Source organism: Bufo gargarizans, unplaced genomic scaffold (assembly GCF_014858855.1).
Source record: "Bufo gargarizans isolate SCDJY-AF-19 unplaced genomic scaffold, ASM1485885v1 original_scaffold_842_pilon, whole genome shotgun sequence".
NCBI lineage: Eukaryota > Metazoa > Chordata > Amphibia > Anura > Bufonidae > Bufo > Bufo gargarizans.
In genome coordinates this window covers 8,999-297,356 of record NW_025334723.1, presented here as the reverse complement: position 1 = coordinate 297,356, position 288,358 = coordinate 8,999, and the positions used below count along the sequence as shown (strand labels likewise).

General features: G+C 42.9%; 1 protein-coding gene across 1 annotated transcript; it reads left to right on the top strand.

Moving 5' to 3' along the window:
• Positions 1–135,521: 135,521 nt before the first annotated feature.
• Positions 135,522–272,948, top strand: LOC122924136 (WSC domain-containing protein 1-like; the record flags this gene model as incomplete). Its single annotated transcript, XM_044275068.1, has 5 exons — positions 135,522–135,954; positions 157,230–157,344; positions 162,864–163,048; positions 188,889–189,004; positions 272,771–272,948. Coding segments are annotated over exons 1-5 (1,024 nt in total), but the record flags the coding sequence as incomplete, so codon positions are not given.
• Between the last annotated feature and the right edge of the window lie 15,410 nt (positions 272,949–288,358).

Below are 288,358 nucleotides of genomic sequence, written 5' to 3'. Positions count from 1 at the left end.
TTTGTGGAAATCGGCAATTGAAAAATTTGCAATAAACATTTGCATTACGAAAATTCACAATCAACACTACTCCTAAAGTCAAAGGTGTTGCAGCCTTCTCATTGGCCCACAAGCTAGAAGCAGGGAGGGATCATGTGTACTGATTTAAAAAAATCTCAAATATATTCGAAATTACGAATATATATCACTATATTCAAAAAACTCGCAAATTCTCGAAGTGCCAATATTCGCGATAAAAATTTGCAATTCGAATATTCATAATCAACGCTAATGACCCAGCACATACAATATATGTCATGTAATACAACTGAATGTCAGGGTGTAAAAAGTTTGACATGACTGATGCAATGTTTCAGTTAGGCCATGGATGCATGAAATAGGACTGATACATGGACCATACCATTCTTCTGAATTTAGGGGTCAACCATCTGACATATAAAAAGGTATACACATATGGCAGTATTCCAGCTCACCTGCCGATTAGGATCCAGTGCATGGAAATGTCAGGTCGGACCTGTAAAGCACAAAGATGTAGAAACCCAGCACTTGTTTTAAAAATCCTTGCAGATTGATCCATCGTAGCAATATAAATTATAGGACACGACACTCCACAATAGCATCCGTTGACGCATTTCGAACACAAACTGTGTTCTTAATCGTGACTGACTAAGAAAGGTATGTATGCAGAATTTTTAATATGTGTGCATTCGAAAATTGTATGATTACCTAATATGTAAACAAATACATTTCAAAAATAAAAATCGGAACATCCCTTTAAGTTGGAAAACATATCCTAAAGGAGGATTTGTCACCTCTACTAACATATTATAGTAACTACTTGCATTCCCCATGTAATAACAATTCTGGAGCATCTTTTTGTATGACTCGATGCCATGCCATATATCTATTATTCTTGTTAGAAGTTTACGAATGAATTATCGGCAGTCTGCAATAAAGGTCGAGCTGGAAGTTACCAGTTGGGGGCGTGTCCCTGCAAAGTCTGACACTGGAAGCACTGATTGGATAGTGTCAGGGACACATACCCCAACTGGTAATACCCAGATGGATCTTTATTGCAAACTGCTGGAAGTTCATTTATAAAATTCTAGTAGGTATAGTAAAGGAATGGAACAACATAGAGACTTGATGTTCGATAAATGTTGTTATATGGGACATGCAAGTAGCTACTAAAACAGACATGTCTAGGTGCGAACTGGGAGCTTAAAGTGGCCCTGGTAAATAACATAAAAAAGGCGTCATGTTGCCCAAAAGGCCAATCTGCCCCGGACATTTCAGGAGAGGTTATAGGTCCCCTTCAACATTTTGCTTTATATTTTAGCTCTGCCACTAATCTTTACTATCAGGAATACTAGGAGGATAAAGATCTAGAAGTGATCTAGAAAGCATGTTTATGAAAAAAATACAATACAACCTTCATGGAGAAAGCACATGTTACCGGAAACTTATTTTACAGGGTTTAGGTCCAAATATGACATACTGTATTTTTCAGACTATAACACAGACTCCCCCCCTTAAAGTGAGGAAAAAGAGACAGTGTGTCTTATAGTCCAAATACTTCCATTATGAAAGTGGCATTCAGCATGCGGGAGGCACGGGGAGGTGAGGGTAGTGCTGCACTATCTGTACTAACCCTCCCTCTTGTTCCGGGGCCAATGTCAGGATGTAGCACACGTAGGCCCACATTATGACCTGACGCTGTACGAAGTCAGGTCACAGTGCAGCGTGGGCCAGAAGAAGTGGCGCAGCGAGTGGTGAGTCCTGGATCTGTAGTGCCGCCTGAAGCAAGCAGAGTCAATTTATTTATTTCTTTTTTAACGTCTGATCTGAGGCAGATGGAGGCTTGAGGGGGTCTGTTTTGAGGCTGATGCGGCTGGGGGTCTGATGGGGAGCTGATCTTAGGTTGATGGAGTAGGGAGTCTGAACTGAGGCTGATGGGGTCTGAGCTGAGGCTGATTGGGGGTCTCATCTGAGTCTGATGGGGGCTGGGGTCTCTGATGGAGGGCTGAACTGAGGATAATGGAGGCTGGGGGTCTGATCTGAGGCTGATGGAGGTTGGGGGTCTGATCTGAGGCTGATGGAGGCTGGGGGTCTGATGGGGGGCGGATCTGAGGATTATGGAGGATGGGGAGTCTGATGGGAGGCTGATCTGAGGCTGATGGAGCTTAGGGGTCTGATTTGGGAGTATGATGAGGATTAGGGGTCTGGTGAGGGTCCGTTCTGAGGTCTGATGAAGATAAGTTTTTACATTAGCATGGTGACAGGTTCCTTGTAATGGGCATTAGAATATCATCTGGAGTCAGGTTCTAAAATATACACATGATGCCCTGCCCAGGATAACTGCCAGATGGGATACAAACTAAGTTGTGCTGTCAGATAGAGTTGTCAGGGTTCTTCAATATACTGTCCTTAGTTAAATGTGTTATCTAACCATTAAAAAATATACCCCCATGGTATAAAGTAATAAAATAAGTCAATACTCATGTTACCTCCTGCCACTCCCATACCGATACTTCAGTGTCTCCTGCCCAATGTCTTATTCCTTCTCCCACTCAACATGCAGGAAATACCTGCTCAGTCAATGACTGAGGTGGATCACCTGTGGTCACTGATGGGATGAAAACAGCGAGGCATTGAAACAGAAGCGGCTTGAGACCTGTAAGGTGAGTATTGACGTATTTAATAATTTGACATCACAGGAGCCTTTAAAAACAATATTAAAGGCACTGACAACCTCTGTTGTCTGATTGTGACAATACTTTAATTCTGCCAAGGGGTTTTACAGGATTCATATAGATTTCAGGATAGATCATCCATATCTGATTGGTGGGGTCTAACTCCCGGCACACCAGCCAATAAGCTGTTTGAAGAGGCTGCGTCGCTCCAGTGAGTGGTGTGACCTCTTTCTAGGTCAATGACTTCACATTAATTGGTCACATGGCCTAGTTGCAGCTCAATCTCATCCAAGTCAATAAGCCTCAGCTGCAAGCACATCACTATGTAACGAATGGCACTGTACTTGATTAGCTGTGAGTTGGCCCCAGTGCTAACCGAAGCACCACTCCCTCTTCAAACAGCCTATTAGCTGATAAGCCAGGTCAATATAGGAGTCCTGGAAAATCCCTTTAACCTTTTAAATGTCGATATAAAGCCTGATTGTAGTCCTGTACAAGGGAGTGGGTGGTTGGGCCAGGGCTGTCTCTTGTAAAAGCCTGTCAGAGCTACCTGTGGTGCCTTTCTGTGCGCTGAAATTCAAAAGTATTCCAGTAATTTGCAAATAATACATCAATGTAACATTAAGGTTTATAGATGGGTCCGAAAAAGTTTAAAAAAAATAGTATAAAAAGCACATTTTATTTATAGAAACATTCATGCTGTTTATATTACGGTATTCATATAATACATACATATTCTATACCATTGTACAGACATTACCATCACTTAAATATGTCCCTGTTCTTTTTGGGGCTCACAATCTAAATTAAAACTAACTTATCTGCATGTTTTTGGAACATCCTGCAAAGGAGTTTTAAATTTTATAGTTATCAAGTTTTACAACCAGTTTTCAGTGATATCATCTTAGCAGCCTGAGCGTAAACATGTTTTTGTTACCAGTGTTTGAAAGAGTTGAAATTAAATCTCTTGTTTTACTGTAAGTGGTGTTGGAGCTGTTTTATGCTTTCTGGATATATCTTTTCTTCATCATTATTATTTTTCTAAATATAACAGTACCTGATAGCCTCCCTAAACCTATATCCATGTAAGATTGTGCCCCAAGGGGGATATCCTTTATTTTATGTTCTTCATCTGTGCTGGACAAGACTGTGCTGCACTGTGTACAGTATTTTATTGTTTTGTGAAAGTGTGTTTTACTAGTGGTTCTTGCCTAAAGTAAAGGCACAGCCTGGGTGACTAATTCATGCACCGCCTCCTGATTGTATTAGTTGGAATAATGGCAGGAGTTGCAGATTCAAGAAAATGGCCAGCTGCAGGTTCCAACATGTAGGAATATGTGCACTATTTTGCTTGTTGGGTAGGACTGGAGAATATGAACTGGGTTGGCATCAGAAATGCATCTCCTGCAATTAGGTTGGGCCCCCCAGGGTAATGCTGGACTGAAACAGCCTTACAAAAGAGCATCAGGGAGGAGACGAGTCAGATAAGTGAGATAGCATCAGGGATGTGTAGGGCTGGGAACTATAAAATAAATGGGCAAGTATAGAAGCGATGCCCACCTTATTCTGACCATAGACCTCTGGGACAATCTTCACTACTTGCTCATTCTAACCAAACCGTGGATAATTGTGCCCTATTCTTCCTGAAAAGGCAGTTCTGTTTAAGAAAATGAGTAATGATGAGTGGCCACAATAGACCTGGAAATTATACTCTCCATCTGGAGCAATGGATGCACCAAACAAAAAGATGCTGAGAAGAGAGTCATTGCCAAGGAACCTGTGGCATAGTTTTTATCCTTTGGAGCCTTTACCAACACAATTGGTCACTCCAGAACTGTGCAAAAGAAGTAAATGCCCTGAAACTAAGTTTCCCCATTGTTGCTGTTTTTCAAAGAACTGCCTCATTTGAGAGTAGCTGCCAAGTCCTGTGCCTCTGTTGAGTTATAGCTAGAGATGAGTGAAGTTCTTGAAAATTCGATTCGGCTGCTTCGACAAATTTTACAAGAAAATTTGCTTTGTGACTAATTACTTAATCATCAGTGCATTTCTTGTAAGTAGTGGGTGCAATGACAGGGAACGGCGATTGCGCTGCTCCCCGACATTGTATCTCTCAGATGCCGCGTTCATCAATGATCGTGGCATCTGACATCAATATTAGGTCTATAATAAAAATAAAATCATACTTGCCACATCCATTTGATCGCGAAGATCACGCCACTGCCATTTTGATTAAAGATCCCGCGTGAAAACTTGCACAGCGCTTGATGAAGTCATCACGTCGACCAGAGCGGTGATGTCATACGTCACCGTGCATGAGATTTTGCTAAAGATCTTCAATCAACATGGTGGAGGTGGGCTCTTTGCACTAAAACGCATTTCAGGGAAAATCGATTTGCTACCATGAAGCATGAGAAAATTCGGCTTTACGGCAAACCTAATTTTCCCTGAAATTCAGATCGATCGCTCAACGCTAATTATAACCATCACGATTTGTGCACAGAAAAGGATCCCATCACCATAGTGCCAAAAAGGAGAAAAACTCATTAATGTCCAATAGTCAAGTCAAGGTCATAGGTTTGTTTACACCTTGCTAAGTTACAATATATACAATCAAAAGGAAAAATAATATAACAAAACAAAAAAAATTATGAAACTACTATGATGGATATTATATAAAAGCATCAATTAGATCCCACTAAGACCCAATGGGGGTCCATTGGGGGCCCATTGGGCACTAGTTGATCAGGGGACAGCAAGAAGATGAAATGATGTCCATATAAATAAATATATACAGTTGTCACCACCAGACTTCTGAGAAGCTCTGACAGATGCCTTTCAGAACCTCCTCCTTGACCTTACTTTGTTTTGGTTTTCAGTTCCTCATCTCGTTAGCCTCTCTCAGCTGTCATGTAGTTGGACTGATTGCATCCCTTTAAATTCCTCCCCATAATGCATTAGTGTGCGGTTTATACAACTTCCTAGAGTGTGTGTGCATGCTGATCCTATTTCCCAGTCTTCTACAAGATAAGTGTTGTACATTCATTTGTGTTCAGGTGTTATACAGTCGAGGTACGAGGATATGCGATCATCTACCATTGGGATTTTCGCATAGGCTGAGCAGTCAGGGAGAGTGCCAGGTCTGATGCAGGGGTCTCCCTTTTTGTTCCTTAGTTTTGGATCCAGTGAGTCATATATTCATTTTGTGTTGTCTTGTTTCCTGTACACCTTCCGTGACATTATAAACCGCCAAAACCGTCTCAAGCATGGATCCGGTTTCACTTTTGACTGAACGCTTCCAGGGTCTTTCATTGGAGGTAGCTGATCTCCGTAAGACTCTTTCTCAGTTTCAAGTGACCGGTTCAGCTTGCGTTCATGGAGTTTGTTCTGAGCCTAAGATCTCGCTCCCAGATACGTTCTCCGGGGGTAGTGAGAATTGTGTGCGTTTTAGAGAGGCTTGCAAACTCCATTTTCGCCTTCTTCCCCATTCCTCTGGTGATGAGGAACGGAGGGTGGGGATCATTATATCGCTGCTCAGGGATAACGCTCAGTCGTGGGCCTTTTCGCTGCCGGTGGGGGCATGGCCCCTCCGTTCAGTGGATGAATTCTTTTTAGCCCTGGGTCAGATATATGATGATCCGGACTACGTCTGTTATGCCAGGGTAAACAATCCACAGAGATATATTGCTCAGAATTTCGGAGATGGGCAGCTGATACTGGTTGGAATGATGCTGCACTCTGAAGTCAATTTTGCCATGGTCTTTCAGAGGGATTGAAAGATGCATTTGCCTTTCATGAGAGGCCTATCTCCTTGGACTCTGCTATGTCTCAGGCCGTTCGTATTGACAGGCGACTTAGAGAGAGAGGAGAGATCACTCATTCCTGTCATACTCAATCCCAGGACAGTGCAGCGGTCTCATTCTGTGCGCAGGGGTCTCAGTCGCTGTCAGCCCCTTCTGAGCAGGAGCCCATGCAGCTGGGGTTGATTGCCTCTGACAATAGAAGATTCAGCCCGCATGGGAAGGTTTGTTTTTGTTGTGGAGGTATAAATCATTTGGCAAATGTTTGTCCCTCTAGGAGATTCAGGCAGTTTTTTGGGAGTAATAAAGAAACAAAAAGGAAAAAATCTTTTAAAAATGTTCCATCTGTTACTATTGGCAGGGTTGAGGCGGAAATTGAAGGTTTTCCATTTGCTTGTAGTTCCCGTTTTGTCCTGCCTGCCAGGGTGTCGCTAGAGAGCAAGAACATTTTTTGTGAGATTTTTGTAGATAGTGGAGCAGCTGTCAATCTCATTGATAATCAATTAGCGATAACTCATGGTTTCCAGGTATGCACTTTGGGAAAGGATATTCCTGTTTTTGCTATTGATTCCGCTCCACTTTCTCAGAAATCATTAAAGGGCATAGTTCACAATATCCGTTTAATTGTGAGTGATGCTCATGTTGAGGATGTGTCATGTTTCGTCCTTAGCTGATTGCCTACTCCTCTTGTGTTGGGGCTACCCTGGCTCACTAAACATAACCCCACCATTGATTGGCAAGCGAGGCAAATAAATGGTTGGAGTGACTTTTGCAGAGAGAATTGCCTCACAACATCTGTTTCTGAGGTTTCTACTAAGACTGTACCATCTTTTCTCTCTGAATTTTCGGATGTCTTCTCTGAGAGTGGAGTTCAGGATTTGCCCCCGCACAGGGAGTACGATTGCCCTATTAATCTCATCCCAGGCGCCAAGCTGCCTAAATCTCGTTTATACAATCTTTCCCAACCTGAAAGGGTCGCTATGCGTGCTTATATCTCTGAGAGTCTGAGAAAAGGACACATACGACCCTCAAAGTCACCTGTTGCCGCTGGTTTTTTCTTTGTTAAGAAAAAAGATGGTTCTTTAAGACCTTGTCTGGATTTCAGGGAGCTGAACAGTATCACTATTCGTGACCCTTATCCGCTTCCTCTGATCCCGGACCTATTTAACCAGATTGTTGGGGCTAAAGTCTTTTCCAAATTAGATCTAAGAGGGGCATACAACCTGGTCAGGGTCAGAGAAGGAGACGAATGGAAGACGGCCTTCAATACCCCTGAGGGCCATTTTGAGAATTTGGTTATGCCTTTTGGTTTGATGAATGCCCCAGCCGTTTTTCAGCATTTTGTGAACAGCATTTTTTATCATTTAATGGGAAAATTTGTATTAGTGTATTTGGATGACATTTTGATTTTTTATCCTGATTTCAAAACTCATAAGGAACACTTACGTCAGGTCTTGCTCATCCTGCGGGAGAATAAATTATACGCGAAACTGGAAAAATGTGTGTTAGCGGTTCCAGAAATTCAATTTCTGGGGTTTCTTCTCTCCGCTTTCTGGTTTTCGCATGGACCCCAAGAAGGTCCGCGCTGTGCTTGAGTGGGAGCTTCCTGAGAATCAGAAGGCGCTGATGCGTTTTTTGGGCTTTGCCAATTATTACAGGAAGTTTATTTTGAATTATTTCTCTGTTGTTAAACCACTCACTGATATGACCAGAAAGGGGGTAGATTTTTCTTCCTGGTCGGTAGAGGCGCGTAAGGCCTTTTCTAATATCAAGGAGAGTTTTGCTTCCGCTCCCATCTTGGTACAACCTGATATTTCTCTACCCTTCATAGTTGAGGTTGATGCTTCTGAGGTGGGTGTGGGTGCGGTCTTGTCTCAGGGTTCCTCTCCTGCCAAATGGCGACCGTGTGCCTTTTTCTCGAAGAAACTCTCCTCCGCAGAGAGAAATTACGATGTGGGAGATAGGGAGTTGTTGGCCATCAAGTTGGCTTTTGAGGAATGGCGCCATTGGCTAGAGGGAGCCAGACACCCTATTACCGTGTTTACTGACCATAAAAATCTGGCCTACTTGGAGTCAGCCAAGCGTCTGAACCCGAGACAGGCCAGATGGTCTTTGTTCTTTTCTTGGTTTAATTTTGTTGTCACGTTCCGCCCTGGGGTTAAGAATGTGAAGACAGATGCCCTGTCACGTTGTTTTCCGGGAGGTGGGAATTTTGAAGACCCGGGTCCCATTTTGGCTGAAGGTGTGGTGGTCTCTGCTCTTTATCCTCAATTGGAGGCAGAGGTGCAGGTAGCCCAGTCAGAGGCTCCTGATCTTTGTCCTCCTGGGAGGTTGTTTGTGCCTCTCGCTTTAAGACACAAGATTTTTAAGGAACACCACAATACGGTCCTTGCTGGGCACCCGGGGGCAAGAGCCACAGTGGATCTCATCGCTCAGAGATTCTGGTGGCCTGCGCTTCGTAAGTCGGTTGAGGGTTTTGTGGCAGCCTGCGAGACTTGCGCTCGTGCCAAAGTCCCTCATTCACGGCCTTCAGGTCCTCTCCTTCCCTTACCCATTCCTTCCCGTCCTTGGACACATCTGTCCATGGACTTTATAACGGACCTGCCTCATTCCTCGGGGAAGACTGTGATTCTGGTGGTGGTGGACCGTTTTAGCAAAATGGTGCATTTCATCCCTTTTCCTGGTTTGCCCAATGCTAAGACGCTGGTGCAGGCATTTATTGATCACATTGTCAAATTGCATGGTATTCCTTCAGACATAGTCTCTGATAGGGGCACGCAGTTTGTTTCCAGATTCTGGAAGGCTTTCTGTTCTCGCTTGGGGCTTCGGTTGTCATTCTCTTCTGCTTTCCACCCGCAGTCGAATGGCCAGACAGAGCGCGTCAATCAGAATCTGGAGACATATCTGCGCTGTTTTGTGGCGGAGAATCAGGAGGATTGGTGTTCTTTTTTGTCCCTTGCTGAGTTTGCTTTAAATAACCGTCGTCAGGAGTCCTCTGATAAGTCACCATTTTTTGGTGCATATGGGTTTCATCCGCAGTTTGGGACATTCTCGGGAGAGGAGTCTTCTGGTTTACCTGATGAGGACAGATTCTCCTCGTCTTTGTCATCTATTTGGCAAAAGATTCAGGATAATCTAAAGAGCATGAGTGAGAGATATAAGCGTGTGGCAGATAAGAGACGTGTGCCTGGTCCGGACCTGAATGTTGGTGATCTGGTGTGGTTGTCTACCAAGAATATCAAATTGAAGGTTCCCTCCTGGAAGTTGGGTCCTAAGTTTATTAGGCCTTACAAAGTCCTGTCTGTCATCAATCCTGTTGCCTACCGTCTTGATCTTCCTCAGACTTGGAAGATCCATAATATTTTTCATAAGTCCTTATTAAAACCTTATGTTCAACCCATTGTACCCTCGCCTTTGCCTCCTCCTCCGATTATGGTTGATGGTAATCTTGAATTTCAGGTCTCTAGGATTGTGGATTCTCGTGTTGTCCGCGGTTCTCTCCAGTACCTCGTTCATTGGGAGGGTTATGGTCCTGAGGAGAGGATGTGGGTCCCAGTGATGGACATTAAGGCCACTCGTCTCATCAGGGCTTTCCATAGGTCCCATCCTGAGAAGGTGGGCTCTGAGTGTCCGGAGTCCACTCGTAGAGGGAGGGGTACTGTCACCACCAGACATCTGAGAAGCTCTGACAGATGCCTTTCAGAACCTCCTCCTTGAGCTTCCTTTGTTTTGGTTTTCAGTTCCTCATCTCGTTAGCCTCTCTTAGCTGTCATGTAGTTGGACTGATTGCATTCCTTTAAATTCCTACCCATAATGCATTAGTGTGCAGTTTATACAACTTCCTGGAGTGTGTGTGCATGCTGATCCTATTTCCCAGTCTTCTACAAGATAAATTTTGTACATTCATTTGTGATTTTCTGTTTGCTGGATCCCAGGTGACCCTGACTCCCTCCGTGTCTAGTGTAGGGAGCCGGTGGTCATGTCCCCTCACTATTATAGGGTGTTCAGGTGTTATACAGTCGAGGTACGAGGATATGCGATCATCTACCATTGGGATTTTCGTATAGGCTGAGCAGTCAGGGAGAGTGCCAGGTCTGATGCAGGGGTCTCCCTTTTTGTTCCTTAGCTTTGGATCCAGTGAGTCATATATTCATTTTGTGTTGTCTTGTTTCCTGTACACCTTCCGTGACAACAGTATTAGGAAATGAAAAAAATATATAACAGTAAGGTGTGATAAAACCTCTAATTATTTATCAGGTACATATGATGGCAGCCTGAACTTCCCCGATCTGCCACTCTAAATTTAATTAGAGGTCCCTCCAAAAATATCAGATAGTCAATAAATAGGCCCTAAAAATGCAAATCAATACATCTCTTGCTTGAGCACTAGGGTCCAATACCTGCACCTATGTTGCATGCCCATATAGAAATTCCTATGATATATTTATAGTGCCTATGTATTCCTCCGGGGATTCCAGTGGCATAACAGGGGTTCTTACTCTGTAGGTAATTAATGCGCTGGGCCACTGTATGGAGCGGCGTCTCATAAAATAGCGTGCTTTTTAAAAGAGGACGGAGCACTAGTGTTGAATGAGCAGTTGAGTAGAACACTTTGCGATGCTTGGGTGTTCTACCAAGCGCCCGAGCACAATGTAAATCAATGGGAGAACCCCAGGTACCCCCTGCTCTGAAGAGGGGAGGGTGTCGGGACTCTAGTTCAGCTTAGGAGTCCCTGCTCTGACTCCATATATAGCTATGTCCAAATATGGAGTCAGTATTTAGCCTGTATTTCAGAAATGTTTCTGCCAGGATTCAAACTCACAACCTTCTGTATTAGAGGTAAGGTACTTAACCACTCAGCTATAATAGCTGCATAGCCAATTATTTAAAAAAAATAATAATATTAAAAATAAATGAGACTTCTACTGTACTGTACGTCTACTGAGAGCTATACAGTAGAAGGCTCATATTTTATTTATTTTTTAGCGACTATGCAGCTATATAGTGTAGTGGTTAAAGTTCTGGTCTGTGATGCAGAAGCTGTGAGTTCAAATCCTGTCACAAACTGTGGATTTACACTGAGGTATTCCCTCACTGTACAGTGATCTTCTGCATAGAAGTAGAGGCTAAATTAGATTTAAATACACTGACTCGAGCAGTGTATTTAAATCTAATTTAGCCTCTATTTCTATGCAGAAGATCGCTGTACAGTGAGGGAATCCCTCAGTGTGAGTCCATGGTTTGTGACAGGATTTGAACTCACAGCTCAACACTAGTCAGCAAGCAAAATTGTGCGGCCCAACGTCATGACGCGCATCGAAGAATTCCACCGCTAAGCCATTATTGATATGTTGTATAGGAAATCATTAAAACTTTATTTAAACTGACAATAGTGTTTTTTTTTACTAAACAGTTAGATTCTATTCTTGCACCCCACTTATATAAATACATCCAAATCAAAGTGGGGCATACAATTAGATATATTATAGAACCAGAAAAGGAAAAGTATAATGAGAAAAAGGTAGTATATATATATATATACATATATATATACAGTGTCTTGCAAAAGTATTCACCCCCTTGACTTTTTTCGTATTTTGGTGCCTCACAACCTGGAATAAACATGGATTGTTTGAGGATGTGCATCATTTAATTCACAGAACATGCCCACAACTTTGAAGATGTTTTTTTTTTTAAATGTGAAGTAAGCAACAAATAGGACAAAATAACATAAAAAGTCGATGTGCATAACTATTCACCCCCCTAAAGTCAGTACTTTGTAGAGCCACCTTTTTTGTGCAATCACAGCTCCAAGTCACTTTGGATAAGTCTCTATGAGCTTGCCACATCTTACCACTGGAATTTTTGCCCATTCCTCCTTACAAAACTGCTCCAGCTCCTTCAAGTTGGATGGTTTGTGCTTGTTGGTGTTCTTTGGGTGATGTGATGTGTTGGGTTTGCACCAGACATAGCATTTTCTTTGATGGCCGAAGAGCACCTTCCTCCATACATTTTGGGGGTCTCCCACATTTCTTTTCGCAAACTCACAACGTGCCTTTTTGTTTTTAGCTAAAAGTAATGGCTTTCTTCTGGCCACTCTACCATAAAGCCGAAATCTACGGAGCGTACAGCTTATTGTCGTCCTATGTAAAGATACTCCAGTCTCTGCTGTGGAACTCTGCAGCTCCTCCAGAGTTACCTTAGGTCTCTGTGCTGCCTCTCTGATTAATGCCCTTCTTGCCCGGTTCGTGAGTTTTGGTGGGCGCGCCGTCTCTTGGTGTCACGGCTGGCGGTGGGGGAAACCCCCAGCCGTGCGGTGCCAGGAGATGGTAGGGTTACCCCTTGGCCGGGACCACAGAGTTAGAGAGCAGGTCACCTCCTATTGCGTCCCTAACGCTGACCCTGTCTCCTATCTGTATGAGCCGACCTTGGTGGTAGGAGGACTCATACGCCAGAACCTAAAAGTCCCTACGAGCCCTCAAGTCGGCCCTGTACTAGGGGACAGAGTAAGACGACCTGCTCCCTAACTCTGTGGTCCCGGCCAAGGGGTAACCCTACCATCTCCTGGCACCGCACGGCTGGGGGTTTCCCCCACCGCCAGCCGTGACAGTATGACCAGAAGGATGGTCCCCACCAGGCAGATGGAGGAGACAGGAGGCTGCTCCAGCCAGCATGGCTGAGAGCAACCTACTGAACCCAGCCAGGGACTGAGGCTTTATAGGCCAAGTGGCCACACCCAACGGTCAGACACACCCAATGACTCACAGACACACTGGGAAGGGAGTTAACCCTTCATACACCACAGAAGGGAAAACACACACTTAAAGGGGAAGTGCCCAACACAACAAACACACTGTGGCTGTTGCCGCAGGCAATGACATGAGTGGCAACCGTGTCCTGGGAGTCAGCCCAAAGGCCGAGACACTTCCACCACATGTACCCAAACAACCAAACATAGCCACAGACAGCCACAGTGAAGGAACGGATGTCAGTGCACAACACACAACACAAAGTGCACACAGACATACAAACGTGCATTCACACAAAACACGTTGCCAAGGGCAACCGCACGCATGCTTGTTGTCCGCGGCAACCGCACCTGAGGCAAACCACTAAGTGCCCCCAGCTGCGGTTGACGAAATCCAAAACGCGGGCAACTGCGTGCGGCTCCCAAGGAGTCACGACCAAGACCAAGGGTCGTGACACTTGGCAGGTTTGCTGTTGTGCCATGTTCTTTTCATTTGGTTATGATAGATTTGATGCTGCTCCTGGGGATCATCAAAGATTTGGATATTTTTTTATAACCTAACCCTGACTTGTACTTCTCAAAAACATTGTCTCTTACTTGTTTGGAGAGTTCCTTGGTCTTCATGGCTGTGTTTGGTTAGTGATGCCTCTTGCATCCTCTGGGGATGCAGCCTCTGGGGCCTTTCAAAAAAGGTAAGTATATGTAATGACACATCATGTGACACTTAGATTGCACACAGGTGGACATCAATTATATGACTTCTGAAGGTAATTGGCTGCACCAGAGTTTTTTTTTTATCTCATTTCACTTCACCAACTTAGACTATTGTGTTCTGATCCATCACATGAAATTCAGATTAACAAAACATTGAACTTAAGGCTGTAATGTAATAAAATACTAAAAAAGTCAAGGGGGTGAATACTTTTGCAAGGCACTGTATATGAGGTAGCTCTTTGTGTTTTGGTTATAACCACATATAAATACTCAGGGCAGAATATTATACAATGCCTCATATAAAGGGGAAGGTATTACCACACTATATGTATATAGTTCCTGTAAATAGAGGTGTGGGACTAGGGCCCCATCCCTCATGCACAGATAGGGAATACACTGATATAGAAACTCACTAATCCTCCCCTTCTTTTTATACTATATATGAACCAGTCTTAAATGAAGCAAGTAAAGTCATTATTCTCATTTAATCCTGAGGGTGAAACCGTGTTAAGTTTGTAAATCCACCCTGATTGCTTCTGTTTTAATATCTAATCGATATTCCCTCCCCTGATAGATGTGTGGACCACTTCAATTATAGAGAAGGAAATACCAGCAAAATCACCATTATGTTGTAGTTGAATATGTCTCACAATCAGTTTATCTAATTTATTTATGATATTCCCTAGATGTTCCAAAATTCATGTTTTGAACTTCCTACATGTTTTACCCACATATAGGGACCCACATTGATATTGCATCAGGTAAACGACACCCCTAGTGTTACAATTCACAAAGTTTTGGGCTCAATAGACTTTTGACCCGAACTATCCCTGAAAGCATTACCAATCCTAACAAATGGACATGCCTTACAGTGCCCACATTTGAAATTACAATTTTTACGGTTTTGAAGCCAGGTCTCTTTTCTTGGTGATTTAAAGTGGCTATGTACAAGGGTATTACCAATATTTCATCCCCTGCGAAATGTGATAGAGGGAGTATCAGATAACTAATCCGTAAGGTCAGGATCTGTTTTCAAAAGGGACCAATAGCGATTCAAAATGTCCCTAACTTGATTCTGCCCATAATCAAAAGTCCCAATTATGCGCAATAAGTTATTCTCCTTTCTCACCCATAGTTGGATTACTTTTGCGTGCATATTTCCAAACCTTTTTTAGGCACTGATCCGGATAGCCCTCTGTTTAAATCTGTGAAATAATTGTGATGCTTCATGCTTAAATTCCTCCAAAGTGGAGCAATTTTACCTGATTCTCAAAAACTGACTTTTGGGAATCACCCTCCTCATGGGTTTCGGATGGAAACTTTCCCGTCTCTATAGGCTATTGGTTGCAGTTTGTTTACGGTAAAGCGTAGTCGTCAACTGTTGCTGTTCTCCCTTACTAATTCTTATATCAAGAAATGAGATTGAGGTGCTATTTATTTCAGATGTGAAATGTACGCCAATGTGGTTTGCATTGAGCTTAGCCATAAATTGTTCAAATCCATTGACAGATTCTGTCCAAAACAATAATATATTGTCTATGAAACGGGCCCACAGTGGAATAAACTGGGTCCATGGTGACATCTCCTCAGTAAAAATGACTGTATCCTTCCACCAGCCCAGATCAAGTTTAATATGATCTCTCAACTCATTGCTCCTAAAATCAAGATAATATTTTACCTCAGCCAAGCCTTTTGTGTGGGGTATAGTTGTATACAAAGCTTCAACATCTATTGATGCTAAAAAAGTAAAAGAGGAGAGAATATTTAAAAGAAGAAAAACTACTACAAGAGGACATAGTTTAAATTAGAGGGGCACAGGTTTAAAAGTAATATCAGGAAGTATTACTTTACTGAGAGAGTAGTGGATGCATGGAATAGCCTTCCTGCAGAAGTGGTAGCTGCAAATACAGTGAAGGAGTTTAAGCATGCATGGGATAGGCATAAGGCCATCCTTCATATAAGATAGGGCCAGGGGCTATCCATAGTATTCAGTATATTGGGCAGACTAGATGGGCCAAATGGTCCTTATCTGCCAACACATTCTATGTTTATCGGTCTGTGCGAATATCTTGCTCCACTTTACTTTTTGCACAAACATATGGATATCTTTAATCCACTCAAAACAGTTAAACTGGTCAGTCAGAGAAATTTCTGCAGTAAATTTGCCACATGTGAATATACTCTTACAGATTCTTTATTGATTGCTTTTCAGTCTTACAGTCATGATACAGTAATTCTGAGGTCAGACTGATCAAAATGTCAAAAAGCAATGAAAGCTGTAATGCCGATGTAATGCTGCTCCTGATTTTCCTAAATTTTTCTAACAAGGCTAACTGATAGTTATATCTTGTGTTGATGAATTATGATACTTTTGCTTTGCTTGTTCTTCTCAACAAATACCATACAATCCAACTACTTTTGAGTAATACAAAAAAGGAAGAACCTTTGGGACCAATTAGATTTTTAGTTTTTGATTTCTTTTTTTTTTTTTGCCTCTCAACAAATGTAATGAGAAACTCTAGTAGGGAAATATTTATCAATGACTCTTTTTGGAAACTAGGACAAAGTAGGTACTCTTACATAAGTTCCAGAACAGGCATGTTATTCTAGGTTAGCTTTTAAGATCTCTGAGCACTATATCCAACTGCAGTGGGAATTTGAATATGCGTAGCTATAAACCTAACTTTAGCACTCAGAGAGCTATCTCCCAGAAGGTTGGAAAAAGCCTGGCGCCCTGGCTCCCTATACAGTCATGTCTCATTGCTGATGATTTTCAAACAAATGTAGGTTAAAAAATTGCTATTGCACATTAGTTTGTGTAAAGCCGAAATGTGTCAGCCTCTCACTCCCACTGGAAATGAATTTGCAGGCTAAAGCTTGTATTCTCAGAAACAAGAACATTTTAAAATGCACCTAATAGAAACTGAAAGATACAACAAAACACCTAATGATGTCTGGTTAGATTTTCAGTTCCCTAGAGATTTTCTATTGTCACAAAAAACAGAACTTAAGAGCATAAAAGCCAATAAATATCATATAATGAATCTATCTGATTAACCATTCCATACGGCCTCTGAAGAATACTATGCTTTTGTTCTATGTTTTATTATGTGAATAACGGTACAGCTTTGATAACCTAATATACATTGGATAGATTAGATAGATAGATAGATAGATAAATAATACCTGTATGATGCACTGATGCATAGCTGATGATTCTTTGAAAAGTGGACCTTTTATTGGATGGTCCAGTGAAATAAGAAGCCTTCTGTGTAGGATGAAATATGCAGGATGCAAAGGAGAAGCAATTGAAAGTTGTTACTAAAGACGTATTGGAAAATATTTTTAGCCCAAAATACGTATATGTAAGAATAAAAAAATGTATCAAAATATGTCAATATCGCCTTGAAAGTAACTGTCTAGTCAGAAGCTTAGCTCAGCTCCATCCAGTAGGAAAGAGCTGTGATCTGCGCCTGCAGGTAGTTTCAGGTAGTCTGAGACACACCTCCTGTCTCGTTGGCTCAGGCCTCTGTTCTCAGATTACTCCTGCAGTTTATATTCCAATTACTGTGCAGAAACACAAGCCTATAACAGTCTAACCAGGAAGTCAGTGCATGCAGAAGAGACTTCCATTGCAGCAAGGTTGGAAGGAATGATCATTATTCCTAAACCACTAGTACGAAAAAGAAGATCATCACATAATTGCTACATATAGACTTAGCCTTATATGAGGGAGAGCCTGGGGGTCACTTTAAATTAATCAGATTTGTAACGTTGAGTGAAACTGTCTGTTGATAAAGTATTACTTCCAAAGGTTAAAATATGTTGAAATTTAGCCCTTACAGTGATGCTTGAAAATAAGTTTTCCAGACTGCTTTTGAATGCAGACATACCATGACAGGGCACTGTGGTGGTCTGTGATCTCTTGATTTGCACCAGTGAGTGTACACCCTGTGACATGGCAGCCAGCAGGAAGAATAAGACGAGTTATGTCACCTTGTCCACTGATGCAAGAAATAGAAAAAGATATGGATGTGGTATCTGTCTGTATGCAGCACAGCTCTGTCTTTAGAATCTGAATAAAAAATAAATGAACTGCTTCTAGACAGTGCTTTTCCTGGTAAGCAACTATGATTTAACGTAATATTTGTTACTTAATTCAATCTAAAATATGCATGGATGAGAAAGTAATACTGGACGTAATTAAGAATTTTTATATATGTATTTTCTGGATGACTGGCAAACTTTTCATTAATTATTGTTAAAATTAAAGAAGAAATTATGTAAAACACAAATTAAACATTAAAAGGGTTGTTCTGCTTTGGAGCTAACAACCCATTTGGTGCGGACCTGTGCCTCTGAACCTCCTGAACATAATATAAGGAAGATTCAACAGTCCACCTTTCCGCTGCTGCTCCATTACGAGCCATTTCCAGTCTCCTCAGGGCCAGGAAGTGACTCAACCAATCTCAGGACCTAGTGGTCACAGAAGTTTAAATAGTACATCATTGCTATGACATACATAGCATCCAAGCCTTAGGACCAACTGCTTCTGCTTTCTGGTCCTGCAGGGACCAGAAGTGGCTGGGAATGAGGCAATCGTGAGACTAAAGATGAGCAAATTATTCCAAAGTTCGATTCGCCGGTTCGCCAAATTTTTTGGGGAAAAAAATTGGTTCGATCCAAATATATTCACTGAGAATTTTATTTAAAAAATGGCTATTTCCTGGCTACAGAGAGCCTTTATAGTGGTGTAGAACTCTGTGCCTTGCAGTAACACGCATAGGGAGTCTGCTTTGGTTGTGAAATAATACTGTGAGTCAGTATGACATGCAGATGACAGGCGTCGCTCTAAGAATCACTGCACACTTCACTAACTTGGGCAGTCATGGGGCCAAAACTGACCAAATAACTCACGTATGAACTCAGCCTTACAGGTCGATGTTAGAACCAAGAAGAAGCGCACTCCTTTTACACCATCGTCAGCTGATTACACATACAGGTCCTTCTAAAAAAATTTGCATATTGTGATAAAGTTCATTATTTTCTGTAATGTACTGATAAACATTAGACTTTCATATATTTTAGATTCATTACACACCAACTGAAGTAGTTCAAGCCTTTTATTGTTTTAATATTGATGATTTTGGCATACAGCTCATGAAAACCCAAAATTCCTATCTCAAAAAATTAGCATATCATGAAAAGGTCCTCTAAACGAGCTATTAACCTAATCATCTGAATCAACTAATTAACTCTAAACACCTGCAAAAGATTCCTGAGGCTTTTAAAAACTCCCAGCCTGGTTCATTACTCAAAACCGCAATCATGGGTAAGACTGCCGACCTGACTGCTGTCCAGAAGGCCATCATTGACACCCTCAAGCAAGAGGGTAAGACACAGAAAGAAATTTCTGAACGAATAGGCTGTTCCCAGAGTGCTGTATCAAGGCACCTCAGTGGGAAGTCTGTGGGAAGGAAAAAGTGTGGCAGAAAACGCTGAACAACGAGAAGAGGTGACCGGACCCTGAGGAAGATTGTGGAGAAGGACCGATTCCAGATCTTGGGGGACCTGCGGAAGCAGTGGACTGAGTCTGGAGTAGAAACATCCAGAGCCACCGTGTACAGGCGCGTGCAGGAAATGGGCGCTGTTTCTGGTTCAAAAGTGGCTTGACCTGGGGAATGCGGCACCTGTAGCCCATTTCCTGCACGCGCCTGTACACGGTGGCTCTGGATGTTTCTACTCCAGACTCAGTCCACTGCTTCCGCAGGTCCTATTTGCCGTTCAGTGGTGCAGTTATATGTTCTAAAGCCCTTTTTGTTGTGCATTAATGTCAAAATAAAAAATATTTGCCGTTCAGCGGTGCAGTTATATGTTCTAAAGCCTTTTCTGGAGTGTATAACTGGAAAAAAGAAAAATATATTTGCTGTTCAGCGGTGCAGTTATATATTCTAAAGCCTTTTCTGGAGTGTATAAGTGGAAAATAGAAAAAAATATTTGCCGTTCAGCGGTGCAGTTATATGTTCTAAATCCTTTTGTGTCATGTATAAGTGGAAAAAATATAAGGGTCTATTTGCCGTTCAGCGGTGCAGTTATATGTTCTAAAGCCCTTTTGTGGAGTGTATAAGTGGCAAAATTAAAATATATTTGCCGGTCAGTGGTGCAGTTTTATGTTTTAAAGGCTTTTGTGGTGTGTATTAGTTGCAAAAAATATATATATTTGCAGTTTAGTGGTGCAGTTATATATGTTCTAAAGCCTTTTGTGTCATGTATAAGTGGAAAAAAATAAGGGCCTATTTGCCATTCAGCGGTGCAGTTATATGTTCTAAAACCCTTTTTGTCGTGCATTAAAGGGGTTGTCCGAGTTATGAAAAATAATAATATAGCACTGAAAATCTGATATAAACCTAAGCTAAGCAAGTTTTATGCAAAAAAATATATATATTTCCTAATTTCCCTGGTTCTTTTCTGGCCCTTTGTTTACATGCAATAAAAACAATCTCTGCCCCTCCCCCTGAACTGCTAAGGGAGTGGCTACAAGAGATGCCCTGAGTGACATGTCTGCCTGCTGGGAGACTCTGCAGCATGTTGTATGTGTAGGACTACAAGTCCCAGCTGTATAATGACACTGCTAAGAGAGTGGCTACAAGAGTTGCCCTGAGTGACATGTCTGCCTACTGGGAGACTCTGCAGCATGTTGTATGTGTAGGACTACAAGTCCCACTTGTATAATGACACTGCTAATACACACAGGATCTTCCCCCTACCTTCTTGTTCTCTCTAGTATGTCAGCTCCAGTGCCCAGCATTGTCTCCTCACTGCCTGCAGAGCTGTGCAGCTGAAGGGGTTATGAATCCTAGCAGAGAGTAGACGGCAGTGAAGGGGGGCGTGACCAGCACAGTGAATTCTCGTTTACAGGCTTGTAAACAACCTTTATCAGAGCAGTGAGAGAAGCTGACATCACAGGTCATGTGACCCTCAGTGAAATCTGAGAAACAAGCCACTGGAGATAAAGTGAGTTAATTGGAAAGCCATTACATTTGCCTAGTTAGGAACATAGAAAGAACAAAAAAATAACTCCGATAACCCCTTTAACCCCTTAGGGACACAGCCTTTTTACACCTTAGGACCAGGCCATTTTTTGAAAATCTGACCAGTGTCACTTTAAGTGATGATAACTTTAAAACGCTTTGACTTATCCAGGCCATTCTGAGATTGTTTTTTCGTCACATATTGTACTTCATGACACTGGTGAAATAAAGTTAAAAAAAATATTTTTTTTTGCATAAAAAAATGTCAAATTTACCAAAAATTGGGAAAAATTAGCAAATTTCAAAGTTTCAGTTTCTCTACTTCTGTAATACATAGTAATACCCTTAAAAATTGTGATGACTTTACATTCCCCATATGTCTACTTCATGTTTGCAGCATTTTGGGAATGATATTTTATTTTTTGGGGATGTTACAAGGCTTAGAAGTTTAGAAGCAAATCTTGAAATTTTTCAGAAATTTACAAAAACCCAATTTTTAGGGACCACTACAGCTCTGAAGTCACTTTGCGAGGCTTACATAATAGAAACCACCCAAAAATGACCCCATTCTATAAACTACACCCCTCAAGGTATTCAAAACTGATTTTACATACGTCGTTAACCCTTTAGGTGTTGCACAAGAGTTATTGGCAAATGGGGATGAAATTTGAGAATTTCATTTTATTGCCTAATTTTCCATTTTAACCAATTTTTTCCACTAACAAAGCAAGGGTTAACAGCCAAACAAGACTGTATCTTTATTGCCCTGACTCTGCCGTTTACAGAAACACGCCATATGTGGCCGTAAACTACTGTACGGCCACACAGCGGGGCGTAGAGTGAAAGGTGCGCCGTTTGGTTTTTGGAAGGCAGGTTTTGCTGGACTGGTTTTTTGACACCATGTCCCATTTGAAGCCCCCTGATGCACCCCTAGAGTAGAAACTCCATAAAAGTGACCCCATCTACGAAACCACACCCCTCAAGGTATTCAAAACTGATTTTACAAACTTTGTTAACCCTTTAGGTGTTGCACAAGAGTTATTGGCAAATGTGGATGAAATTTGAGAATTTCATTTTTTTGCCTAGATTTCCATTTTAACCCATTTTTTCCACTAACAAAGCAAGGGTTAACAGCCAAACAAGACTGTATCTTTATTGCCCTGACTCTGCCGTTTACAGAAACACGCCATATGTGGCCGTAAACTACTGTACGGCCACACAGCGGGGCGTAGAGTGAAAGGTGCGCCGTTTGGTTTTTGGAAGGCATGTTTTGCTGGACAGTTTTTTTGACACCATGTCCCATTTGAAGCCCCCCTGATGCACCCCTAGAGTAGAAACTCCAAAAAAGTGACCCCATCTAAGAAACTACACCCCTCAAGGTATACAAAACTGATTTTACAAACTTTGTTAACCCTTTAGGTGTTGCACAAGATTTAATGGAAAATAGAGATACAATTTCAAAATTTCACTTTTTTGGCAGATTTTCCATTTTAATATTTTTTTTTCCAGTTACAAAGCAAGGGTTAACAGCCAAACAAAACTCATTATTCATGGCCCTAATTCTGTAGTTTACAGAAACACCCCATATGTGGTCGTAAACCGCTGTACGGTCACACGGCAGGGCGCAGAAGGAAAGGAATGCCATACGGTTTTTGGAAGGCAGATTTTGCTGGACTGGTTTTTTTGACACCATGTCCCATTTGAAGCCCCCTGATGCACCCCCAGAGTAGAAACTCCAAAAAAGTGACCCCATTTTAGAAACTACGGGATAGGGTGGCAGTTTTGTTGGTACAAGTTTAGGGTACATGTGATTTTTGGTTGCTCTATATTACACTTTTTGTGCGGCAAGGTAACAAGAAATTGCTTTTTTGGCACCGTTTTTTTTTTTGTTATTTACACCATTCATCTGACAGGTTAGATCATGTGGTAATTTTATAGAGCAGGTTGTCACGGACGCGGTGATACCCAATATGTATCCAATTTTTTTTTTTTATGTACGTTTTACACAATTATTTCATTTTTAAAACAAAAAAAATGTTTTAGTGTCTCCATAGTCTAAGAGCCATAGTTTTTTACATTTTTGGGCGATTATCTTATGTAGGGTCTCATTTTTTGTGGGATGAGATGACGGTTTGATTGGCACTATTTTGGGGTGCACATGACTTTTTGATTGCTTGCTATTACACTTTTTGTGACGGAAGATGACAAAAAATTGCTTTTTTTACACCGTTTTAATTTTTATTTTTTTACGGTGGTCATCTGAGGGGTTAGGTCATGTGATATTTTTATAGAGCCGGTCAATACGGACGCGGCGATACCTAATATGTATACTTTTTTTTTATTTATGTAAGTTTTATACAATGATTTCATTTTTGAAACAAAAGAAATCATGTTTTAGTGTTTCCATAGTCTAAGAGCCATAACTTTTTCAGTTTTTGGGCGATTATCATGGGTAGGGTATGATTTTTGCGGGATGAGATAACGGTTTGATTGTTACAATTTTGGCGTAGATGCGACTTTTTTGATCACTTTTATTACCTTTTTTGGGAAGTAAGGTGGGCAAAATTCCAATTTCATCATAGTTTTTAATTTTTTATTTTTATGGCGTTCACCGTTCGGGTAAAGTAACATTACCGTTTTATAGATCAGGTCGTTACGGACTGCGGCGATACCAAACATGTGTAGGGAATTTTATTTTTTTCATTTTTAATCAGTGATAAATGTGTTTTTTGATTTTTACTTTATTTTTCACTTTTTTCACTTTTTTTTTGACCCAGACCCACTTGGTTCTTGAAGATCCAGTGGGTCTGATGTCTGCATAATACAGTACAGTACAATATATATAGTACTGCACTGTATTTTACTTACACTGAACAGATCTATGCTTTCAGCACAGATCTGTTCAGCACCATGGACAGCAGGACGCCTGAGAAGGCGTCCTGTTGCCATGGGAACCTTCCCCGTCTGCTCAGTAGTGGCCAGAACTGCGCAGACGGGGAAGGGTAAGGACGGGGCTTGGGGGGCTGCCTGGAAGCTCTCTCCCTCTCCATTCGGGGGACTGCAAAGGCACAGCAGCCCCCCGATCGGAGAGGGAGGGAGCTCCCTCTTACTGTTAACCTTTTCCATACAGCGGTCCGTACGGACCGCTGTATGGAAAGGGTTAAACGGCTGACATCGCATCACCGATGTCAGCCGTTTATACCAGGGTGCCAGCAATGTGCTGGCACCCTGGTATACCCACTAGACGCCAACGATTACGCAATGGGAGGCGGGCGGGGGATCGCGATCCCGCCTACCGCACCGCCCGCCTCCCGCACCGCCCGCACCGCCCGCAACCCTCCCCCTGCACCTCCCACCGTGCTCGAACAACTCAGGGGTGCAGGGGGGAGGGATACAGGAAACAATTTTTAATCCTAAAGTTTCTGATCCCCGCGGTCAGGGACCGCGGGGATCAGAAACTGCAGAAATCGCAGCAAACCGCAGGTCTGAATTGACCTGCGGTTTGCCGCGATCGCCGACATGGGGGGGTCACGGGACCCCCCCGCGCATTTAGCCTAGGTGCCTGCTCAATGATTTGAGCAGGCGCCGGGTTCCGATCACTGCCAGCCGCACGGCAGTGATTGAAAATGCACAGGGCGTACATGTACGCCCTGTGTCCTTAAGTACCAGGGCACAAGGGCGTACCTGTACGCCCTGTGTCCTTAAGGGGTTAATGTAAAAACAAAAATATATTTGCTATTCAGCGGTCCCTTTAGTGGAGTGTATAAGTGAAAAAAATAAAAATATATTTGCCGTTCAGCGGTGCAGTTATATGTTCTAAAGCCTTTTCTGGAGTATATAACTGGAAAAAATAAAAAAATATTTGCTGTTCAGCAGTGCAGTTATATATTCTAAAGCCTTTTGCGTCGTGTATAAGTGGAAAAAAATAAGGGCCTGTTTGCCATTCAGCGGTGCAGTTATATGTACTAAAGCCCTTTTTGTCGTGTAATAGTGCAAAAGAAAAATATATTTGCCGTCCAGCAGTGCAGTTATATGTTCTAAAGCCTTTTGTGTTGTGTATAAGTGGAAAAGAGAAAAATATATTTGCCGTTCAGCGGTGCAGTTATATGTTCTAAATCCTTTTGTGTCATGTATAAGTGGAAAAAAATAAGGGTCTATTTGTCGTTCAGCGGTGCAGTTATATGTTCTAAAGCCTTTTGTAGAGTGTATAAGAGGAAAAAAGAAAAATATATTTGCCGTTCAGCGGTGCAGTTATATGTTCTAAAGCCTTTTCTGGAGTGTATAAGTGGAAAAGAGAAAAATATATTTGCCGTTCAGCGGTGCAGTTATATGTTCTAAAGCCTTTTCTGGAGTGTATAAGTGGAAAAGAGAAAAATATATTTGCCGTTCAGCGGTGTAGTTATATGTTCTAAATCCTTTTGTGTCATGTATAAGTGGAAAAAAATAAGGGTCTATTTGTCGTTCAGCGGTGCAGTTATATGTTCTAAAGCCATTTTGTGGAGTGTATAAGTGGCAAAATTAAAATATATTTGCCGGTCAGTGGTGCAGTTTTATGTTTTAAAGCCTTTTGTGGTGTGTATTAGTGGCAAAAAAATATATATTTGCAGTTCAGCGGTGCAGTTATATATGTTCTAAAGCCTTTTGTGTCATGTATAGGTGGAAAAAAATAAGGGCCGATTTGCCGTTCAGCAGTGCAGTTATATGTTCTAAAGCCCTTTTTTGGAGTGTATAAGTGGAAAAAAATATATATATTTGCTGTTCAGCGGTGCAGTTATATGTTCTAAAGCCTTTTGTAGAGTGTATAAGAGGAAAAAAGAAATATATATTTGCCGTTCAGCGGTGCAGTTATATGTTCTAAAACCTTTTCTGGAGTGTATAAGTGGAAAAGAGAAAAATATATTTGCCGTTCAGCGGTGCAGTTATATGTTCTAAATCCTTTTGTGTCATGTATAAGTGGAAATATATAAGGGTCTATTTGTCGTTCAGCGGTGCAGTTATATGTTCTAAAGCCATTTTGTGGAGTGTATAAGTGGCAAAATTAAAATATATTTGCCGGTCAGTGGTGCAGTTTTATGTTTTAAAGCCTTTTGTGGTGTGTATTAGTGGCAAAAAAATATATATATTTGCAGTTCAGCGGTGCAGTTATATATGTTCTAAAGCCTTTTGTGTCATGTATAAGTGGAAAAAAATAAGGGCCTATTTGCCGTTCAGCGGTCCAGTTATATTTTCTAAAACCCTTTTGTGGAGTGTATAAGTGGGAAAAATGTATTTGCCGTTCAGCGGTGCAGTTATATGTTCTAAAGCCCTTTTTGTCGCGTAATAGTGCAAAAGAAAAATTTACCGTATTTTTCGCCCCATAAGACGCACTTTTTCCCCCCTGCGTCTTATGGGGCGAATGCTGTCATTTTACATCACAGTCTGTATCAGCTGGAGGGGGGGAGGAGGAGGGGCCGGTGTCATGCAAATGCGGCGGGGCTAGTGCGTTCACTGTACTCCGGCCCCGCCGCTCACTCACTTCCTTAATGCCTAAACCTTTTATAATAATAACTTTAATTGAAGTTCCTATACCCATCCCCATCTGTACTACTTACTTCATTCATAAAGTAGGCGGCGCAGGCACGTGATGCCAGTGAGTTACGGCCGGCCGCCCGCCCTGCTCTGCCTGCTACAGGACATTTAGTAAGTAATACAGATGGGGCTGTGGATTGGAACTTGAATTAAGGGATGGCACTGTTATGGGGGGGAGATCTGTGGATGGCACTGTTATGGGGGGGTGATCTGTGGATGACACTGTTATGGGGGGGTGATCTGTGGATGCCACTATTATGGGGTGGGGGATATGTGGATGGCACTGTTATGGGGTGGGGGATCTGTGGGTGACACATATATAGCAGTGCCATCCACAGATCCACCCCCCATAACAGTGCCATCCACAGATCCCCCTCCATAACAGTGCCATCAACAGATCACCCCCCCATAACAGTGCCATCCACAGATCTCCCCCTCATAACAGTGCCATCCACAGATCACCCCTCCCCATAACAGTGCCATCCACAGATCACCCCCCCATAACAGTTGCCCCCTCAGACCCCCCCATAACAGTGCCATCCACAGATCCCCCCATAACAGTGCCATGCACAGACCACCATTAGTTCAAAACCCACCAAAAGCACACCTTTTGGTTAAAAACATTTTTTTTTCTTATTTTCCTCCTCAAAAACCTAGGTGCGTCTTATGGGGCACCATTCAGCAGTGCACTGATGTGTACTAAATCCTTTTGTGCAGTGTATAAGTGGAAAAAAGAAATATATATTTGCCGTTCAGCAGTGCAGTTATATGTTCTAAAGCCCTTTTGTGGAGTGTATAAGTGGAAAAAAGAAATATATATTTGCCGTTCAGAGGTGCAGTTATATGTTCTAAAAAAATTGGTGGTGTGTAGTAGTGGCAAAATAAAATTATACTTGCCGGTCAGCAGTGCAGTTTTATGTTTTAAAGCCTTATGCGGCATGTATAAGTAGCTAAAGAAAAAAATATATTTGCCGTTCAGCAGTGCAGTTATATGTTCTAAAGCTCTTTTGTGGAGTGTATAAGTGGAAAAAAATAAGGGCCTATTTGCCGTTCAGCGGTGCAATTATATGTTCTAGAGCAGTGGTGCCCAACCATTTTTCGTCTGAGGGCCGCACTAGACTTGGTATAAATTTCGCAGGCCGGAACCAGGTAGCTTTGCCAGAAAGAAATGCAAACGCTGTGAGGGGGCACGTGTGAGCATTACTACTGTGAAGAGGGCACATATCTGGGCATAACTACTGTGAGGAGGGCACATATCAGGGTATAACTACTGTGAGGAGGGCACATATCAGGGTTTAACTACTGTGAGATGTGAGGAGGGCACATATCCGGGCATAACTACTGTGAGGGGGCACGAGTAAGCATAACTACTGTGAAGAGGGCACATATCTGGGCATAACTACTGTGAGGGGGCACATATCTGGGCATAACTACTGTAAGGGGCACATATCAGGGTATAACTACTATGAAGAGGGCACATATCTTGGCATAACTACTGTGAGGGGGCACATATCTGGGCATAACTACTGTGAAGGGGTATGTGTGAGCATTTTGTCTGTGAAGAGGGCACATATCTTGGCATTATTACTGTGAGGGGGCATGTGATGTATACATGTTTGTAATGTATGTAGTGCAGTATGTGATGATCACACACTGCACTACATACATTACACACATGTATACATCACATACTGCACTGTCACCTTCTTCTGCAGGTCTATCTTGATGTCTGGTCTTTAGGCTTTAGTTAGATCCTCCACCGCCATGCTTGCGCCGTGTGCCCGACACCACCAGGAGCTGGCCCCTCCTCCTTTCATCTCCCGCCGGCTTCTCCTACAGCAGGGCACTCTATCTCTCCAGTGCCCGCCCAATCTTAACAATCAGGGGCATAGCTAGAAATGACTGGGCCCCATAGCAAAAAAATGTATGGGCCCCCCCTCCCGGATCTCTCACCCCCACATACCTATCAGACCTCTGACCCCTTCCAGAGCTCCCACCCAAACACCCCTTCAGGACCTCACACCCCAACATTCCCACAGCCCTCCCTAGATCCCCCTTCAGTGTCGTCCACAGATATCCCCCCTTCAGTGCCGTCCACAGATATCCCCCCTTCAGTGCCGTCCACAGATATCCCCCCTTCAGTGCCGTCCACAGATATCCCCCCTTCAGTGCCGTCCACAGATTTCCGCCCTTCAGTGTCGTCCACAGATATCCGCCCCTCAGTGTCGTCCACAGATATCCCCCCTTCAGTGTCGTCCACAGATATCCCCCCTTCAGTGCCGTCCACAGATATCCCCCCTTCAGTGCCATCCACAGATATCCCCCTTCAGTGCCATCCACAGATATCCCCCCCTCAGTGCCGTCCACAGATATCCCCCACGCAGAGCCGCTTCCTAGCTAATTTATTCACTGCACTTGCCTCTGTGAAATTGAAGAGAAGCGCCGTAATCTCGCACAGGCGCACTGGCAGAGGCCCGGAAGATGGTGCATGCGCACTTCGATGCCTCTGCCAGTGCGCTTGTGCGAGATTACGGTGCTTCTCTTCAATTTCACAGAGGCAAGTGCAGTGACTAAATTAGCTAGGAGGCGGCGCTGGGCGGGGAGATTGCAGGCACAGGCAGCATCGCTTTGAGGCCTGTGCCATTCTCAGAGCGCCCTGCGCTTGTGCGCTGATAAAGTCTGGTCACTGCGCGGGCCGCATGACACGGCTTTGCGGCCTGCATTTGGCCCGCGGGCCGTAGATTGGGCATCACCGTTCTAGAGCCCTCTTTGTCTTTTATTAGTGGCAAAAGAAAAATATATTTGCCGTTCAGCGGTACAGTTTTATGTTATAAAGCCCTTTTTAGCGGGTATTAGTGGCACAAAAAAGTATTTGCGTTGTGTGGTGAGGTGAGAAAATTACAGACCTTTTAAGTGTGTATTAGTGGGGAAAAAAGGAGCTTTTTTGGGGTGTTTTAATAAACTTTTTATTTATTTGATCTAACAGTATGTCAGACAGAGAAGTGCCAGGCCCTGCACAGAGGAGTGGCAAAGGCCTAAATGTTTCTGGCGCAGGCACAGGTCGCAGCAGAGTAAGGGGGCGTGGCAGCAGGAGTCACAGAGAGAGGCCTGAGCTCCTGGTGTCATCTAGCGGTCGTGTCTTGACCAGCAACCCAGCGGTTCTTGAATGGTGATCCGTTTTGTCCCAAGTGACTTTAGACATGCCCATTAGGTGGGTTCGTCAGACACAACCCTCAGTTGGCATGGCCCAGGAGCAGGCCCTGTGTCCTCACCTGTCCTCAACCTGCATCTGTGCTTTTCAGTTTCCTCGGCCAGAGAAGTATTATATGTTGTGGGCTCAGCCCCACTTTACATCGAGGACAAGCTACTAGAGGACAATCAGCAGCTACTGACCATCCAAGATGTGGAGGAAACATCCACCGCTTCCTCTGCTAGGCGGCTAAGAAGTGATGAGGAGAGTGGTGTGGGAGCTGGTGTTGCGAGCTGTGAGGCTCCTGATCCAGAGACCATTGAGGAGGACATCAGTGACGTGCAGACAGTACTCGATGATGATAATCGCACTTGGGAGCCGGGTGAATTAGGGGATTCATCTTCATCGGGAGAAGAGGGTGGTAGCTTGCCCGTGAGGCAGCGGTGGAGCCAGGAAGTAGCTAGCAGGAGTCAGCATTGAGGCAGCAGTGGGAGGTTGGTAGCTAAACGTGCCTGGGTTAGACCACCCACTTCGCAGGAGCCTACCTGCCCGGAAAGTAGTGGTGCATGAGTTCACGGAAGCAGCGGCAGTAGCAGTCAGTCAGTGCGTAGTGTTAGGGGTAAAATCATCTACTCAGCAGTGTGGCAGTTTTTTGTTAAGCCGCCGGAGGAGGTGAACATGGCCATATGTAGAATTTGTGGGCACCACGACCCTGCGTCAACATATGCAGCGTGACCTGGGAGAACCGTGGCTCCGATGTGGTGGCCCAGCCTGCCGCAGCAACCTCTGCATCAACCAGTTGCATACACCCGGTTTCAGGCAGACAAGGCTCCACCACCTGAGCCGAAGGAAGCTGTATGTCCTTCCCATCAACTGCTGGTCCTGATGCTCCTGCTCCTCCTACTACTACTCCTTGTCAGTCATTACATCAGAAATTGATCACTGAAGTAATTGCCAAGAGACAACAGTATGCGTGTACTCATCCAACGGCGCAGAAGCTGAATGTGCTCCTATGCAAGTTGCTGGTGCTGCAGTCCCTCCCTTTCCAAGTGGTGGACTCTGCACCTTTCAGACAATTGATGGCTTGGCCAAACCAAGATGGAGTGTCCCAAGCCGTTATTTCTTTGCCAAAAAGGCAGTACCAGCCCTGCACACACATGTAGATCAGAAGGTGGGCAAGTCCTTGAGCCTGCCAAAGTGCTCGGCAGCGCCGACCTGTGGAGCTTTGACTATGGTCAGGGACAATTCATGTTCTTTACGGCCCACTGGGTGAATGTGGTTCCTGCACAGGCACACCTGCAACTTGGCCAGGTCACACTGCTTCCGCCTCCACGTTGTCACACCGTTGGTCCTGAGACAATGTCCGCCTCTGCCTCCTCATCCTCCACCATGTCTTCAGCCTCCACTGCAGGGACAAGTCACAGTGCCCCTCTAGCATACCACATGTGTAGGGCACGGTGGTGTCACGCTGTTCTGCACCTCGTTTGCCTGGGCGAACTGAATCACACAGGAGAGGAACTGCTCCGTGCCCTTCATCAAGAAATCGAATCTTGGCTTTCTCTGCAACAACTCAAAATCTGAACCATGGTGACCGACAACGGGAAGAATATGGTGTCGGTGCTGCGTCAAGGAGAGCTGAGACATGCGCCCTGCAGGGCACATGTGTTCAATCTGGTTGTCAAGCAGTTCCTGAAGTCTTCCACCCATCTGCAAGACATCCTAAAACTCGCCAGGAAACTTTGCATGCACTTCAGCCACTCATACACCAAAAAGCACACCCTCCTTGAGCTGCAGCGGCAGAACAGCATCCCCCAACATAGGCGGATATGCAACATTTCCACCTGTCAGAATTCCACCCTACATATGTTGGACTGACTATAGATAAAGGCCATAAACAATTTCTTGATGATCTAAGCGGACAGGAGTACTCCTCTGTGTAACTTCGATGTCAGCCAGTGGCAGCTAATGCATGACACCTGCTGTTTGCTCAGGCTCTTTGAGGAGGCCACGGGATGAACAACGTTATTGCACTGCTTCATGTTCTGGAACAGATGCTGGTAAATCTGGCTGGTCAGAAAACTGGAGACGTGGCGCCTAGATCTTATGGCCACATTAGCCCTGTGGGGGCTGAACTGGAGAAGGACATTGGAGAACAAGCAATTAGTAGCAAAATGTGTGTTTTTTACACACAGGTGACAGGAGAGGAGGAGCAGGAGCAGCTAGAGGAGCTACAGGGCGATGAGGAAGAGGACCCAGACACACCGTGGAAGTATGCAGTCGAGATAAAGGCAGGGAGTCCCTCCAAGTCACTTGCACAAATGGCCCGATGCATGCTCACTTGCTTGCGTAGTGACAGGCAAATTGTAAGCATTTGGCAGAGGGATGATGTCACGGAATGTGTACAGGAAACAATGCAAAACAACATGCATAAATGACTCGCTGGATCCAAAAGCTAAGGAACAAAAGGGAGACCCCTGTAGAAGACCTGGCACTTTCCCTGGCTGCTCAGCCTATGCATAGATCCGAATGGTGGAGGTATGCATATCCACGTACCTTGACTATATAAGCCCTGAGCACCCTACAATAGTGAGGGGACACGACCACCGGCTCCCTACACCAGACACGGAGGGAGTCAGGGTCACCTGGGATCCAACAAACAGAAAATAACAGATAACAATTTAACACTTAACTTTGTAGAGGAGAGGAGAACCAGATGGGCATGCACACATACTCCAGGAAGAAATATAAGCCGCCCAGAAAAGCATTCTGGGGAGGCATTTAAAGGGAAGCAATTAGTCCAACTCATGACAGCTGAGAGAGACTAACGAGATAAGTAACTGAATACCACAACAAAGAAACTCAAGGGGGAGGTTCTGAAAGGCCTCTGTCAGAGCTTCTCAGCTGTCTGGTTGTGACAGATGACTTCTGGCTCTCCACCTTATTGGACCCTGGCTACCGGTCCAAAATGATGCCTTTTTTGCACCCGCTGAGAAGGAGGATAATCTGAACTACTATATAGACATCCTATGTAGTGAGTTGGCCGCTGCCTATCTGCGCTATCGTCCATCCTCTCACAGGTCTGACCAGAGGGACTTTCTGCTCTCATGTGCCTCTGCCAGGGCTGCTGTGGCAGGGTGGGGTAAGGGGAGAGGTAGGAGCAGTTCCAGCTTTATCAGCAGCAACTTGAGTCTAGAGTCGCTAATGAACAGCTTTCTTCACCCACCTAGTGAAAAAACTACTCACCAGCAGCAGCAGATAGACCTGGAGCAGGACCTGAACCAGCAGGTAGTGGCATACTTGGACAGTACCCTGCCACCTTACATTGAAAATCCGCTGAACTACTGTGCAGCCAAACTGGATTTGTGGCCGCAACTAGCAGAGTTTGCCCTGGAAAAGTTGTCCTGCCCGGCCAGTAGTATGGCATCAGAGAGGGTGTTTAGTGTGGCGGGGGCCATATTTACCCCAAAAAGAACTCACCTGTCCACCCAAAATGTGGAGAGACTGACATTTGTCAAGATGAATCAGGTGTGGATCAGCCAGGAGTTACATCCACCAATTCTTAATGCATCAGATTAGATCATCAATGTTGCCACACCAACACTTTGACAAAAGAGACCGGTTTCTTCTGGCTACCTGACTCAGCTACTATTCTGATACTGCCACCCGCCTGATGCCACACATCTGATGCCAAATGATCCTTCTTTCACCAACCATTTTCTGCTGGTACTCACATTGCCACCCACCTCTCCACTCTCTCACTGGGTCATTCTGTGGTCTCCTGATGCTGCAGCCACCTCCTCACTATGTAACCTTGCCACTCTGTAGTCTTCTGATGCTGCTACCACCTCCCCATTCTGTCCCTGCATCACTCTGTGGTCTCCTGATGCTGCTGCCACCTCCACACTATGTCACCTTGCCACTCTGTGGTCTCCTGATGCTGCTGTCACCTCCACGCTCTGTCATTGTGCTGTTCTATGGCCTCCTGATGCTGCCACCACCTCCACACTGTCATTGTGCCACTTTGTGGCTTCCTCCTGATGCTGCCGCCACCTCCAGACTCTGTCATTGGGCCACTCTGTGGACTTCTCATGCTGTTCCCACCCTCCCGAATTCATGACTGGGCCACTATTTTGCCTTTTGGCCTGACTGACGTCATCATTTATTTGAACCTTCTTCTGATCTGTTAGAAGGAAGGACAATTGAAATGCACAACGGATCCTGTCTGTGTAGCAGCTGTAAGGCCTGTATGGGCCCATAAGAATTGACTTGTGATTTGGTAGCCAAAAGCAGGAGTGGGTACAAAACACAAAAGACATGCAAATATTCCATTCACATGTGATCTCTGTTTTGAATCCACTCCTGTTTTGTTTTTGTTTTTTGCATTAGCAATACTGATGGATTACTGACCAAATGCTGACATAGTGAAGGCGGATGCTCAACATACAGGATCCGTTTTTTCGGGGTTATTGTTCTTACGGATCAGAGGAAGGGCAAATTAATCAGTGATGTCAACACAAACTTACTGCTGGGACCCTCTCCACTTTACTTGTATAAGCGTTTAATAGAACAGGTTCTGTAGACCTCTATGTGGAATCAGCTGACGACGGTGTAAAAGAAGTGCGCTTCTTCTTGGTGCTAACATCGACCTGTATGGCTGAGTTCATACTTGAGTTATTTGGTCAGTTTTGGCCCTGTGACTACCCAAATAAGTGAATTGTGCAGTGATTCTAAGAGCGACGCCTGTCATCTGCATGTCATACTGACAGTATTATTTCACTACCACAGCAGAGTCCCTATGCATGTTACTGCAAGGCACAGTGTTCTACGCCACTATGAAGGCTCTCTGCAGCCAGGAAATAGATGTTTTTTAATGCGATTTGCCACAACTATATTGGGACCAAACCAAATTTTTTCAAAAAATTCGGTGAACCGGTCAAATCAATTTAAAAAAAAAAATTCGCTCATCTCTAATGAAGGTCATAACTCTAATCTAGAGAAAGCCCTAATGTGACATCTGCTTGTAGACACACAGAAAGTTGTAATGAGGTAAAGGGCACTCATGATAATCCATGCATAAAAGAAGAAAAAATAATCAAGCTCATAAAAGCATTTCAAGCTGTACAAAACATGTTTTCTTATGAGAAATCATATTACTGTTACCATTCTTATAGATATTTTTAGCTGTTTTCATATTATGACAGAACCAAATAATGTAATCATATTTGCTCCTTAGAAAAAAACACTCGTCAATGCAAACTACTGTAATATTATGCAAAATAAAACAAATGAAATGAACGAATATTGGAAAAATTCCAGGTTTAAGTATATTGCAGCTGGCAAAACGGTTTCTGAATACTGATATAACGACGGTGAAGACTTTCAAAATTAAATCAGAATGATAGAGTTTATATCAATTATTGCAGATAATACTAAAATGTGTAAAGTAATTAACAGAAAGGGGGTGATTTATTAAGTGGCAAATTTTTTAAGTTTGCTTAGCAGTAGTCTCCTATGCCAGAATTTCCCACAAATGTATCCAATGGCGCACAATATTTAATAAATTTGGTACATCTTTAAGTCTAACACTTCTGTCTTAAGATGTTACTCCACTTTCTATGCCACCCCTTTACTAGAGTAAGATTACAATAGTTTTGTGACTGTTTAAAAAGACACATTTGCTAAATATGGCTTAAATCAGCTTGACAGGCTAGCCATGCCAATGGGAAAACACTGATTTAGACTGACATGGAAAGGCCTAGGTGGATGGTTTTTGCCTTCTGAGTGGAGGTCATTGAAACTCACAATTATTCAAGATCAATCAGAAAAAAATCTAAATAATTATACCAGACAACAGTAAATTGTAAAGTTGCCAAAGCTGCTTCACCATAAGATACAAATACTCCTGCATGGAGATACACTGATAATCTATTAAGGCCTGATTCAGACGGCCATTCTGATTTCTGTCTGTAAAACATAGATGTATGTAAAACCGTATGAAGCTCTCTATTGTGTAGGTGCATTTCTTGTTTTCTTATTTACTTGAATGATTGAGTCTAGGATGGAAAACAAACAACAATGATACATTCTGTGAGGTTCTCTGAACAAATGTGTGAATGGCTAAAGGGTTTGAGACTCACAAAATTGTTGTTTTTCACAAAGTTTGCTGATTCAATTTTTATGGTGACAAATTGCATTAACTGTAAATTGTTATGAAATGTGATTAGATGACTTGAAGTAATATTAACTTAATTTAAAAAAAAACTATCTCCACTGCGTCCAGCCCTGCCACAAAATGACCTGCTAACATAATTTAAATGATATTCCCAATAGCTCTGGTGAAAGTGTTAAGACAAGGCAGCTGATATCACTCTGTTATGCTGATTGAATTATAAGAGCAGATTGATTGCTTTAAATGGGGGTTGATACTTGAAATCATTGTCTTCTTCTGTTAACCATGGTTGCCTACAAATCATTATTGCTTTGTATCAAAAGGGCTTCTAGCAAGTGCAAGGACCATCTTCTAAAGAGTATTCAGCTATGGGTTTGGGTCACCACCAGTGCAGAGCTTGCTCAGGAATGGCAGCAGGTAAGTGAGAGTGCATCTACACTGTGAGGCAAAGGCTTTTGGAGGATGGCCTGGTGAAAAATATGGCAGCAAAGAGGCCACTTCTCTCTAAAAAATAAAAAATAAATATCAAGGACTGATTAACATTCTGCAGAAAGTACAAGGATTTGACTGCAGAGGATTGGTAAAGTTATTTTCTCAGATGAAGCCCCCTTCAGACTGTTTGGGACATCTGGAGAAATTATTGTCCAGAGATGAAACAGTAACTGCTACCATGAGGCCTGTGTCATTCCAACCTGACTACCGCATACAGGTGAAAATGGATGGAGGGGTGGCTGTGCATGTGTGTAGCTCTCTGCAGTTGTCCCTCATTCAGGGGTGTGGGCTGACTTACATTTTGGCCCAAGAAAATTGAAACAAATGAAAAATATCAAAACATCCTCCAAGAGCAACTTCTCCCAACGATCCAGAAGCAATCTGTTGATGAACAATGCTTTTTCTAGCATGATGCAGCATCATGACACACAGCGAAAGTGAGAACCAAGTGGCTTTGTGAAAAAAATAATTAAATTTTGGGTCCATGGCCACGAAACTCCCCAGATTTTGAGAACCTGTGGTCAATCCTCAGAAAGCCTGTTGACAAAGAGAAACACAGAAATTGTGATAAACTCCAAGCACTAATTAGACAAGAATGGGTGAATACAGTTTTAAAGTTTTGGCACCAAAGCTGGTATCCAGCATGCCAGGAAAAATGCTCAAGTCTTGAAAAAGAAGGAAATATTAAGTCTTAGCATGAACTTGATGTATTTGTCAATAAAAGATAAAATGTGTTTGAACCCCTTGAGGACACAGACATTTTTCACCTTAAGAACCAGGCCATTTTTGGGCGAATCGGACATGTTTCACTTTATGTGGTAATAATTTAGGATTTTGGAATACTTTTACTCATCCAAGCCATTCTGAGAATATTTTCTCGTGACACATTGTACTTCATGACATTGGTAAATTTGAGTAGATATATTTCACCTTTATATATCAAAAAATCCAAAATGTAAAAAAAAATTAAAAAATTTGCAATATTCAAAATTTTTATTTATCTGCTTTTAAAGCAGAGAGTAATACCTCACGAAATAGCTATTCCTTTACATTCCACATGTCTACTTTATGTTAGGATCATTTTGTAAATGTCTTTGTTTTGTTTTTTAAAGGACCAGTTCAGCTATGAAGTCACTTTGTGAGGCTTCTATAATAGAAACCACCCATATATGACTACACCCCTCAAGTTATGAAAAACTGATTTTACAAACTTTCTTAACCCTCTAGGTGTTCGACAAGAATTAAAGGAAAATGGAAATGAAATTTCAAAATGTCACTTTTTTGTTGTTGCAGATTTTCCATTTTAATCCATTTTTTCCTGTAACACATAAAGCCAAACCCTGATTCTGCAGTTTACAGAAACATCCCACTTTTTTTGGGTACATATGATTTTTTGATTATTCAATATTGCACTTAATGTGGCAAGGTGACAAAAAAATTGGTTGTTTTGGCACAGTTTTTATTTTTTTACTGCATTTACCTTAGGAGGTAGATCATGTGATACTTTTATAGAGCCGCTCATTACAGATGTGGCTTTACCTAATATGTCTACTTTTTTACATTTATTTCACTTTTACACAATAAAAGCATTCTTGAAAGAATTGTTGTGGAGCGGACCAGAGAGCGATTTCGACAGACTTATTGCAGAACTAAATGTTAATAACTTTAATCTAAGGTTCACGTCATTGTCAGGGATCGTCTTCCCTTTCTGGATGTGGTCATCCTCAGAGATGACAGGGGCGGTCTCAATACATCCATTTACCGCAAACCGACCTCCACAAATTCCCTCCTAAGGTGGGACAGTTGTCACCCTGTTCCTCTCAAGAGAGGGATCCCTACCGAACAGTACCTGAGACTCAAACGTAATTGCGCTGAAGAAACGGACTTCAAGCATCAAGCGCGTGACCTTAGGTCTAGATTTCAGGAGAGGGGATACCCAGATAGATGCCTCAGACGGCCTATGGGAGAACGAAGGAACGTACACGTACGGAACTCCTTCATCCCATAAACAACAGGGCACGTGGGTCTCAGGGTACTGTCCGTGTAGTGGGCACTTTCAATGCGGCTGCGTCGCAAGTGAGGAGGATCCTAGCACACCATTGGGATACTCTGCTGATGGACCCAGACCTGGCTGAGGTCTTGGAGCCCTCAGTTTCCCTAACATTCAGAAGGGGCAGTAATCTAAGGGATAGACTGGTACACAGCCACTTTGTTCCTGCAACTAAACCCTGGACGTGGCTGGATAGACCGGTGACAGGCTGCCACAGATGCGGACGATGTGGCTTCTGTGGCTGCCTGTCACAGGGTAAGACGTTTGCCGGAGGGCCTAACAACACCATTTACCATGTAAAAGGTTTTTTAAACTGCCACACTACAGGTGTAATTTACTTGATAATGTGTGTATGTGGGCTGCGCTACGTGGGCAAGACTTTTAGAGAGCTACGCAAACGTATGGGCGAGCACTACGGGAACATCCGTAACAACAGGGACACTCCCGTTGCACGCCATGTACAGACGGCCCATGAGGGACGTCCGGCGTCCATCAGTTTTATGGCAATTGAACATGTGCCTAAACCAATACGTGGGGGTGACTGGAATAGATCTATCCTACAAAGAGAATGCTGGTGGACATTTACACTCAACACGGTCGCCCCCAATGGGCTCAACGAACAGCTGAATTTCAGCTGTTTCCTTTGATCATCAATTTTCTAGTTTAGGCCTTGTGGCCAATTCTCCCACTATAAACCCCTCTTATTTTGGTCTATGACGCGGGACACTAGGCACATACTGTCATGTCCCCGTGGAAAGAAAAAAAGTAGGGGGGGGGAGGGACACAGTGGGGTTAGTGATCCCGACGGACCTGTGATGAGTATGCCTCTCCCTCTGTATGTTCCCTCCCTCCACCCCATTACCAGGATGAATGTGAGTTTCTCATTGTTTATTGAAATAATGAGCCTTTCATCTTTATTATAATGTCTAATACCCTGCAGGCCACAGGAGAGGCCATTACAGGATGTTATGGGCGTCCCGGGTCCGGAGGGTCTATTGACAGATATGTATCTAATGTGACCTCTGTTGCCTGGGACGACTCTGCTCTATTGCGGCTGGGGCAGGGCCTCGATCCTAGAACCGCGGCCATGACGCATTTTCGTCCTACGTGGCGCGGTTAAGTGACGTCGGGGCCGATCACGTGACCGCAGTATCAGACGCCTGTGGATTACGTCACCAGGAGGCGCCTGACCGAAAACAAGCAAACCTGGGAGGATGCGTTCCACCAGGTACTTTAGCCTTTATAAAGCGGCATTCTTGCCCCAATAGCTGCCGGTCACCTTCACTACAGACACCACCACCATGGGTCTCTCTTATAGTGTGCCAACAGCCGCTTCCTGACCGCAGCCATCACTGAGTGAGTAAACCTCTCCATGGCCCTATACTGGGTAATTTATGGGGAGGCTCATGCCTTTTGACTACGTGATAGCTATCTAATATGTATATATTCTATCGTCTTTTGTAGGCCTAGTCACACACTGACTCCAAAAGACATATAGGCCATACCCTGCCTACTGGACTATCTAGTCACCAGGGTCAACCACCGTGTAGCCCCGTGTCCCCTAAAGAATCCTGGTGGCTTCAATGGATGAAACGCGTCGGGACACTTGAGTATTTCCCCATATTTTCCTTGTGGGTTTCTGTCTCTATTTTTTGCATTTTTTGATCTATCAGTATTCTGCTCCAAAGGGAGAATATTTGTTTCCTGGGCCATATAAAATCGGCTAGGGCCTTACTAGGGCTTCTTTGCCAGGATCAGTGTTCCTGTCTGGGCCACCCCTTGCGGGGTATTTTTGGACCCTGTCCTTTGGATACACAGGGGCATTAGGGCTACTGGGTAGTATATACCATACTTCCCCTCCGCCACACTTGCCGTATTTCTGCATATTACTTGTCCATTTACCCAGCAGTATTTTCTTGTATCTTGTGTTTGTATTGTCAATGTGCTGGCCCTCTCACCCTTACCGTCTGAGAGGACACGTCTTACTCGTTGTATGTCAGTAGGGGTCTTATTTTATCTCCTGTATATCAACAAATCGTTATTTTATTTAGTCTACTGCCCCTGTTAGTTTTTTCCATTGAAAGAAAAAAAATCATGTTTTGTGTCTCCATTTTCTCAAAGCTATATTTTTTTTATTTTTTGGGTGATTGTCTTGTGTAGGGGTTAATTTTTTGAGGAAAGAGTTGATGTTTTTATTGGTATCATTTTTGGGTACATAAGATTTTTTTGATTGCTTGGTATTACACTTTTTGTGATGTAAGGTGACAAAAATTGCTTTTTTTTTTACGGTGTTCAACTGATGGGGTAGAGTATGTGATATTTTTATAGAGCAAGTTGTTGCAGACGCGGCAACATTTTTTGCTGGATCTCCTGGGCTTCTATATAAGTAAAGTCCCATGCCTGTATGATCCTTCATCAGACCTCAGCTCAGACCCTCATTAGGCCTCAGACCAGGCCCCCATCATGCCTCAGATCAGACCCCCATTGATTATTAGACCTCAAACCCCTATCAGACCTTATATTAGACCGCCACTGATTATTAGACTTCAAGGGAGCTGGTGTAGATATAATCTTGTTGAACGGCTGCCGAATCAGGCGCCTAAGTTATGTATACAATTTAGATGTATTATTCTGTAGTGGCCAGGGATTAAGACTGACATCTAAATCTCCAGTCTTAGTAAATGTCCCTCTATGTCCTTGCACTGTAAGCAGTCAGGACAGTGCAGCGTGGTGCCCGGAGATGACCAGGGAGCAGTGAGTGCAGCCAGCAGGAGCACTGTACTTACCGCTCCCAGTTGCACACTGCACTAATGAGCGTTTGCATAATGAAAGGACCCACTAGTATTTATTAACTATGATGCATTGCCATTTTTCACCCACATTTTTGGGGAAAAAGTGTCTCTTATGGAGTGAAAAATATGGTAAGTTCCCTATCAGTATATTTTTGTAGTATGGACTGTACGCATCTTTGTGGAATGCCTCTACTAGAAAATGTAGTTTTGAGTACAGTATTTCAGTGCATATCCCCTGAACATATGCCAAAAGGATACCCTTTGGTATATTTTGGGTCAATGGGTTCCTGTGGCTATGCTCAGCACATATTCCTATGTGATGTCAGGAATGATTTTTCAATGTGACATGAATACTAACCATAAAGAAAATTCAGTTAGATATAAGAAGCCTCACCAACGTAATAATAACATATAATGGCACAATACAACACATTCATCAGTGATAATTAGATGTTCACAGCTCGAGTTGTAGGCCAGCTGAGTTATATACATACGGTTATATTAATTCTGCTGGAAAAGAAGTCTATCGCTATTCTTTAAGATCATTCCATTCCTAATTATTTATATACAGTCACCAGCATGTGAGTGGTAGTTTAGCTCCGGACTGGTTTAACTAAAGAATTGCACAGCGTTTTTTTTTTAAATGTAACTAAAGTCACAGAATGGAGGCATTCAAAAGATAAGGTTTAATATAGTGCTTGCACATTTAAGATCCCAAATAAAAAGGCAATTTGAAAAGAGCCGTACCAATAGACACAGCAACAGATGCTCTCCGTAACAGTAAAGGGAAAAACATATTTTCTCATCAAACATAGTGGATAGTTTTTTTTTATATACAATACTTGCAGGATTTCATGTATAATGAACTATTATATTTATCCGCTGAAGGATGTTATAGACAATAATACAACAAACTACCTCAAATGTATTTTATCCACATCCAATAGAATGAAAAAAATTCTGAGAGCTATAAAATCTAGCATCTCATGGGGACTGGTTTTTAATGGCTACTATGGATCATGAAAGCACAGTCAATGCCATATTAATAATTTTGCTTTACTCTATGTATTTCAAATTATAAAGAAGCAGAAAAATCTGACGCATCACCTTCCACTACTGTAGGTTAGTATGGGCTGTTTTTGAAAAATATCCTACAATGTAAAGAGAATCCTTCTTTTGTATACCAAAATGCAAAAAAGAGGGAAGGGTTGTCCCTTCAAGGGAGAATGGTGCTTCCGCACCTCTCACCTGGATACTGCTGAAAAACGTATTATTTGAAAATTAAAGGGGCAGTAACATTCTAAAATATTAAAGTTTTAATGGTACAACTAAAAAACACATGAAGCCCCTTACAGACAGAAACAGACAGACACGCGTGGGACCCCACGAACACGTGAGCCGCCAAGGAGGCGGATTGCGGCAGGTGAGGCCCCTCGGGCTGACCCCTATTAACGTAGAGTGAGCCCCAGGGGTCAAGGGGAATCACACTAGGTGGTAAGAATAAACCAAATGTCCTGAGTTCCGGGAAAGGGACACCAGGACAATGCCTAATAATGGTAGTAAGACAGTGGGTGGATCTTACCGGAACCAAGTTGATAGGTGCGTTTATTCGGCAAGTTCAGGAGATCACCGGAAATGATGGTCCTTTCTCGGCGCCTAAAGTGGTGTCCTTTGGGATAAGGTTGTGTTGGACAGGGTCATGTATTTGTGGAGTACTGCAGGGAACAGATCTATCCCTGTTGCACCCTACTTGGCCTAGTATGACCCTGATAGCCTAACACGGGATCCGTGCCCCGCAAGGGGTGGTCCCGTCCGGAACCTCGCCCTGGTCTAAGGTCCCTGTAAGACCCTGCCGGGGTAATGAGGAGGACACCTAGTAGAGTGAAAAATAAGAGACATGGGTACCAAGAGTAGGGTATGTTCACCTGTCCCTACGCGTTTCTTCGGTGGAACATACTGTAAGGTAATTATAATAAACCCCTCGAATCATCAGGGGACGGGGGCTTAGTACAAGTGGTAGTTGTCCTTGGTAGCACGATGGCAAGGTTATTGCTGGGCGTGATAGAAAGGGCAAACTGAGTTAAACCACTCGTGGTACATGGTGTATTAACACTAGGGTTAGCCTCAACTGCATCTAGTATGAGGATAATGATAGGCAGTTGCGGTGAAAGAAGCGCAGACTTGCTCTAACCACTAGTTGATGTGCGGTGAGGTAACTATATACCCAGAATGCGTGTGGCACACGCATTCTGGGTATATAGTTACCTCACCGCACATCAACTAGTGGTTAGAGCAAGTCTGCGCTTCTTTCACCGCAACTGCCTATCATTATCCTCATACTAGATGCAGTTGAGGCTAACCCTAGTGTTAATACACCATGTACCACGAGTGGTTTAACTCAGTTTGCCCTTTCTATCACGCCCAGCAATAACCTTGCCATCGTGCTACCAAGGACAACTACCACTTGTACTAAGCCCCCGTCCCCTGATGATTCGAGGGGTTTATTATAATTACCTTACAGTATGTTCCACCGAAGAAACGCGTAGGGACAGGTGAACATACCCTACTCTTGGTACCCATGTCTCTTATTTTTCACTCTACTAGGTGTCCTCCTCATTACCCCGGCAGGGTCTTACAGGGACCTTAGACCAGGGCGAGGTTCCGGACGGGACCACCCCTTGCGGGGCACGGATCCCGTGTTAGGCTATCAGGGTCATACTAGGCCAAGTAGGGTGCAACAGGGATAGATCTGTTCCCTGCAGTACTCCACAAATACATGACCCTGTCCAACACAACCTTATCCCAAAGGACACCACTTTAGGCGCCGAGAAAGGACCATCATTTCCGGTGATCTCCTGAACTTGCCGAATAAACGCACCTATCAACTTGGTTCCGGTAAGATCCACCCACTGTCTTACTACCATTATTAGGCATTGTCCTGGTGTCCCTTTCCCGGAACTCAGGACATTTGGTTTATTCTTACCACCTAGTGTGATTCCCCTTGACCCCTGGGGCTCACTCTACGTTAATAGGGGTCAGCCCGAGGGGCCTCACCTGCCGCAATCCGCCTCCTTGGCGGCTCACGTGTTCGTGGGGTCCCACGCGTGTCTGTCTGTTTCTGTCTGTAAGGGGCTTCATGTGTTTTTTAGTTGTACCATTAAAACTTTAATATTTTAGAATGTTACTGCCCCTTTAATTTTCAAATAATTCTTTTGTATACCCAAATGATGACTCATGAGACGCTGGATCTTAGGTTATTGTGATATTAGGTATAGTGAGATCTATAATCTGTGTCTCTTCATTAGCAAATATTGAAAGTGTGCAGGTCATTTATTTTAATTTCTCAGTTTGACATATACTTCAGCTACCTTTGTGGTCTGGATTAAGGATGAGTGAATTGACTTCGGATGAAACATCCGAAGTCGATTCACATAAAACTTCATTTCAAATGCTGCATAGAGCGAGCGCTCCGTACAGTATTAGAATGTATTGGCTCATCCGAGCCTAAGCTATCCCTTCACGAAGTCTCACAAAACTGCATAATAACTTCAGAAATTGATTTATACTGTAAAAATCAATTTCCCAAACTCGGGTTCGGTTCCAAGTGGTTTTGGAAATGGTTCTGGATTGCTGCACGCTGCTTCCAGCTCCACTATTGCTCAGTCTCTAACTGATATTAAATTCTGCTCACTATTTGTAGTTAAACAGTAAGAATGTAGCACTTCTGTGCTCAAAACACCCTTAAACTCTGCCCCCTGACATGTTTCGCCAGTTACACTGGCGTCTTTATGGAAATGGGTAGTGATGCCAGCACCCGGCCAGTGCGCTGGTGTGATGACATCACATATCACCCCGTGCAAGATTTTGCATGGTATCTTCAATCAAGATCAATTTTTTTTTACCGCCATTTTAGGAAAAGTTTATTTGTTACCACAAAACGTGAGGAAATTCAGTTTCACAGCAAATCAAGTTTTTCCTGAATTTCGGATCAAAGTCAATTCATTTAGCTTCAATTCACTCAGCACTAGTCAAAGGACCAGTCTTGATCCAGCTCTTCTGTGAGACCACTACTTCAGAGAGAATGTGTAAGAAAATCCAAGATACAGCTTTCCCGAAAAGCTCTAGCGTTTATAGTCAGCACTGCAGGTGATGGACTACAACTCAGATACCCATCACCTAGATTACATCCAGGCCAGACTAACTCAAAGCATGAATTTCACAGTATACACTTACAGCCATAAGTGCCAGCATAAAGCTGTTATTCAGAAGCTCAAGGTAGAGTCAACAGCAAGATAGTACACCTGAAGTGCCACTTGCTGGAGCAGATTGATATATAGTTTTGTGGGAAAACATTTAGTAAAACTTGTAATTTATACATTTAAAACTGCCTTTTTGGACTTTAGTCGTACACGGAAGAAGTGTTATCAGTGACTGATGGCATTTTTTGTGTAAGTGTCGATACAGAGATAGCGGTCCGTCACTAATAACTGTTCACAGGGGTGGTGTTAAATTCAGAAAAACAAAGATATAAATGTATAAATTACATGTTTTACTGAATCATTTCCCACAAAATATTTATTAATCCACTCAATTTCTCTTGCTTTATAAAAATGTATAAGGCCAAGTTTTAGATGTTAGGATTAATCCGTTTAACACTTTATTTGTAAGCTATGCAAAAATGACATATTGAAGGATAGGGAGCCAAAGAACTGTCCTTGATGGACTGGCAGGCAAAATGTTTAGTCATTTTTTGCTGAATATAAAGTTTGATTAAGAGGACAGCTATAGCAACTTAAATAAGTTCTGAAATTGGCAACGAACTTTGACTATAATTTTTAATCAATTAAATCAACAAGTACATCAAAAACTGTATCCAACTATCCTTTACCCTCTAAATCTACTCTCTTACGTACCATAAAGAAATCCAATAAAAATAATTACCAATTTAAAGAGGAAGATATTGAACATTTACTTTAGCAAATAAGTAAGAAAGTACTGCATGTGTAGAAATTTTATAATCATAAACAAAAATCTGAAAGTAACTACAGCTATCCAAGAGGAACATTGATTTGATCTCCTGAGTCAACCCTTGCTTTATGAACAAATGAAATGCTCACCAAATCCGTGTAAAATCAACTTCAGGCCATGCTGTGGATAATGGGGTCCTAGGATGCAGCGCTCGGCAAAAGAGTGAGTAACAGCAAAATAAGAAGCTGGTCCTGCACAATCCTTCAGAAAATCAAAAGGGGTCATTTATTAAGACTGGCGTTTTTAGACACCTATATGTATCTTAATAGCCTCTATAGCTGGCAGTGGATCCGCCGGAGTTATGTAGATCCACTTCCACTTCTGAATGTAAGTTGCCCAGCCAACTTAAACTGAAATCGGAACTAGATTTGCGTTTGGGCAGTATCGGCCCAATGGGAAGCTTCAAGTGTAAGCAGCTAAAGTGCCTATGCTGCAAATGCATACGCACTACCACTACTGTCCACAACTCCAGCGGCGATACCTTCTCTATCAAAGGACATCTGAATTGTGGTTCTTCTAACATAATTTACGTACTCGAGTGCCCATGTGGCCTCCAGTATGTTGGGCGGACCATCCAGACCCACCACAGCAGATTGAATAAGCATAGATCTAACGTCAAAAAAAGATTTCTCCAGTGCAGTATCTCCAGGCACGCCACTGAACATCATCAAGACTCGTTCTTCGGATTTACCATTACCCCAATAGAGCAGATTAAATCCAATGGCAACAACATCATCCAAACCTTGCGGAGGCGAGAAATCTTCTGGATTTATAAGCTCAACTGTCTGAATCCATGTGGCCTGAATGAAGCATTTGAGATTAACTTATAAAAGGGACCTCTGAACTGTAAGAACATCCACGGTACTGTTTGGCTCAAGATGGTCAACTTCCAGTTTTTGTCCCCCTGCCCTCATATCCAACCCCCGAATTTTCTCAAATGCTTTCTGACATGAGTGCACTTAACTCATGCAAAGAGACACCCTACCCATCCTACACACCATTCCATGTCATCATCCTGTACGCCCGTCGCTTTCATCTTCACATGAAACACCGGTATAGTATATTATTCACCGTGTGAGTTTTTTTTACCTACGGATCGCCTGATCCCATATCTGCAATCAGGACCTTATAGTTCATCCGAGACATCTATTTGACCCATGGTTTTATCCGTTTTTTTTATTTTTCCTGTTTTTTAGCATTTTTATTTACCCAATAACTATTTTTACTCATTCTATGCTTACATCATTCTGGCCACATCTCTGTTTGTTTATCACAAACACTCCACCCCTCTTAGCCAGCCTCCCCCTCCTACTTCTAATATTGCCCAGGGGCATTTATCCCCTCCTCCTTCCACTTGTGGATATCATTTTATCCCCTCCCAACTCTCCCGCCTCCCACGAGCGGGCCCAGTGTTGTGAACACCGCTCGTCCTCACCAACACACATAGACGCGATCCTCCTCCCGCCTGCCCATACATTCTAACCGGGCAGGAGGAGTAGCGTCTGGTTGCTGGGTTACGGAGCGGTCACATGACCGCTACTGCGGTCATGTGACTGCACCCAGCTGAGCGATGTATTCCGGCTTCACTCCTCAGCCGGACACCGCTCTGCTGATTTAAATAGGGTCTCTTGGGTTTTTTATGTATAAACCACTTGGACCACCAATGTCTTACCTATTAATGACTCCTATACAAATATTGTTTTAATTTGCATGCCACCTTTTTTTATGCATTTAAGTGTGTCTGGAGATGTTTGTATTGTATGGGCAGTCTATACCTGATGAAGGGGTGTTTTCTGCCCCGAAACGCATTGTGCCATCTGCTAAACTATTAAATCAAGTTTGTGTCGTCATCAAAGACTGGTTCTTTGCGCCGTGGGATTCTCTTCTTTATATTTGGATTTACTTCTGAATGTAAGACAGCTTCCTTGCCTAAAACCATTTTCTATGCCTAAACCAGGCATAGAAAATGATAAATATGACAAGCCTAGCGGCCTGTCCCTTTCCCCACCCATACCACGCCCACTTTTTTAGACCTATGAAATCAATCTCATTGAAAACCAGTCTTAGTTTACCTGAAGAAAACTATGGGGGTCATTTATTATACTGAAATACGGCCAAATTAGGCAACTTCATCCCGATCACGTCAGGTCTAAAATTGTGGTTGTGGTGTGGGCGGGGAAGGGGATGGGCCAGGCATAGAAAATGGTCTAAATGTAAGACAGCTTGGAAGCTGTCTAGCATTTAGAACTGGCGCTGTATGCGCAGAAGTTATGAAAAGGCCTGCGCCTCTTCATAGCTTAGGTGGATCCTCTGCCGGCTATGGGGCTTTATTGAGACCGGCGTTTAAAACTATGACAGTTGATTGATACATCATCCAGCACTGACACGTGTGCAATACAGGTCGGTGCTTCTGCTGGGCTGAAAACAAGTCTTCTGCACACTACTGGCAGCAACTCCCTCTGTGAAGCTGAGTCCTGACACTTCTGGGTGGAGGCTGACATAATCTGCACATGCAGTAGACCTGTTTTTGTCCTGGCAGAGACTCCAGGCTGTACTACATATGTGTCCATGTTTAATCACACACCACTTGCACAAGAAATGGGGCCAGGCAAAATGATGTACATAATGCCTGACCCTTACAAGTATCTGTCACAGGGAGGGGCTGGCAAGGTGAAGGAGTGGATCCTGTGTGCACTGGGAGCAAAGGAAACAGTGCATGGAACTACTAATTTGCATAAAATTTAAACTTCATGTGAGGATTTTAAGAAGAAATAAAAAACACACCGTAATTTTCTTAATTGGAGCTAAGTCTATTTGCCATTGGGATTGGTTTCATAGCTACGCTCCTACTAACAGACTCCCTTTGAAGATGTAAAGTACAGACACTGGGAATTTGAAATTCCTTGGCGTCTTGGTTGGACATCGATGTAATGAGATTAGTGAATCAATTCTACATAAACTGAATTAATTACAAATTTTCCAAAAGATTCTAATTTTGGTGAACCCTGCACAAATTTCTCAAAATGGCAACCACGATTTTACAGATCAAAAGACAGAGAAGACATCGGCCACCAAAAAGGGATGATTGTTTTTCAATAAAAATAATAAAATAATCAGACAGTGCAGTGGTTACCACCCACTACCCTCCATTTACACATAGCCATATATGTTACTGTCACTTTGACATTACTAATGCTGCTTTGGTGCTAAAGAGCCTTGAAAGCGGTTGGATACATTCCTAGGAGACCTCACAGTGCCATATATGAATTTTCAGGGCAATTGGGGCACATACAATTTGGGCTGAACTTCAGATTAATTCTGCCGGCCTATTCAACTAAACAAATTTTGGAAAATGCATGGACAGGTCAGGTCAACAAGAGCGCTTCACAACAACATGTTACTTATACCTAATGACACATCTTTAGCCTCATAATAATAATAATCATTATGGTAATAGTGGTGTAACTAGAACTGACAGGGCACCACAGCTAATTTTTGAACAGGGCCACTCTCCAACAACCCCTCTCTTCGGTACAACCCTCACTCCTGTGGCTAGTCAAGATAGTTCTCTCAGACCAGGTCAGATAGCCTCTCTGTCCGTTTCTTACACGTATATACAGTATGACGTGTCACTGTATAAACTGTCATGGCATATACAGTGTCATTGGATAAAATCTTTCAGTCCTCCTCCTGGGCGGGCCCCTTCTGAGTTTGGGCCCTGTAGCAGCTGATTCCCCTGCTTCCACTATAGCTACGCCTCTGGTAATACTACCACTAATAATATGCATTTTATTTAAAGGGGTTCTCCAGGCTTTAATATTGATGGCTTATCCTGAGAATAGGTCAAGAATATTAAAATCCTGGAGAACCCCTTTAATGAATTGTAAAAAAAAATGGAATTGCTGTTATTATTGATATTGTTATTTCCATTAAGCTCTGTTCACGTCTGCATCCTAGTAACTGCTTATACCTGCAACAAAGTATTGGGGTCTGTGCAGCCAGATCCGAGGTATTGTTTTACCATAAAAACTGTGCTGCGTGCAGTGCAATTTTTTGGGTGAAATGCGACAGCATCTGCAACGGACCCATCGACAAATATGTGAAATTAGCCTAGTGAGCCTTTAGGTGTAATAATAATATTACTAATAACAATCTCATACATGCTTTTCATTTTATTTCTAAAAATATCTATAATTTTTAGCACACTTACAATGTAACGAGTAGTCAATAAGGGGCAGAAGAATAGAAATAATAATAATAATGTTTTTAATTATATTTCTAAAAATACCTAGAATTATTAGCATACTTACAATGTTTTGAACAATAATTAATTAAACGGAGCAGAACAGAAAAGAAAAATCTAATTAGATCTAATGCCTCTTTTATGTGCCAATCCTCATTTACTATGTTGCGTTGTGCACTGTAATTCAGTGCTAAAAGTGTGTGATGTTTTCACAATAAACTAATCAATGCCTGGTGAAAATTATTAAAAATAAAACAAATGTTTTATTTTATTGATAAATCATATAAAAGAGTCAACAACTCTGCCTATTTCATAACAGCAGGCAAAACTGAAGCACGGGGAGCGTGTTGAAAACTGCAGGAGTATATGGGTTTTGTTTAAATATAGATACTGACATGGAAAATTTAAAATATCATCATCAAAATGTTGAAAAAATATGTTAATCATAAAAATTTGACCAATTGGTTATTTCCTGAATAGACATTCTCTTTAAGGACCTAAACCGATTTTGTACATAAGCTAAAATGGAAAATAAAATATTTGACATGTGATAAAAAAAAATGTCTGGATTTGGGCATTGAGTTAGAGGATCAACCCAAGGTAACACTTTTGGCAAATCTATTTGAGCTCAAAACAACATTAAATCTGAGATGGCATTCTTATTTCTCCCACATCCCAAGCTGACATGCTTGTATAGTCTCCCCAAGATCCATAAGGGCCTTGACCCCTTGAAAGACAGACGAATAGTGTCCAGAAATGATTGTCTAACCCAAATCATCAGTACATATTTGGATAGACCATTTACTTAGACCATTTGTAGTCTTAGCATCCTACATATGTCTGTGACTCTATGGATGTCTTTAATAAACTGGATGTTTTTTACTGTGAGGAGGGGACTTTTCTGGCCAGTTTGGATTTAAAGGCAGATTTGGAGAGGGAAACAATTCAAATTCATCCTAGAATACAATGTTTTCACCTTTCACCATAGGATCTTTCACCAGCTTAAGGGAGTGACAATTGGGACTCCTTGTACCCCAGCCAATTCTAATCTCTACTTAGACTGGGTATGGAAATGTGGCCATCACCTATAAAAAAAATTGCTGTTACTTACAAATGTGGCTGTATTGCATGTAGGTCCATCAAAATGGCTAAGGCATTCCGTTGCGCCTTTTCTAGTAAGCCTTACCACGTTAAGTCTTTTATCAACTGCAAGACCACATGGTTGGTTTACGTAACCACTTGTGCATGCAATCTTTAATGTGTAGGTATCACTTTAAGGGTATTCAGATGGTGGATGGGGTACACATAGGTGATATTAGGAGGAAGGCAGATATCTGTATTGCTGCTCATTCTCACCCACAAAGAACTCCACAGTGTTGCACCCCTCCTACATCTCCTCCCTCATATCTGTCTACCCTCCTACTCTCCGTTCAGCTAATGACGTACGACTAACATTCACCGTAATCTGAACTCTCACTCCTGTCTCCAATACTTCTTCTGATTAGGTTTATTTAAAAAGTTTTAGGCGCTCCCTAAAAACACATCCTTTTAAGTTAGCCTATCACATTCCCTGATCTAAACCTTCTCCATTAACCCCTCTCCCTTCAGAATTATTCCTCTGAACCTGATCTATCAGTATCCACCACACCACATGCACACAGAAGCACTACAGATATTGGCTGGTGACTGGATTATACAGCCTTATTTGTACCATTGTATAAAACAAGAACTTTTTACCTATTGTGTCACTTTTTGTGTCACCCTATATCTCCTCATAGATTGTAAGATCTTGCAAGCAAGACCGCTATTCCTCTTGGTTTAATTGTTTGTTCCTATGTGATTTATGACTCTGTTTATACTTGAACCCCCTGATTGTAAAGCGCTGTGGAATATGTTGGCGCTATATAAATAAATATTAGTATTATTATATTGCCCGTCAAGTTTGGGACTATCAACAGGGGGACGCTAAAGCCCTTCATTTCCCAGGTAACTGTTGAGCAAGTGCTACACTTCCCAAGAAGGTGTGATTTAGACAAGAGCTTGCTTCTCAAAGGAGCACAGTGGACTTTTTGGCAGTGTGATCTGAATGATACCTGCCTTATTTAACCTCCTATGTATCTTTGTTCAGGTATACAACACTTTCCCTTCCATGGTCTACTCACTCCAACCCTGTTTCATCATTATGGCGATCGACTATATTAGCATCCTTTATTAGTGTGGTTCCATTTATGCTTACTGTACTCACATACTGTCACGGTGGGGAATGGGGGAAACCCCCCACCGTATGATGACTGGGGGATAAGGAAAGCAACTAGGTCTGAACACAAGGATAAGGGAGCAGGTCACCTCCTAATGCGTCCTTATACCTAGCCCTAACTCCTAACCGTATGAGCGGACCTGGATGGTAGGACGGCTCATACCCTGGATACCTAAGGCCCTGAGTCGCCCTGAGAAACCCTCACAAAGGAGCTGAGGAGAGGCGCCCTGTTCTTCCAGGACACAGAAGAACAGGAGTCTCAAAAGGCCTAGAAGCAGGGAAAGGAAAAGACCATATGCAGCAAAAGAAACGGCAGGTAAGAAAACAAGACAACACACCTACCTGCCGCTGCCACAACACGGGCAACAGCAAGTGAGGCATAAGTGTCACAGCACACACCAAAGGCCGTGACACTCCCACCCCTCAAAGCCCCCCCAACAGAAAAAGGGGAAACTAGTGAGGAACCCACAAACAGGGATGGGGGAAGGGAAAAAAAAGTTGCAGGATCAGTGTCAGCACAAACGAGTCTCCCCATAACTGCTGCCAGCCCCTGGAGCAACACACAGGAACCAGGGAGCTAGCCACCAAACAGCCAGGAGAGACCGCACTGATCACTGCGTCCACACTCAAACACGGTTCACACCAAGTCGCTGCCAGCATGCACCCCTCACTAGCATACACCAAAGCCAGTTCAACAAGAAATGCAGCCAGCCACCACAACACAAGCAACAGAACCAATGAGACATGGACGAGGGGAGACCAAACACAAGTGACGGTTCACACCTACTGCAACATCTGTTACAGAGAACCACACTCTTAAAAGGGTTCCCCTTTCACCCTCCCTCCGGAGGATAAGCATGTGCGCCAGAAAACGGCAGGCGACACATGCTGTGCCCTCTTCCGAAGGCACCAACAGAGGAAAAGGGCCTAGTGGGACATACTGTCACGGTGGGGAATGGCGAAAACCCCCCACGATACGATGACTAGGGGATAAGGAAAGCAACTAGGCCTGAACACAAGGATAAGGGAGCAGGTCACCTCCTAATGCGTCCTTATACCTAGCCCTAACTCCTAACCGTATGAGCGGACCTGGATGGTAGGACGGCTCATACCCTGGATACCTAAGGCCCTGAGTTGCCCTGAGAAACCCTCACAAAGGAGCTGAGGAGAGGCGCCCTGTTCTTCCAGGACACGGAAGAACAGGAGTCTCAAAAGGCCTAGAAGCAGGGAAAGGAAAAGACCATAAGCAGCAAAAGAAATGGCAGGTAAGAAAACAAGACAACACACCTACCTGCTGCTGCCACGATGACTGGAACCCGTGAATACGTACCGGAGCCCTAACACCAAACAGGACACCATACCAGCAACACACACAGGTATCCAGCTCACCTGACTCCGCTAGGACCCCCATGCCGCAAGGTGCATGGCAACCCCAGGCGGCACTGCATAAAGGCTTGTGGTACAATAACAACACACCAAATCATAACCCCACACCAAACATACAACACATGTAAGGGAGGGAAGACATCGCTGGAGAACTCGATGTCCCACTAGGAGGTCCTCACTCTGGGAGATGGAATATGAAGACCAGGAGCATAACTCCAACACACACCATGGCTGGAGTACCACTGACTCCTGGCTTCTAGCCACAGGTAAGATGAAGCACCTAGTGACCACGCCCAACAAGGTGGTTAACCCCTCCAGCACCGGACAGAGGAGGAAACAACTGAAAGGGGAAGTGCACACACCAGCATAAAAAGCTACACGTTGCCGCAGGCAACAACATGCAAGGCAACCATGTCACGGCACACACCACAAAGGCCGTGACACTGCCCGCGCATGCTGAAACAGCAACACGTTGCCACAGGCAATAGCAAGCGAGGCATAAGTGTCACAGCACACACCAAAGGCCGTGACACATCCATGTCCTGTGGTTTCTGTGCCGCATTTGACTTGAACTTATTGGCACTAGTCACTTGTGCTGCTGATTGGCCTAATGTCCTACAGCTGCTGATTGCTATCTGCCATGTACTGATTGGCACAATCTTATATATTAAACTTTGCAATCTAATGATTTTATTTAGCTTCTTTACTGCTGTATGTTGTATATGTGTACTTTGTGTAAATTTGGGGCTTTATCCTAACTCTCCTATTCGGTGACACTTTCCTCCCTGTTCAGTGCCACTCTGAGGGGGCAGCTTCAAGATCCTCATAGTAGCATAGGATGCTTGATGAGTCTTTTTGCTGCAGAACTGGCAGTGTATCAGGGGCAGGGCTGGATCTGTGAAGAAGGAAGGAATTGGTACTAGCGCACTCCCCCATTTCCTTGTTGGCTCTCGCCCGGCCAGGTGTTCAGCCGCAGGCTGGGCTTACCCTGAATTTAGGGCCAAAGGCTGCCACACATCATCAGTTGTGACAGTGTTTTTGCAGTACACCAAAACAGAGGACATTGGAAAATGGTTTGTTATTTAACCCCTTCAGGACCCTGGCATTTTTCACCTTAAAGGGAACCTGTCATCAACTTTGTGCTGACTGTACTGAGGACAGTATAAAGTAGTGACAGAAATGCGGTGTGTCACACGTCAGCTAAAAGCAAGTGGTTGCCGAAAACCAGCATCATAATCATTGCAGCCCAGGCCTTGAAAAGAGTCAAACATACCTGAGAAGAGTCCTGGTGTCATGGAGTGGTGTGGGAGGGGAACTAAACACCAAACACAAAAGGGAGGGAAAAGGTACCAGGCCTGCAAACTAGGGAAAGGGGGAAGGTCACCACCTAATAAATCCCAACCTGAGCCCTGACTGCAAACAGAATGATAGGACTTTTCATCCACAGGAACCTAAGCCTGGCTCAGGCTAGGTTAGGACCCACTCAATGAGATGACCTTGGCGTGGTGAGAGGGCTTATGTCTTTTGATCACAATGTGCACTAATGCCTCATTAAGCGTGTAGCATGGAGGTGGTACACATGCGCTATTTAGTGCTGTCTCCTGCAGATATGCAGGGATGAGATCATAGCATTTGCAGTGGATGTGCGATCCATTTCCTTTTTTTTCTCCAATTGTTCATTACTAAGCCTGGCTCACATTAGAATGCGCTGAAGATAGTGATTGGGCCACAGACGACCTGTTCCTTCCCAGCTGAAGGAACAAGAGTGTGCTTCAGGTCTGGTACCAAGAGACAGGGAAATAAACACAATACAAAAAGGAAAAACACTTAACTCCTTAACTCCAGGTAAATGGAAAGCAGGAACTCAGCCGAGATCCAGACACCAAACGATCCAACCAGAATGAGCTATCAACCGCAAGGAGTGATGGGTAAAGCCAGACGAAGAAGGGAGTAGTATGGGTCACATGATCTACACCTGAAAAGGAGGTGTGGACATCCTAGCAACACATAGACAAAGTGAAACCAAAAGAAGCTGTCAGATCACTGACGTGCAACCAGTCTTTCAGATCTTCTACCACCTGTCACGGGAGTGACAGTACCCCCTGTTCTACGTGTGGCCTCCCCGGACACCCAGGACCCACTTTATCTGGATGAGCTCTGTGAAAAACTTTCACCAGACGCTTAGCATTAACGTCAGCCTCTGGGACCCACATCCTTTCCTCCGGTCCTTAACCCTTCCAGCGCACGAGATACTGGAGGGATCTACGGAGAACTCGGGAGTCAATTATCCTGGCGATTTGAAATTCCAAATTACCATCCACCATCACAAGGTGGATGTTTCAACAGGTTCAACATAACATTTCAACAATAACTTATGGAACACATTGAACTTGGGGGAGCTCAAGACGAAAGGCTATCAGGTTAACAATGGCAGTGAACTTATATGGACCAATAAACCTTGGACCCAACTTCCAAGAAGGTATTTTCAATTTAATGTTTCTTGTGGACAGCCACACAGAATCACCCACTCTCAGGTCTGGACCATTCATACATCTCTTGTCAGACATACGATTATACTTCTTGCCCATCTTTTCCAGATTAATTAGAATTTACCACCAAATAGCTGACAAAAATGCGCCAAATTGTGGGAGGAACCCATATGTCTCAAAAAACTGCGACTTATCAGTAGATTCTTGTCTACGGTTGTTTATGGCAAATTCAGCCAAAGACAAGAATGAAGACCACTCCTCTTGATTCTCTGAGACAAAACATCTCAAGTAAGTCTCCAAATTCTGGTTCGTGTGTTCAGTCTGTCCGTTCGACTTAGGGTGAATGGCCAAAGAGAAGGACAATTGTACCCCCAAACGAGTACGGAACCCTTCCAGAGGCCGGGAGGGGGCGGCTACAGGTTGAAAGGCTTGTGCCAGCAAGCGGGCATGTCTTTCTCTGAAGGAGGGTCACATCATGCCATGTGTTTAGAGGGACCTGCAACCAGCTGACATCACTGCCCTCCATGTGACTACAGCAAAGGACTAATCATAACCCAAAGGAACATTCATCTACCCCGTAACTGACTTGTACTCTGTGTAATCCTGTTTGTACCATATTACCTGTATTTGTAACCTCAGACCACTGTATATATTTCTTGTGTATATTGTGTTATCTAGTGCGCGCTTAAGGCAATTAAAAATATATTTAAATCTTGTGCTGTCTTGTATCTCGATCACAAATCCCGTCTGTGTTTCGGCCTAGTTATAAGCAACCGCGGGTTAGTTTCTCACCCTATATAGTCCCGTTAGCAGACCGGGCTTATATCAAAACAGAAGCTGGTGGCAGATTTCCCGGGCTGAGGAAGCGCTGTTACACTGGGGCAGTGACCAGGCTCCCTCAGCTTGTTGATTCTCTGTGCCCATGTGGACAGGAGGAGTCGGTGTAAACTGTACCAAGCTGACCTTACATGCTCATTTAGGAGGGCGTAACGTCACGTCTTGGTAACCAGTGACCATACTGCGACTCGTGAGCTCGAAAGTTTTGTGTTAGTGCATGGGTGTGCTTGCAGGCTTCAGGTAACGATTTATGCGCAAGTTACGGCCCGGCTTAAGGCGTAACAGCGTGTGAGGGTGTCTCCCTGGGCCTCCAACACCTCTGCCTCAAAGTCGGTTTATAGGGCGGATATTACCCTTCGGACAATATCGGGCCAGGATCTTCTAAATCATCTCCCCCAGGAAAGCTACATGACAAGGCATCAGCCTTGATATTCTTAACTCCAGGGTGACAATAAAATTAAATCTGGTAGAAAACAACGACCATCTGGCCTGTCTTGGTTTCAGACGTTTAGCTGACTCCAAGTAATCCAGATTTCTGTGATCAGTGAGCACCGTAATAGGATGAATTGCTCCTACCAACCAATGACGCCATACTTCAAAAGCCAACTTAATGGCCAGCAATTCCCCATTAACCACGTCATAATTTTTTTTCAGCGGCAAAAGTTTCTTAGAGAAGAATGCACATGGACGCTATTTACTAGGTGAAGGACCCTGCGACAGGACCACTTCTACCCCAACCTCGGATGCGCAAACTTCCACAATGAACGGCTGTGACACATCTGGTTGCACTAGTATATGTGCAGAAGCAAAACACTACTTCACCGCTGAAAATGCTTGTAATGCCGCATCCGACCAGACTGAGATATCCAAACCTTTCCTAGTCATGTCCGTTAAAGATTTAACCACAGTCGAGTAGTTCAAAATTAATTTGCAGTAGTAATTGGTGAATCACAAAAACCGCATAAGGACGATGAGAGTAGATAACCCAGGAATTGCACTTCCTGAACTGCGAATACACACTTCTCCATTTTAGCATACAATTTATTCTCTCTTAGGATCAGTAACACCTGTCTCACGTGATTGAGGAGTCTTCATATCAGAAGAATAAATTTGTATATCATCCAGATATACAGTTGTGTTCAAAATAATAGCAGTGTGTTTAAAAAAGTTAATAAAGCTCAAAATCCTTCTAATAGCTTTTATTTCAATACACACAAATGCATTGGGAACACTGCACATTCTATTTCAAATTAAACATGAAGAAAAATATCAAATTTAAGAAAAGTGAATATTAGACTGTTCAAAAAAATAGCAGTGTTTGTATTCTTCTTTACAAACTCAAACATTCACTATATAAACTGAAAAATGTTTGAAGATGTTGCTTTCCTTTGAATCACTTAACTAATATTTAGTTGTATAACCACTGTTTCTGAGAACTGCTGTACATCTGTGTTGCATGGAGTCAACCAACTTCTGGCACCTGTGAACAGGTATTCCAGCCCAGGATGATTGGACTACATTCCACAGTTCTTCTATATTTCTTGTTTTTGCCTCAGAAACTGAATTTTTTATGTCACTCCACAAGTTTTCTATTGGATTAAGAACTGGGGATTGGGCTGACCACGCCATAACGTCAATCTTGTTGGTCTGGAGCCAAGATGTTGCACGTTTACTGGTGTGTTTAGGGTCGTTGTCTTGTTGGAACACCCATTTCAAGGGCATTTCCTCTTCAGCATAAGGCCTAGTTCACGAGTGTACGGGACGTTTTTTTTTAGTTCTGTATACGGTCCGTATACGGAACCATTCATTTCCATTGTTCCGCATTAAAAACGGAATGTGTTCCGTAAGCATTCCATTTCCGTATTTCCGTCCCGTTGAAAGATAGAATATCTCCTATATTTGGCCGCAAATCACGGTAAATAGGCCCAACACCTTAGTATGAGAAACATCCCCATATAATGATGCTTGCACCACCATGCTTCACTGTCTTTACAGTGTACTGTGGCTTGAATTCAGTGTTTGCGGGTCATCTGAAAAACTGTCTCCGGCCACTAGACCCAAAAAGAACAATCTTACTTTCATTTGTCCCCAAAATGTCTCTTTTGGCCAGTTAATGTGCTCTTTGACAAATTGTAACCTCTTCAGCACACGTGTTTTTTTCAACAGTGGGACTTTGTGGGGGCTTCTTTCAGATAGCTTGGCTTCACATAGGCATCTTCTAATTGTAACAGGACTCACAGGTAACTTTATACCTTTTTTGATCTTCCTGGAGCTGATTGTTGGCTGAGTCCTTGCCATTTTGGCTATTCTTCTTTGAATAGTAGTTTTTTTGCTTTCTTCCACGTCTTTCATGTTTTGGTTGCCATTTTAAAGCATTTGCAATCATTTTAGCTGAGCAGCCTATAATTTTATGTACTTCTTTATATGTTTTCCCCTTTCCAAATAACTTTTTAATCAAGGTACGCTGTTCTTCTGAACAATGTCTGGAACTACCCATATTCCTCAGAATTTCTGAGAGAAATGCACTGTAACCAGCATGTACAACATTTGCTGCCTTCCTTCCTTAAATAGGGGCAATAATTGCCACCTGTTTTTCAAAGAATGAATGACCTCACTCATTGAACTACGCACTACGTTATTATTTTGAACATGCCCCTTTCAATTAGTGATTCAATTACAGAGAATCAGCAGCATGCATGTCATGACACGGGTCTGTTGGATTTCTATTACTCTACTACACCTGCTAGTAAATTACGCCATGTAGAAATATAATTTCTACCAAAAACAGTGATTGATCAGGTTAGTGATGTCTGACTGCTATTATTTTGAACACAACTGTACCACAACAAACCTCCCCACCAGATGATGAAAGATGTCATTAACAAAGTGTTGAAAAACTGCAGGCGCATTGGTGAACCCAAAAGGCATGACCAGATTCTCAAAATGACCTTCAGGGGTATTAAATGCTATCTTCCATTCGTCCCCTTCCTTGATCCTTACCAGATTATATGCTCCCCTCAAATCCAACTTTGAGAACACCTTGGCACCGACAATCTGATTAAACAAAGGGGATAAGGATGTCGGACAGGGAAACGATTAAGTTCACGGAAGTCCAAACATGGCCTGAGAATACCGTCATTTTTCTTATCAAAGAAAAATCCCGCGGCCACTGGGGATTTAGACGGTCTGATATGTTCCTTAGCCAAACTCTCGATGATATATTCTCGCATGGCTGTTCTTTCGGGTTTAGAAATATTATATAATCAAGATTTGGGCAATTTAGCTCCGGGAATAAGATTGATGGGACAATAGTAATCCCGATGCGGAGGTAATTCCTGGCCGCCACTTTCAGAAAATACATCAGAGAATTCAGATATAAATGATGGTACAGCTTTAGTGGTTACAACATAAATTGATGTATTAAAACAATTTTCTGTGCAATAATTACTCCAATCAAGAATCTGTCTTGGTTGCCAATCGATGGTAGGATTATGTTTACTTAACCATGGCAAGCCCAAAACCAACGGAGCAGGCAGACCCTCCAACATAAAACACAAAATGAATTCCTGATGAAAATCACCCACCCTCATTTTGATGTTCTTCACCATCTGTAACAAGTATTTTTGAGTAAGTGGAGCGGAATCAATTGCAAACACAGAAATATTTTTTTCTAATGCACTTGTTGACAATCCATGCATGCGAACGAACTGACCATCAACTAGGTTAACTCCCGCCCCACTGTCAATAAAGACCTCAATTTTCACAATTTTGGACTACAGCACCATCTCAGCAGACAGGAGAAATCGGGTACTACCAGTAAATGATAAATTTAAGTTCTCTGGTTATCCACCCACACCACCAAGAGTAAAATTGGAATTAAACGTTGTTTTCACCTTGACGCTGAACGTAGGGACATAAATTAACAAAATGTCCCTTTTTACCACAGAAAAAACAGGCTCCTTTCTTATTTCCCACAGGTCTAGTGGTAGCTTCCCCCCAACTGCATGAGCTCGTCACCAGACATACATTCAAGTGTCTCTTCACCCAAAGTATGAGAGGAAGCCGCCACCTCATAGAATAGTAGATCTAGAGAGTGAGAGACCTTTGCTCTCTCTCTCAGACGTCTATCGATACGTACAGAAAGTGACATAGCCACCTCCAACGACTCCGGATTTTCGTGAAAGGCCAACGCATCTAACAAACTCCCCAGATAAGCCCTGACAAAATTGACTACGAAGAGCTGGATCATTCCACTCCGTATCCATAGCCCATCTCCTAAATTCAGAGCAATAGATCTCCGCAGACCGCTTTCCCTGGCGTAAACCACGCAACTTGGTCCCCGCCAGGGAAATCCGATCCGGGTCGTCGTAGATCAGACCTAGAGCTCCGAAAAACTAATCTACTAACTAGAGGGACTGCGATCCGGTCAGCAAAAAAAAAAAAGCCCATGCCTGAACATCTCCTTTAACCACCTCAGCTCCCCTAGCTTAAACACCCTTAATGACCAGACCACTTTTTACAATTCTGCACTACACTACTTTTACCGTTTATTGCTCGGTCATGCAACTTACCACGCGAATGAATTTTACCTCCTTTTCTTCTCACTAATAGAGCTTTCATTTGGTGGTATTTCATTGCTGCTGACATTTTAACTTTTTTTGCTATTAATCGAAATTTACCTAAATGTTTGCAACAAAAATGACATTTTTCACTTTCAGTTGTAAATTTTTTTTTTAAAAACGACATCTATATATAAATTTTTCTCTAAATTTATTGTTCTACATGTCTTTGATAAAAAAAAATGTTTGGGTAAAAAAATTAATGGTTTGGGTAAAAGTTATAGCGTTTACAAACTATGGTACAAAAATGTGAATTTCCGCTTTTTGAAGCAGCTCTGACTTTCTGAGCACCTGTCATGTTTCCTGAGGTTCTGCAATGCCCAGACAGTAGAAAAACCCCACAAATAACCCCATTTCGGAAAGTAGACATCCTCAGGTATTCGCTGATGGGCATAGTGAGTTCATAGAACTTTTTATTTTTTGTCACAAGTTAGCGGAAAATGATGATTATTTTTTATTTTTTTTTCCTTACAAAGTCTCATATTCCACTAACTTGTGACAAAAAATAAAAACTTCCATGAACTCACTATGCCCATCACGAAATACTTTGGGGTGTCTTCTTTCCAAAATGGGGTCACTTGTGGGGTAGTTATACTGCCCTGGCATTTTAGGGGCCCTAATGTGTGAGAAGTAGTTTGAAATCAAAATGTGTAAAAAATGCCCTGTGAAATCCTAAAGGTGCTCTTTGGAATGTGGCCCTTTGCCCACCTAGGCTGCAAAAAAGTGTCACACATGTGGTGTTTCACTGGGATAATTTTAAGTTGCCATGTCACATTTGAAGACTCCCTGATGCACCCCTAGAGTAGAAACTCCAAAAAAGTGACCCCATTTTGGAAACTACATGATAAGGTGGCAGTTTTGTTGTTACTATTTTAGGGTACATATGATTTTTGGTTGCTATATTGCACTTTTTGTGAAGTAAGGTAACAAATAATAGATGTTTTGGCACCGTTTTTATTTTAGTTTTTTACAGTGTTCATCATGTGCTATTTTTATAGAGCAGGATTTTACAGACACGACAATATCAAATATTGGTTGTTTGTTTCAGTTTTACATAATAAAGCATTTTTGAAACCCAATTTTTTTTTTTGTGTCTCCATATACTGAAAGCCATAGTTTATTTTAAATTTTTTGGGCGACTGTCTTAGGTAGGGTCTAATTTTTTTCATTATGAGATGACAGTTTGATTGGTACTATTTTGGGGGGCATATGACTTTTTGATCGCTTGGTATTACACTTTTTGTGATGTAAGGTGGCAAAAATGGCTTTTTTGACATAGTTTTAATTTTTATTTTTTACGGTGTTCATCTGAGGGGTTAGTTCATGTGATATTTTTATACAGCAGGTTGTTACGGACGGGGCAATACCCATTATGTATACTTTTTATTTATTTAAGTTTTACACAATAAGGCCTCTTGCACACAAACTTATTTTCATTCTGTGTCCGTTAGTTATTTTTTTGCGGACCGTATACAGAACCATTCATTTCAATGAATGAAAAAAATGGAAGGTACTCCGTGTGCATTCCGTTTCTCTATTTCCGTTCTGCAAAAAAAAGAAAATGTCCTATTATTGTCCGCATTACGGACAAGGATAGTACTGTTCTATGAAGGGCCAGCTCTTCCGTTCCGCAAAATACAGAATGCACACATATGTCATCCGTATTTTTTTGCAGATCCTTTATTTGCGGACCGCAAAATAAATACGGTCGTGTGCAAGAGGCCTAACAACATTTTTGAAACAAAAAAAAATTATGTTTTAGTGAGAGCCATCGTTTTTTTTGCTTTTTGCCCGATAGTGTTTTGTAGAGGATCATTTTTTGCGGGATGAGGTGTTGGTTTGAATGGTACTATTTTGGGGGGGCATACACCTTTCTGATCTCTTGGTGTTGCACTTTTTGTGATGTAAGGTGACAAAAAAATGATTGTGTTAGCACAGTTTTTATTTTTTTATGGCGTTTAGGTGAGGGAGTGGATCAGGTGATATTTTTATAGAGTCAGTCGTTACAGACACAGCAATACCCAAAATGTCTGGTTTTCTTTTCTTTTTTTATTTGGGGACATTTATTTTTATTTATTTTTTACATTATTATTATTTTTTGTCCCACTATGGGACTTCAACTTCTGGGGTCTGACCCCCTCTGCAATGTATTACAATACATCCTGTATTGTAATACATTGCATGTCAGCTTGTATGCTGACAGCCTGCCTGTGAGACCCAGCCTAAGGGCTAGATCTCACAGGCTTCCGTAGAAGGCAAATCCCAATAACAGGCATCGGGCTTGCCTTCTCTGCCATCGGGTCCCTGCCACTGCAGCGCGGGGAACGATAGAGATGCGGAGGGTTAATACACTGGCATCTATGTTTTCACCGATGCAGGCATATGCATTAGGGGCCCGGTTGTCAGTGACTGCCGGGTCCGTGCCACTGATCAGGTTGGCGCAGCTCCTGCACCCGCCCGATCAGTCCGCTGTACATGTACGGCACTGGTCCCTAAAGGGTAACTGTCATATTTTTTTAAATTTGCTAGTTAATTAGAGCTAGGCATGTATACCTGAGTTAGTCTGTCAATGATTGTCAAAAGATCTGTAATTACCTTATAATAACAGCTGTCATTAATATCCTCTGTCCTTTTCCACTGCTCCCTTAAAAGACAGTTGCTATGGCTTGTATGTCTCTGGCTAAGAAGACAGGAAGACAGAGGGACGGTCCTTCACACTGCATGCCTGCATTAGGCTTCAGAGTGAGGAGGCGTGTCTCTCAGGAATCCAATCAAATTGGCTAGCAAGGAGCTGCTGGCTACAGCAAGTGTGTATGGGAAGTGAGGGAAAGCAGTTTTGGCCTCAGAGAACTGGCAGAGGAGCCATCTTGAGAAGGTCCCTTATATTGTAACTTTTTAAACAGCCGTAACTAAGGGAATAACTCAAAGAAAACAGTGGTATGTGAAGAAACGAAAGATTGCTTTATGCATAATGCTGCTGCAGCAGTAACATATGCTAAAATAGATTTTTTTATGAAAACATGACAGTTTCCCTTTAAGTGACGTCCACCAGCGCCGTACATGTACGGCGGGGGTCCTTAAGGGGTTAATATATTGTATTGTCATGTAATGTTTACCTACCATAGCCGTGTATGGATGGCATAGCCAGGGTTATCTGCCCTGGCTCGGCCTTTGCAGGAGGTTGGGTGAGGATCCCGGATCCACCCCCAGGTTAGTTGGGGAGTGTCTAGACTAGAGTTTGCGGGGAGAGGAAGAAAAGTCCTTTTGTTCACTCCTCTTAGGCCCAGAAATCTACAGAGACTCTACAGAAGGAGAAAAGGAGAAGGACAAAGGAGAGAATTAGAGAACTTAGAATCTGCATGACCGAGCATTGGAGTCAGTAAGGTAACCTGCTACCAAAAGCTATTACGACTTTACTGCAGTGAGAAACACTGTTAAGACGAATTGGCAAGTCTTATCACTAAAACTCCGTATTCCTCAGTGGACATTACAGCCACCATTGAAGGAGTACAATTGCCCATCGATTCTGCAGGAAGAGACTTGAGACAGAGAGAGAAGGAAGAGGGGCATAACCCCATTCTTGCCAAGATCCATACATCATTATTTACGAATTGCACTATGTACAGTTGGATTGGAGCTGTGTCTGCTATAATTGCATGTACTACAACTCCTATTTTGCGATAAAGACATTTGTTCTGCTAAGGCCTCATGCACACAACCGTTTTTTTTTAAGGTCCGCAAAAACGGGGTCCGTAGGTCCGTGATCCGTGTCTGTTTTTTCTTCCGTGGGTCTTCCTTGATTTTTGGAGGATCCACGGACATGAAGAAAAAATCATTTTGGTGTCCGCCTGGCTGTGCGGACCCAAACGGATCCGTCCTGACTTACAATGCAAGTCAATGGGGACGGATCCGTTTGACGTTGACACAATATGGTGCAATTGCAAACGGATCCGTCCCCCATTGACTTTCAATGTAAAGTCAGGAGTCCCTATTATACCATCGGATCGGAGTTTTCTCCAATCCGATGGTATATTTTAACTTGAAGCGTCCCCATCAACATGGGAACGCCTCTATGTTAGAATATACCATCGGATTTGAGTTGCATTGTGAAAACTCTTATCCGACAGTATATTCTAACACAGAGGCGTTCCCATAGTGATGGGGACGCTTCAAGTTAGAATATACTACGAACTGTGTGCATGACTGCCCCCTGCTGCCTGGCAGCACCCGATCTCTTACAGGGGGCTGTGATCCGCACAATTAACCCCTCAGGTGCCGCACCTCAGGGGTTAATTGTGCATATCATATCCCCCTGTAAGAGATCAGGGGCTGCCAGGCAGCAGGGGGCAGACCCCCCTCCATCCCTCTATTGTATTAACTCATTGGTGGCCAGTGTGCGGCCCCCCTCTCTCTATTGTATTAACTCATTAGTGGCCAGTGTGCGGCCCCCCCTATCTCTATTGTATTAACTCATTGGTGGCCAGTGTGCAGCCCCCCCGCCCCCCCTCCATCCCTCTATTGTATTAACTCATTGGTGGCCAGTGTGCGGCCTCCCCCGGCCCCCCCTCCCTCTATTGTATTAACACATTGATGGCCAGTGTGCGGCCCCCCCTCCCTCCCTCTATTGTATTAACTCATTGGTGGCCAGTGTGCGCCCCCCCCCCCGGTCTGTGCGGCGCATTGCCTAATGATCTGTCACTTACCAGTAGGAGGAGCTCCCGGCCGGTCACAGACAGCGCAGCAGGTAAGTATGATGCTTCTAATATTGCTAAGTAACCATGGCAACCAGGACTGCAGTAGCATCCTGGTTGCCATGGTTACCGATCCGAGCCCCAGCTATTAAACTGGGACTCCGATCGGAACTCTCCACTGCCACCAATGATCGGGGGGGGGGGGGGGAGGGGCGGGCGGAGGCCACCAATGAGTTAATACAATAGAGGGAGGGAGGGGGGGCCGGGGGGCCGCACACTGGCCACCAATGAGTCCTCTGCTGGCCCTGCCTGTTTGCATTCAAAATCTGGCGCCTGCGCCACGGCCGTACCTGTCTTCAATCGGCGCAGGCGCACTGAGAGGCGGCTGCTCGCTCGGCCGCTCCATCCTCAATGCGCCTGCGCCGGGTGTAGATGTGACGTCATCGGCGCAGGCGCATTGAGGATGGAGCGGCCGAGCAAGCGGCCGCCTCTCAGTGCGCCTGCGCCGATTGAAGACATGTACGGCTGCGGCGCAGGTGCCAGATTTTGAATGCAAACAGGCAGGGCCAGCAGAGAACGATTCCGTTACTTGGCCCTGTCAATCACAATGCGGAGGGGGCGTCTTTAGGATCGGAGGATGCGGCTGCTACCAGCAAGTAGCCGCCCTACTTGCTGGTAGCAAGGTAATTTGCATATTTTAAAAGCATGTTTTTAACAAAATCTACAGGACCAAAATGATTAATTAGATTATGTAGGCATAAATCACAGTGTAGGGATTATAAGTAAGCAAAAAAAAGTTTAGTGGGGTGACAGAAGCCCTTTAACCCCTGAGGTGCAGCACCTGAGGGGTTAATTGTGCGGATCACAGCCCCCTGTAAGAGATCGGGTGCTGCCAGGCAGCAGGGGGCAGTCATGTACACAGTTCATAGTATATTCTAACTAGAAGCGTCCCCATCACTATGGGAACGCCTCTGTGTTAGAATATACTGTCGGATCTGAGTTTTCACAAAGTGAAAACTCTGCTCTGAAAAAGCTTTTATGCAGACGGATCTTCGGATCCGTCTGTATGAAAGTAGCCTACGGCCACGGATCACGGACGCCAATCTTGTGTGCATCTGTGTTCTTAAACGGATCCATTGACTTGAATGGGTCCGTGAACCGCTGTCCGTCAAAAAAATAGGACAGGTCCTATTTTTTTGACGGACAGGAAACACGGATCACGGCCGCTGATGAACAACGGTGCATTTTCCGAGTTTTAAACTGACCCATTGAAAGTCAATGGGTCCGCAGAAAATCACGGAAAACGGAACAACGGCCACTGATGCACACAACGGTCGTGTGCATGAGGCCTAAGTCTGACCTGGTTACTGACTCCTACAGCTACGCCGGCTAGTGCACTTTACATGCCCCCTGCCTTGCATCCATGCAAACACTCAACATCATGGGCACCCTGACTACCATAAGGCAGGAGCCCCAATATCTGAGTGTGCCTCATGAGAAGAAAGGGTGCGCCCTCCTTTCACTGCATGCACATAGGGAGCAACAGTGTGAGGAAAGCCACTATGATCAGCAGTCAGTGCCACTACCATCACATAACTTTCAGTTTCACCTGTGCTCTGGATGACATGTCTCCGCAGCAGGGGCAGTGAGACGTGCAGAGAAATGAATCTATTGCACCTCAGCTTTGTGAGCAAGATCTGCTCAGGGATTGTATCCTTTAGGCCTCATGCGCACATGAATGGGTCCCCAATCCGGAGCTGCGGTGCGGAAAGGAGGCACTAATCCCCACGGCCTAAGGCCTCATGCACACGCCCGTTGTACAGCCGTTCCGTGCATTGGGCAACGTCCGTGTGGGGGCCGGGACGGATCGAGACCCATTCAACTTGAATGAGTCCGTGATCCGTCCCACCGCAAAAAAATAGAGCATGTTTAATTTTTTTTCGGTGCGGAGGCACGGACAGAAACACCACTGAAGTACTCCGTAGTGCTTCCGGGGGGTTCCGTGCCTCCGTTCCGCAAAAAAATAAAACATGTTCTGTTTTTTTGCGGTGCGGACGGATCATGGACCCATTCAAGTTGAATGGGTCTCGATCCGTCCCGGCCGCCACGCGGACGTTACCCGTGCATTGGGTCCCCAATGCACGGAACGGCTGTACAACGGGCGTGTGATATGAGGCCTTAGGTCAAGGATCAGCAACCTTTGGCATTGCAGCTGCTGTGAAACTACAACTCCCAGCATACACACTCACTCAGCTCTTCTTTCACACTTGCTTTGTTGTTTTCCAGTATTAAGCTCCGGCAGACGATCTCAATAACAAGAAAAAAACGCTTCCGTTTAGTCCTCATGCATTCTGAATGGAAGGAGATCCATTTAGGATGCATCAGGACGTCTCCCTTTCCGGCAGCATTCCGTTCTGTGACCGGACACAAAAACGGAAAAAGAACGATCCATCACTGAAAACAAAGTCAATGGTGACGGATCCAGTTATTTTTTTATGAGCATAAAAAAACGGATCCGTCACCCATTGACTTTTATTGTTTTCAGTGATGGATTGTTCTTTTTCCGTTTTTGTGTCCGGTGACAAATTTAGTGAAAAATCATTTTTTTCCCATTTTTATTTCACACAACCGCATCCTAATGGAACGAATGCATCCTGATGTGCAAAATCAAAACGGATACGTTCGATTCCGTTATTGAGATCCTGTGCTGGATCTCACTACTAGAATTACCAACGCAAGTGTGAAACTAGCCTAACTTCCATACAAGTGAAAGGATTCTGGGAGTTGTAGTTTCAGAATGGTTGGAGTGCCGGAGGTTGCTGGTCCGTGCTTTAGGTTACCTGCACATAAGATCTGCACGAATTACGCGCGGATTTATGTGTGTTTCTGCAGCCTATCCGCAATCTCTAACGGATTTGATGCCGTTTTGCCGCAGATCTCAACCTTCCACTGAAAAGGGTGAAATCTGCTGCGAAAAACCCCAAACACGAGGGACTTCTTATTTAATCTGAAATACACGCGGCCGGTCAATTTCGGCACAAAATCTGCAAAGTGTACATGGGATTTGAGTCATCTCTGCGCTGTAAAACCGCACGTATTCTGCACCGTCTCAGTAGCAGTGTGTGAATGACACCTCCCTACATGCTGGTGCTGCAGGGGTTAATCCTCTGAGCACCTCAGCATCTTGCAGGCAGGATCCCAATAGCATTGGGCTGGTGCTGCAGGGGTTAACCCTGGTACTTTGACCCCAGCCTCCCCCCCGCACCGTCTGTCCTTATGACATATGCGGGGTCGTTGACACTATTTTTTTTATTTATTTTTTTCAATTTGATTTAGCAATAAAAGAAAAACTTTTTTTTTGCTTTAGTTCCTTTTTATCAGGCGGCGATAACCGGCCTGCGCACAGCCCTGCGCCCCCCTCAGCAGCTGTAACGGAGCTGCAGCTCTAGAGCATTACCCCCGGGGGAGCACCGAGGAGGAGCGGGGGCCGTGCAGTGCGGGGGGAGCCCGTGTCATCGCCCCGCGTCTCGCGCGCTGCGGTCAGCAGTAGTCACTAGGACCCCGCAGATGTCTGTGAGGGGATGGCAGCAGCAGGGCAGCACTGAGCATGTGCGGACTGGGGCTTCTCGCCTGCTGCTCAGTTAGTTACTGATATAAACAGCTGGAGGTAGTGGAGCCCACAGAATGCAGGCACCGAGCACCGTGTGACTGCTGAGTAGATGGCACCCGGGGCACGGGCACACCAGGCTGGCACAGGAGCCGAATTTCTCCTCTCCTTCTGCGTAGCCTATTGGAGTGTTACTTTTTCCTCCTCCCGTATGTCACAGGTAAGTTTTCTGTGCTTCCATCCCTGTCTCTTCCCCATCAGAGGCTGGCAGCAGTGAAGGGGGCACAGCACTGGGCAAACACCTTATAATGGAGATAGTCTTCCTATGCAGAACATAATAGTCTGTAGGGAACGCCCCTCTCTTTAAGGAATTTCTCATCTATATGTTTATATAATATGTATTAGATGCTATGATATACGTAGTATACTAAGGCTCCTCCGTTATCCCACAGCGTCAAAATGTGGCTTAAAATAATCAAAATGCATGGAAATTGTGTGTCTATATAAAACCTTTTTACAATATCTCAGTGGAGGGGGGGGGGGGGGGGGGGATACGTTCACATCGGTCGTTTCATAACTAAAATTGCAAAATGCTTGAAAATTGTTTTAGGCATAGTTTCATTTCTTTAAGTTTTCCAGCCAACATCATGATAAAAAAAAAAAAGTCTCAAACTGGTTTAAAGGGCGCAAGTGAAGAGCAATATTTCACTCCATGAATAGCGTGCTGAGCAGCGACTGAAGTTTGGGGTCTGTTACCCGTCAGCTGGGGGGCTTTACTTGTGTGCCATCAGCTCATGACACATTGCAAGTCTATGGAAACTCAACCCCGTCACCGAGCACGCAGATGGTTCCCGCTCCGGCACAGCTCGCTCCTGGGAGTCACCATTTCCCATCCGTCGAGCTCGTCACCTTCCCAGGTTTCCAATGTGTGAATGTTGATTATGCAAAAGGCTATATATACGGTCCACGGCTGATGCTGTATAAATAGGACGCAGATGGTAATTGCAGATTTTAGCCCACCAGGAAAATAACTGTCTCGGGGGGGAATTGGTTATTTTTATGCTTCGCAGGGGACAGTTTGTCTTTTTTTATTCTTTTGATCACTTGGGTCGTGGGGGGTTCTGTCTCTTTAAGATGCTCGGGCATTACTGTAATACGTGCGAATGCACCGAATGGTAACGCATTCTGAATGGTTATTTAACGCCTTAGGTGCCAGCCCCTTATCGAGCCTCTTCTCTTTTTAACCCTTCGTCGCCTTTGTAGCCCCCAAGTTTTCATCCGCTTTAGTCAACGGCCCATAATCAAGACCGTGTCATCTATCATCCAAAGTCAAGTAGATTTCTGGGCTGAAATGCGTAGGAAACTCCATAACTGATGAAATTGCTTAAAAAAACCCCACAAAAGCCATTGACTAGCAGAGAGGGCATCCATTAAGTCATTGTTCTAAATCCTATTTAATCCCTCCATTACATGTAGATTTTGATTTAGTATTTCTGGGCAAGACTGTAAATTAACCTTCTTGAAGAGTATATGTAAAAAATGATCCGGCAATGTGAAATATAGCACAAAAAAAAAAAATACATATATTACCAATACATAATGAGCTCAAAGTGCCAGTTTGAAATTGCCTTACGGAAAGTTCTAAAATGAGGAATGATAATAATATGCATTAATTTGCTTTTTGCCCTGAGAAAACAGAATATTATGGCGTGACAGTGACAAAGAACTTGACTGGAATTCTGGGAAACAACTTTTTTTCCTGCATAAACTTATGCTTTTGGCATTAGTATAATGATTGTTTTTAACTTTATTATAATATATCATTTTTCTGGCCTTACACTTATTGCAATGAACAAACAATGCAACCCCAGAGTGTTTAATCACATATTCAGCTCTGCTACATATGTCTAGTTACAATAGCTGAAGCAAACACGTTATATGGCAAAGCCAATGTCTATTTCAGTGTATCAGTATTGTGTCCTGACATATTGCTTTGGATGACTTCCCCTTTAAGGCATGGACTCTTACAGTTCACCTAGATGGCACTTTATTGTGCCAGTGTCATGTCGTCTTCTTCTTCACCGGCCAGCTAGTCAAGCTTCCTATGGTGGCTTCAAGTTCCTGGGATCCTCTGGTGAGGAGCCTTCCCAAGCGATCTTTTCATTCTGTACATAGTAGGTCAATTGTTTGGAAGGATCAATCAGACGCTTGGTGTAGCACCCTCAGTCCAATGGTAGATGGCAGTCCATGAGCTATTGAAATAATTTCTACCGCCAGCCGCTTAGTGCAGTCAGTTAACATTACTCTAAGTCACCTGAGTAGAAAGGCATTAGTTACATTGTTTCGAGCAGAGGTTTAGGTTCCAGATCTGATTTCCCTTTGACATTGTTTGTATGGATTCTCAGGGCTAATGAGTGATGGAGAGCGGCCTGAGTTCACACCTCGCCAAGAATTCTTTTCTCAGTATCTGAATCACTCGTTGGCTGTAGAGGACCTCTCACTTTTTTTTCTTATTTCAATAACTTATTTTGGTTACTGTCGCTTTAAGAAACGTTGTCGTCCAGAGAAATTAAAACCGCCAAGGACAGCGCTTTTCATGGCCGAGTATGTCCAGTGCTAGATATCTAGTTATCCAGCAGGCAGTCTTTCCCACCTCAACATTAAACTTTAGATTATTATCTGATTTCCTTGCTTTATTACCTGGACCAGAGAAGTAGCGCAGCGCAGTGGGATCTACTTTATAAATAAGTGCTACATTCACATCTCAGTGAGCGCAGCGAACAGCCTGCCGGGGGTCACCGGATCTTGCATTGCCGGATTCTACAGATCACCGCCAGATCCCTATTGACTAGGAGGTGATCCGGCTGCTTTCCAGCATTTTCATGCTTTGTTTCATGCTTTGTTTCAGCAGGAAAAACACCACTGCATTTAGTGGTTATTGTCCGGCCGTCAACCGGCATTAATGCCGAAACAGCCTACTGGATCAGCCATGCTGGAGATATGAATGTAGCCTTATAAAGACATCCCTCATAGATATCTGTCTTAGAAATCAACTGGTGGCTGTGCGCCTGGTTTCTATCTGTTGTAAGCACCAGCAGGTCCCCTTTTCCCATTTATTTTTTATTTTTTTTCATTTAATCTGCTGCCCCCACCCTCGTCACAGTCAGGAACTGTGGTGAAATCTATAACCCCCCCCCCCCCCCCAGTCCATACCTCTTGCAGTTCTTTGGCCCCCCAGGCTGTCTTGACTGGACTTCTGGTCCCATAACTGGATTCAGCGGTGATGTGTCCCCAAGTCATGATCCACTTGGGCACACATCCCCTCTGAGGCCACTTATTGGTTGCAGCAGCGCACATGACCCCGTCCATAGGAAGTTGACAGGCGGGTACTGGAAGTCCAGTCAAGAGTCAGCCCATGAGTCAGGAAGCCAGAACCAAGTAGTGGGGATCAGGTGATATGGATTTGTCCCCAATGCCGGGGGGACAGGGGGACGGACAGATTTAAAAAAATAAATAAATAAACCTGGCCATCCTCTTTAAGTGGAACCTGTTACCAACAGGCATGGATTAAGGTCTTTGGTGGGGAAAACGTGGGGGAATAGGGTATGGGGATTAATAGTCTCATAGTACTACCTACTTTTAACTCCTTAGTGACCAGCCTGTTTTGGGTCTTACTGACCCAAGCGTTTTTTTTTTTTTTTTCCTTTTTTCATTGTCGTGTTCCAAAAGCTATAACTTTTTTGTTTTTCCATCTAAATAGCTTCATGAGGGCTTCTTTTTTTTGCGGCACAAGTTATAGTTTTTAATGGGGTACACACAACTTTCTGATTAACTTCTATTAACTCTTTCTGGGAGGGAGATGGAAAAACAGCAATACTGCCACTGCGTTTTTACGTTATAAATTTTACGGCGTTAATTTTTCGGTACAAATAACATAATATCTTTATTCTCTGAGTCAGTACCTATAGTACGTATAGTTGTTTTGATGTTTTTTTTACAACTTTTTTTAAAAGAAAAAAAATGTTTTTTGCATTGCCGCTTCCCAAGACCCATAACTTTTTTATTTTTATTTCTATGGAGCTGTGTGAGGGCTTGATTTTGGCGGAAAAATCACTAAAATAAAGTGGCCTAAATGGGAGGAAATGCTCAAAAACCCCAAACACTGTAGCGTGTTTATAACCGGGGGAGCAATTCCTCCGCATGTGATCCATTACTAGCAGAAATCCCCAGCAAAACTGCATACAATGGAGGATGTCAGCAGCGGACCACATGCACCACAATGGCATCCTACACAAGATGGGATAATGTGTGGATGAAAATATACAAATACATAAATCACTGCAAAAGGTGCACTACAATGATATGCAACTGACAACACTGGCCAATCCCTCAGGCTGATGTTAAGAACTGAGACTTTAGCCAATTTATTCCAGTCAGGAACACAGCAGAGCCCTTTTGCACCACCGCCAAGGTCTCTCAGCGTGGCATGGGTCCTATCACTAGACCTACGGTGTGTGAACACAGTCTGAGAGGTGCTAAGATACAACTTACAGCCAAGCTCCCACATACCTCCATAGTGAGATCACTCAGGCAGTGGGAGAGATGATACGGCTGTGGGCCCCACCTATAACAGGCCATGTGACACAGGCTACCAGGTGCAACAGAATGCTACCAGCAGTACGCAATGGCACATTCTAAACATACCATTCATTTTTCGGTGCAAATAACATAATATCTTTATTCTCGAGATCAGTACGTATAGCATATTACGCATAGTTTATTTATTTTTTCGTTTATTTACAACTTTTTTGCGATAAAACCCCTTTTTTATAAGAAAAAATGTTTTTTTTTTGCATTGCCGCTTCCTAAGAACCATATCATTTATTTATTTTTTTCTTTCTATGGAGTTGTGTCTTGATTTTTTGCGGGACAACTTGTATTTTTTTTTATTGATTTCATTTTGGTGCTGTTTGATCGCTTGTTAAGATTTTTCGGTGGCAACTAAGAATAAATGAGCAATTCTGTCTCGCAAGGGGACTATGAGGCCTCATGCACACGACCGTTGTGTGCATCCGTGGCCGTTGTGCCGTTTTCCGTTTTTTTTCGCGGACCCATTGACTTTCAATGGGTCCGTGGAAAAATCGGAAAATGCACCGTTTTGCAGCCGAGGCCGTGATCCGTGTATCCTGTCCGTCAAAAAAATATGACCTGTCCTATATTTTTGACGGACAACGGTTCACGGACCCATTCAAGTCAATGGGTCCGTGAAAGAACACGGATGCACACAAGATTGGCATCCGTGTCCGTGATCCGTGGCCGTAGGTTGCTTTCATACAGACGGATCCGAAGATCCGTCTGCATAAAAGCTTTTTCGGAGGTGAGTTTTCACTTCGTGAAAACTCAGATCCGACAGTATATTCTAACACAGAGGCGTTCCCATGGTGATGGGGACGCTTCAGGTTAGAATATACTGAAAAACTGTGTACATGACTGCCCCCTGCTGCCTGGCAGGTGCTGCCAGGCAGCAGGGGGCAGACCCCCCCCCCCCTGTTTTTAACTCATTTGTGGCCAGTGCGGCCGCCCCCCCCCCCCCTCCCTCCCCTGTAGTTAACTTCTTGGTAGCCAGCCCCCCCTCCCTCCCCTGTAGTTAACTAATTGGTGTCCAGTGGGCCCCCCCTCCGTCCGCTATAGATAACTCATTGGTGGCCAGTGGGCCCTCTCCCCTCCCACCCCCTCCTAATTAAAATCGCCCCCCTATCATTGGTGGCAGTGGTGAGTACCGATCGGAGTCCCAGTGTAATCGCTGGGGCTCCGATCGGTAACCATGGCAACCGGGACGCTACTGCAGTCCCGGTTGCCATGGTAGCTTAGCAATTTGTAGAAGCTTTATACTTACCTGAAGAGCAGCGATGTCTGTGACCGGCCGGGAGCTCCTCCTACTGGTAAGTGACAGGTCTGTGCTATAAGCAATGCGCCGCACAGACCTTTCACTTACCAGTAGGAGGAGCTCCCGGCCGGTCACAGACATCGCAGCTCTTCAGGTAAGTATGAAGCTTCTACAAATTGCTAAGCTACCATGGCAACCGGGACTGCAGTAGCGTCCCGGTTGCCATGGTTACCGATCGGAGCCCCAGCGATTACACTGGGACTCCGATCGGTACTCACCACTGCCACCAATGATAGGGGGGCGATTTTAATTAGGAGGGGGAGGGAGGGGAGAGGGCCCACTGGCCACCAACGAGTTATCTACAGCGGAGGGAGGGGGGGCCCACTGGACACCAACGAGTTAACTACAGGGGAGGGAGGGGGGGCGGCCGCACTGGCCACCAATGAGTTAAAAACAGGGGGGGGGGGGGTCTGCCCCCTGCTGCCTGGCAGCACCTGCCAGGCAGCAGGGGGCAGTCATGTACACAGTTTTTCAGTATATTCTAACCTGAAGCGTCCCCATCACCATGGGAACGCCTCTGTGTTAGAATATACTGTCGGATCTGATTTTCACGATGTAGCTCATATCCGACAGTATATTCTAACATAGAGGCGTTCCCATGGTGATGGGGACGCTTCAAGTTAAAATATACCATCGGATTGGAGAAAACTCCAATCCGATGGTATAAAAGAACTCCAGACTTTACATTGAAAGTCAATGGGGACGGATCCGTTTGAAATGGCACCATATTGTGTCAACATCAAACGGATCCGTCCCCATTGACTTGCATTGTAATTCAGGACGGATCCGTTTGGCTCCGCACGGCCAGGCGGACGCCAAAACGACTTTTTTTTTCATGTCCGTGGATCCTCCAAAAATCAAGGAAGACCCACGGACGAAAAAACGGTCACGGATCACGGACCCACGGACCCCGTTTTTTCGGACCGTGAAAAAAAACTGTCGTGTGCATGAGGCCTAACTGACAGCTTTTTGATTGATTTTAAAATGCAATGCATTATCCCTATAGTGCATTGCATTTTAATGTCAGTGCTATTCTAACATTGACCAGCAGAGAAACACAGCCTGCTGGAAATTACTCAAGGCTGGTCTGGGGCCTGCATCAGACCCCTGCCAGCCTTCACACACATCGCCACCCCTCGTTCGCATTCACTGGGTGCCGATGGGCGACAGAGGGAGTCCGCTCCCTGTCAGCACTTTACATGCGGCGGGCACCATTGCCTGCCCCCGCGGCAGTCCAGCCACAGTCACTTAGTGACCGCCGTAAAAAGGCTTATGGGTGGTCACTAAGGGGAAAAGCTAAGTATTACTGCTGTACAATGCCAAACAGTATCATATATTGACCATATAATACTGTCATATAGTGTGCAAAACAGTAAAATATAATTTAAAGGGAACCTGTCATCAACTTTAGGCTGCCCATTCTAACAGCAGAATAAAGTAGAGACAGGTGAGTTGATTTCAGCGGCCTGTAATTTATAATTTAAAAGTAAGTGGTTGCTGAGAACCAGACTGGGCCTGGAAAAGAGTCACGGCCACTTGAGAAGAGTCATGGTTATTCATAAATTCCTGCCCACCTGCTGATGACTCACAGTCTACCTAGTTATCTCCCCATCTCTCTAGGAGAGAACTGCCAATCATCAGCAGATGGGCAAGGAGAGCAGGAGCTCAAAAATAACCATGACTCTTCTCGGGTACATTTGACTTTTTCAAGGCCTGGGCTGCAATGATTATGATGCTGGTTCTCGGCAACCACCGACCTTTAGCTCATGAGTGACACACCGCTGAGATCAGCATTTCTGTCACTAATTTATGCTGCCCTCAGTGAGATCAGCATAAAGTTGATGACCGGTTTCCTTTAATAATAACCTTTCTATGTAATCCTCAAATAATAATGCTTTATGGGGGGCTTTATGAAATCAGGTCCGCCAGTTTTCTGGCATTAAAATGTCGTTAGTGCTGCTACATTTTTAAGCAAAATTCTGTGACTTTTGGCCTCCAGCGCAAAAAACAAAGTTGCATCTCCACGCCAAGCAACTCCCCGGTGTACTTTCACTGACACTGGCTTAATACTTGCGCCAAATTCAATATTACTATGTTCCATTTCATAAAATAGATGCACCTACACAAAAATACACCGCAAATGATAAATTCCCCCCAAAGTTCCTAAATAATACTATAGCTGGCGTAAGTTGTGACTATAGTAGAGGCATACGGTAGAGCAATTGTTGTTATGCAGCCCTGGTCACTGGGTCATATTTAACTTACTGCAGAACATTTTCGATATGCCCTAATAACCCAGGACAGGAAGGTGCAATGGCATATACTGAACTGTCTCCTAAAATGGTGGTCAGAAAAAACTTTTTTTATGTATGTCCCTCATAATCGGGAGATGTGGAGTCATGTGACACTCTAGCTATCTAGAGTTAGTAGATACATAGACCCTAATGTATCATGCTTTTACTTCAGAATTCTTGCCAAAAAGTCACAAAATGGGGCTCTTGAGACTTTTTGGGCTCACTTGTGCAACATTGTTGGGACTTTTTGCATTTTTACACCCCTCACTCCAGTTTAAAAATATTAGTGAGGTTAGCTACCGTATGTTAATGTGTTTGACTTTTATCACTAAGATAAAGTCACACTCTCACTCCATTAGGAGATTGGAGTAGGAAAACTGGAGTAGCTTTTGTAGACAAACGTGTTAGGTTTAAAGGCTATGTACACCTTTGGGGGCAATAATTGTATTATTGCATTGTACTCCTTTTGAGCTTAAAATCATTTTTTTAATTGGTCTTTATTTTGAACCTCTGTCTCTGTGTAGCCTTGAGTTTCTCTAGCAGCAGGTCTTGAAGTTTCACTTGTTCCATCAAGCAGGTCAGCTGAGGGGCTCCATAGCTCTGCTCTCGGATCTCCTACACACTCATTAGAGCTCAGTTCTTATCTTTAGGCTACTTTTACAATAGCGTTTTTGCTGGATCTGACAGGGCTCAGCAAAAAAACGCTTCCGTTACTGATAATACAACCATCTGCATCCGTTATGAACGGATCCGGTTGTATTATCTTTAACATTGCCAAGACATATTCGTCATGAACTCTATTGAAAGGCAATGGGGGACGGATCTGTTTTCTATTGTGCCAGATTGCGTCAGAGAAAACAGATTTTTCTTCGCATCCCATGACGGAAAGAAAACCGCAGCATGCTGCGGTTTGCTGCCCGGTATGAGAACACAACCAAATGGAACACAATGCATTTTGGAGCATTCTGTTCTGTTCAAGTTACGTTTTTCCCCATTGACAATGAGAGTTGTTGTTGTTTTTCCCCCCCCCCCCCCCCCCCCCCCCCCGGTATTGAGACCCTATGATGGATCTCAATACCGGAAAATAGAAATGCTAGTGTGCAAGTAGCCTAACTGATAAGACTGAGGCTTAGGCTACTTTCACACTAGCGTTGTTTGAATCCGGCGTTCAATTCCGACACCAGAACTGCCCGCCGGATCCGGAAAAACGTGTGAAAACTGATTACATTTGAATCCTGATCAGGCTTTCGATCACAATGGAAAAATGCATTGGAAAAAACGGATCCGCCATTTATGGACTTTAACTTTTTTTTCCTATTTTTCGGGTTTAACATGCAAAAGCCGGATCCGTTTTGACTGAACACATGGCGCCGGATCCGGCGTTAATGCAAGTCAATGGGAAAAAGGCGTTCAGTCAAAGTGTTCAGGATTTTTGGCCGGAGGTAAAAATACAACATGCTACGGTTTTCTGAAAAGCCTGATCAGTCAAAAAGACTGAACAGAAGACATCCTGTTGCATCCTGAGGGACGGACTCTCCATTCAGAATGCATTAGGATAAAACTGATCAGTTCTTTTCCGGATTTGAGCCCCTAGGACGGAACTCAGCGCCGGAAAAGAAAAACGCTAGTGTGAAAGTAGCCTTAAATACGTGTTTATGACCTTTTAGTAATTTAGAGATAAGGGCAATTAGATGACCAGCACAAACTGAAAGTGAAAGTAGTATTCACACAGCTAGAAAAACAGTTAACCCTTTGTAACAGAACGGCTCAATATTTTTAATAAAGACCAATTGAAAAATGTATTTAGCCCAACATGAGTAAAATACAATCATAAAAATATATAGCCTTCAAAGGGGTTCTCCAGGACTTAAGAAAATGAAAATACTTAAATATTACTTTATAAAAATATATATTCCCAAATACCTTTCATTTTTTATAATGGCTCATCTTGTCTATGGAGCAATCATCAGGGGAAACAAAATGGCAGCTGTCCTATTAGTATAGAAATCACGAGATGATCACGGCACTCTATCTAAGGGTCCATTCACACGTCCGTTGTTTCTTTCCTGATCTCTTCCGTTTTTTTGCGGAACAGATCTGGACCAGATCTGTACCCATTCATTTTCAATGGGTCCTGAAAAAAAATCTGACATTGTGCTGTCTGATTATTATTTATTTTTTCTCAGGACCCATTGAGAATGAATGGGTACAGATCTGGTCCAGATCTGTTCCGCAAAAAAACGGAACAGATCAGGAAAGAAACAACGGACGTGTGAATGGACCCTAAGGCTGATAGATTAGGGTGCGCGTCTAAGTGCGTTCCTTGCTCCACCTCTCGGAACTAGTAAGTCCTATTAGTACACACAAAACCTGTCCTAATCACACAGAAGGGCAGTGCTGTTGTGCTCCCGTGGGTGGACGTATTGCGGGCCGCATATGGTGGTTCGGCAATACACAGGGCACCGCCATGTGCATTTCACATCACAGATGCGGACCCATTGACTTGAATTGGTCCGCAATTGCGGAGATGCGGTGCGGAGTGCTTCAGTGGAGTTACGATCCGTGCTTCCGTTCTGAAAAAAAATACAACTTGTTTTATCTTTTTGCGGAACGGATGGCTCACGGACCCATTCAAGTTGAATGGGTCTGCATCCGTTCTGGCCGCCGCACGGGGAGCTCAAATTGCGGTCCACAATGCACGGAACTGAACCACAACAGCCGTGTGAAAGAGGCCTTACAGAGATTAAGCTGAATATTTTATCAGCTGTATACTGATAAACAGAGCAGAGAGGAGGATTAGGCAGCTCTTTACACCAGTGTTGTGAAGCAACTTGTCCTGCTGTGTGATTAGGACAGGTTTTGTGTGTAGTAATAGGATGACGGACATTTTATTTCTCTTAATGATTGCTCCCTAGATAAAACGAGCCATTCTAACTAATGAAAATTAATATTTAAGTATTTTCATTTTCTTAAGGGATCATGCCCACAAACGTAAGGGCTCTGTGCCCATGCTGTGGACCGCAAATTGCGGTCCGCAATGCATGGGAACCAACTGTGGGGCAGCCGCATGTGAATCGCGGACCCATTCACTTGAATGGGGTCCACGCGCCGCATACTACGGTCCTCACCGCAAAAAAGTAGTGCATGGACTACTTTTTTTGCGGGTGGAGGCACGTACAGTAAACCCACGGAAGCACTCCGTAGTTCTTCGATGGGCTTCCGAAACGTGCCTCCGTTCCGCATCTCCCGGATTGCGGACCCATTGAAGTGAATGGGTCCACGATCCATGACGCGGGATGCACACGGCCGGTGCCTGTGTATTGTGGACCCACTGCATGCGGGCCGCAATACGGCCACAGGGGACACACGGTGAACCCCTTTAAGCATAAGAAAAATGTATTAAACAATATGCAACATTTGATAAATGTAGCGTAAAATATGCCAACACAAACTCAAGCAAAACTGACTTCATCTTGATAAATTCCCCCCATTAGTCTGCAAGCAGTCTAAAGGGAGAACAACTGTTTGTGGTCCCTGGTTGCCACTTGGTGTGGGGGACAGGTTAGGGTCATTTATGCACTTACTAGGTGTCCTGTATTTCAGGTTCTGGTATCTACAGGAACCTTACAGAAATTAGCTTATAAAGAGAGGTATGATTTTCTGTCTCTTTTTGTTTATTTATTTAGGGTTTTCATAGTGCTCACAAAATTGTAATTATTATCATTCTAATTAGTTTTGCCCTTGTCTCTGAAATGCCCAATAGCAAGTAATTAAACATGTACCCTACAAGAAACCTAAAAGAAATGTCAAACATCATTTTATCAAAAACTCCCACTGCTTTGGTAGTATTAGTAGTTTTGTAATAAAATTATAATAAAAAAAAAAAAAAAAGAGACATGAATTAGGGTTTACTGTTCCTTTCAGATCAAGCTCTTGCCGTTGTGGGGTGTAGATCTGTGTTTGCTGCAGTTTGTACCTTTTGTTAACTATCTACTCAGAGTAAATATTCTGTTGTCATGGAGACGGCTTCATTCTCGCTTCTGTCTTTCACTTTAGTGAATGGTACCAAGAGAACTGCATGATTCACTCCAAGACTTAATGAAGAAAGTCATGGAAGTAAAACCACATATTCCTCTAGAAATCCTGTATACATGAATGTACTCTTTGATGAATTTTACCAAAAAAAGTTTAACCTCTTATTAAACATGCTCAATATTATTACTTAGTGTTTCATTCAGTCAATGTGGAGCAATGATCCTCCATTGCCCTAACAGGGTGACTATAAACCACTACCACTTAAAAAATCACTAGTCTGACTGATTTTGGAATATAATGTAAAGTTTACATTACTACAGTACCCAGAAAAATTATGGTTATTTAGAAAAAAGTTGAATACAGACGGGGTCAAATTGGGAACCTAAAGTGGCCCTGGACAAAAAATACCTTAAAGTGGCCCCATATTGAAGGAGAGTCTAAATTGACAGGAGTCGGGGCAACAAAAGTAGGGAGGGGGGGGGGGGGGGGGGGGTTAACCAATATACCACATACCACTGTGCTGCACAATATATTACCCCAAAAGCTGTCCCTCTGTGGTGTCCATCAATAGAGGTCATTTTCACTCCTCCTCTCCCAGTTGACTCTGATTAAGATATGGTGCAGGGGGCTTTGGAGGTGAGATGCAGGACATTCAGGAGGGCATGTCTCTGGCCGTGTACATGAATACCTGATTCTCACAGAGTTGATTACCACGGGCTCAGGTGGTTAAAATCAGAGCCTAGAAGAAATGACATCCATGGTGCAGGACTGCCATGCTGCGGAGGGAGTGATATTCCTCTGCTCTTTGGTGTGTGAGGATATGGTGGTCCTCGCTAAAGGTAATGTCCCTATGGTTTAGGGGGTTCCTCAACCAATACCAGCCACAATGATACATACCTTAATGGGGTTTTAAATAGGGCCCATTCGCGCCTCTTCCTGGAAGCCCGCCCCGTCAGCATCTGCGCCGGCGTCCGACGTCACGCGCACGCGCCGGCGCATGACGTCACGCGCCGCGTAGTGACGTGCCGGACGTCGACGCAGATACCACATGACAGCGGCGGCCAATGGTTTGGGGAGGCGGAGGGAACAATCGGTTGCCTAGGAGACATATCAACAATAAGGAAACCGCACGGTATGTCTATTGATAAAGACGTCCATGATAGGGCCATGACACAGAATCATAGCGAGATAAAATCCTCGAATCGCATCCCACTACTTTACTATTCCTGGATATTAAGATCTCCAGGAATGATAAGGGGGAACTGGACACATCCATATATAGGAAGGCTAGTTCTACTAATTCACTCCTGAGATGGGAGAGTAACCATCCTCTCCCACTCAGGAGAGGAATTCCTAGGGGCCAATATCTGCAACTCAGACGCAACTGTTCAGACAAGCACGATTTCATCAATCAGGCAGCCGACTTGAGGATGAGATTTTTATCTAGGGGCTACCCTGATCATGTCTTGAGATCGGCCTACTAGACAGCCCTGTCCCGACCGAGATCCTCCTTGCTTACTCCGAACCAACCATCCACCCCGCAAACCAAAGTCTTTAGAATTATCACTAATTTTGATAGGGGGTCCAAACAAGTTAAGAACATCATTAAACGTCTTTGGGAGGTCCTCAAAATGGACACTGACCTGAAAGATGTTCTGGGCGATCAACCTCAAATCACCTATCGTAGGGGACCCAACCTACGTGATAAATTGGTGCATAGTCACTATGCACCAGACTGCACCAACTCCACCTGGTTGCGGTCCAAGACTGTGGGTTGTCACAAATGTGGAAATTGCGTGGCATGCAAGCGCATACAAACGACTAAGTCATTTGTAAGCCACGTGACAGGTAAGACATATTCAATCCCATATTTCATTAATTGTAAATCGAGAGGGGTTATATACCGGATCCAATATGAATGTGGGATTGAATATGTAGGCAAGACGATCCGAGAATTCAGGAGGCGGATAGGGGAACATCTGGGGGATATCTCACATAAACGGGATACCCCACTATCAAAGCATGTACACACTGCCCATAATGGCAATGCCTCCTTGAAATTCCTGGGCATTGATCTCGTCAAGCCTCCCATTAGAGGGGGTGATTGGGACAAATGTCTCCTGCAACGTGAAACTCGTTGGATCTTCTGCCTCAAAACGTCTGCACCCCTGGGCCTGAACGAAAGATTAGACTTTGGGTGCTTTGTATAAACTGTGGTGATTCTTGATTCTCATATTAACGGCGTTACCCCATTCACCGTGATGGGAGGTGTCTACATGAGAGATCTTATGGTGTCATACAAATTTGGCACCAGGTTCAGTACACTCTGTCACCTATCCCCGTTTCCAATAATGCCTGCAAAAAATTTCAGTTTAATCTCTCTATGATTCTGTGTCATGGCCCTATCATGGACGTCTTTATCAATAGACGTACCGTGCGGTTTCCTTATTGTTGATATGTCTCCTAGGCAACCGATTGTTCCCTCCGCCTCCCCATACCATTGGCTGTCATGTGGTGTCGGCGTCCGGCACGTCACTACGCGGCGCGTGAGCGTGATGTCGTGCGCGTGACGTCGGGCGCAGATGCTGACGGGGCGGGCTTCCAGGAAGAGGCGCGAATGGGCCCTATTTAAAACCCCATTAAGGTATGTATCATTGTGGCTGGTATTGGTTGAGGAACCCCCTAAACCATAGGGACATTACCTTTAGCGAGGACCACCATATCCTCACACACCAAAGAGCAGAGGAATATCACTCCCTCCGCAGCATGGCAGTCCTGCACCACGGATGTCATTTCTTCTAGGCTCTGATTTTAACCACCTGAGCCCATTCTTTCTATTACCATTTGACTGCAGTGTCTGCATCTTTTTACCTGCGGGTACATATGGTACATATTGTGTTTTTTCCTACATGTACTTTTTTCCCCTGAGGAGTCGACACGACAGAAACGTGCCACGTCGGGAGGTCTGTAGTAATTAAGCAATTTTAGTGCCAGTGATCAGGTCCATAACTAGGGACAGGTATCCTGACGGGGTCGCCCTTTTTAGGGTGAGTGCTCTGTGTAGACAGGCAGTATGGGAGCAGACCCCCTTCCCCCAAGTTTAGGGTGAGATAGGGCACAGTACATCTTCCCTGACTGCACGCCTACACAGGACTCCGTTTTACCCAGGCATCACGTCTGCTGAGCTGATCCTAGCTACTTGGTTGGTCAGGTAAGACTGCTGGCGTCTACCCTGGCGCAGCAGTTTAATTAATTACCTTTTGCCTTACCAGCATCGGGGTATCTATCATTGAACCCCTCATTTGTATGTATGTCTGTCAATTTGATACATCCCCTGGTGTATTTTTTTATTGCATATCTTATAAAAGTTAAATTTTAGAAAAGGATATTTCCCCATCTCTTCTGTGGGTCCCTGGTAAATTTTGTATCTTGAAATATCGGTGATACTTCTATAACTACTAGTTTCACTCAGTTATTGACATGTGAATGGACCCTAACTTCATCTTCAGGAAAGGGAACATCATTAATAGTACTCAGTCATTAATGTTTTGTTAAAAAATATGACTTATTCTGCAAAACACAAGCCCTCATACAGGTCCGCCAGCAGAATGCTTATGGCTCTCTGAATATACAATAGCTATTCCAAAACAACAAAAAATAAAATCCAAATTTGGCTCCGTGTTTAAAGGGTTAGAGCATAAAATAAAATACTATAATATTCAAAGGGAAACAGCAGGGAACTGAAATCGTCTACATATAAAGTAAACCTGCAGAGCGGATAGACACATCCTCATCATTAACTAGATCAATCAGACGATGGAATCCGTGTACTCTGTCATCTCTGGTTTTGAATAAGATGTATTTATACATTGTTTGTGCAGATTTGGCTTCTGGCATTTCATCAGCTTTTATTTGGGAACACTTATTGTTCTTCTTTGCTGCTATTTTGTGCTTTCCTCACACAATTGTTCCTCGGTATTTACTATTGTTCTTGTAGATAACTACATTTTGTCAGTGGGCAAACATCGCTAATAAAGTTATGCATTTTTGCCTCTTTGCTGGTGTTCACATTGAAATGGATAAGAACGTACCCTGTGTAATTGAAATACAGTATGGTAGATCTTAAAGGGAACCTGTCACCGGTATTTTGTGTATAGAGCTGAGGACATGGGTTGCTAGATGGCCACTAGCACATCCGCAATATCCAGTCCCCATAGCTCTGTGTGCTTCTATTGTGTAAAAAAAAACGATTTGATACATATGCAAATTAACCTGAGATGAGTCCTGTATGTGAGATGAGTCAGGGACAGGACTCATCTCAGGTTAATTTGCATATGTTTCAAATAGTTTTTTTTACACAATAAAAGCACACAGAGCTATGGGGACTGGGTATTGAGGATGTGCAAGCGGCCATCTAGCAACCCATGTCCTCAGCTCTATGCACAAAATCCCAGTGACAGGTTCCCTTTAAAAAGAACCTGTAGCCTCTCCTGACATGTCAGACACTATCCAGTAGGTGTTGTCAGTGCCAGACTGTGCAGGGGACCCCCCCCCCCCCACCCCCCCCCCCCATCTGGTCCTTTATTGCAAACTGCTAGCTATACATTCATAACTTCTAGCAGGAATGACACAACATAAGCATAGTAAGAAGAGATGCTCTGGAATTGTTATTAGATGGGGAATACACTAAAACAGACATGTAAAGACAGGTTACATGTTCTCTTTAATCCTTTTCAAAAAGTTTGAGGCAAGTAATTACACAGTTCAGGGCAGCAATTGCATACTATAAGGGCTCATGCACATGGCCGTTGCCCGGCAATTTGCAATGCTTGGGCTGATCCACAGACTGATCCAGACCCATTCAACTTGAATGGGTTTGTGATCCGTCTGCACCGCAAGTGCTTCTGTGGGGTTCTGTGCCTCTATTCTGCACAGGACCTTTCTGGTCCGCATCCGTGATGCGGGGTGCACACAGCCAGTGCCCGCATATTTCAGACCCGCTGTTTGTAGGCCGCAATACGGGCACGGCCGAGCAACACTGCAACCAGGGATGTCGCTTGAGCTATTGCCCTTAGTTGTCAGCTTAGAGCTCCCTTCAGTAGTTTTAGCTCTTTTCCATCCCCTCTTTTCATAGCAGAGATTTACTTCATCCAGAGAAAAGGATGCATTTACTGCCATAGCTTTGCATCTAAATTCCTGGCTTGTTTATGAACCCACTGGCACCAAGCACCAGGGGCACATGCCCAGCCAAAAAACAGAGTTCAGCGACATGCACTGTGATGCCATTTTCATAAAGGCTCTTTTCTGTGAGACAGTCTTGCATTACGTCAATTATAAAACTGTTTCATTATAGCACATGTAACGGTCATTGAAGGTGAAATAGTGATGGATTTGGCCTGTTAGCTTTTTTTTCACTCATTTCTGATGTTTTTGTGTAGAAACACGTTGGCTGGTAGAGCTTCCATAAATAGTTAACAGTTTTCAATCCATTGCGGCAAATGAAAAGTTTGTTGCACTGAGACTAGGCTAGAGACCCTAGGAGCACCAAAGTGCAATTCCTCTGCAAAGTTAGCAAATCCTTCCCCTTGTGATTGACAGGACTAGGTTTCTGAATCCTGCTGAAAAAACCTGCTGATATTTGGCCCTGTAATCTTTTTCCAGAATTCAGGTGCATGTCCTGTACAGCCTCTTGTTCCAGAGTTGTAAGGAAGAGATGTATGTACTGCGCATTCGCCAGGAGGTATTAGATTTAGCATACACCGCAATAGGCACAATACTAGAAGTAACTTATAAGCCCATTTTTTTTTTTTTTTTTTTTTTTATAATGGTGGTCTGCCAGAAGACAAATTCCCTTTTTAGTGTACAAGGTGAGTCAAAAGTCACAGGGCACCCCTTTAATTCATAAAAAAAGGGGAAATAAAAAATCTGAATACTATAAAATAATACTATATCTTTTCATATCTGTCCGTATCATGGAGCCATCTTGAAAGCCGCCATATTGGATCAAGGACAAAATTTTCCGATGGGAAGGGGGTCATGTAGCATACCAAAGAAGACCACAATTTTCTCAGAAATCGATTGCTGCCGTCAGGTTTGTAATATCTCTTGTGGTTCAAAAGTTGTCAACACAAAAGGTTGCAACAACAACCAGGAACATTCCCTGTGATGCATAGCTATTTGACATCTTCACTCTTGTCCCTGGTGCTGAACACAGAATCTTCAGTTACCTTCATCTTCAGTTACCTGTGAGGAACAACAAAAGTGAAGTAGAGTGCACGCCGCAAATGTGGCCACCCTCCACTTGCCACTATGGGAGTTCTGAAAGTAGCCGAGTGCTGGCTCAGCTATTTACGGCATTCCCATAGTGGTGAATGGAGAAGTGACTTTGCATGACTGGCACGTTCTACATTGAACATTATGTAAAGTAGACAAATATGAAGGGAGGGCACACCATGCATATGCGGTTCTTCACTTACAGAACGCCATTGCAGGAGCGGGTCCTAGAGGTGAGACCTGCACCTACCTGACATTGACAGCATATCCTAATGATCGATGTCTAAGAGATATAACACAATCTAACTCCTCTGTTGTAGTATCACTTGACGCTTCTCCTGAATCCCTGTTGTTTTTCGTGCTGTTTGAATGCACAGATGTGGTTATGACTGGCACATCTTCCAAAGGACAAACCAATTGTAATTGATTTGCCTTTCACAGTGCCCAAACAAATTACACAAATCAAATTAAGACCTTTATGGAGAAACAATTGCTTACAAAATCCACTTTGAGCTGAAATTGAGTTATTTTGCTGAGATTTTACATCCTAAGTCTAGACACGTCTTTGTTTAACCAATTTGTAGCCGGTATGGTGCCTACAAAGGGCCCCAAGCAGACATGGCGGCAAATGTAATGCCCATCACTGGAAGTGAGGCGATTCGGGGAGAATAATATTTGAGCTTGTTTCTCAAGAATTCATTGTAGTGATTGAATCCATGTTATCGTGGATCTCTATGGTAAAAGTCATTCTGGCTTCAACTGCTGTGTTCCTATTGCAAAAAAAAGATAAAGCTGTTTAGTGGAGAACTTGATGTAGGTTGCTAGTGATTTATGTTGACTGTTATTTAAATTATTCACCACCAAAAAATGTATTTGCTCCGTTACAGCTCCAATAACATGATGTCGGCTTGTTGGAATACATAGCTGTCCAGACTGCATAGTTTGTTATGGTTTATGTTAATCTTCGTGATTTCACTGCAGACAGCATTATAATGTTATACAAAAAAAATAAAAAATAAATGTTGTACCGTGTCAGCCAGGAAAACTCTGTAGTATTATGCAAGACTTCAGTCAGATCAGATGTTCTCTTGACATTGCCGCATTCTTAAAGGAACACTCAAAAGCACAAAAAGCTACGCTATGATGAGTGCAGAACATAGAAGGTCAGTACATGACAAGGAGATTCATAGAACGCTAAAGAAAGTATCTTTGTGTCAAGCACTACTGCCTTTTCTAAAAGTGGCACAATTTATCAGTTTAAGGCTACATGCACATGACCGTTTTGTGTTTTGTGGTCTGCAAATCGCGGATCCGCAAAACACGGATGGCGTCTTTGCGCGTTCCACAATTTGCACGGACAGCCTTTAATATAACTGCCTATCCTTGTCCGCAAAGCACGAACAAGAATAGGACTTTTTTTTTTGCGGGGCCACAGAACAGAGCAACGGATGCGGACAGCACACTGAATGCTGTCCTGTCTGCATCTTTTGCGGCCCCATTGAAGTGAATGGGTCCGAGCCGCCAAAACTGCGGCTCGGATGTGGACCAAAACAACGACCGTGTAAATGAGTCCTAAGGCTGGGTTCACATCACATTTTTGTCCCATGTTTTAATATATACATAAGAGCAAAAAGGATGCAAAAGTGCGGTACGCTACACTTTTTATTCTTTGGAGTCTAGTTAAAGAAACATATACATTAACAGATATCAAATTATTATTTTTTTATGATGGAACCCTTGGTGATGGAGGCCACTGTTTGGGATCTATCTGAAGCATCCGTTTGTCTATGTTGTGTATGACCCGTCTTACTACTCCTGGAGCCGGGGTTGAATCTGAGAGGACGTCCCCAAGCAAACAGTTTAGTATGTGAGAAGACACTTATCCCCTTGGATGCTCAGTCACCGGATTTGTATACAGGTTTATAACAAAAGCCATGTGCCAGATCTGTTGTGCGATGGATCCAAATGGCTACCCATAATGGGGACTGTTGGGGTTCCATTTGAGGTTTCAGCTGCATTGGTACAATAGCTCTGCATGCTGCCTTAGGCTGGTTTCACACGGGCGTTGCGGATTGGGGCCGGATGCGTTCAGGGTGCGTTCAGTGAAACTCGCACTATTTTGCAAGCAAGTTCAGTCAGTTTTGTCTGCGATTGCGTTTAGTTGTTCAGTTTTTTCCGTGCGGGTGCAATGCGTTTTGATGCGTTTTTCACGCGCGTGATAAAAAACTGAATGTTTACAAACATCATCTCTTAGCAACCATCAGTGAAAAACGCATTTCGCACCCGCACTTGCTTGCGGATGCCATGCGTTATTCACGCAGCCCCATTCACTTCTATAGAGCCAGGGCTGCGTGAAAAACGCAGAATATAGAACATGCTGCGATTTTCACGCAACGCAGAACTGATGCGTGAAAAGCAATGCTCATGTACACAGCCCCATTGAAATGAATGGGTCAGGATTCAGTGCGGGTGCAATGCGTTCACGTCACGCATTGCACCCGCGCGGAAATCACGCTCGTGTGAAAGAGACCTTAGTCATGAAAGGACAACTTCATTTTTTGGTTAAAGATGTTTTGCTGCATCCTCAAGACTCAAAAACTCCTATATGAAAATAATCAACCTCCTTGATTTCTTCGTTATAGACTGTTATGTTTTAAAGTTTGGCCATATATGTGTAAGATGACCAAGTGGGTCTCATGGCTTAGTTGGGAGTATAGCAAATTTATTGTATATCACTCCATCAGGAGAGCAGAGTTTCAAGGAGACATGCACAATAATCTACTGTAAGCCTTAACCTGTTTCGTTATGTAGTACTTTTTATCGTAATACAAGGCACTTTTCGCAAACAGGTTTCATAACATGTCTGTAGAGGTTGTAGTTGTCTGTCTGGTGTCTCTGCATCCGAAGTCGATTCGCATAAAACTTCGTTCTAAAACTGTACAGAGAAATAAATTTATACTGAAAAAAACATTTCCCAAACTCTGGTTCAGTTCCAAGGTACCACTTGAAACCATACCCGAGTTCGAGAAATGTTTTATTTACAGTACAAATTAATTGATGCAGCAATAACTTCGGCTCATCGGAGCCAATACATTCTAATACTGTACGGAGCTCCTGGTCCGTGCAGTATTAGAACAAATTTTTTTGCGAATCGACTTCGGATGTTTCATCTAAAGTCAGTTCACTCATCCCTAGTAATTAACTTAGGCCATGCAAGGAATTAACTTGGTTGTGTCTAGCCATAAATTGCTCTATCCCCAACACTCTCATCGTCATCTTGGTTCCTCCTTAATGGCTACTTTAAAACAGCCCTTGTCAGTCTCTTTCCATCTGACTCCTGCAATGTCTTAACTGTCACATGAACAGCTGCCAGTTCTCTTTTTCCTCCTCTCTTGTGGGTGCTACCTCATGGTGCTCTCTTATTTCATCTCAGGACTAGGTGCAATAAAATTGAGGCAAGGCCCACGTCTTTTCAGGACCTCCCTCCTATCACCATCCCCTGCAGCCCTTCAAGGTGTTGTCTCACTTCAGCAAGTGTTATTTATCATGTAGAGAAAGTTACTACAAGGCACTTACCAATGTATTGTGATTATCCATGTTTCTTCCTTTGCTGGCTTCATTAATTTTTTCCATCGCATTATACATTGCCCATTTCCATGGTTACGACCACCCTGCAATCCAGCAGTCATGACGGTGTTTGCACACTATACGAAAAAGCGCTGGCCTTTTTGGTGGCCGGGACCATGGAAGCGCACATAGGCTAGCGCTTTTTCCTATATTGTGCAAGGACGGCCACTGCTGATGGATTGCAGGGTGGTCGTAACCATGGGAACAAGTAGAGTATAATGTGATGGAAAAATGAATGTCCATGTTGCCTCCTTTGCCAGCCTCAATCACAATACATTAGCAAGGGCCTTGTATTAACTTTCTCTACATGATAAATGCCACTTTAACAACAACAGCCAGCCCCAATCCCCACTATTAACACACATGGTAAAACAATGCAATTTCCAGAATACATGACCTAGGTCTTTCTACCCTCTTACATGAAGAATATACACTCACCTAAAGAATTATTAGGAACACCATACTAATACGGTGTTGGATCCCCTTTTGCCTTCAGAACTGCCTTAATTCTACGTGGCATTGATTTAACAAGGTGCTTATAGCATTCTTTAGAAATGTTGGCCCATATTGATAGGATAGCATCTTGCAGTTGATGGAGATTTGAGGGATGCACATCCAGGGCACGAAGCTCCAGTTCCACCACTTCCCAAAGATGCTCTATTAGGTTGAGATCTGGTGACTGTGGGGGCCATTTTAGTACAGTGAACTCATTGTCATATTCAAGAAACCAATTTGAAATGATTCAAGCTTTGTGACATGGTGCATTATCCTGCTGGAAGTAGCCATCAGAGGATGGGTACATGGTGGTCATGAAGGGATGGACATGGTCAGAAACAATGCTCAGGTAGCCCGTGGCATTTAAACGATGGCCAATTGGCACTAAGGGGCCTAAAGTGTGCCCAGAAAACATCCCCAACACCATTACACCACCAGCCTGCACAGTGGTAACAAGGCATGAGGAATACATGTTCTCATTCTGTTTACGCCAAATTCGGACTCTACCATTTGAATGTCTCAACAGAAATCAAGACTCATCAGACCAGGCAACATTTTTCCAGTCTTCAACAGTCCAATTTTGGTGAGCTCGTGCAAATTGTAGCCTCTTTTTCCTATTTGTAGTGGAGATGAGTGGTACCCGATGGGGTCTTCTGCTGTTGTAACCCACCTTTCTTTCCCATTCTGACATTCAGTTTGGAGTTCAGGAGATTGTCTTGACCAGGACCACAACCCTACATGCATTGAAGCATTAATGAGAAATAGAACAGGTGTTCCCAATAATTCTTTAGGTGAGTGTATGTGCAGTCATCTCAGTCTTCAAATGATGGCCCTTGCTTACAGTTGGACCAGGAGCTGCTGAAACATGGGTATATTCCATTGCTAAGTCAGATCAACATAAGACTGCACAAAAACTAAAGAGGCAACTTATGTGTAAACTTTATTAAAAACTAAAAAATTTTAAAAAAGACAGCCTTTGGTTGAAACAGTAACAGAACTTAGCAACATAGGGGAAGATTGATCAAACTGGTGTAAAGTAGAATTGGCTTAGTTGCCGATAGCAACCAATCAGATTTTACCTTTCAATTTTCAAAGGAGCTGTGGATTCTTTCTGCTGCAGCAGGTGGCAGTTAAAGGATGGAACTGAGCATGTGCTGACTGAGCTGGACAAAGAATTTAGAAAAAGGGGCAAACAGCAGGTGGAGCTATACAGATAGATTTACGTGAATAACTCAGTAGGTATACTAAATTTCTAATTACCCGATCCCGGTACTGGTCTGAAAAATGTAGAATATTTTTCATGGGGAAACCCCTTTAACTTTACATTGGACATTAGTTTCCAATTCATGGTGTTGCCACACTGGGTAGAGCTTTCAAACTCCTCGAGAAATTGAGCCATTTTATTCTGAAAAAAAACTGTGTCTCATAGGGTAACAACATTTATATAAAGCATTTCAAGCGCTGCACTCATTTTATAAATGTAGCACAAAGACAAGTGCGTAACACGGTACTCTATGGTTACCAATCGGTATGTCCTCTGTACTCAATGCATCCCATCATCAGAATTTCATTCATTCTGTAGATTAAACACCAGGTAATCAAGATTATAAACTGAAGATGATAAGTGAAATTCTTCATATCCAGTGAGTAATTTGCATAGACTGAAGTATGGTATCATTTCCCCATCTTCTAGCACAATAATAATTCTCATTATGTTATGCCCATCCACATTGCTTTCTTGGTGAATTGCAGAAGAAGGTTACCAATGTGCTTATCTAAGGATTATCCATATGTGCCTTTTCTAATAAAACCTTTTGCATCATCTACTCAGATTGTATCTGCTTCTCCTAGAGGAAAAGTAGAATGAAATAGGTTTACAGATAATGGGCATTTCAAGTGTGATCACAACAGTCTGCCAGGCCATTTTTAATAGAATTGGTCGCTTCCCATAGTTAATAATATCATTGGACTACACAAGCCAGCAACAATCCCTACATGGTCCAATGCCTCGCACAATCAACTGGAAACTGATTGTGATTAGTGGACTGTATAGAATTTACTAAGGAAAAGAGGCGGGAAACGCGTTACATAAAAGATGAGACACACACACAAAATACCATTATTTGATCGGAGTTTTATGGTGTCCTAATGGGACAGAAACACAAAGGAAGATGCATTCCTCCTTCCCATCCCCTGTGCGGGGAAAACAAAGGAAAGCAACGATCCAGGCTTATTGAGAAGGAATGTTAGTATGATTTCTAGAAGCTGAGAGGTGTGTTTTTATTTTATTTTATTTTTTTCAAAAACTGTTGCCTTTACACAGATCATTTTATATTGATGGATGTCTTATATTTTTTACACCTCTTTCTATGCTGTAGAATTAAACACTCTTATTATCTTCACTGTCATTGAATCCTTTGAGTCTTTGCACATACAGTATATATGGTCACACATATATTAGTAACATACTTTCTAAGCCTGAAAAAGACATGCGTCCATCCTGTTTATTTTTTTTAAATGTATGTTACTCACTTATATAGCGCTGACCTATTCTGCAGCGCTTTACAGACATTATCATTGTGAAGGACTGAACCGTCACTGGGGCTACTGGAGATGCCTGAGGGCTAGACTCCTTCCTATAGACTATGGACCCAGAACTATGGAGACACCCCCCCCCCCCGGCTCATTATTCTACAAAGGGGAAAAATCGGTAGTTTCTGCCTGTGAGTGATTACGTTATCCCATTGTATTGATTAATTGTTAGAGATGGCCTTGCGGTTCACCCGGTGGTCGTTTCGCGGCGAACTTTGCTTGTTTGCGAATTGCCGAACATATGGAGATGTCTGCCGATGCCATATTCTTTTACATTGTGAAGAACTTTGCCCCATGACACATCCATTTCAGGTGGTACAGGACAGCCAATTGAGACGTTTCAGCACATGGACAAACCCCTTACCTTATAAATACACCGGATCTGGCTGCCATTTTACATTCAGTCTTTTGCCAGTGTAGGGAGAGGTTGCTGTATGGATCAGGGACAGACTGTTAGGGACACCAAACGCTAGCTAATAGGGCCACAAAAGTCCTTTTAAGGACTGGTATAGGTGTGTTATCGATTGGTGTGACTTACTGAGGGGTGTAATTTATTTATAATATACTTTCTAACATAGAAAATATATTATAGTGCAATTGTATTGAACAGCAATTGTGTGCGGTTCTGCTGCGTTACTGCAGCTACACAGAGTGACAAACGACATTGGAACAAATAATTTCTACTAATGTGATATACCAGTTGCTCCGCAAAAAAACAGATTGAAGCGGGGTGTTATATACCAATTATATAGTGCATTTAGGTAGTGCAGCATTTGTTTGAAGTTTAGCTGCATTACCTCGGCTACAGATAGTGACAAATGCTATTGGAACAAATAATTTCTACTGGTGTGATATACCAGTAGCCCCCGAAAAAAAAGTGGGAAAAAAAAGTGGGCTACAGTAAAATTTGTTATTCAGTGACCGCATAATGTACCTCGAGCCACATAATCACAATTTATTTTATGTCAGATGAATGCCTAATTTTTAAGGCCTGTACTCCTGTGGCCTAAAATAAAGTTTTTCTAGGCTCCAACAGGGCACATTTCAGAGAATTTCCCTTCAAGACACATACAAATGTCCCCTGATTAAGATATATATTTTTTGTTGTTGGAATTTTTGTCATTGATCCCCCTCTAGTATGTCACTGTCCATGTCGTGGGACTATTTGTACACTTCTACTAAGTATTTGGTGGCTGCAAATATGAGCTGAATGTTTTTCAGGTTCGCCTGCCATTAAAGTGAATGGGGCCCGCCGCGAACTTACGGTCCGCAAACATTTGATTGTGTTTGCGCGTTTGTGAACCGTCACGGCCTATGTTTGTCCATCACTATTATTTGTATCACCTGTGTGTGTTTTCTGCCTGTAACTGCATGTGATTGGTTTATGTAAAAACTGTCTCAGTCTTCCACAAGGTCCCCATGGGGAGTGTCCCTCGCTGGAAGACCTGCATAAAAGGCTGGCATGTAGCCTCATTAAATGTCCTGTTCTACCCTTCATAAAGTCTGGGCTCATGTTTGGGGGATTGGAGAACTACACTCTGGGGATTGCTATAATCATTATACTCTCCAAAATATAATCCCTAGCTTCTGAAAGAAGAGAGGTGCACTCAGTGGAACCTAGAAGCCTTGTCGTAAGTCCAGGGTGGGTAGAAGACTGTGAGATCCCAACCAAGCTGCGGCAGTTCGTGGGGCCGGCAGTGCTTACAGTGTCAAGTGGAGTGTTTGGAGTCCTCGGGAAGCACTAGGAGCATCCATCAACGTAGGTACCCAGTCGGGGTGCCAGGAGATCCATTCCAATCATCACTTGCTGTCCCCAGTGGAGCTCATAATATAAGGTCCCTATGAGTATGTCTTCAGAATGTGGGAGGAAATCCATGCAAACACAGGGAGAACATACAAACTCTGTGGAGATGTTGTCCTTGGTTGGATTTGAACCTAGGATCCCAGTGCTGCAATAAATGTTAACCACTGAAAGCACCCTTGTTATCCTTCAAGGTTTATTTAGAGGAATGCAAAAAAGCTTTATAAGACACAAGGCAATTTTCCTCATCTTAGGGTAAAAAATATTTTCCTGACACCAAACCTCACAATCAGAATAACTGCTTAAATTAACATCCTATCTCTAACTAAAACTATAACATATAATAATATTACACTTCAGAAATACATCCAGGACCCTCTTGAACCCTTTTAGTGAATTCACTATCGCCACCTTCTCAGGCAGAGAGTTCCATAGTCTCAGTGCTCTTACCGTAAAGAATCATCTATTTTTGTCTACAAACCTTCTTTCCTCCAGACACAGAGGATGTCCCCTCGTCACGGTCTCAGTCCTGGGGATAAATAGATGAATAGATTTATACATAGTTATTAGATCTCCCCTCAGTTGTCTTTTTTCTAAAGTGAATAACCCTAATTTTTATAATCTTTCATGGTACTGTAGTCCACCCACTCCAGTTATTACTTTTGTTGCCTCCTCTGAAGCCTCTCCAGCTCTGCTATGTCTGCCTTGTTCACAGGAGCCCAGATGTGTACACAGTACTCCATGTGTGGTATGACTAGTGATTTGTAAAGTGGTAGAACTATGGTGGAGATTCATCAAACTGGTGTGAAATAGAACTGGCTTAGTTGCCCATGGCAACCAATCAGATTCCACCTTTCATTTTCCAAAGGAGCTGTGAAAAATGAAAGGTGGAATCTGATTGGTTGCTATGGGCAACTTAGCCAGTTCTACTTTACACCAGTTTGATAAATCTCCCCCTATGTTATCATTGTAGGGATTTACAGTCCTGATCAAAAGTTCAAGACCACTTGAAAAACAGTTTATTCGTTGTTTTCATTAAATTGAATGCTCAAAAAATGTTTGGTCTCACTCCCATTTCTTCTTGTTGCATGTTGAAGCTCTACTTGGAACCTTGTTAAGATCCAGCCATGCTAAATATGAATTGTTGCCATTTTTCAAGTGGTCTTAAACTTTTGATCAGGACTGTATTCCCACTTTTATTTAAACCCATGATCTTATTTGCCTTGCCAGCAGCTGGCTGAGATTTATGGCTTCTGGTTTTAAGTTAAAGGGAACCTGTCACATTGAACATGTTGTTTGAGCTGCATGTTATAGAGCAATAGGAGCTGAGCAGATTGATACATGGTTTTGTGGAAAAAGATTCCTGCACATTCTGGTGTTTGAAGTCAAGGATGCGGTCCTATCAGTGATTGACAGCTATCTCTGTATATAAGGTCATAGAGGGAAGGCTGTCAATCACTGATGGGACCGCCTCCTGAACTTCAAAGCTGGAATTTAAATCAATGAAATACAATTTCTACTCTCTTTTCCCACAAAACCATATATCAATCTGCTCAGCTCCTCCTGCTCTATGCCATGGTGCTGGTAGTTTACATTGCATTTTCAGTAGGAAGGAATCTTTGGTTTTCCTTCCTACTCCAGTCCCAGAATCTGATCAGATTATTTTGACAGCACTGATGTCTCATAAACCCATGATACAGAGTTTACTTTTGGGGACTTTCTCAGTCCACCCCATATCAGTTTTCTGGTATAAAAAAAAGCCTTTTGAAACACCACTGCAACAAAATTTTGTCGAACAGGGCATTTCTATTCGGTCTTCACCAACCACTGTCTGAATAGGGAGCAGGGCCAGCGGCACATTTATCTTCATTGACGCCAGTTATCTCGCATGAATCAAGAGAGAGATCTACGACAGCTAGGAGATGTCATAGATTTCAGTCTGGAGGATGTGCTAAATCTATAAAGAGGTCTGCAGCTCGGTATAATGCACAGGGAAAACCAAGATTGGCGAAGAAAACACAGGTGCAGTTTTTACAGTGGTGCAGATTTTTACCTGTCGATCAGGATGCAGATGTCTATGTGAATATTGAATTGGATTTCTGTGCGGACTACAACTCCCCCCCCCCCCCCACGTAGAAGAACATTAAAACCCATGGCAGCCGGGGTAAATCTCAGTTTAGGCACATGGACTGCCGGATGCTGCATCTAATTTGTGATGAGACATGCACCTCGTCATAAATCGGGCACAGCATTAGCCAGGGTGCCTGATTATCATAGCCCACATACAACCCTGGCTATGAAAAATCTGGGCCATCCTGCTTCAGAAAATCAACAATACATTATTTATCCTGCAGACAGTTATTCCGCAGAGAATCGCAGAGCAGGGACTGACACTTTTCAACTCCATAGGATAACATGTGGGAAGTCTGCATGTAGCATATTTTCTGTGTGAAGGTAGCCTCATATTACTTAAGTCTCTTAGAAAATGAGAGTGTATTCCATCAGCACCTGATGATTTGTTTATCGTAATCTTTTTAAGGTGGGGATGCACTTCTTGCTGCGTCAGACAAGTGATTATTTTAAATATGCAATTTACTGTATTTCTCAGCATTTGATCTGACATTTCCTTTTCCTTTTGTGAATAATGCAGAGAAAAAAAACGTTTGCCGTCTTCTCATCACCCTACACAACTTTGGGCTCTTTCACACTTGCGTTATTGTCTTCCAGCATAGAGTTCCGTCGTCGGGGCTCTATGCCGGAAGAATCCTGATCAGGATTATCCTAATGCATTCTGAATGGAGTGAAATCCGTTCAGGATGCATCAGGATGTCTTCAGTTCCGGAACGGAACGTTTTTTGGCCGGAGAAAATACTGCAGCATGCTGCGCTTTTTGCTCCGGCCAAAGATCCTGAACACTTGCCGCAAGGCCGGATCCGGAATTAATGCCCATTGAAAGGCATTGATCCGGATCCGGCCTTAAGCTAAACGTTGTTTCGGCGCATTGCCGGATATGACGTTTAGCTTTTTCTCAATGGTTACCATGGCTGCCGGGACGCTAAAGTCCTGGCAGCCATGGTAAAGTGTAGCGGGGAGCGGGGGAGCAGCATACTTACCGTCCGTGCGGCTCCCGGGGCGCTCCAGAGTGACGTCAGGGCGCCCCAGGCGCATGGATGACGTGATCGCATGGCACGTCATCCATGCGCATGGGGCGCTCTGACGTCATTCTGGAGCGCCCCGGGAGCCGCGCGGACTGTAAGTATGCCGCTCCCCGCTCCTACTATGGCAACCAGGACTTTAATAGCGTCCTGGCTGCCATAGTAACACTGAAAGCATTTTGAAGATGGATCCGTCTTCAAATGCTTTCAGTACACTTGCGTTTTTCCGGATCCGGCGTGTACCTCCGGCAAGTGGAGTACACGCCGGAACCGGACAACGCAAGTGTGAAAGAGGCCTTATCTCTCATCGCAGTTCGTCTATCCCAACACTTTTTTTTTTTTATTTATTTATTTTTTATTATTTTTTTTAACCTTTTTACTATTTGTATTAATGAAGAACACTTTGGTGTCTGTTTCCCTCTCTTCGGCAGTGAGTCTTTCAATATCCAGCTTTGCTCTATTATCTGTTTTTTACATACCATATTTTTCGCTTTATAAGATGCACTTTCTTCCCCGAAAAGAGGAGTAAAATGGCATTGTGTCTTATAAAGGGAATACTAATGAGCGCTTCCATTATGGAAGCACTCATTAGTATGCAGGAGGCTCAGGGAGGGGTGCCCCTGGTCTTCTCCGGGCCTGCGTTGCACTGTCCTGACTGCATGCAGTGCCAGGATGTAGTGCACACACTATAATATAATGCTGCACCCAAAGAAGATCCGTGAACCCACAGAAGACCAGGGAGTGGTGAATGCAGGAAAGGCTGCCGGACCTGCAGAGTAGTAGCGGAGCTGGAGAGGAGAAGTTAATAGATGTATTTTAGCTATGATTGGGGTCTGACATGGAAGTCTGATAGGGGTCTTATCTTAGGTTTGATATGGGGGGGGGGGTCTGATCTGAGTTCTGATATGGGAGTCTGATCTGTGGGCTGATGTGACGATCTGAAGTGGTGGTCTGATCTGAGCATCTGATATAGAGGTCTGATCTGAGCATTGAAAGACTTTCCAGCAAGGAGCAAAAGAATCATGGATCCATCTATTTTACTAAGCGCCCCTTATTTTTTTTTTTTTACTTTCCATGAATTTTGTTAATGCTGATGACTACATAGAAGATGTGGACATTCATTCCTGGGAAACCTATATGAAGGACATGTGCTCAATTCTGTAGCTTTGAAAAAAATAAGAAATGACACAAGTTATATACCTTACCAGACTAAGGCTACTTTCACACTAGCGTTCGGGTGTGCGCTTGTGAGCTCCGTTTGAAGGCTCTCACAAGCGGCCCCGAACGCATCCGTCCAGCCCTAATGCATTCTGAGTGGATGCGGATCCGCTCAGAATGCATCAGTCTTGCAGCGTTCGGGTGTCCGCCTGGCCGTGCGGAGGCGTGCGGATCCGTCCAGACTTACAATGTAAGTCAATGGGGACGGATCCGTTTGAATATGATGCGTTTGAACAGACGGATCCGCTCTGAACGCAAGTGTGAAAGTAGCCTTAGGTCTTCATATCCCGAGGCATTACAATACAAAGTCTAAACATCCAAGAGAAGCATACTTCAAACGCATAATAAAGTATAGTCCTTTATCTCTCCTCTTATTCTCCATGGTTTGGAAAAAAGATTCTCAAGACTCACCTCTGCAAAGAAGTGTGACCTAAAGTGGAGTGATATTAATCAGTGCTGATTCTTGGGACCGGTCAACAGCACACGTTCACCTGATCCTTTTTAATAGATCCTTAAATCATAGTAAAAATTCACCTTGCTTTATAAAAAAAAATAGCACGGTTTTCATTGAATGCACAAGATCTGAGAAACAATAAAACCTTTGACTGTATAAATGAAATTGCTTGTGCCAAACTCAAAGACAGATATGCTGAAGATGAATGTGTAGAATGCTAAATGAGGATATACAATATTCAGGGAGAGTGAACTGTAATGTAAGAAAACCTATACTTCTTTATAATGTATGTAAGATATTGTATATATCATAATGTCTCTAACTGTACATTATGAGGGCAGTGAAAGTTGGCACAATGGATCTATTACTCACCCACAAATTAAGATGTCCTTTGAGCTGTACATCTAGTTGTATGGTTTTCAAACCATACCTAAATCTATATATATATATATATATATATATATATATATATATCTATATCTCCACTACATCAGAAGATATGGCTGTTAGAAATCTAGTTGGGAATAAAAGCAGTGAAACCTGACTTTCCTTTTACTTACAGCTGCATTTACTGCCATCCTGATTTCTAAGGCTAGTTTCACACTAGCGGCAAGGAACTCCGGCAGGCTGTTCCGGAGGGTGAACAGCCTGTCGGATCCGTGCTCGCGCTAGTGCATGCGTGCCCCCGGACTACCGCTCGTGCCCCATTGACTATAATGGAGGCAGGCAGGAGTCCCGGCGGCAGCACGACAAACATGCTGAGAGACGGCCGGAATAAAACTACGACATGTCAATATCTTCCGATGTAGTGAATATACTGCTGGTATTGTTTAAAGCTTGGAATGCCAACTTTCAAACAAGACCAGGACCATATCCCAAGATATGAGCAGCTAAAGCATTCTTCCCCCCCTTCTGGTTTGCTTTGGGCACTTGGAACATCAAAGCCCACCCAGCTGGAGATGTTTTTGAGCAGAATAAAAGCACTTTTTCTGGACATAGAATAAAGACACAAAGTGAACACAGGTATGTTTGGGATGCATTTGCAATTTTCTGTAAGGCAATGCTGTTAAATTGGTGAAAATGAGTTGACAGATAAATAACAGTAAAAAGTGAAAATGTTAAGGCTACTTTGCGTTTAACTATCCCGGTACTATTCATTGTAAATGGGAACAAAACTGAACTGAACAGAACTGAATGCTCCAAAATGCATTCCATTCCGTTTGTTTGCGTTCCCATACCGGAGAGCAAACCGCAGCAAGCTGAGGTTTTCTGTGCGGCATTGGTCTCGGACACAAAAGAAAATGGATCCATCTCCCATTGGCTTACAGTGGTTTTAATGCCGGATTTGTCATTGCTATTTTAAAGATGATAGAACCGGATCCATTCATAACGGATACAGCCGGTTGTAATATCACAAACGAAAGTGGTTTTTCTGGTCCCTGCTGGATCAGGCAAAAATGTGTCTTAGATGCATATATGGGAATATAAAATTTATGCTATTACAATAAACTTAGTATTTATATATTTTTTTTTGTTATTATTTATCTAAGTATTTGCAATTTAACATCCTATTTAAGCCACTTTTCACTGAATTGGCACTTACTTATTATTCACATTTTTCAGTACTAGGTTGCAACCCCTTCAAAACAGACACATATATTTTTTTTTTATCGCATAACTTCTACATGGAAGTCCCTAGGAGATCCACATTATTGCTGAAAATCTCAAACCCTATGCAAAACATTAGATTGAGCTCAGCTGACTGTAAAGTCTATAGGCTAGATTTACTCATTGTGAGCTGATACAGTATGTGCTTTTGATAAGCGGACTGTGGTCATGAACAGATCACTTGGTTTTTAGTGGTCAAGAACCCATATTCCAAACCATAGCACAGCCTTCTGCCTTAAACGTTGACTCCATAGATCTATGTTACCTTTGTTTGATTTGGCTATTTCCAGTTTTTGATACTAACTATTATTTGATGTAGATAAAATGAAAAATATATTCTTGAGACCAGGTATGCCTAGTTTTGGTCAGCTTGTGTCCAACGTAGCCTTAGTTTTCTGTTTTTAGTTGAAAAAGGAGTGGACCCTAGTGTGGTCTTCTGCTGCTATAGCCCGTCTGTTTTAAGGTTTGATGTGATTTTACACATGGCTTTTAGAGTTTACGCCACATAATTAGAAAGTGCACACAAACCGGCATCTTTTGGAAGTGCTGCACAATTTTTTTTATATCTATATATATATATATATATATATATATATATATATATATATAATTTGTGTCCTTGCACAATAGGCCACATTACCCACATCTTGTTAATTGCACCAATTGGTGTATTTTTGATGCAATTTGTCTAATGTAGCAACTAAGTCCACTAGGGAGCATGGCTTACTGGAAAGGAGTATGGTCTAAAATGTAACACTTTTAAGCTACATTCACACAAACGTGGTGTTTTTCTGATCCACAAATTGCGGATCCGCAAAATATGGACATCGGCCCCTATGTGTTCCGCAATTTGCGGACCGCACATGCAGCGGCTATCATAGAAAATGGCAATTCTTGTCCGCAATTGCGGACAAGAACAGGACATGTTCTTTTTTCTTTTCGGGGCCACGGCATGGAGCAAAAGATGCGGACAGCACACGGTGAGCTGTCCGCATGTTTTGCAGCCCCATAGAAATGAATGGCTCTGCACACGTCCCGCAAAATTGCGGAACGGATGCGGACTCGTACATACGGTCGTGTGAATGTAGCCCTACACCACAATTCTACCATAAGATTATCCTTTAAATAGCATTTTCCCCTCACAGCAGCAGTAAACTGAGAGTGGATTACCAATCTATATCTGAGGTCTTATTTGTGTTGACTGATGTGCCACCTAAAATGTGAACGGATAAGTGGGTGTAAAAATGTAATTGATTTGTATGATATTTGTATGAAATTAATATAATGCTTAACAACAAGACGGTATCAGATGGTTTTTTGTGTTTTTTATTTTTCATGGAAATGCTTTCTACATTGTAACTTTAAACTAATCCCTTCTGTTGAAGTAGATAGGCTTTACCTCTTCTTAATAGTAGGATAAAGGCTAAAAAGCCCTCCTTATATAGAAACTACTTATTCCAACATTGTAAAGCTTCTTAAAGAATCTCCGGGCCCTGCTGTGTTTTGAACCTTCTGCATCAATGAAATTCTTTCCCACACCCAGGGGAGCTCTGATCTAAGAAATTGCAGCAATATGGCATAGAGAGCAGGTTCCCAGATTCTCCCATGTACTGTACCCAGTTCTGTGCTTTATTCTAACACGCTGAACAGATTCTGTAATATCAGTGTTTGTCACCTTGGTATTTTCATGATTCCTATTACCTTCTTGTATTTCGATTAGCCATTTGCTTTACTCAGGTTATAATTTACCTGACAATCTCAGTGGTTACACCGGTACTTCATGGTTATCACATGAAACTAGTGTCAGTGTATTCCAATGAAATGGATCCTGTGTTGACAGCTTGTAATCTGTGACTTATTCCTGGAGATTGGAAGTATTTACACTCCAGTTCATCTCCGTCCATATGTTGCCGATCTCTCGGTTAACTAATGCATTCCGAAATCCTGTCGTTTCAGAGTTGAGTTTTATTTCAGAGCCTGTTCTCGATGATTTTGTTTCTCATATGGGAGATTTACCAGTTAACTTAGCACAACTTTATACCGGAATGAAAGTGTGAATTGTTGTAGAATAAATAAAAGTAAAACCTATTTTTGGAATTTGTGCTACTGATCAAGAATGGATGATGATTTGGAGTAGATTTACTAAAGAGTGTGTAAGATATAGGCAGTGGAAACTAAATAGTCTAAAAATGTTCCAAAATGATCACCATGGCCGATGCTAAATCTGGTGCACCGTTAAACTGTGTATGTTTACACCCCCTATTAGTTGGCTTACTTTTTGGTGCATTTCTGGCACACATTGTGACATTTTAGGCCATGTTCTGCAGAGCACCCGAGCACAATGGAAGTCAGTGAGAGAACCCGAGCATTAAACCAGGCACCCTGTGTTCTGAAGTGGGAAGGGTGCCGGGTCCCACTGAGTGGGGGAATCCCCCAGTGTGAGTCTGCGCTTAGGAGTCCCTGCTCTGACTCCATATATAGCTATGTCCATATATGGAGTCAGTGGTTGGGGACACCCAGTGTATTTAAATCTAATTTAGCCTCTATTTCTGAAATGTTTCTGCCGGGATTTGAACTCCCAAACATTTCAGAAATAGAGGCTAAATTTAATTTAAATATATATATATATATATATATATATATATATATATATATATATATATTATATATTAATGTATATATATTTTTTAGAATATATATAATATATTATATGTAAATATATTATGTCTAAAAGCATCAGTAGTAGTTTCCCACATATTATGCATTCATATATATCAGAAGTATGTGTGTGTGTGTGTGTGTGTGTGTATATATATATATATATATATATATATATATACAGTACAGACCAAAAGTTTGGACACACCTTCTCATTCAAAGAGTTTTCTTTATTTTCATGACTATGAAAATTGTAGATTCACACTGAAGGCATCAAACTATGAATTAACACATGTGGAATTATATACATAACAAAAAAGTGTGAAACAACTGAAAATATGTCATATTCTAGGTTCTTCAAAGTAACCACCTTTTGCTTTGATTACTGCTTTGCACACTCTTGCCATTCTGTTGATGAGCTACAAGAGGTAGTCACCTGAAATGGTCTTCCAACAGTCTTGAAGGAGTTCCCAGAGATGCTTAGCACTTGTTGGCCCTTTTGCCTTCACTCTGCGGTCCAGCTCACCCCAAACCATCTCGATTGGGTTCAGGTCCGGTGACTGTGGAGGCCAGGTCATCTGGCGCAGCACCCCATCACTCTCCTTCATGGTCAAATAGCCCTTACACAGCCTGGAGGTGTGTTTGGGGTCATTGTCCTGTTGAAAAATAAATGATAGTCCAACTAAACGCAAACCGGATGGAATAGCATGCCGCTGCAAGATGCTGTGGTAGCCATGCTGGTTCAGTATGCCTTCAATTTTGAATAAATCCCCAACAGTGTCACCAGCAAAGCACCATCACACCTCCTCTTCCATGCTTCATGGTGGGAACCAGGCATGTAGAGTCCATCCGTTCACCTTTTCTGCGTCGCACAAAGACACGGTGGTTGGAACCAAAGATCTCAAATTTGAACTCATCAGACCAAAGCACAGATTTCCACTGGTCTAATGTCCATTCCTTGTGTTCTTTAGCCCAAACAAGTCTCTTCTGCTTGTTGCCTGTCCTTAGCAGTGGTTTCCTAGCAGATATTCTACCATGAAGGCCTGATTCACACAGTCTCCTCTTAACAGTTGTTCTAGAGATGTGTCTGCTGCTAGAACTCTGTGTGGCATTGACCTGGTCTCTAATCTGAGCTGCTGTTAACCTGCGATTTCTGAGGCTGGTGACTCGGATGAACTTATCCTCCGCAGCAGAGGTGACTCTTGGTCTTCCTTTCGTGGGGCGGTTCGCATGTGAGCCAGTTTCTTTGTAGCGCTTGATGGTTTTTGTGACTGCACTTGGGGACACTTTCAAAGTTTTCCCAATTTTTCGGACTGACTGACCTTCATTTCTTAAAGTAATGATGGCCACTCGTTTTTCTTTACTTAGCTGCTTTTTTCTTGCCATAATTCAAATTCTAACAGTCTATTCAGTAGGACTATCAGCTGTGTATCCACCTGACTTTTCCACAACGCAACTGATGGTCCCAACCCCATTTATAAGGCAAGAAATCCCACTTATTAAACCTGACAGGGCACACCTGTGAAGTGAAAACCATTTCAGGTGACTACCTCTTGAAGCTCATCAAGAGAATGCCAAGAGTGTGTAAAGCTGTAATCAAAGCAAAAGGTGGCTACTTTGAAGAACCTAGAATGACATATTTTCAGTTGTTTCACACTTTTTTGTTATGTATATAATTTCACATGTGTTAATTCATAGTTTGATGCCTTCAGTGTGAATCTACAATTTTCATAGTCATGAAAATAAAGAAAACTCTTTGAATGAGAAGGTGTGTCCAAACTTTTGGTCTGTACACTATATATATTCCTTTCGCATTGTTCTTTTCACCTGTAGGTGGTTTTCTACAACATGCATCACAGGCCATGTACTTCATCTGTACATTATACTGAATGGATATTCACAGTTTCAAAGGGATTGCTTTATTATATAGTAAGAATATTTTGGCATACAGAATAGCAATTTTCTCTACCCAAATCCTTTTGAACCTTTACATAGGCCTCATTCACACATCAGTGTTTTGGTCCTTGATTTCCATCAGTGATTTTGAGCTAAAACCAGGTGCGGCTCTAAACACAGAACAGGTGCAGATATTTCCCTTATACCTTATGTCTGTGTAGGCTCCAATCCTGGTTTTGGCTCACAGTCACTGACCAAAACAATCATCGCCAAGAAAAAGGTAAGTAGTCTTCCCTTTTTATACGTCTGGTAAAGCGGGGAGAGAGGTTAGCAAAGCTCTCCTTCCATTTTTTGCACAACCCCTTTTAATTTTAAAGATCCAGAGTAGAGATGAGTGAATTGATTAGAAAGAATTAATTAATCTCATCAAGGAGAGTTCTGCACCTGCAACGGGGTATCCCCGAAGCTGAGTGCTTTAAATAGTGGCACAAGCGGAGAGATGTCTGGCCTTGTCAAAGAAGGGGTGGGGGGAGGAACCTCTGTTTTGGGTACACCTTGTTCCAGAATCCTGCTCCATGAGACAAATCGAGTCCTGCCTATTGATTTGCTCATCTTTAACCCATAGTCTTATTCTGCTATTGGCAGAACAGATTTCTCCGTCAAGCACATTGAGATCTGGAGGAGATTTTGTTCCTGTTGCTGTATATTCACATTTTCTCAGTACACTTTAGAGTTAAAAAGTCAGAAGAGAACCATTGAATGTGAATGGAATAAAAATGAGTATGCAAATTTCCTCTCATGCGTTCATGACTTTGATGTATAGACCCCACAGGCTTTGTAGTGAAGAAGAACTGAGAGCAGTGCAGTGGTGTGAAACTGGACACATTTCTGAAGAGAAAGTTCAAATCTGATAATGATGCAGGTGCCGGCTTTCAAGGAGCAGCAAAATCTTTGTAAGAGAGATTTTCGTAGATGAGAGTATGTATGACAGATTCTGGTGATATATACTCTAGCCCTGTAGTTTATTTATCATCGGTCTGAATGGTAATATAGGACTGAAGAATACAAAGTATTTGGTTCATCTGATATACCCTTCTAATCTATACTCAACATTAATAGCTAAATAATTCAATCTTCATAATTCAGTTCTATCTTGTATCGACAAGTTGGGTAAACAATGACACTTTTTTCTAAACAAATGTTACTGCAGATATTTGCTATATAGTCAGGTCATCATTATTAAAAACGAGGCCTATGTTTTTTTTCTGCTAGCACTCACATTATAAATGAATGTTGGATTTATTTATGAAAAAAATATATATACAGGCATTTAAAAAAAATAATAATAATCTCTTCAACAATACTAAGACACACATACCAAACAAATTAGTTAATAAATTACATTTGTCATGTCTAATTTGTGTTGGAATCATTTTCTTAAATTTCCTTTTTATTTTTTTTAAGGATTAAAGGGGTTATCCCATGATTATTGTAAAAAATGAAAATCAGACATCATATAGTACATGACAATCTCTTTCTAACAAAGCTAGAACCAGCCCTGTACCTCACATGGATCCAGAGATCTCCACATTCATTGCTCTGCTAGATTCATATCAAGCTGACAGCTCAGGGGAGTGTCTTTTCTGCTGTAGCTCAGGAGGTGTTTCTCAGCTCTACCTATGACCACTCAGGAGGTGTGTCCATGCTCTCCCTATCAGGAGGATTTTTTTTTTTACAGGACATGCTATGGTGTTTATTGGTATTATTATGCAGTACGTATGACTTTTTGATACCATCTTGTGAGAGACAAGGTGACCACAAACAACAATTCAGTAATTAATTAACTTTTTTTTTATAGTGCTCATCATGCAGAATCATTAAAATGATCATTTTATAGATGTGGTTATACCAATTATGCAGAATGTATTATGTAGTTATGTACTGTATATGGTACAGATGTAGCAAGGGTAACACACACACTCAACTCAAATTTCTTAACTCATTGCGTTATCTTGAAACAAAAGCCATTGAAAAGCAATTGCTTAACGCATTTAAGTTGCATGTAGTTTAGATAACATGTCTCATAAAGCATGTGTGTTAACCCTGCTACATCCGTTTGTAGTTTATTTTTTTATTTTTATTACACTCCCAGTTCATCTATTAGTCCCTGCCTGTGCCAGGGCCTAATAGGCTTCCAATATCGGAGTCCATTCTTAGGACTTCAGTTGCAAATATCACCACCCTGTGATCACATCATGAGGGACCTGATGGCTAAAGGGGGAACCCAATTCCTCTGTAAAAAAGTTAAATGTTGACCATTGAGTCTAACCCTGGGTTCACACCTGAGCGTTTTACAGCGCGTTCAAACGCGCTGTAAAACGCTTAAGACATGAAAACCAATGCTTCCCTATGGGAAGGGTTCACACCTGGGCGTTTTACAGCGCGTACGAACGCGCTGTAAAACGCCCGACGCTCAAACAAGTACTTGAGCTTCTTTGGGGCGTTTTGACGCGCGTTTGTGGCCATAGGACACTGCAGTCAATGACACAAACGCGCGTCAAACGCGCGTTTACTATTACAAAAAACGCGCAGTAAAACGCGCGTTTGAGGAACGCTCAGGTGTGAACCCAGGGTAAGGGCTTTTTATGGCTGAGTGCAGCCCTAACACGGCAGCAAGAGCCCAGATGTATTTTACACTCTGCTCCCATTGCAGATTTGCATGGCCCCAATTTATGTACACGACCAAAAGTAAACAATTGAGGGAGTATGGTGCCCCTTCATTCAACTGATTACTGGGGAATGTGGGGTGACAGCAGTTGGACCCTTTTAGAGCAGTTCACTCTATGGCATACAACAAACAGTATGTTCTAAGCAGCATCTTTTGTTTTAGCAAAGTGCTCCTTTTGATTTTTAGCTATTTTTGATCTTTACTTCTTTTTTTACTACACTGGAAACCTCTAAATGTTGACTAAACTGCTTTTTAATAGCCATTTAGCCAGGTAACATTCAGCAATGGCTGTAGATTCTTTTGTAGGGAGAACCTAAATATCCTGACTGATGAAAGGACAGAATTATATCATGATGGCCGCTTGTCAGAGGTAACGGTAAAGAACATTTAATCAGACATTGTGACAAGATCCTTATCATGAGCTGTAGACTAAATGTAAAGTATATGACTCCGTCAGTCAAAGCGTTGCCATATCTGTCTGTCTTTTTACTTATCTCTCAAGCCTTAGAAAGCGACATTAATGTAATAGCCGGAGGTTTCACAACTGCGGTTTCAGCTGAGAGGAAAAGAAATTTCCCCTTTTTTCTTCGTTCAGCTCAGTGATGCAGCTGCCAAATGTTATTTTCTTGTTCCTCGTGGCCCATCAGAAATGTGGCTTGTTTCTGTCAGCTACAATGAGTTTTAGGAGTGTAAATCAAATCTCCGAAGATCTCCTGCTGGCTGCGCTACCCCAGTTGTGAGCAATGACTTAGAAAAAAATGTTATCATCATTGATGTTCAAAGTTTATCCTTTACTCTAGAGCAGAGGCGGTTGATATTTAGGGCTTCAGCTGTTGCTGAACTAAATCACTCATGATGCTCAACCAGCAATCTAAAGTGTCAAGGGTTGCCAGTGCATATAGAATGTTTGAGTCTGTTGTGCATTAGGAAGGAGTGAATGGAGAAAACATGGAGAAGTATTTTTCTCTTAGCCTCATACATTTTCTAGAGAGAAACTAGTTGCAATAGGTCAAGAGACCCCTTTTGTAATTTGGGAATTTCCAATATGATACATAGTTGGTCTTGAGCATTATTTCAGATGCATGTTGCTTGCTCTGTCATAGTTTTATTATGACCCACATTTACTAATGTGATGGCACCTAACATTTTGCTTTTCTGACGGTTAATGTAGTAAAATACGTATTAGTTATATGCAAATAAGGTGCCCAGAGCACCAAGGGGCTGGACTAACCCCTCGGAGCACTGCTTGACCTCAACATCTCTGTCGCCACTTTCCCTCCATGAGATTGACAGGGCCAGGCATTTTCATTGCTGTGATGTCTGGCCCTGAAATCTAGCACATGTGTCAGCACAGTGAAGATCTCAGAGTATGGATGACCTCTCTGATACCTTTATAGCACCAGTGTGTGTGCAAGATTTCAGGGGCAGGCATCGGAGCAACGGGGATGTCGATCTTATGGAAGGGGATTGGCAACAGGTAGTGGCAGAGGAGAAGGTGTTATCCGAGTGACTATACCAGCCCCTTCAGTGGTCCTAGCACCTGATTTACATATAACTAAACATAAGCATTTCTCTGCATTGGTGATACAGATTGCAGAGAAAGGGGGCTCTTTTTAGTCACCACGTTTAACTAGGCTGTATTTCTGATATAATAGGGTTGATCATGGAGACAAGTGCTCTTTAAATTGTCACTTTTGTTTCAGTAAACTTTGCATAAATCAATAGTACAGGTGAATATAAGCCTCAGTTCACATCTGCATCAGAAGATCGGGAAGATCCCTCTGTCACAGATTCTGTCATAAAAAAGGATAAAATGCCAGATCTGGCAATACCAGTATTCTGATCCTCTGCTGGAACAGAATACCAGAATGTAGCTGCAGATGTGTACCTAGTCTAAGAAACTTTATAATATACCTTATCAGAGAAAAAAAATACCCTTTTTTTTCCCCCTTCAAATTCTTCCACCCCTATTTACAGGTCCTTCTAAAAAAATTAGCATATTGTGATAAAGTTCATTATTTTCTGTAATGTACTGATAAACATTAGCCTTTCATATATTTTAGATTCATTACACACCAACTGAAGTAGTTCAAGCCTTTTATTGTTTTAATATTGATGATTTTAAAAAAATTAGCATATTTCATCCGACCAATAAAAGAAAAGTGTTTTTAATACAAAAAAAGTCAACCTTCAAATAATGATGTTCAGTTATGCACTCAATACTTGGTCGGGAATCCTTTTGCAGAAATGACTGCTTCAATGCGGCGTGGCATGGAGGCAATCAGCCTGTGGCACTGCTGAGGTGTTATGGAGGCCCAGGATGCTTCGATAGCGGCCTAAGCTCATCCAGAGTGTTGGGTCTTGCGTCTCTCAACTTTCTCTTCCCAATATCCCACAGATTCTCTATGGGGTTCAGGTCAGGAGAGTTGGCAGGCCAATTGAGCTCAGTAATACCATGGTCAGAAAACCATTTACCAGAGGTTTTGGCACTGTGAGCAGGTGCCAGTTCGTGCTGAAAAATGAAATCTTCATCTCCATAACGCTTTTCAGCAGATGGAAGCATGAAGTGCTCCAAAATCTCCTGATAGCTAGCTGCATTGACCCTGCCCTTGATAAAACACAGTGGACCAACACCAGCAGCTGACATGGCACCCCAGACCATCACTGACTGTGGGTACTTGACACTGGACTTCAGGCATTTTGGCATTTCCCTCTCCCCAGTCTTCCTCCAGACTCTGGCACCTTGATTTCCGAATGACATGCAAAATTTGCTTTCATCCGAAAAAAGTACTTTGGACCACTGAGCAACAGTCCAGTGCTGCTTCTCTGTAGCCCAGGTCAGGCGCTTCTGCCGCTGTTTCTGGTTCAAAAGTGGCTTGACCTGGGGAATGCGGCACCTGTAGCCCATTTCCTGCACACGCCTGTACAGTGGCTCTGGATGTTTCTACTCCAGACTCAGTCCACTGCTTCCGCAGGTCCCCCAAGGTCTGGAATCGGTCCTTCTCCACAATCTTCCTCAGGGTCCGGTCACCTCTTCTCGTTGTGCAGCGTTTTCTGCCACACTTTTTCCTTCCCACAGACTTCCCACTGAGGTGCCTTGATACTGCACTCTGGGAACAGCCTATTCGTTCAGAAATTTCTTTCTGTGTCTTACCCTCTTGCTTGAGGGTGTCAATGATGGCCTTCTGGACAGCAGTCAGGTCGGCAGTCTTACCCATGATTGCCGTTTTGAGTAATGAACCAGGCTGGGAGTTTTTAAAAGCCTCAGGAATCTTTTGCAGGTGTTTAGAGTTAATTAGTTAATTCAGATGATTAGGTTAATGGCTCGTTTATAGAACCTTTTCATGATATGCTAATTTTTTGAGATAGGAATTCTGAGTTTTCATGAGCTGTATGCCAAAATCATCAATATTAAAACAATAAAAGGCTTGAACTACTTCAGTTGGTGTGTAATGAATCTAAAATATATGAAAGTCTAATGTTTATCAGTACATTACAGAAAATAATGAACTTTATTACAATATGCTAATTTTTTTTGAAGGACCTGTATATATTTCCATATGCAGCACGTTTCTGTCTCTTAGTTACATAGTTGATATGGTTGAAAAAAGACATAAGTCCATCAATTTCAACCAAGGGACAGGTGGGGACGCAAATCTTTAGATATGCTTTTTGACTCTTCTCTCTCACTGCGCTCTTTCTGTCTTCTCCCTTCTCTATAGTCTTGTTTAGGCAAAATGTAATCATATTCTTTAGTGAGCTGACAGTCGTCTTGTCTCTCAGGAAGTATTCAGCAGAGAATGTTAGTTTAGGAGGGGTGAGTGTCACTTAATAAATTATTTACCCTTAAAACTTCACTTTTATCGATAATAACTAAAAAATACCCACATCAAAAATAAGTATATGCATATATAGAAAATGATTGTAAAGTAGAAAGTTATCACAATGCAGGGATATACTACAATAGGCATAACTTATTACCACAAGTAGGGTTGTTGCGGGTATCAAATTATCGATACCCAATCAATACTTTTATACCAGTATTGATTCGATACCGGGATTTGACACTTACCATACTAGGCTGCGCTACTGCATGGTCTAGTATCAGGGAACATGGCGCACGCTGCTCTCAGCTCGCTCCATGTTCCCCTCAGCAGCACAGGGGAGAAGGAGTCCCTCCCCCCCCCCCCCGGTGCTGCCACTGCCACCAATAAAAAGAGAGGGGCGAAGGAGGGGAGGGGCAGTGGCCACTGCGCCACCAATGATGACTAATCCATTAATACAAATACAGAATGTGGGTGCTGGCGGCAGAATCACATAGCCGGCACCTGACCTCTGTGACAGGGCACTGAAATCCGCTGCAGTTAACCCCTCAGGTGCCACAGTGCGCCCCCCAATTCCCCCAGTACTAAAAACATTGGTGGCACAGTGCGCCCCCAACTCCCCCCCCCCCCAGTATTATATTCATAATTGGTGGCTGTGGCTTCAGGGTCCCCTCCTCATTGGTGGTGCAGTGGCAGCTTCTGATCGGAGCCCCAGCAGTGTAATCCTGGGACTCCAATCGGTTACCATGGCAGCCAGGACGCTACTGAAGCACTGGCTGCCATGGTAAGCTCACTGCTGCTGTGTGTACTATGCACAGGGCATCAGGGAGAGTGTGAAGGCCTATTTACCCTTATAGAGCTCTATTAGGGTGAATAGGACAAGGGATGAAAAGGTCCTAGGTTCTAGCCCCTAAGGGGGCTCATAGTTATTAAATAAAAAGTAAAAAATAAATAAAAGTAAAAAAAAATCAAACCCCAAAATATTAAGTTTAAATCACCCCCTTTCTCAATTTTACATATACAATATAACAGGCCGAACTGGATGGACAAATGTTGATAACAGGGATAAATGTTGATATGGGATAACAGGCCGAACTGGATGGACAAATGTCTTTTTTCAGCCTTATGTACTATGTTACTATGTTACTATGTTACTATGTAATATATACACAATAAATAAATAAACATATCGCATATTGCCACTCCCAAAAGAGTGTGAAATATTAAAATATGAAAAAATATCTCCTATGCAGTGAACGCCATAACAGAAAAGAAAAAAAAATAATAAAAACCCTGCGATTCACAATTTTTTAATCACCTTGTCCCCCCAAAAAATAGGATCGGACTGTTCGATTATGGGCCGAAAGTTCTATAAAATGCGGAATGCACACCGCTTTTTTGGTGTCTAATTTTTTTTGGGCGTGATATCAAATGGTATCGAGTATAGCAATACTTTTTTATAATATCGAAATCAAATCAAAATGTTGGTATCGCAACAACCCTAACCACAAGTGTGGTTACTCACGGTACTTTGGACCTCAGTGATGGGAAAATATTGTTCATCACATATCTCAATGAATCTTGAAGGCATCCAGGCAAGACACAGACAATGGCTGAATCAAATCCACTTTAGGCATCGGGATGCTGTCCCCATTAGTCTATGATGTCCCTGCCTAAAAGCGGAGTAATCGTCCCGAAAGTGGTGGCCCCACTTATCGGTGGCTGTTCCCTCTCCTGAAAATCCTTACCTCTCCAGGTATTCCCATATTCGATGATGCCTATATATTAGGTTAATTTCCCAACAATGCGTGATATCTCCAAATTTCAAAACGTCCCGAATGTGTCGGTTTATCAGGGGACCAATACAATAAGGTGCACAATGGCACTTTGATGAAGAAAGGCCAGTGGATGTACTGACCTGCGGCAAGAATTGGTTTAGCACCGCAAGTTTAATCCTTCCTTATCCTTCACCTGATCAATGCCGGCGTCTATCAAGGTCAGTTACACATGCACCAACACCATTACATTTTGTAACAACTAGGATGGGTTTTATCTGTTTGGAGACCCTTGACATTTTTAGCAGCAATTTTCTATTACCCATTTTTATATTTAATCCACATGTAGCCAGGGTTTTAATTTGGCTAGAAAGATGGACAGTTTGCCCATTCTGGATATATATATATATATATATATATATATATATATGTGTGTAACACACCCTTCACATCCTTTTTTTTCTTTATTTTATTAGGGTACTAAGTTTATTATGAGATTTAAATAATTAAAACTATACACAGGTATTGGTTTGAGTTATTCTTAGCTTTTTTGAGTTGGGCAAAAAACATTTCTTTTGGGGTGCCCTACACCCCCCTTGTATCTGTCTATTTATTTATTTGCATAGCACTCAATATGTCCAATTATTTGTAAGCCTGTATAATCGGCTTAAGCGCTAAATCTCATTAAAAGGAGCGTTACTACTGAGATACAATGCATGCGCAGTATGCTGATCTGAAGCTTCCCGCCAGGAGTATGTATCCTACAATCTTTGAGCGGGCGCATGAGCAATAGGGCTCACAATCATTCACGGGCACATGCGCAATTGATTTTGCCCGATGATTATGCATCTGGCGGGCGCGTGCGCAATAGATATGTGCGCGCTTCACTGGCGCATACATAACTGACCTTGATAGACGCCGGCATTGATCAGGTGAAGGATATTTAAACCTGCAGCGGTAAACCAATTCTTGCCACAGGTCATTACATCCACTTGCATTATGCACCTTATTGTATTGGTCCCCTGATGAAACGACACATTGAATATCAGGGTAACGCGTCGGGACGTTTTGTAAATTGGGGATATCACGCATTGTTGGGAAATTGACCTAATATATAGGCATCATCACATATGGGCATTCCTGGAGAGGTAGGGATTTTCAGGAGAGGGAACAGCCACCAATAAGTGGGGCTGCCCCTCTCAGGTCAATTACTCCGCTTTTAGTCAGGGACAGCATAGACTAATAGGGACAGCATCCCGATGCCTAAAGCAAATTTGATTCAGCCATTGTCTGTGTCCCACCTGGATGCCTTCAAGATTCATTGAATAACGCTGCAACATCTGGCATTCAAGTACCTCCGTTGAGATATATAGTGAACAATATTTTTCCATCACCGAGGTCCAAAATACAGTGAGTTACCACACTTGTGGTAATAAGTAATGCCTATTATACTATATCCCCACATTGTGATAACTTTCTCCTTTACAATAATTTTCTATATATATACTTCTTTTTAATTTGGGTATTTTTTAGTTATAAAAAGTGAAATTTTAAGGGTAAATTAATTTATTCAGTGACACTATTTTACACATTTACCCAGCTGTGATATTAATTATATTTCAGTGAGTTTTAGGAGGGATGAGAGGAAAAAGTAGCAGTTTTCTTTAATATGATATATTACAATATTTCTTATAGTACCTTTTTTTTTCATTTAATTTATGCAAGTAGAATAGCTAGGTTTCATAGTATGACAGACCCCAGGGTATACCTTTGCACCTAATATACTTTTCTTTACCGTGTTATGAAAATTGCACTATTTTATTATTACCTTTATTAACATACCTTTTTTTTATTGTCCATTGATTTTTTTATTTTTATTGTATCTGTATAAATGTAGCTTGTATTTACAGTCCTTCCATGCAGGGAATATTACATTTCTCCATTTGAGAATACGTCCTTTTTTTAACATTTCAGCTGTGAGAGGTTGGAGCTATACCACATTAAATATCCTATCACTGACATGAACAAATACACCTTGCTTTAAAGCCCAAAAAAAAGCCTTTCGTTATCTATGGTGCTCTTGTTCTGGATGAAATGAATAGCCTCTTTGCAGCCTACAGACACAGGAGCCCTCTATGAGCTACACAAAAGCCCAAGCCATTTTCTCCACTGCATTTATGTTGAAAAATCTCCCTCTAAGCTTTCACAGTTTCACAGAAAGGGAATTGAGTTGGACATAGGGAGGGGACCCAGTCACCCCGGGCATGATGCCGGCTTTTATTTGCAACAAGAGGTAAAAGGTCCCCTCAAGCACAAAGAAGCTCTTTTTTGCTTGGACAATTCTATCCCTGTGAGGAACAGATATGCTAACAGTCTCAGCAAAGCAAACTTGAAAAGAAAACATTACCGAGTCCAAATAATTTTAAATAAGCTTTAGATTTACTGATGAAGACAGATGCGTACACATCCAGAGCTGATTAATCGACGTTTTTCTCTGGTTTTAAAACATCAATGTTTACAGCTGTGTTCTCTTCTCTGAGTGTATCTAGAGATTTCTATTTCGTGATTGAAAGACCACTTCTTTGTTATTCAGTGGCTAAGCTTCTGTTAATACACTTATAGTGATTTAACCGCTGGAAAAAGGCCTTGTGTTCTCCTGACTAGTTTAATAGAAACGTTTGTGCTTCTTTCAATGTGAAGAAAACTAAAGTCCCGCTCACCAAATTCCTGAACAGATGCACAAAAGGTGCAAGTGGCACCATACTCTAGGAAGAAAGGAATTTCTGTGCCCGGTCAAAATAAATAAATAAATGGTTTAGAAAAGAGTGTCAATTATAAGCCAAGGGGTAACTTCTATAATAACCATAACTTTTAATGATAAGATAATTAAAATGAACCCGGATCAGAATAACTTAAAATAGTTATTCTCCATAGATGTACCCAACCCCCATGATAACCAGGGATATAAGCGGCACCCAACCAACGGAAATGAAAAAAGAACCATTAGTTCCTACCGCATCCAGTGTGTAGGTAGGGTGTCCATCAGGCATAAGCCAGAACTTGTATGGGGTCAAATGAGTGCAGGGAATGGATAAATGCCTAGCTCTACATCACCCTATGGATAGGTGCAGTGCTGGCCCTAACATGTCTAACCATGGAGCACCCACCTGGAACCTGACCCTGGCACTAGATAGCTCTATAAAACCGCTATCGCCTACTCCCTACATGACATATTTTGCTGTTCGCATATCAGGGGATTAGGATAAACCATATACTGACCTGGCTTCTACAGAGACTGATCTTTTGGATGTGGATGAATCATTTCACTCACCCGGTAGGATAAAAAACATGGCTTGGGAGGAATAGAGGTCAAGGCAGAGGGTCTTCGCAGTGGGGACAGGGGAGTGAACAGCATTTTTTAGACTAGGTGGTCAATTACTCATTGAGAAGTCGGAACCTGTCCCTGTCAGTATGGTAAGCAACAATCTTGAACAACTAGATCCAGGTTGGATGGGATTTAATCTTACTAAATCTTAGTTGGAGGCAATGAATTCCTTGGCCAAAGATTGTACTATTACTTTAAAACCATCTGACAGGCGCGGCCATGTTGTTATGATTGCCTCTAAACAATATCAAAGTATGTGTAAAAAAACTAGTTGACAATGATGCCTATGAGATTTGACGGCTGATCCCACCAGTTCTTACTTGGCAGAGTTACGTGAGATCTTAATCTCTGCCAAGTCAAGAAAACTCATAAGGGAGGAGGAATTTGAGTTTGAGCACTTCTGTTTTTCGTAAATCCACCACTAAAAAAATTCCTTTCTCAGGTGGGAGGGTAATAATCCACTTCCCCTGAGCAAAGGGATTCTGCATGGTCAATATTTGATTATTAGGCATAATTGCCCTGAAAAGCCCTGGACTTAAAATAGAGTTTCCGTGAATGTGGTTGTCGTTGCACTCAGTTGCTTACTCCCAAGCCTCATGGTCTTCAGGAACACATAATTCACCTTATTACCACATTTGACAGTTCCAAAAGCAATGTAACAGGCATTATTTCCAAACATTGGCCCATTTTACGCATGGACCCAGACATCGCCCAAGTTGTAAGTGAGACACCCCAAATATTTTATAGGAGGGGGAGGAGCATAAATGATCATCTCATTTGTAGACACTTTACACCCACACCTCATGGTGGTACTTGGTTAGACAGGGGATTGAAGCAAATTTCTAGTTGCAAAATGTATCTTAGTACCTACAGGTCATATTAACCAACTATCTATTTTCCTCGGTTCTTGGCAGCCTTTTACCGCTGCATCAATATTTCAGAGCAGTTATCTATTGACTTTACCTTATCTATTGTGCCTATAGGAAGTCTAAAATCCCTCCCTGTCTAATCAGACTTCTCTTTCTTCCCCTCTGCAGCTCTCCCATTTCAAAACAGGCTGCTGTGTAGAAGCACAATCCCATCCCAAACTCAGCAGAAAGTCAGTTCATGTGTAGCTGATGTGCAGTACAGCAAGGACAAAATGTTTGAGTTTCCCCAAAATAATGCAGGATTTTATTATTTTTCTGGCCATTCTTTTTGTTGACTCACTTATTCTGCAGCTCTTTGCAGACATTATTACTTGCTTTCCCCAATGGAGCTCACAATCTAAATTCCTTATGTCTTTGGAGTGTGGAAGGAAACCCACGTAAACACGGGGAGAACATAAAAACTCCATGCAGATGATGTCCTTAATGATATTTGCACCTAGGGCCCCAGCTGAGCCACCATTCTGCCTTTTTTTAGTGTTCTGGTTCTGATCAATGGTCAGGTAGGTTGATGCACTTCTCCAGATTAGCTAGATACGTGCATGCACGGCGAGAGAAATAACACTCACACTAGATAAGGTCAAAGCATAACTCTAACTTATTCTTATTCACATTCTATACCCTCCATATTAGTGGGAGGAGTAGGCTCACATGATTGGTCATTTAACAAGAAGGAATGTAAACAGGAAATAGGTTTAAGGCATATGGATGACAGGAATTCCTGTTTCAAGTTTTTGCTGCAAATAGTTTCAATCATAGAATGCATACTGGGGGTTGTCTCTCGGACAGACACCATTTTGTAAGTGACAAGCAAGTGTCCATTATATTCCATAACATTAGTCGATAAAGTATAAAAGCAGAAAAGTATTACAACTTGCATTTACCAATAAACCATGTATGCTACATTTTTATTAGAAATTAAGAACATCCTGCATTTTCAATAATCCTGTTAAAAATATAATGAAGTGTTTTAACACTGATTAAGAATCAGACAGTGCTAAAGTGGATGAAGAGCATCAGGCAAAATGGATTGTTTGCAAAATCAGTGGCATGTAAGGGTTGTCTGCTTCTATTTATTTCTAAAGATTGAGGAAAATTTCAAGTAGTGTTTCCCTGAACATGGCCAATGTATATAAGAAGATTGGGATCCAAGTTGCCATCAACATCACTTGCAGCAAACACTCCTGCCTGCAAATGTGGCGTCTTTTGTTTGTTCAATTTAAGGGGTTATTGAGTGTTTTTAGAGGAAATGTATGCTGCTGGTTTGGCATGAGAATATCTGTGTATTGGCATTCTGTGAAAAGCACAACAAATCGCCAGAAACCTAAAGGAATGTTCCCATCTTAGGTATTTATAGCATATCGACAAGAAATGCAGCGTATGTCTGTGAGATGTGTGTGCCACCTCTAGAACATGCATTTGTCTCTAGAATGGAGGCATCAATGACCCTCAGCTTACCTGCTGAGGTGGCCACTGGCATCCAGGTTGAGAGCGAATAGAGAGGTGGACACGTATCTGTATAGCATTTGTATAAGTGTCCCAGGTTAGTTATTTTCATCTGTTTCCACGATTCCGATAGAAGTAGAAGGAGAGAAATACACACAGCTCCAATCACTCCAGGATGTGGTATCTGTTCAAGTGATAACTGTTGGGTCCAAAAGGTGGTAGCCATAACTATCAGATATTTATGGAATAACCTGTGGATATTCAAGACTTTGCCAAAATCAGCATGCTGATGGTTGAATTGATAAAGTCAAAGAGACATCTATTGAGGAGAGTCTACTTATTGACAGCTAATCAAGAGTGTTATAAATCATGTCATGCATTTAAATATTGAAGGAAAGTATTTAGCCCAAAACAATTGCAATCTATTTTGGGGGTTATAGGTCAAAAACATAATACAGTACTTCATATGTGCCAGAAACTGGGAATCATATGCGTTATTACTCCATTTGTCTCATATAGAAATATAGGTCTTTTATATAGAATACTGGCCAGGCTAGTAGATGTTGAAATATAAGACTTTGCTGCTATGAAAAAGTCCAAGACTCTCCTGGAAGAGCAAGCCACTGATATTTTTTCGATTAGTCTTGGTTAGCTTGTGCCACATCACAATTATATAGAAACCTCATTGTCCTTTGTATATATGTTAAATTAGTTGTACAGGATTACAAAAAAACATGGTTGTCTTCTTCCAAAAATAGCACCACATATGTATGTCCATGAGTTGTGTCATGCTCATGTTAGGGCTAAGCTACAATACCACACACAACCTGTGGACAGGTGTGGCACGCCGTCTTTGTGGAAGAAAGCAGCCATGTTTTTCTAATCCCATGTCCCCTTTAATAATATATTTAGTAAAAATTATTAAATCACCTATGCCCTATATAAAAAAAATTAGCTAAAAATAAGTGGTTGCTGAGAACCAGCATCATAATCATTTCAGCACAGTCCTTGAAAAGAGTCAAATCTACCTGAGAAGAGTCATGGTTATACATAATCTCCTGCTCTCTCATCCATCTGCTGATGATTGGCAGTTTTCTCCTAGAGAGAAAGGGAGAAAACTAGGTAGAAGACGGTCAGTCATCATCAGCTGGGCAGGGAGAGCACAGATTTATGAATAACCATGACTCTTCTCAGGTGGCTGTGACTCTTTTCCAGGCCCAGTCTGCAATGATTGTGATGTTAGTTCTCAGCAACCACTTACTTTTAAATGAAAGACAGCATAAATCAACTCACCTCTCTCTACTTTATTCTGCCGTTAGTATGGGCAGCATGAAGTTGATGACAGGTTCCCTTTAGGAACTGGATACGGAAACCATGCACTATTGAATAAAGCAGGCAATGATACTGAAACAAAACAAGCAAAACTTAAATCTTTTGTCATAGGACCATAAAAACTCAGGATTCACATGCTAAATGTAAAGATTCATAACATTTGTTAACATATCTTATTTTACAGTAAAGGTTTTATAAAATATTACAGATATATTTCACCTCATAAGAAACAGTTCCCCCCCCCCCCAAAATAAAGTGGGGGGAAATAGCAGTGCATCTTATGGGGCTAATGCTGCCATTTTTACTCTGCTAACACTGATGCATCGCGGGCCGCGATACTGCACGGCGTGGCCTGCGATGTATTAGTGTGGAGGGAGGAGGGGCTGTAGGCCGGCAGTGTCATCCACAGATCCCCTCCCCATAGCAGTGTCATCCACAGATCTCCCCCCATTGCAGTGTCATCCACAGATCCCCCCATAACAGTGTCATCCACAGATCCCCCCCATAAGTGTCATCCACAGATCCCCCCCCATAACAGTGTCATCCACAGATCCACCCCATAACAGTGTCATCCACAGATCCACCATATTAGTGTCATCAACAGACCACCATTAGTTAAAAACACACCAAAATCACACCTTTTTGTTCAAAATTGTTTCTTTTTTTCCTCCTCAAAAACCTAGGTGCGTCTTATAGGGTGAAACATACGATAGGTAGTTCTATATCTGTTGCAGTCACTAGGATATATGCAAACTGTAAAAGAATTGCCTATAACCTTTTTAATAACGTTTTTATCTAATCAAAGAAAATCGGAAATGCTAATTTATTTTGATATGCCTTTATGCTTTTAATGTTCTAAGTTTCCATTTATTTCTATTTATTTAAATTTCATTTACATAAAATAAGTATAATCTATACTTTTTTTTTGTTCAATCATCTAATTATATAATTATTCACTGAGCTACGCAATGGTTCTATCTATAATTGCAAGGAAAGACTTGACTCTACTTCTAAAGCTGATATATACTAATAATTCTATATAAACTTGAGAGTTTTCACCGAGAGTTGCACAGGAGAAGCAATCCGACACAATAGCGTATAAACATTGGGACACTTTTATTAATACCAGCGTTTTTATACGCCAGTCTTAATAAGTACCTGCGCTGGTGGTGGATCACTGAAGTTATGTAGAGGTGCCGTCCTCTACATAACTTTGGTGTATCCACCACCGATTCTAAATGTAAGACAGCTTCCTTCCTGTCTTACATTTAGACAACTTTTTATGCATGCTGGTCCATCCCCTTCCCTCCCACAATACTCCCCGTGTTTTAGAACTGGCATGAGCGGGGAAGAAGTCACCGATTCTTCCACAACATTGCGTGAGACAGAATCTACGCCAGATATTCACTACAAAAGTGGCGTATATCTGTTCGGAAATGACCCCCATAGTTTGTAAGGCTGAAAAAAGACATATTTACGTCCATCCATTTCAGCCTCTTATCCTGCAAGTTGATACAGAGGAATAAAAAAACAAAACAAATAAAGACATGAGACTGAAGCCAATTTTCCTTATTTTAGGAGGGAATTTTTTTTTCCCCGAATCTAAAAACTTATAAATACATTTTTATTGAACAAACGCATATAAATAATTAAAAGCATGATTAAAATCTGTATATGGAGGGACACCAACGATAGGAGGTGATGTCTGGCTGGCATAATTACAAATGTTGGATATTAGTAGAGATGAGCGAATCTAAGCTGATGAAGCGGAATTTGATTGCAATTTTTCCTAAGATGGCAGCTACAATGGCAGCTACACTCGTGAGGACATGGGGCAAGGAACTCTGGGAAGGCGGGATGATCCATAATGCCATGCATGCAGCCAGCCAGCCCGGTAATGTCACAGCCCTATAAATATGGCGGCCATCTTAGATTCTGCCATTCGCCATCATACTTTGTTCAAGGACAGAGGTTTATGCAGGCGCTAGTGAAAGTGAAAGAAAACCTCATTGTGAAAAAAAATGGATTTTAAAAGTGCACGATAAGGATAGGGATGAATCATTTCACATCATCTAAGTGCAGGTGTTGAAGATGCCCTCAATCAGGGCTGATTATGTTTGCTCTACTGCTCCAAATTAATAGTAACCCAAGGGTTTTACTTGCACGGAATAAAATTACTGTGACACACACACTGGGGTCAAAGCAAATTCTCATTTATTACAGGAAGTGAAGCAGTTTATATGTACATTAGAGGGGGCTTTCCCCCTAAAGCTTGTGGCATTGTTGCATTGGCTAAAATATGAAAATAAGAAAAAAGATAAGACTTGGCATGTGTGCATTGTTTTACTAACTGTGGTACTATGTAAATATCTAGCTGTAAGCACCATATTGTAATGGAGTCTTTACTAACAGCAGAACAGCATATATGATGTAGTAAGGAGGCGTGTCCTCTTGGGTAGGAACCTTCATGCTCTGGAGAAGATAAGGCGTTGTCTGAGAGCTGGGAGCTTTCTTAGCCGATTCAAAGAATGATGGCCACATCTTTATCAGTTCCCCCCCCCCCCCTTGGACCTCATTCTTTCCCTAATGAAAGCCTAGCACATCTGTCCCAGTGCTCTGACATCCTCTTCACCAGCTTCCATGACATCATATCCTAATGTATATCCTCCCATGACACTGGACTAGACCATCGGCAATTCAGATGTATGTCCCGATGGTTGATGATCTCCAGGTGGTGTCAGAGGCGGGGGGGGGGGGGGGACCAACATAATGAATTAAACCTTGTCTCCCATCCTTGTGTAGGTCTCCATGATCATCTTAGGGGTAGCCTTAGTTACAACTTTGAACAAAAGCCTCCTAATGCAGGGGATGACACAGCAAACAATTAATGCAAACAGCAGAATTAAAGATAAATTCAGGAATAGGAAATGATCCCTTTCAGGACATTCATGACCTGGCCATTTATTATTGTGAACATAAGAAATGTTAATGCTGAGAATCCATAAGCAATGCTATCAATGGATCACTGGGCTAGACGTATCGGACTGTAACAACTTTGTTCTTCCATTTGCACAACTTTTCCCCAACCCAGAAACTCATTTTTAGTATCTCAATAAGAATCCATAGGATCCAAGGATCAGCAGTCACACAAGGGGGAACAACAGCACACAAGACACAACATTCTCTTGCAATGATTGGCGTAGATCCAATTAGGCTTTCCTTTGAGCTTCACTGATGTTCTTGTGGTCAGCAATACTTGGAATAGACCATCATAACAGGGTTTGAGGACTTCTCTAAAGTGTCTTTTTACCACCACCCAATCTCCAGACACAAGTGGGTGGGTTTCTGGTACTTTATCAGGATCGGGAAGTGAAGCATAAACTCGAGTGTGTATTTTAGTCAAATGCTTGTACAAACTGATCATATAATCTGTCAGACAACCATGTTGCATCTGGAGAGCTGCTGTGGGAAAAACATCTGCATATCTGCAAGCCATCTCCAGAGCCCTTAGTGTTTAATCACCACTACCCAACCTGTGTAGTACCTGCCATCCTGACCATACCTTGATCCATCCACAAAGAGCACATGATCTGGATTATCTAATGACTGACTGACTGATTTACCATCTGGTCAAATCCTGCTGTTTCTCGTGACATCCTCTGCAAACAGTCATGAGCCTCATCCTCTAGATCTGGAAGAAATGGTTTTTAAATGCCCTAACTCTTCCCTCCCCCTTGCTCCAGAGGCAACAGGTTGGCCAGATTCAACGTATTACACCTTTTGGACAGTAACATTGTTAAGCAACAAAATGGAAAACTGCATTCTCAAATGGCGGGCAACAAAAATATTTTTGGGTTGTACTTTCATGAGGAACAAGCACTGTCACTTTGTGGTTCAGGACTATCTCAGAGCTTTGGTTGTATAACTGCTACAGCTCTGATGCTGAAGGGGGCACTTCTGGCCACGGGGTCAAGTCGGGCTGAATAATATGCCACAGGGCGTTGTAGCTGGCCATGCAGTTGGGTAAGGACAGCTGATGCATGGCCATTTACTTCTATAAAATATAATCTAAATGTAATAATCTGATAGGCCCAGTGCGGAGGAGCACAAAATTGCCAGGTTTAGGGCATAAAGGTATCTACCACCTCATTTATAAAGTGTTTATCTTTTAGTCCCTTACAGTCATAAAGAGGCTGCATCAAACTTGCGTATCCAAGGTCTGCAATAAGGAACAAGGCCCAAAAATGTGCTCAATGCATTCATGTTTCTGGGCAAAGGGGTGTCCTGCACAGCCTTCTTACGTTCAGGGGTGAAATGAAGGTAACAGGAATGCAGCAAAACTGAAACTTTATATTATTTTTTTATTTTTTATTTTTTTTTACCGTGCAGCCATGATCAGCTTAAAAAAAGGACAGGAGTGTCATGGCTTCAGTAAACCTACTAGGTGAATTCTGGGCTCCCTGTAGTGGTACCACACAGGTATCCTTATGTGTGAAGGCAAACCACTACCAACTGTCTAAATTTAGTGGTACTGAAAATAAAACATTTGTCAAATCAATCACAGTGGAGTGGGTAGGGGTAGTGAGAACCTGAGCCAACAAGGTGTGTGTACTGGACAAAATGGGGCTGTTACAAACTTTGGCTTCATTGACAGCACGTAGGTCATGTACCATCTGGTACTGGGTGGGTTTGCCCTTCTCACTTTTCTTTTTCACATGGTTCAAAAGAGTGTTAGAAGGGTATACAATCTCCTTGATAACCTCCGCTTTTTCAAAAAGCCTCGGACTGTTTGAGATATGGCATCTGACTGTGCCAAACTCAAGAGATACTGCATCTTCCTGGGAAGTGGGGCGCCAGGCTTTATCTACACTTCCATAGGAGGAACTGGGAGCTTGCCAACATTCGTGGGTCCCGCAAGCAGTGCTTCCTTCTCTTTCTGCAGGGAGTACTGACACAAACATGGACCGTGGAGTTTTATCACTAACGGCCAACAAACAAAGTTCCTGGACATTGAGGGCACGTGAGCTTCACAGCTCCATCCTCCTCCTCTATACACTTGCCTCTCTCAGGAAGACTTCTGTCTGTTCTGTGAGCTTGTTATCTTTCAGCCACCCTTTTTTTCCCTACATATTTTTTCTCACTACTACTCTGTTTACCATCGGGGGGGATGTCTACACCTTTCATTAGCTTGCTGATGTCCTTCACTGCCTGTCTACATTCTTTCTTCCTTACTACTTCTGCAGCATCTTGTATCAAGGTTAGTATTTTTCAGCAACATCATATGAAAGACAGAAAGAACAGAATCTGTCTGGACACCAGTTTTATTCCAATCCCCTACTTCTGTGATTTTAGCAGATGGGCAGGACCCCCAGGGCCGAGTACTTCACTTGACCTAGAGTCCTGGACATCTGCCCCAACCACAACAAACTATTATGAATCAACATGAAGTTGCCTCCAAGTGCTGACTTAATCCTAGTAAAGGAAACAAAAACATAGAAGTTAAGGCATTTCATTTACTGAGTTCAGTACTCTATGTAGTGCTACTTAGATCTATGTGTATTTTCTTGTGCTTGTAGCCGTATCAGGAAAAATACCAGTAACTAAGATGGCTGCCGGGCAGGAAGTTCCCTAAGTTAAGATGGCCGCTGGGCTGGCCGCAAGTTACAGGAGTTAAGATGGCAGCCAGGCTGGAAATTGGATTAGTTAAAATGGCTACTGCTGAAGAAGTTATCTTAGCTAAGATGGCTGCTGGGGGTATGGCAGGGTCTCTCAGCGCCATTTTGGAAGGTAGTATCAGTGGCATGTAAAAAAAATTACTTGTCTGTTTATCTGTCAAATATGGTTTTGTCCACTCTAATTTCTTATACATAATAATTTTCATGCTGGTGCTTGAAATGTTTTTCATAATATCAGAATAGAATGTTCTAACTTCAAGGCTGAATGTCCTGTATTCACTCCTGCAAGAAACTTTTGTGATAATTTCACTCCTTTTTGGCCTAAAGCCAGAGCACACACCTCCCTATATCTCTGTGATGATTCCTTTTTTTTTTTTTTTTTTTTTTTTTTCTTTTTTTCATTCTCGATTTAAACTCCTAATTTAGCCTCATCATCACATCAGTAGAAGTGATTTTGCTCACAGTAAACTTGTCTGTGTGACCTTCCTTTACTAGTCAGTTTTCTTTTTGGCAACACACAAGGTCACATTCCTGGTCCACACAGACATAACATTCAATGTAGAACAGACATAAAGAAACATTTCCCATATATTACCACACACAAGTCTTTGAACTTATTAACACATACAATTTTCTGAAGCTTCATACACTCACACTCAGTACCTCACCCCTATTGCCTTTTGATTATCTCTTCGGCATTGCAGAAAGTGTTCTCGCTATTACACATTCAAATATTGTGACGCCACTCCCCCTGCAGCTGAAGCCCCTGCTGTCTCCCTTCATACACACCAGCCACCAGCTGCGGGGCCGTATATTCACCGGGCAACAGAGACACGGCACCTTCCATGGTACACAGACAGATAGAGACGACACTCCCCGAGGATCACAACTGGACTCAACTCAATCACAAACAAGACAAAAGACAACCAACACCTTTCCATTTTTACCACCAAGCAGAGCTCACCCCTGTGCAGAATATATATTTTTTTCCTGGCTACCACATCTGGTCTGCCAATCCAGGACTAACCCTCCGCCACTCAGGGCAGATAATTTACAGTCCTCCCGGGGCCCCACCCTTTGTTAGTAAGATAATTTAATAATTTAATTTAGTGGCCCTTAATTTGAGTCCCACCCGGGGCTACACAGGGTCACACCCTCCATCACTAGGACATATAAATCAGTAACCCCTAAATCAAGCCCCATCCCGGAGCACCCCGGGGCTCCACCCACTGATACTGGGCCAGATAATTTAGTAGCCCATATGCAGCTCCATCCCCCCGCCAGGTGAAATCTCTTGCTCTGCTTAACTGTTAACTGTGAAGGTGCCTGTCACAAACACACATACAAAAAACACAACCACAGCAGAGCAAACTCAAACTTTTCCTCTAAGGTTCTAGGAACTCAGGATTTTACATCAACCAAAGTTGCTACTGCGTACTTAACATCAACAGCAGAACATATTACCACAGCACAGTAGAGGACAGAAAAAGAGGTAGATGAGGTGACCAGAATTTTCTCACCTGGTCTCTGAGGCTGCAGTCCTCGTCCTCAAGCGTAGTCCACAGTGCTCTGGGAACCTCAAACCTCGGCTAGCGACGCTACTTCTCCTGAGCCCCACTTATTGGGCACCAACTGTTGAATATGCCCTCAATCAAGGCTGATTATGTTTGCTTTACTGCTTCAAATTAATAGTAACTCAAGGGTTTTACGTGCATGGAAGAAAATGACTGACACACACACACTGGGGTGAAAGCAAATTCTCATTTATTACAGGAAGTGAAGCAATTTATATGTGCATCAGAGGGGGCATTCCCCCTGAGGCTCGTGGCATTGTTACATTGGCTAAAATAGGAAAATAAGAAAAGAGAAGACTTGGCATATACACATTGTTTGTGGTACTATGTAAATATCTATCTGTAAGCGCCATATTGCAATAGAGTCTTTACTAACAGCAGAACAGCATATATGATGTAGTAAGGAGGCGTGTCATCTTGGGTAGGATTGAACCTACATGCTCTGGAGAAGATAAGGCGTTGTCTGAGCGCTGGAGTATATGGGAGCTGATTCAAAGAATGATGGCCACATCTCTATCACAGGGACAGACGTTTCAGGCGCTAGGGAGAGTGATAAAGAAAACATCATCGTAAAAAAACAAAGCGGTTTATAAGTGCCCGGTATGGATAAGGAGGAATCCTTTCACAGCATATTTGTGCAGGGACAGACATTGCAGGGGCTTGGGAGAGTCATACAGAAAACATCATTATACAGCTCTGTCATTCCAGCAATTTGTTGTAGGGGTGCAGTGATTCTATTAGCGATACCTGTCATCTGCATGTCATACTGACAGTATTATTTCACTACCCCAGCATACTCCCTATGCGTGTTACTGCAAGGCATAGTGTTCTACACCCATTTAAAGGCTCTATGCAGCCCGGAAATAGCGATTTTTTTTAATGCAATTCGTCACAAATTAATTCGGATCAAAGCAAATTTTTAATTGGCTGAATCAAATTTTTGAGAAATTTGCTCATCTTTAGATATTTGTATGACACTAAAATTGTCACAATACAAATAATCCTTTCCTACATAGACCACTATGTTATAAACTAACATGGCATTAAGGACCTCTGGATAACATATATAAGGCTACTTTCACACTAGCGTTCGGGGCTCCGCTTGTGAGTTCCGTTTGAAGGCTCTCACAAGCGGCCCCGAACGGATCCGTACAGCCCCAATGCATTCTGAGTGGATGCGGATCCGCTCAGAATGCATCAGTTTGGCACCGTTTGGCCTCCGCTCCGCTCAGCAGGCGGACACCTGAACGCTGCTTGCAGCGTTTTCGTGTCCGCCTGGCCGTGCGGAGCCAAACGGATCCGTCCAGACTTACAATGCAAGTCAATGGGGACGGATCCGTTTGACGTTGACACAATATGGTGCAATTTCAAACGGATCCGTCCCCCATTGACTTTCAATGCAAAGTCAGGAGTCCCCATCAGATCGGAGTTTTCTCCGATCCGATGGTATATTTTAACTTGAAGCGTCCCCATCACCATGGGAACGCCTCTATGTTAGAATATACCATCGGATTTGAGTTACATCGTAAACCTCAGATCCGACAGTATATTCTAACACAGAGGCGTTCCCATGGTGATGGGGACGCTTCATGTTAGAATATACTGAGAACTGTGTACATGACTGCCCCCTGCTGCCTGGCAGATGCTGCCAGGCAGCAGGGGGCAGACCCCCCCTCCTCCTGTAATTAACTTATTGGTGGCCAGTGCGGGCCCCCCTCCCTCCCCAGTATTAAATATTACCAGTGCTGCGGCCTCCCCCTCCCTCCCTCCCCAGTATTAAATATGACCAGTGCGGCCTCCCCCTCCCTCCCCAGTATTAAATATTACCAGTGCGGCGGCCTCCCCCTCCCTCCCTCCCTCCCCAGTATTAAATATGACCAGTGCGGCCTCCCCCTCCCTCCCTCCCCAGTATTAAATATTACCAGTGCGGCCCCCTCCCTCTATATTTATTGGTGGCCGGGCCAGTGCGGATTCCAAGTATTGTGAGCAGTGCGGCCTCCCCTCTCCCCCCCTAATTAAAATCACCCCCCCCCCCCCATCATTGGTGCCAGCGGAGAGTACCGATCGGAGTCCCAGTTTAAATCGCTGGGGCTCCGATCGGTTACCATGGCAACCAAGACGCTATTGCAGTCTTGGCTGCCATGGTTACTTAGCAATAAATACAAGCATTATACTTACCTGAAGAGCTGCGATACCTGACCGGCCGGGCGCTCCTCCTACTGGTAAGTGACAGGTCTGTGCTATAGGCAATGCGCCGCACAGACCTTTCACTTACCAGTAGGAGGAGCTCCCGGCCGGTCAGACATCGCAGCTCTTCAGGTAAGTATAATGCTTGTATTTATTGCCAAGTAACCATGGCAGCCAAGACTGCAATAGCGTCTTGGTTGCCATGGTAACCGATCGGAGCCCCAGCGATTTAAACTGGGACTCCGATCGGTACTCTCCGCTGCCACCAATGATGGGGGGGGGGGGGGGTGATTTTAATTAGGGGGGGAGAGGGGAGGCCGCACTGCTCACAATACTTGGAATCCGCACTGGCCCGGCCACCAATAAATATAGAGGGAGGGGGCCGCACTGGTCATATTTAATACTGGGGAGGGAGGGAGGGGGAGGCCGCACTGGTCATATTTAATACTGGGGAGGGAGGGGGGGCCGCACTGGCCACCAATAAGTTAAATACAGGAGGGGGGGGGGGTCTGCCCCCTGCTGCCTGGCAGCATCTGCCAGGCAGCAGGGGGCAGTCGTGTACACAGTTCTCAGTATATTCTAACATGAAGCGTCCCCATCACCATGGGAACGCTTCTGTGTTTAGAATATACTGTCGGATCTGAGTTTTCCGAAGTGAAAAATCAGATCTGAAATAAACAGTTATGCAAACGGATCCGTTCTGAACGGATGCAAGCGTTTGCATTATAGGAGCGGATCCGTCTGTGCAGACACCAGACGGATCCGCTCCTAACGCAAGTGTGAAAGTAGCCTTATCTGGACCGATGTGGATACCAGCAAAAACATTCCAAAACAAAAAAAATATACCAACCGTGGCAGAGTTGTCCAGGGATTTTGTTGCCCAGAGCCCCATGATGTCATGTTAGTTTGTAAAATAGATGCCTGTGTGAGTATGTTTATGTGTATTGGGATCTATTGTATGTAATTAGAACAGCCAGACATCACCTTTTATATTGTAGATGTCTCTCTCCATATACTGATCTGATTTAGTTTTTAATTAATTAGTTAATGTATTTATTTCTATGTAATTGTTCAATAAAGATTTATTTGTAACTTTTTGAATAATTCTCCTGTGCAATTTTTGGTTTGATCAGTTACAGGGATAGAGCTGCAGCAGAAAATACACACCCTCTGAGAAAGGGCACCCCCCACCGGAGCTGTCAGCATGAAATAAATCTAGTGTAGCAGTTTAACAGTGAATGGGGAGGTCGCTGTATTTGTGAGGTACAGGGTTGGTTCTAGCTTTGTTAGAAAGACATTGACATGTACTATATCAGGGATGGCCATCCTGCGGATCTCCAGCTGTTGTAAAACTACAATTCTCACTATGCCCAGCTGTAGAATGATGGCTTTAATCAGTCTGGGCATGCTGGGAGTTTTAGTTTTGTGACCGCTCGACAGCCGCAGGTTGGCCATCCCTGTACTATATGATTGTCATGTTTTATGTCAATCACGCCATAACTAGAGATGAGCGAATTTAATGTTATGAAATTTGTTCACGCTTAGTTTGGTTGTAAAAGCAGAATTGCGTAATGGATTCTGTTACCACGGACCATAACACAATTAGAGGCCTTTAAAGGCATCCCGTTGTTCATTCCATCATGATAGAAGTCTATGGGCTGAATAATAGATCCGTCCCGTTCCCGTTATTCAGGGTAGTCTTCTTCCCGGAAATGGGACAGATCCGTTATGGATAGACTTCTATTATGATGGAATGAATAACGGAATTTCATATTCAACATATGAAATTCGCTCATTTCTTGCCATAACCCATTTAATGTTTAGCTCTACAGTTATCCTATCAAAGTTGATATTGTGAAAATATCAAGATAATAATAATTGCAATTTTTTTTCAGAGGCTGTGAAATACTTCCAGTAAGTAAAGAATCCAAGATTATGGAGCAGACCTTTGAAACTATTGAACAGAATTTACAAAGGTGTAGCCATACATAGCTAAAATGTGGCTACGTTTCATGGGAACTGTAAATGGACCTGAGTTTAATTTTCTGAAGGATATTATTTAAGAAAATAAATTCAAACAATTTGTTTGGTTTCTTTTCATTTTCTCTTTTTTTTTTTTTTTTTTTTTTTAACATTCCTTAGTTTTTTTGGCGAGGGCATGGCCAAACCTTTTTTTAGTCTACAGAAATTCCTAAGGCGGGCTCAGTTTTTTCTCTTCTTTCTCACCATTGCCTACTTAATGGCTGGAAGTCTGCTGCTTTTACAAAGGTCTTACCTGGTGATTCAGCAAAATAACAGAGGAACTGCTAATGTGCAGGGCTCAGCAGTTGATGGTTTGATGCCTCTTGATAGATATCTGGAACAAAGGATGTTTCGATTTTCATACTGGAATACAAAAGGATTAGCAGGTGGAAATATTCAAGAGAAACAAGAAAGTAATGGTTTACTTGACCAGCCACTTTGGCTGATCTCACGAAATTCAGAGTTAAGGCAGCTGAGAAGAAGATGGTTTCATAATTTTGTGGGTGATCGAGAACATGGTCAGGGTGTACCCCCAAAACTACAGAAGCACACAACTGTAAATAAAGGTAAGTCTATTTGTCTTTTTTTCTTGTTTCTTATTATCCGCTCTTTCAGTATAAGCATCAAGAAATCAATTGATTGGGAAGAATATTCAAATTTTACTTTTGTGCTTACCGAATTGAAACCTTAACTAAGACTATATATGAGATGTAAAGTGAAATCTAATCTGGTAGATTTAACTTCTGTTGTACAACATACCGCAAAGTGTCAATTTCTCTTCATTCATAATAGAATTTTGTCTTTCCTACCTAAGATAACTAGTGAACTTCGATCTGAATTTCAGGCTAAATTTGTTTCGCAGCAAAGCTGAATTTCCTCGTGCTTCGTGGTAGTGAGTCGATTTACCCTGAAATAGGGTAAAAAAAATATAATAATAATACCCTATCTGCTCCATTTGCTCGCGATAGGCCGCCTGCCACCATTTTGCTTGTACAAATGTGGCAATACCAAGTTTGCATTGTTTATTTTTTTTATATATTTTTTATGTTTTATTACATTTTCACAATAGACACCTATTTTATGGAAATAAAATGATTTGTGTTTTCTTCGACCTATAAGCTGTGTAAGGGCTTGTTTTTTGCAGAATGATTTGTAGTTTTATTGGTACAGTTTAGGGCTGGATATCATTTTTTTCCAAATTTTTATCATTTTTAGAATGTCGGAACATTTCCATGTCAGAAAAGATGCAATGGATCATAGCACGGGGCCTGTCACCTCTGCTGACGTGTTTGTTTTGCAAAATAATTTTATTCCTAGTGCATTAATGAGGTATTCCAGTCTTACTGATTACACTTATTTATTTAGAGAATAGGATGTTGAACATTTTTTTTTTTAAATATACATCTAATTAAAATTTTACCTGCAGACTTTTATATATCCAAACATTATCCTCTCCCTAAAGAAAAAAAAAATGGTATGGCCTACTTTAGTCCAGTAAAATGCATCCATAGGAGAGCTGGATAAGACTAAATGTGGCATCATGCGAGCCATCATGTGACCCTCACAAGTAACTGCCCAGTTAATAGTAAAGTACCAATTACCAACAGGTAATAGTAAAGTATTGAGGATCAGAACATAACAGTATTACTGCAGCAGTACCTCAACATGTCTGTCAGTGTCTATGTAGAAACAGATCTGTGTCTGTGTTGTGTTTTTTTACACACTAAACTTTATTGACAACATGACAAGATCACTTGGAGACAGGCAGCCATTCTACAATATCACCTAGAAACAGGCAGCAATTTTGCAACATCACCTACAGACAGGTAGTCATGTCAATACACACATTGATGTAGTTACTGTAATAACCACAATCAAAATCATTAATCTATTACTAGTCTTATTTATTTAGCATATGGATTTGTCCTTTGTGCTGACCTACTGTAGCACATGTATGTCAAGTAACACGGTTGCTTACTGAATGTAAAGAAATACAAGATGTGAAGGGTGTCACATGACTGATGCTATGTTTCAGTTAGGCCATCGATAAATTACACAGAACTATACCATCCTACTGTGCATATGTATATAGGTCAACTGCTTGATATAAGAAAGGAATGGTAAAGAATTTGAAATGCATGTGTATTAAAAATGTTTGATTTCCTTTTTATATAAACGCATAAAAAATACATAAAAAATAAAATAAAAACTGGAATACCCCTTTAAGAATTCTGGATTATCTTTGACTATGGCTTTATGTTGTTCTGGTTTTTAGTTATTGGTACTAGAAGTTTATGAGTGAGTCTGGAACTAGGTGTTACTAGTTGGGGGGGTGTCCCTGCACAGTCCGATACTATCCAATCAGAGTCGTAGTGTCACACCTGCAAACACCTCGTTGCAGATTCATTCATAAACCTCTAGTAGCAATATGAAGTTACAGGAAAAGTTGTTCCCGAATCATTATTCCATGGGCAACGTAAGGGGTTACTAAAATAGATAAGTCGATAGAGGTCCTAAGTCCTCTTTAATGCATTAACTTGGGGTGAGGTTATCTTAAAAGACATAATGGTCTGAATGTATTGTAAATGTCTCTAAGATCAAGAAAAAAATGCCCTACTTGTTCTCCCTCTCGATATCCTGAATCCAATCTGATTTAGTGTATAGTACATTGTTTTTCTTTCATACACAAAATCTGCAACCAGAATGAGCTTGATGTGAACCATTGGGTGTAATAGAAAGACAGATTGTAAAACAGTTATCAGTTTATATCAATTTAAGCACCATTTATTTTTTAAAGCAGCACTGCTATGGTCCATTTGATATATTTGTTAAAAAGACATTTATGCAATATTCCTTTTGTTAAAGTGGTATTTCAATGCTCTGCTGGGTATATTGTTAGATACATTTTTCTTTTCTACTAGGGGAATTGATTTTGTTGCCAAGTGTGAATTTTGTAGACATTCTATCACTTGCTGTTTGATGTTCCTGCTTCCCAAGCTTTATCCACATTCAAATTAAACTGAAAAGAGTTAGGCATCATGCACACGGCTGTATTATAGCTCTGTATAAAAGTTCAGAAATCTGCATAGCCGTAATAAAGTTCCCACAGAAGTCTAAGGGCCCAGTGTTCTACTTCTCTATGCCTCTGATACAGGGTTTCTCAAGTCCGGTCCTCGGGATCCACCTACCAGTCATGTTTTTAGGATTTCTTTAGTATTGAGCAGGTGATATAATTAGTGTCCATGCATCAGGACTTGCCACAGGCATTCATTCTGTGGGATATTGTCAAATCCTGATCGGTAGGTAGGTCCTGAGGATCGGAGTTGAGAAACCCTGCTCAGATACCATATGAATGTGCCATGTGATGCTATTACAAAGATTCCCCCAAGTTACCTCTGTAGTACAGTGCTGAACTGAGGTACCACATGTCTGTTGGCAATTGACACATATATCAATGTGAGATACTATATATTTTGTATGCTGGAGAAGTTCCATAGCTACTGGGGGCATATCTAGAAAAGACTAGGGTCCATAGAAAATTTTGGAATGCTTCCCTCCCGCGAGCAACTAGTCAAGACTATCCTTCCTTTCCATTCAACCCCAACCACTCAGTTGTTATTTCTGCTTAGTGCCTCTGAACAGGAGAATGGCTCTATAGAGCCCCCGCACAGTAGTTATGCCTCCTGGAACCCCCTCATAGTAGTGTTCCCACTTAACGATCCCATACATCAGTGCTCCCCAGTAGTGTCACCAGTATATTGGTTAAGTCCCTAATAATAAAAAAAAAGGTAATGCTCACCTAGCCCCTTTAACGGAGCACATCCAGCTATTCCCAGCAGCAGGTGTGATGCAGTGAAATAATCATGCCTGCTGAGTAGGAGAGTGCACAGGCCAGAGGATGATCCTCGACCCATGCACTTTTCTACTCATCCTATCGGGAGTGATGATTTCACTGCATCATGCCTGCTGCAGAGAGCACAGGCTGTGGAATGAGGTCTGGGTCATAATGGATGACAGTCAATCATTATTACTTTGTGTGTGTTTGTACAGGCAGGTAAGGCCCGGGCCTAACAGTTCCCCGCCACTGTAGGCCCTGTAGCAGCCGCCACATCTTTTAGGGTGATAGTTCACCCTACATAATAACAAATTAGCAGCTTCTGCATTGTCTCTTTTTTTACCTGTATGTTTCTAGCCATGGGAGCGTGCACCTACACATTGGGATATGCTGACTGACCCCCGTTTTTGCAGTTGTTCATTAAATCAATGGAGCATTATCTATAGTTCTAAAACATTAAGGTTGAAAACCTGAAGGCTTCATACTCTCATGTAAACTATATGGTTACTAAAATGAATATAATATAATTATCTGGAAAAGATGGTTCTATATCATTCAAATGCAAATCCATAGAATGATCCTTAGAACACGGCAGCCATAATGTTTCTAAAGATACAAAAAAAACATATTAATGTGGATTCTGGTGAACGTTGGCCATTCATTAGAGTTCATTAGGAAACTGAGGTGGAATGTGTCAGGCATCAAGAACCAATTTATACAATTCTATTCTTGTCCAATACTGTATGTCTTTCCAGAAAACATTGTACTCATCTTGCAGAATGGATGAATCCAATACATTTTCGTTTTATCACATTTCAGACATGTTCGACCATACTGTATGTTTTCTGTCAAATAGTAAATGTTATGTTTATATTTAATGTAATATTGCACCTTCTTCAGAATGAAAAATTGTCATAAGAAAATGTTTAAACTTCTTACAAACTGAAGTATGAATGCTGAAGACATTTACTGCATCTTGAAGTATAAACCAATATGAGGGGGCACACTCAAAAGGGAAACACAAACGGTGTATATAGTGATAATGTACTTTAATGTTCTAAAATTCTAAGAACAAACCCTTAAATTAATTGATAAAAACATACATGTACCACATATATATAGATGTGATTGGCGTGGGGAAACTGTGTATTCGACACTCAGTCTGCCCGATGGATCAATCACTGTTGCATACACCAATCAGTAATAATTAAACCGTGTGACGGCGAAATCCCAATCAGGTGGTAACGTGGCCAGGCCCTGAAAATGCTAATGGAGCATATGGCAGCGTATCAACACTGTCCCAATCAGATGAAGCAAGTGGTGACGTACAGATTCTGTCCCAGTGTCTATGACACTCTAGCCGGAACCGGACTAAACAATAATTGTGTAGTTGTGTAATAGCCCAGTTCAATGTCCGGCACACTTGTAGTTCAACATCCACAATAGTCAAATTAGCTGACTCACAATCTCTTACACAAGTAGCGATGCTCATAAACAAGCCCGGTCTTACCCCTCTTCACTGTTTCTTCCGCAGCGTTGATCCCAGGTGGCAGCACACCAGCGGCGTCCCACGTGGTGTGCTCGGCCTATGCGTGGCGTCCCACGTGACCTGGTTACCTAGGGGACCGGATGGACGCTCTGGTGACGTGAATGTTGAGTGACTGCTCTCCAATCCTTAGGTTAGAGCTGATTTAATAACTTTGCTCCTTTGGTTGCCGGCTTTGTTTTCCTTTAAATAAATCCTGAGTGAGCATGGATTTATTTAAAGGAAAACAAAGCCGGCAACCAAAGGAGCAAAGTTATTAAATCAGCTCTAACCTAAGGATTGGAGAGCAGTCACTCATCATTCACGTCACCAGAGCGTCCATCCGGTCCTCTAGGTAACCAGGTCACGTGGGACGCCACGCATAGGCCGAGCACACCACGTGGGACGCCGCTGGTGTGCGGCCACCTGGGATCAACGCTGCGGAAGAAACAGTGAAGAGGGGTAAGACCGGGCTTGTTTATGAGCATCGCTACTTGTGTAAGAGATTGTGAGTCAGCTAATTTGACTATTGTGGATGTTGAACTACAAGTGTGCTGGACATTGAACTGGGCTATTACACAACAACACAATTATTGTTTAGTCCGGTTCCAGCTAGAGTGTCATAGACACTGGGACAGAATCTGTACGTCACCACTTGCTTCATCTGATTGGGACAGTGTTGATACGCTGCCATATGCTCCATTAGCATTTTCAGGGCCTGGCCACGTTACCACCTGATTGGGATTTCGCCGTCACACGGTTTTATTATTACTGATTGGTGTATGCTACAGTGATTGATCCAGCAGGCAGACTGAGTGTCGGATACACAGTTTCCCCACGCCAATCACATCTATCTATATCTATATATATATATATATATATGTGTGGTACATGTATGTTTTTATCAATTAATTTTTATGGGGTATGTTCTTCGAATTTTAGAATATTAGTTGGGATCATCCCCTCTTTTCTACTGGAGGGGAAAACTTGGTCAGTACTCTACCCTCTAAAGCAGGGATGCTCAACCTGCGGTTTTCCAGCTGTTGTAAAACTACAACTCCCATCATGCCCTGCTGTAGGCTGATAGCTGTAGACTGTCCGGGCATGCTGGGAGTTGTAGTTTAGCAACAGCTGGAGGGCCGCAGGTTGAGCATGCCTGATCTAAAGGAACAACTTTTAGCAAATAAGTCAGTGGAAAAATGGCCCAGGTAATTGAAAAGGGTATAGGAAGAAACCCTGGGGTGCCTGGTTTGATCCTTGCTATAGGGCCCTTACTTCTCTATGTACGCCACTTCTTCACTGCAGTTTACATCATGTTCTAACAGGACAGAGCATACAAATTTTGTGGGAGACTGTGCTTTTTTGAAAAGAATGCAAAAAATGAGTGGATCAAAGAAAATAAAACTTCACCTATTTCGTAAAGCACAAGATATATTTTACCTATGTAAACATTATCAGCTGATCTATATATGACAACAAGCAGAGATCATAAAAAATAATAATGTGGAATTCATGTAACTATATTGGGCAATTATAAAACTAAGAATGTAATCCTTCCCTTATGCAACATGCTAGCTAAACCATTTACTAGTTGCAATTCACAAAACAATGTGTGGCCACACAAACACATATAGGAAAGACATCTCGTGATAGTATATTGCAAAATCATGTTTGTAAAACATGGTCATCTTCTGACAGATATACAAGGACATGTCCAGCCTAGAAGAAAGGTAAGGAAGGACACATCTGTATGCTGTGTATCATTGTGATCCTTTAGGCACTCAGTAAAAATGCCCAATATTTCCAAAAAAGCTTAGTCTAGTGCATCTTTCTAAACTCTGAGAAATACATAAATAAAAATACATACTCCTCTTATTAAAGGTGTTGTATAATCATAGACAATGGGGGCATATCGCTAGGATATGCCCCCATTGTCTTATAGGTACAGATCCCTGCAAGGTGGTGGCTGGAGGACTCCGTTCCGGCCACCAGCAAGCCGGCTCCCCATAGAAGTGAATGGGAGTGTACCACGCATGTACGGCTCCCACTCCCATTCATTTCTATGGGGCCGACAGCTATTTTCGCCGGCCCCATAGAAAATGAATGGAGGGCAGCTGCGTATGCGCAGTGCGCACTCCTTTACTTGCTAGGCTCCGTTCTCGATATAGTTGCGGGTCCCAGCAGTGGGACCCGCACCTATAAGACAATGGGGGCATATCCTAGCGATATGCCCCCTTTGTCCATGATGAGACAACCCCTTTATTGTTAGTTGAGTTATGGGTCTTAACAAGTGCACTGGTTACTTATATGGGAACTATAGTGCCCTGGATCTACTGAAGGATCTCCATACTGGAACTGAGTATGTCTTCACAGTGGCTCAGTTTTACGGCCCAAGTACTAAACAAGAGAAGACACCTTTCTGCCACCTGTCCTTCCATCATGTGATTTTTTTTTTTTTGATTTTTTTTTCAAAAGCTTTATTGAAAAATAGATATCTGTTACATTTGTATCAATTCAATGAGAAGGAGGAGTAAACTCCCGTTATACAAAGAGTTGTTTTGGTAACAAATAGTAAACACAAAACGACATAACAACAATAAGGATGTATGCTAAGAAGGCTTTTGTTCTGTAGACTTCTTATCCGGGCTCTGGAAGAGGACCATAGGTATAAACATATCTGTGTAGCAAGGCAGTGTGGATGACTAAGTTAGTGGTAGCCTCCAAAGGATCTCCAAATTTCCCAGAGAGTCCTAAATTTGTGGTGAGATCTGTTTTCCCAAGCCGCTATCTCTTCAAATCTATAGATAGAGTCAACTTTGTTGAACCGGTGATCTAAGGAAGGGAGGTCTGTTGACAACCAATGGGTAGGGATTAGGAGTCGGGCGGTTACAATTAGGATCTTGAAGGGGGGGGGGGGAATTTTGTCTTGTGGTCATGTGACAGACCCAAAAGAGCCAACAGTGGTGAGGGGGTGATATTAGAATTGCAAATTTCATAGAATTTTTTATAGATATTATCCCACCAGCTAAGGATAGCAGGACAAGCCCACCAAATATGAAACATTGTTCCACGACCTTCACCGCATCTCCAACAGGCGTCAGAACCATTACTATCATAACGGCAGGTAACATCAGGTGTTTTGTACCATCTAGTTAGTACTTTATATCCATTTTCCTGGATTCTGATACATCTAGAGGATATATGTGGTGTTTTAAAAAGTAGGAGTTTATCCTCAGGTGAGAAATGGGTATTTAAATCTTTTTCCCATTGGCTTATAAAGGAAGGTTTTGGAGGTGAAATAGTCTTACTGAGATATCTGTATAGTGAGGATATAGGTTTCCTCGGAGGAGAATGGTTATGAAGAAGGCTTTCAAACCAGGTGAGAGGTCTGAGAAGAGAGCTCAGAGGAACGTGTTTGTTGATGTAAGTAAACATGAAAGAGAGCATGTGAGGCTGGGATTCGATCTCAGGGAGGGAGGAGATGAGGGAGTCACGGTCCAACCTTCCTTTCTCGCTCTTCAATAATATAGTGAGAATACGTACTTTAGAGGAACGTAGACTTTTGGGGACACTTTGTCTGAGTTCTAGAGGGGCTAAGCTTATCACATCTCTGACCTGGACCAGGGGGGAGGCAGATGGGAACCCCAAATTTGAGCTTTGGAACCATCTCCAGGCCTCGAGTAGCTGTCGCCAGAGAATTGTGTTTAAGGGTTAAAAAGATATTGTGGTGAGGATCCACTAGTAGGGCTCTTGGGGTCGGGAGATATTCAGGGGTTTCCATACCAACCCAAGACTTTTGTTCAGGGAATCTAAACCAGTCTAGGGCTCTGGAGAGAAGTATGGCTTTATTATATAATAGGGGGTTAGAGAGGCCTATACCCCCCTGAGTTCTAGGTCTCTGTAAGGTATTGATGTTAATTCTTGCTTTTTTGCCATTCCATATGAAGGAGCAAATGGATTTTTCCAGGGATGGGTATAGGGATGGGAAGGACCTGGAGGAGGTAATTTAGTCTGGCTAGGACAAGTGACATGACCATGTTTTTACGTCCAAACCAGGATAGCAAAGGAGGGTTTAAAGCTTCTAGTTGACTTTTGATAGAGCTTAGTAGAGGGAGATAATTTAGTGTGTATAATGCTGGGAGATCAGAGTGGATTTTAACTCCTAAGTATGTTATATAGGGAATCTCAATTGAAAGGTGAAGAGAGGATTAGTTTGTATCTGAGTCTAAGACTGAGTCCTATACTGAGAATGTGGGATTTTTTCATGTTTATTTTTAAGTTGGAGAAAAAGCTAAATTTCTCCAGCATAGAGTAGATAAGCTGGAGAGAGGTTTCAGGGTTGGAGGACATTATCAGAAGGTCGTCAGCAAACGCTGCAATTTTATGTTCTTGATCTCCTAGTTTAAGACCTTTTTAATGTCGTTCTCTGAACGTATGAGAGCGAGGAGGGGTTCGATTATCAGGACGAAGATCAAGGGGGAGAGGGGGCATCCCTGTCTAGTCCCATTCCTTATGGGGAAGGGTTGTGAGGTAGTGTCATTAATCAGCACAGACGCCGAGGCATTGGTGTACATAGCTTGGATAGAGCGTATAAAGGCAAAAGGTATTCCAAACTGCTTCATAGTGCTGTACATAAAATTCCAATGTACTCGGTCGAATGCTTTTTTGGCATTGGTGCTGATCAGGACTAAGGGAAGGTGGTGTTTTGAGGCGTGGAGTAGAACGTTTAGTACTTTTGCAGTGTTATCCTTTCCCTCTCTGCCTTTAATAAAGCCTGTTTGGTCTCTATGGATAAGTTGGGGTAGGAGAGGGGCTAGTCAGTTTGCTAGTAGTTTAGCTAATAGCTTTAGGTCTATATTTAATAGAGATATAGGGCGGTAATTGCCACATTCAGTAGGGTCCTTCCCTTCTTTGGGGATAATGGTAATATGAGCTTTTGTCATCTCATGGGAGAGAGGGTCACCCTGTAAGGTTTGATTGCAAATATTAAGCAAGTGAGGCAGGAGGACGGAATTAAAAGAGCGGAAATAGAGAGCCGGAAACCCATCTGGGCCGGGGGCCTTTCCTTTAGGGAGTTGTTTAATTGCTAGGAGAAGTTCATCACTAGTGAATGGAGAGTTTAGTGCCTTTTATATGAGTTTTGTTAATTTTGGGGTATTTTAATAGTTCGGAGGAAGAGTTCTATCAAGTCTTGATGTGTAGAACTCAATGTATCACTTTTCTGGGGAGGTAAGTTATATAGGGAGCGATAAAATGTCGAGAACCTCTGAGATATGTCTTGTGTATTAGTGAGCATAGTGCCTTCATTACTGCAAATTTAGCAAATAAAGTTTTGGGCCTTCCTTTTTTTGATTCTAGACATCATAAATTTGGACACCTTGTCTCCGTGGGCGAAGTATTTATATTGTGCGTATAGGAAGTATTTAGCAAATTGGATATTTTTAGTAGGTTTTTTAGTTCAGCTCTGAGGAGCGCTAATTTTGTTAAATGGGAATCTAGCAGGGATTTATTATGAAGGGTTTCAATATCCCTAATATCATTCAGGAGGGAGTCAATGCAGTGAAGTCTTCATTTTTTTGTATGGGAGCCTAAGCTTATCAGTTGACCCCGGATATAAGCTTTATGGGTGGCCCAAAGGGTATAGGGGTGGATATCAGGGGTGTTGTTGGATGAGAAAAAAATCTCTCAGCCATTTAAGGACATTTTCTTTTTTTGCTGGAGTTTGGATCAATTGTTCATTAAGTTTCCAGTTGAACATTTTAATAGGTCTATTGGGGGTGAGTATATGAATCCATACAGGGGCATGGTCGGATAGGCTGATAGAGCCAATTTGGGCCTTAGAGCATAACTGAATGTGTTCGGAGGAAACCAATAGATAGTCCAAGCGCTGGTATGAACCATGCGAATTGGAGTAAAATGTGTAATCCTTAACGTTGGGATGTAAGGTTCTCCAGGCGTCAACCAAGCGCCGGTCATGAAGAGATTTCCTTAATTTGCTTAAAGCTTTTTTTGAGATAGCAGACTTTTGGGAGGAGGAGTCCACTGGAGGGACCAGAGTAAGGTTAAGGTCCCCTCCCATAACAGATAAGAGATAAGATGCCTTTATTGTCACTGTACAATACAATGTAATACAATGTACAATACAATGAAATGTTGTTTGGAGCAATCCTAGATGCCATGGACAGAGGAACAAGAACTGACATTTAAACTAAAGCATTACACTAGAAAAAAAATATATACATTGCACTAGAAGGCATTACTATTCACAGTTCACAGCATATATATAGCAAGAGCAAAGTAGGAAGTGCTTATGAGTATATACACACACTGATTCAGACACCACTGCAGACAAGAGATCATCATGGGTTCGTGAATGCAGCAGTCACTTTCAGTCTGTGGTAGTTTCTATCCTAGGAAGGGGCAATAATCTCCGAGCATTTAGGAGACTGATTGTTTTGGGGTAAAAGCTGTTCTTCAGCCTAGTGGTGCGGGCATGTAGGGCTCTAAGACACCTACCAGAGGGTAGGGGAATGAAAAGGCTGTGGCCGGGGTGAGTTGGATCCCCGCAGATAATTTTTGCCCTGTTGCTGCAGCGAGCAGTGAAGATGTCATCCAGTGATGGTAACTGAGTACCAGTGATTCTGCCAGCCATTCTGATGAAGCGCTTGAGGGACTTCTTGTCCTCAGAAGAGCAGCCGGAGTACCACACTGTAATGCAGTATGTGATAACAGATTCTACGGTGCACCTGTAAAAATTGACTAGCAGCTGTTTTGGGAGTTGTGCTTTCTTCAGACTCCTCAGAAAATAAAGCCTCTGAAGGCCTTTTTTGGTAATTTCTGTTGTGTTTTTTTATCCATGACAGGTCCTGACTAATCTGAACTCCCAAGAATCTGAAACTTTGAACTATCTCCACGTTTCCACCATTAATGCTAATGGGATGGTGTCCATTTTGTTTCTTTTTCCTAAAATCCAGAATTAGCTCCTTTTATTTTCTTGGTATTGAGTATGAGGTTGTTGTTCTTACTCAATCTCTCTAGGTTCTCAACCTCTTTCCTATAGGCTGTTTCATCATTGTTGGAGATTAGGCCTATCACGGTCGTGTCATCTGCAAATTTTATAATGGTATTGGTATTGTGAATAGGTTTACAGTCATTTGTGAAGAGGGAGTAAAGGAGAGGGCTCAACACACAGCCTTGCGGTACCCCAGTGTTTAGTGTTAAGGATGAAGAAAAGTGCTTGCCCATGCGTACGATTTGTGGTCTTTTTGTAAGAAAATCCAGTATCCAGTTGCACAGGTGTGAGCTGAGACCCAAGTTGTTCAGTTTCGTTGCCAACTTGTTGGGAGGGATGGTGTTAAAGGCCGAGCTGTAATCAATGAACAGCATCCGCACATAGCTGTCTCTCTGCTCCAGGTGTGACAGTGCAGTGTGAAGGGTAAGTGAAACAGCATCCTCAGTTGACCTATGTGCTCTGTAAGCAAACTGGTATTGGTCCATGGAGGTGCAAATCTTGCCCTTAATGTGCCTGAGGACAAGTTGTTCAAAGCACTTCATAGCAATAGGAGTGAGAGCCACCGGGCGATAATCACTTAAGGTCTTCACCCCGGCCTGTTTTGGAATTGGGACAATTGTGGAGGACTTCAGGCAAGTGGGGACAATGACCTGCTCTAGTGAGCTGTTAAACATACTGGTAAACACTGTTTTCAGCTGTTTAGCACAGTTTTTAGGACTTTTCCAGGAACTTCATCGGGGCCAGCTGCTTTGTGGGGATTAATGTGGTTTTAAAGGGACACTGACAGGGCCAATAAGCATATTGAGGTATATATATGGCAGTACAGGTCTTATATTGGGTATTACAATCATATAAGTATCCCCCCTGTCCACATTATACATACAGTAAACTTTAAGTTTTATAACCTGCTCCAACGGTCTTCAATCTGCCCAAGGGGCGGCGTTTCACCTCTCTTGCGCCCAGCCAGCCTCCCCCAACTGCCGCTTTGAAGCGCCGCCCAGCTCATGAATATTCAGTTTGCTGGGCGGCTTCTGCGGTCCCCGCTCTGAAGCGCTTCGCTTAACAGTGCCCGGCGCATGCGCCGGATCTTGTGAAGTCCGGTACAGTAAGCGCCGCCCAGCTCATCAATATTCACTTCGCTGGGTGGCGCTTACTGTCCCCGACTTCACAAGATCCGGTGCATGCGCCGGGCACTGTTAAGCGAAGCGCTTCAGAGCGGGGACCGCAGAAGGCGCCCAGCAAACTGAATATTCATGAGCTGGGCGGCGCTTCAAAGCGGCAGTTGGGGGAGGCTGGCTGGGCGCAAGAGAGGTGAAACGCCGCCCCTTGGGCAGATTGAAGACCGTTGGAGCAGGTTATAAAACTTAAAGTTTACTGTATGTATAATGTGGACAGGGGGGATACTTATATGATTGTAATACCCAATATAAGACCTGTACTGCCATATATATACCTCAATATGCTTATTGGCCCTGTCAGTGTCTCTTTAAGGCCCATTCTACCCCATGTGCTCTCAGCATCAGGGAACATGATGGAGCCTCTTGCTGGGCTAATTTGATGATAGGCAGCTCATTGTCTTTGTCAAATTGTGCAAAAAAATTATTTAGGTCATCAGGAGAGAAAGAATTTCCAGTGTTGATAGAACAGGTGTTGCTCTTATAATTCGTAATGGACTTGATACCCTGCCACATGCGTCGGGAATCCGAGCTTGTAAAATGATGTTGTATTTTTGTTTTGTAGCAGCGCTTCGCTTCCTTCTCTAAAGTGGTCAAACATCTTAAGAGTTTTATGGAGCCATGTAGCCTGGTTGACGTTTGGAGCGTACACATTAATAAACGTGTATATCTGGTTCGCTATATTACCTTTTAAAATGATAAATCTGCCCTCAGGGTCTTGAATATGATCCAAGTAGGTGAATGGGGTGCTTTTACTGAAGCCCACGCTGACCCCCCTAGAAGCAGATGAGTTAGAACCACAATGATACCAAGTGGAGAAATAGGAGTGGGAGAGGTTTGGATAGTGATTAAATGTGTCTCCTAAAGGAGAACGATGGAGCAGCCCTTTTTTTAAATATTTTTTTTTTTTTTTATTCTGAGAAGATTTGGCAGCGTTTGGAAGGGGCATTGAAACCTATTACATTGTAAGAGGTAATTTGTAAATCCGCCATACAGTGTTATAGAGTGAGTGGTACTGCTCCATCACTTCTCACCGCAAGGGGCACTGATTTACAACCCTCTGCACAGCACGGATAGACATATAGTATTTTTTCCCTCTGTGGGGATTTGAATGATCTGCTGATCAATATACATCCTGAAACAAAAGGATTAACAATATAACTGGCAAATAATACTAGCATAACTAGATGGAGAATAGGCATGGTATCCCCTGCAACGGAATATGGGGAGAAGAGAAAAAACACCTTAGTCATCACCAAGTGGTTAAAGAACTGGCGGACATGAGAGAATCCTGTGAGAATATATTCAGTTGTCCATAGGGAGTCTTCTGGATGTTGTTCTTCTAGAATTCCTAGGACTCTTTTGACGCTTGGGGGTGCGTTGACGTTCCCAGGTGCCTGGATGTGGAATTTCAGGGAGGTTGGATAAGTCCTGAATGGGGTCCCAGTTTTCGATCTTGAGGGGCTCTATCTGGAGATGATCGTAAATTGAGTCCAGATCCATATAATTGGATAAGGAGAATCTGCGACCTTCATACATAAATGATAAGCCAAATGGAAAGGACCATCTGTAAGGGATCCTGTGATCTCTGAGCCAGCTTGTCAGCGGTCTCGGGGCTCTTCTTTTGTCCAGGGTGGATTGGGCTAAATCTTGGAAGATTTGGATGTCGTGTCCATCCCAGGACACTTTTCCAGCTTGACAGGCTTTAAAAATGACAGCCTCTTTAACAGGGAAGCTGAGGAATTTACATATAATGTCCCTTGGTGGGGCTGAGGCAGCAGGTTTAGGCCCTAGAGCTCGGTGTGCTCTTTCTAGTATAACCTCATGGGCTGTTTCTGGGCCAAGGAGGGACATGCATATTTGCACCACTGTGCTAGGGATGTCACCTGTGTCCACGGATTCGGGGACACCACGGAATCACAAGTTATTGCGCCTACCTCTATTTTCCTGATCCTCCAGGAAGTTGCAGAGGCAGTTCATCTTATGTTGAATGGCCTGGAAACGCTGGGACACTTCCGTTTGGTGCCGTATGATGGCTTCCTGTGTGTTTTCAAGTGTTTCCACTCGGCCTCCCACTTGTGATATTTCCTGCTTAATAGCAGCAAGGTCGGAGCTTAGAGGTTACAGGGCAGATGCCAGGGAAGAGGATAGTATCTCCTTCAAGAAGGTGCGTGAGATAGGAGGTTATCTGCGTCTTCTTCCCCTCCGGTGGCTTGATCCAGCAGCTCAGAGTGTTTAGAGCGCATGGCGCCCGTCGGGGTCGGCGCCATCTTAGGGTCTCTGGATACATGTAGCGCCGCTGCTTTCTTGATGAATTTATCCATTTCCCCGGTGGTGGGAGCTCCCCTGTCTTGTGCGGTTTGGTCTCCGGTTCTGGGACCTCCGGTTTTCACCATGATCGGTGCGCCAGCATATGATAAAAGGCTTCGGTGGTGATATCAATCACTGAGCTTCAGCCTTAAGCGTCCATGCTGTTCAGGCGCTAGCTCCGCCCCCATCATGTGATTTATTTTTTTAAATAAATTTTTTTTATGATATTTGTATACACAATAAAGCTTTATTATATTTTATGGGCACTGTTTTGGGCTTGTTTCTTCTTTGTAGGTTGTTTGCAGCTTTTGAGCTGGTACCTTGGTTAAATGCAGCTAGTGCTCAAGCACAGTGTACTGTACACCCGTGATTTAGGTTTTATTAGTGCTTGGCCTGTTTGTTTTTTTCTCTTTGTCTAAACGAGAGAAGACAGTCTGAAGATTTCAGTTATGTAATATATATGTGACTTGTCTGCCATAAAAATACTTTGTTTTTTTCAGCCTCTATATGCATGCAATTTTTTTCCTTTTTCTAGTATAAGATTTCTAACATGACATTTCAGTATATCATCAAGTTGCTACAGCAGTTGAGCAAAACAGAATAATAGAGCTAAACTAAAAGGCTTCATCCTTGATTTCTGTGATTAGCTTCCTCCGGTCCATAACTATACTTTATTTAGCACAATAGGCTTTGTACATTTATCTGTGTAGACTGATGCAAATTTGTCATGTACTGTAGTGATATACTACAGTGTTAACTGTTTGAGGGGATTTTAGCAATAAGAACACATGACTGGGTCAGGGTTTTATAGAGCTCTGACTAGCTGTGACATCCAGGGGGATGGCTATCTGCGGACTGGCTGGCTGCACGGCATTATGGATGATATTGCGTTCCCTTGCTTGTCTCCTTTACATTTACTCTCACTTTCTAACACGCGCAGCCACCATTTTAGGAAAACAAATTTGTTACCATGAAGTGCGGGGAAATTTTGATTAGTTTTAAAATCAAAGTTTTCCTAAACTTCGGACCGAATTCCGCTTTGGATGCTTTGCTCAACACTACTTGTGACCAATCAATGTGACATCACTGGCGTAACAAGAGGTTGCAATGCTCACTTGAGCGCCACAGTCTCTCCAAACAGCTGAGCCTGTGGGCGTGCCAGGAATCAGACCCATTAGTGATCAGATATGGATGTCCTAGCCTGCGGATAGGCCGTCAATATAAAAATCCTGTAAAACCCCTTTTAAGATTATTGTTTAACCTACCAATATTAAATATATGAAATCTCTTTTAGTTTTTCAGTGCAAATTCATAAACATTAAAAGATAAGTCACAAACATATAAACAAGACAACGACCAGGGTTCACAACTGTATAGTCGAACTGGAGTAAAAAAAAAAAAGCCCTCAGATGAAAGCTGCTGAGCTGAAATCCACATTCATGTTGCATTATATAATAATAATAATAATAAAAAAAAAAAATAATATATATATATATATATATATATATATATATATATATATAATGTGTCCAATTACGGTATATTGATTGGATTGTCAGATTTGATTTGGTCTGAATAAATTTGATCTGAATTGAAAGTGACCCTATTGCCCTGAAACAACCTCTTAGCACTGTCTCCAACCCCTTTCAAGATGTTAATGCCAAGACGGCATAAGTGATGTCAAATTTAAAGTGACATACTGTATAGGGCTATAGGTAAACGGGTGGTAGTAAGAATAAACTATCTGTTTAAAAACACACTGTACTGTTGGATTTATTTTTTTTTTCTAAAAATAGTTTTTAAAAAAATCACATTTTGGTGACAGATGCCTTCTTTTGTCTTCAGAATCTGTACAATGGTGGCTGCCATTTTTAAGTGATTTCATGCGGGACAAATCACAAAAGTTATGCTGGAATTAGAACCTTTTGAAAAATTTGTTATGAATTTGATTACTTTTCTGTATTTGTTACATCTGTTTATGTATTCACTAATATATAGAGGCATTTCATACCATATACAATGCATTCAGAAAATCTTAAGATTATTTCATTTTTTTTTTCACATTTTATGTTGCTAAAATAAAATAAAGAACACTTTTTTCCCTATCAATCTGCATTGAATAATCCATAATGAGTAATTCAAAACAGAATTTTTGGCATATTTTGTAAATTGCTTAAAAAGGTAAAATTTCATATGGACATAAGTATTCAGACCTTTTGCTATGACACTTAAAATTTAGCACTCCCATTTCTCTTGATCATCTTTGAGATGTTTCGGCACCTGTCCCCCTGTGGTAAATTCAGTTGATTGGACATTATTTGGAAAGACATATCACTGTCCATATAAGGTCTCATAGCTGATTATGCATATCAAAGCAAAAATGAAGCCATGAGGAGGAAAGAACTGCCTGTAGAGACAGGATTCTGTGGAAAGACCAAAGAAAGTCCCTATAGGGGTCTACTAATTTGGAAAATAAAAGCCAAATACTTTATTAAGTTCATTTAAAAAGGGGAGTTGATAGATACCCCACAAAAACCACACATTTTAAAACTGTCAGGTGGCAATGCAAATTTGTGTAAAGACTTGCTTTTCTCTCATTTAATTTGAGAAGATATATGTGCAGGTGGGTGGTTGGTGACAGTTAACCACAATTGGGTATACCCTATTGCTTGGTGTCCTGGGACCTGGGCCCAAGTTCCGGACACCAATAGGTTGGTTGTCTTAACACTGGTACCACAACAACACCACACTGATTCAACACACACAGAACTGGAGCCCTACTGATACGTGGGGTTTACACATTTACAGATCTGGAGAAGGGTGCAACAATTCTGCTACACTGAATGTTCCCAAGAGCACAGGGGCCTCCTCCATAATCCTTAAATGGAAGAAGTTTAGAACAACTCTTCCTAGAGCTGGCTACCTCACCAAATTAAGTAATTGGAGGAGAAGGTGGCCAAGGAAGAGAGGTGAACAAGAACCCAATGGTAAACCTGGTTGAACTCCAGCTACTGTGCGCAGATGGGAAACATTTCCAGAAGGTCAGCCATCACTGCCACACTCCACCAACATGGGCTTTATGGCAGAGTGGCCAGAAAGGAACCCGAAAATAGCTGTCCACTGACAGTCCCCATCAAACCTGACAGAGCTTGAGATGATCTGTAGAGAAGAATGTCAGAAAATCCCCAAATCCAGGTGTACAAACTAAAATTTCTAAGAAAACTAAGGAGATATACAGTAAATGGTCAAAATAATCATGTCAATGCAGTATTTTAGTTTTACAGTTGTTTTCATTTTGTCATTATTGGCTTATCACAATGCCACGGCATAACAAAATGTCAATAAAGTGAAAGGGTCTGCAGTTTTTCGCATCCATTTATTTTATGCGCTTATATATTCCGCAGCTCTTTACAGACAGTAGCATCAAACTGTCCCCAATGGAGATCACAATCTAGGTTCCCTATGAATATGTCTTTGGAGTGTGGGAGGAAACCAGAGTACCCAGAGAAAACACACGCAAACACAAGGAGAACATACAAACTGCATGCAGATATTGCCTTGGTCGGCTTTAAACCTAGGACTCCAGCACTCAAAGGCACCAGTGCTAACCACTGAGCCACTATGCTGCCCATATGTGTTTGCAATTTGCAGATTCCTGATGTCTGGCAGTAACTGTGTTTATGCCTATACTTTTTTGGGACTATACAGTTGTGACCATTGATGTTGGTATACATGGATATTGTCCTGTTCATTTGTTTGGAACTCATGGTTGTTAAGGTTGGAAAAAGACAGAAGTCCATCAAGTCCAAACTTAACTGTAATCCTGCTATATTGATCCACGGAACAAATCCCTGGATCCATGTCAATCTTTTTTAAAAGTGGTTGGGCCAAAGGGAAAGGGTTTGTAGAACAAGATTTCTATATATTGTCCTAAGCCTCAATGTTATTTTGAATAAAGAAGTCACCCAAACCTTTTTTGAAGCCATCTACTGTATTTACTGTGACCAGCTCCTGTGGCAGGCTATTCCAGAGATTCACAGACCTTACTGTAAAGAATACTTGTCGCCTCCTATGACTGAATCTTTTCTTTTTCCATGCGTAGGAAGTGACTTTTTTTAAATTTATTTTTTAGGGGGTTTGACAGAATAGTTTCCCTTGATATTTTTTGTATTAGCCGTTTAAATATTTGTAAAGGTCAATCATGTCCCCCCTTAGACGTCTTTTTTTCAAGGCTAAACAAATTCAGTTATTTGAGATCTTCCAGGCCCTTTGCGTAGAGTCGGTCTCCTCTGTACTTTTTCTAACTCCAGGGCAAGTATTATAGCTGTAGTTATGATGAAGCTTCATCTCTGGAAAAGAACTGAGGATAAACATCATTATTGCAACAATACCTAGGACACCACAAATCATTGAAATATGCACTAATAGATACTGTATTTTGTGTAAAACCTAAATTTTGAAATAAAACTGCTAGCACCAGAGAGGTTGAGCAGATGTTGCTACATTTGACCCTTTCGTCACTGTATGCCTGACATTGGCTGCTCAATGGTTTAGCTTTTAAAGGGAACCTTTGATATAAAAATACTAAGTATTTTGCAAGCAAAATGTTATAGAGCTAGATGAGTTGAGAATTCAGATATATAGTTTTGTGGGAAAAGATTCATATAAATTGTATTTTATTAGTTTACGTTCCTGCTTGTTCTGGGCTTTGAAGTTAATGAGAAGTTCCTATGAGTGATTGACAGCTCTCTCTGTATGCACAATCATAGAGGGAAGGCTGTCAATCAATGATAGGACTGCTTCCTGGACTTCAAAGCCCTGAATGAGCAGGAATTTAAATGAATGGAACAGAAGTTATACTAAATCTTTTCCCATAAAGCTATTTATCAATCTGCACAGCTCATCCTGCTCCATGACATGTTGCCTTCCGCGTAAGACACCATGTTCAATGTGACAGGTTCCCTTTTAAAGAGTTTTCCGAAACCCAGTGGGACCTAGCAGCACACCTTAATTAATCATAACTTGCCTGTAAAAGAACGTTTCCAGTATGCTTATTGTCTCGAAGTTGCATGGATCAACCTCTCTGGAACCTGATCACGTGATGCTCCTCTTCAGAAAATTCAACATCTGCCAACCTCACATTCTGTACCAGGTGTCTAGTCTGTTCTGTGGATAGAGATGTCACTTATGCAGCCCAGGACAGTTGATGTGCTGTGGATTGGGTCACAACATCTTGTCACCCTTGCATATCTTCAAATGAGGTGGAGTCAAGAATTTTCACCTGCTCCCAAAAGACACAGCACCTCCGCTAGGACATCTCCATAGGGCAGATGGGAAATTTGGTAAAGGGTGTGAAACTAGTGGACATCTGATTTTCCAAAGAAGAGCATCACCGGACCAGGTTCCAGAGTGTCTGAGCTATACAGTACATGATAAATACTGTTGGAAACGTTCTTCTGCAAGGAAGATATGATTTATTAAGAGGAGTTGCGGGTTAATGCAGTGTCCTGAAAAAAAAAAAACTTTAAGCAGAATACGGAGTACATTTTTATTTATTTTTTTGCATTTTGCACATTTCAGACAAGACCCGACCTTCCCTGAAAACTGCGTTTTGCAAAAATGGCATCTACAGTAGATGTCACGTAAACCTGCTTCAAATTTATGCACAACCCCTAAAAGGCTGGGTGCACACTGAATTCATAAGGCTTAATAGTCTGTAAAACTTTATTTAAAATTGGTAGGATTTAATTTTTCTTTACAGAGTACCCATCACCTCCAGACAGTGAAGATGGATGTGTGATTAATCAAGTTTCATGAGACTGCACACAATTGATTAGTAAGGACATACGTGAGGTACAGGTGTAAATTAACCATGGAGGAGTATATTAATCTTCATTATCAATCCATTATCCCCGAGTACACAGGTGGTAACTATGACATATGGTGTATTCCTTTCAGTTCTCATCATTTTTTTTTTTTTTCAGGTACGTACATTGGATGCTTCATAGAAAATGCCGAAGATAGGACTCTGAAGGCTACGGTATTCTATGATCTGAGGAAGATGACCATAAGTCATTGTCAGAGTGCCTGTGCAGAAAGGTAGTGTATCTGCTAAAAGACTGGGATATGGAGTAAATTTCACTAGAAACTGAGCATGCTACACTAATGAACTATAGTGTCAGGATGATATGAAAAACTGCAAACTGAAACCTTTACTGTATTATCTAGGGCACTTGCCAGGACTCAACTACTGCTCTACTACATTTTAAAAAATGACACCATGAATGCAAAGAACATATTGGGAAAATTTTAAAAAGTCCCAAGTTAGGGGCAATACATATAAGAGCATTTTTGTTGTTTACGTTGCATCAGTTTAATTTTTAGTTATTTATTTTTGCGCCATGGATTTGAAGGTGGAAAGTTTGCAGTTCCCCAGGATTTTTATATTGATTAACTATCCATAGGATAGGTCATCAGTATCAGATTGGCAGGAGTCCGTCACTCCACATCTTCACCAATCAATTCTTTCTTTGTAGCTCTGGCACCAGAAATAGGCACAGGAGCTCCATAGCTCCAGCCAATGTCTAGTGGTTGGAGCTAGATACAGAAGTTCTGCCTCCATGCTTTTTTTTCTGTCCTCTTCCAAACTCATTGCTTTATAATAGTGGTCCAATAGTGATTCACATATTGTTTTAATGTAGAGAAAGCTTTAAGGCCCTTTAGCAGTAAGGGGGCACTATTAATTTTCAGACAAACCTCAAAAGTTTCTGGAAGTTCCCAAAATATTACCAGAGATGCTCAACATACTTTTCTGGTTCTGAAAAGCTTATGCTTATAGCTTATACTATTCAGTACTGTCAAAAATAAGTTAACTTCTAGAGTCCCAGCACTGTACATGTATGGGTGAAGTAGGGGTTATAAATATGGCGCCTGATCGCGAGTACAGTGGGTGCCATAGCCAATGGGTCTTCAAACAACATAGGCCTGGGGAAGATGTCTGCGACCAGCAATAACGCTGATCACAGACATTTAGCATTTAGATTTCATGGTCAAATGTGACCACAGCATCTAAACCAGAAAAAAACATAAGCGTGCACTTCTGGGTCAGCAATGGCTCCCCATGTGGTGATCGGAGGAGCCTTTCTTCTGAAGAGACCCAGTGTATCAGAACTGTAATTCCTAAGGAGGTCTGCAGGAGGCAGGGCTCCAGAGGAGAACCGAAAATGGAGCTTAGTTTGTAGTTCTGTTGAGCCTTTAAATTTGAGAAGTTTTAAAAAGTTTAAAAAAATAAAAAAATGTAAATCATTGCCGTTTTCCAGAATTACAATAAACATAAATAATAAAAAACCTAAAGATCATATGCATTGCCACGTCCCAAAATGTATGAACTATAAAATAAAATATTTATCCCATACAGTGATTCACTTACCAAAAATTGTTTATAAAATATGATCAAAAAGCCACCCACACTCTAAAATGGTATCATTAAAAACTACAGATTGCCCCACCGCCCAAAAAAAAAAAAAAGCCTCTACAAAGCTCTATAGACATAACTATAAAAAATAAAAATATGGGGGTCAGAATATGGCAATTTCAAGGTTTTTATTTTTGTTTAGTATTTAACCACAAGAAAACCCTATATACTGTGAATGTGGTATTTTTGTATTTGTACTGACCCAAAGTAAGCAGGTCAGTTTTACTGCATAGGAAAAAGAGCCTGTAGAGCCAAAACCTGTAAAACTGTGGTGGAATTGCATTTTTTGGATGTATTTCCTGCTTCCCACTACATTAAGTGGTGCTGTCAAAGTAAAACTTGTCCAGCAAAAAAACAAGCCATTTTACAGGTATGTGAACAGAAACTTCTAAAAGTTATCTCTCCAAGAAGGCAGGGAGGAAAAATGAAAATCCAAAAAATATACCTGTGGATTTGTCACAGATTTTGCAGGTGGATTTGCTATAGATTTCATCCTACACACTGCAAAGGGTGAAATCCATAGTTGAAATCTGCACCATAAGTTGACATTTTGTGGATTTAAAATCTGCACCGCATGTAAATTTCCACTGTTGATTTATATTTTTTCCCTGCAGAGTGTGATTGAGATTCAGCCAGTTTTGTGGCTGAAAATCCATAGTGTATGTAAACATACCCTAAGGGCTCATGCACACGAGCGTGTGTGCAACGTGCCCATATTACGGACCGCAAACAGCGGTAACCCATTGGCTTGAATGGGTCCACAAGAGACGGAGAAGAGGCACCTATTGGGAGCCCAAAAAAGCCCTACGAAGCACTTCGGTGGGAGTTCAGTCCTTGCCTCCTCACCGAAAAATAAATAAAAATCTTTTTTTTGCGGCCCTCCGCATGGGCACAATGTTTGTGTGCATTAGCCCTTAATGTGCCTCAGAGAGCAGTTATCATAATTCTTATTATAATATATATTTTTTTTTAAAGAGATTTTTTTAGAAGTGTCCGTGGAAGAAAAGTTAAGAAAAAGATGTTAGGCTGTTGAGACCCCCACAATTAGCTAAAACCTGCATGATAACATGGCAGTGAGTGTAACTGTTTAATATGAATGATCTGTCTATTTGAAGCACAGAGATACCGAGTCCTTCAGAGCAAGTGGCATTATTGCCTGTCTCTCTCGGCATTGGTTGATCATCTGTTCACTAATAACCTAATTTACCCTATAATGGAATTATCATTAGGTTATCTGACATGAGTTTTCTAAACCTGACCATTAAACAGGTCTTAATCCAAAGGCCACTGGAGTAGAATGAGATCACTTTTCTCGCCACTTTTAAAAAGTCGTGAGAGATATGCAAAACAGCAAAAAGTATCAAAGTTCTGCTGAAATTTAGCTTGCATCAAAATTTGAGGCTTTTAGACTTTCAGGCTTTTCATTTTAGACGCTGATCTTAATAAAGCCCTAGTGCTGGTGGTGGATCAGCCGAAGTTATAGAGAGGCGCCAACCTTTCCATAAGTTCCCCGCATTCAAGCATCAGTTCTAAATGTAAAACTGTTTCCGAGCTGCATTACATTTAGACCATTTTCTACGCTTAAAACAGGCATAGAAATGCTGAATAAGGCGGGCCTGGCGGCACACTTTTAGACCTGGCGTGAGCAGGGAGAAGTCGCAGATAGCGGCACAAATAGGCGTACTTCGGATTAGTAAATGACCCCCTTAGTTAATAAAATATATTTATTACCTTACAAAATTGTGGAATCACTATGACATGTCTCTGTATAAGGTAATTTCACACAAGCGTTTTGGTCCAGGTAACATACTCCATGTGACTGTTGCTGTGAGTTCCTGCCCGACTATTGGTCTACTGTACTGAACTCGCGTAATGCCATGAGTGCAGCACAGTAGACTCACAATTAGGCAGGAACACATAGCGTCATAATTTATGATGATGCAGTGAGTGTGGGTCAGAAGAAGCCAATGGTGAAATGCACTATGGATTAAAGGAAGTCTTTCACCTAATCTGAGCGTTTTTAGACTGCTCAGATCAGGTTATAGACTCTTTGACCCTCATTACAATGGTACCTTTGTTTTCTGTGTCCCTCATCCAGATCATGAAAAAAACACTTTTTAAACGTATGTCTTTAGTTGGCTGGCGCATGCGCAATATGAAAAGCTGTTCCTCTGCCCATAATGGGCAGAGCAGTGCGCAGGTGCGGGCCAGTTCCCAGCCTGATTTCTTCTTTTGCCGCTCGTGACGTCCGACGGCTGGAGGCAGAGAAGGAGGTAATAATAGGACAGAAGGGCGGGCCCGAGGGCTGAAAGAGGTGAATTTTTCAGGGCACATTGCCCAGTAATGCCGCCCCTGGGCACCTTCAGAAGCTCATTTGCATACGTTTAAAAAGTGTTTTTTTCATGATCTGGACGAGGGACACAGAAAACAAAGGTACCATTGTAATGAGGGTCAAAGAGTCTATAACCTGATCTGAGCAGTCTAAAAACGCTCAGATTAGGTGAAAGACTCCCTTTAATCCATAGTGCATTTCACCATTGGCTTCTTCTGGGACAGAATAGTAACAATAATCATATATTTATTCAAAAAAATCTCATCTTATTTTGTTGCTGCCTATTGTTCAGTCAGTATCTGAGATTAATCATGGCCATCTTATTTTCATATTATACATGACTTTCAGCTTTGTTTCCAGGTCATCTGAGGTGCATACAATGTGATTTTAATCTGCATATTTACAGTATATACATTATACTTCCCCAGGGTAATTTTTCCTTACTTCAGCATTCAGAGTTCACACCACACTGATTTGTTTTCCCTATGAACTCAGATAATTATAACCAGAAATGTCACTTTCTGAAGTCTTCTTCTTTTTTTTTCTTTTTTTATAGAAAATCTTATATAACCTCATATGCTGGTCCACTGCAACAAATGTATAGACAGCTGTATCAACCGTCAATTCAGTTTGATTACTTTGTAAAATTAGAGGTGATGTCTGGTTAGAACCACCTCATAAGAAGTCCCCTAGCAATGAGCTCTTTCTGGTTGCCAGAAGCCCCTGTGATCAGTTGTTACAGTATTTAAAGGGGTTGTAAATGGCACTTATCATGTAGATGGAGATAATGCAAGGCATTTACTCATGTATTGTGATTGTCCATATTACTTCCTTTGCTGGCTTCATTCATTTTTCCATCATATTATACATTGCTTGTTTCCAGGGGGTTATGACCACCCTGCAGTCCAGTAGCGGTGGCCGTGCCTGCACACTATAGGAAAAGGCTATTCGTTGCTGCTTTTTCCTATAGTGTGAAGCCAGCAAACAAAGTAATATGGACAATCACAATACATTAGTAAATGCCTTGTATTATCTTTGTCTACATGATAAATGCCATTTGCTGAAGTGAAACAACCCCTTTAAATGCTAAAACAGCTAATCACAGGGGCTCTTGGCATCAGAGGCAACCAGAAGGAGCTCATTGTCAGGGGACTTCTTATGAGGTGGTTCTAACCAGACATCCCCTTTAATTTACAAAGTAATCAAACTGCATTGTCAATATGGACAATCACAATACATTAGTAACTGCCTTGTATTAACTTTCTCTACATGATGAATGCTATTTGCTGAAGTGAGAAAACCGCTTTACAGTAGATGCAGCTAGAAAGTTCTTACAATCTCTGTAGCAACACTAAAGGCCAAGCTTAACATTACTCTACTCCCTTTGAAATCACAGACTGTCTAGGTCTTCCAGAGGAGTAGCCACATTTTACGGTTTGGTTTGTAGAGAGGTCTTGGTTAAGAAATTTATCTTACAATTACTTGCTCTTAATATGGCACAGTGATGGCTAACCTCTGGTACTCCAGCTTTGATGAAACTATGACTCCCAGCAGGCTCCATTTATTTCTATGGAGTTCTGAGAACAGCCATTCAAGTGTACATCTTGGGAGTCATAGCTTTACCACAGCTGGAGTGCCGGAGGTTAGCCATCACAGGATACATTAAATACAGGTTGTCTAAATCAATTTACAAAAAAAGCACATAGAAGTTCTGTGACTTGATATTTACCCATTTAATTAAAATATACATTTTAAATGCCTTTTGTATGAGGATGGGATATTTGCTTAACATACTTTTTTCTCCCCTTTTAGAACATATATTTATTCAGGTTTGTCCTATGGATCCGAATGTTACTGTGGCAACAGTCTGCCCCCAAACCGAGCCAAAGAAGAAGAATGCAACAACGAGTGTAAAGGAGAGAAAGGTTCTGTCTGTGGAGGTGTTAGCCGTCTCTCAGTCTTCCAGCTAGAGAAACTACACACCGTGGTCAAGCAGAGTAAGTTGTGAGGACCTTGTAAATAACCCCGAGGTTGTAATGTTCTCTAGGCACAGAAACGTGTAGGGACTTCAAGTACCAGGAAGCTTTTGAACTAGCTTAGGGCTGTATTAGGTCTTTTATCCCTTTTGGTTCTCTTCTGAATTTAGATATAGGGATGTAATAGATCGGGATGGTAGGTAACTGAAGGAGTGCACGTTGCACTGCAGGATAAAAAAATCAACTCCTGCTCTAATAAAACTTTTCTATGCTGAATTTTTGTATTAATTGTTTTGTAGTAGAAGTAACTGTTCTGTTTTGTAAATAGTCTGCATCGTTACTCCATGATATATTAACTTGCAGTATTGACCTGTCCATGAACCACTTTGCAGCATTACACTTAAGAGATGAGTCCGTTTCAATGTTAACGGGAAAACGTACCATTTAAGAAGGCTACATTTTCTCAATCTCAGATGAGTGTAAAAGCTGATATGAGTTTTGTCCTGAGCCATTCACTGCTGAAGGCAAGGGCTGATGTGCAATCCTTTGTGACTCTTAAAAATCATACTGCAAGATTTTTTTTCATGCACTTAGTGCTATTTGCATAAAAAAGATGATATATAAATATTGATGGGAACCTGTCATCAAAGTGACAGAAATGCTGATTTCAGCGGTGTGTCACTCATAAGCGAAAAGTAAGTGGTTGCTGAGAACCAGCATCATAATCATTGCAGCCCAGGCCTTGAAAAGAGTCAAATCTACCTGAGAAGAGTCCTAGTTATTCCTAATCTCCTGCACTCTCACCTCCCATCTGCTGATGATTGACAGTTCTCTCCTAGAGAGAAAGAGAGAAAACTAGGTAGAAGACTGTCAGTCATCAGCAGAGAGAGCAGGAATTCATGAATAACCAGGACTCTTCTCAGGTCGCCGTGACTCTTTTCCAGGCCCAGTCTGCAATGATTGTGATGTTGGTTCTCGGCAACCACTTACTTTTAACATTTAAATGAGAGACCCCTGAAATCAACTCGCCTGTCTCTACTTTATTCTGCCGTTAGTATGGGCAACATAAACTTGATGACAGGTTACCTTTAAGAAGACAAAATCCAGTGAATTGTACTTTCACCACAAAAGTATTGAAATCGTTCTTTAAAAAAATACAAAGTTTTTCACCATTTTCAATAAAATGAAACCCCTAGTGTCAAATGTAACACAAGCCAATGATTAGATATGATTTTCTCATTATCTCTGGAGTTTTTTTCAGCCACTGGGCAGCACTAGATGGTAATATGTTATGGTTAGGGGGAAATCATAACTAATCATTAGCTTGTGTTAGAGTTGGCACTAGGGGACCATTACGTGCTAATAGATTTTTTTTTTTTGTGGTCTTCGTATAATGGAAGTTCATGCCCACAGACTCTGCTTGAACATTAGTCTAGTACTTTCTTTAACTTCACTGGATATTTCAGAGTTCTTTATAAGATGGAAAAACTCGAGGGTAAGGGGGAATGTGTATTTTTTTATTTATGTGGAGACTGCCGTTTGGCGTAGGGAAAAGGTATGTAAATAACCGCTTTTTCAGAAGGAAGACATACAGGATAGCTAGATGTAAGGACTCACTCACACATTAGTAGTCAAACTAGTGTAAAGTAGAACTGGCTTAGTTGCCCATAGCAATCAATCAGATTCCTTCTTTCATTTTCCAAAGGAGCTTTGTAAAATGAAAGGTGGAATCTGATTGGTTGCTATGGGCAACTAAGCCTGTTCTACTTTACACCAGGTTGATAAATGACCCCCATTGTTTTTTGTACTCAGAATCCTTGTGGAAATTGCCTCCCAAAGTTTTCAGTAAGAGTCGGTACTGCCTTTTATGTGGTGGCAGATTATTTGTACGCTGTTTTCCAGACTTCACTGAGAAGGGACATGTCCAGGTTTGGCACTATTCCTGCATGGCCATAGCTTGAAACCGCAACAGGTGTCCACTCGTAGATTAGCTCTATTGAATTGAAAAAAAAAAAAGCCAAGGTTGGATCTGCCACATTCAGAGTGCCAAATTGTGGTTGGTTTTGCATAAACAATTTCTGATGTGTGAATGTGGCCTAAGTGCCTTTTAGAGAGAGAGAGTTTTCTTCAATCTGGAGGAGACCCAATTTGTATGCCTTTTCCTAGAGAGCATTGCTGCATGCCAGGTGGTGGTCTCCCCAAGAAAAACAATACCTCTGACAGCTACATCATGGGCTTCTTACCCATCCAGCCAGTATCCTGCTTTGTAATGAAGAGGCGCCAGAACTCTGAAACTGCTTTCTACAGATGGAATTCTCTTCCACTTGGAGAAGATATAGACTTGAATAAAATCATTAGTCAATGGATTGACCTTTGACTTATGGGGTAGATACCTATAGGTGAAAAATCACAGAAACAGCTAAAAAAACATCCTGCACGATATGATAAATGAATATGCGGATGTGCATGGCTACATTTATAAAAAGACAAATCACAGATAATAATGCACTAACACAATAGATGCAAACATTATATATGGACCAAGCCCTCATTCTGATATGATAACATCTGAGATTTTCAGCCAATATATTTTGATCAAAACACATCTGTGCCCACCTACCCGCGCCAAGGTGGTCTCTTTCAGGCAGGTCCTACTCTAAACATACCTATGCCATCGGTCAGCTACGTTCAGGAGAGCAGACCCTGCACATACAGTGTGCTGCTTCTAGTCACCTTTATGTGCATCCAGCAACCAATGAGAGGAGGAGCCCGCACAGCTATATGTACCACCTAATCAAGGTCGCCTGTGGGCTAGGTGGGGCACTTGAAGGTGTCACTCTTTCAAGAGTATACTGCAGACTAGTCAAAAAATCACAGAAACTGATAAAAAGCACCCTATAATTGGCATTAAAGGGGCCATTTTTTATTTCTGGAGGAAAGCTAGGTTACAAGATAGTAGATTCTTGGTCTGGATCCACATTTTAGCTTCTGTTGTCTTGTATGATGAAAATGCAGTTCTCTAATTACTGTACAGACAATGGAAAATTGGTGTTTTATTCATTTAAAACAAATTATGGTGAACACTGTCAGTGTCATCCCAATTCAATACAACTAATAAACATAGAGCAAATGAATAAAACATTGTGAGTATTTAATATAAATGTCAATAAATGTATCAGGAGTATCATGCCCATCTAATTAACCATATGCTCTCTAGGTAATTTTCAGTAATATTCTCTTCATTGCACTGAATGTTCATACAGTCATTTTATTATTTATTGCAAATTTCCCCTTTACAGTTGCGTCCTCAGCTATAAATTACTTCTAGAGCCTTTTTCTGTTTCCGATAAATTTTTTACCTTATTAGAGGTTCCCTACTCCGTGATTGAAACCTTAGTACTTTTTTGACAATTTATTCCCCATGCTCCCCACTGACAGCTATGTAAGTAAATTGCTTCTTATATGTGTGGAAATGGCTTGAGTGCCATATAAAATATTTCTAAATGAAAAGCAAACCTCTGCAATTTAATCACATAGCCAGTAATATTCGAGATGTCTTCAACGTTGGGAGATTACTGCATAAGCCAAGTCTCCTCAAAAACAGAATGCCAACAGTGACATTATTTGACTGTTTCCTCAATCCACCAAAAGCTTCACCTTCCCAATTAGCCTCCATATATAGTAATTGTACACAAATCATACATGTACCTCCTTCTTAAAGGGACTTAAACAAAATCCAGCTCACCCTTTCATGTTTTTAGTTCTCGTACTTGGTACCACCTGGAGTTCAGGCTTCAACAATACACCGAGCCAAAATGGCACAACTGAGTATAATTTAATAAAAATCATGCCGTATTAAACTTCAACAACTGTAAAGTCTAAAAAAAGGAGCACAGCTTACATTGCTTACACGTTTCGGTGCTGGACTTTTGGTTCCTCCTTAAAGGGAACCTGTCACCGGTATTTTGTGTATAGAGCTGAGGACATGGGTTGCTGGATGGCCACTAGCACATCCGCAATATCCAGTCCCCATAGCTCTGTGTGCTTTTATTGTGTAAAAGAAAACGATTTGATACATATCCAAATTGACCTGAGATGAGTCCTGTACATGAGATGAGTCAGGGACAGGACTCATCTCAGGTTAATTTGCATATGTATCAAATAGTTTTTTTTACACAATAAAAGCACACAGAGCTATGGGGACTGGGTATTGCGGAAGTGCTAGCGGCCATTTAGCAACCCATGTCCTCAGCTCTATACACAAAATCCCAGTGACAGGTTCCCTTTTAAAGAGCCAAGTTTGTTTTGGTAAATAACCATGCTGGGGAATCCCTTCTTACAAACACTATACCATGCAGTTCTTCTCTTTTTCCTCCTGGAAATGCATGAATTAATGGATACCAGACAGCTAACATTCCTTCTGTCAATACAGTGTGCTGCTACACAGTCTGACACTATCAACACTGATTGGGCAATGTCTGACTGTATAGGGACAAGCAAGGCTGGGATAAGGGGTAGACAAATGCCACCATTGAGAAGGGGAAAGTACATTTTGTAGACCTCAAACGCTCAATCAACTGTCTCTAAGTGGATGCTGCGTCTAAGCTGCTGATAATGACACTTATGCTGAACTTCAGGGACCCGGGGGGGGTGTATGTTTTGATTGTATGCCTGTGGATCTTGCCACATGGAATGATCAGAGAGATCCACAAACTGGACCACTGGGTGAAATCTGAGCGATGGTTGGGGTGTATTGAATACAGTCACCTATTTCATTCGCACAACCAGGCACGACACTGATGTAGGTTTTCGAGCTGTATAGGGCTAATGAGCTGGGGCTGGTTTTATTAATACGCATTTTAAAATCATTGTGACTAAAACACCAGGATTGCAGTTCCTAAAGTTTATTTGGAAAGCGTTTTAAAACTGGATTTCATCTTCTGGTTCATCAGGATGGACCTGAGGAAGAAATTAATCCATTTTTTAAATGCTTTGTCCAAATGAAGAATGGGAGCAGAATGGAAGAAAATATGCTTCAGAATTATGGTGAATGGAAGTATTTATCAAAACAGGCATGTCAGAACGGTAGTGTATACTCAGAAAATAATTATGTTTGTGCACATTTTATTATTGGTAGAATTATTTGCATTTGCTTTATTTTTTGCGATTTTTCTAAGCATTTGATGATGAAAATTGCCACTCTAACTACTGATCATTTTGCTTTTGAGGTCCATTTGAAGATAAAATAATGTTTTGTAGTTCAATACACAAAGAGAAAAGGCATTTGAAAATTCTTGCTGTACTCTCAAGAGCTATTATGTTTGGTAGTGCAGGTAGTTGTCAGATAAATTACCCTCTGCTAAGACTGATAAAGGATTGCTAAAATAAAAACCATTGGTGTGGCATTCACCAGGACCATTACTGATTCTCTAAGGGGAAAATGTTTGTTTGACTTTTTTTAGATGTGTTTTTTACTCTCATTATAGCAGCAAGTAGTAATGTTCCGAGTTCTGCCAACCTCTAAAAGTTTTGAATGTTAAACTCCAAACAATATCATTAGAGATGAGCAAATTTTTAAAAAATTGGATTCGCCGGTTTGCAGAAATTTTTGGGAAAAATGTGGTTAGATCCGAAGATATTTGCAGCAAATTTAGTTAAAAAACAGCTATTTCCTAGCTGCAGAGAGTCTTTATAGTGGTGTAGAATACTGTGCCTTGCAGTAACACGCATAGGGAGTCTGCTGTGGTAGTGAAATAATACTATCAGTCAGTATGACATGCAGATGACAGGCGTCGATCTTAGAATCGCTGCACACTTCACTTATTTGGGTAGTCACAGGGCCAAAACTGACCAAATAACTCAAGTATGAACTCAGCCTTACAGGTCGATGTTAGCGCCAAGAAGAAGTGCACTCCTTTTACACCGTCGTCAGCTGATTCCACATAGATGTCTACAGAACCTGTTCTATTAAATGCTTATACAAGTAGAGCCCCCCTGACAGAGTGGAGAGGGTGTCAGCAGTAAGTTTGTGTTGACGTCACTAATTATTTTGACCTTCCTCTGGTCAGTCAGAACAATAATGCCCAAAAAACGGATCCTGCCTGTTGAGCATCTGCCTTCACTCGGGCAGCATTTGGTCAGTAATCCATCAGTATTGCTAATGCCAAAAAAACAGGAGTGAATCCAAAACAGAGATGACATGTGAACAGAATATTTGCATCTCTTCTTTGTTTTGTACCCACTACTGCTTTTGGCTACCAAATCATAAGCCAATTCTGAAGGGACCATGCAGGCCTTACAGCTGCTATACAGACAGGATCCGTTGTGCGTCAGATTTTTCCTTCCTTCTGACAGATCAGAAGAAGGGTCAAATAAATGATGATGTCAGCCAATCCAAAAAAGCTAAATAGTGGCACGGTCATGAAGGGGGGAGGGTGGGAAGACAGCGTTAGAAGTCCACAGAGTGGCCCTATGACATAGTGGTGAGGTAAATGCAGCATGTGGAGACCACAAATTGTCCCAAAAACAGAGACTGGAGGTGGCGGCAGCATCAGGAGGCCACAGAGTGGCACAATGATAGAATGTGGAGGTGGTGGCAGCATTAGGAGGCCACAGAGTGGCAAGGTGACATAGTGTGGTGGTGGGTGGCAATACCAGTAGCAGCTGAAGATGGTGGGTGAAAGAAGGAGCACTTGGCATCAGATGTTTGGCATCAGGCAAGTGGCAGCATCAGAATAGTATCTGAATCAGGTAGCCAGAAGAAACCGTTCTCTTTTGTCAAAGTGTTTGTGTGGCACCATGGATGATCTAGTCTGATGCATCAGGCATTGATGGGTGTAAATCCTGGCTGATCCACACCTGATTCATCTTGGCAAAGGTCAGTCTCTCCACATTTTGGGTGGACAGGCGAGTTCTCCTTGGTTTAACTATGGCCCCTGCCACACTAAACACCTGCTCTGATGCAACACTACTGGCCAAGCAGCACAGCTTTTCCAGGGCAAACTCGGCCAGTTGAGGCCACAAATCCAGTTTGCCTGGTCAGGAGTCCTGCGTATCTTCAATGACGGCTGGCAGGGTGCACTCCAAGTATGCCACCACTTGCTGATTCAGGTTCTGCTCTATGTCTAGTGGCTGGTGAGTAGTTTCTTCACTAGGTGGGTGAAGAAAGCTGCTCATCAGTGACTCTAGACTCAGGCTGCTGCTGATGGAGCTGGTACTGCTCCTGCCACCTTACCCCTCCCCAGCAGCCATGGCAGTGGAACGTGAGTGCAGAGGGCCCCACCGGTCAGACCTGCAAGAGGATGTACGATGGCGTAGATAGGCAGCGGCCAACTGACTAGATAGGATGTCTCAATAGTAGTTCAGTTTCTCCTCCCTGTGAAAAGGCCCCCATTTTGGGCCGGTAGCGAGGGTCCAGCAAGGTGGAGAGCCAGTAGTCATCCCTCTGCCGAATGGTGACAATTCGGCTGTCACTAGGCAAGCAAGTGAGCATGCAGCTGGCCATTTGCTCAAGTGACTCGGAGGGAGTCCATCTCCATTGCATACTGCCACGGTGTGTCTGGGTCGTCTTCCTCATCGCCCTGTAGCTCTTCCGGCTGCTCCTCCTCCCCTGTTACTTGTGTAGATTTCGCTACACATTGTTTGTGCTCCAATGTCCTCCTCCTCCTCCTCCTCCAGTTCAGGCCGCAACAGGGCACATGTGGCCGTGAGTCTGCTGACCAGCCAGATTTACCATCATATGTTCCATGACATGAAGCAGTGGAATGAGATCATTTATCCCGTAGTCCTGGCGACTGACAAATAACGCAAATAACGTAGCCTCCTCAAAGGGTCTGTGCAAACGGCAGGTGTCACGCATGAGTTGCCACTGGCTGACATTGAAATTACACTAGGGACTACTCCTGTCCACTTGGATCATCAATAAATCATTGATGGCCTTTCTCTGTTCTTATAGTCTGCCCAACGTATGGAAAGTGGAATTCCAATGGGTGGAAACGTTGCATATCAGCCTATGTTGGGGGATGCCGTTCTGCCGCTGCAGCTCAAAGAGGGCCAAAGTTTACTGGCCATTTTTAGGATGTCTTACAGATGGGTTGAGACTTCAGGAACCGCTTGAACACGTGTGCCTTGCAGGGCGCATGGCTCAGCCCTCCTTGGTTCTTCCCGATGTCGGTCACCATGGTTCCGATTTTAAGTTGTCGCAGAGAAATCCAGGATTCAATTTCATGCTGAAGGACATGGAGCAGTTCCTCCCCTGTGTGACTCCTTTCACCCAGACAAACGAGGTGCAGAACAGCGTAATAGTGATGAGAGGGGTCACACATTTCTTGCATACAGTATATGCCTCCAACATAATTCTTAGATCTCTACATAAAAATAATGTATTTGCTCTAAATTGTGAGAAGGGCATAGTTGGAGACATTGACTTCACAAGCGCTACAGAGCAGCGAAGTTTGCTTTGAAATTAATAATTTCACCACATCGTAATTCGGCCCATAAAGCAAAAGGGGGTGTACAATCACCCATCAATTTTCCCCAAAAAGGCTGTTTCATATAAAAAATGTCACTACTACGTAATTAGGCCCATACAGCAAAAGAGGGTGTACATTCACCCATCAATTTTCCTGAAAAAAACATGTTTGAAATAAAAAATTTCACCACTACTTAATTTGGTCCATACCGCAAAAAAAGCCTTACTGCACCGCTGAACAGCAAATAGGCCCTTATTTTTTTTTCCACTTTTACACTACACAAGGCTTTTAAACATATAAGTGCAATGCTGAACGGCAAATATATTTTTATTTTGCCTACAGAATCCTTTTGTTATGGCTTTGCATAGGGAGCAAGAATGTTACACACAATTCTGATGGAACTCCTGATCTTAAGAAACTGGACTTGGACTCCAAAGCAGAAGCTCTCCTGTCATGTCTTGTGTGCTGTGGAGATCGAATGCTGACTGAGCAGATAAAAGCACATAAATATGTTCAACTTACTGAAGCTGCTTGAGTTCAACATATAAGTGCAATGCTGAATGGTAAATTATAATTTTTCTTTTGCCACTAATACAGGACAAAAAGAGCTTTAGAATAAATAACCACCGCTGAACGGCAATTAGGCCCTATTTTTTTCCACTTTTCCACTACACAAAAGTATTTTCAACATATAAGTGCAACGCTGAACAGCAAATATATTTTTCTTTCGCCACTATTACAGGGCAAAAATTTATATTTTTCCCCTCGCTAATACACATCACAAAAGGCTTTACAATAAATAACTGCTCCACTGAGCGGCAAATATATTGTTTCTTTTTCCACTAATACACGTCACAAAAGGCTTTAGAACAGATAACTGCACCGCCGAGCGGCAAATATATTTAACTTTTGCCACTAATACAGGAAAAAAGGGCTGTAATTTTAGCACTTCACCACACAACAGCTAATAAGCCCTTTTTTCCCTCTAATTCAAGCCAAAAAATGCATTAGAACATATAACTGCACCGCACAAGGGCAAATAAGACGTAGAAAAATGTCCTTGTAATAAACCCTATTAATGCCTGTATTAAACAACACTTGCACCCTAATAAGAATGGTTTGCTGGAATTACAGAGCTGTAGAATGGCAATTTGGATCCCCAGTCAGTGCTGCAAGGTGTAATAGGATTGTTCCTATCATCCAGGCTGTAATTCCCCCTACTGAACCCTATTCTACATAAATGTTGCGGAATGATTCCTCCCTATCCTTTCCCTACACCTTGAATAATCTTTCCCTGCACTTGTAAATCATTTTTTCAGCACAATAAAGTATTTTCTAACACTGTCCCTAGCGCCTGCAGACATCTCTCCCGGCACTAAGTACACTGATAAATGGCAGAATCTAAGATGGCTGCCGCTATTTTATAAGGCTGTGACATTACAGGGCTGGCTGCTGATTGGCTGCATGAATGACATTATGGGTGATCCCTCCTTCCCAGAGTTCCTTGCTCCATGTGGTCGCACATGCAACAGCCACGAAGAGTGAGGAAATTTGGCTTCGGTGCAAATCAAATTTTTCCTGAAATTCGGATCAGCTTTGATTTGCTCATCTCTAAATATCATGAACCCAAGGAAGCTGCAGACATGATGCAAGAAGAAAGCAAATAGCTGAATCTTTAAAATGATCTTCTTTATTGATTTGTAATGTTGATTATCAGCCTTTTGATTCAAATCTTGATAACGTTGTTCTACCTACTATATAATATGTAGACACAGTGCTAACATATTTTGGACTTTAAAGCCATAGTTGTAGATAGAATTAAAAACTTCTTGCAGTGTGTTTTTTATTCAGTTTTAAGTCTTTTTTCAATGACTGACAAGTATTTTTTGAAAAGTATTAGCAATTTTGGAGCTTAATGAAATGAATGATAGTATTTTTAATTCATCAACATTTCTATGGTGGAAGCAGTATTATATGATGACATTATATACAGTGACATGACATACTGTACAGTATATTCCTGTGGGAAACGGACCGAGCGTCCGGCGGGCCTAGTCTAAGAGAGAGATCTTGTCTATTCAACTAAGCCGCATGGTTGCACAAGTGGAGGTGGTTTTTGGATGTGGGTGGGGGGGATGTTTGCCCATCCAATAATTTACCTGGCTTCTTCTCTAGTAGTCCACGGATTTTGCAGAAAAGAAGTTAATCAATGAGGCAGAATTAATGATCCTTTCTAAAATGTAGACAGTGTAAACTCAGACAGCCTAATTTTCTGACAGATTTATCACAGTGGCTCAAGCTGGATGATAAATTTGGTGTTCAGCCAGACACTTTTATCTAACTCTATATAATTGATTGGCTGTGTGACCAAATTCTCTACTAACATTTTGCTATAAAATGCCGCCTTTTAAGTCACACCCCTTTTCATATGATTTGCTTCCAGACTAGGCCACACCCATCAGAAGACAAGGCACACTGGATTATACTTTTTTGGCTTACTTTATAAATATTTGTAAAATGAGATATACCAAACTGTGCCAAAAATTTGCCCAATTTTGGAGCAAATACACCAGATAAATTTGGACCAATGTCTTAATATGAGAGTTAAGATGGGCTGATTGTCAGGTCTCTCAAATAAAATTAAAACAAACTGCTGCAAATAAGAATAAGTTTGTCACAAAATGAATTTATTGACCCAAGTGGAACCATTGACCTAAAAGGTGTAATTTGTAGAGAGCTCTAAAGGTCTCTTTACATGGGACGACAGAGCAGCAGATAAGGCTGAGTTCACACCAGTGTTCAGCCTATTCGTTCTCCTGCTCCGTTGTAGGAGTAGGAGAACGGAAAGGACAGATTCGGCACATAGACTATAATGGGGTCCGTTAGGCTTCCGATCAGAGGAAGATTTTTGAAGCAGATACAATAGTCCTTCCTCTGAGCGGAATCCTAACGGACCCCATTATAGTCTTTGGGGTCCGTAGGCTCAGTTTGGCTTAGTTTTGTGCCGAATCTGTCCTTTCCGTTCTCCTACTCTTTTATAATGGAGCAAGAGAACGGAAAGGCTGTACGCTGATGTGAACTCAGCCTTATCAAGAAGGAAGTGTTCCTTCCCGAGTATGGGGAGGAGCATTTTTTGCCAGCAGCAGATTGTGATTACACAGCACTATCTGCTACTGGCAAATGACGATTGTATGTGCACAAACAGATTACCTTATGAACAAGCGTTTCACTCGTTTATTGGGTAATTGGCAGTACATTTACACCGCCAGATAATCACTAACGAGCATTAATATGTGAATGCTCTGTAGCAATTATTTTTAAGAGTGCTTACATTTTGCAGATCTTGTGATACTAGTGTAAGAAACTTACCTGTTCGGGCTGCTGCGCCGTGATCCTCAGCCTCGGTGCAGTTGCGCCTGGAAAGAGGCGCTGCTGAGCCATTTTTCCTGGTGATGCAATAGCATCCTTAGCAAAATGATATAATGCTCTCTTTCTCCCTGGACCAGGCGTGTGCTGGGGAGATTAGCAGTGGGCTGCTTTATTACCTTCCTGGCCATATACATACCAGTGCCAGTGATAGTGTCTGACTCACTAGCTGTGTTCCTGGTTCCTTGCTCCTGTGCTTATTGGATTGCTCATTCCTCTGACCCTGTATTGTCTCCTGACCACTCTCTGTCTGTTGTTTGGTACTGCATAGCTTGTCTGGTTCTCATCCATTTACGTACAACTCTGTTATTGTGTTTGTTGTTTTGTCCATCTCTGCACTTTAATAGCGTAAGGACCATCGTCCGATTGTGGTCTAGCTATCTAGAGCTTGCACTGCAAGTAAGTAGGGAAAGTGGTCTGGGTTCTAGCCATAGGGATCACTGTCCTTGTCTGTCCCTACCTACTGTTGTAACAACTAGGTATTGTTTTGTTTACTTATAAACTGATGCATTGTAATTTATGGTTATATGCATTGAAATCCATAACCCATGGTAAAATAAATGACCAATAACTACTACTTTTAAATCAGTAATTGCATTAAATGAACAATAGAATTTGTCTCCTAGCCATTTCTGTCTTCCATGCAACATTTATATTATTACTTTTTCTATCATAAGTATGTATTAAACACAAAGCTTTGGCAGCTTTCCTTATTATACCTACATTAAAAGGAATAAAAGTGCTTAAGGCGCCTGATATACAGTAGAGTATTGTATAAAGTTATAGCATACATTGTAAGTATAGGTCGTTGATGTCCATTAATTTTAAATTTAGTATCAATAAACATCTTGCCAGATATAGCATTGGGATGGACACAAATGCCAGGAGGTGCGTTCACTTGGAAAAGTTTCAAATAGTGAAATCCCTGCAAATTTTTAAATCCATTTTTAAATCCATATCATCCTTGTTATTCCGCAGAGCTTGTGCAGCAAAGCAGCAGATTAGCTCCATTGAATTACAATGAGGCTAATCCACTCGCGGATCCACTGGCCAGCCTGCGGCAAAAATCTGAATTTCCGCTGCATGTTTTGCCATGGATTATCTAAAGTCCCTGGCGAATTTGGCTATGGCCAATCCACGCACGTTAGCACACCCTTAGATGTAATCTTATTTACGTGTATAAGGCCTGATGCATATGACCGTAAGCATTTCGCTGTCTGCAAACCACGGATGTGAAAAATATGGAAGGGGTCTGTGTGCCATCCGCATTTTTTCAAAGGGTCTGCAGTCATGTATGTGCTTTCATGCATTCACAAAAAAATAGAACATGTCCTATACTGTCCACAAAATAGGTATCGTCACTGGATCCACAAAAAATGCAGATGGCACAAGGACTGCTTCTGTATTTTGCAGATCTGCTGTTTGCAGAGGGCAAAAAGTTTAAAGTCATGTACGTGAGACCTAAATATATGAATCCTCCACTGAACTGGCACATGATGTATTTTTTTTATGGAAATTCTTAAAGTGCTTATCCTACAAATTTAAAGCATTTTTTTTCTCCACTGTCCAGAGAGAGGGAGCGAGCTATGTTTCTATTAATTTAGAAGTAGTGATGAATGAAAGACAGGTGTCACTACATCAGCACTGAGGAGAGAGGAAGGAAACAGGGAATCTACTGAGCACATCAGTCCACCACTGAATGCTGGATAAGGTGGACCAGAAGGATAAACAGCAGGAGGCGCCACAGAGCAGAATATCTAATATACATAAAAAGGACACTTTTACAATAATAAATCATTTGGCGTGCTCTATTGATTGCATAGTAATACTTTTCATGGGATACACTGTTCTTTACATTTAGAATATTAAAATATATAGAAGAAATTGTAAATGTTGAATCATTGAAAGCATGTAAAATTGATAGTAGTTTTTCATATGACTAGTGAGTTATATTAGAAATTATCTGAATGCTATGTAGGTTCAAGGTGGAATCCCCCCCCCCCTTACAGGTAGGGCCAGGATATTTTGTTTTACCTTCCTCTGCATTAAACAGCTAGGCTGGAGACCATATGTAGAGAGATAGAGAACTTTAAATTTGGGTGGAATCGATTTGTACCCGAATCAAAATTCGGATGAATCGGTCAAATTTTAGGACATTTGCTCATCTCTACTTCAGATCATGGCATTGTATATGTTATTTCTGTGTAATTTTCTCTAACAAGCTCTTTTGTGAGCTCACAAATCTGCTGCATTCCCACACATAATATATTCATAAAAGTTATTGTGTTAATAGTACCGCAGTAACAAAGGGGATTATGTGCATCAAATGCTTTATATTATCTCTTTGACATGTGCAGCATTATTTTCTGTTTTCAGACATTAATTACAATGATAGCTCATCTATGTGTCGGTAATCTGCCCATTCATTTAGTAAAATAAGCTCTTTCTCTATTCTTGCCGGTAATGAGTGTAAAAGATAAGAAAACATCAGGAAAGGTGAGGAGGGCAAGTCAAAATGCAGTAAATAAATACAACATCATGTGGAAAAGACCGATTTACTCATCTGGAAGTCAGCTGTAGGCCATTTGGGTCTATGCTTTCCCTAAGAAAACATGGAATATTTTGAATATTATTACTAATACAACCATAATTAATATAATTTATGCTGATGCATACATAGTATCTATCTATTCAGCTGTTACGGTTAGGGCAGGCGACTGAAGTTACCGTATCTGGCATAGCCGTATACCGCAGGGTACAGCTGGATCCCCATTGTCTGTCTGGCATAAATCATGGATTGCAACTGGACAAATGCTGCTGCTGCAATGGTATTTGTCTGGACAAAATTGGGAATTTATGCCAGAAAGCCACCAGATCACCGTCAATTCCTATTATGGTCTGGCGGCCTGTAATATCTGGCTATTTTGAATACTGTACTGTACCGAGGTTGAGGCATAAACATTGGACTGGAACTCAACTCAAACAAGGGATTGGAGCATAGACACAGGACTGGAGTGTAGATAGCAGCAGAATGTGGTCTCGAACATAGCTAAGGGATGTCACCAAGACGGCAGTTGATTAAACAAATGAAGTAACCGAGGGACAAGAAAGGGATGTAGTCTAAAATAGTGAGATTGTACCACAAATCCCAGGAGCTAAAAACAGACTTGGGACAAGGTGGCTTTAGACGGAATTCCCAAAAACCAAAGGACCAGATGGGCGCTTCTTGGAAAACACTGTAAGGGTGGGTTCACACTAGCGTTAGGGATTCCGTTATAACGGAAAATAACGGAATCCAAAGGATGGAATGCAAAACTGAAGCCTTTAAGAGGCATTACGTTTTGCTCCGTCCTAATAGAAGTCTATGTCGACAGGACTTTGTTTTCCGTCTTGCATAACGGGACCCAGACGGATCTGTTATGCTTTCCCATAGACTTCTATTAGGATGGAGAGCAAGCGGAATGCCTTTTTAAAGGCTTCCGTTTTGCATTCCGTCATAATGCAAGTCTATAGGCAGCAAAACGGATCCGTCCTTCCGTCTTATTGTACATAGATCCTGAGGGAACTGGTCGGCATTACGGATGTTATTGAATTTTGATATATAAGAAGTCAACTTCACATAATAAAGGATAAATGTTGCAATAGTTAAAACAGGAAGAAATGTGTTCAGCACTGGATGGGATCTCCATGCACTTACTTCCTGGTGAGCCTATGGTAAGCTTGTGCCTATATAGAGCAGGCAATCTGACAGCACAGCTGCTATAGAACGTATACAAATTTGACAGAGCAACTATCTGCATTTCTGATGAAACAGTAGGTTAACAATGCCAAATAGGTGGACCAGACAGTGACCCAAAGAGTCTCATTTCCATAATATGGAGACACAGGGACTCTGTGGCCACCATAAAGGCACTATGCACATATTGTTGCTTTTTACCTGATACCTAAAAGGGGTTGTCTCACTTCAGCAAATGGCATTTATCATGTAGACAAAGTTAATACAAGGCACCTACTAATGTACTGTGATTGTCCATATTGCCTTTTTTGCTGGCTTTATTCATTTTTTCATTGAATTATTTACTGTTCTTATCCAACCTGCAATCCAGTAGCGGTCACTGTGCTTGCCCACTATAGGAAGAAGCTCCAGCTTCTCTGGTGGCTGGGACAGCGGGATTGTGCATAACCTGAAGAAAACTGGTTGGCCCTACACTTCTTTTGAAAAGAGCAAACCCGGTGCTCAGTGGTAGGGTAGAAATCCCAATGTAATATAGAAGATATCACGGCACATGGTTATAAAACAAATTTTGTAGCTTTTATTTATACATCCAGTTACATTGATGTAGGCAAGGCCTTGCCTACATCAATGTAACCAATGTATAAATAAAAGCTACACAATTTGCATTATAACCATGTTCTGTGATATGTTCTATATTGTGCGTAAACTTTCTTATGGTGTGAAAGCACGTCCACCACAGCTGGATTGCAAGGTGGTTTACAGAGAATCTTGTTTTTCAGTCTGCGAGGCCTTTAGTTGCTTATTTTGTCAACTCCAGAGTGCTACTACAACAATGGTTGATGTTCTGGAATTGCCTCCCATCAGCACACAAAATCTTTGTAGCTCAGCCAGAGTGATCATTGTGTTCTTGGTGACCTCTCTTAACAAGGGCCTTCACCCCATTTACGTAGGGCAGCCAGCTCTAGGAAAAGTCCTGATTGTTCCAAACTTCTTCCATTTAAAAATTAAGCCGCATTCACACGTCCCTGTATGTGCTCAAATACATGAGAAGGCGGTCAGTGACGCATTCATGAAGCTGGCCGTGAAGGATCCGTGTGTGGTCTATGTGTCTGTTTTTTTCTGTCCGTGTGCCATCCGTGTTTCACTGACCCTGCACAGCTGAAAAATTATTTAGCATCTCTTCTTAATGATTTGTGAAACATGGATGCAACACGGTGGCTTTCAAGGACCCATACACTATAATGGGTGTGATGGATCCGTGAACATGGGAAAAATAGAGCATGCAGCCGTGCTAAAAACCCAAACCCACGGACCATGCTAAAACACTGATGTCTGAATACACACCTCCATGGAGAACACGTACAGCACACGTCCGTGGAACACTGACCTGTGAATGAGACTTTATAGAGGGCACTGTGCTCTTGGGAACTTGCAGAGCAGCAGAATGTTTTTTGTACCCGTCTCTAGATCTGTGTGTCTGCACAATCCTGTCTCTGGCTCTACAGGCAATTATTTCCTCATGGCTTGGTTTTTTGCCTGGATATGCATAATCAGCTATGAGACCTTATCCAGACAGGCATGTGCATTTCCAAATAATGTCCAATCAACTGAATTTGCCACAGGTGGACTCAAGGTGTAGAAATATCTCAAAGATGACCAAGAAAAATGGGAGGCCCTGAGAGCCTTTTTTTTGTTTGGAAAAAGCTCCAGAAAATCCTGGCTTTTTACAAGCATTTATTTAGGGTGTCAATATTTTTTTTGGTATTTTTTTTTCCCTTTTTAGAGAAGTCTATGACAAAACATCTGAAAAAAGGCCACACACAGAGCCTGCTGAGATTTCAAAACACCATTGACAAACAATCTCAAGGTTGAAAAAACACCCTTATAAAAAAAAAGCCTGTATGTCTTGCATTTAATACTTGCCGAAGCACAAACTGCTGACTGAAATGGTTAAGCCTCTCATCCAAGCACCAATTTTTCTGCTTCAATGCAGATCAGAGGAAAAATCAATAGAAATGGTAGCTTGAAGGGAATCAGCATTTATTTTTCCACTTATTTTGTCAGAGTATGACATTTGAACCTGTAATGAAATATCACAATATAGGGCTTGTTGTAATTGCTAAGCAGCCTGGCCCTTCACCTGAGAGAAAAACAAATGTGATATAGATTGCATCTGAACGGTGCAATTTTTCAAAAATATCCTATGTTTCCCTAAGGACATTGTTACCAGAATGGAAACCTGTAGGAAGCTCCTGGAATCTCTCTGACGTCTTCACATTGTCTCACTGCACAGTGCCATGTCCTGAAATATTGTTTCCTTGATGTACTCTCATTACAAGTGTCAGGAGGTTCTTGGAACATTTCCCAGTTTACATAGGAAAAACATTTAGCAATATACTAAACATAGGTATGATTAAAAAAAAATAAAAAAATCACATAAGGTCACCTCCACATGGGACATAAGAAGCTGCAGAAAAATCCACCATGGATATTTATGCAGATTATGAGATTGTTTTGGTAATAACAATTAAAAAATAATTATTAACGCATGAGCAGTGTTGGACTGGCCCACCAAAATACCAGAGGATCCAGAGGCCTAGTCTCTGATACCATAGTGGGCCCCAAAGATCCAGGAAAAAAATCATTTGAAGCTGCCTTTGGAGCCAATAACTTGCCCCTAGGGTCTATTTCTTTGAAACAAAATCTACTAGACTTTATTGATGATATAAAGGTTCTGCCCTGAGAGTAATTTACATTTGTGAGGCCAAGGAACCCTAGTCCAACCTTGTTCATGAGTCCACTATAGTAGTGCCCTCAGCATCTCCTCTCGCCACTGTGAATAGTGATTGACATGCTGCCATATACCTGCTCTGCATGTACAGGTCCTTCTAAAAAAAATTGCATATTGTGATAAAGTTCATTATTTTCTGTAATGTACTGATAAACATTAGACTTTCATATTTTTTAGATTCATTACACACCAACTGAAGTAGTTCAAGCCTTTTATTGTTTTAATATTGATGATTTTGGCATACAGCTCATGAAAACCCCAAATTCCTATCTCAAAAAAATAGCATATCATGAAAAGGTTCTCTAAACAAGCTATTAATCTAATCATCTGAATCAATTAATTAACTCTAAACACCTACAAAAGATTCCTGAGGCTTTTAAAAACTCCCAGCCTGGTTCATTACTCAAAACCGCAATCATGGGTAAGACTGCCGACCTGACTGCTGTCCAGAAGGCCATCATTGACACCCTCAAGCAAGAGGGTAAGACACAGAAAGAAATTTCTGAACGAATAGGCTGTTCCCAGAGTGCTGTATCAAGGCACCTCAGTGGGAAGTCTGTGGGAAGGAAAAAGTGTGGCAGAAAACACTGCACAACTAGAAGAGGTGACCGGACCCTGAGGAAGATTGTTCAGAAGGACCGATTCCAGACCTTGGGGGACCTGCGGAAGCAGTGGACTGAGTCTGGAGTAGAAACATCCAGAGCCACTGTGTACAGGCGTGTGCAGGAAATGGACTACAGGTGCCGCATTCCCCAGGTCAAGCCACTTTTGAACCAGAAACAGCGGCAGAAGCGCCTGACCTGGGCTACAGAGAAGCAGCACTGGACTGTTGCTCAGTGGTCCAAAGTACTTTTTTCGGATGAAAGCAAATTTTGCATGTCATTCGGAAATCAAGGTGCCAGAGTCTGGAGGAAGACTGGGGAGAGGGAAATGCCAAAATGCCTGAAGTCCAGTGTCAAGTACCCACAGTCAGTGATGGTCTGGGGTGCCATGTCAGCTGCTGGTGTTGGTCCACTGTGTTTTATCAAGGGCAGGGTCAATGCAGCTAGCTATCAGGAGATTTTGGAACACTTCATGCTTCCATCTGCTGAAAAGCTTTATGGAGATGAAGATATCATTTTTCAGCACGACCTGGCACCTGCTCACAGTGCCAAAACCACTGGTAAATGGTTTACTGACCATGGTATTACTGTGCTCAATTGGCCTGCCAACTCTCCTGACCTGAACCCCATAGAGAATCTGTGGGATATTGGGAAGAGAAAGTTGAGAGACGCAAGACCCAACACTCTGGATGAGCTTAAGACCGCTATCGAAGCATCCTGGGCCTCCATAACACCTCAGCAGTGCCACAGGCTGATTGCCTCCATGCCACGCCGCATTGAAGCAGTCATTTCTGCAAAAGGATTCCCGACCAAGTATTGAGTGCATAACTGAACATAATTATTTGAAGGTTGACTTTTTTTGTATTAAAAACACTTTTTCTTTTATTGGTCGGATGAAATATGCTAAATTTTTTTAGATAGGACATTTGGGATTTCATGAGCTGTATGCTAAAATCATCAATATTAAAACAATAAAAGGCTTGAACTACTTCAGTTGGTGTGTAATGAATCTAAAATATATGAAAGTATAATGTTTATCAGTACATTACAGAAAAGAATGAACTTTATCACAATATGCTAATTTTTTTAGAAGGACCTGTATACATGGCTGTCTTCAGACATGGACAGGATAAGGCTGTCTTCATGAGTGCAGCTGTCTCGTGTTTTAAATAGGTTTTGTAAAAGTTCATGCAGAAACAACCATGTTTAGGTGGATAGATGTGAACATCATCTTAGTGTCACTGCCATGGTCTTGGTCGTGACTCCTGATCCGCATGCGGTTGCCTGCAGTTTTCGTTTGGTTGTTCAACCACAGGTGAGGGCCGCTAGTGTGCTGCCTCACTTGTGGTTGCCGCGGGCAACAAGTGTTGTTTTGTCGCAGTATAGCAGCCTGAGCTGGTGCTAGGCAGCTTGCTGCAATGGCATGTGGTTACACCTAGCAACCTCTCTGTTAGGTGTGTGTTTATGTTATGCACTTTGTATGTCTGGTGTGCACTTGGTCTTTTGTTAGGTGTGCACTGTGACACTTCCCTTCACTGTGGCTGCCCGTGGCAACGTTTGGTATGATGTACATGTGGTGGCAGTGTCTTGGCCTTCTGGCTGACTCCCAGGACATGGTTGCCATCCATGTCGTTGCCAGCGGTAACAGCCGCAGTGTGATGTGCATTTGGACACTTCCCCTTTAAGTGGTTTCACTCCCTGTAAGTGTTGGAAGGGTTAATTCCCTCTCCTTGTGTGTCTGTGTGGGTGTGGCCACTTTAGGCTATAAAGCCTCTTTGGAGTTCAGTAGCTGTCTACCCAGCTCCTAGTTCAGGGAACGACGGAGGGTCAGTAGGGATCCGAGGTTCCTGAGCATGGGCCCTCCTACCTTTTAAGGTCAGCTCATGCAGCTAGGAGTCAGGGTCAGATTAGGGAAGCGCTAGGAGGTGACCTGCTCCCTAATTCTGTGGTTCTGGCCAAGTAGCAACCTTACCATCACCTGGCACCGCACGGCTGAGGGTATTCCCCATCCTCAGCCGTGACAGTATGACTAGAATGGCTCCTCACCTGGTTTCCTTCGAAAGAGGGTGAAGCATGTACTGCCATCTGCGGATGGGGTGCATGCGCGTTCTCCGGAGGGAGAGCGTTATGGGGGTTTCGCCGCTGTAGGCGCGGTGAGTGGCATTCCCCGCCATTCCTTCACCGTTGTCTGTTTTGGCGTCCCCTTATTTTTATTCCCTCACCGTGGTGTTTTTTGGTGTGTGGTTGCACGCCTTTGGAAGAGGGTGCAGCATGTGGTGCCTGCCGCTTTCTGGCACACATGCTTATCCTCCGGAGGGAGGGTGAAAGGAGAACCCTAATACAGTGCAGTTCTCTGTAGCAGTGGCTGCAGTGTGTGTGAACTGGCACTTGTTGTTGGGTTTCTCCTCGTCCACGTCTCAGTGGTTCTCTTGCTTGTGTCGGTGTGGCTGGCTGCAGGCCTCAATGGACTGGCTTTTGTGTGTGCTGGGAGAGGATTCATGCTGGCAGCGACTTGGTGGGAACCGTGTCTGAGAGTGGACGCAGTGTTCAGTGCGGTCTCTCCGGGCTGGCTTCAGTCCTGAGGAGACTCGCTGACACTGATCCCTATTTTTTCCCTTCTCCTATCCCCTTGTTGGGTCCTGCTCCAGTTTCCTTTTTTGGTAGGGGGGGCTTTGAGGGGTGGGAGTGTCACGGCCATGGTCTTGGTCGTGACTCCTGATCCGCATGCGGTTGCCTGCGGTTTTGGTTTGGTTGTTCAACCACAGGTGAGGGCCGCTAGTGTGCTGCCGCACTTGTGGTTGCCGCGGGCAACAAGTGTTGTTTTGTCGCAGTATAGCAGCCTGAGCTGGTGCTAGGCAGCTTGCTGCAATGGCATGCGGTTACACCTAGCAACCTCTCTGTTAGGTGTGTGTTTATGTTATGCACTTTGTATGTCTGGTGTGCACTTGGTCTTTTGTTAGGTGTGCACTGTGACACTTCCCTTCACTGTGGCTGCCCGTGGCAACGTTTGGTATGATGTACATGTGGTGGCAGTGTCTTGGCCTTCTGGCTGACTCCCAGGACATGGTTGCCATCCATGTCGTTGCCAGCGGTAACAGCCGCAGTGTGATGTGCATTTGGACACTTCCCCTTTAAGTGGTTTCACTCCCTGTAAGTGTTGGAAGGGTTAATTCCCTCTCCTTGTGTGTCTGTGTGGGTGTGGCCACTTTAGGCTATAAAGCCTCTTTGGAGTTCAGTAGCTGTCTACCCAGCTCCTAGTTCAGGGAACGACGGAGGGTCAGTAGGGATCCGAGGTTCCTGAGCATGGGCCCTCCTACCTTTTAAGGTCAGCTCATGCAGCTAGGAGTCAGGGTCAGATTAGGGAAGCGCTAGGAGGTGACCTGCTCCCTAATTCTGTGGTTCTGGCCAAGTAGCAACCTTACCATCACCTGGCACCGCACGGCTGAGGGTATTCCCCATCCTCAGCCGTGACAGTATGACTAGAATGGCTCCTCACCTGGTTTCCCTCGAAAGAGGGTGAAGCATGTACTGCCATCTGCGGATGGGGTGCATGCGCGTTCTCCGGAGGGAGAGCGTTATGGGGGTTTCGCCGCTGTAGGCGCGGTGAGTGGCATTCCCCGCCATTCCTTCACCGTTGTCTGTTTTGGCGTCCCCTTATTTTTATTCCCTCACCGTGGTGTTTTTTGGTGTGTGGTTGCACGCCTTTGGAAGAGGGTGCAGCATGTGGTGCCTGCCGCTTTCTGGCACACATGCTTATCCTCCGGAGGGAGGGTGAAAGGAGAACCCTAATACAGTGCAGTTCTCTGTAGCAGTGGCTGCAGTGTGTGTGAACTGGCACTTGTTGTTGGGTTTCTCCTCGTCCACGTCTCAGTGGTTCTCTTGCTTGTGTCGGTGTGGCTGGCTGCAGGCCTCGATGGACTGGCTTTTGTGTGTGCTGGGAGAGGATTCATGCTGGCAGCGACTTGGTGGGAACCGTGTCTGAGAGTGGACGCAGTGTTCAGTGCGGTCTCTCCGGGCTGGCTTCAGTCCTGAGGAGACTCGCTGACACTGATCCCTATTTTTTCCCTTCTCCTATCCCCTTGTTGGGTCCTGCTCCAGTTTCCTTTTTTGGTAGGGGGGGCTTTGAGGGGTGGGAGTGTCACGGCCATGGTCTTGGTCGTGACTCCTGATCCGCATGCGGTTGCCTGCGGTTTTGGTTTGGTTGTTCAACCACAGGTGAGGGCCGCTAGTGTGCTGCCGCACTTGTGGTTGCCGCGGGCAACAAGTGTTGTTTTGTCGCAGTATAGCAGCCTGAGCTGGTGCTAGGCAGCTTGCTGCAATGGCATGCGGTTACACCTAGCAACCTCTCTGTTAGGTGTGTGTTTATGTTATGCACTTTGTATGTCTGGTGTGCACTTGGTCTTTTGTTAGGTGTGCACTGTGACACTTCCCTTCACTGTGGCTGCCCGTGACAACGTTTGGTATGATGTACATGTGGTGGCAGTGTCTCGGCCTTCTGGCTGACTCCCAGGACATGGTTGCCACCCATGTCGTTGCCAGCGGTAACAGCCGCAGTGTGATGTGCATTTGGACACTTCCCCTTTAAGTGGTTTCACTCCCTGTAAGTGTTGGAAGGGTTAATTCCCTCTCCTTGTGTGGGTGTGGCCACTTTGGGCTATAAAGCCTCTTTGGAGTTCAGTAGCTGAGGGGTTCTTCAGCCATGCTTTGCTGGAGACACCCTCCTGGTATTTCCACCTGCCAGTTGGGGCTACCCTTGTGGTCATAAAATTATGTTACACAGTGTTATGAAGGTGTGTGTGGGGTTTCCTTATTATTGCAGCTTATAGTCCTGGGTTCCTGTGTGATGTCTGGTGTGTGCTGTGTTCGTTGGTGTTCTGAACAGCAGCACTTGCACATGGGTTCCAGGCTTTGTTGTCTGTGGCAGGTGAGTGTTGTGTTAGTTGCATTTGCCTGTCACTGCCATAAGTTGTTTCTGTTCCTCTTGTAGCTTGGCCACTTTAGACTCCTGTTTCTCCGTGTCCAGGAGGAACGGGCTGTCTTTCCAGCTCCTAGTTCAGGGAACGACGGAGGGTCAGTAGGGATCCGAGGTTACTGAGCATGGGCCCTCCTACTTTTAAGGTCTGCTCATGCAGCTAGGAGTCAGGGTCAGATTAGGGAAGCGCTAGGAGGTGACCTGCTCCCTAATTCTGTGGTTCTGGCCAAGTAGCAACCTTACCATCACCTGGCACCGCACGGCTGAGGGTATTCCCCATCCTCAGCCGTGACACTTAGTCTTCATTTGTATTGACAGAGGATGAAAGAAGTGGGCAGACAAGAATGCAGCCCACCTGTCTATTGAAAGGTGAGGGTACATAAACCAGAACTAACAAGGGAGTGCTTGACTCTGTTCAGCATGGTAACGCAAGTCCCATTACTACTTACATATTAATTAATAAAAACACTGTAAAACCATTTGGCACAAAGATTGGCACGATTTAAGGTTACCATTATAAATAATTAAAATCAAATAATTTAATAAATGTTAAAACCAACCATAGAAGTAATCTTCATGGACCAAGTCCAACTGGGTGACAACACCCCAACAAATAAACATTGTGACAAGCTTAAGAAAAAAGGGGGGGCTGGGCGGGGTCCAGGTATTACAGCTCCTCAGGCAAACCCACAGCTGATACCCCTTGCTGCCACACTTATAAAGAGATATTTCCCCGCCGCTGCCATCATTTTGCTAATAGAATTTCAGTAATCTTCTAACCTCTGCAGTAAGCACCAATCAGTTGCGTCCAGCAACTGCATGGCAATGGCTCGCACAGCTGGCCTTGAGGTTCCTCATACTTAAAAGAAATTAAGAGAGACAAAGGGAGGGGGGAGAAAACAGCAGAACCAAACTTCCAACATTAACCCTGAAGGGACTTTGTTATCGTGTGCCGCCAAACTATGACTCTCTGTGGGGCCTTTCATTTGCCAGCCTGTAAACTTTCAGACAGATGGGATAACGTGCACAGCTGCAGCCAATGACTGATCACAGCATGCCCCCAAATGGCACATTACCTAGTATTGTTGTGCTTGGGGACAATTGACTGTAACAGTGCACGTGATCCAGTTTGTCCAGAAGCTAACAGGCCAGGTACTGGAAGGCCAGTGAAGGGAGCTGGAACCGAACAGTGGGAATCAGGTGAGTAGGATTGTATTAGTAGTGTGACACAGTGAAGAGTATTGTCTGGGAAAACAGGCATTTTCCTCCCAGTATGTGCTGCTGGACTGATTCGTGGCCAGGTGGGGTCAAACACCGGACTGGATCTCAGGTGCCGGTCCGGGGTTTTGGCAACACCTAGCTGCCTTTAAAAGACAGCTGGGATCAGCAGAGGGTATCTCTGTGTTAGGATTTGAGGCTTGTGCCGAGTTGGAGGGCTAAGACCCGGTTGTAGGGGAAACAGGCTTCCTAAAGCCTGTTTATGGACTTGACGAGGCAGAACTGCCAGCAGGGTATAAACTAACACCCAGGAGATAAGGTGACTTTCTTGCTTCATGAACTTTTCGTGTGTGTGAACAAACACCAAGACTGCAAAGTGACTTGCGTTTTGTGCTATACCTTATGTGTGAATAAACACTGAAGTTTTTCTTTACAATGTTTTTTTGCCTCTGTACGGCGTCCGCTTACCCTGCCTACCAGAGTGAATCCCTACAGTAGATACAACATGCTTCTGGGGATAGTTAAAAATGTCCCAAAGGCTGGACAGCCCCTTTAAACAGAGCAGGATAGTGACACATCTGCCTAAACTGGCATAAATACCTCCACATTTCTTTATTAGCTTCTTCTTTTTAATTTCTCTTGCAGAAAAGAATTCTACTTATCGGGGATGCTATAGAGCTCCAGAAAACGGGACAGATGTATTTCCTGCATCGTTTTACAACATCTCTACAGATATGTGCTTAGATTTTTGCTCTGCTAAAGTAAGTGGGTTTTTATGCTATGTTGTATTTCATATTGAACTGACATTAAAGTGCTTACATTAGAATTTATGATTAACCCCTTAACAACCGCCCGCTGTCTTGAAGGTTTCCTAGCACTAGTTCCTGCTTAATAGCTGCAGTTGGAGGAAGCTGTGACCCTGGTTGTTGACCCTTTGATCATGCCCTGATCGATACGCCAGCATAATCAAAGGGGACCCCACCTGCGATCAGGTCACTGAGTTTCCCAATGACCTGACCATAGCTGGAGGAGGTATGCCAGTCAGTCCTGTGGAACCTATGAAGGACCCCAGGGCTGTTTGCATTGTAAACCTGCTGTTAGGGCAATAATTGTGTGCCCCTGTCCTATGACAGGGGCACAGTATAATGACACAGTATAATGTATTGGCACACAGGACCATTCTAATATGTTATAAATGTGAAATAAATTTATAAAACAGCAATCCCTTAATGGGAATAATGTTTTTTGTAAATGGTATCACAATAAATAAATAAAAAAAGTAAAAAAAAACTCAACCCCCACCAAAAAATACTTTGCCAAGTACATTTTATATACATAAAAAATACACCTATTAGGTATCCACGTGACAGTAATAACCCAAAGAATTTAGTTATCAGGTTATTTAGTGTGAAGCGATGAAAAAAAGAAACAAAACAATTAAGCCAAAAATAACTTTTTTCTTTATTACACCATAATTTTTATTTCACCCTAAACAGTGGCAAAAATGTATAATAATTATCTTGCATAAAACATAGCCTCAAGCAACCACTTTGGTGAAAACATAAAAAAGGTACGGCTGTTGTAAAGCAGAGAGGCAAAAACAAACATAATGTTTCTGGCCATTAAAGAGGACCTTTCACCAGTTTTTATTTTATAAAAGCGATACCTCACACATGTTCCCTAGATGTAATATCCCTAATTTTCTTCATGATATGCTCTTCCGTTGCGCCGCTGTGCCCCTTGTTTTGTTCTGTTCAGTTTTTCTCAGTGGGTGCCTCTTTTATCTGGCTGTGGTGCTGTCCAATCACTGTGGAGCGCGTCACAGCCATTGAGAAAATTAGCTATATGACATCTAGGGAACAGTGTAAAGTAAAAAATGGTGAAAGGTCCTCTAAGTCTTTCTCAGAGTGAAGATGTGATGAAATTATTGTTTAACCCCTCAATGATGCACAGTATGCACTTTGCATTAAAGAACAAGCAAGTTTAATGCTGAGCTTTTAAAAACATTAAACCTGTATGTAATTGATTTTGCTGTGAAAAGGATCAGATAGACGTGCAGTCAAGTGACTAAACTTTTTCAGGTGTTGACAATTTCTAAATTGGGATAAAATAGGTCAGAGACTTGCAGCCTTTATTTTTATTTTTTCTTGCTCATGTTTATAGTTGAAAAACTAAGAAGGGTGCACAAACCACCTGCCCAGAATTCGAAATGTGAATATACCAACTAGGGTATCTATCATCCTCATGTTTTTGAATGTGTCATCAGAAAATATCATATTATTTAAAGGGGCTTTTCAGTACTTAGATATTGATGACTTTTCCTCACAATAGGTTACAATTTCAGATCAGTGAGGGGTCCAAGACCCCCAGAGCGCTTGTTCGAGTTTAGTACGGAAACGACAAAGAACTTTCCCTCCACTGTATAGTCTCCAGTGTCAGTGGTTGCCCAAAACATCTGATTGGTTAGGTGTGTGAGGTTCTGGACCCCCACTGATTTGATATCAACGACCTATCGTAAGGATAAGTCATCAAAATCTAAGTCTTGTAAAACCACCTTAAGTCAGGTTTTTATCATAAGCATGTTGCCTAAAAAAAGGAAATCTTGAAATATTGCAGTTTTGACATTGGTAGCCAATGTCAAAACTGCAATATACTGTACAAAAAAAGGAAATACTAGTTTATTGTGACTGCTCTCGTAGCGAGAGCAGTCACAATAAACTAGTATTTCCTATTTTTTCTGCTTCCTACTTTTCAGCTTTGCTGTGCTCAACGCATTCGGGCAGTCTTCAGATGATTTTCAGACACATTCTTTTTACGTTATGCACTAAAATTATATAGTATAGTTGTCCCTTATTAATCTGTACTAAATCCTCCTCTATGAGAAAGTCAAAACAGAATTTTAGAAATGTTTCCAAATTGATTGAAAAAGTAAAATTTGGCATGGAAATAAGTATTCAGACCTTTTGCTATGGCACTTGAAATGTAGCTCTGGGGGCCTGATCATCTTTGAGATGTTTCGACATCTTGATTGGAGTCCACCATGATTTGGAAAGACACAGCCTTGTCTTTATAAGCTCTGACAATGCATATCAAAGCAAAAACCAAGCCATGAGGAGGAAAGAACTGCCTGTAGAGCTCAGAGACAGGATTGTATGGAGGCACAGAGCTGGAGAAGGGTCCAAAAAAGTCTGCTCCACTGAAAGTTCCCTAGAGCACAGGAGCCTCAATAATTCTTAAAGACGTTTGGAACAACCAGGACTCTTCCTAGAGCTGGTCATCCTACCAAAAGGAGGGAGAAAAGGGCCTTGGTAAGAGGTGACCAAGACCCCAAATGGTCATTCTGGCTGAGCTCTAAAGATCCTGCGTGCAGATGGGAGAAACTTCTAGAATGTCAACCATCACTTCACCAATCTAGGTTTCATGTCAGAGTGTCTAGGGAGAAGCCTTTCTTCAAATACACATGCAGGCCCTCCTACAGTTCGCAAAAAAAGCTATAAAAGAGTCTCTCAGAGAAACAAGATTCTCTTGTCTGATAAAACCAAGAATTAACCTTTTGGCCTCAATTCCAAGTGTCCTATCTGGAGGAAACCAGTACACTGCTTATCACCTGCCCAATACCATTCCTACAGTGAAGCATGATTGTGGCATGGGATACTGGGATACTGTTCAGGGTTGATGGGAAGTTGAATGGAGCAAAATACAGAGAGATTTTTCTGAGCAACCCACTATCTCAGCCGGTAGTGCTGTGTTTTTTCCTTGGATTGAAGAATGATCTTCTTTTCTCTTTGCAATATTTATAGAATACAGTTAGTTAATGTTATCAGCTTCCATAAGTCTTAGTCATGTACTGTGAATCTGACGTGTGTTAATTAGTGTTGTCTGCTGACAGAGGCAATTTACCTGGTATACACACCATAGTTCATCCATTATATCAACTGAAAACTCAACATTTTTCTTATACAGGTCATGCTGGAGCTTGTTATATTGTATTTTGCATTGTATAAATAAACTAATAAAATATTAAATATTACAAAAAAGTACAAAGCTGTCTGGCAATTCTAAAACATGTTTTGCTAGCAAAGAAGGAGAGTAAATTAGCTAGTTCCTTCCAGCATAAGCCTCAGTGCCATGTTTTCTCCTATATGTAATTAGAATACAAATGAGATATCATCTCATTTTAATTGCATGTCCCTGAACCTAAGGCACACAAGATCATATTAGGTGGACTGAAATAAATGATCCAGTTATTAAGCATGTATTGCTTGCTAAGCTACATTTAAAAGGGGTGTTCGAGAAATAAAGAAAATTAGTTGCATGATGAAAAGTTATACTATTTTCCTATAAACCTTGTGCATCCAAACCTTTTAGTTTTTAAGATTGCTGCATGCAGTCATTGAATGGGAGCCATCATAGGTCACTGGCAGGAGAGATAAACCTGTGCCAGTCATGTGATAGACACACTGGTGCAGACCCATTAAAGTTATCAGAGATCTGTTTTGCAATGAATGGAGTGGAGTGGCAATACCACAACTTTCTATACCAGTCAGTGGGCAATTCTGGAAATAAAATAAAAAAAGACTATCTCATGCAACCTCATTAAAGGGGTATTTCGGTTGTTATTGGATAACTAGTAAATCGGTGAGGATCCTACCACTGGGACCCCACTGATCACAAGAAACTTCAGACCCCCCAAAATGAACAGAGCGGCAAGTCAGGCATGTGTACTACCAGTTCATTCACCTCTGTTGGAGTTCCTGAAGTAGCCAAGCTATGTACTTGGCTGTCTCTAGAACTCCAGTGGAGATTAATGGAGCGGCCCGTGTCTGGACCCTCATCAATCTAATGGTTATCCAGTATCCTTCTCACAACCAGAATACCCCTTTAAAGAGGACCTTTCACTAATATACAAACTAAAAACTAACTATACCTGTGGACAGAGCGGCGCCCAGGGGTCCCCCTGCACTTACTAGTATGCCTTCGGGACACGCCTCCTACAAAAAAAATCAGTCCAATACAACAGACGGAGCTGAGACACCGGAGCATATACCGGGCGAATGGAGGGGCGCCCAGGCATACTAGTAAGTGCAGGGGGACCCCTGGGCGCCGCTCTGCCCACTGATATAGTTCGTTTTTAGTTTTTATATTAGTGAAAGGTCCTCTTTAAGTCTTCGGGCAGTATAAAATATAAATTAAAACCAACTGCATTTGCTCTGTAGGCTTCTATTTCATGAACCAACAATGGAAATAAAATAGGGAATTTAATCAATGACTTGTACCAAAAAATATGTATGTATATATGTACTGTGCAGCACAGTGGCTCAATGGTTACCCCTGGTGCCTTGAAGCAGTTGGGTCCTAAATTCGAACCCAACCAAGGACCGTTTTCTGCATGGGTACTCAGGTTTCCTCTCACACTCCAAAGACATAGGGAATTTAGATTGTGAGCCCCCATTGAGGACAGCTTGATGATGACCTGAGGGTATAGGTGCTGGACTGGCCAAGCATGTCTCCAGACCTAAACCCTATTGAGCATCTGTGGGGCATCTGCAAACAGAAGGTAAAGGGAGCACAAGGTCTCTAACATCCACCAGCTCCGTGATGTCGTCATGCAGGAGTGGAAGAGGATTCCAGTGGCAATCTGTAAAGCTCTAGTGAACTCAATGACCAAAAGAGCTAAGGGAGTGCTGGAAAATAATGTTGGCCACACAAAATATTGACACTTTGGGTACAATTTGGCCATTTTCCCTTAGGGGTGTACTCACTTTTGTTGCCAGCGGTTTAGACATTAATAGCTTTTTTATCATCAAGAGTGGGATGCTTAGTTACAGGTTTGCCGGCCTCTTTCATCAGAACACTCTCATCAGGAGAATGGCTATTTATTCATATTGAATATGCTTAAGAGCCTGTCTATTAAGTACTGTTCATTTAATGATTAGATGCATTATCCATAAACATGTAAAATACATTTGTGGCCTGATATGAGAACCCTTTTACTGTGCTCCATGTTGTCCGGTGTCCTCTGTGAGAGCAATGCATTTAAAATAATTTCCTACACACTAGGCAATTTTTTTTTTCCACCAGGTCCCAATATGTTCATGTAACCCTTTTTACAGCAAGATTTTACTTCCCAGGCGTTTGATGCACTCAGTGGCTTTCTTATTAAGATGCATATCACCATCTGCTAATCATGCAGCATTCTCTGGTGATGGAACTGCATATCAAAGTGTATTTTTTGCATTTCATTTCCTATCTATTTGCATAACGTGTTTTCACAAAAAAAAAAAAAAGGGGGAAAAAAATATTCATATGTAAAGTATATTTGCACTAGTTGCTTGAATTGTAAATATATGGAGGACCGGAATAGGCAGAGCAAATAATAGAAATCCGAATGCTGGCACATAATAACATACAGCGAGTGGCAGGGACATTTTCATTTCTATGCAGAATTTTGAATAAAATCTCTAAAGTTTAAAAAAGAATGAAGTGCATTTGCCGTGATGCAAAGTAATCTGGATCTAGAGGACTGTATCCATCAGTGTTTCACAGGGACAGCAGTCCAGTTGAATGGCCACATGACATGAAATAGTATACTTCTGTAGTAGCCAGAGCAGCCAACCTCAATTCGCCAAAGAAAACCAGCTTTCTTTCCATTAGTCTCTCATGATCGTTATGGTAGTTTTCATTATAAATATTCTACAGTTTCAAGCCAGCACCTGGATCTGAATACTTCTGTAATTGTATGTAATTAAACATTTTGCATAGCCACTGAGCTATTCAATAAAATGTATCTGTACAGCGCCACCTGCTGTTTTTTTTTTTTTCCTTTGTCCTGCCCACTAAGATGGCTGCACATGCTCAGCTTTATGCTTCAAATGCTTCCTGAGTTGTGGTAGGGAGAGCATGGACACTCCCCCCTGAACCACAGCAGAAAGGACACTCCCCCCTGAACCACAGGAGAAAGGACACGACCCCCTGAACCACAGCAGAAAGGACATGCTCCTGAGCTGCAGCAGAAAAGACCCTCCCCTTGAGCTGCCAGCTTGATATAAATCTAGCAGAGCAACGAATGTGGAGATCTCTGGATCCATGTGAGGTACAGGGCTGGTTCTAGCTTTGTTAGGATAACATTGACATGTACTATATGATGTCTGATTTTCATTATTTACATTAGTCACGGGTTAACCCCTTTAAGGGGGCTGTCTCCGATTAGTTAACTCTTTTAAGGCTCCTGCACACAAACGTCTTTTCTTCATCTGATCCGCATTTTGTGCATGTTGGATGCAGACCCATTCACTTAACCGTGCGCTGTCCATATCCATATATCCATTCCGTGGTACCTACAAAAAGATAGAACATGTCCTATACTTGTCCATTTTACGGACAAGGATATGACAGTTTTATAGAGGCCAGGACATTCCGAACGCACGCGGCCGGTATCCGTGATTTGCAGATCCGCAATTTGGTAGTTGAAGAGGTATTCCTATTGTAGAAAGAGATTTCTTATCATCAGGCCTAATTTAGCACAGTTCTCCAATGCTCACTGCTTTTGGCAGAGCAGGCATACTAACGAGGACCTTTTCTTGAAATCTTGAAAGCCCAATGTTAAAAGGGTTTGTAACTTTTTATCAGGTCATGGCCTATCCTCAGACTAGGCCACCACTAGCTGATTGTGGGGGTGCTATGGCCTATTCTGAGGACAGGACATTGCTTAAATAAGACTGAATAACCCCTTTAATATCAGCCCTGGAGTGACCTAGAAAGTGGTCCCATACAGCTATAACCACAGTGGTCCTGCAGAGAGGAACACATAATACCCACAGATGTCTCCCCTAGTGCCACAATGTGCCCCTAAAACACAACATAACATCCACGCCCAGATACTACACATACATTATCTACATCCACATCAATAGAAAAAAATAATTGCTGCTTATCATACATTTCATATTACAAAATTGATTTTTATGGTACTTAACACTTCACACACAAGAGCAAGACGGGCTTATAAGTACATGTAAGCACTTCACAATACAATGCATTATTAATAGAAAGATGAGGAGCACCTTACCGACACAACATATGCGTCTATAGTCATAAAAAGAACAGATTCCTGAGCTCCGTATTCTTCCTTTTGTCCTTTCCTCAGAAGCCAGTGTTGTATAGGGTTGTCCTTGTTTCTTTTTCCAGCTTTGTTACCTTTGTTTTGTTTTCTCAGTATTGTTGAGTTGTTTTTATTAAACATATTCCTGTTTCACTAAAAATATTTCCTTTTCTGGGAAGTAAAGATGTTAATTATTTTTACTCGTCGTTGACTGTCCTTATACTACACTAGGAAACTTGTGTGTGGGGTAGGAAGCCTAGAGGTTATCTGGTATACACAGGATTTCCTATCTCCTCTGTCTTAAGATCCATTGCTTTGGTCAAATGGAGACTACATTTTAAAGGGCATCTGTCAGCAGATTTGTAGCTATGAAACCGGCTGACCTGTTACATGTGCTCTTGGCAGTTGAAGGCCTCTGTGTTACAAATGAGCCTCTAGGAGAAACGGGGGGCGTTGCCATTACTTCTATAGGCACTGCTCTCTGCACCTGCAACATTGATTGACAGGGCCAGGTGTGATGATGTTTACACTGCCTCGCCCTGTCAGTCAAAGTGTAGAGCACACGGCAGTTGCAGAGAGAGCAGAGCCTCTAGGTGTAACGGTAACACCCCTGTTGCTCCTAGAGGCTCATTTGCATATATTAAAACTTCATTGTTGTCAGCAATGCAGGCACATATGAACATGGGACGAACTCAGATGCCTTCAGAACATAGGTCACCCAGTTTCATAGGTAGAAATCTTTAAAAAGAAGCAATTTACACTTTATTTCCTAAGTAAATTGTGTGTTTTTCTTTTTATACTGGCAAATGTAAGCATGCAATTTAATTATTATGTCTACTTTCCACAAACTCAGAAACCTAAGATACTTTGTGCTGCTGAGGAGATGTTAGAGGGGATGTCTACTTTTTACTCCAACTTCAGAAATGTCATACACTGAGATGTGTCACTATAAGAGTACTTAAAACACTTTAGTGGTTATGTTAAACCATAAGGTGACATGCCCCCTCTCTTAGGCTACTTTCACACTAGCGTTCGATCGGATCCGTTCTGAACGGATCCGATCATAATAATGCAGACGGAGGCTCCGTTCAGAACGGATCCGTCTGCATTATTTTAGCATATAACAGCTAAGTGTGAAAATAGCCTCGTACGGATCCGTCCAGACTTTCAATGTAAAGTCAATGGGGGACGGATCCACCTGAAGATTGAGCCATATTGTGGCATCTTCAAACGGATCCGTCCCCATTGACTTACATTGTAAGTCTGGACGGATCCGCACGCCTCCGCACGGCCAGGCGGACACCCGAACGCTGCAAGCAGCGTTCAGCTGTCCGCCTGTCCGTGCGGAGGCGAGCGGAGCGGAGGCTGAACGCCGCCAGACTGATGCAGTCTGAGCGGATCCGCTCCATTCAGACTGCATCAGGGCTGGACGGCTGCGTTCGGGTCCGCTCGTGAGCCCCTTCAAACGGAGCTCACGAGCGGACCGACGAACGCTAGTGTGAAAGTAGCCTTACTCCGGTGCACCAGGGTGACCGATGTAAACAATCAGTGGCTTCCAGATCTTCGCAAGATGATGATGGTTGCTGATTCTACTGCACAGGTACAGAAAGTGGCAGAACATCCTGTAGCTGTGCCAGTGCCAAACACATTTAGCACCTGTGTAGTAGAGGACACATTTGCCATAAACTAATTACATTTTAAAACTGTGAACTGAGCAGGTACCTATTGCAAACAAAACCTAAATACAGTATGTAATGTAGCGCAGTCTTTGGCTGATATTGTATGCAGGTTATTAAATGTGACATAGCAATAACTTGAGTACCATAAATGTAGAGACCTGAGAGATGTGGTTATAGAAGACCCCTTTAAGGGGTTCTCCCACAAAAAAGTATTCTACAGTTTTCAAACCAGCACCTGGATCTGAATACTTTTGGAATTGCATGTAATTAAAAATGTTGCATAGCCACTGAGTTATTCAATAAAATGTATCTGTATAGCGCCACCTGCTGTTTGTTTGTTTTCTTATTTTTTTGACCTGCTCACTGAGAAGGCTGCACATGCTCAGTTTCATCCCTCAACTGCCTCCTGAGCTGTGATAGGTAGAGCAGAGACACGCCTCCTGAGCTGCAGCAGAAGACAATCCTTTGAGCTCTCAGCTTGATATAAATCTAGCAGAGCAAAGAATGGGGAGATCTCTGGGTCCCATGTGAGGTACAGGGCTGGTTCTAGCTTTGTTAGAAAGAGATTTATCAAGTACTATATGATATCCGATTTTTTTTTTTACATTAGACGTGGTATAACCCTTTTAAAGCTCTCATTGACTGTGTAACTGCTATTGGTAAACTGTTGAATCCATGGCAAATCTAAACCGTAAAAAGGCTTTGACATACAATTTTGATTATTTCATTCCCTTGTGGGCCACAAATAATTGTGGATCTGAATTGATTTCAGAAATCGCCTTTGAACAATGCATAAAATGTTAAACCAGCAAACTGTACGGCCATAATATTTGCTCATTCACGTTCTAAAAAATGCAGATGATCCTTTCTCCATTATAATTACACTAATGCTGTTAAAGGAAAGCAAAGAAAAGTATTTGTCCAAAAATGGACCGGGCATAGCTGCCATTGCTCCAGTGTGACAGAGCCTTAAAGTTGTTTTCCCAGGAATATTTAAGCGCAAGCAATGACTGGCTTCATCGTTGATGTACTGCTTGGAGACAGATCACCACTGAAGGCAGTGATTGTCTCCAGTGGCACAGTTGACTATGGCAGTGTCCCACCCAGAATAAAACAAGATGGAGAAACAGGAGCCAGGATGCAGGAGCAGAGCAGTGGGAAGCAAGTGTGTATAAATCGGTCAGTAGGTGATGCAGCCTAGTGCCCTTCAGGTAATAGTTAGCTAATCCCAGAAAACCCCTTTAACCATTTTACAGACAATTCAAAATACACTACCAGTCAAAAAAAAAAAAAAGTCGCCACCTGGATTTAACTAAGCAAATAGTTATGAGCCCCCTATTGGATAATTACTGCCTGGGCGATTATCTTTCAGCTGGCAACAAGTTATTTAACCCCAACTGGTGAAATGAGTTGCTTCTCATTTCTTAAACAACCACGTCGAAAGACACGTCTCGTGGTCGTGGAAAAGATGTTAGTCTGTCTGAGAAGGGTCAAATCATTGGCATGCATCAAGCAGAGAAAACATCTAAGGAGATTACAGAAACTACTAAAATTGGGTTAAGAACTGTCCAACACATTCTTAAAAACTGGAAGAATAGTGGGGACCCATCCTATTTGAGGAAGAAATGTGGCGGGGAAAAAATCCTGAATGATCGTGATCGCCGATCACTTAAATGTTTGGTGAAATCAAATTGAAGAAAAACAGTGGAACGCAGGGCTATGTTTAATAGTGAAAGTAAGAGCATTTCCACATGCACAATGTGAAGGGAACTTAATGGATTGGGACTGAACAGCTGTAAAGCTGTAAGGAAACCACTAATCATTGAGGCAAACCAGAAAAAAAAGGTGTCCATTTGCTAGGAAGCATAAAGATTGGACTCTGGAGCAATGGAAGAAGGTCATGTGGTCTGATGAGTCAAGATTTACCCAGTTCCAGACTGATGGGCGCATCAGGGTAAGAAGAGAGGCAGATGAAGCAATGCACCCATCATGCCTAGTGCCTACTGTACAAGCCTGTGGGGGCAGTGCTATGATCTGGGGTTGCTGCAGTTGGTCAGGTCTAGATTCAGCAACAGTATGTGCTCCAAGAATGAGGTCAGCTGACTACCGGAACATACTGAATGACCAGGTATTCCATCAATGGATTTGTTCTTCCCTGATGGCACGGGCATATTCCAAGATGACAATGCCAGGATTCATCTGGCTCAAATTGTGAAAGAGTGGTTCAGGAAGCATGAGACATAATTTTCACACATGGATTGGCCACCACAGTGTCCAGACCTCAACCCCATTCAGAATCTTTGGGATGTGCTGGAGAAGGCTTTGTGCAGCAGTCAGACTCTACCATCATCAATGCAAGATCTTGGTGAAAAATTAATGCAACACTGAATGGAAATAAATCTTGTGACATTGCAGAAGCTTATCGAAACAATGCCACAGCAAATGCGCGCTGTAATCAAAGCTAAAGACGGTCCAACAAAATATTTTTGGTGGTGACTTTTCTTTTTGGACGGGCAGTGTATGTGTTCCCTCTTCTGACTAGTCCAACTTATTAGAATGTGTAGTCTAGAGATCATGTATAGACCATAGTCTGCCATAAAATATAGTCAGTATTCTGTAGTAAGAGGAGGCGCAGTAGAGGGCCTATTTTATATTTCTGCAGCAGAGAAGTAAGATGGATCACACTTCTCTGGTGCTTTTAAGATACTTCTACAGGGCGTGCAGAAGAAAAGTCCAACATGGATTTAGCCAATCTGCAGCAATATCTATATGGGTTATAGGAGGATTTAATGAAAATGTTGCAGTGTGTTTGACATGGATTTCACCCCATACGTTGCCGAAATATGAATATTTTTTAAAATCTTATCTGCTTTGCTGCTACTATAAAACATTTTGGCCCTATTTTATCAAGACTGGCGTGGATAGTCCTGGATAACTCATTTAAATTTATGCCCTATAATTCGGATAGGCCATAAATTTTAGATTGGTAGGGGTCTGTCTCTCAGAACTCCCATCGATCAGGTGCATTACCAAGCAGATTTGTACCTATGAAACTGGCTGACCCGTATCATGTGCACTTGGCAGCTGAAGGTATCTGTGTTGGTCCCATATTCATATGTGTCCGCAATGCTGAGAATAATTACGTTTTAATATATGCAAATCAGCCACTAGGAGCAACAGGGGTGTTACCATTACACCTAAAGGCACTGCTCTCTCTGCAACTGCTGAACACTCTGCACTTTGACAGGACCAGGCAGTGAAAATGTGATTATGCATGGCCCTGTCAATCAAAGTGAAGAGGGCACGGCAGTTGTAGAGATAACTGAGCCTCTAGTAGTAACACCAATGCCCCCCGTTGCCCTTAGAGGCTCATTTGCTTATATTAAAACATCCTTTTTCTCAGTAATGTGGGCACATATGAACATGGGACCAACATAGATGCCTGCAGCCACTTTCATAGCAAATCTGCTGCCCTTTACAATTACTTATCGGCAGGGCTACCGGAAGTTGAATCCCCATCAATCTTTCATTGATGCCTTATTTCAACGATAGGCCATCAATTTTATAAACCTGAATAACTTTTAATGACCTAATAAAGGCAACATCCCAGCATACTTGGCAAACAAACCTTCACAAAATAATGACCACAAAAATAGCCAAAATAAGAAGGAATTGTGTTTTATTTCCTTTGAAGAACCATTGTCATAGATGAATTGAGATTTATGTAAAGAGCTCCTGAAATGATTCCCCTAATGCCTTCAGTGTCATAATGATTGACATTTCTAGATGTATAGGCCTGTCTATTGTCTCATGAGGACAGTGGCTTTGTGCAGCCATCTGTAAAGAAGAACATACTTGGAGCTGGGAGGAAGGTTATCCATATGATATATGAAGACATAGGGAATGTATCTTCTCAGCAAATTTGTTCCAGCTTTAGGTCCCAGTAAGCAGATAGCTTGTAGACACTACAGAAGACATCACTGTCTATTTCTGCCTCTTGTGTACAGTGGAATTCCTTTAATCTGGCATCAATGGGGCTGGTGGATTATTAAAACTATACTGGAAATGATAGATTATTTTACACTTCTGAGCTGGTAATAGATGCCAAACTATCAGGACTTGAGACCCTTTGATATCAGTACTTTTGCAGTATTTGATTTATGTTGTGTATGTTTTTTTTATGAATCCAAATTATATAGTTGTTGTTATGGAGATACGTTTTTGTAATGTATCAAATTATTGATTTTATTTATCAGTATGTCAAATCTTGGAAATTCTTTTTGCAATGACATTTTATAAAGTATTTTTTTTCTTTCCTTAGAAGCCTTGCTTTCAGTCAGTTACAAAATCCATCCTTATTTGAGATAAGCGAATTTCATGTTATGAAATTAGTTCACGCGTCATTTGGTGGTAAAAGCAGAATTGCCTTATGGATTCCGTTACCACGGACCATAACGCAATTCCCTGACAGAATGCATAACGGAATGCCTTTAGAGGCATTCCGTTATTCATTCCGTCATAATACAAGTCTATGGCCTGCATAACGGATCATTTTGCAGCCCATAGACTTCTATTATGATGGAATGAATAACGGAATGCCTCTAAAGGCATTCCGTTATGCATTCTGTCAGGGAATTGCATTATGGTCCGTGGTAACGGAATCCATAATGCAATTCTGCTTTTACCACCAAAGCGTGACCGAATTTCAAAATATGAAATTCGCTTATCTCTAATCCTTTTGTTTAAAAATGGCCCTCTGAACCACCTGTAGCTTTGGGATTAGGTTTCGATATGAAAGACAAGCTAATGACCCTCCATACATTTTTTTTTAACCTATATTTGGTTGCATTTGAGGTGTTGTTACCACTTTTATCTTATGCAAATTCAAAATGATTGATATTGCAGTCTATTAGTATTTGTTATTTTTGGTGCATCTACTTGAGGGTAAAGCTGGAGGATCATATGGGGTATTTGATCCAAACGCAGTAAAGACTAAAGGAGAGGGAGGGCACCAGCTTATGAGCTATCGCCAAGTGACCAGCTGTACATGTCCATCCAATTCCCACATCTAGGTCTACACAGAGCAATGCAGGGCACTGGATGGCATAGTATGTCTGATTAGCAGCACAACTGGTGACTTCTTCACATGGGCTCAATATGTTGGAACTAAGAGGCATTATTACTGAGCTGGGATGAAGGGAGCATCATTACTAAGTGGGGGGGGGGGGGCACTCATCATTGAGTGGAGAGCACTAAGGGGGCACCAGTACTGAGTGAGGCTCCATACAACCTCAGAGAAAAAATTACTGTGTGGAGGTCACGAAGTTGACATCAGTAATTTTAAAGGGAACACTTTTATTATGTGTTGGGGCACTACTACTTTGTAAGTAACACCATTACAGTTTAAGGCTACTTTCACACTCGTGTTTTGTGCGGATTCGTCATGGATGGATCCATTCAGATATTACAACCGTCTACATACATTCAGAACGGATCCGTTTGTATTATCTTTAACATAGCCAAGACAGATCTGTCTTGAACACCACTGAAAGTCAATGGAGGACGGATCCATTCTATTGTGCCAGATTGTGTCAGTGAAAACGGATCCGTCCCCAAGCAGCATTTTGGTGTCCGTCTCTAAAGTGTTCAAAAGGACACGCCCCTGATCCTGTGCAGGCCCCTGTGGAGGTCACTGTCAAGGGGCTGGTATGCTGTGAAAGTCACTGTTAAAGGTGAAGGCTGCTGTAAAGGTCTAAGTTAAGAGGGTGGGCTGCTGTGGAGGTCCAATTTTAAGGGACAGAGCACTGGGGGGGGTCAGTGTTAAGGGGTGGGGGGCTGTGAAGGTGACTGTTTTGGGGGGCAGGGTGCTGTAGATGTCACTGTTATAGTGGATAGTGTTGATATCTTTTAACGACACACACAAACATTAAATTAAATAGATTTAATATACCCAAGCAAATCAGAAGGAAAAGAAAAATGTGAGACGCTTAAAACTTCTCAGTAGTAGACGCAGTTCTACTGCACCACTAGTATGTATCAAAATTTGTAGATCGCTGTTTCTGTCTCTACAGCCATATTGTTGTAGGTATACAAGACCAGGTAGGGGCGTGCATCTTCTGGTCATATGCTACCCTCTATATTGTTTTCCAAGACAGTATCAATTTGTTGCACTGTGTCCCTATCTTGACTCTAAAAGTTACACAAAAACACCATGCCCCCCGACATGTTTTGACGGCAAACCGGCGTCCTCAGGAGATTGGGCAGATATGTTTGTGGGGACAGGGACCATGCTTTATTACTTCAGATAATGACATCCATACTACAGGGGAACCGCAACTCGGCTCCTTTCAAATTAGTTGGTGGTGGTGAGAGGCACGCCAAATGGTATGTTCACTCCAGTTGAACAGAAACGACCCCACCATATAGGGTGTGTACATGTGCCATTTTTGGTGCCCTTAGATGAAAAAAAAAAACATGATTTTATTACTATGACACTAAACGTGAATGGAAAATTTTGACTAAAGATTCAGAAATACAAAGATCATCTAGTCAAAGAAAGGTACAACTTGTAGGAGGAAGAGCTCTAATCCCCTACAGATGACATGTGTCATGCCCCATGTCAGATGTTTGCAAATTAACCTTCCTTTAAGGCCTCATGCACACGACCGTTCTGTTTTTTGCAGTCCGAAAATTGCGGATCCGCAAAATACGGAAGCCGCCCGTGTGCCTTCCACAATTTGCGGAACGGAACAGACGGCCCATTGTAGAAATGCCTATTCTTGTCCGCATAACGACCACGAAACGGAGCAACAGATGCGGACCGCACACAGAGTGCTGTCCGCATCTTTTGCGGCCCCATTGAAGTGAATGGGTCCGCACCACGGCTCGGATGTGGACCAGGACAACGGTCATGTGCATGAGGCCTAAAACGGGTTGTCCAGGATTAGAAAAAAAAATGGCTCTCTTCTTACAAAAACTGCACCACAACTGTCCACCGTTATAGTGGTATTGCAACTCAGCAGTATCAGCTCAGCTCTTTTTCATTCAAAGCAGTCATGTTTTTCTAATCTTAGACAATCCCTTTACATTATGTGTATTGCTTTATTAGAAAATTACATTTTAGTAGCATACACTGCTTGTCATTTTACCAATGTCATTCTTTTTGATCATTTGTCACTTTTTTTCCTAGCAGTATAATAATGTTATGTCCATCATTTCACTGGCTCGTCCATGAGACAGGAAATTTGAAATGTGAAAACAATGTATCACCCAGAAACAAGTGCCCGTTTCACCAGCATATATCATATTTTCACATATTTCAGCTGGATTACAGGAAATTTAAAAAATGATGTTTCCTAAACCTGGGAGGTCTCTTGAGCAGGTCAGTGGCGATTCAGCCCAGGCGCGGGACTTCAAACAGCGTAGCTACATGAAAGCTGTAAAGTAGTTTTCTCACCTGGAGAAATACCCTTAACATACGTTTTTGTATCAATTATTCAACAGAATATGAAGCTGAATTGCTGGTGTATTCATAGCTGTATTATCTCTCATCCTGAACGTTGTGTTGAAGTCCTTGAATTAGCTTAAAATGAAGTCAGACTAAAAAGAAATGAAGATAGATTAACTCCATGCTAGAGGCAATCCGTTTTCTTGCATATACATTGCATTAGATGAACTTCATGGTGATATTTTCATGCCACTGGGGGTGAAGACAATTGTTCAAAATGTAATTTACTGCTATGATTGCTATTTCTTTTAGAGTAAACAAGTGCATGATGCTTCATGCATTTCAACAATGTATCACACATTCATATTTTTTCATTAAAGGAGTTGTCTCTTTATGACAATATCGGGCCAAATGCCTCATTAGAACTTAGATCGGTCATAGAAGGGAGGACCAAGACCACATTCGTCAGAATGACCAACATGTAATACTGCATTTCTTTCTGGTTAGCTGCAGTTGCCGTGGTAAAATCTGCTGTAATGGGGTTGCCTGTGATGAAACAGCCCCTTACCAGATGATCTTTAGCCTTGATCAAGTAAGCCTGAAAAAAACAAAAAAAAAAAAAACAGGCTACACAGTTTGAGGGACAATTTTCCCCCAAAAGGCTGTAGCACAAACAAATTAACCACTGAATAGCTAATCGACGAATTGTTAGTCCCTATGGAAGATACTCTACAATCACCCATTAATTTTCCCAAAAAAGGCTGTTTTACAAAAAAAATTCACCACTGAATGGCTAATCTATGCAATTACTCAGTCCCTACAGAAGAATGTCTACATTCACCGACCAATTTTCCCAAAAAAGGCTGTATCACAAAAAAATTTAATTACTGATTGACCATTTAAATTCACTGCAGAACGGCTAATAAGCATTTATTTTTCCTATTAATAAACACCAACAATGGCTGTAGGACTCTGTAAATTCACCACAGAACAGCTAATAACACATACTTATTTTTGCTATTAATACAGCGCAACAATGTCTGTATGACAATGTAAATTCACCGCAGAACGGCTAATACATACTTATTTTTCCCATTAATACACCCCAACAATGGTTGTATAGCAATGTCGGTTCACTGCAGACCGGCTAATAAGACATATTCTTTTCCCTATTAATACACCCCAAAAAAATATATAACAATCACAATTCACTGCAGAACGGCTAAAAGTATGTACATATCTATCCTATTAATACACCCTGTAAATAGCTGTAGTACAATGGAACTTCACCTCTGAACGGCAAATAATATTTTTTTTTGCCACTTATAAACGCCAAAAAGGGCAGCAATTTTCCCACTTTATCACACAACAGCTAATAAGTCCTTTTTCTTTTTCCCCACTAATACACGCCAAAAAAGGCTTTAGAACATATATATATATATATATATATATATATATACACAGTACAGACCAAAAGTTTGGACACACCTTCTCATTCAAAGAGTTTTCTTTATTTTCATGACTATGAAAATTGTAGATTCACACTGAAGGCATCAAAACTATAAATTAACACACGTGGAATTATATACATAAGAAAAAAAGTGTGAAACAACTGAAAATATGTCATATTCTAGGTTCTTCAAAGTAGCCACCTTTTTGCTTTAATTACTGCTTTGCACACTCTTGGCATTCTCTTGATGAGCTTCAAGAGGTAGTCACCAACCAACAAGAATAAACTGAGATTAAACGGGTATATCATCAAAAATAAATCCTTTATTGAATTAATGACACATAAAAACGAGACATGAGACAACAGATAAAAAAACGGCTACATCTGATGAGGTATGTAAACACAAATGAGACATGGGGGAGGGGTTTTGGAGTATGCAATGTACAAAAGGCGGAAGAAAAAAGGAGTACAATACCTCACTGATTTCTGTATGTATAACTGCAACCACAGATATAAAAATGCAAAAGTGCAAATACTGAGTGGCACTGGGTGAGGCTCTCCTTGTGAATGTGCTTCTTATAAAGAGCCCTACACACCTGTATCACATATCAAATTGATCTAGGAACGCCCCATTGTAATCAGGACATTGGGAGGAGGGAAAGTTAAGGGCGGGCAAAGTAGTGCAGCCGGCCAATGGCCAGTTAGCCGGCCGCACCCCCTGCCCCACCCGTATGATGCGTCAGAGCCGCGATGGCCAATCGCGCCCCCGTAAACGCCCACAAGAAGGCAGGGAGGTGGGCGCGGCCCCCTGATGGCCAGTCACGAGGCCGCACACCTCTCTCCGCCCACGTGATGCGTCGGTCACGTGACGGACAGTCACATGCTCCGACCTGTCACAGATGGTAAACCACTCCTCCAGGAAGGTCCTTCAGACAAAGAAGATCATAAATTGTAGCACTTAGCTGGTAAAGCAAATGCGTCCATAACATGGGAAACCCTCACAATCAAAGTACTCAGCATATTCAATGTATACTATTATTGCACTAGAATGGCAAATAATTACTATATATATATATATATATATATATAGAAATCCTAACAAAGTGGAAAATATATAAGAATGTGACATAATACATAATATATAATGTATAACAAATTCTGTCATACATGATTAGATATAAGTGAACAACCAATATATAATGTGTTCTATTATACATGATCGAATGGGTGAACAAGGAATACTTAAGTCAAACATGAACAAAATGTGTTAAAAAATAAAATGCATTCATTTTGGGGTCAAATTGCCAGTAAATTGCGTCCAAAGACGGACAGCATCCCCCCCCAAGAGAAAACTAATGGGATGGGAGCTAGCCGCGATCGGGCACAGTGAATACAGAAATCAAACAAGTGAATGTGTGACTACTGTAAATTATAATACATAGACAAAATATAATTGCATGTGTAGAATGTATGTGACAGTGAGGTCGTGCACAAATACATGAAAAATATGTAATAAAATATACAGTAAATTCTCCAAATTGACAAACGTCTCAGTATATCTTATATGCAATACAGAGGTAGTCACCTGAAATGGTTTTCACTTCCCAGGTGTGCCCTGTCAGGTTTAATAAGTAGGATTTTTTGCCTTATAAATGGGGTTGGGATCATCAGTTGCGTTGTGGAGAAGTCAGGTGGATACACAGCTGATAGTCCTACTGAATAGACTGTTAGAATTTGTATTATGGTAAGAAAAAAGCAGCTAAGTAAAGAAAAACGAGTGGCCATCATTACTTTAAGAAATGAAGGTCAGTCAGTCCGAAAAATTGGGAAAACTTTGAAAGTGTCCCCAAGTGCAGTCACAAAAGCCATCAAGCGCTACAAAGAAACTGTCTCACATGCGGACCGCCCGAGGAAAGGAAGACCAAGAGTCACCTCTGCTGCGGAGGATAAGTTCATCCGAGTCACCAGCCTCAGAAATCACAGGTTAACAGCAGCTCAGATTAGAGACCAGGTAAATGCCACACAGAGTTCTAGCAGCAGACACATCTCTAGAACAACTGTTAAGAGGAGACTGTGTGAATCAGGCCTTCATGGTAGAATATCTGCTAGGAAACCACGGCTAAGGACAGGCAACAAGCAGAAGAGACTTGTTTGGACTAAAGAACACAAGGAATGGACATTAGACCAGTGGAAATCTGTGCTTTGGTCTGATGAGTCCAAATTTGAGATCTTTGGTTCCAACCCCCGTGTCTTTGTGCGACACAGAAAAGGTGAACGGATAAACTCTACATGCCTGGTTCCCACCGTGAAGCATGGAGGAGGAGGTGTGATGGTGTGGGGGTGCTTTGCTGGTGACACTGTTGGGGATTTATTCAAAATTTAAGGCATACTGAACCAGCATGGCTACCACAGCATCTTGCAGCGGCATGCTATTCCATCCGGTTTGCGTTTAGTTGGACCATCATTTATTTTTCAACAGGACAATGACCCCAAACACACCTCCAGGCTGTGTAAGGGCTATTTAACCATGAAGGAGAGTGATGGGGTGCTGCGCCAGATGACCTGGCCTCCACAGTCACCGGACCTGAACCCAATTGAGATGGTTTGGGGTGAGCTGGACCGCAGAGTGAAGGCAAAAGGGCCAACAAGTGCTAAGCATCTCTGGGAACTCCTTCAAGACTGTTGGAAGACCATTTCAGGTGACTACCTCTTGAAGCTCATCAAGAGAATGCCAAGAGTGTGCAAAGCAGTAATGAAAGCAAAAGGTGGCTACTTTGAAGAACCTAGAATATGACACATTTTCAGTTGTTACACATTTTTTGTTATGTATATAATCCCACATGTGTTAATTCATAGTTTTGATGCCTTCAGTGTGAATCTACAATTTTCATAGTCATGAAAATAAAGAAAACTCTTTGAATGAGAAGGTGTGTCCAAACTTTTGGTCTGTACTGATATATATATATATATATATATATCTGCACAAGGGTTTATAAGACCCCAATAACAAGAACGGTTTGCTGGAATTACAGAGGTATTGCAAACCTTAAATGATTAGCAGTATAATGGCAATTTGGATCCACAGTCAGTGCAGCAAGGTATAATAGGATTGTTCCTATTACCCAGGCTGTAAACACCCCTACTGAACCCTGTTCTGCTTCAAAACTGTGGAATAATTCCTCCCTATCCTTTTGCTACAGTTCTAATGCTCTTTTCCTGAACTTCTATTAAGCAGAATATATGTTTTCAAGTCTTTCCTAGCACTGTCCCTAGCGCCTGGTAACTTGTCTCCCTGCACTAAGTACACTGGAAAATAGCTGTGAAATTACAGGGCTGGCTACTGATTGGCTGCATGCATGGCATTGTGGGTGATCCCTCGTTTCCAGAGTTCCTTGCTCCATGTACTAACGTGCAGCAGCCATTTTAGGAAAATTTGTTACCACGAAGCGTGAGGAAATTCGGATTCAGTGTGAATCGAATAATTCCTGAAATTTGCATTGAATTCCACTTCATCAGCTTTAATTTGCTCACCTCTAGTCGTAACCATGGAAACAAGTGTATAATATGAGGGAAAAATTAATCTAGCTAGCAAAGGAGGCATTATGGAGAATCACAATACATTAGTAAGTGCCTTGCATTTACTTTCTCTAGATGATGAATGCCATTTGATGAAGTGAGACAACCCCTTTAATGGTTACCCTTTGATAATGACCAGCATAAGTGCAAGCAATTCGACTTTACTGAACCTGACTGCAATTACAGGACTACAATTTTATGGTTGCAGTCATCTAAAGGAGGCTCAGTTCTCGTAATGGTTACACATCTCCTTAGAGGCACAACATTTACATACAATGCATGGATATAGGAAGCACAAAGAGTTAAATGCACAGCTTATTTTAGTCTCACTATAATAAGAACAATATGGTAACTTCCTATCCCTGACTCTTGTTTACTCCACAAGAGTCTCACCACATTAACTGTCCTACTCCACTCTGGTTTAACTGTTCAAGTATATACAATAGAAAAACGATTCGGAATGTATAAATTCTCACGTATGGCTCCCAATAATAAATCAATACAAACCAAATAAACCCCAAAGGGGAGAAAGGGAGATAAAAACATAACTTTTCCTGGAAATCATAAAATTGATGTGCTGCACCAGGTAATGACAATCACAAACCTAAAACAGGATACAAAATATATCCAGACCAGCAACCCCGTAGAATATGACGCAACGGGACCAGTAAACCAATGAATACTCACTAGTGGGGCACTAGTCACATTGCAATGCATAAATTGGAAAGGTATTACCAATCTTTAGGTGCCTCAACAGATAATTCTTAATGGATAGATACGGTTCCACTGCGTATAGAAGTTCGGGTGGCTGGTTAGATCCTGTATTACAGGGATGCTCTACCTGCGGTCCTCCAGCTGTTGCAAAACTACAACCCCCAGTATGCCCTAATAGCTGTAGCCTGCCAAGGAATGCTGGGAATTGTAGTTTTGCAACAGCTAGAGGGCTGCAGGTTGGGCATCCCTGCTGTATTAGATAGAGCGCCTATTTGAGATCATAGAAAATACATGATATAATGACGTATTTACCATCATCTTTGAAGAATCTACATTTTCTTCATTCTTGTGTCAAGCTATATTTGGCCTTCTCCCTAGTATCATTACTAGTCTCAGCAAATGAAAATCGGAAAAAATAAAATAAAATCTGAGAAAAAGTCAAGTGTGAATACATTACACTGTAATCACGCAGAAACAGAATATCAGAATAATTAGCTCTTTTGCAGAAGCATAAGTAATCTTTTCACTCAACAAGCCCTTTAAGCTTCTGAGGAGGAAGCCTAGGGCAGTGTTTTTTCGACTCCAGTCCTCATGTACCCCCAGCAGGTCATGTGAAGACTTCTTTCATATTGTACAGGTTATTTGATTAGTATTGGCGTGATCGGTGGGGTGTGCTCAGCTGGTAAAGAATTTACATAAATATACATCAATAAGTTATGTGATATTTTTAGGTTTTACTTGTTACACTGAGATTAGCAGTGCTACATTTAATTTTCTACTAATCAGCTAATGTTATAATTACATACTGTAGATTATTTTATAATAATTATGGGGTTGTCTCATCATGACAACCCCTTTTTATGTTGAAACTGGACCAGCAAGCTGAAAACCCTGGTGATCAGCAGTTGCAAGCGCGAAGCACTGGTTTGGCAGATGTAGCATTACACACCAGTCAATGTAGCATTAAAAGGGTTGTCCCCAGATTGGTGATATAGGTATGATTGCTGTGTTCCCTATCTGAATGGAGCAGTGGTCATGCAGGTGCACTACTACTTCATTTAGTCTCTATGGGACTGAATGAGATCAGCAGCTGGCTACTGTATCTCTTTCAGTCCCATAGAATTTCAGTAAAGCTATAGTGTATGAGTGAGCATGACTACATTCAAACGGGGGACATGAGATCCTTGTTCTCATGATTGGTAGGAGTCCATATGGTCAGACTTCCAGAAATAATAAATTTTTCACCTACTTCTGATAGGTGGGCTGATGTCATTAATCCATTATGAACTAGCACAAGATGGCATTAGCAAGATGGTTCTCTTTCTTTGGGAGATATCTGTTCTTTGGGAAATACCTGTTTGCAAATTATTTTCCCATAGAGCACTTTGAGTAGGTCTCCATACTGGACTGGTCTCTTTAAGGAGACCCAGCACCCTGCCTAAGCTTTATCCAAGGCATTGCACCCAGCCAGATTCCTACTCTGTACTACGCTGTCTCTGGGTGGATATTTGGCTTGGTAATATTCCATTGTCATATCCCAAGGCTTATGGGACATCTGTCAACAGATTTGTTTCTATTAAACTGGCTGACCTGTTGTATGTGTACTTGGCAGCTGAAGGCATCTGTGTTGGTCCCATCTTCATACGTGCTCACATTGCTGAGAAAAATGTTTTAATGTATGCAAATGAGCCTCCAGGAGCAATGGGGGAGTTGCCATTACTCCTACATGTTCTGCTACACCCTCTGTGCTATGATTTACAGGACCATGCAGTATAAACATGATCCCACCTGGCCTTGACTTCTCCTTAAGTCAATGAAAGTGCAGAGGTTGCTGAAGTTGCAGAGGGAGCAGAGGCACTAGGTGTAATAGTAACACCCCTGTTGCTCCTAGAAGCTTATTTGCCTATTTTAAAACATTGTTGTTGTTTTTTAGCAATATAGGCACATATGAACATGGGACCAATAAAGATGGCTGCCAAGTGCACATGTAACAGGTCAGCCAGTTTCATAGGTACAAATCTGCTGACAGATGCCCTTTAAAAAGTTGGATTTTGACTCATATGGAGCCACTTCCACAAGGTGGAGCTAGCGAGATGGTTCTCTTTCTTTGGGAGATACCCCTTGGCATAATCTTTTCCCATGGAGCATTGCCAATAAGTTTTCATACCATATAGCATTTCCAGTAAATCTCCATACATTACTGGTCTCTTTAAGGAGACCCATCACCCTGTCTAAATGGCATAATGTGTAATGATTGTTATAAACTCAAATCACTATATAGAGATTTATTTTCACATTACCATTGCATACGCTATTATTTGTGATCATTGTCAGAGAGCCTAATTAAAACCACCATGAATCTCTGTAACAAAAGTCTAAGGCGGTCTTTATTTTTTTGTGAACACTAATTATAAGTATTGGTTTATATTGCTACTTAGTGAATAACCTGGTTATCTCATGAAGCTCCTGATGAAAACATGTGCTGGTTTGTCTAGATGTCCAGGCACATGTAAAGTGGTAGGGGAGCTCACACACCTTAGAGAAGTGAACCACTCCCCCGAAGAATTGAGTGGCACATCCCCTCTGATGTGATATTTCATGTGGAGGTGCTGGCCCCATTACACACACAAAGAAACATTTACTGTTACCACCAATGAGGCAAGGTGAGGTGATTGCCTCAGGCACCACCAGGTATGGGCAAGAGGGGGCAGCGGAAGGGGGAATTATCTGTTTCTGCAGCATAGTACTGGGAAGCACAGTGGGCACAGTTTGTGGTGCTGTATTACCCTGTATGTTTTGTAGCTTTGTATGTAATGTTTTCCAAGTATGTCTTTAACAGTAGACATGCAGGGAAGTGGTTAGGTTAAGAAATTGGCATTGGGGGTTGGGGCGCCGTTTCAGTTTTCGCCTCAGGCAACAGAAGGGCTAGGTGCACACCTGTGTACTTACTAGACCTGTCGTTTGGCTAACAACTACTAGTGAAAGATCACCTTTCAGCTTTAACAGTGTTCTAATACTAATATATTTTCTTGTATTTTCATGACTCATGTCCTGTTTTGTTTTACTCTCTTGGGGTTCCAATGCTTTTGACAGCCAAAATATCACAAAAAGACTAGAACCTGTAACCGTAACCTGATAGGCCCCATTACATTGATAGTATCTGTTTAGATTCATTGGTATGCATTTTAATACTGATCTGTCAAACTGGTTAAGGTTAAGTTAAAGGGTTATTCCGGTTATGATAAGTATCCTATATTACAGAATAGGGCATAACTACTGTATATGAACACTATGCCAGGCATTATATGGAAAAGATTGCTGACACTAATATAAATGCACAATGGTTAGCTATTATATATGCAAAAATTTAAGGACATTTAAAGGCTATGTACATCTTCAAGGGCAATTTTGTATTATTGAACTTTACTTATTTTGTGCTAAAAATCTTTTTTTTCAATTGGTCATTATTAAAAATATTGAGCCATTCTGTCACAAATGGTTAACTGTTTTTCTAGCTGTGTAAATCATACTTTTTACTTTCGCTTTGTGCCAGTCATCTAATAGACCTTATTTCTAAATTATTAAAATGTCATCAACACAGAAGAAAGCTACTTATAAGTAAGATAAGAATTGAGCTATAATGAGTTTATAAAGTCAGAGATAAGGAGCCCGTCAGATTAGTTGCCTGACAGAACAGAGTGAAAACTCAGAGCCTGCTGCTAGATACACTCAACCCCTACACAAAGGCAGTGGTTCAAAATTTTTAATAAGGGCCAATTGAAAAAAGGATTTTTAGTTCAAAATGAGTACAATGCAATAATAATAAAAAAAACATTGCTCCCAAAGGTGTATATAGCGTTTAAATTCAAAAGATCACCGTTAACCACTTCAGCCCCCCTAGCTTAAACCCCCTTAATGACCAGACCACTTTTTACAATTCTGCACTACACTATTTTCACGGTTTATTGCTCGGTCATACAACTTACCACCCAAATGAATTTTACCTTCTTTTCTTCTCACTAATAGAGCTTTCATTTGGTGGTATTTCATTGCTGCTGACATTTTAACTTTTTTTGATATTAATCAAAATTGACCGAAATTTTTGCCAAAAAAATCACATTTTTCACTTTCTGTTGTAAAATTTTTCAAATAAAACTCCATTTCTATATACATTTTTCTCTACATGTATTGTTCTACATGTCTTTGATAAAAAAAATGCAATAAGTGTATATTTATTGGTTTGGGTAAAAGTTATAGCGTTTACAAACTATGGTGCAAAAAAATTAATTTACGCACTTTGACTTTCTGAGCACCTGTCATGTTTCCTGAGGTTCTACAATGCCCAGACAGTAGAAACACCCCACAAATGACCCCATTTCAGAAATTAGACACCCTAAGGTATTCGCTGAAGGGCATAGTGAGTTCATGGAAGTTTTTATTTTTTGTCACAAGTTAGCGGAAAAAAAAAAAATTCTCACAAAGTCTCATATTCCACTAACTTGTGACAAAAAATTAAATTTTACATGAACTCGCCATGCCCCTCATGAAATACCTTGGGGTGTCTTCTTTCTAAAATGGGGTTACTTGTGGGGTATTTATACTGCCCTGGCATTTTAGGGGACCTAAAGCGTGAGAAGTAGTTTGGAATCCAAATGCGTAAAAAATGCCCTGTGAAATCATAAAGGTACTCATTGGAATTTGGGCCCCTTTGCGCACCTAGGCTTCAAAAAAATGTCACACATGTGGTATCGCCGTACTCATAAGAAGTAGGGCAATGTGTTTTGGGGTGTATTTTAAATATACCCATGCTGGGTGAGATAAATATCTCTGTAAAAGACAACTTTTCCAATTCTTTTATACAAAGTTGTCATTTTACAGAGATATTTCTCTCACCCAGCATGAGTATATGTAAAAATACACCCCAAACCACATTGCCCAACTTCTCCTGAGTACGGCGATACCACATGTGTGACACTTTTTTGCAGCCTAGGTGCGCAAAGGGGCCCAAATTCCAATACCTTTACTCCAGTGACAGCAAAGGGGCAGGGAAGGGGACGTAGTTACTGTGACTTGAAGCAAGGAAGCCGCTGCCTCCGTGACTTCAAGCCTGACTAGAGAAGCGTGCCGGGCAGGGGATTAAAGATGGTTTTTACAGCTTTTGCTTCATCTGCCTGCAGGGCGAAAATGACCATTACAAACATGCTGCTGGCTACTCTTAGGTACTGCTGCTGGCTTGGGATGTTTGTTGGAGGTGACAGGTTCCCTTTAAATGGAAGAAATATTTGCAGACTATGCAAGATATGATGGCAAGCTCTAGAAAATATCTCATGACACATTGTCCACTCAATTCTTATTTATTTTTAGATCATTCTAATTTAGCATTGGACGATTCAGATAATGATAAGCCTTTTAATAGAAAAAAAATATCTAACTTGGCGATGACATCATTCATTATAGGATTTCCATTAATTAATACTCAAAATTAGATTCTGTGTTTGCATATTTTACACATTATAATTAGAACTGTGTTTTGCATGCTGTTAATATGGTAAAGTGATGGCTTAAAAAAATGTAACATATCAGAGAATTAATTCAACACTGAATTCTAAAATTCTTAAGAAGAATGGTTATCGGTCAATCCTTATGGCTTATGCACACAGCTGTATTTTTCTTCAGTGCACTATCCACACTGACCCATTCTCTTCTGTGGGGCTATGCACACATCTGCATTTTTTGTGGATCCTTGTTGCTGTTCTGCAAATGATAGGGCAGGTCTTGAAGGCAAGAATAACGCTTTCTATGGATTGGAGTGAGAAAAAGATAAAATGTACACAGAGGCTATCCATATGTTGCATGTCCATTACTAGTAATCTGTACTTATATTTGAGTGCCTGCAGTTTCCTGGTGGTTCAGTACCTTAAAGGGATTCTGTCACCAGGATTAACAATATGTAGATATTTATATGTGCCCATTAGTCTTCATGCAGTGTTTACAATGATCCCACTGTTTATGCTTTGTGTGCCTTATATTCTTATAAAAAGCAATCTTATTCATATGTAAATCACCTCTGTCAGGAGCCCAAGGGGTCGTCCCACCATATGTTGGAGCCCAGCCGCGCCCATCAATCCGGAGCCCAGCACCGCCTACCATTTAATTTATTCACTCCACTATCCTGACGTCAGTTCATCTCAGTGCTGTAATCTCGTGCAGAGGGAGCTGGCGCATGCGCAGCTGACTCGTCGAAGCTGGTGCCAGTAGTCCGCAGGGGCGCAGACTACAGTGTCCACTGCACCTGCGCGAGACTACGGAGCAGAGATTACATGACGTCAGGATAGTGCAGTGAATAAATTAAGTAGTATGCAGTGCTGGGCTCCAGGAGATCGTGGGACAACCCCTTGGGCTCCTGACAGAGTTGATTTACATATGAATAAGATCCCTTTTTATAAGAATATAAGGCACACAGAGCATAAACAGAGGGATCATTGTAAACACTGCATGAAGACTAATGGGCACATATAATAACATCTCCATATTGTTAATCCTGGTGACATAATCCCTTTAAGGCTGCTTTCACACTGACCAACCGTGGCTCATATTGAGGCAAACTCATTGCATCATAGTGATCTATGATTTCAGTGAGTTCTGCTCATGAGGAGATGCAGCCTTCACCCAGCCCTCAATCCATGGATAATATGCAGCCACAATTGGGTATGTAGTAGAACAATTATCCCCTGTGCTTTCGGAGGATGTGCCTAATATGTGAGGAGGCGCACTCACATCCTTCTGCAGTCCGCACGCCTAAACTGAAATCTACAACAGCTCTGCTTCTGGCTACATTTATGTCATAAAACTGGTGTAAATGAAGATAAATTTGTCAGAGAAACTTGCCACGTTGTGAGGACAGCGTAAAATCTAAAAGATGCAGCAATTTGTGAAAAAGCCCCAGTCAGTTGTTTATTAATAAACCCTATACCTGGCAGTCTATCTGCCAGAGTTATAAAGAGGCGGCGGCCTCTACATAACTTTGGCGCATCCACCGCTGCTTCTAAATGTAAGACACCTTACTAGCTGTCTTATATTTAGACCATTTTCTATGCCTAAAACAGGGCCTCTGGGCCCTCTCCTTCCCCACCTACGCCACGCCCACTGATCCAATATGGTGTCTTTCAACATGGTGGCCATGTTCCGAACGTAGCCTAAAAGAACGGCCCCCATACCTATTATTTGTTGGGATATTCAGATATTTCATTTTCGTATTTGTTTCTGAAATAAAATGGTGTCCTAAGACTTTTGACTTACCGAAAAGTTGGAAATGTTACTGAGAACCTGTCTTCCCATGCAAAAATGTTAGCAGCAACCCAAAAATGCATTGATATAAACTATGAATATTACAAAATTTTATTTGTAGTAAAGTACAAAAACTGAAACTAATGCTATAATTGATCATTGCCCCGTATTGACAAGGTATATGGATTATAGGCAGTATTTGTCACATTTGCTGTACTTGCAGATTTATGGATACTATTATGAAGAATGCATAAAATTCAGGCAGTTGTGCGGCTTTTTAGTAAGGCATGGTGCTTCTTTTTATTGTACTATGAATACTAGAAATCTGACAGGAAAATGTCCTATTAGAAAGCTGTATTTCCTTTCTATATAAGAATGGAGGCTGCAATGCATTAATATACGTAGATCCCTATTTCAGACTCCATTCTTTTAGATGACTTAACTAAAGCTTTGTAATAGGAATTGCCTGTAGGCAAAACACAGGCAAATCTGATTTGTATGGATTTCCTAACCTAATTAAAAAAATTTAACACACCCTTCAGTCTAAGCCAGGAATTTGACAGATCAAGCAAGAATCCGTCTCTGTGCTTTCTAAATTCAATACGTTGGTGAAAGAAAACATAGAGAGATATGTAGGTGTTCACTCTTCAGTACAATAGTAGGAACTGGGGAGATTCGCAGAAGACATTTAATAAAACTTTTGTATTCATTTGATTTGTTGCCTTTAATTTCTGCTTGAAATAAGAATTACAGTCAGGCTCAGACTGGCCCACCGGGGAGGTGGGAGATTCCTCGGTAGGCCCCTAGTCTCCTGCACCCGGAGATAAGACGATGGAGTAATTATTTCTCTTGTTTCTCAGGAGAGATAATTATTGTAGCCACTAGGTGACAGTATTGCACAGTTGTGCAGCCTCCTACTGGTGTATATTGTACAGGAGGCCCCGCAGTATCTTCTAAGCCTCCCGGGCTGCTGGCAGTAAAGGAGGAGAGAACATGTCTGGCCATCCTCCTGCCCTCCCTGCTGTCAGAAAACTGTGGTTGCTGGAGAGAAGAACTCCTCTGCAGTGCTGGGGTGATTTCTTAGGTGTGTGACAGTAGTGCGTTGTAGGAGACTGTAAGGGGGAAATAGGGGATTTGTTTATAGCAGACACAGACCTATGAATGTGTGCTGCTCTCTGCAGAGCTCAGAGTGACATTGGGGGGACTCTGCCCTAGGTCCCCCCAATGCCTCTGCTTTAGGTGCACCCCTAATATTGCCTCTTCTCCAGTTGCCCCCTTAATACCTCTGCTCCAGGATCACCACTATTACCCTGCCTCATGTGACCCTAATGCCTCTGCTTAAGTTGCACCACTATAAATGCCTGAGATCCAGATGCCCCCACTCTAAATGCACCACTAATATTGCCTCTTCTCCAGTTACCCCTGCTCCAGCATACTCACTATTACCCTTCCTTAGGTGACCCTAATGCCTCTGTTTCCGTTATGACCCTCCGTTTGTGCCCTTTGCTCACATTGCTCCTCTAGCACCTTTTTTTGGTCTTTGTTAAAGGTTATGACCTGCAAAGGGGGTTGGACTTATGATTAAAAAATTATGCACAGTGCGTCTCATTCTCCAGTAATGACACAAATGGTTTACATGGCGGTAGTGATGATATTCCGTATTTACAGACCTCACTGCTGACATGCAAAGAGATACTGGTGATGGAGGATTTAAAGGGGTTGTCCAAGTTTTCAAGTAATCCTCTCGACACCATAGGGCATAACTATATGATTAGTGGGATCCAATTCTGCGACCCCCACTGATCCCAGGAATGTCTCCTGTTCCCCTTTTTGATGGTGTGACAGGCCACACATATGTCCTGCTGCTCCATTTATTCTCTTTGGGACCACTGGAAATAGCCAGCGCTGTACTCTGCCATCTCCAGCTACCCCATAGAGAATGGATGGAGAGGCAGGGCATATGCTCGACCTGCCACTCAATCAAAAAGGGGGAACAGTGGGGGCTCCCGCATCCAGACCCCACGGATCACTTAGTTATCATATTGCCTCCTTTCCATGACGTTATACACAGCACGTATCCGTGGTTATTACCACCATGTAATCCAGCAGTGGTGGCTGTGCTTACACACTATAGGGAAAGGCTGGAAGTGCGCATAGGCCAACATCTTTACCTATAGTGTGCAAGCACGGCCACCACTACTGGATTACAGAGTTGTCAAAACCATGGATACGTGCTGTGTATAATGTGATAAAAATGGACAATCACAATACATTAGTAAGAACCTTGCATTAACTTTCTCTACATAAAAAATGCCAATTGCTGAAGTGAGACAACCGCTTTGAGTGTGCTACACTTAATAGGGTTAGGCATAAATGTCTTTGTCTGTGCATTGCGTGTTTCCTATGTATCATTGGTGTGTGCTATATATGTTCTATGTATCAGTGGCATATGTGCAGTATGTGACATATGTAGTGGCATGTGAGCCATGTATAAGTTTCTTGTGTGCCACATGGGTCCAATGAGTGATTGGTGTGTGCTGCATGTGTCTTCTTTCTGACTGACTTAAGTGCAGGATATCCATATATGTGTCAATTCTGCCACATGTATGTTTGTGCATTTTGCTGTGAATGTCTGCCATCATACTTTATCTTTAGTATTTATGTTATCACTGTAAGTGCTCATGATCTCGATCGTTGGATGTTTTCCAGTCTGCAAATTGCGGATCCGCAAAACATGGATACCGGGTGTGTGCATTCCACATTATGTGGAACTGAACAGCTGGCCTCTAATAGAACAGTCCTATCCTCGTCTGTAATGGCGACAATAATAGGACATGTTCTATCATTTTACAGAACGGCCATGCGGACATACAGACACGGAATGCACACAGAGTAATTTTTATTTAATTTATTTATTTGCGGCCCCATTGAAGTGAAGTGAATGGTACAGCCATTGGAAAAAAAAAATAAGTTAGTTTGCAGGAGCCCCAAGGTGGGCCCCCAGAATCAGTTACATTGGTGGGCCCTAAGTACCCCAGTCCGACACTGATCACAGTAGAAATTATAGCATAAATCTTACACGAACAAAAGCTTTCCATTAATACCATATACATTATCTCATCTAATGTGATTTCTTTAATCATGTCTTAGGACCACGGCCAACCTGTTCCTTAGCACCAAAGTGCACTGCAAGCCTCTTCTACAATTCTGCAAGCTGTAAAATTTAAGAGACAGACTCTTAGAAAAGCTCAGTGTGAATGCCTGTTTTACCTCTTGATAATGCATTACAGTGACAGCCAAGGACATTCTCATTAATTGATCGCTGTAGATGCTGTGATCCAGATACATGGGTTATGTTCAGCTCTAGATTATGCTGTGCGCTTCTTAGTGTTACATACTATATTGTATCCAAAGTGCAGTAATATTACTTAGAAATGCAGGAACAGAATATAGTATTTGTCAAAAAAGTATTGATACAGTTATGTTCAGAAATATTTGGACAGTAATTTGGGCTCTGCATGCCACCACATTGAATTTGAAATGAAACAACTAAGATGCAATTGAAGGGTAGATTTTCATGTTTAATTCAAGGGGTTGAACAAAAATATCCAGTGAAACGTTTAGGAATTGCAACCATTTTTTTTTCTACAAGGTGTCCTCATTTCAGGGGCTCAAAAGTAATTAGACAAGGCCATAGAACAGATCAAATTCTACCCCCACTTGCTTCTTCATTAATGAGAGCTACATTTTCTGTTTGGAAGGGGCTCAAGGACTCACAGCACTGTATACCGTTTCCTTCTATAACCTTACAGATCAGGGATATTATGAACGTTGCACCTAAGGCTTTGCTAGATAGTGTGGTGGGTCCACTTAAAAACTCTACAACTCCTGTAAAGGACATTCTAGGTGACTCTCATCTCTATTCCTTAACAGATCTGAAAACCAAGCTTAACTATACACATACAAATGTCTCTCCTCTACTCTTCCTAAGGTCATATCTTCAACAAAATATTAACAGCCCAGACTTTTCCCGCCCACCAGTCTGGCTTGAAAGCCTTTTAGAAGGTACCCAATATCCAGCCAAAGTAATTTCTCAGCTTCATGATAAACTAAGAGTACCAGAAGCTCTCTTTACCCCGGCGTTCATTAGACTCTGGGAAAGAGATCTGAAGAGAACGTTTTACAGGCAGGAAATAGATCGGATACTGATTTCCCCACACAAAGCATCAAGGTGTGTTAGAATTCAAGAAAACTGTTATAAAGTAGTAGCCAGATGGTATAAAACACCAGATAAAACATGTTTATACTCAGCGTCTGCATTAGACACATGCTGGAGGTGCTTAAGTTCTAGAGGCTCCTTCCTGCATATATGGTGGGATTGTCCTCCCTTATTAGAGTGGTGGAAACAGATATTCGAGATATGCAAGTCTGTGAAACCTCTCTTGCTCCTCGACCAGAGATAGCTTTGTTGAACTTATACACTACAACTATCAAGATCCCAAATATAGGCCTTTATAGACAGCTAATTAACGCAGCTAGATTATTATGATCCCACTCCATTCGCTCTAACCAGATATCCCTCCTATTGAAAAATGGTGTTCCAGAGTAGACCAGATATATAGGCTTGAGGAAATTTCTAATTGGGAATGCAGATCTATTCACAAATTTAGATCCACTTGGCTTGCCTGGGAAACTTATAGAGGGTTCAAGAGTAGATAGATATTAGTTGCTCACGGGTCACTTGGGGATTTTCTTACCCTTTCACAGTCTATTTAACAATTACACAGATATACAAGTACCCGTGTGGATATCAGCAATGTCTCAGTAAGATAGTCTAGATGTGGAGCATCTCTTTTGGATTTTGGACACCTGCCCGACTACCGGTTACCTATTTTAATAATGCTAATAATTTAAGCAAAATGTCGTAATGTCTTTTATTCATCTTGTGATCCTGTATACATTATACTGTTGTTGTCTTGTTAACCAATATATTGGTGCACGGAGACCTGTTACCACTCTCCGCTGCACCTAAGTTAATATGTACTCCTGCTTTTACAAATAAAGCTTTTTGAAAACCCCCAAAAAAAAGTAATTAGACAAGTTAACGTTACCATAAATAAAATGTTGATTTTTTTTTTTTTTATACTGTGAAGAGAATCCTTTGCAGGCAATGACCTCCTTAAGTCTGTAGCCCATAGACATCACCAAACACTAGGTGTCCTTCTTTGTGATGCTTTGCCAGGTGTTTACTGTGGCTGTCTTTAGTTGTTGCTTGTTTTGGGTCTTTCTGCCTCAGATTTTGTCTTAAGCAAGGGAAATGCATGCTGGAATGGGTTGAGATTGACTCGGACATTGCAGATCCACTTTTTTGCCTTAAACGCCTGGGTTGCTTTTACAGTATGTTTTGGGTCATTGTCCATCTGCATTGTGAATCACTATCCAATCAACCTTGCTTAATTTGGTCTAATGTGAGCAGAAAGATTATCCATGTGCACTTGAGAATTTATATGGCTGCTTCTGTGTTCAGTCACATCATCAATAAACACTAATGAATCAGTGTCATTGGAAACTATGCATGCCCATGTTTTACAAAGGATGTGGTGTGCTTCTTCTACATCATTCTGGTACAGGTTGATCTTGGTTTCATCTGTCTAAAGAATGCTGTTCCAGAACTGGGCTGGGCTGTTCAGATTTTTGTTTTTGCAGAGTTTATTCTGGCCTTTTTATTTATGAGGCTGATTAATGGTTTGCACCTTGTGGTGAACCCTCTATATTTGCTCTCATGAAGTCTCCTCTTTATGGTAGGCTTAGCTACTGATACACCTACTTCCTGGAGAGTGTTTTTTACTTGGGTGGATGTTGTCTATGGGTTTTCTTCACCATGGGAAATATTCTGCAATCATCCACCACTGTTGTCTTCTGTGGACATCCAGGCCTTTTTGAGTTCCCAAGCTCAACAGTGTGCCTTTTTTTTTTTTTACCACCGTGTACTAAACTGTTGATTTGGCCACTTTTAACAATTCCGATAACTCTGTGATGGATTTCTTCTTTATTTTCAGCCTTTCTTTTCACTTCTATTCAGAGCTCCTTTGACCACATTTTGTGGGTTCACAGCAACAGCTTCCAAATGCAAATGCTATACCTGGAATCAACTCCAGACCTTTTACCTGCTTAATTGATGATGGATCAACAAGGGAATACCTTTTACTTGCTAAATTGATGATGGATAAATGAGGGAATAGTCCATGCAGCCCATTAAATAGCTTTTTATAGAATTGTCCAATTACCTTTGGTCCCTTGAAAAAGAGGCAACTACATATTAAAGAGCAGTAATTCCTAAACCCTTCCTCCATTTAGTATGTGAAGATTGTCAAATTAAAGCTAAGAGTCTGCACACATTGATTCTATAACTGTATCTTGAATATGTTTTGGTAAACAGCTAAAATGCCAAAACATGTGTCACTGTCCAAATATTACTGGACCTAAAGTGTATATTCTTGACTTAAGATTTAAAGTGAACCATTTAAATCTCCAAATTTTGTTAAATTGTTTTCAATGTATTTGTGAAGGGGTTAAAATAGCATCATACAGAGCTTTAAACCTTCGGCTTTTCCACTACAGAACAAAAGGTTCTGCACCACCAGGACAATCACTTGCAATAAATCGGACAGCTAAAAACACAGTATCAGCATTGGATAGTGAATGGGCGACCATGGCAATGCAGGTCGAATGAAGGAGCAACTGTTTGCTGCAATGTTTATACTGGCTAACGCCTTAACTGCAATGTTCATTTGTCCTAATGGCACAACGTCTTAAAATCTGATAATTTTCTCACATCTAGATAGAACAGACTGCATGTGACTTGAATGTTCAAATTGAATATTTCAGGACTAGGTGATTCAGAGCCTGCATGAGGAAAATGGAACAAATAGGCAAAGCCATGACTAGGGTTGAGCAAATCGACTTTGGATGAAACCTGCAAAGTCGATTCGCATAAAACGTCGTTCTAATACTGTACGGAGCAGGAGCGCCGTACAGTATTAGAATGTATTGGCCCCAAGGTACCACCTTGAAGCCGAACCCGAGTTTGGGAAATGTTTTTTTCTAGTACAAATTAATTTATGAACTTCATAGAACCTGAAGTATATGTCTTTAGAATGTTCATAAACACGATTTGGGGAATCTCCCACTTACCAGCTCAATCAGAGAACCACAATATCCACAAGGCTGTCGGCATGTCACGGTTAGTAGAGACACGAAAAACAGCACTGCCGTATTCCAAACTGGTCACCTTATTGGAAGAAAGAAAAAACACTTAAGCAATAAAAAACATATCCTTCTTGACGTGTTTAGTGTGTCAAAAGAATGGCATGGTCATGAAAAACTGGAGTTAAAATACATGTTAGAAAATAGATCTACCTATCAAGAGAAGACACGTCATCAATAGGTGGGAGTAAACCTGGTGTTAAATTAGCTCCAGGGTAACAGGCATCTTTGCATGGAATGTGCTTCAACAATTCATCAGCACAAGTGAATAGAACACTGTTCATACACACACAGGATGCATTATCAACACCATTGAAAAGATACTAGAAATAAAGATGGTAAATTAATATATGTATAATTTCCAACATCAATCCTATTTAAATATGTTGGAAATTTAGTCTCAAGAATAAAAATCCAAAAGGTTTCCCTTGCCAATAACTTTTTCCTGTGATCGCCCCCTCCGTGTGGCTTAAAAAAGATATAAAATAATTTCAAGAAACCACAGAGGCATTAAATGCCTTTTCATTGTTTGCATCGGATACCGTAAATGTTTCTGAATCCTTGTTTTTAAGGTACAGTATTAGTAGTGCATCCCACGTACTGCAGTCTACAAGAGGGGCAGCAGATGAGGTACACAACGTATTTCATATTGCAATTAATATTATAGATGTATTTTCTAACATGTATTTTAACTCCAGTTTTTCATGATCATGTTTTTTTCTTCCAATAAAGTGAAAAGTTTGGAATACGGCAGTGCTGTTTTTTTTTTTTTTTTTTTTTTTTATAATGTTAGATTGCTTCTGTTCTACTGTACAGTATATACCAACACTTCTGAATGTATGGTTGATCACAAAGGAGAAAAGGAATTAGTTGTATGGCTAAACCCAGTTAAAATAGGCTTTATGGGGCTTGAGGTGCCATGAATCGATCATGAAAGGGAGCAACGGGTACGCTGATTCCAGCGCTCCCTCTCTTACTTGTGTACATAAAGTTGTTTTTAAAAGATGTACCATTTAAGTGTGGCAGCCCTGGAATAATGGTGTCTCTCAACGGCAGGAGGACCATGGTCAGAGGACTATCCCTTCAGCTCATGGATATGAAAATTGCTTGTTCGCAGTGGGATTTCAGTGCCACCGCTCTTAAAGCCTATGTATACCTTCAGAGGTAATTTTGGTTATGACTGCATTTTACATATTTTCAATTGGCTTTTATAAAAAATATTGAGCCGTTCTGTCACAAAGAGTTAACTGTTTTTCTAACTGTTTCATTTTGTGCCAGTCATCTAATAAACGTTATCTCTAAACTACTAAGAGGTCATAAACGCTTATTTAAGCCACATTCTTATCAGTAAGATAAGAACTGAGCTATAATGAGTGTTTATAATGTCAGAGATCAGCGATAAGTTGCCTGACAGCTCCCCAACTGACAGAAAAGAAAGAACGTTCAGAGGCTGCTTTTAGAGCATCGCAGCTATGTACAGAAAAAGGGCTCCATATTTTTAATAAATACCAATTGAAAAAAATGATTTTTAGCTCAAATACATAACCTTTAAAGGGAGTCTGTCACCTCCATATGGCCATATACAGTGCTTATGTTGTCCTATTGCACACCTATACATGAATGTAATGTTACCTTTGTTATTTTCTTTACACTTGCAGAAGCTGGAAAAAACGATGTTTAATTCATATGCAAATGAGCTCTCACAAGTGCCCACGGGTGGTCTGCCTCATTTCATTGTTACACCGCCCCAGCCTCTGCTTATGCCCGCCCTCCTATTCCCTTGCGTAATCCTTCGGTCCAGCTAAGATCCTGCACACTGCCTCGCCGGCGCATTCGCAGTAGTTTGAGATGCCGTGCCCACAATTGGCATCGCATTGCGCATGCCCCGGCGAGGCAGTGCGCAGGTGCAGGATCTCGACTGGGCCGAAGGTTGGCCAAATGGAGGTGACAGACTCCCTTTTAAAAAGTATATTCTTTAAAAACCACTTTATATACACACATAAGAGAGGCAGCGCTGGAATCAGTATGTCTGTCACTATCCTGTGCTGCCTCTGAGAGACCAGCTAAAAGTGTTGATAGATTCCCTTTACACAAGTTTTAAACTGTTCTATCTCTTTTTACTGTTCTTTCGGTTGTGAGGACCCTCCTTCAAATCTTAGCTGTCTATTTTCACCCTGTCTTATAAATTTCTGTAGTTCTGAGCGATTCACCTCCTTCCATTCCTTGCTAAAATATTGTTTGATTATTGCTTAAGTTCACTCCAAAATATTGCGTAGTTGCACTGTTGTCAATGTGACAAGTTCATATAAGATGAGGCAAGGACTACATTTTTGCTTTTCTCTTTATCCATATGCGTTCTTGTTTTTGTACAAAAATGCTAAAATGCACACTAAAGTACCATAAATACTTTATGAAGTGCATAAAGTAGAGTGTGATATATTTGGACATATGTAACTAAATATACATTTGACTTGTGTGTTTTATTTCACCAATTTGAAAAGGTACAAATGAGCGCCAGTAATTGCCCGTTGCTTGTGTAGCATACCCTTCAAACACGTTGCAATATATTGCTCATTAGAGTGCCCGGTTAGGTGACATGAAGCACAGTCTAACTTTTAATGAGCTCACTAACTCCACCAGCAGCTGTGGCTTCTACACACACACATTTGTTACAAGACCCCCCTTTGCCTTCAAAGAAATGTGTTAGAATGCTTAATAATTATCTCCACACAGCCCAATATTTAATGAGCACTTATATATTTCTTGACCATTTATTAATTAGTCCTAGCAAATTAGTCCAAGGTGAGCCTGCAGAGCATTGATTAAAATGTCCTTGAATACATTTCTAAATTAAGTAACACCCCTTGTGTGCAAATCTGTTTGCTGGGTCTGAAAACCTCTTGTCTTAACCCACTCATTGTATACAACCAACTACGGGTCACATTTTGTTTATATTTTAGAGTAGTAGCAGAGTAGAAAAAGGTTTTATGGCTGAGAGTTTTCTGCTCCTCGGGATGGTTAGAAATGTTGCAGTTTGACATGAAATCTTATTTAGGGCTCATTCACACAACCGTATTTTTCTGTCCGCATCTATTCCACAAGCAAATGCGGACCCATTTATTTTAATGGGGCGGCAAAGGATGTGGACAGCACATTGTGTGCTGTCCGTATCCACACTTACATTTCATAGCCCCGCAAAAAAGATAGAACATGTCCTATTCTTGTCTGTTTTGCGTATAAGAATTGGCATTTCTATCATAGGGCAGGATGTTCCGATCCACAAAATGCAAAGCACACGGCCCTTCTCAAACCTATCGGCACCAATGTCCGATAGTTGCCGGTCCAACCTGTGGGACCCACACATATCTCTAGAATGGAGAACCCAAAGTGATGGGTGTGCTCTCTATTCACTTCTATGGGAAAAGAGTAGAGCGAACATGGTCAGCTATTTCCAGAACACAAGAGCAGCCACGGCTCCATTCACCTCTATAGGTGCTCTGCTATTTTTGACACTCACATAGAAGTAAATGGAGGGTGGTGGCGATTGCACTGTGCGCCCATTCCCTTTTGGGGCCCCGTTCTAGAGATAGGTTCTATCTTACATACAAAGTGCGAGAAAGGCCAAACCCTTTTAATTTGTGTCCTATTCATCCAAGTCTACCTCCTGATTTGACTAGGGTCTAAATACATTCAAATCAAATAAAAAATGTACCAAACTGCCTGGAAAATTCTCTTACTTTCACGCTCTATCTCTCTCTTTAAATCTCCCGAACTCAATTACACAGAATTTGGGTTTGTTAAAATCTGAATTTTTTTAAATTTTTTTAATAAGATTTACAGTTTATTTGCTCATCTCTAGTAGTAGAATATTATGACATTATAAATGTGTATTTAGAATAGAGCACCAATGTGGATTCTATAAAAATAGTTGTACCGGCCCGCTATCTTACCAGAGTTTCCTCTGGTGAGCCCATTCTCTAATTAGGGTTAATTTCACCCGCCATCTTACCAGAGGCTCCTCCATAATGCTCAGTCTCTGACCAGAGAATGATTGGTCCACCATCTTACCAGAGGATTCTCCAGTGCGCCCAGGTGACAATAGGCACCAAAGTTCCAGCAGATGACAACCCATTTGAAGGTTGGTGCCAATGAGATGCTACTAGGGGCACTTCTTAGTCTTTTTATTTATTCATATAGCAGGATTTATATTATGATTTCAGTAAAACACGAAGTAACAGAGGATGGCATTTCCCTATGGCAGGGCTAGCCAACCTGCGGCTCTCCAGCTGTTGCAAAACTACAACTCCCAGCATGCCCAGTCTGCCTACAGCTATCATCCTACAGCAGGACATGGTGGGAGTTGTAGTTTTACAACAGCTGGAGAGCCACAGGTTGGCCAGCCCTGCCCTAGGGTAATATTGTCAGGGCATATGGTGCTACGCAGGTAGCAAACAATGAAACCAATGCTCACCTTTTTGAGTTGTGCATATCTACGTGCACAGCTCAAAATTTGCACATGTAGAGACTTTTATCAAACGTTAAAGCTGCAGGTTCCTAAAATTAAGCTTGGACATTGAGCTGGAGGTATGTCCCACTATCCAGGTGTATACAATACAAGTTACATCACAACACTGAGGGCTGCCTCATCCTCCTCTTTGCTATGCTTGTCAGGAATTATGATCCTGAATACAGTTTAATATGAGCTTTAGCTAGATCTCTGTAGGAATGGAGTTCATGAGGAAGTAACTTGTCCCCCTGTGTGATTAGGACAGGTTTTGTGTGTAGGACACACAAAACAGGACGGCAACCATTTTATTTCCCCTAATGATTGCTCCCCAGACAAAATGAGCCATTATAACCAATGAAAAGTATTTGTGAACAGTGATGAGCGGCAGGGGCAATATTCGAATTTGGGATATTTTACAAATATTTGGGTGAATATTTGTCATATATTTGCAAATTCGTGATCTCCAGTCATTATTTTCTTGTTTGCGGAAATCGGCAATCAAAAAATTTGCGATACGAAAATTTGCGATACCAAAAAACACTAATCCTAAAGTAAAAGATATTGCAGCCTTCTCATTGGCCCACGAGCAAGAAGCAGTGAGGGTTCATGGGTACTGATAAAAAATCTAGAATATTCACAATAGCACTATATATTAGATATTTGCTAATTCTCGAAGTGCCAATATTTGCGCTAAAAATTTGCGATTAGAATATTCGCGATCAACACTATTTGTGAATATATTTATAATAATGTAAGATTTAAGTATTTTCATGTTCTTAATTCCCACATAATCCCTTTAAGGACATTCATAACTGTGTATTTATAGCAGAGTCACATCCTTGGCTTTAAATATTGTGTGTAGGATCCCAGACTCTCATAGCTAAGTCTCTGTCTTTTCTGTTCTTGCCTTTATTAGTACACAAAGGGGAAGGATAATTTCCCATTAAGGTAGGGACCACCACATGACAACCATGCACTGTGTATTCAGCTATGTAAATTATAAAAGTATGCAATCTGCACTCCAGTGTTGTTATCTGGGTGCTCGTGAGAGAGAAATCATCTGAGAGTAGGAATATCCACGGCACTCCAGTTAAAGTATGTGCAATTCTTATTTAATGGTCAAAGAAAAGTTGGCATTGCTTACATTTCCATACAGTGTTATTCATATCCAAGAATAGAAAAAAAAAAAATACAGCCACATTATTTTCCCAGTATGTTTCGGTCTGAAATTAGACCTTTTTCAGCGGGCAGTCTTCCAGAATACTGTATTTTGCCAAATGAGCTTGCTATCCCTCACTCCACTATTAACCCTTACTTTACTCTGTACTCTTTACTGATAGTACATGGCACCTTTAAAGATTACCTGAACTAGGTCTATATTCACATCTACTTACTTCTGGAATTGCACCCAGATTGATCTTTTTCCACTCACTTTTTTCTGTACATATTATACCAGTCCAAACTTAAGATATGATATGTCTAGTTCAGATCCTGCTGAAAAAGGTCTAATTTCAGACTGAAACGTCCGGGGAAAATAATGTGGCTGTAATATTTTTTATATTCCTGGATATGAATAACACTGTATGGAAATATAAGTGATGTCAACTTTTCTTTGACCATTCCTGCTATGTAAAGTCCTCCTGTGATGGATTCAGTCCCTTATTAGCCACTTAAGAGATTCCACATCCACTAGGTTTGATTGAGTTATTTATTAGATACCATAATGCCATTACCAAATAGTAAAAAAATTGGGAAAAAAAGAAAAGCGGACATATTAGGTATTGCCGCGTCCATATCGACAGACTCTATAAAAATATCACATGGCCTAAGGCTACTTTCACACTAGCGTTCGTCGGTCCGCTCGTGAGCTCCGTTTGAAGGAGCTCACGAGCGGACCCGAACGCCTCCGTCCAGCCCTGATGCAGTCTGAATGGATGCGGATCCGCTCAGACTGCATCAGTCTGGCGGCGTTCAGCCTCCGCTCCGCTCGCCTCCGCACGGACAGGCGGACAGCTGAACGCTGCTTGCAGCGTTCGGGTGTCCGCCTGGCCGTGCGGAGGCGTGCGGATCCGTTCAGACTTACAATGTAAGTCAATGGGAACAGATCCGCTTGAAGATGTCACCATATGGCTCAATCTTCAAGCGGATCCGTCCCCCATTGACTTTACATTGAAAGTCTGAACGGATCCGCGCAGGCTACTTGCGCACTTGCGAATTTTTTTAAAGTTATTAATGCAGACGGATCCGTACTGAACGGAGCCTCCCTCTGCATTAATGTGATCGGATCCGTTCAGAACGGATCCGATCAAGCGCAAGTGTGAAAGTAGCCTAACCCCTCATGAACACCGTAAAAAAAAAAAAAAAAACTGTGCTAAAAAAAACATTATTTTGTCACCGTACATCACTAAAAGTGCAACACCAAGCAATCCAAAAGATGTATGCCCCCCAAAATAGTACCAATCTATCCATCACCTCATCCCGCAAACCGCATCATGCATCCGTAACAACCTGGTCTATAAAAATACCACATGACCTAACCCCTCAGGTGAACACCGTAAAAAAAAAATAATAATAAGGGTTTCAAAAAAGCCATTTACTGTCACCTTACATCACAAAAAATGTAATAGCAAGTGATCAAAAAGTCATATGCACCCCAAAATAGTGGCAATCTAACCATTGAGACACTAAAACATGATATTATTGTGTAAAACTTAAATAAATAAAAAATATACATATTAGGTATTGCCACGTCCCTAACGACCTGCTATATAAAAATATCACATGATGTAACCCCTCAGGTGAACACCGTAAAAAAAAGAAACCGTTCAAAATCAAAATTTTTTGTTTAAAAAATGATATCATTGTGTAAAACTTGTGTAAATAAAAAAAGTAGACATATTAGGTATTCCCGCGTCTGTAAGAACCTGCTCTATAAAAATATCACATGACCTAACCCCACAGGTGAACATCGTAAAAAAATAAAAATGGTGTCAAAAATGCAATTTTTTGGGTCACCTTACATCACAAAAAGTGTAATGGCAAGCAATCAAAAAGTCATATGCATCCTAAAATAGTACCAATCAAACCGTCATCTCATCCTCCAAAAAAAAGAGCCCCTACACAAGACAGTCGCCCAAAATGTGGAGACACAAAAAAATCTGTTTTTTTTCAAAAATGCTTTATTATGTAAAACTGAAACAAACAACCAAAAATGGGACGTGGTGTAAAAAAACCAGTCCAGCAAAATCTGCCTTCTAAAAACATATGGCATTCCTTTCCTTCTGCGCAATGCCGTGTGTCCGTACAGCAGTTTGCGACTACATATGGGGTGTTTCTATAAATTACAGAATCGGGGCAATAAATGTTGAGTTTTGTTTGGCTGTTAACCCTTGCTTTGTTAGTGGGGAAAAAAATTATTAAAATGGAAAATCTGCCCAAAAAAGTGAAATTCTGACATTTCAGTTCCATTTTTTATTAATTCTTGTTTAACGCCTAAAGGTTTAGCAAAGTATTTAAAATCAGTTTTAAATACCTTGAGGGGTGTAGTTTCTAAAATAGGGTCATTTTTGAGGTTGTTTTTTTTATTACGTAAGCCTCACAAAGTGACTTCAGACCTGAACTGATCCTTAAAAAAATGGGTTTTGCTTCTAAACTTCTAAGTCTTCTAACGTCCCCAAAAAAATAAAATGGCATTCACAACATGTTCCAAACATGAAGTAGACATATGGGGAATGTAAAGTAATAACTATTTTTGGAGGTATTACTATCTCTATTATAAATGTAGAGAAATTGAAATGTGGAATTTTGAAATGTTTCCAAATTTTGAGTAAATTTGGCATTATATATATATATATATATATATATATATATATACACAGTACAGACCAAAAGTTTGGACACACCTTCTCATTCAAAATTTTTTCTTTATTTTCATGACTATGAAAATTGTAGATTCACACTGAAGGCATCAAAACTATGAATTAACACATGTGGAATTATATACATAACAAAAAAGTTTGAAACAACTGAAAATATGTCAAATTCTAGGTTCTTCAAAGTAGCCACCTTTTGCTTTGATTACTGCTTTGCACACTCTTGGCATTCTCTTGATGAGCTTCAAGAGGTAGGCACCTGAAATGGTTTTCACTTCACAGGTGTGCCCTGTCAGGTTTAATAAGTGGGGTTTCTTGCCTTATAAATGGGGTTGGGACCATCAGTTGCGTTGTGGAGAAGTCAGGTGGCTACACAGCTGATAGTCCTACTGAATAGACTGTTAGAATTTGAATTATGGCAAGAAAAATGCCATCATTACTTTAAGAAATGAAGGTCAGTCAGTCCGAAAAATTGGGAAAACTTTGAAAGTGACCCCAAGTGCAGTTACAAAAACCATCAAGCGCTACAAAGAAACTGGCTCACATGCGGACCGCCCCAGGAAAGGAAGACCAAGAGTCACCTCTGCTGCGGAGGATAAGTTCATCCGAGTCACCAGCCTCAGAAATCGCAGGTTAACAGCAGCTCAGATTAGAGACCAGGTCAATGCCACACAGAGTTCTAGCAGCAGACACATCTCTAGAACAACTGTTAAGAGGAGACTCTGTGAATCAGGCCTTCATGGTATAATATCTGCTAGGAAACCACTGCTAAGGACAGGTAACAAGCAAAAGAGACTTGTTTGGGCTAAAGAACACAAGGAATGGACATTAGACCAGTGGAAATCTGTGCTTTGGTCTGATGAGTCCAAATTTGAGATCTTTGGTTCCAACCACCATGTATTTGTGCGACGCAGAAAAGGTGAACGGATGGACTCTACATGCCTGGTTCCCACGGTGACGCATGGAGGAGGAGGAGGTGTGATGGTGTGGGGGTGCTTTGCTGGTGACACTGTTGGGGATTTATTTAAAATTTAAGGCATACTGAACCAGTATGGCTACCACAGCATCTTGCAGCGGCATGTTATTCCATCCGGTTTGCGTTTAGTTGGACCATCATTTATTTTTCAACAGGACAATGACCCCAAACACACCTCCAGGCTGTGTAAGGGCTATTTGACCATGAAGGAGAGTGATGGGGTGCTGCGCCAGATGACCTGGCCTCCACAGTCACCGGACCTGAACCCAATCGAGATGGTTTGGGGTGAGCTGGACCGCAGAGTGAAGGCAAAAGGACCAACAAGTGCTAAGCATCTCTGGGAACTCCTTCAAGACTGTTGGATGACCATTTCAGGTGACTACCTACTGAAGCTCATCAAGAGAATGCCAAGAGTGTGCAAAGCAGTAATCAAAGCAAAAGGTGGCTACTTTGAAGAACGTAGAATATGACATATTTTCAGTTGTTTCATACTTTTTTGTTATGTATATAATTCCATATGTGTTAATTCATAGTTTTGATGCCTTCAGTGTGAATCTACAATTTTCATAGTCATGAAAATAAAGAAAACTCTTTGAATGAGAAGGTGTGTCCAAACTTTTGGTCTGTACTGTATATATATATATATATATATATATATATATATATAGTTAAGGCTGCGTGCAGCCTGTAATTGTGGGTGAAGCGACCTCCCCTATTTAAACCCCCTGGTACAAGCAGGAGGGCGTCCGTTCTTTGCCTGGTCAGTACCTCTTCCGTGACGCCACTTCCGGTCGCTTCCTTCGTGACGCCACTTCCGGTTCGGGTTCCAGGGTGCCAGAGCGCGGCGCCTTCGGTCAGTGTGGATGCGCAACGGCCAGGCGGACGAGGCCTGCCGGCGGCCGCGAACGGTTCTCCCCCTGCTTCGCCTACCTCCGGTCCGGACGCTCCATGCAGGCTCCCGGCCCTCGCGCTGGGGTCCTGGCTGCAGGGTTCCACGTTGGCCTCAGTCGCCTCCCCCTCCAGGTACTGGGCTCCTCCGGCCCACGCGTCACAGACAAGAGACGGCTCGGCCGTCGGAGGGGCGTCTTCTCAGGCGGTGATTGGGATTCTTGCTGCCCGATCCGGCCCTCACAGTATCCTGTCCACCGCCGGTCCTCCAGAGAAGAGGGGGAGGGGGGGGCTCAACGGTGGCCCGTTTTTCTTAGATCAGCAGCCCGCACCCCGGCCATTTTCATCGCTGCGGGGGGGGGGGGGGGGGGTTAGCCTGGTTCAAAGGGGCCTCAGGGCAGCAGGGCTAGCAGCACAGCCAGCCTCAGTCCTGTCAGCCAGTTGCTGCGGGCACCGCTCCTCCGCTCCTGCGGATCGGCGGCTGGTTGTCTGCATGTTAGCTGCTGCCCTTAACCCCCGCACTACCCAGTTGGGTCAGGGCAGTACATAGGCATGCCTACTCTGTTCCTCGATTAGCTCCTGCCACAAATAGTTAAGGCTGCGTGCAGCCTGTAATTGTGGGTGGAGCGACCTCCCCTATTTAAACCCCCTGGTACAAGCAGGAGGGCGCCCGTTCTTTGCCCCTCCCTCCCATCCCCTCTTTTCATTCACTCCTCCTGGGTGGCCCACTTCTCTAGGCCTTACCTCGTCACTGGCGCCGGGCACACTCCAGCCAGTTGGGTCAGGGCAGTACATAGGCATGCCTACTGTTCCTCGATTAGTTCCTGCCACAAATATATATATATATATATATATATAGATCTTTTTTTTTTTTTTACTAATTTTTACCACTGTCATGAAGTACAATATGGGATGAGAAAACAATCTCAGAATGGCCTGCATAAGTAAGTGTTTTAAAGTTATTACCACATAAATTGACACGTCAGATTTGCAAATAATGGCCGGGTCCTTAAGGTGAAAAATGGCAGGGTCCTGAAGGGGTTAAACATTAAAGAAATAATAATAATATTTATTATTAGTATATACTATTATTACTAGCAACAAAATAATGTTATTAATAAAAAACTCAATAAAAATGCAATTCAGTCATCTAGACATTGCAGCACATGGTTACTCAGCTTGACTATATGAGCAGCGTTCTCTCATTTTGAAATCTCTAATAAAATACGCTATTCTGAAAAATGGATGTAATAGATATTTTGAGCTGTTGCATATAAATTGTTTCTCTACCAAGTGAGGAAATGTGTATTGTAATGACTTGATACACAGTCGCATAATGTATGTGTTGAGAACTATAGCATGGTGCATTTACATCACTCCTGTAAATGGCTTTTGTGTGTATTTGATTTATGCAGATTTATATCCTCTGTGCTATCATTATTCTAGACTGAGTGCGATGATTGCTGCAGTGACATAATTAGTTTTCTATCTTTTGTTATACATTGAGTCAGTTTGATAGTGTATGTCATCAAGATAGCTCTGATGGAGTGAACAACAACTATTAGCCTCTGGGATGTTCAGATGCCTCTCTTTTAGATGTGGCTTTGCCAGCTAGCTGTGTATCTCTATGCCTAGGGCATAAAACTATTTTGAGCTCCCCAATATCAGCTTTTTCCAAAGTGTCTATGTATGGATTGTAACACATGATGATTGGGCATTGCTGAAATTATAGCTCATCTGTTTCTTTGATGCATAAGTATAATTCATTACCATCTTGTAGAATAAAAATGGGACTCAGTGGCTAGCACTTGGGGTCCAGGGCTCAAAAAACCAAAGGGAAACATCTGCATGGAGTTTGAATGTTCTCCCCATGTTTCAGTGGATTTCCTCCCACAACCCCTAAACTTAAAGGAGTTGTCCCGTGAAAAAGATTCAGCATTTTTCAAACCAGTGCATGCACCATGTAAACGCATGTTAAAATTAATCATGAGTCAATTAGTTATTCAATAAAATCTATCTGTATAGAGCCACCTGCTGTTTGTTGTTTTCCTTATATCTCTGTCCACCTCACTGAGGTGGCCGCACATGCCTAGTTTTTTGTGTCAAATGCCACCAGCCCTATCCCCTGTTAGAAGCTGTAACAGTTACAAGGAGAGAGCTGCAGCAGAAAGGACACACCACCTAGGAAAAGGCACATTTCCTGAGCTGCAAGCTTGAAGTTAATCGAGCAGAGCAATCAACAGTGAGAAAGATCTCTGAATCTATGTGAGGTACAAGGCTAGTTCTAGTTGTGTTAGCAAGAGATTGTAATATACTATGTGATGTCTGATTTTAATTTTTACACCAGTGATGCATTGTTAATTTGGACTTCAGATGATGAGCCCATTTTTTTTACATTGTTTATGTTCCAAATGATCACACATTGTACATATTTGGTACATTTTGTGATTCCAGTTTTGTCATTTCAGTTTGTTTTCATGCTAACTAAATATATTACCATTTGACCAAGTCAAAGTGCTATTATATTTTTGAAAATTATGGGGTCTATCACTTTGGTCCACCCTTACGAGTCAGAATAAGAGCAACTCTCAATCTGTCAAGCTGTCTTCGTCTTACATGAATGGCCATTCGCGTGAATATTATAGTTCCTCTGCAATTGCCACTGCGTGGGAATTTTCTGGTGGGCTACTGTATTTTATCCCAGATAAAATCTGCTGTGATTGGTGCCCGCAACTACATTTATTGACAAGACTAGCTTTGTATATTGCCCACAATTGCACAAAGGTGTTCAGATTTAGGGAAATGTCATAAAATGTCAAATTGCTCGACATCCTAAAGAAACCTCAAAGTCCAACTGAGTACTACAGGAATGGCCTCTCAACAATAGAGAATCTAGGAAAAATAATATAGGAAAAAGTGCAGGCCTCTCTGGTGGCTGGGACTACGGGAGTGCACATAATCCAGCACTTTTTTCTATAGTGTGCAAACACGGCCATCGCTGCTGGATTGCAGAGTGGTCAAAACCATGGAAACTAGCAGTGTATAATGTGATGGAAAAATTATTCCAGCCACCAAAGGAGGCAAAATGGACAATCACAATACATTAGTAAGTGCCTTGTATTAACTTCCTCTACATGATAAATGCCCTTTGCCACTGCGTGGGAACAAGGTCTGAACAGTTCTAGAAACCAACTCACAGCCAGACTCTCACATGCCTCCATAGTGGTATCACCAATAGTGATGGCCAGTTCAGTGTTCACCGACAAACACATGCGATCTGCCATCTTTATTGCCAAACCCGGCGATACAGAGGTAAGTCCTTACCTGTGCCTGCGCCGTGAGCCGTTCTGAACCACATGCGGTCATCGGGAGCAGGCAGTTCCGAGAACAGCCTTCATCGGGCTGTTCTCGGAACTGCCTGCTCCCGATGACTGCATGTGTTTCAGAGCGGCTCGCGGCGCAGGCACAGGTAAGGACTTACCTCTGCATCGCCGGGCTTGGGAATGAAGATGGCAGATCGCATGTGTTTGTCGGCGAACACTGCTAACTGGCCATCACTATTGGTGATACCACTATGGAGGCATGTGAGAGTCTGGCTGTGAGTTGGTTTCTAGAACTGTTCAGACCTTGTTCACACACCACAGGCAGTTTAGTGGTAGGACCCCATGTGTTCTGAGACACCGTGACATGGTGCATGAGGGGCTCCGATATGTTCCTGACTGGAAGATATTGGCAAAGTTCTCAGCTTTTAACATCAGCTTGAGGAATAAGCTAGTATTGTCAGTTGCGTATCATTTTGGTTCATTTTTTGCAGTGATTTTTGTATTTATATATTTTTTCATCTGCACATTATATTATTTTGTGTAAGATGTCCTTGTGGTGCATGTGGTCCGCCCCGGCATCCTCCATTGTATGCATTTTTTGCTGGGGATTGCTGTTCTGCGGACCGCATGCAGAGGAATTGCTCCCCCGGTTATAGACACGCTACAGTGTCTGGGTTTGGAGCATTTCCACCCATTTAGGCCACTTTTTTCAGTGATTTTTTTTTTGCATTATGAATTATTGCAATGGGTTTCCTATTTTGTGACGATCGTTTTGATATACAACATGTATAGGTTTGAGTGAACACAGCTAATATGGTGAGAGTTTCCGTTAAAATTGTAAGATTTTTTATTTGTATTTTTTATAATTTTTTTACTTATTTTTGGCACATAATATGTCCCCCAGGAGGTCATTAAAAACCTCCTAGAGGACACTGACTTTATTTTTATTTTTTTTACTTTGTTTTCCCACTGTTTCCACTGTAGCTAGGGCAGGAGCACCAGTTACAGGGGAAAACAGCCCCCTGAGGGGGCATGACACAAGCAGAGCTGATCAAGGTCTCTTTAGACCCTGCAGCTCTGGTCCTGCTCTGAGACACCCAGCTGGACTGCTTACTTCTCTCCCTCCCTGCACTTATGCAGCGCTCTCCTCCCGGCACCTGCTCCTGCTAGATTGCAGGGCGTATGTAGCCACTGGGAAGTCGGAAAGGGGTCTAAAACGGATTATTGCATCATGGTAATGGGTTATGTTCTGAATCTGTCCAATCCTTTTACTCTTACAACTATGGATATTTTACTAGCTCTGATATAATCTACTGTTGCATTACTGAGTGTGAGGTTAGGGCATGGAGCATTGCTCTTAACATATAATTGTGCATGATTTTTACAGTGACTATTTTTAGGTTGGTTTTAGAAGCACACTGTTCCACTTGAATACGTACAATGTACGATGAAGAGCTATGAAAGTACTTCTGTGTTGTGTGTGGGTTGTGTTATCAACGCTGAGTGTGTATTTTATTTTACCTGTTAGCTGAGCTTTTGTGGGTAGAGGAAGGTAATGCTGTAGGAGGCTTTGCAAAGAAGTGTTTTCAGCCTTGTGTAAAGCAGCAGGATTTTTTACAAACAGTTCATCAAGTTTAAACCACACTGAGAACATTCACATTTTTAAACTAAGCTTTATGTGTGTCATTTGCTCTTTTTGAACCTTTTGGAATCGTGCTTTGCCATTCTTGGCATATCTGAAAAGTTTTTTAGGTCTCCAGTAGGGTTGAGTGAGTTCGTACCGAACTTTAGGATTTTTAGACTCTGGACCCAAACTTTTCAGTAGAAGTTCAGGTTCGAGTTCAGTGTTCGGCGAGTTAATGGTGATTTTTGAAAAGCTGCAGAGCAACCAATCAACAAGGGTTTAAATCTTGTGCCCTTAGAAGCCATCACAGCCATGCCTACTAATGGCATGGCTGTGATTGGCCAGTGCAACACGTGACCCAGCCTCAATATAAGCTGGAGTCACGTAGCGCTGCACGTCACTCTGCTCTTACTAGTGTAGGGAGAGGATGCGGCTGTGAGGGAGAGATTAGGAAATAATCTGTTATCAGAAGTGCTTGCTAACTCTGCGATCTACAACGATTTTGTTTTGTGGGTGCAGTGCACAATATTTTTACCCTGCCCTGAGCCCAATGACAGAGAAAAATAACTTTTATCCGTCTGTTAGTTAAGTGGGCGTCGGCGGCCATTTTGTGCAAGTTCAGTGCACCAGCACAGCATATGTGCATTTGTGACAGTGAAATACAAGCTTTACATGGTGCAGTTATATTCAGGGTTTAAAAAAATACCAATTTTCTGCAAGACCCTACATCTGGGGCTTTTGCTGCATTTGTCACAGTCAAATAGAAGCGTTAGATACTGCTGTTATATTCTTTTTTTTTTTTTTAAACACCCATTTTTGGCAAGATAATACATTTGCGGCCTTTGCTGCATTTCTGACAGTCTAATACAAGCGTTAGATACTGCTGTTATATTCTGGTTTAAAAAAAAACACCCATTTTGTGCAAGACCCTACATCTGGGGCCTTTGCTGCATTTGCCACAGTTAAAGACAAGCATGATATACTGCTGTTATGTTCTGGTTTTAAAAAAACACCTATTTTGTGCAAAACACTACATTTGGAGCCTTTCCTGCATTTGTGACAGTCAAATACAAGCTTTAAATACTGCAGTTATATTCTGGGTTTAAAAAAAAACACCTATTTTGTGCAAAACCCTACATCTGGGCCCTTTGCTGCATTTGCCACAGTCAAATGCAAGCGTTAGATACTGCTGTTTTATTCTGGTTTTAATAAAACACCCATTTTGGGCAAGATAATACATTTGCAGCCTTTGCTGCATTTCTGACAGTCAAATACAAGCATATATACTGCTGTTATATTCTGGTTAAAAAAAACAAAAACGGTTGTGGTGCTGCTGGTGGAGCTCCTGTTGCAGGGAGGGGACGTGGTCTATCTGTGCCAGCTACACGCACAAGTGAAACACCTTCCTTAGGTTTCAATTTAAAAAGAAATATGGAAAGATTAAAATAGTGTAATTAAATGATAAAAAAAAATATAAAAATAGACACAAAGCTAACAATAAATAAAAAGAATTCTAGGAAAAACAAAAGCAAAAGACCTACGGGGTGCATATGTATCTGTTTTAGTCACTAGTAAGTGGTGTATAATGAATTTTTACTACCGTACATTCAATTCAAGGTTTTACATACATAGCCATGTGGCTGCCCTGGAAACAGGTGGTTCATTCCAGGTTGTTTTTGTCCCCATTTAAATTGGTAGTAAGAACGTGAACAGAGATAAAGCCTCCACATATGCTGAAAAGCATGGAAGCAGAAAATGTACAGGGAGAACCAGAACTTCCTGTTGCATTTGAGTAGTATAGTGGTGTTAAACATCATCTTTAAGAGGCCAAATTTGTATCTTTGATGTTGGTCCTCTCATCATACATACAGTGAGGAACAGAAGTATTTGAACCCTGCGATTTTGCAAGTTCTCCCACTTAGAAATCATGGAGGGGTCTGAAATTAAAATTGTGTGCATTCCCACACTGAGAGACAGAATAAAAAAATAAAAAAATCAGGAAAACACATTGTATGATTTTTAAAGAATGTATTTGACTTGCACTGCTGAACATAAGTATTTGAACACCTGAGAAAATCTGTGTTAATATTTGGTACAGAAGCCTTTGTTTACAATTACAGAGGTCAAACGTTTCCTGTAGTTCTCAAGCAGGTTTGCACACACTGCAACAGGGATTTTGGCCCACTCCTCCACACAGATCTCCTCTAGATCTGTCAGGTTACAGGGTTGTCGCTGAGCAACATGGAATTTCAGCTCCCTCCAAAGATGTTCTATTGGATTTAGGTCTGGAGACTGGCTAGGCCACTCCAGAACCTTGATATGCTTCTTAAGGAGCAACTCCTTGGTTATCCTGGCTGTGTGCTTCGGGTCGTTGTCATGTTGGAAGAACCAGTCACGACCTATCTTCAGTGCTCTGACTGAGAGAAGGAGGTTGTTGCTCAAAATCTCACAATAAATGGCCCCATTTATCCTCTCCTTAATATAGTGCAGTCTTCCTGTCCCCTTCACAGAAAATCACCCCTAAAGCATGATGTTACCACCCTCATGCTTCACAGTAGGGATGGTGTTCTAGGGATGCAACTCATCCTTCTTTTTCCTCCAAACACGACAAGTGAAGTTTAGACCAAAAAGTTATACTATGGTCTCATCTGACCACATGGCTTTCTCCCATGCCTCCCCTGGATCATCCAAATGGTCATTGGCAAACTTCAGACGGGCCTGGACATGTAATGACTTGAGCAGGTGAATCTTCCGTGCAATGCATGATTTGAAACCATGACGGTGTAGTGTTCTACCGACAGTGAGCTTTGAAACTGTGGTCCCAGCTCTCTTCTTGTCATTGACCAGCTCCTCCCTTGTAGTTATGGGCTGATTCCTCACATTTTTTATCATCAGTGATACCCCACGAGGTGAGTTCTTGCATGGAGCCCCAGTCCGAGGGACACTGACAGTCATCTTTAGCCTCTTCCATTTTCTAACAATTGCTCCAACAGTTGATCTATTTTCAATAAGCTGCTTGACAATTGCCCCATAGCCCTTTTCAGCCTTGTGAAGCTCCACAATTTTGTCTCTGGTGTCTTTTGACAGCTCTTTGGTCTTGCCCATGGTAGTAGTTGGCGTCTGACTGACTGTGGGGTGGACAGGTGTCTTTAAAGAGCTCAGATAGGTGCTACTAACTTAGATTAATGAGTGGAGTAGAGGTGGACTTTTTAAAGGCACAGTAATAGGTCTTTGAGAGACAGAATTTTTGCTGTTTCTCAGGTGTTCAAATACTTATGTTGAGCAGTGCAAGAAAAATAAATTCTTTAAAAATCATACAATGTGATTTTTTTATTTTTTTATTTTGTCTTTCAGAGTGGGAATGCACCTACAATGTGAATTTCAGACCCCTCCATGATTTTTAAGTGGGAGAAATCGCAGGGTGTTCAAATAATTCTGTTCCTCACTGTATATATTCAGATAAATATGCTGCATCTTTTGTTTTATAAAACTATTCCAATCACAGGCATGAAAGTTTTTTTTTTTTTTCCTTTAAATTGCTTTTCATGTGTTTTCAAGTCTACAGCTACATTTTAATGAGAGTTCAACAGTGTGAAATCATTTCTAATAATGCAACTTCTTTCTTCTCAACAGCACGTAGCTCATGTCTGTATACTATAATGAAATAGGTATAAGATTGTGCTAGTACTGTCACTGTCATACAAATATAATAGGAAGCCGCACATAATATAAATTCTTTAATATAAATTCTTCCATATCACCTTTTAAGGTCCATCAAACTTGGCTGTCCATGCATTTTCATAACCTGCAAGTAATTCTTCATTGTGGTCAGTAGAAGTTATGGCTCCCATACACATTAGTGTATTGTCGTCCAGTCCCACAGAGAATGATACGATAGTCTAATACAGTTGCAAGAAAAAGTATGTGAACCCTTTGGGATGATATGGATTTCTGCACAAATTGGTCATAAAATGTGATCTGATCTTCATCTAAGTCACAACAATAGACAATCACAGTCTGCTTAAACTAATAACATACAAATAATTAAATGTTACCATGTTTTTATTGAACACACCATGTAAACATTCATGGTGCAGGTGGAAAAAAAAAATGTGAACCCCTAGACTAATGACATCTCCAAGAGCTAATTGGAGTGAGGTGTCAGCCAACTGGAGTCCAATCAATGAGATGAGATTGGAGGTGTTGGTTACCTCTGCTCTGCCCTATAGATAAAGACTTACAAAAGTCTCTGGCCTATGCTAACATCCCTGTTAGCGAAACTACGATACGTAAAACACTAAACAAGAATGGATTTCATGGGAGATACCACAGAGGAAGCCACTGCTATCCAAAAAAGAAAACATTGTTGCACGTTTACAGTTTGCACAAGAGCACCTGGATGTTCCACAGCAGTACTGGCAAAATATTCTGTGGACAGATGAAACCAAAGTTGAGTTGTTTGGATGAAACACACAACACTATGTGTGGAGAAAACATCAAAACCTCATCCCAACTGTGAAGTATGGTGGTGGGGGCATCATAGTTTGGATCTGCTTTGCTGCGTCAGGGCCTGGACGGATTGCTATCATCAAAGGAGAAATGAATTCCCAAGGGTGTTGCAACAGGACAATGACCCAAAGCATAGAAGTAAATCAACAACATAATGGCTTAAACAGAAGAAAATATGCCTTCTGGAGTGGCCCAGTCAGAGTCCTGACCTCAACCCGATTGAGATGCTGTGGCATGACCTCAAGAAAGCGATTCACACCAGACTTCCCAAGAATATTGCTGAACTGAAACAGTTCTGTAAAGAGGAATGGTCAAGAATTACTCCCGACCGTTGTGCATGTCTGATCTGCAACTACAGGAAACGTTTGGTTGATGTTATTGCTGTCAAAGGAGGTTCAACCAGTTATTAAATCCAAGGGTTCACATACTTTTTCCACCTGCACTGTGAATGTTTACATGGGGTGTTCAATAAAAACATGGTAACATTTAATTCTTTGTGTGTTATTAGTTTAAGCAGACTGTGATTGTCTATTGTTGTGACTTAGATGAAGATCAGATCACATTTTATGACCAATTTGTGCAGAAATCCATATCATTCCAAAGGGTTCACATACTTTTTCTTGCAACTGTATGTATGGGGAGCACTTGACTCTCCCCAACATATAGTCTTAGGGTATAGAAGATGAATTTTCATCCAATCCTTTTGTTCTCCCAGAAAATAAGCCTTTTTCAGAGGTGTGGGTCAGCTGCCTTCCTCTTTCTCCCCATTGAATACACATAAATGTTCAGCTGAACCAAATGTGTTTTTGTATAGGAGAGTCAGGAGAGATAGCTGTTGACCAAACAATGGTTTGGCCATCAGCTATTGAATATGTATGGCTGATTTTAGTCATCAGTTGACCACTAGGCTGAGCTCTATTTAAAAAAGGACTATATTTATGATGCAGCCTTTTTAATACCTAAAGGGGTTGTCCTTCCTGGACAACCTCCTGTCTAAATGAGGATCCCCAGGCAATAAACATAGAAGACATATGGGCAAGAGTTGTCCTAATAGGGTAACTTCTTTAAAGCTCAGGTACATACTTATTGTTAAAAAAAAAAATAGAAATAATGCCCATTTTTACATAGCTTTATAGTAAGAGAGACAATTGCAGATGAAGGCAAAACATTGGCAGACAAATCGCTTAATGAGTAGCATGAGTACACCTTTTGTCAAGAGGATGCTCAAAAAATTAGATGGTCAGCTGCAATGTAATGGGGAACACTGCAGAAAATGTTCCAGCAGCATCACTACAGGGAACATGTAGCATTATATTGTATGTGCTGAAATCAGTGGTTACCTTTATAGTGCACAGATATAACATGTAATCCAGATTGTGACTGTGACTTGTCCCAAACTAAGTTTTCCGCTTTATTTGAGTCACAATGTCTTAATCGGATATTTCAAAATGGGCTTTCAAAAGCAGATAGTCCTTTTGTGTTAAATAATTGTTACCGTTCTGTTATCCTGTCATTTCCTAGTAAAAGTTATTTTCACTGCAAAATGTATTTCCTTTATGATCCTTAATTGCTCTATGGACCCTTTTGACTATGTGCCTGTTACGGTTATGAGTGTGGAACCACCATATCATCCAACAGATTTGACTTTGGGCTACTTTTAAGGGCATTATCCTGGCAGTCTCCTGGGTTTCACCCTTTAACCCCTGTACAGTGAACTGGACTGCAGGGAAATGACCAGGCTGCTACCTCCTAGAGTAGTCCCTGTACTATTGACAGCTGACCCACAGGGGTCAGAAACACTGGTGCAGGATGCAGAGGGGCCAGGCAAAATCATAGTCGGGAATAGGCCAAGATCAGGGCAGGCAAGTGAAGGGTCAATACAGAGGTCAAGCCCAGGTCAGGCAGTGGAGGGTCACAATCAGGACACAGAGAGTCAGGACACTTACAGACCACAGAACAAACCTTTGTAGGATACTAGCAGGGTAGAGAACCTGTTCCTCATAGGGTAAGGTGCCTTAAGTACCTAAAGGTGACCAGTCATTGAGTGGTGAGAATTAGAGTGCATGCGCGCTGGCCATTTAAGACCTGGGAGTAGCACATGCATGCTCTAACAGCCAGAAGGCCTTGCCAGTAAGAAGCAGGCTGGGGTTTACTAAGGAGAAGACAAAGACAACTCCAGCAGCAGGGCCTACCGCAATGGAGCAGGGGAAGACCAGTGGGTCCGGGTTGCCAGAGCAGGAGAAGAGGTGTACGTGGAGTGGCGCCCATGACCATATAACAGTGCCCTAAATGTCTTCTTCTTTCACTTGCACTGTGTAGAATACACTGCAATAACTAATCATCATGCTCTTGGACTTATGTGACTCAGACCATGATCTGAACAGAATGGAATTGAATGTACTTGCGTGTGCTCCAAATATACTATGTACCTAAATGGTTTTAGCTAATATCAATAACTAATAGGAATTAAAGAAACCAAAAATAGCCTTGAACCTGAATGTGTCCATTCTGTGTACTATGCCACACAAGCAGTTAATATTGTGTTTCTTAGTTTCTGTAATTCCATAAACCAGTGCTCTACTGTAAATTTGTTGAGAGAGTTCTGCTAAATAATCCAAGCCAGAGCTCTATCCTGATACTTTTCTACACATTTCCAAATGTCCCTGTGGCCTCCTGTAGAGTCAAGTTTGTGTTAGGGCTCATGCACACAAAGGTGTGCTGGCCGGGCTGGTCTGGCCTTGTCTGTTTGTGCACCGCATCACGGATCTGGACTGTGCGGGCCGGAACAGAGGGCTTCTCTGGAAATGCAATATGTTCTATATGCGGAAACCCCATGGATGTTGCCCGTGCATTGAGGGCCGCAAATTGCGGTCCCCATTGCACGGAACGGCCAGCACATGCTAATGTGCATGAGCTCTTGTAAATAGTTGTAAAATTGACCACATTTTTTTAGTTAAATGTAGTTATGAAAAAAAAAATTGCTTTCTGGAATGCTATCTGCAGTATTACACATGAAGTACTACAGATAAAAACCTCAAATTGTGGTGATTGCCTTTAAAAACACACTACAGATAGAAGCTGTGTATTGGATATGCAGATTTAGGGTATTTTTGCTCCCACTGCTATATTACTGCTGTGTTGTACTCTTCAAGCCAATCACATGTCTCATAGATCTAGAAAAACTGCAGATGCATCTTCCTCCTTCCTCGTCTTCTTTATACTTTGATTTTACAGTAGATATATATTTTGTGGATATAATAGATTATTATTATTATTTTTATTAAAAATAAATAATAGGACTTTTTGTAATTATTTTAAAGAAAACTTAAAGTTAGAGGAAGGGGAACTACAGATAATTAGAAGGTGAAAATGACTTTTTCCCCTTTTAACATTAATTACAAAAGTTTCATACAGTATATTTGTATGTGCTATTAATTTTTGCAACAATTCTATAGCACGTTATTTAGATATGCTTTCCTAACAGTTACATTAAAATTGGATAATCCCTCCCAAAAATGTGTGTCTGCAGTAAATCTTGTTGGCTCACAACTCTGGGGGCACAATTGCATTTTTACCCCATTAGTGACATAGTTAATTTTAGCCTTAAGGATCAATAATATTTTCCCTCTTTGTGTTCCAGCAGTCATAACTATTATATTTTTATTTTTCTAAATTCTTTGATTATTTTGCGGGATTAGTTGTAGATTTCTTTTAGGATTCATTTTGGGGTATATATAGTGTAGCAAATAACTTTTATTATTTTATTTAAAAAATATATTAAAAAAACAGCAATTTTAGCATTATTTTGTGGAATTTATTTACGGCATTTACTGTGTGGTAAAAATAATATAATTTGATTATGTGGGTCAGTACACTGATGATAATGGCACATTTTTATATATTGTTTACTATATTTCCTTTTCTCCTGCAGCCTGTCAGCTCTGCAACTGCTCCCCCTCGCCTCCTCCTCCAGACTTAAGGGGAAGGAAGAGGGGGTGCTGCTTTAGCTGCTCATATCTCTGGTTTGGTACCAGCTAGAGATATGGTATTGACATTCCCAGTTTTCAAACAACACCAGAATGACAGCAATATCTTCAGTACATGGGAAGATATCACTGTTAGAAATCGGGATGCAGTAAATATAGCTGAAAGTGAAAGTAAAAGCAGGTTTAACCCTGATTATTCCCAACATGATTTTTAATGGTATTATCTTCTGCTTAGCTTGGAATGCCAGCTTTAAAAAAAAGACCAGTCCCATGCTTCTAGCTGCTACCATTCAGGAGATATCAGCAGCTAAAGCGGCCCTCCTTCTTTCCACTTCAGCCCGAGCCCAGCTCACTACAGTTCAGTACTTTTCCCACAGCTCAAACTAAGCAGGGGCAGAACAGTTAGGTGGCTAAAGGGGCTGTCCAAGTTATTATTTTATTATTTGTATGTTTCTATTTAAAGGGAACCTGTCACCCAAAAATCGCCTATTAAGCTGTTTACAGTACCTTATAGTGCTGTATACTCGGTTCTTGATGCACTTTTTGTTCGTTTTCCCGCATGTCTGCTCATTCAGAAATCGTAGTTATATTCAGCTGCTGCCCCGTGCTGCAAGTCAGGCTTGAAGTCACGGGGGCAGCGGCCTCGGCGTCTTACATGGCCCTCTCCCCGCCCCCTGCCTCTGTTACTGACAGCCGAACTCCGAATCCGGGACCGCGCTCAACGGCCGCATGCGCAGTAAAGGGCGGCAGGAGCGCGGTCCCGGCTGCCGCGCGTACTACGCGCCGTCTTACTTTCGCCGCACTGCGCATGCGCCCGACATCCTGTATCAAACGCGCCCGCGCCCGGCATCTGGGCGCGGGCGCGTTTGATACAGGATGTCGGGCGCATGCGCAGTGCGGCGAAAGTAAGACGGCGCGTAGTACGCGCGGCAGCCGGGACCGCGCTCCTGCCGCCCTTTACTGCGCATGCGGCCGTTGAGCGCGGTCCCGGATTCGGAGTTCGGCTGTCAGTAACAGAGGCAGGGGGCGGGGAGAGGGCCATGTAAGACGCCGAGGCCGCTGCCCCCGTGACTTCAAGCCTGACTTGCAGCACGGGGCAGCAGCTGAATATAACTACGATTTCTGAATGAGCAGACATGCGGGAAAACGAACAAAAAGTGCATCAAGAACCGAGTATACAGCACTATAAGGTACTGTAAACAGCTTAATAGGCGATTTTTGGGTGACAGGTTCCCTTTAAACAAAACTAATGTATTTTCAGTTGATTCACTTCTTCTACAGAGGCTCTTTTCTCATATTTCACTGAGTGCCACATTACCTGTGACATCAGCTTTTTTGCCTTCTCTGATAATGTTCCGTTCACCAGCCTAGGTCTTCAAGAGGGAGCAGTCCTGCCCCTGTACACAAAACATAACTGAAGTGTGATCTGTGGGCTATGCTTGCTGGAAGAACGAGCCACGCCACCTCTGCACAAGTCATAACTACTGATGTCTGCAGGCTTAGCTATCTCGTGTGTGGGAACGCACATTCTGGATCCATCCATCCTGGCATTTCTGTCCATTCAGAAGGCATGCTCATAGAGGCTAGCTTGCCATCATCCATTGTATATGGGCCATAGAAACATCAGCACTGAGGTCTGAAAAGTGGACAGGGTTTGTTGTCATGTAACCACATCCCCTGCACATTATGGAGGCAGAATGACTTAGCATTATAACCCAATAGGCAGAAAAGAAATTCCAGTCACAGTGAAAGCTAACAGGGTGGGGGTGGGGGGGGGGGGGGGATGGTTTACTGGACTTTATAAACGGAAGGAGCAGCAAGAGGTAAATGGCCAGGAGAGCAACCAGAATAAAGAATGTCTGGATGAGGTCAATAAATACTAGGAAGAGAAAAAGATGGATCTGTCAGCAAAGAGAACCAGTGCTGGGGGAGGGGAAAGGCAGTCTTAGCTGACCCCCCCGAATATTCATGAGAAGAACATCACAGAATGTTGTTACACGCCCCCACAGCTCTGTAACTGCATGTAAACAAAGGGTTCGAAGCAGTACTAGGTATTTGTGGAAATAGCATTTTTCTTTTGCTAGACTGTAATGTATATATTCTTGACCATCAGGTTTGCAGCGTGTATTTGTGTTTCCTGTTACTCAGATAACCCCTTTAATACAATACCTTCTTAATCCTTTATAAGCATCATTAAATGGGTTGTCTCACTTCAGCAAGTGCCATTTATCATGCAGAGAAAGTTAATACAAGGCACTTACTAATGTATTGCGATTCTCCATATTGCCTCCTTTGCTGGCTTGATAAATATTTCCATCACATTATACACTGCTCGCTTCCATGGTTACGACCACCCTACGCTCCATCAGTGGTGGTCGTGTTTGCACACTAAAGGAAAAAGTGCTGACCTCTCTGGTGGCCAGACCATGGGAGCGCACATAGGCTGGGGCTTTTTCCTATAGTGTACAAGCACGAACACCTCTGATGGAGTGCAGGGTGGTCATCATAACCATGGAAGCGAACAGCGTATAATGTGATGGAAAAATGAATCAAGCCAGCAAAGGCATCAATATGGACAATCACAATACATTAGTAAGTGCCTTGTATTAACTTCCTTTATATAATAAATGCTATTTGCTGAAGTGAGACAATCCCTTTAAATGCAATAAATAATGCCTGTAGCCCTTGGCATTAAGAACAGAAATATACCGGGGGGGGGGGGAGAGAAAACAACAATATGTTTCTTGAAATATATGAAAATAAAATAACAGGGGGGTGAGGGAATCCATTCCCAGTCCAACTTATGACCCAGAACTGACTCCTATGCTTTTTTTTAAAGTATGTCTTCTACTTCATTTTCTTACAAATGTACAATGTAGACAGCTAAAAGGAAAAAATGAATTGAAAAAATCTAATGTAAACTATGCTTTCAGCCACAAGACCTGCAGCGTTTCACAGATGACATTTTAGGGCCATTGTTGAAAACATAATATATATATTTGCTGGTAAATACAGCATTTTGTTGTGCATTAAAACCAAACCACTCTGACAATTGCTTTCAATTGCTCTGTGCAGAATACTTGAAAATCTACTAAAATGGCTATTTCATTAAACAGAAAAAAAAAATCTCTATTTCTATCGGCCATAAATATCACGTGAGTTGGGAGCGACAACCACTGTATCAGTTTATCAGGCCATTTTCCAAAAGCTATAATAATAACCGTGTTCTTTTCTGAAAGAAGCATCTCATTAGACGTTTGCTAGAGTGTTATTACAGGAGTTAGCACTCCAGACTGAAAGGAGGAGAAAGATCCTCGTTATACGTCTGGCTCCATATATTCACCTTTGCAGAAGGGACAGGGAATTGACACTTGGAATAATAAATGCAGCATGTCAGGCTTCTAAATTGAGAGCTAAGTCCTCAGTGTCAGTAAGGAGACTGACAACTTCTATTGTTGGGGGAGTCGTTTTTGATATATGGTTATTGACTGCCTTGACAGTTTTTTACTTGTTTACAGGCCTCACAGGCAACTGTACGTGGCTGTCAAGCTTCTAAAAACGGATAGGGAAAAAACCTGTCTTTGTAATGAAAAGTCTTCGGTAAGGGAGAGAAAGCAGAGGCTTTTGCTAGATAATGCTGGAATCCGAACAGAGGGAATGTTCACCATGCAAAATGTTCCCAAAAACAAAGTGCAAAATGTCAGTGCTGAAGTTTGGATATGTGTAGACAGACTGATTGACGCTTGTGCTACTATAGAAGACACCATAGGCAGAGGCATTCTGTATCGTATGCATGCAATACGCTTCCATGCATAAGGTTAGGGAAACGTGACACTGTTTTATAGCAGCTGATGTTATGTCAACATGGTTGTATGCCTCAGTATACGATATTGGAGATCTTCCATAAAATGCACGTTTCGTAGGCAAAATCAAGCTGCAAGTCTATGTGACTCCACTTTTTAATTTGCAGCTAGTCACTGTGATGGTGGAGCAAGCTGTCTCTGAAGCTATGATCTGTGGTGCTGTCACATATAGCTTGCTCTAATATAGAATAATGGAGACCGATGTGGTGCAACACTGTGATGTCGCTGTGATAGCTCCAGGAAGTAATAGAACTTCTATTATCTGATGAACTCCATTCATAAATGGAGTTCTGAGTTTTTAGAGCAATTGAGCCATATTTGATTTGAAACTGAAGCAATTTTTTTAAACATTTTTCTGAATCAGACACAAAAAGAATTTCAAGAATCCACTCTTCTCAACCATAGACCTTATTTTACCTATAAAATATCTATGAGGGACAGTATTAAAGGGAACCTGTCACCTCCCAAAACCATCCCAAGCCGCCAGCAGTACCTGCATGTAGCGAGCAGCGCGTTTCTGATGATGCCTTTGTCCCTGAAGGCCGATGTGGCTAAAGTACTGAAAACGTTCTTTTATCCCCTGCCCGGCGTGCTTCTCCACACATGCTTGAAGTTACGGAGGCATCGGCCTCCTTGCTTCAAGTCACGATAACCGCGCCCCCTTCCCTGCCCCTTCGCTTTGCTGAACTCTCTGCATAAGTGCTGTCAGGGGCAGGGAAGGGGGCGCAGTTACCGTGACCCGGACATTCCTGTCTTTGGCCTGGCTCATTCACTTGAGAGGGGAGTGGTCGGTCACCATGTGGAACTTTCTCCCCAACAAATAGTAGTGGAGAGACTCGAGTGCCCACTTGATAGCCATCCCCAATTTTGAACCACTGGATATACAGTACAATTTCTTTACTAGGTATAACTCTCTCGATAGCTCCATTAAATTGATCCTTCAAAAACATTGGTCAATTCTTTGTCAAGATCTAATCATTGGTAAAACACTCCCCGCTAAACCGAGTATCCCCTATAGACGGGCCCATACCCTGAAAAATATATTAGCACCCTCCTGCCCTAAACACACTGGCCATAATCTAGGTTCCTTGAATGGTAATCTCAATACATCACCTAAAAGTTCCTTCCAGTTTGGCTCCAGGCGCTGCATGTGTTGTCTCAGTATCTCTGATCATGTATACACAGTGATTGTTTCCAACACCGGTGAATCTATTCCACTTAAACATAATATGAACTGCAACTCCAGGTACATTGTGTATATGTTGGAGTGCCCCTGTGGGTTACAATATATTGGCCGCACCACCCAAACAGTGAGGGAGAGACTTAACCAACATCATTCCAACATCCAGGGAGAATATTTGAAACATGGGGTGTCAAAAGACTTTTCTGAGGTAAATGGGGGCAAGCCTTTTGGCCTAAAATTGACCCCCATAGATTCCGTTCCACAATCCTACTCCCAGCTTTACAAAAGAGAAATGTACTGGATCTATAGGTTCAACACCCTCACCCCTTTTGGCCTGAACGAAACTTTGGAATACAGTCACTATAAAATGGAGTAGAAATAAATTCCCTTTCCCCAACCAGATATCTATCCATGCTGCCAGGTAGGAGAGACATGTGGTGTTCACCCTGTAGACCCAATAATATTTTATTCCAACAATAAGAAGGGGAAGGAGGGAGAAATATGAGGCAAAGGAAGGAGTTAGAAATGGGATGGATGAAGGGGTAACTAGGAGTGACATGAGCCCCCTCTCCACACCTTTATACATCTCTACTCTAATCTGTTCCTCCAAGGGGCTTTTAATTATATATAGGGTTTAAACCACTAGCCTCCCATCATTTATTCATTTATTTTATTCATCAATATGAACCAATCCCCCCCCCACTCCCAGTAGCCATCATGTTTGATCATAAAATATGTATATTCATATTTATACTGATATATTAGGCATTTATATCTTATATTTATATTTTTATACCCAAATAATTTGAATATATTTGTATCTATATGTCAAATTGCATGTGGCTTAACTTGAATGTAAAACATATTTATTCATATTTTTATCTAATATTTTTTATTTTATTTTTTTCCTCATATATACGGGATGCAGTGCCAGTCTGGGTCTTTGAATGACCCCAGTATTATCCTGGCCGTGGTTCGCTCTGCTTGTGGAGCGCATTGATTACATTGAAAACCTAAGGCCCTTCTGATTGGTCTTCGGCGTTTCTCTGCCCATGGTGCGTTCCACCAGTGGAACGCATATCCGGTTTTCAGCATCACGTGACCAGAATCCGGGCGGATCTAGCAGCACCTCGTCTGTAGTGCGTTCCACCGGTGGAACGCACTTCCGGCTTCTGGTATCACATGACCAGAAGTACATCTTTAAAACGCTCCTCCAAGCCCATTTAATCCCCCCAATTGCATTTTAATTGAATTTGAGTATATGAGCTTTCCTCGGGTGGAATGTGCTTCCGGTTCTGGGTCATGTGACCGTAAGTTAGCCTCCCACCATGTGGACCTAACTGTTTTCATGTGTTGGTTGTGTATGAAACACTGTGAATATATGTGCATGTGCATGTTTTGCTCCTAAGGAAGGGATACTTTCCGTCTAGATGATTTGTGGAGTTTAAGCCCCTTAAAAACCTAAGTAGTGACGGCTTTTGTTGATGTCATCTCCTGCCACTCCTTTATTTACCTACCCCCTACACTTTGGCACTCCACTTGTCTACTTGTTCTTGTATATCCACTTGATAGCCAGACACTCTCTCTCCACTATACTGTACCTGGTTTCGGCTGGGGTGAGCTTGCAGCTTAGCAAGACAACGGGATGCTCCTCCCCGTTGACTTCCTGAGACAGTACAGCACGAGACCTACTTCGGAGGCATCCGTTTGTACCACAAACTCCCTCTTGAAGTCTGCCATCACCAAAACTGGTGACCCACACAGGGCCGACTTCAAATCAGCAAAAGCCTCTTTCGCCCGATAATCCCAGCGAACCATCAGTGATTTTTGTCCCTTCAAGAGCCCTGTCAAGGGCGCGGCTAGAGTAGCAAAGTGGGGAACAAACCTCATGTAATAGCCCACCATTCCCAGGAATTACTTTATTTGCCTAGTGGTGACAGGTCGGGGCCAATTCAGTATCGCCTTTATTTTGTTCACTTGGGGTTTGATGACTCTGCGCCCAATGACATACCCCAGGTACTTAGTCTCTTCTAACCCTATCACACTTTTTTGGGGTTAGCGGTTAGGCCAGCTTTCCGAAGGGAGCCCACTACAGCCTGCACTTTGGGTAGGTGACTTTCCCAGTCGGTACTGTGGATGACAATATCGTCCAGGTAAGCCTAAGCATACTGATGATGTGGGCGAAGCAAAATGTCCATTAGGCGCTGAAAAGTGGCAGGGGTGCCATGCAGACCAAATGGTAAGACCTTATATTGATAGAGCCCCTCAAGCGTGACGAAGGCAGTTTTCTCTTTGGCAGCCTCCATTAAGGGCACCTGCCAGTACCATTTTGTGAGGTCCAAAATAGAAAAATACCAGGCTTGTCCTAACCTCTCGATGAGCTCATCCACCTGGGGCATGGGATACGCATCGAATTTGGAAGCCTTGTTAAGTTTTTGAAAGTAGTTACAAAACCGCAACATCCAGTCCGGCTTGGGTATCAATACTATAGGACTGGCCCACTCACTTTTTGACTCCTCAATGATGTCTAGCTGCAACTCTAGCTGTACCTCCTCCGATATGGCTTGTCGCCCAGCCTCAGGTACCCGGTATGGTTTTAATCTGACTTTTGCCTGAGGCTCAGTGACAATGTCATGCTGGATTATGGAAGTGCGTCCATGGAGGTCTGAGAACACATCTGTGTTCCGACTAGCGGACTCCCTGGCCTCCTGAGTCTGTTTAGAGGAGAGGCTGTCAACAGTTTTTACTGTGGCAGCCTCCTCTTTTGCATTAGACAGAGGAGCCAGTACCTATTCTCCTAGAAAACCTGGCCACGGGCTGTCTTCTATACTGGTTTCCCTATCTTTCCACGGTTTGAGTAAATTCACATGGTAAATCTGCTCCGGCTTTTGCCGCCCTGGCTGGTGTACCTTGTAGTTTACATCTCCAATTTTCTAGAGTACCTTGTAGGGCCCCTTCCACCTAGCCAGGGAACTTACTGTCCACAGTCGGCACCAGAACCAAAACCTGATCACCCGGGTTAAAGATCTGGACCCGAGCCTGCCGATTATAGACCTGAGTCTGGGCTCGCTGAGCTGCCTCCATATGCTCCCTAACAAGAGGCAACACTGTCTCTATCCGATCTGGCATCTGGGTGACGTACTCAATGACACTTTTATGTGGAGTGGGTTGTTGTTCCCACGCCTCTTTGGACACATCCAAGAGACTGCAACTTTTGTAGACTATGCATTAGGCACAGAATTGCAAGTAAAACATTCACTATCTTAATGTAAAATATCAGTATGACTGAGAGAAAAGGCACAGTTATTTTAATGATATATGGCTTCTCGAATGACTTTTTTTGAAACATATGTTATATTTAGGCAAAATGTACTCTACCCTGCTGAAAGAAAACAAAAAAAACATGCAAAAACTATAATAATCCTATGTACAAGTACTAGACTACAAAAAGTATTAATCCTCTGTGTAGTGCTGGCATGCTAAGTCATCTTACTTGGAATTTAGCAAAAAAAATCTCAAAAAGGAAATATGAACTATGACTGTTGCTCAGAAATGTGCCATTCCTCTATAATTAATAGAATTGTGAAGGAGATAAATTTGATATAGACCTCATGCATGAAGGTTTCAGACTGAGTGCCTCCCTCCTTTTTTAAGACAGACCAGCAAATCTTGAAAGTTTAATTGAAATCTCACGGTTGTCACCAGAGATGTGAGAATTATCCAGTTTACTCTCAGCAGATAAGCCTGATTCTTGTGTCAGTGGGATTTCCATGGTGCACATTTGATCACAGCACTCCAGAACATGAAAGTCAGATTACCTGGTGCAGATGACTATGAATAATAATAAACGTAATATAAGCACGGTAAAGAGTCATGCTGGTCTAACCCCTTGAGCCCAAGAGGGTTTTTCATTTTTTACATTTTTGTTTTTCACTCAATGCCTTTCTGGAGCCATAATTTTTTATTTTTTTATTTTTATTCACATACCCTATGAGGGCTTGTTTTTGTGGCATAAGCTGTACTTTCTAATTCTACCATTTAATATTGCATACAATGTAGTGATAAGCTGGATAAGGCGCCCGCTGTGATCACCCGCTGTGGTAACTAGCTCAAGAAGTCATGCAGTCTGAGCTCCAAGCCTGTCCCTCCTAGCTTGATTGGCTTTTCCCCCAGCAGCTATACATTACCAGCAGCCTGTATTAAATCCTGCAGATTAGCTGTTGACATGTACTGTACTACCAAGGCATTCGCACTGCAGCGACGTTTGTAAGGTTAGAGCTCAAACTGCACGACAATTACTGATGTGAACACTTCCCAGGTGACTCTTGAGAGGTGACTTACAATATAGCATATGGTGTTTCATCAAGTGCTTTCTGGGATTTGGCCGAATTGGATATAGCATATAGGAGCAGGACATGTAATAAGTAGGGTTTAGCGAATCAAAGTATATGAAGTGGACTTCGATTAGAATTTCAGGGAAAATTCTATTCCCTGTGAAGCCAAATTTCCTTGTGCTTCATGCTAACAAATCAATTTTCCCTTAAATAGGCGGAGGGCAGACTCACACTCACCTTATCCATTTGCACGCGAAGAGGCCTCCACGGCCGACTTGATTGAAGATCCCTTGTTAAATCTTGTACGTGGTGACATATGACGTCACCATGCCAGCCAGCATAATAACTTCATCACGTCACCTCGTGAGATTTCGCACAGTGTTTTCAATTAAGATGGCCGTGGTGGCCTCTATGCGATAAGGTATTTTTATTTATTTATTTTTTTACCGGATTAACCCCTGAATGCCCTCAATGTTCATCTCAGATGCCGTGATCAGCAATGAACTAGGCATCTGAGGGGTTCCTCATCATTGCGCCCACTAATTTCAAAGAAATGTGCTAAAGTAATCACAAAGTGAATAATTTCTTTGTGAAATTTGGCGAAGCAGCAAAATTTCAGTTTTGATAACTCCTCTCATAACTAGTAATAAGGGGCAGAAAAAGAGGTGACAGAATTATTCCTCCTAGACAGACTAAGTATTACTTTGGCCAGTGAAGAGGGGACCCCAATTCAGGTCGGCGGTGTTTTGCAATGGTCCAAAGCCTTTACCCCTACCCCTGAGAGGGAAGGGGGTCTTTGCTTTGTGCTCAGTATAAATGCCAACATTACATAAACAACAAAAAAGAGATGTTCCTTTGATTAAGCAGCGATGTGTAATCTAAACCCCAGGGGTACAATTGTTTTATATCTACCGTATTTTTTGTCCCATAAGATGCATTCTTTCCCCCCCAAAAGTTGGGGGGAAATGCCCCTGTGTCTAATGGGGCGAATACCATTATGGAAGCGCTCATTAGTACCGGAGGACCAGGAAGTGGTGAGGTCTCTGTTCTCACCACTTCCTGGTCCTCGGCTGTCGGCTGTACAGGGCTGCACACACACACTGTGTCCACCGATTCACAGCACAGCCGCGACAGGAAGAAGACAGAGCACACTGGAGGTGAGGAGCGGCGGCGTCCAGGAGCAGGAGAAGTAAGTTGTTGTTTTTTTTTGCGCTGATGGCTGGGTGCTGACTTGAGGCTGGGGGCTATATTAGGCTGATGGCTGACATAAAGCTGGGTGCTACATGAGGCTGATGGCTGACATAAAGCTGGTGGCTGCATGAGGCTGATGGCTAACATAAATCTGGGGGATACATGAGGCTGATGGCTGACATAAAGCTAGGGGCTACATGAGGCTGATGGCTGACATAAAACTGGGGGCTGATGGCTGACTTAAAGCTGGGTGCTACATGAGGCTGATGGCTGACATAAAGCTGGTGGCTGCATGAGGCTGATGGCTGACATAAAACTGGGGGCTGCATGAGGCTGATGGCTGACATAAAACTGGGGGCTGATGGCTGACTTAAAGCTGAGGGCTGATAGATGGCTGGGGGCTGCTATGAGGCTTCGTGGCTGATCTGAGGCATTGGGGGTCTGATCTGAGGTCTGATTTGAGGGTCTTATTAACATTGGGGTCTGATTGGGGCTGTAAGCCGAGGTCTGAATAAAATTTGGTGTCTGATTGCTGGCCGGACCTGAGGTATAATGAAAAATTGTTTTTCTTATTGTTTCCCTCTAAAAGCTAGGTGCGTCTTTGGGCCGGTGCGTCTTATAGGGCTAAAAATACGGTTTGTGTGTAAGCAACTACTAAATGTACTGATTAGTTCTGGTGGTAAAAGAGTTAAGGTACCCTTTATTAGATATTAGTCATGAAGTGAATTGCATTTCACTTTAAATATTTCCCTTGTGAAAACATAGCCTTTGTCTTGACCAACAAAGGCATCATGGACAAAAATATTATTAAAATAATTTTTCAAAATGACTGGAAGGCAGAACAGTGGTCGAAGACCTTTCTTCTTGTGTATTCTGCATTGCTTTTCTACCTTGTTAAACTCAAATTAAGCAACGTTTTTCTTTCTGTCTACATTGTACCAGCTGAGAATCTCTGATGCCTACTTCAGGAGAAAGACGTTATCAATGTGAAACTAGGTGATCTGAAACATTGTTATGTTTCTCTGGTGGGGTCTTTGGTAATTGAGCTTGCAGTCTTTTTATCTATTGTACTTTTATTGGACAATTAAGTGTATAAATTACAGGCACTTAATGAATATATACCGTCTGCATTAAAGTTCTGAAACTGCTTTTCCAAACTGGTGTGTTTGACAGATAATGACTATGGAGAACTGCAGCAGGCTGCTTCTCAGGCATTTGTGCAATTGTGCTAATATTCTGGTATGTTTTTTTTTCTAGTTATTCGGCCTTTTTTGGAGTTATATACGTTTAATCCTGTAAATAGGGTTAAACTAAAAGTGGACTTCAACTTTGTTATATACAGTCCATTCCATTAAAAATGTCTTTAGAAACTAAGACTTTTGGCGCCAGTGTTGTCTATATATGTCCCATAGCACAGTTGACTCAAGATCGTAGCATGAGATGATTAGCTTTGAAAGCAAAAACATTTTTCAATACTCTGCATTATTCTGTTGGGAGATACGATAGACTGATAGATTTAAATAGGCGAGGTCAGCCCCTGCGTATTGTGGTTCATGGTGGCTGCTGTAAAGTGTATTTTTAAATGCTGGTGACGACAGCTCAGGCAAAAGTGCTGCCCCCATAATCATGTTCAGGCAATAGAAAAACAAATTTACAATCAGAAAATAAAAACAGATTGGAAAAAACTATTGAGGTCATTTATCAAGCTGGTGTAAAGAAGAACTGGCTTAGTTGCCCATAGCAACCAATCAGATTCCACCTTTCATTTTCCAATGAAGCTGTCAAAAATAAAAGGTGAAATTTGATTGGTTTCTGTGGGTAGCTACAGTGCCTTGCAAAAGTATTCACCCCCTTGACTTTTTTCGTATTTTGTTGCCTCACAACCTGGAATTAACATGGATTGTTTGAGGATTTGCATCATTTAATTTACAGAACATGCCCACAACTTTGAGGACTTTTTTTTATTTTTATTGTGAAGCAAACAACAAATAGGACAAAATAACAGAAAGAGTCAATGTGCATAACTAATCCTCCTCGCCCATTCCTCCTTGCAAAACTGCTCCAGCTCCTTCAAGTTGGATGGTTTTCGCTTGTGAACAGCAATCTTTAAGTCTGACCACAGATTTTCTATTGGATTGAGATCTGGGCTTTGAGTAGGCCATTCCAACACATTTACATGTTTCCCCTTAAACCACTCAAGTGTTGCTTTAGCAGTGTGTTTGGGGTCATTGTCCTGCTGGAAGGTGAACCTCCGTTCTAACCTCAAATCACGCACAGGATGGTACAGGTTTTGCTCAAGAATATCCCTGTATTTAGCACCATCCATCTTTCCCTCAACTCTGACCAGTTTACCAGTCCACCAGTCCTGGCTGCTAAAAAACATCCCCACAGCATGATGCTGCCACTGCGTATCACTGTGGGGTTGGTGTTCCTTGGGGGATGTGATGTGTTCGGTTTACGTCAGACATAGCGTTTTCTTTGATGATCAAAAAGTTCAATTTTAGTCTCATCAGACCAGAGCACCTTCCTCCATACATTTTGGGAGTCTCCCACATGCCTTTTCTCAAACTCACAACGTGCCTTTTGGTTTTTAGCTGAAAGTAATGGCTTTCTTCTGGCCACTCTGCCATAAAGCCCAACTCTATGGTGCGTACGGCTTATTGTCGTCCTATGTGCAGATACTCCAGTCTCTGCTGTGGAACTCTGCAGCTCTTCCAGGGTTACCTTAGGTCTCTGTGCTGCCTCTCTGATTAATGCCCTCCTTGCCTGGTCCATAGGTTTTGGTGGGCGGCCATCTCTTGGCAGGTTTGCTGTTGTGCCATGTTCTTTCCATTTGGTTATGATAGAATTGATGGTGATCCTGGGGATCATCAAAGATTTAGATTTTTTTTATAACCTAACCCTGACTTGTATGGAGAGTTCCTTGGTCGTCATGGCAGTGTTTGGTTAGCGATGCCTCTTGCTTAGGTGTTGCAGCCTCTGGGGCCTTTCAAAAAAGGTGTGTTTATGTAATAACAGATCATGTGACACATAGATTGCGCACAGGTGGACATCATTTCATTAGTTGTGTGACTTTTAAAGGCTTCCTAACAAATGGGGTGAATACATACGCACATGACAATAGTTTTATTTATATATTTGTCTCATTTCACTTCACCAACTTAGACTATTGTGTCCTGATCCATCACATAAAATTCTGATTAACAAAACATTGAACTTAAGGCTTTAATGTAACAAAATATGAAAAAAGTCAAGGGGGTGAATACTTTTGCAAGGCACTGTATGCCAGTTCTACTTTACCCCAGTTTGATAAATGACCCCAAATATATAATTATATAGTTGTCTAGTATAACTGGCAGAAATAAATTGACTCTAAAGGCATTCTTTTATGCATTCCATCATGAAATTGCGTTATGGTCTGTGGTAACGGAATCCATAACACAATTCAGCATATACCCGAACTCGAACTTCAAAACTTGAAGTTTGCTCATCCCTAGCCCTGATTTATCATACCTTCACTCCAGAATTTTAACTTGGGCTCATTTGTGCAGACTTTTTGCATTTTTACACCACTCTATTTTTGAAATATGGTTTGGTAAGTGGACGTGGTTAGTTATGTCAATGAGTTTCACTCCAGATTTATTACTGAGACTTTTTTAAAACGTCACTAAAAAAAATCACAATCTCACTCCAGTAGAGTAGGGTGGAGTAGGAAAACTGGAGCAGCTTTTCTAGACAAAAATATTAGGTTTAAGGATAAGATAAATTTCTGAAACAACATACACCAAACAAAATCCCACACAGTATATATAGACAATACATTTTTATTTGAACATGATCAATACAAATCATGATAGTACATTAATATTCACAGTTATAAAAGGAACCCACATGAATTTCAAAAGGCCCTCAGTACCTAAATATTGGTCTGATATCTAGTCAGTAAATAGCATCAGTGGGTTCACACGGTCAACATAATCAAAAATAATACTGAAATCAATACCCAAGGTGTATCCCTGAATTGGCATTATATCAAGCATTATAAGAAACAATTCCCCAATCAATTACATTGTCCACAAACATCTTTAAACAAAATAAAAAAGTTATACCAGATCAAACGATTCAGAGGTCCACAAAATCGTCACCCTGGTGTACGTTTCGCCCAAAGCTTCCTCCAGGGGGCGTGTCTGCCACCCGATCTCCCTCTCTTTTTATATCAGTATCATTCAATCACCATTTGGTTCTCTCGTGTGTGAAATAGATTGCTAATACATGTACCTGAGCATTCTCAAATATGGTGCCATTTTGTGCCATTACTCAATGTCGTCCAATCTCATGAGATCCCACCCAATACGTGTGTGCCATGACGCCAAGCTAATGTACGGGCTGAACAGGGCCGCACCCCTAATTGAGCGAGATCTCGTGAGACCATGCGGCGTCCTGTGGTCATTCACCCTAGTTTAAGTCTAATATAGGCGTATTTCAGTATAACAAATGTTACTATTTTACTACAGTATGTTACTATGATTCCTTACATAGTGATTCCTTACATACTGCAGTTACTATGTAACTACAGTATGTTACTATGTAAGAAATCACGGGGTCGCATAGCAGAATAATGACCACTATCAGGAATGGAGTTAAAGGGGTTCTGCACTTTGTTTTAACTGATGATCTATCCTCTGGATAGATCATCAGCTTCTGATCGGCGGGGGTCCGACACCAGGGACCCCCGCCGATCAGCTGTTTGAGAAGGCAGTGGTGCTCCAGCAGCGCCGCGGCCTTCTCACTGTTTACCGCCGGCCCAGTGACGTCACGACTAGTATCAACTAGTGTGGGCACGGCTAAGCTCTGTTCAATTGAATGGAGCTTAGTCGCGCCCACGCTAGTTGATACTAGTCGTGACCTCACTGGGCCAGCGGTAAACAGTGAGAAGGCCGTGGCGCTGCTGGAGCGCCGCTGCCTTCTCAAACAGCTGATCGGTAGGGGTCCTGGGTGTCGGACCCCCGCTGATCAGAAGCTGATGATCTTACAGAGGATAGATCATCAGTTAAACTAAGTGCAGAACCCCTTTAAATAAAAAAAGGATAAGTTTGGTTCATCTTATCAAATAGAGAAAGCAGTAGCAGGTATGTAGCACTACTTTATTTATTAGAGGCCAGTGTCTAGTACATATTTTATCCACTTTAGGATTATACCACATCTAGTCACACTGTTTATGCATGCAGGAAAGCAAAATTATTTTTTGCAAACTGATTCTTAGATGACTTCTCACTAGACTAATAGTTAAGGCTGCGTGCAGCCTGTAATTGTGGGAGGGGCCAGGTCCCCTTCTTAAACCCCCGCAACCAGCTCACCTCACCGCGCCCGCCTACTCGTACTTCCGGTGACTCCCGTCACTTCCGGTAAGCACATCCCCCAGGTAAGCATCGCCGCACGCCTCCCGCCGCGCACCTCGTGTCTCCGGTCCGTCCGCCCGCTGGTCCGCTCCCCCTCACCGCATCCCGGCACGCCAGGTATGCTTCCTGCACCGCGAGCTCCCTCCACCGCCGTCCGGGCCTCGCCTCCTGTCAGACGCGTCCTCTCGCGAGAGGTCGGGCGCATGCGCAGCCGGGTCCCGTTCTCAGCGGCCGTCTGCCGCACTGTGCGCTGGCTGCTGGGGGGGGGAGCAGAGGGGGAGTTCCGCTCGCTGCCTCCGTCCCTCACCCACAGCCGGGCTGCACGCCACAGCCGCCCACGCCTCCCACGCTCCTGTCACTGCGGCTGGCGGCAGGAGCCATGTCCCTGCCACTTTTCCCCAGTCTGGGTTACAGGGTCGCTCCTGGCGCCCACCCACCGTCCCCAGCTGTCCACAATCCGGGCTCACCAGGCACAACCCCTGCATTGTGCTGGCATCCTGCACACTGTGCTGCCGGTGCCCCCAGAGTCCAGGTCCCCCCACACCCGTGGGATGCAGGTCTGCATTCCTTCACGTCCCACAGCTCCATCCAGTTCGCCCGTTCCTGGCTCCTGTGTCCAACCACCATGCCACCTGCACCTGCCAGGTCGGTACGTGACACAGGCTCCTCCACGCCCACCCACCCGTGGCCCCCCAGGCCCTCCCACGCCCCTGCCAGCCACGCACCATCCTGCTGTCCTACGGCCTTCCAGCCTGGCCTCGCGGGGCCCCGGCCCTTGCCGCTCCCAATTTTCACATTTGTGTTCCTTTCACAGGTGCCAGTAGCGTTCGTGGTCCCCGCCGTGTCTTGTCTCGACTTCCTGACATCAGGTTTAGGTATTGGGCGGGGGTCTTACGTTCTCACCAAAAAAAAAAAAAAAAAAAAAGGTATTTATTTTTCTGACAGGTTCTGCAGAAGGTCGCTGCCGGCCACGCGCGGGAATTCTCTAGCTTGAGGGTTTTCAGGTAGGTAATTCTGGGCTGCACCCCGCAGTTCCTCTTACCAGCATCCCGTATTGCCTCCCCGGAGGCATTCAGGGGATGTTTCTCTCCTACTTAACCTGAGGTGTTCAGGTGTCCTCCCTGTCCAGGTACCCTGAAGCGTTCAGGTGTCTTCTCTGTCCATCTTAGCCTGAGGCGTTCTGGTGTCTTCTCTGTCCAGGTACCCTGAAGCGTTCAGGTGTCTTCTCTGTCCATCTTAGCCGGAGGCGTTGTGGTGTCTTCTCTGTCCAGGTACCCTGAAGCGTTCAGGTGTCTTCTCTGTCCATCTTAGCCTGAGGCGTTCTGGTGTCTTCTCTGTCCAGGTACCCTGAAGCGTTCAGGTGTCTTCTCTGTCCATCTCGGCCTGAGACGTTCAGGCGTCTTCTCCGTCCAGGTACCCTGAGGCGTTCAGGTGTCTCCTTTGTCCATCTTAGCCTGAGACGTTCAGGTGTCTTCTCTGTCCAGGTACCCTGAAGCGTTCAGGTGTCTTCTCTGTCCATCTTAGCCTGAGGCGTTCAGGTGTCTTCTCTGTCCAGGTACCCTGAAGCGTTCAGGTGTCTTCTCTGTCCATTTCAGCCTGAGACGTTCAGGTGTCTTCTCCGTCCAGGTACCCTGAAGCGTTCAGGTGTCTCCTCTGTCCATCTTAGCCTGAGACGTTCAGGTGTCTTCTCTGTCCAGGTACCCTGAAGCGTTCAGGTGTCTCCTCTGTCCTCTGTTGCCTGTAGCACCAGGGTCTCGTTCCTGGCTTCTTCAGCCCACTGCGCGCAGCCCCCATTACTGTCATTAAACCGGTACGTCAGGTGTCTTCCAGTTCCTACGTATCTTGCGGCACCCAGGCAACCCTGCTCGCGTCCCCAACCTGAAACGTTCAGGTCACTCCTCGCCGCTCACCCTGGAACATCCAGGCCTCCTTCTCACCGCAGTCTTTGACTCCGCCTCCTGGCTCTCCAGATACCCCTCTGTTCTTGGTTCCATGTTTCATCCTCGTCTCTCTGTTTCCATTATTAGCCGGCACAGCGGTGTGTCCGTCCGCATCTGCATTGGTTTTCAGGTCCCGCTCCGCAATTTTCTCACGTCGCTCCTAACTTTTCCAGTCCTCAGGGCCAGCCGGGTCGTTCCCGTCGATCCTCAGACGGTAAGGCAAGGGTGTTGAATCCACGCTCTCAGGTACGTCCTCAAATACGTTCGCCCACGGCCTCAGTAGTCACGGTACACGGTCCCCATGACCTCTCCAGCTGCCATATTGTTGTCTCTAATTCCAGGTCTCGCATAAGGTCTCTGCTATCTTCGGAGCCATGTCTCAGGTATCAGATGTTGACGACGCGTTGTCCCTCCCGGGTACTTCGGTCTCTGGCCAAGGCGGCCCAGAATCCCTCCGAAGATGGACCGTACCAAGGCTGGTTGCGGAGTTGAGCAGGAGGGGCATCAGGCACCCAGCGTCAGCCAGAAAGGCCGAGCTATACAGGCTGTTGATGACCGAACCCGGTCCTCCTGAAAGAGAAGATCCAACCCCATCCATCCAGCAGTCCTTGGTGCAGTTACAGGCCTCCATGGATTCGCTCGTCTCATCCGTTGCCGACATCAGGACCAGGGTGGTGGACTTGGAGTCCAGGACACCGGCGTCATCCCAGGCGGTGGTCCCTCTCACCGATCCCCCTCTGTATCAGCTACCGGCTCCAGGTACGACCCCGGCTGCTCCCGTGGTGGCTCCTGCACACTTCGTGCCGGACAACATCAGGAAGGACATCTTGGCGGGCAAGGACGTGAATCTCGCGTCCATCCTGATTGCGTCCCACGATGCCGCCGACAATAAGACCTTTGACTGCGGGGAAATCTCGGTGGTCCTTCGGGCCAAAGATGGCCGTCTCAATCGCAAACTCTCGGTACCTGAGTTCGTTTTGGCCTTTAGCCTGTATAGAGACGTGTTCTGCTCCGCCTACCCAGCTCGCCGGGAGGAGCTGGACACGTACCTATACAGGGTTACTGATCTGGGGCACAAGTACGGCGGCACAGCCTTTTATGATTACCACCGCTCCTTTTCAGCCAAGGCCGCCGCCGCGCTGACCCAGTTTCAGTTCTCCGTCAACTGGGCTACCCTGGACATGGAATTGTTCTGCCGGCATTTCGCCGGTCTCCGGGCCCCCGCCTGTTCGACTTGTCAGTCGATTTTTCATGCCACAGAGTGGTGTCCTCAAACTGCCACGGCCCAACCAGACAGGGTCATCCCAGGCCCCTCCGGGGTCTCCCGCAGCCCCTCCTCCACTGATAAGTTGGGCAGACCCATCGTTTACCTTGGCAACAGCCAAGTATGCAACAACTTTAACTTCGGTTCCTGTCTCTTCAGCGGTTGCAGGGCTCTGCACATCTGCTCCATCTGCTTCAGGGCTCACCCCAGGTCCACATGTCCCAAAAAGGCGTCCAAGCGCCTATGACTGGCCGATTGCAACATTGACCTCCTGGCCCTCCTGTTACGGGAACATCCGGTTCCGGGATTCGTGGACTTCCTGATCACTGGCCTCTGCTTCGGCTTTGACACAGGGTTGGTGGCACTCCCCCATTCCAACTGGGAGTGCGACAATCTGCAGTCAGCCAGGTCAGATCCTGCCGCTGTTCAGGAACTCCTGAACTCGGAGGTTGAGAAAGGGTTCCTCCTGGGCCCTTTCAACCAGGTTCCTTTTTCTCGCTGGCGGATCAGCCCCATAGGAATAGTGTCCAAAAAAGATTCGAATAAAAAACGTTTAATCTACGACCTCTCCGCCCCCCATGATTCCATCATCCCCAGCATCAATTCACTAATTCCTTCCGAAGAATTTGCCATGTCATATGCGTCCATCGACGAAGCCATTGCCCTCATCCTTAGCGCCGGGAAAGGCGCCTGGTTGTCTAAAACTGACATAGCGGACGCCTTCAAACTGCTGCCTATCGCCCCACACCTATGGCAGTTCTATGGTATTCAGTGGGAGGGCAGGTTCTACTTTGCCAACCGGTTGACGTTCGGCTCTAAAAGCAGCCCGTGGTTATTCGACCAACTGGCGCAGGCTTTACACTGGATCCTGATCCACCACGGCAGCGCCCCAGCGGTCATCCACTACCTGGACGACTTTCTCCTCATAGAACCTCCGCTATGTCAGCCAGCCGGGCTGCACTCCCTCCTGGAGCTCTTTGCCGCCCTTTGCATCCCAATTTCGCAGGGGAAAACCTCGGGGCCAGTCACTTCCATCACCTTTCTGGGTATTGTCCTGGACTCCGACAGGATGGAGGCCAGGCTTCCAGAGGCAAAGCTGTCCCAAATCCGGGAAGTCGTGGCAGGGGCCATCACCTCTTCCCAGGTGACCAAGGTCGAGCTACAGTCCATCCTGGGTCGGCTGAACTTTGCCTTGAGGGTGATGCCCCAGGGCAGGGCCTTCATTTCCCGCCTGCTCTCGCTCCTTCCTGCAGCCTCCGAACCCAGCAGCATTGTCCACTTGGACAGGGCTGCCATGGCAGACTTGCGCATGTGGGACAGCTTTCTTTCAACCTGGAACGGGGTCAGCCTGTTCGTCCCCTCATGGACCCAGTCATCCGCCAGGGTGTTCTCCGATGCCGCGGCATCCCGGGGTTTCGCTGCCATCTTCGGGTCCCAGTGGTTAGCTGGTCCATGGCCTCCTCAGGTCAGTTCTGACCCACAGTCCCTCAGTTCGTCTCCGTTTCTGGAATGTTATCCCATCGTGGCAGCCGCGTCTGTCTGGGGTCACCTCTGGGCCAATTCCAGTGTCATGTTCATCTCTGACAGTCAGGACCTGGTGGACATCATCTCCAAAGGCCGAGCCAAGTCTGCCAGGGTCATGTCCCTTTTGCGCAAACTGGTCTGGCTGGCCATGATCAATAATTTTCATTTCTCATGTTCCCATATTCCAGGTGCCAGCAACACGGCGGCCGATGCCTTATCCAGATTCAATTTTCAAACCTTCTTTCAGGTATGTCCCGAAGCAGACCAGACCGGGGCCCGGATTCCCGGCTTCAGCAACCTGATGTTGGATTGAGGTCTCTGCTGGCAACCGCCAAGGACCTCATGCACCGGTCCCTCTCTGTCAACACGGCCCGCAATTACAGCACAGGTTGGAACCTCTTTCAAAAATTTTCCAGGGATCATCCTCAACAGGATACAGCCTTCGTTTATTACATCATGGCTTTTATGGCCCATTGCCATGTCAACCTCAAGCTGGCACCCAGCACCATCCATTTGTACCTAGCCGGGGCACAACATTTCTTGGTACTACAGAATCCAGAGGTTCGCCCGGCGTTCACATCCCAAGCCGTCAAGGCCACACTCAGGGGCATTGAGAAAAGCAGCAAGGACTCAAATCCTTCCCCTCGGCCGGTCTCCGGCGAACTTTTCAGGCAGCTGTCTGCATCCCTAGATGGCAATCCTTTTGGCCCTTCCGTTAGTCTGGTCATCAAGGCCGCAATGTATCTAAGCTTCTACGGCTTCCTACGTCCAGGAGAATTCTCAGTTTCTTCCCAGAAGACGATCTTTCTGAAGAAGAAGCAGCTGTCCTGGAACCAGGATCATCTGGTGTTAAGCCTTCCTTCCACCAAGACGTCACAAACCGGTCCTCCCATACAGATCCGCTTCTTCAAGTCCGAAAACGCCTGGTGTCCGGTGGTGGTGCTCCGACGTCTCCTTGATTCCACGCCATCTCCAGATCCAGAGTCTCCTTTGCTCCCATGCCAAGGGAAACCCCTATCCACGCCACAGTTCGTCTCACACATCAGATCCCTGGTCGCAGGGTTGGGGGTGGACCCCAAAACTATATCGGGACATTCCTTCCGCATCGGAGCTGCCTCTGCAGCTTCCAAGCACGGGACGCCTCCGCACGTCATTCGTCACATGGGTAGGTGGAGATCTGCCTGTTTTTCCCGGTACATCCCGGATCCGCTGACTGAAACCCGCCAGGTATTCCGTTCCTTGGTTTTGTAAACCTGTTCCAACATGCATTAAACAGCACCTTTCCTACCCAGTGTCTTTTGGCCCTCTTTTAGGCAGGCCCACGTCCCGTGGCTCCAGGCACACACCAGCCACTGTTAGGGCCCCCTCCTGTCACCTTACTGACCGTGGCCGCGGCCACAAATAGTTAAGGCTGCGTGCAGCCTGTAATTGTGGGAGGGGCCAGGTCCCCCTTCTTAAACCCCCGCAACCAGCTCACCTCACCGCGCCCGCCTACTCGTTCTTCCCCCCCCTTCCCACCCCTTTCTTTCTACTCTCCCTAGGGTTGGCCCTCTTTTAGGCAGGCCCACGTCCCGTGGCTCCAGGCACACACCAGCCACTGTTAGGGCCCCCTCCTGTCCCCTTACTGACCGTGGCCGCGGCCACAAATAACACTTATGCTACTATGTGAGCTACATGACACTGATACGGATTTCTTGTATATGAATAAATTAAAATCAAACTCAGAGCCTCTGATGCCCCAGAGTGATGAATAGCTTACACGTGACATCTTGAGCAAATAATTATAGGTCTTTATTTTAGGTCAACCTAAAGCACACCTTTGGGGCCGACCTTTCTCTGAATCTTTCCAGCGTGTCCATCACTTGTGCAATAGTATTGGAAATCTCAGCATGAAAATAACCAAAGGAAATCATAAAGATGCTCATTTTTGGCATCAATTACATATGGCGACGTATGAGTAAATTTGCATGGAATGATAAATGCCTTCATATGTTCAGGGGGATATGAGCCCATAGAGATATATCAGAAATATTTGCTTCTTCTTGTCAGATTCCATCTAAAGGGTAATTGAAGTAAACTATCTAATTTTATTCTAGTCGGAAACAGGTCTGAACTCGTTTAGATTTTAGTCTCCAAAGAATCATTTACACACCTCCAATTTCTCACTGTGAAGTTTAAGGAAGAGAAGGTCATACGATTAGGAGAGGCTGCCATGGAGAGATAGAGGAAGGCATTTCTGCATATTAATGTGCAGCAAACAATACTCTGCCTATTAACAGCTCTGTGTGAGCATATGAGAAATGTGAAGTCACGGATATCCATCATCTCACTCTGCAGGATCTCTCACCAATTCTTTGAGAAGATTTGTATAGCCTTACAAATATATTCTCAATATCCTGCATCTGCACAGTCCATTATTTTTCTTACGTCTTGCTGGTGTCATAAATAAAACATATGTATGCAAATGGCTCGTCCTCTGATGTGGTCTAATACAAAGTTTACATTGCCCATTGATATCCATACAAACTGCTTCCAAAACTCTGCCTGGCTACCTGTTCAATAGATTTTATAACGAGCTGACATTTTCTTGTGTAACCATGTGTGATTGTCTGTTCTCCTTATAGGAATACCCCTTAGCCATTATCCAATGGCCGGAATGCTTCTGCGGTTACCCTGAGGTTCAGTTTAACCTTTATGAACGCCTGGATGACTATCTTTGTTCTGGGTCCCTGAATGACAGCAGTGGATCAGAAGTCCTAAGAGATGAGAATTATTATTCAGTCTACCAGACTCCCATACAAGGTAAGGATGCAAAATTATATGTAGGTCTTTTAATCTTTCCAGACCAGTGCTCATCATCATAGCAGAAGCAAACATTGGAATAATAGAGGGTGACTTATTTTAGGAAATGGACCTCGGCGGGCTTGGGCTTTGAAATGCTTAGAAATTCAGACCAAAAGGTTAATGCAAACATTAAGTTAATCATAAAACTTCAACTTTGCCATAAAATCTGGTAATAAAGATGACACAGCTGAAGGATAGTAATTGAACATTTGATTTATTATCACTAGTCTCTTCCAACTAAATTTAGTATCTCTGCCTGACCTTGCATAGGGAAATCTGATATTCCATTGGCCTCATTATGAATACGAATGATGTTAAGTGACAGAAAAGATGTCCACTTATATATTTTTCTATTACGAAAACAAAGCTTTTCAAATGCTTTTTATTGAATTAATGTTAAAGGGAACCTGCCAGCTCCCGTACGCTACGCTGACTAAGGGCAGCCTGTGGGAGCTGACGGGTTCCCTTTAAAGGGAACCTGCAAGTTCTCCTGAAATATATTTTAGTAAATATAGCAATATAGGAATTGTGAAGAATGTTTTCTTAGAACTTTGTATTGTTTCGTTCCTCCTTACTAGAAATCTATGAATAAATTGGCAATTATGTGTTAGGCTACTTTCACACTTGCGGCAGGGTGATCCGGCGGGCAGTTCCGTAGTCGGAAATGCCCGCCGGATCCTCCGATTTCGATGTGATGCGGATCCGTCTCACAAATGCATTGCAAGAACGGATCCGTCTCTCCGCTTGTCATGTGGACAGACGGATCCGTCTTGTATTTTTTTTCACATTTTTACTGGTCTGCGCATGTGCAGGCCGGAAGGATGGATCCGGCATTCCGATATTTTGAATACACTACAATACATTCCTATGGGGAAAAATGCATTCAGGCAAGTCTTAATTTTTTTTTCGCTGGAGATAAAACCGTAGCATGCTACGGTTTTATCTTTTGCCTGATCAGTCAAAACGACTGTACTGAAGACATCCTGATGCATCCTGAACGGATTACTCTCCATTCAGAATGCATGGGGATAAAACTGATCAGTTCTTTTCCCGTATAGAGCCCCTCTGGACGGAACTCTATGCCGGAAAAGAAAAACGCTAGTGTGAAAGTACCCTTACCAGTTGTGCTGTGTCCCCACACATTCTAATATTGTCCAATCAGTACTGACCATGTCAGATTGTGTAGGGACATACCCCTTTGATAGGAGCAGTGTTAACACCCAGTTGTTAATCAAGTCATAAATTTTTTTAGAAGGAACACTAGAGGATTAGCACTATTCAGAGTGGCAAGAAAAGAGGCTCCAGAGTTATTTCATTACTCAGATATATCAAAAGGAGATTCCTTAGTAGTCGATACCTTTAAATGGCTAACTGAAAAGATGATGACAAAAGCTTTCAAGACTATTCAGGTCTCTTCATCGGGGACTGTACGGTATAACACAGTATCTGAAGTCACATATTTATATACAATTGTGGTCGTGGCAACCAAGTACGTGTCTGTCCTACCTAAGCTACCCTACCCCTAAGCGGTCAGAGTTGTGCCGTGACCGTGTCGTGGAGGGACGCCTGAAAGAGGGCATCCCCTTTGAGAGTAACAGGAGAAAAGGGTGGGTGGGAGGGAGGACTCTGCACTACGTACGTTTGTGGGAGGGCGCCGGCCGTTTAAGTAGGTGGCCAAGCCCCTCCCACAAATACAGGCCAATGAATCGGCCTTACACTTGTGGTCGTGGCAACCAAGTACGTGTCTGTCCTACCTAAGCTACCCTACCCCTAAGCGGTCAGAGTTGTGCCGTGACCGTGTCGTGGAGGGACGCCTGAAAGAGGGCAAAAGACATACTGGTAAGCAGAAGTATTTTATTGCAAAGACGTTACAAAGCTAAAGTTTGAAAGGCTGCCGACATTTCGGCTTCAGGGTGTGGTATGTAACGGTTGAAACAAGACGAGTGCCAACGCCCCAGTTTCTGAATGACATGCGCAGGCACTCGGTTCTTGGAGGCCGCGGATGCCGCGCCTATGCGGAATGAATGGCCCGAAATGGTGGCGGGGTCGCCGCCCGTGCTGGCCACTAGTGACCTAACGTGGGATATGAACTGCTGGGTGGTGAGCGGCACCACCCCGAAGGGTAACAGAGGACTGTTCGGTCCGGCCCCGGACAAGGCGGACCGTAACCGACGAAGCACCGTGACGGGACACCATTGATGTGCTGTGGGAAAGTAGGATATCTGGACAGGGGGTCCCAACTGGGAGGTTTTTAGACGTCTTGAGCAGCAATGTGAACCCGTCGGAGTTCTGGACCAGTTGGCTGACCTTGAGGAAATTGTCGCTGCCTGGTGAACAGGTGAACTCCCCAGGTCTCAGGAAGCCGTAGAAGGCCAAGTAGATGGCGGATTTAAGTACCAGGCTGGCCAAAACCCCGAAAGGATTACCGTCCAAGGCATCAGACAGTTTGCGGAAAAGAGGGCCGGTGACCGGCTGCCTGCGTACTTATCTTTGAGGCCCGCACTTGCTTAAACCCTTGAGGGCGGCTTTGACAGTGTGTAAGGTGAACACTGATGCTAGCTCGGGGTGGCTAAGAGAGAGAAAGTGTTGTACTCCCGCCAGGTATGACCTCACTGTAGCGTGGGAGAGCTTGCGTACAGAGTGGCAATACCCGATGAACGCCAGGATGTACTCTGGAAAACTGGAGTCCTCCTGAGGACATTCTCCTCGAAACCTGCAGAACGTCTTCCACCCGGTGTTGTACGCCCTGGTCGTGTTAGGCGAGAGGGAATGGCGTATTAGAGCGTGGGCCGTCCCAAGGTGGTCGGCTACACTAGCCTTCAGGACTCGAGAGGAGGGATGGTGGCGCCTGTCGCATCTGCCTCTGGCATTATCTGGAAGAAACGGGAGAAGTTAGCCCTCGACAAGGCGTCAGCAGCCCCGTTCTGCGCACCTGGCACATGCGCACTAAAAACATGAAAGTGGTGTTGCAGGGAGAGCTGCACTAACCGTCTGAGAAAACACATGACTTGGCTAGATTTCGACAGTCCACTGTTGAGAATGTCCACTACGGCTGTGTTGTCAGTCACGAACAGAACAGACTGACGTGCCCAAAACTTGCCCCAAATGTGGGCGGCTACCACAATGGGGTACAGCTCGAACAGCACCGAGGTCTGGAGGAAGCCTGGGATTTGTCCCACCTCGGCAGGCCATGCGTCTGCCACCCAGTGGGTGCCAAAAATGGCGGCAAACCCTGAGCCCGCAGCTGCATCTGAAAAGACTGTAGGCGACTGACACGACAGCTCGGGTACAAATAAGGAGACCCCGTTCCACTGGCTCAGGAAATGATCCCACATGTGGAGGTCCGCTAGGGCTTGACTGTCCAAGCACACTGGGCTGTCCTGTTCTGGGGCGGAACTCAAGAGCGCGAGTAGGCGGGATATGAAAGCTCTGCCCTGTGGGATGATGCGCATGGCGAAGTTCAACATGCCCAGAAGAGACTGAAGGTCCGCCTTAGTGACCACGGTCGTGACTGCGAACCTGTGAATGACTCCTCTAATCCTTGTTAACTTGTCCGCCGGCAATCTAGCTAGCATGCGCTGGGAGTCTAATTCGATGCCAAGAAAGGTGATGACTGTGGCCGGGCCCTCTACTTTCTTGGGGGACACCGGGACATCTAATTGGGAAAAGCACCTGAGTAACTTGTCCAGCCCTAGGGGGAGTGCCCCTGGCCTCTCAATCAGCAGGAAGTCATCCAGGTAGTGGATGACAAATTCACAGAGGACTACGTGTTCCAGGATCCAGTGGAGTGCCTGAGCCAACTGATCGAAGAGCCAGGGGCTACTCTTGGAACCGAAGGTGAGCTTAGTGGAGAAATAGTACAGGCCTTTCCACTTGATGCCGTGCCACTGCCAGAGGGCTGGCATGATGGGAAGCAACTTGAAGGCATCCGATATGTCGGCTTTGGACAGCCAGGACCCTGGGCCCGTTTTCATGATGATAGCGATAGCCTGGTCTATCGAGGCATATCTCATGCCCACTTCCTCCGAAGGAATGAGGGAGTTGAGGCTGGGGACCTGGGAGCCGTGTGGGGCCGACAAGTCGATGATGAGTCTCTCCTTCCCGCTGAACTTGCCTGTGACTACCCCCACGGGACTGACTCTCCAGCGTTGAAAAGGGGGCACACCAAAGGGACCGATTAAGAACCCCTTGCTCAACTCGGCTTCTATCAGTGCGTCTACCGAGGCGGGATTTCTTTCGGCTGACTGAAGGTTTTTGCACTCGTGTGTGGACTCTGGAGTCGTGATCAGTCCCGTGTGGAAACCCTTGTGAAATCCTGTCACCAGGAACTTAACAAACCCAGGGTTGTGGTGGCCTCGCAAGAATTCTTGTAGACGGCTGATATTGACCACACTCATGTAGCTTTTTACGGATTTTAATGAGCATGCTACTCGGGGGTGGGCCCTGAAACAATTGGTACAGATATGCAACAACCGGCACTGCCCAAAATTACAGGAGGCGTAATTAAAGTTGTTGCATATCTGTGCCCTTCCTAGCTGAATGATGGGCCGGCCCAGCTTGTCTACTGAGCTGGGGGGCCTGAAGACCTCAAGAGGACCAGCTGCCGAGCTGGAGGGGTAGGACGCCGTGCTGACGGCGGACTTGTCGCACCACTCAACCGAGTGGAAGATAGATTGACAGGCGGAACAGGAGGGAGCCTTCAGACCTGCAAAGTGTCTGCAGAAAAGCTCAGTGTCCAGGTTGGACCAGTCAGTGACGTGCTGAAACTGGGAGAGAGCCGCTGCCGCCTTAGCTGCAAATGAGCAGTGGTAGTCGTAGAACGCGGTTCCTCCATACCTATGATCCAACTCTGTGACCCTGAAGAGATAATGGTCTAGTTCCTCCCTCCTGTCCGGCCTGGCAGTGCAAATGACATCCCTGAAAAGACTAAATGCCATGACGAATTCCGGGATGGACAATTTGCGGTTGAGCCGGTGGTCGCGGCTCCTTAGTACCACCGACACTTCTCCACAAGCTATAACCCTGTTATCAGAGAGGTCCCTGGATGCTATGAGTAGAGACGCAAGATTGACATCCCTACCCTCCAGGATGTCCTTCCTGATGTTGAGCGGGACATAGTGGGAGGGAGTCACGTTAGGGACGGACTGGGCAGAACGAATGTCTGCTGTGGCAGAGGTGGAGGCGACCGGAACCTCGAGGGAGGAAACTGGTGCGACTGTGCTGCGAGCCTCGATGGACTCCAACCTCGCCTGCATGGATGTGACGGCCGACGTCAGACTGTTTAGCATGACGTGTATCTGAGTCAGCGATGTCTGCATCGTAGTTGCAGGGGGATCATTGGCGCTGGGTGCCAGGGAGTCTCTCCACAGCCGATATAGTTCTGCTTTCCTAGCGGTTGCCGGGAAAGGAACGCCCCGCATTGTCAACTCCGCCATCAGCCTAGGAATTGTCCAAGCACGTAGGGACGGTGTGCTGCCCCTCTCGGATGTCTGTGCTACGACCTCGTCCACCGACGCGTCGACAATGTCCGAAGCACGTGACATAGCGGCAACTGAGAATCCCTATGCACTGACCTCACGGAAGTGTAATGAAATGAAAATGACCTTGGTAGCCAAGGAAAAATCTATTGAGATCCCACCAACTTCTCTCAGACTAACCACTGTATAGAACCTGGAAAACAACAACGGAACAAATGCAAAAGAACCAGTCAATGCGTGAGGCTCAATACCAGGACGTGTTCGTGAGGGGAGGTATGGTGACTGGTGGGAGAGGGTGTTTTTTTTTTTTTTTTTGTTTTTTTTTCCCCAGTGCATTGCGTTGATGATGGAAAAAAACCCCTACCTATCTAGGCGGCACGGCGGCCCGTGCCAGACTTTAATGTGGGCGGGGAGCGAGCCGTTGCCTGCACCGCCGTGCTCCATGGAACCGCGTGGGGAACGCGGAGTTCCCTGGTACCATGAACCACGTGGGGATAGATATTGGCAACGGCTGACAATCCCTGCAAACATGAGACGAGTGCCACGTGGAGAGCTGACGCATGTCCCTGACAGGGTGCTCAGTGCGGGGCCCTCTCTGTCCCTGGGTGGCGCCGTCCGCCGGCTGAGCACTTCTGCCGCGTGGGGAGCAGCGCAGCCCTCAGGCATGAGGTCGGCCCAGGGGGGCCCCTGGCGACGAGGGCCCCATCTTGCCGAGGCTAAGCGTGCCGCGTGGGGGGCTTCACCGGTCCCTGATGGGGCACCCAGTGCGGGGGTACCCCCCTTATTCCACGGGGGGCCGCCTCCCGCCAGCTGGGCACCTCCACCGCGTGGGGGAAACGGAGCTGCCCCCTGGCATGGGGGGAGGCCTAATCAGACATGCCTCCCCCCTTGTGTAGGACGTGCCACGTGGGGGGCCACCACTCCCTGATGGGGTGCCCAGTGCGGGGGTGCCCCCCTACTGGACGAGGGGCCGCCCCCCGCCGGCTGGGCACCTCCACCGCGTGGGGAGAAAGTGTGCCCCCTGGCGATTTAGGGGAGTGGGGGTTGCCGGCCCACAGCTGGTGGTGCTGCTGACCCGGCGAGGGAGCGAGGCAGGCACAGGCTGTGTGCCGGCCGAGAAGAGGGGGGCGGGAGCGGGTGGGGAGGCGGGCGGGGGGTTTGGTCGTCATGTGACCACTGGCTCCGCCCCCCGCCGGAGAGCGGTGCCGTGCGCGAGCCTGGGCAGTGGAGGAGGGGGGTGCCGTGTTGGCTACATCCCCACCCCTCCCAGAGGATGACAAGGTGCCGTTTGTGAAGCGGCCAGGAGAGATGAACCGGCGCAGCGTATGGCGGCCCCTACGCACCAAAGGGCCGACCACTGCACGCACGCCTGCACTTACCCGATCCACGAAGGAAAAGCCAGGTACGAGGCGCGCTTCCAAAGGACTCTGCACTACGTACGTTTGTGGGAGGGCGCCGGCAGTTTAAGTAGGTGGCCAAGCACTCCCACAAATACCGGCCAATGAACGGCCTTTACACATGTTGTGGTAATGTGGACAGTGCGGGAAGGCGTGTGTATCTCACCCACCCTGGGTGAGATAACTAAAATCCGGAAAGCTGCAGTGGTCTTAGCAAAGTATAGCTTGCTGAGACAGTTTTGTATACATTTTCTTCTGGGCTAGATTTTACTTGGATTGGCAGATAGGTTTGGTAGTGGGATCTACCAGTCCACACCCTTCCACCACAGGTATTCCCTTTCACCTGAGGTGATTGCAGGTGATGCCTGCGCTAATCAAGGAGGCATAAAACTAACCCTGTGTGTTTAGTCTGCGGAGAGAGTGATTTGGAACAGAGACCTGCAGAGGCTCTGAGTAGTCTTAGCCAGGAGGTTGAGGGCCACGGGCTACGTGTTAGCCCAAAGTTTGGGGGACCCAGCAACACCTGTAGAGCAAGGGTCGCATGGCTATAGTCAGGAGGACTACTGGGCCATGATCCCCCTAAAGGTACTGGAGTAGTCACAGCCCTGGAGGCTGCTGGACTGTTTGCGCTGAGAAAGCCGTATCGGATCACGTGTGTGAACTGTGTTCTTTAGAGGTGAGTCAGGGAATGAATTATGTATTAGGTAGTGCCTAGATGGGCAGGAGTTATTTTGGTTGCTGTATGGTGCTAAAGTGCTAGAAAATAAAGCATTGTTTGGACTTCAATCCGGTTGTCTGCGAGAAATCTGTGATTGAGACCCCCTGAGAGAGAGAGTCCGTTTACATATATATACTATATATATATATATATATATATACTGTATATATATCACACACAAAATGTTAGCGATATTTGGCTTTTGGGTGAAATTTCAGGTTGAACCTCAAATGCTCTCTAACCATCACAGCTGAACTTGAAGTTCTCTAAACTTTTGCCACATGTCCAACTGTTCAATGTTTCAGTACTTTTGCACAACTTGCTCTAACAAGGAGCTCAACGGCAAAATTACAACAGGTGTTTGATCCAATGAATCTCCAAATAAATTTCCTGGTTCAATTCGAATCAGTATTTAAACAGTCCTCCTCATCATGCTGTTCACATTTTGACATAATGAGACCAAGATGACACCTAACAATTGATCAACAGTACTTCGCCATTATGAGGCTTCAAGTAGGATGTCCTCAGACGGAAGTGGCCATTGAGCTTAGCGTGTCACGAGTGTCATCAGCAGGTTGTATCAGAGATACAAAGAGACTGGAAGAGTCACAGAAAAGCATAGAAGTTGATGTCCTTTGGCCACATGCCAAACTGATGATCGCTTTATTGTGAACAAAGCCCTACTGTAACGGGTCATGAATGCCACACAACTCCAGGCACACCTATGTGTCACGTCAAACCATTCTAAACCATTTTCATCAGCGTGGCCTGCGTGCTAGACGACCTGCAAGAGTACCTGACCACAGGTGCCATGGTCAGGTACTCTTGCATGGGCCAGGGAGCATCTATGCTGGACGAGGGACCAGTGGGCCTTAGTGCTTTTCACTGAAGAAAATCAATTCACGCTGAGCAGAAATGATGGCCTCCAACTATGTTGGAGAGATCAAGCGCTATGCATCAGCCACTGTTGTCACCAGACGAGCCATTGGTGGTGTTACAGTGTGGACAGGTGGACAAAACTGCCCTGCACTTTGTGAATGGTACAGTAACAAGCCCATACTACTTGAATAACATCATTCAGTCATTATTCCTTTGCATGAACAACATAGGCCTAATTTCATCTTCATGGACGACAATGCACCAGCTCATTGAGGTTGCATCATTAGGGAACGGCTGGCTGGAGACTGGGATACCTCTACTGGAGTGGGCCTGCACTTTCTAAAGACCTGAATCCCATTTAAAACCTATGGGATCAGCTGAGTCGCCGTGTACCCCAGAACCTCAATAACCGAGAGCCGCCCTTCAAGAAGAGTGGGATGCCATGCCTCAGCAGACAATAAGTCGACTTGTGAACAGTATGGGACGTCGGTTTTAAGCTTGATGCTCAAGGTCACATGACCGTAATTGAGACATTGACATTTTTATGGGGGCATACCCACCACGTTGGCTTTTGTTTTCAATAAATTGTTTGAGATGAGGAAATCACCATTGCTGCTTCTACTTAAATGCCCTACTCTAATGAAATAATCTCACTGTGGTGTGAACTTTACGTTTTCCATAAACTTCACCCGAAAGCCAAACGTCCCAAACTTTTTGTGAGTAGTGTATGTGTGTAATAATATATATATATATATATATATATATCATCTATATGTACAGTTGTGTTCAAAATAATAGCAGTCTGTTTAAAAAAGTGAATAAAGCTCAAAATCCTTCTAATAGCTTCTATTTCCATACACACAAATGCATTGGGAACACTACACATTCTATTCCAAATCAAAACATGAAGAAAAATATATCAAATTTGTGTTGTTCCTCTAAATTTTTTTTAAGAAAAGTGAATATTAGACTGTTCAAAAGATAGCAGTGTTTGTATTCTTCTTTGCAAACTGAAACATTCACTATATAAACTGAAAAATGTTGAAGATTTTGCTTTCCTTTGAATCACTTAACTAATATTTAGCTGTATAACCGCTGTTTCTGAGAACTGCTGGACATCTGTGTTGCATGGAGTCAACCAACTTCTGGCCCCTGTGAGCAGGTATTTCAGCCCTGGATGATGGACGACATTCACAGGTCTTCTCTATTTCTTGGTTTTGCCGCCAGAAACTGCATTCTGATGTCCATCACATAGTTTTGGATTAAGATCCAGGGATTGGGCTGACCACTCCATAATGTCAATCTTGTTGGTCTGGAACCAAGATGTTTGTCACGAGGGTGTCAAGAGCCACGTCTGACTCCGTTATACCCGGGGTCAGGAAGTCGCAGCGGGTGGCTGCGCGCTCTATGTCTAAAGATAGTGCTGTTACTTAAAGGGAACCTGTCACTGGGATTTTGTGTATAGAGCTGAGGCCATGGGTTGTTAGATGGCCGCTAGCACATCCGCAATACCCAGTCCCCATAGCTCTGTGTGCTTTTATTGTGTAAAAAAAACAATTTGATACATATACAAATAAACCTGAGATAAGTCAGAGCTTGAAAATATGACTCTTCTCTGGTCACACAAGTAAGATATGACTCTTTTATGTTAATTTGCATATGTATCAAATCATTTTTTTTACACAATAAAAGCACACAGAGCTATGGGGACTGGTGTTTGCGGATGTGCTAGTGGCCATCTAGCAGCCCATGTCCGCCAGCTCTATACACAAAATCCCGGTGACAGGTTCCCTTTAATGGTAGCTTTCTGTGTTGCCTTGCAACCCTTTTTGGCTCACTCAGGGATCCGTAGCTCCTTCTCCTCAGCTGTTCCTTGTCCAGCACTCCCAACCTCCTTATATTCCCCTCTCCCACTTCTCTGGTTGCCAGATATAGAGCTTCCTGCCTGGACTTCTATACTGACCCACTGGAGCTGAGTTTCCTGTTATCCCTGGTTGTCGTACCAGAGCATTACCCTCCGGATCCCTGTTGGTTGGATGTTGTCGCCCACCTGGGACTATATGTTTTGTCAGTATTGTCTGTCCTCTCCCTAGTGTTTCCCTTTAGTGTTAGTGGTGCGGACTAGTGTTCCCACCGCCCTATTCACTACGTAGGGGTCATCTTAGGGAAAGCCAGGGTTTAGGAACGTGATCGGCGTACGGGTGAGGAACCCGTCTAGGGACGTCAGGGCAGTCAGGTGCCAGCCTCAAGGTGAGTTAGGGGTCACCATCTTTCCCTCTCCCTTGGACAGGGCCTTCCCTTTTCCCTCCCTTTACGTCACGTATGTGATCGGCACGCCGGTCGTGATAATGTTGCACATTTACTGGTGTGTTTGGGGTCGTTGTCTTGTTGGAACACCCATTTCAAGGGCATTTCCTCTTCAGCATAAGGCAGCATGACCTCTTCAAGTATTCTGATGTATTCAAACTGATCCATGATCCCTGGTATGTGATAAATAGGCCCAACACCGTAGTATGAGAAACATCCCCATATTATGATGCTTGCGCCACCATGCTTCTCTGTCTTCGCCGTGTACTGTGACTTGAATTCAGTGTTTGGGGGTCGTCTGACAAACTGTCTCCGGCCACTGGACCCAAAAAGCACAATCTTACTTCATTAGTCCAGAAAATGTCTCTTTAGGCCGTCAATGTGCTCTTTGGCAAATTGTAACCTCTTCAGCACATGTCTATTTTCAACAGTGGGACTCTGCGGGGGCTTCTTGCAGATAGCTTGGCTTCACATAGGCGTCTTCTAATTGTAACAGTACTCACAGGTAACTTTAGACCTTCTTTGATCTTCCTGGAGCTGATTGTTGGCTGAGTCCTTGCCATTTTGGCTATTCTTCTATCCATATCGAATAGTAGTTTTTTGCTTTCTTCCACATCTTTCAGGTTTTGGTTGCCATTTAAAGCATTGCGATCACTTTAGCTGAGCAGCCTATCATTTTCTGCACTTCTTTATATGTTTCTCCAATCAACTTTTTAATCAAGGTACGCTGTTCTTCTGAACAATGTCTGGAACGACCCATTCTCCTCAGAATTTCAGAGAGAAACTGACTGCTAATGGAGTTTTGGCTGAAGACGCCCGGCGCATGATGTCTGATGGCGGATGTGTAACACCCCAGAGTTGTGTTACTAAACTCTTTTACCCCACTACAATTTCCTAAGAGCATTAACCTTGTCATCTGATGTAATTTTACATTATATCCTCACAACTGTGCATTATAAACCATGTTAAGTGTATATTGCTGTAATTTCCATGTTCACCAGCAATGTTCTAGGTAAGGACTTAAGTCAGTTTAGTACGTCTAAGCTGGAATAGTTCATTCCAGCTTAGCTCACCCTCTGTGAGCAGAGTGGGCTGCGCCCATATCATGCAGCATGGGGAGAGAAGGAAGTTAGAGAGAGTGTAGCCCACCCCCTTCTAGGGGTAGGGTGTGCGTGTTAGGAGCTCCCAGATATAGGGAACCAAACCAGGATCTTCAGAAAAAAGAAAAGAAAAGAAAAAACGACCCCAGGTGACCCCCAACGTGAATAACAGGGACAGTGCCTACATATGTATCGTATAGATGTTAGGGGGTACCTGAAAGAGGGTAACTCGGTACAAGCTCCGAGTGTAATGGCGGAAAAAGAAGAAAGAAGCTCAAAGTACCAAACTAGTAATTAGAAAAATACAAATTTTTATTATTAAGTTCATGATAAAAAAGCACACATATAATGGATGCCAAGGACAGGGTAAAGGGAACGGGGAAGGAAAGAAGCGCCACCCTGACGAAGGCACGCCGAAACGCGCGTTGGGGTAGCACCATCCTGGTTTTCTGTTCACATCTGGTCCTCTCTTGGTGAGTTTTAGATCATAGTCTCCCCGCCATGGTTTTATGCTGCCGATGTTGAGACCCCTCACTTGGCTTGTAACTGTCTGTCCATTGGTATATCGTCGGTGCACCTTTGTACAGCCAATGCCCTTTGTATTTTGTGCATTATAGCCATGGTGGGCTACTTTCTTTGATCTTCACTCACCCTCTTCATATATATCAATTTCTCATACTGTATTCATGAGTTGGTCATTGTACCACACATAGTTGTGTGTTCCTCATGTTTACAACAATACCTTCAATTTACTATTTTTCATATATATTTTTTTGTGATCAGTGTGTTCTTCCAGGGTGGCGCTTCTTTCCTTCCCCGTTCCCTTTACCCTGTCCTTGGCATCCATTATATGTGTGCTTTTTTATCATGAACTTAATAATAAAAATTTGTATTTTTCTAATTACTAGTTTGGTACTTTGAGCTTCTTTCTTCTTTTTTCCGCCAAACCAGGATCTTGTCTCGGCTGAGACATTGGTCATCATCTCCAACCTGAGCCCTGCAGCCTCAGCTGGATGAAACAGCAGACAACCTCCAGTTACAGGAAGAAAGCATACCCTGAGAAGATAACTGTCAGTAAAGTCCAGAGACCCAGGAGAAGCCATATTCCTCCTCAGCTAGTCAGTCCCCATACAGCAGAAGATAGAAAGTGCAGAAGCCAAATTCCTGCCACAGTATAGAGCTGCAAAGCAGACGTCCTTTCCTGCAAGCTCCAGGTTGATAGAGCAGAAGATAAATTCCTGCCAACCATTGCCAATACCTGCTGGGACCTAAGACTAAAGCTGTATCTTGCTTGGATAAAGTTACCCTCAGTAGAGACAAGTTTGAACTTCACCAAAAGTCTGGATCTCAATTTCTGCTGCAAATTCCTCTATTACTCCTACTATCACTACCCTCATTTTATTGCAAGTGAGCCAGGATCCAGGAGTCCAGCCGTACCACGGTCCCTTGCTCTATTGCAGATGGCTGATAGAGTTTTGGCTGAGGGCTGACACCTGATGTCTGACCCCTGAGGGCTGATGGAGTTTTGGCTGAGGGCTGACACCTGATGTCTGACCCCTGACGGCTGATGGAGTTTAGGCTGAGGGATGACAACTGATGTCTGACCCCTGACGACTGAGAGCTGACACCTGACGGCTGATGGAGTTTGGGCTGAGGGCTGATGGAGGAGGTATTTTTTGACTGACCACTGAGGGACAAGGGAATTTTGAGTTAGGTGGAGGGATTTTTGGCTGAGGTAGGAGGGAGTTTGGGCTGAGGGAGAAGAACTGATGGAATTTTGCCTGACGGAGGAGGGAGTTGTGGATGATGTCTGAGGATATCCTAATATGTATGCAGTACATGCAGTATACACTGCTCATTTCCATGGTTATGACCGCCCAGAAATCCAGTAAAGGTGGTCGTGCTTGCACATTATAGGAAATAGTGCTGGCTTCTCTACTGGATACGAGCAGTGTATAATGTGATGGATAAATAACTGAAGCCAGCAAAGGAAGCAATATGGACAATCACAATACATTAGTAGGTGCCTTGTATTAGCTTTCTCTTCTACATCACGCATGCTCAACCTGCGGCCCTCCAGCTGTTGTAAAACTACAACTCCCACAATGCCCTGCTGTAGGCTAATAGCTGTAGGCTGTTCGGGCATGCTGGGAGTTGTAGTTTTGCAACAGCTGAAGGGCCGCAGGTTGAGCATGCCTGCTCTACATGATAAATACCATTTGGTGAAGTGACACAACCCATTTAATGGGGTAATCCAGTATCTACAACAGCCCCCCCACGTCCCGGGCTCCTCTGTGGGAATATACTTACCCTGCTCCCCGTGGCGCTCCTGGTCCCCGCACCGCCGATGCTGCTTCTCCCTGTACACGGAAGAAAACATCCGGTGTCAGGGGGGAGCAGCCAATGGCCGGCGGGGACGAGCCTCCCTAGCATCGCGGGTGATTGCACCCAGAGGGATTGCACCCATTTCTTGGGATTGCACCCAACTGACAACTGATACTGTTTTCTCGGCTTTAGGGCTGATTTAGGCTACTTTTACATCCGGCAGGGTTCAACAAAAACGCTTCCGTTACTTATAATACAACCGTCTGCATCCGTTGTGAACAGATCCGGTTGTATTATCTCTAACATAGACAAGACGGATCTCTAAATCCATTGTAAGTTAATGGGAGACGGATCCATTTTCTTTCACCATTGGCTCACATTGTGTGTCATGCCGGATCCGTCTTGATCAGTATCCCATGACAAACTCAAAAACACTACTTGCGGCATGGGAGCGCAACCAAACGGAACGGAATTCATTCTGGTGCATTCCGTTCTGTCCACATTGACAATGAATAGGGACAAAACTGAAGCGTTTTTTTCTCTGGTATTGAGAGCCTATGACGGATCTCAATACCGGAAAAGGAAAAACGCAGATGTGAAAGTCGCCAGCCCTATGATAGAAATGCAATTGCGGACAAGAATAGGACACGCTCTATCCTTTTTGTGGAGCATTGAGGAAGTACGGATGCGGAGAGCACACGGTTTGCTGCCCGCATGTTTTACGGCCATAGGGACCCATCAATACGGTCTGTGACTGGACTCTGACAGATCTGGACAACTCCCTCCTTATCATATGGAAAGTCTATTCGTTTGTGGAGACACTAAACGACACCCGTGAGCAGCTGGGATCCGGCAGTGACGGGGTGTCCTGCTGGCCGTCCCGGGCCCCTCCTCTCCCAGTCACATGCTCCCCGCAGCAGCAGCCCGGGCTCCACATCCCTCAGCACCGGGCGCACGGGTGATGCCGGCATCCCTGGACTTAACCCTTCACTGTCACCGGCTGTCATTACAGTAGTTGCCATGGCCCTCCTCTAGGCGATGAAGCATTTGGATGTGGGTGCCGGCGGGTAAGAAGTTGCCCAGCAGTGCCTCGCCTACTTCATTTCTGCCGGCTGGCATGTCTGTGTAAAGCCGGTGCCATGTGGCCGTCTGGAGCGAACAGCCG